The sequence below is a fragment of the Pinus tabuliformis genome, chromosome 2_2 (genome assembly GCF_031772625.1).
Source record: "Pinus tabuliformis cultivar Carrire ecotype Pingquan chromosome 2_2, CPIR1, whole genome shotgun sequence".
Classification (NCBI taxonomy): Eukaryota; Viridiplantae; Streptophyta; class Pinopsida; order Pinales; family Pinaceae; genus Pinus; species Pinus tabuliformis.
In genome coordinates, this window is record NC_142300.1 from 243,002,042 (window position 1) to 243,290,399 (window position 288,358).

Here is a 288,358-nt window from a genome sequence, read left to right on the forward strand (position 1 = left end):
TAGAAGAGCGAGCCAAGGTCCTTCTTCTTCCAATGTAGCCGAGATGATAATCCTATCAACATGTGATATGATACTTCCTGCATGACGAGTTTGTCCAAGGCAAAATTAAGTTGAACATGCAGAGGCTTCTCCGCAATACATTCATATGAAGGTGTTGGATGGTGAGGCATACCAGTAAGCTATGTCAATTAGTGCCTCCATTGTTGCCTTTGACATGGAGGGTGGATCCTGTTTGAATATCATCTTGTAAACCAAGGTGGCAAAATGATTGGACAATTGTGTGATAACTCCTCTAAAGTTGCATTCAGACAACATCATATAATAAGTGTTCACAGAGGTCGTTGTCGATGTCCATGGCCACTTCAAGCTTAAGAACTCCTAACATGCATATATTGCATCCAAGATGTAGGTGGATATGTAGATTTCTAGTCGCATACCTTTTGGCGGCTATCTAGCCCTTGTTACCTATTCCTTTAGCTGGTGAGCCAACATGTCAGAGCAGTTGCATGTTTTTCCTTCTTTTGCCAGTTGGCCCAATGTAATCACCCAACTCTGTGGGAAGGTTTCCGTTCTTTCTTGGTGTTGTAGTAGTTACAACCACCCCCCCAAATTTTTCCTTAGCTTCATTTTAGAGCCTCCCTACGAGCCTTTCATAGAATCTTTCCTTGCTTCGTCAAGTTCACAACCTTCAGTGTTTTTCTTGCACAAAGGTAGCATGTCGATCACAGATCGATGCATGCCCTTCACAGGCTGATCACCTAGACTTGGTCCAGCTATACACTAAGAAGCTCCCCCAAGAAATTGCACAATTCTTGAGGGAAACTAGCCTTCCCTCCAAAAATTGTGCAATCCTGACTGGAAGCCTGCTCGGCTCTAGAATCACGTAATTATGGCAGTCAACACTCACAATGAAAATTGTGCAATTTTCCCTAGTGGGGCTGCTCAGCCTATAATTTGCACAAATCTAGGCAGCAGTAAGTTGCTCTGCTTAGAAATTGCACAAATCTCTTGGGTAGTCAACCTAGGTCCCAGCCAAAAATGTGCATTTCCTTAAAGCAGTGGAACAACCTCTTGCATGTGTAGTTGAGTTGATTGGTTCCCTCCGGGATCGAGCAAAACAAACTTGTATGCATGGACTGCTTCTCCCAAGGCAACATGCAAAGGAATCCCTTGTTTCAGGGATGTATTTTTAGTAGTTGGAGGTTACATTCAAGGATCATTTAAGAAACTTCCCACCAATGGTCTCTTTCCCTAGATTTGTGGCATGCGCATCACAATCTCGATGTTATCAAGAATGAGCAACTAGATGCTAAAGAGCTCATTCCTCACCTCAACCTTGCAGCTCTGACATCCCACATCACATCTAGGAGTTGTCGGCACACTCAGCTCAGTTGTTTTGGGGTAAGCTCGCTTGCCTTGTGTTGCATTTTTGTCGCTTTTTGTATTTTCACTTGTGTGAGTACAATTTGATTGATTTCTTTGAATGCTTGTTGTCTTTTACATGTATACTAGCTTTTCCTAGTACTGTTTGAGTTTTCATTGCTATCTCACTGTTGTTGTATGAATGAAATTGTTTTTCACGAATGGTCGTCGATTCAGCGACTCGCCTCACCCACATGCATGTTTTTCCATTTTTTGAATATGTCATTCGCCATTTTCATGCATGATCATTCACTTATTCTTACGCTCAGTATCACCATGAATTTACACTCACATTCACTTTCAATTGCCCGTCAGTGAGTCTAGGCAACCTTGGCCTAGACTTTGCCTCACCAAGAGCCTCACCAAGAGCTTCACCAAGACAACATTGCACAATATTGAGAGGGAAGGCTCTGTCTTCCTCTCAAGAAATGTACATTTCTACCCAGTGACTATCCTCCAAGACTGTTCTGTGCATTTCTGAGGGATAGTGGCTATTGTCCTAGGAAATTGCGTAATGCAGTCACTGAACCTGCAGCCATTTCCAGCTGAGATTGCGCATTGCGCAATTCCAGCAGTCAATAGCCAGACTGGACTGTACATTCGCAGTTCTAGTAGTTAGTCAGTCTCCTAGCGATCTAGACTGTGCCTTGCACAGTCTTGGCAATTAGTCTCCTGAACTCCTGACCGAAATTATGCAACCTTCATGATCAGTCACACAAGTATGTTGAAAGTCAATTCTCAAGTTCATTTTGGTTTTCGACTGACAGATTTTTTTTCATGAGTGTTTCCATGTTTCCAGGTATTACAAGTGTTCATATGCCTCTTAGAAGTGCAGATACAATGGTTTCCAAGAAGCTAGAGTTGAAGACACCGATTAGAGCACACCTGGAGATGCATTCAATCAAATGTCTATGAGATTGCCTACTCATGAACACATCAAGTTGTTCATATACAAGAACATAAAGATATCACAACAAGAAACATCATGAACAACAACTGAAGGTAGCATACCGAATGCAGCAAATGCAGCAAATGCAGTGAATGTAATGAATGCAAGAGGAAGGTTGTTGACAACATAGAGATGAAACAAAGTTGCAAGATCAAGCAGTTCCACTGATGATGAAAGAAACTTTGGAGAATCGGGCTATGAATTGACGACACAACATGAAGATCATGCAAAGATAGAGAATGGAACAAAGAAGGAGTTGCATTTGCTGAAGTAGCAACTCAAGGAAGAACATGAAGCTACACAGACAAACAAATGAGTTGCAGCAGGAATAGGAATAGCAGTGGGCACAACATGCACTCACAGATGAAACTGCACCTATACAAGTTAAAGATCCATCCCAGTAGCTGGCACGGAGTAGACATGGTGAGCAGTGTTGTTGATCGCATGCAAGGGATTCAGAAACATGCATGTCATTGTGCGCACTCATGCAATCCAACCCATTCAGCATAGTCACCAAGGTGAAGACAAGAAGCAAGTCCAACTGGAGCTGAACATGTACTTCGGCAAGTTGACATGCATGACCACTAGCACACGCTTGAAGATCAGCAAGGACACTATGCATCAGTGTCTTCCAGTTCAGCCGCACCAAATAAGAGCATGCGCATGTAAGTAGACAAGTTGGATGAAGGAACCGAACCGATGCAACGGAGGCAAGAGTTCGCTTCAGCAAGATGTCACCATGGGGTGCATTCACACCATCATGGACAACCAAGCTTGGCATCAGCTCACCACTTTCACCGTCACAAGCATGTCAAAGAGTTGGTCTCCTCACAACGAACCGAGTGTCAGTGATGTATTGCATGGCTTTCTCAATCCATTTTGTCTCACATGAGTACATGTGCATTGTAATGTTGACTCATGTCAAGTGTAAGTCAAGTGTCAATAGTTGGATGTAACAGTCATAGAGTAGGTGAAGAGTCATGATGGTAATTGAACTGTCACAAAGGGGAATGTCAAGGGTCACCCCACCCTTTTCTATAAATAGTCCCTCATAACTCATTGTAAGGGCTTTTTGTCAGCCAATCTTCTAATAAGACTATCTTGGAAAGAGCTTGGACAGTATTGTAATGCGCCTTGGCTTCTCCACTACATAGATCTAGTTCATCTCTTTGGAGGAGCAAGCAGATGTGGCTATAACATTCCACTATTGGGGTTAGTAGGTTTACACGGATGTATTTTATGATTGGAACTTACACTTCTTTACATAATATGAGCCAACACATTTTCATGCATATGCTGTTATTGTAGTTGGAATCTTTTAATTGTTGTAGCAATGTATGTTGTTTAACTTATGTAGTTGTGTATGAACACTTTTGTATGCAATTATATCAATCTTGTTGTAGATGTGCTATTGGTTTAACCATCACTTTGGATTGTCGAACTAACCTTTTTCCATCTTATGATGCATCTTTGCTTGTGTGTTCCCTTACCAGCTGAGTACACTTATAGGTTGCCAAGGGGTGCACTCATCTCAACGCACCTGTGTTAGAAACCTCTCATGCACCTTCTTTGACTCACTGCAACAATCATACCCTTGTTACCAATAGAGTTATCTCACTTGCCTCTGCGCGACATCGCAGTCAAGGCATTACTTTACGACCCACTTCTGGGACTCCTACACCAAACGATCTGAGGTCTAATTGGGACTTCTTACTGGGGATATCCCCTTAAATGTTGGAAAGTCCAACGTCGTCAACATTTTGGCACTAGAAGTTTAGATGACAAGCTAAGTCCTCACATCTATTTTGAATCTCTACACATCTATCATGACTCAATACCAAGATGCTCTTCTGGAATGTATGTCTTATGGAAATGATTTCATCATCCTGAAAAAGTTCTCCGATAACTTGTCTAAAAAAAAAATTTGATGGTGGAGGCTACGTAGCCTTGGTGAGGCACGTAGTCAACGTTGTAGGCTCATGCAAAAGACATGGATTTTTTGAAGAATACATGACTTGTGAGTTTTTCATCTACACGCTTCAAGGGAACCCAATGCACAGATGTGCCACAGTGCCCGAAAACTCTATTCATTCTCTTGCTCATCTGTTCATAGAGATAGACCGTGCTTTCAATCACTTTAACTATAAAACACTCAACAAATAAATTATAGAATTATGAAAAGCACCCAATGAATTCGTTGAACGGTTTCACACACGCTTTTGTAATATTGCATACCGATTCTCAGAAGATGATATTGATTGGAAATTTCTTGATGGAATATTTGATTATCTTCTTCACGTATCCGAACCCTCCTCATCACACTTTGGTGATGGAGCTGTGCAATCATAGGTAGGCACAATTATTGTCACAATTGGTTGTCATCCTTCACCTCATCAAACAAATCCACCACTGCAGAGTGATGTGGGAGATCATGCATACACCTTTGTTGAGCTGTCACATCCTCCCACCCCACCTGCTCTTGAGATTTGTGCATATTTGGCTTGCAGGCCTGTTGGTTGTCACGTGGAATCATTCCCTTAACCTCTACCCTCGTGTTTTGTTGATCATCCAAATTGTACTGTCTTTTGTTCTCCCATTTAGGACTCCACACTTGTTTTGAAAGAGGATCAAGCTGTTGACGGAGTTGGTGTTATGCAACCAACCTGCGGCATCATTCATGATGAGTGTGTACGAGAATCTAAAGAAGAGCCTGCGGTGAAGGATGACTCCATTCCAGTCACGCCTCATCTGCTTCATCCTGACATCCCTTGTAATTCTGCCACTGTTGATTTCCCCTGTGAAAACTCATTTTTGGATGCTTCTTCTTCCGATCATTCACAGGACACGTTGGATGTCACTCTGTCATTACAGTGTGGAGAGGACACATATTCCTCGAAACATCTATCCAATCTGTCATTTATCTTTCTTGAAAACATAGAGGGTGAACATATTTGCTTCTCATCTAACCCTCTGCTTGATTCATCAAATCATGAGGATGTCGACAAGCATCTTGAATTTTCTGATCTTGGTTGTCATGAGCTATTCACTTCCTCATCCAATTACGATGTTGATTCAATCATTGTTAATCTGTCCAAGACACCGGTCTACGATTATCTATCTGTCAATGAGGTCGAAATGCCCCAGACTGTCGAGGCACTTCAGCCTGAGATGATAGTTATGTCAGGCCCTCTCTGTCCTGAGGTTGGTTTCACTTCCGGTCAAGAAATTGTTGAAACACTCAAGGCTCCTCATCACTATCTACTTTGCATTGAAGATCAACCATACACCCAGATTTCACTTCCTCCACTCTAACTACATGATCCCATCGCTCACGCGTTGGAGAAATCTTACATAGCAAGCACACATGAACAACACTAGTGGTCTACCTTTCTCACGTTTGCTTGCATGTCACTGTCAAGAGAATTCATACACTCAACATCTGCACATGGTGTAGCACAATATCATGGCAGCACCACAAAATGCATGTCATGCACTTTCACTCATCTTTGTTCTCTGGTCACTTGTAAGCTCGGAGTGTGTCTGTCTTCACTATTACATCTTTCTTGTTTGTTGGTTCACACAACTGTCTTGTTCACGAACCATGCCTTCACCAACATGGGTCAACCAATGCATCGGTGGCTGCATTGGAAGTATCACTTCATGTGAGATGACCCATGCAATATTAGCTTAGGAGTAGGAGTAGTGTTTTCTTTTGAGTTGTTTGCTTGCATACTTGTTTTCTTACTTGAATTGTTTGTTTGTTTGTTTTCTTTCTTGTTTGCTTACTTGTTTTTCTTTCTCTTTTGCTTCTACTCTTGCTTTGTGTTGTTGTTTGTTAGTTCACTTGTTTTGTTTCGTAGGAAAGTTTCGCATGAAACCATGTATGAATCTTTTAGCAAGCTGGGTAAAGTACAAGAGGCCTTGTCCTGCTATCACTACTCGATTATCTATCATCTTGCCTCCATATGAAGAACTTGTTTCTTTTAGTCCATAATACATCGAAGGAAAATACATAATGTTCGAAGTGAACCATGGTGAAAAAACAATGCTTGTGCGCTAACTAGTATCACCTACTCTAATCGATTGTTTTTGGGTTAATCCTTGTCAGCTCAGTCAAGTAGAGTAAGGTGAGGGGGGAAACATTAATAGGCATGTCAGAGATACAATAACTACTTCTCTGCTAGAACAACCTCTTATGCTCTGAATAATTTTGGATCCCTCTTCCACCTCTAAAATGAATAAGTCCTATGCACAATTACAAAAATGAAAAAAGTGAAAAACGTTTGAAAAAAATGAAAAATGAAAAAAGTTTCAAGAGTCGCACACGGTTTCATGCGAAATTAACCAACAACAAAATAAAAGTAGAAGCAGAAGTAAATGCGAAAGAAAAGTGAGTAACCAAACAAGCAATTAGACAACCAAACATGCATAGCAAGAAAGAAAATAGGCATGCAAGCAAACAAACTAAAATCAAACACTACTCCTACTCCTAAGCTACCGGTGCATGGGCCTAATCACATGAAGTGATATTTCCAATGCAGCCACCGACGCATTGGTTGACCCATGTTGGTGAAGGCTTGGTCTACAAGAAACCCGGTTGTGTGAACCAGCAAACAAGAAATATATAACAATGAAGATAAACGCACTTCATGTTTAAAAGTTTCCACAGGAAATAAGTGAGTGAAAGTACATGACATGTAGTCTGTGGACTTATCATGGTGTTGTGCGACATTGCATGCAACTATGAAGAATACACATACTCTTGACTGTAACATGCAAGCAAACAAAAGAAACAAAGACAACTTGTGTCGTGCATGTGTGCTTGCAATGTAATATTTATCCAATGCATGAGTGATGGTATCATGCAGTTCAAGTGGAGGAAGCATGATCTGTGTGTGAGATTGATCTTCAATGCATACATATGAGTGATGAGGATCCTTGGTTGTTTCAAACATTTCCTGATCAAAAGTGAAACCAACCTCATGATAGCGAGGGCTTGACACAACCATCATCTTGGGCTGAAGTTCCTCAATAGTTTGTGGGGTTTCGAATTCATCATCAGATAGATCATCATAAAAAAATGGCTTTGAAAAAACAACTGCGATAGAATCATGATTGTGATCGAATATGGGAGTAAATAGATCACAACAACTATGATCTAAAAAATCAATGATTTCACTGGCATCCTCATGATCTAATAAATCAAACAGAGGGGTAGATGAGAAGCAGAAAAATTCATCCTTTGTGTTTCTGGAAAGGGTAGATGAAAGGTCAAGTGGATTTTCAATGAATAATTTATCCTCTCTGTTGTCAGATGATGGACTGACATCTGGTGTGTCCTGCGAGTGATCAACAATGGGTGCATCCATAGACAAAGATACACATGTGAAATCATGGATGGCAAGTTCACCAAAGATGCCATGAAAGAATGGAGGAGGCTCAGACAAAAGGGATTCATCCTTCCCCGAGTGTTGATGCTCAAGCTCCCAATCATACTCTTCATGAATGACAATGCATGTTGGTTGTGCAACACCAACTCCATCGATGGCTTAATCCTCATTCACAACAAGTGTATAGTCCAGAATGGAAGAACACAAGACAGTATCATCTGGAGGATCATCTGAGTATGAAGACAAAGGTTGTGGTACAAAATGCATAATAAAACTCAATGGACTCACAACCAAATATGCATGAAAATTAAGCGAAGTGATGTTGGGAGAATGTGACAACTGAACAGATGTGTGTGCCTAATTTCCTGCATCACTCTACAGTGGTGGAGTTGTTTGATGAGGGGATGGTGGACAATCACTTGTGATAGTGATCGTATCCATCTATGATTGCTCATCTCCATCATTGAAGTATGTTGAGTGAGGATTGGGCTCATATTTCTTCTTGGGATTGACAGATATGATAAGGAAAAACTCAAATCTGTCAATGAGATATTGAAACTTCATCTGGATCTTCAGAGCTTGAAACTACAAAACACAGAAGCACTAGCAAAAATCATCAAGCGATTCATGCGGAGCCTTTTGTTGTTGTAACAGTTTGTGTTCAATATTTTCTGGATCAAAATGATGGAAAGTATCTTCAGTGAGATCACAAAAGTGCTCAAGTGAGTGTACGATGTCAGTCGCTAAGTTTCACAACCACCGTAGTGGGGATTTTCGAAGTGTGTATGAAAGTAGTAGACTGGCCTATTCATTAGAACATCCATGTTCCTCGTCAAGCATGGCAACGAAGTGATGTAAGAACACAATCCAAGCCACTTCGCCTTCACCATCATACTTGTATTTAGATAAGAGATAAAAAAAACTCCCTCGTCGTGTGGACAAGTTCGGCATGCGAAAAACATTGTGGAGGGTTGAGTGTGTAAGACTCCATGATAGATGTGCAAAGGTTCTAGTACATCACTATTTCCAACTGTTGAGATGGAAAACTACGTTATATGTGGTACCAAACTTCGAATACAACACCTGCATGACTATGTCAAGGGACAATACTTCATCTAATATTTCCTTCTTAAATTCTACTCGGGCAGATGTTGTAACCAATTCTCCTCCTTGCTTGGCCATTTGTAGCTCCTTAGCCATTAGCTCTTTCTCAGCTATCAAGAAGCGAACACTCGAGCTAGTGGCTTCGGCCTATGCTCTGGTAGCATCGGCCAATTCTGCTCGATGTTTGGACATGTCAGACATGATCACTCATTCCTCAAACTGCAGTAAGTCAAGGAAGGTGTGTGAGCAGTTCTAACACAAGGAGGGTGAGGTGAGTGCGCCACTTGGAAACCTATGATAGCACAGAGTTAAGAAGGGAACACACGAGAAAATATGCATCACATAATGGAAGGAAAGTAAGCTAGCAATCCAAAGTAATGATTAAACCAACAACACATTTCAGTAAGATTCATACATACATATACATAAAATAGCTACACATGCATGTGTAGCAAATTGATACATATATCATTTAGAGTAAACAAGATAGATGAAATACAATACCGCATATGCATGAAATGTGTTGGCTCTGTTTTATTAAGAAGTGTAAGTTCCAGTCATACAATACAACCATGACCAACCACTAGTTCCGACAGCGGAATGTTACAGTCACTGCCGCCTGCTCCTCTAAAGAGATATAATAGCTCTACATGGTGGAGAAGCCAAGGCTCATTACAATACTCTCCAATATTTCTCTAAGATAATCCTATCAGAAGCTTGGCTAACCAGAAGCCTCTATAATGAGTTATGAGGGACTATATATAGCAAAGGGTGGGGTGGCCCTTGGCATTCCCCTCTGTGATAGTTCAACTACACTCATGACTCTTCATCTACTCTATGACTGTTACATCCAACTATTGACACTTGAACTTACACTTGACAAGACATTACATACAATCTGCATATGTACCCATGTGAGACAAAATAGGCTTGAGAAAGCCATGTAAGAGATGACTATGACTTGGACAATTGTTGGAAGACGAGCACTTCAACATCCTCATGGTGGTTGATAGTAGCAAACTAATGCCAATCTCGGTAGTTTGCGATGGTGTCTGTGTACTCTAAGGTGACATCTTTCTGGAAATGAACTCTTGACTCCATAGCATTCAAGTACACTTCTCGCGCTCCTCTGTCCAACTCATCTGATAGCATGCACATCATTTTCTTGAGTGGTCGGACCAACAACATACTTGTGCATGGTGTCTACACTGATCACCAAGTCTGGGCTGGTGGCTATGAGCATGGGATCGCATGTGTGCGCACAAAAACATCCATACTCTTGAATACTCATGCATGGGAAACCTGTACGCTAGTGATGAGCTATGAGAGATCTTCATAGTTCCAGATCTGACTTCGAATGTGTGCCTTTAGCTCGACCACTCTGGGCTTCATCATCTTAGGCAGGTGTAATGGGGCTCCCTTGTATCTCATCATCCATGTTTTCATGTAATCAACAACAGCACACACCTTCAACAAGATATGTGCTCTTCTAGTACATCACTATTTCCAACTGTTGAGATGGAAAACTGCATTATGCGTGGTACCAAACTTCGAATACAGCACCCGCATGACTATGTCAAGGGACAATACTTCATCTAATATTTACTTCTTAAATTCTACTTGAGCAGATGTTGTAACCAATTCTCCTCCTTGCTTGGCCATTTGTAGCTCCTTAGCCATTAGCTCTTTCTCAGCTATCAGGAAGTGAACACTCGAGCTAGTGGCTTCGGCCTATGCTCTGGTAGCATCGGCCAATTCTACTCGATGTTTGGACACGTCAGACATTATCACTCATTCCTCAAACTGCAGTAAGTCAAGGAAGGTGCGTGAGCAGTTCTAACACATGGAGGGTGAGGTGAGTGTGCCCCTTGGAAACCTATGATAGCACGAAGTTAAGAAGGGAACACACGAGAAAATATGCATCACATAATGGAAGGAAAGTAAGCTAGCAATCCAAAGTAATGGTTAAACCAACAACACATTTCAGTAAGATTCATACATACATATACATGAAATAGCTACACATGCATGCGTAGCAAATTGATACATATATCATTTAGAGTAAACAAGATAGATGAAATACAATACCACATATGCATGAAACGTGTTGGCTCTGTTATATTAAGAAGTGTAAGTTCCAGTCATACAATACAACCATGACCAACCACTAGTTCCGATAGTGGAATGTTACAGTCACTACCGCCTGCTCCTCCAAAGAGATATAATAGCTCTACATGGTGGAGAAGCCAAGGCTCATTACAATACTCTCCAAGATTTCTCTAAGATACTCCTATCAGAAGATTGGCTGACCAGAAGCCTCTATAATGAGTTATGAGGGACTATATATAGCAAAGGGTGGGCTGGCCCTTGGCATTCCCCTTTGTGATAGTTCAACTACACTCATGACTCTTAATCTACTCTATGACTGTTACATCCAACTATTGACACTTGAACTTACACTTGACAAGACATTACATACAATCTGCATATGTACCCATGTGAGACAAAATAGGCTTGAGAAATCCATGTAAGAGATCACTATGACTTGGACAATTGTCGGAAGATGAGCACTTCAACATCTTCATGGTGGTTGATAGTAGCAAACTAATGCCAATCTCGATAGTCCGCGATGGTGTCTGTGTACTCTAAGGTGACATCTTTCTGGAAATGAACTCTTGCCTCCATAGCATCCAGGTACACTTCTCGTTCTCCTTTGTCCAACTCATCTGATAGCATGCACATCATTTTCTTGAGTGGTTGGACCAACAACATACTTGTGCATGGTGTCTACACTGATCACCAAGTCTGGGCTGGTGGCTATGAGCATGGGATCGCATGTGTGCGCACAAAAACATCCATACTCTTGAATACTCGTGCATGGGAAGCTTGTACGCTAGTGATGAGCTGTGAGAGATCTTCATAGTTTCAAATCTGACTTCGGATGTGTTGTTGTAGGGAAAAGTATCCGACTTGGATGACCCTATCCCACTCTAAGGGTGATAGTACCTCAGCAACAACTGTAAATAAAACTACTTAAGGTTTACTTCTTTATGAAAGCAAGAGAGAATGAAGAAATGCACTAACCGTTGCCTTGCGCTTAATATTTGCTCCAATCTCTTCTCTTTGCTGCTTGCTCCTAGCTCTTTGCTCTTTTGCTGGCCCAGCTACAATGAGATCCTGCAAAATAACAAAGAAGGAAACTACAAGAAGCATGCAATCATAACTGATTCAAGGATTAGCATAAATCAAATATACAATTATCACAATACATCATTGAAACAAGTGCATATAGAAGAACCTCAATAGCTTTTATTAATGGAAGAATTAAAGTTCTGAGAGTGTTACAACCATTGAAGGCCCCAATCTAGCAACACCTCCCAGCAGAAATAATTTCTCCTCTTCACCTCCTTCAAGCAATCACCCAATAGTTCTATAGTGAAACCAACAGCATATCATTACTTTGCACAAAATTCCAGCCTCCTGAGCTCATAGGAGAGAGCTCAATATATAGATGAATTGAGAAAGGATGAGTCAGCTTGTAACTGATGTGTAGCTGCCTTGTGTCCTCTCTCTCTTCAGTTGATCTTCAGTTCTTGAGTCCACTTGGAGAACCTTGCTTCCACTTGGAGAAACAGAGCCTCTGACTCATCACAAGGCGAAATCCCTGATCCAAGTGTCATTTTTGGAAGATTCCAGAGCAATGACTCAGTGTGCCACTTGTCCCATCTCGCTCAGCGCAGGTGGCCTTTGTTCTACCTGCTTTGCAACGCAGGTGCACCATGGAGGAGTTGAGTTTCAGCGCAGAAGCCTAGTGGAGCACCTGCTTTGATTTCAGGATTGCTTGTTTTTGAGTGTTTTCAGGTGGAGAACTGATCTGAGAGCTGTTGGTTTGCTGACCTTGTTCCTCTAGGGGTAGGAACATCATGTTTAGGGACTTTGGATCCCTTGGATTATTGACAATTCATGCCTGATGCTGCAAGGCACAAAATTGTCTATAACAGATGCCCCCTAAAGTATGAGGTCGTTTATCGGGTGAAATGCTTTATTAGGAGGATCCGAAGTTCATTCAATCTGCTGAGAAGTGTCCTGTAATAAGATACAATACAATACATTATTTTTCATTCTTTTTCATGATCTAGCTGAGGCGGGCATTCCCATGCTCAGCTTTATAAATTCATTTTGGTACATAGCACAGACGATCGTCTGATGATAGACTGATAATTCTCTGCTGAAATTATCATCCTTTGAGAAGGATGATCATCTGCTGCAATGATGTACATATCAAATGTCTTTATATCCTGAATATATATCGCAGCTCGGATGGATGAAACTAGATCCGGGGTCTTCAATCTCTTCCGATCTTCACTCGATGTACAAGTCGATCCATGTGAGAATTTCTTGAAGTCGGACATGGAAAGACATCGCTTGATTACCGGTCAATGATGTAAACCGTTAACAAGCGCGAGAGGAATCACCGATAAGGATGATGACCCTCAAGGTACGGCAGTACAATTCACATGGTGGGAATAAAGGACTCGGCGTCGACCACCATGCAAAATCTTCTGGTCGAAGGTCATTGATGTATACCTGTCGCCGGAAGTGAGAAACTTGCCATTGAGGCATGCAAGCTTCAAAGTACTGAAGGGGTTGTTCCTAGATCAACTCCTTGGATAATGAGCTGATGTCGACAAGGAGCGATCCGTCAAAGGAGGGCCTTAATGAATCCCACATCAGTGACACGGAACGGAGCTAGTGATTGTGATGAGGTGAAAACAAACTGTGATGTATGATTCAGGGTGGCGGTCATGAAATGGATGTAGGACAATGTATGGAAGTGGATGGGACACGGTTGACTCTTTGCAGAACAACATCTCTTGAACATATAACGACACTGATGTGATGGATTGGTAGCATTACCCCAAATGTGGATGGTGTGGCGAGGACCATGGTGATGAGACCGGTGAATGAAACAACCCAACCCGATGTGATACGGAGGACAAAGTGTCATGTTCAAGAGCGACTTGCTACCATTAAAGCTGTGAGGTTCTCCCAATTTTTCCCCAGTCATTGCTGACCAGTACCTCTTTATTTTTATCAAGCTTGAGGAGGATAACATATGCTTGTTCTATAACCTGCCCTTCGGGCAAGCCCATCGCTATGTTTTAACGAGCCTAGCGATAGGGAAACTCGTTCTCGTCTAAAGACAAGTTTGTCGCTATTTAATGAATTTAACGAGTCTAACGACAAGGATAACTCGGTCCTTTTCATTTTTAGAGAGTCTGAAAAGGTACATAAATTCAACTCCAGAATTCCTTTTTCGTCATCTAATACCTTAAGTCCGAAAAAGTATAAAACAATACAGAAGGGATGAATTTTCAATTGCTTTAACGAGCCGAACAAAACAAGCGCTCGATCTTTTTGTGCAATAATCCCTCAGGTCCAAAAAGATTAAAATCTAGAGGAGGGATAGCTCTTCCGGTCGTTTAACGAGCTGGAAGGCCAAAACTCGGCAAACTTTTCATATTTTACGAGTCAGGAGAAAAGAGCTCAAAGAAGACTCGTCTTTTGAGGAACGAGTGATAAACAGGGATAGCAGCAGATTCCAGGTACAGGTTGGAATTTTCCAATCACGGCAGTGTCACAAGGATGGCTAAGTGAAATCACTCTTCGCAGCTGTTCCTCAAAATGGGTAAACAAACATATGGAGATGAACGATTGGCCAAATGAACGGATGGAGGTGAGACTGCAAGAACACGACCAAGGGCTTTAATATGGCTGTCAAAGGTTACATTTACCAAGGTTATTTACCGGTTCATTTTTTCTGGGTGAGCTTGAACTCTAGGGGAAGATTGCTCACAACTTATGTTTATTTTTTAACGAGCATGAACTATGTGCTAAAACTGCTCGGATCTTGCGTTTATTTTTTAACGAGCATGAACTGTGTGCTAAAACTGCTCGATTATACCAGTCTTAATACAAGGAACGCCTCAGGTGAGGTAGTCATATTTAAGGAGCTATACCTCACTAGTTACTCCAATTTGGCAAGTTTTAACTTTTGCCCCACATCCTTTCTTTATGCAAGCTGGAAACGGCTAATCCTACGAGTTTAACGGGTTAGACCTACAGGTTTAAAGGGAGGACCTAAAAATTTAAAAAAATAAATAGTCATCCCGTGCTTGCACTCCAAAAGGTTCGCATGCCCCCAGGTATAAAGTATAATTTCAAGGCTACCCCTCCTCTGTCCCACCTCTGTTTTTCTACTTGTCGTCTTGCTATATTTTTAACGATACTTGTCTTCTCGTTATTTTTCGGTGCCGACGGTACTTGTCTTCCCATCAGTTCACTTTTTGATTTTTGCAAGATCGCAACAGATAAAACATTGGCGTTACGGAGGGAGGTTTGCCTCTTACTTATTATCCGAAAAATGGTTTTGTTCGCTGCCGCAAACTAAACTCTTTTTTTCGGCGATGTCTATTACTAGGTTACTAAAGATGGTGACCACTTGTTGCAGCAATTTCATCTCTTTCTTTGGAGGCTGCCCCTACTTATCCTTCAAAACATATGTTTTAATGGGTGAGGCTTGCCTTCAAATATGGTGGCTACTTGCCGCCACAAATGGATCTCCTCCCTTGGCATCCTACTTACCTATACAAGGGGAGCGAGAAGCTGATTATCTCACTCACATAACTTTGACAAAAGAACTTTATCCTAGAACAACCCTCTCTTCCATGCCGGACGGGGTACAGACTAGTCATATTCTTCTGCGGAAATTAACTTTACACCCAAGGTTTTCTCTGCCCAAGGTAGGCCAGGGTGCATGCCCCCTGGGTCCCAGTTCTTTCTTCCGAATCACTCGCATTCATCGGGAAGTAGAACCGGGGGTGGAGGCATTCCTTGAGTGAATAAACCGTTAAGGGATGGTATTTGACTATTTGCGATGCGTGATCCTGGAAATGAAAGTTGGTCTACGAGCTTGACCATTCTTCCTTCGTGCAGAAAACACATAACTCTGAAGAGTGAGGACACTATCGCCTCCATGCAATATATATAGTCTCGTCCAAGGAGTAAGTTATACACCAAGGGTCCCTGGACGACCATGACGTTCATATGAACTGTCTTCCCCTTCAATGTAACGGGAACATTGGGGAGAATCCCTAACGGGCGACTGGTTCCTTTATCAAAACCTGATAGATTTCTCATCTCAGGTAAAAGCGCCGGGGAACCCAGTGCTTTCCAAGCAATAGAGGAAAGGATACTCATAGATGCCCCTTCATCAATGATAGTTCCAGCCATCACCATTTTGTAGATTTGGACGATGATTCTGAATGGGATATTGGCTGGTAACTGGGGTCTACCTAGTTGATTCCAATCAAAGGACACAACCAGGTTGCTTGGTGGTGGGACCGAATACACGGCCGGATACGACCCTGACGATGTTCCTTCCTGCGATAAAGGAATGGGCGCGTTGCCCTGATGTTCATCAGAGTCTGTGTTGATGAAAAGAATCTGGATGGTGTCATCCTTGTTCTCTTCAGTGAGGGTGTCATTTGAAGATGAATCTTCAACGACGGTGTCATTTGAGGATGAAACCTCTGAAGGAAGAACCGGGTCAACTGCCGTTTCGACCTTTAGACTTTCGTCTGGTCTGGATTCAGTAGGTTCATTCTCAATGACCGACACTTCAGCTGACCACTTGATCGGGCCAGCTGGATTTTCAACTATCGAGGGACTTGGCACGAGTTTTTGGTATCCAGGAGGAAGTCGTAACGGTGAAACCGGACGATCTTCCAAAACTCTCTTCGCCTCATCTAAGAATGGACAACGGTGGATGGCGTGATCACCTTCACACAGTCTGCAGGGTGATCTTGGTCTCCCTCTTTGTCCTTCACTCTCGCTAGTTGACGGAATGCAATCAACATGTCTATCAGAGGTTGATGCTACCGGATTGTGCAACCTGGGGGACCAGTCCCTTAGTATCCGAGGAATACAAGGACAGTCACGGTGGAAGTGGGTCCCTTTGCAAATGACACATGGCGATTTAGGCCCGGTCGGTGCAGTGTGTGGATTTTTGTCAGATGTCTTTTGCTTGCCCCCAGTCACCTTCGCCTTAGGCTCCTTCTGCTTCTTTTCTTTCTTCTTCTTCTCCTTCTTCTCCATGGGAGGCTGACTTTTGCCGGCTCTACCTTGCGAAGATGAAGGATCAGGGGAAGAATTGTAAGAAGTGGAAGGCTGGCGGGTAGCTCTAGACTGGTCTGACTGTTGATTCGACTGTTCAGGATTAGTGGTGATCTGAACTACATTAGTTGAAAAGAGCCATACAGGTAGGCCAATTGTCAATCCTGGAAGTGACAATGTGGCCATATGAGGCGCACCAACATCTCCCCAAGAGGAGAAGGGATTGGGACTTCCACCAAGGTGACTTCCTTGGTTGGTGGGCTCCATACTTTTCAACTGAAAGATCAACGTGGGAATAACAGGTGATTATGTTCCGATTAAAATAAATTTTATTAACGACGCTTTAGACACAACTTTGCTTTTTCATGTTTTAAGAGTCGAGAAAAAGCTAAAGATGACTCTAGTCTCCTTCGATGTTTTAACGAGCCCGAAGTGACAAATGCTCGGATGGACTTTTTCAGTTATAGAGTTTGAAAAAGGCCAAAAGAAACTTCTCTGGAGTTCTAGGCAGAGGGTGTGCCAAACTTTTCGTGAAACCACAGAATACGTTTTACGGTACGGGTGGTCGATCTTCGTGAATGCTGTGTTCACTGCATCGCGATCAGTAGGGCGGCCGACATGGCTTCCTATGGATAAAGGCTTTGTTCCTATAGGGGTCTCCCAATATATACGCGACGGTACGTGGGAGCACAAGTCTGTATTAGTGCCACCAACTCTCAGGAGGAATCACCCACCTTCGTAGAGATCGACAGTCACTATGTTTAACGACGCCGGAACACGTCTCTACCTAGACCTCTATGTGTTTGCGTTATGTTACAAAGCGTTGTTATGTAAATTGAATTTATTTTAATGTTGATCTTGTTTAGCAGTTTGCCTTTAAGGATCACCACGAGATGTATGTAACAAATTCCTGAATGCAGTCTAAGATGAGAAGCAAACTTTTCAATCTTTCAACTTTGAAAATCTTAACTACTGAGGGAAAAGAAAGACAAATCTTTTCACACAGATCATAGAGCACACACTAATGCAATTTTTCCTAAATCAGTATGCAAACAGTCAAATGCAAAATGCACAATGCATGTATTTTCTTTTCCCTTTCTTAATGTTGATGTATTACAAAAGGAAAGTTGTTATATAACTTTGATTTCGATTTCAAGCGAAAGTAAACAAGCTAGTCCAAAATCAAAAGACACCTTAAGATTTACTTGTTTAAACACTGGAAATGCATGAAATCAAACCATAATGACGAAAGTAAAAAGACTAATCAGCTATGGACAACAAACAAGCTAACTCTTTAGACCAGCAAAATGCCTAACACAGGTTCAGATCTAAGAGGCCAAAGCAAGACTAGTTCACTTTCGTTATGGGAAATTGTAAATGATGTAAGAAATACAAAAGAACAAGTACAATTTCGTTATATAACAGAGGCGAAATGATGGCAAGTAAGGTTGGTTTCAGAACAGGTACAAGACTGGTAACTGGCTGCAAAATCTATAGTGAAAACAGGCAAGAAAAAGGGAGGAAACCCCAAATGCACAAGGCAAAATTGGGCCAACGCAGGTGCTGCACAGCCAGTCTGGCTCTCAGCGCAGGTAGCCCCTTCGGGACCTGCGTTGCAAAGCAGGTAGCCTATGTACTACCTACTTTGGAAAACGAAAGTTGCGTTTTCTCAGTTTCCGGGTCACAATTTTCTCAAAAATTCACAGTTTTTGCTCAAATCAGAAGCTATCAGTCAAGCACACACTAAGGGATGACAAGGAAGATGAAAAGCTATCACTAAGAGCTTACAAGGATCCTTGTAGATCAGCTCTTCAAATCATGAACATGCTCAGAAATGAGCTAGAGTAGCTGCCCTCTACTTCGCTTTTGATATAGTCAAAAGCTTTTCGATTTGGTACTCTTTTGTTCAGGAAATGAATAGCAAAATACTACAAACAATCAAACAGATACGATCCCCAGCGGAGTCGCCAGTTTGTTGTAGGGAAAAGTATCCGACTCGGATGACCCTATCCCACTCTAAGGGTGATAGTACCTCAGCAACAACTGTAAATAAAACTACTTAAGGTTTACTTCTTTATGAAAGCAAGAGAGAATGAAGAAATGCACTAACCGTTGCCTTGCGCTTAATATTTGCTCCAATCTCTTCTCTTTGCTGCTTGCTCCTAGCTCTTTGCTCTTTTGCTGGCCCAGCTACAATGAGATCCTGCAAAATAACAAAGAAGGAAACTACAAGAAGCATGCAATCATAACTGATTCAAGGATTAGCATAAATCAAATATACAATTATCACAATACATCATTGAAACAAGTGCATATAGAAGAACCTCAATAGCTTTTATTAATGGAAGAAGTAAAGTTCTGAGAGTGTTACAACCATTGAAGGCCCCAATCCAGCAACACCTCCCAGCAGAAAGAATTTCTCCTCTTCACCTCCTTCAAGCAATCACCCAATAGTTCTATAGTGAAACCAACAGCATATCATTACTTTGCACAAAATTCCAGCCTCCTGAGTTCATAGGAGAGAGCTCAATATATAGATGAATTGAGAAAGGATGAGTCAGCTTGCAACTGATGTGTAGCTACCTTGTGTCCTCTCTCTCTTCAGTTGATCTTCAGTTCTTGAGTCCACTTGGAGAACCTTGCTTCCACTTGGAGAAACAGAGCCTCTGACTCATCACAAGGCGAAATCCCTGATCCAAGTGTCATTTTTGGAAGATTCCAGAGCAATGACTCAGTGTCCCACTTGTCCCATCTCGCTCAGCGCAGGTGGCCTTTGTTCTACCTGCTTTGCAACGCAAGTGCACCATGGAGGAGTTGAGTTTCAGCGCAGAAGCCTAGTGGAGCACCTGCTTTGATTTCAGGATTGCTTGTTTTTGAGTGTTTTCAGGTGGAGAACTGATCTGAGAGCTATTGGTTTGCTGACCTTGTTCCTCTAGGGGTAGGAACATCATGTTTAGGGACTTTGGATCCCTTGGATTATTGACAATTCATGCCTGATGCTGCAAGGCACAAAATTGTCTATAACATGTGTGCCTTTAGCTCGACCACTCTGGGCTTCATCATCTTAGGTAAGTGTAATGGGGCTCCCTTGTATCTCATCATCCATGTTTTCATGTAATCAACAGCAGCACACACCTTCAACAAGATATGTGCTCTTCTAGTACATCACTATTTCCAACTGTTGAGATGGACAACTACATTATGCGTGGTACCAAACTTTGAATACAACACCCGCATGACTATGTCAAGGGACAATACTTCATCTAATATTTCCTTCTTAAATTCTACTCGGCAGATGTTGTAACCAATTCTCCTCCTTGCTTAGCCATTTGTAGCTCCTTAGCCATTAGCTCTTTCTCAGCTATCAGGAAGCGAACACTCAAGCTAGTGGCTTCGGCCTATGCTCTGGTAGCATCGGCCAATTCTGCTCGATGTTTGGACACGTCATACATGATCACTCATAACTCAAACTGTAGTAAGTCAAGGAAGGTGCGTGAGCAGTTCTAACACACGGAGGGTGAGGTGAGTGCACCCCTTGGAAACCTATGATAGCACGGAGTTAAGAAGGGAACACATGAGAAAATATGCATCACATAATGGAAGGCAAGTAAGCTAGAATTCCAAAGTAATGGTTAAACCAACAACACATTTCAGTAAGATTCATACATACATATACATAAAATAGCTACACATGCATGCGTAGCAAATTGATACATATATCATTTAGAGTAAACAAGATAGATGAAATACAATACGACATATGCATGAAATGTGTTGGCTCTATTATATTAAGAAGTGTAAGTTCCAGTCATACAATATAACCATGACCAACCACTAGTTCCGACAACGGAATGTTACAGTCAATGCCACCTGCTCCTCCAAAGATATATAATAGCTCTACATGGTGGAGAAGCCAAGGCTCATTACAATAATCTCCAAGATTTCTCTAAGATACTTCTATCAGAAGCTTGGCTGACCAGAAGCCTCTATAATGAGTTATGAGGGACTATATATAGCAAAGGGTGGGGTGGCCCTTGGCATTCCCCTTTGTGATAGTTCAACTACACTCATGACTCTTCATCTACTCTATGACTGTTACATCCAACTATTGAAACTTGAACTTACACTTGACAAGACATTACATACAATCTGCATATGTAGCCATGTGAGACAAAATAGGCTTGAGAAAGCCATGTAAGAGATCACTATGACTTGGACAATTATTGGAAGACGAGCACTTCAGCATCCTCATGGTGGTTGATAGTAGCAAACTAATGCCAATCTCGGTAGTCCGCGATGGTGTCTGTGTACTCTAAGGTGACATCTTTCTTGAAATGAACTCTTGCCTCCATAGCATCCAGGTACACTTCTTGCGCTCCTCTGTCCAACTCATCTGATAGCATGCACATCATTTTCTTGAGTGGTCGGACCAACAACATACTTGTGCATGGTGTCTACATTGATCACGAAGTCTGGGCGTGTGGCTATGAGCATGGGATCACATATGTGCACACAAAAACATCCATACTCTTGAATACTCATGCATGGGAAGCCTGTACACTAGTGATGAGCTGTGAGAGATCTTCATAGTTCCAGATCTGACTTCGGATGTGTGCCTTTAGCTCGACCACTCTGGGCTTCATCATCTTAGGCAAGTGTAATGGGGCTCCCTTGTATCTCATCATCCATGTTTTCATGTAATCAACAGTAGCACACACCTTCAACAAGATATGTGCTCTTCTAGTACATCACTATTTCCAACTGTTGAGATGGACAACTGCGTTATGCATGGTACCAAACTTCGAATACAACACCCGCATGACTATGTCAAGGGACAATACTTCATCTAATATTTCCTTCTTGAATTCTACTCGGGAAGATGTTGTAACCAATTCTCCTCCTTGCTTGGCCATTTGTAGCTCCTTAGCCATTAGCTCTTTCTCAGCTATCAGGAAGCGAACACTCGAGCTAGTGGCTTCGGCCTATGCTCTGGTAGCATCGGCCAATTCTGCTCAATGTTTGGACACGTCAGACATGATCACTCATTCCTCAAACTGCACAAGATATGTATGATCATCTAGAGTCGACACTCTGTGAGATTTCACAACTCTATGTTGAGACTCGTCAAATGAGATATTGTGCATCTCCCCTTCCAGCTGATCTCCAAGGATCTCAGTGTCTCCATGGTTGCTTGGGACGTGCTCCTCTTCTAGATGTGGTGAAGTTGGTTGGTCAACCTCTTGGTGGTGAGGCATGAGGTTGATTTCTTGCTCTAACTCCTATTGCTCCATATCCATGTCCATATGTTCAAGTGCTTGCTTTATCTCCTGAGCAAAATCCTTCTCCTGTGATGGTTCACCCTTTCTACCTAATGCCAATTGTTCTGATGAGCCTACTACTTGTACAGTCGTAGTTTCATCTCTTTTTACAAGTTGCGCCCCCTGCTATACCTGTTCTTGTTTTGCTTCCTTCTCCTGTCTACGCAGCTCATGTTCCTTCCTAAGTTGCTCCTTCAGTTCATGCAACTCCTTCTCGGTTTCCTCCATTCTACATTTCTCTCTCTGCCTTTGCACGTTTCTCTTGTCACGTTGTTTCCTCTTTGCTTCTATTGCCAAAGTTGATTTCTGCACAAGTGGGTTTGCTCGGAACTTCCTGATTTTCTCTTCCTCCATGCTATTGACAACCTTTCTCTTGCCCTTGTTGCACACTGGTATGTTTACCTCTGCTGCTCCTGCTTTTGGTTCTATCTAGGATGCTGCTTCGCTACCTATTCCATAGCAAGGTCGACTGGTTCATTGAGTCTAGAGAAGCTGCAACAATATCTCCATGGGTCTTCCACCACCCAATGACATGCCTCGTGGATCCAGTTAAAATGTACTCTTGTGCAGTGGTCTTTCACAAGACAATGCGGGTCATATGGATTGTAACTTCAGGTGTCGAATGTATATTTCTTCATCTCCTCTGCTTCGACATCCACATGGTTAAGACTCCATATCTCGTATAACCTGATGCACAATAGAAGAGCAGGCCAAGTTGCCTTGTTCTTCTAGTGCAGTATAGCTAATAATCTTGCCGAGATGTGATATGCTACTTCCTCCATGACGAATTTGTCCAAGGCAAACTTTGGTAGAACATGTGGATGCTTCTTCGCATTGTACATCCATATGGAGTTGGGCAGTGAGTCATACCAATCAGATGTGTCGATTAGTGCCTCCATTGTTGCGTTCGACATGCAAGGTGGATCTTGTTCGAATATCATCCTGTAAAACGGGGTGACAAAATGATCGGATAACTATGTCATAACTCCCCTAAAGCTGCATTTAGAAAACACCTTACAATAAGTGTTCACAGAGGTCTTTACTGATGTCCAAGCCCACTTCAAGCCCAGGAATTCCTGATGGGCACAAATTTCATCCAAGATGTAGGCGGACATGTAGATTTATGCTTGCATACCTTTGGGAGGTTGTCGATGTTACAGGGAAAAGTGTCTATATAGAACTGCTCTATCCCACTAAGGTGTGACAGCTGCCTTAGAAACAAATAGAGAAAAGCTAATTTTGTTTTTCCTTTATGAATTATAGATAGAGAGGAATAGAAAGACCAACCTCTGTCTTGCGCTAATATCCTGATTTGAACCCTCTCTTCTTTGATAGTCCTTAGCTACCTGCTCCCTTGCATGCCCAGCTTCACAAAGTGCCTGTAAGATCACAGAAGCATAGCACTATACAAAGACATGGATCTATAATCATAAACAATCTAGGATCAGATGTAAATTGACCCTACAAATGTAAATTGACCCTACAAATGTAACAAGCATCAATGACACAAAAGCATGGAGGAAAACTCAAATAGCTTTTATTGATAAACAAGAAAAGAGCCAAGAGGAGTTACAACCAGTTGTTCTGACCCAGCATCAACCTCCCAGCAAAGAAGCCCCTCTTCACCTCAAACAAAGCTTAGATCACCCAACAATCTGATGTTTGTCTCAAGAAACCAACAACAATTCCTTACAATATGCAAAATTCCAGCCTCTGGATCTCTGGGATGAGGGATCCATATATAGATATCTGTAAGGGGGATGAGTCAGCTTTTGATTTGATTAGTGTCTTCTCTCTGATAGTTCTTGCTTCCACTTGGAGACTGATGGCCTCTTACTCATCCTTGGTTGAGTTTAGTGAGGCAAGTGTCACAGGAGAAGATTCTGGAAGCTTCCATTGCCTCTCCACCTCGCAGAATGACACTGCCATTTGTCATTTCTCGCCCATCTCACCCCACAGAAGGGACTTTTGAAATGCAATGCACCCTCGTAGTGTATTTGGGTGAGATGCAACGCACCTAGCCAATGGAGCAACTGCAATGATCCTGTTTTGACCAATTCTGAGTAGTTTGTCATGGAGAACTTCTGGGAGAAGCTGTAATTTGTTGACTTTGTTCCTTTAGGGGTTAGAACAACACTTTTAGGGACTTAGGAGCCCTTGGTTTATGGACATTTCATGCTTGGGGTTGTAGGGCCCAAAAATGTCTATAACAGTTTCCCCCTAAAGCATGAGGCCGTTAATCTTTTGATGTCGGGTGAAATGCTTTATTGTGAGGACCCGAAGTTCTCTCAATACTGGGAGGAGACCTGTAATAAGATACAATACAATACATTATCTTCATAACATTTTCATGATCTGGCTAAGGCGGGCATTCCCATGCTCAGCTTTATAAATTCATTTTCATGTACATAGGACAGACAATCGTCTGAGTGTAGACTGATGATTCTGATAGAGCCATCATCCTTTTGAGTGGATGATTATCTGTGCAGCAATGATGTACATTTAATGTCTTTATTTCCCTGAATATATATCGCAGCCCGGATGGATGAAACTATATCCGGGGTCTTTAATCTCGTTTGATCTTCACTTGAAGTACAAGTCGATCCATGTGAGAAATGTTCTGAAGTCAAACATGGAAAGACATCGCTTGATTACCAGTCAATGATGTAAACTGTTAACAAGCGCAAGAGGAATCACCGATAATGATAATGACCCTCAAGGTACTGCAGTACAATTCACGTGGTGTGAATAAAGGACTTGGCATTGAACACCACGCAAAATCTTTTGGTCGAAGGCCATTGATGTAAACCTGTCGCCGAAAGTGAGAAACTTGCCATTGAGGCATGCAAGCTTCAAATTACTGAATGGCGTGTTCCTAGATCAACTTCTTGGATAATGAGCTGATGTCAACAAGAAGTGATCTGTCACAGGAGGGCCTTAATGAATCCCACATCAATGACATGGAACGAAGCAAATGATTTTAATGGAGGTGAAAACGATCTGGTGATATAAGGTTCAGGGTAGCGGTCATGAAAAAATGGAGTATAATGTATGGTAGTGGGTGAGACACAGGTGAATTCACTGAATGACTTCTCTTGAACATATCGGTGACACTGATGTGATGGATTGGTAGCATTAACCCCAAATGTGGATGTTATGGTGTGACCATGGTGATGTGACCGGTGAATGAAACAACCCAACCCGACTCGGACACGGAGTGGAAGTGTCATGTTCAAGAGCGACTTGCTACCAACAAAGTTTCTTCAAGTTTTCTTCCCAATTTTCCCCAGTCGTTGCTGACCAGTACCTCTTTATTTTTGTCAAGCTTGAGGAGGATAACATATGCTTGTTCTATAATTTTCCCTTCGGGGAAACCCATCGCTATGTTTTAACGAGCCTAGCGACAGTGAAACTCGTTCTCGTCTATAGACAAGTTTGTCGCTATTAATATTTTTAACGAGTTTAACGACAAAGATAACTCGGTCCTTTTAAATTTTAGAGAGTCTGAAAAGGAACGTAAAGGTAACTCCAAAATTCCTTTTTTTTCATCTAATCCCTTAAGTCCGAAAAAGTATAAAACAATATAGAAGGGATGAATTTTCGATACTTTTAACAAGCCGAAAAAAACAAGCGCTCGATCTTTTTGTGTAATAATCCCTCAGGTCCAAAAAGATTAAAATATAGAGGAGGGATAGCACTTCCTTTCCCTTTAACGAGCTGGAGAGGCCAATGGCTCGGCAATCTTTTCATATTTTACGAGTCAGTTGAAAAGAGCTTAAAGGAGACTCATCTTTTGAGGAACGAGTGATAAAATGGGTAGCAGATGATTCCAGGTAAGGTTTGGAATTTTCCAATCACGACAGTGTTACAAGGATGGCTAGTGAAATCACTCTTCGCAGCTGTTCCTCAAAATGGGTAAACAATCAAATGGGAATGAATGATCGACCAATGAAAAAGTGGAGGTGATGGTGCAAACACGACCAAGGCTTTAATGGCTGAAGTACTACATTCACGATGGTTATTTACCGGGGAATAGTTCATTTTTTAATGAGCTTAAACGCGGGAGGAAACATTTGCTCATGGCTTATGTTTATTTTTTAATGAGCTTGAACCTTGCGGTAACACTGCTCGATTAATCCAGTCATGTGATAAGAATGTCTCATATAAAAACGACAATTTTTAGAGTTTTTCCCCACATCCTTTCTCTATGCAAGTTAGGAAATGACCAATCCAAAAAACAGATAAATGACCGCTCTTTGCTTGCACTCCAAAAGGTTTGCATGCCCCCAGGTATAAAACAGACTTTCAAGGTCACCTTTTATTCGAGCTGACAAAACAATTATTTTTATCAGGAAAGGTATACCTCTTTCAGGCTACCCAAAGATTGCTCTATTCACAGCGCAAAAAAACACTTCTTCCGCGATGTCTATCGAAATAGACAAAGGTGAGTGGAGGAAATTACTCCACTCACGTAACTTTGACAAGAGAATCTTGTTCTAGAATAACCCCCTCTTCCAATCACGGACGAGAGTACAGACTAGTCATATTTTCTCACAGAAACCTACCCTATACCCAAAGTTTTCCTACCGAAGCAGACCAGGGTGCATGCCCCCTGGGTTTCAGTCATGTCCTCGGAATCACTCACGCTCATCGGGTGGACGGACTGGAGATTGAGACATTTCTTGCGTGAAAAGACCATTCAGGGATGGTATATGACTATTTGCTCTGTATGATCTGGGAAATGAAAGCTAGTCTACGAGCTTGACCACTCTTCCTTCGTGCGGAAAACACATTACTCTAAAGAGTGAGGAGACAATTGCTCCCATGCAATAAATATAGTCTCGTCCAAGGAGTAGATTGTAATCCAGGGGTCCTTGAACTACCATCACGTTCATGTGAACGGTTTTCCCTCTCAATGTTATGGGCACATTGGGAAGGATCCCTAACGGTCGACTGGTTCATTTATCAAAGCCTGTTAGATTTCTCATCTCAGTCAAAAGCGATGGCGAACCAAGCGCTTTCCAAGCAGTTGAGGAAATGATACTCACAGAAGCCCCTTCATCTATGATGGTACCAGCCATAACCATTCTATATATTTGAACAATGATTCGGAATGGTATACTAGCTGGTAAATGGCGTCTGCCTAGTTGATTCCAGTCGAAGGAGACAACTAGGTTGCTTGGAGGTGGGACCGAATAGACAGTCGGGTACGACTCTGATGAACTTCCTTCCTGCGGTAAAGGAACGGGTAAATTGCCCCCATGTTCGTTGGAGTCTGTGCTTATGAAAAGAATTTGGATGGTGTCATCCTTGTTCTCTTCGGTGATTGTATCATCTGAAGATGGAACCTCTGAAGACAAGACCGAGTCAACTGCCGCCTCGACCTTTTGACTTTCGTCTGGTACGGGTTCAGATGGTTTGTATTCAATGATAAATGCTTCAGCCGACCACCTCAGTGGGCCAGCCGGATTTTCAACTAGTGACAGACTTGGCAAGAGTTTTTTATATCCAGGAGGAAGTCGTAACGGTGAAACCGGACGATTGTCCAAAACTCTTTTAGCCTCGTCTAAGAAGGGACAACGGTGGACGACATGATCGCCTTCACACAGTTTACAAGGAAATCTATATTTTCCTTTTTGTCCTGGGGCTTCACTTTCACTAGTCGACGGTGTGTTTTCAACATGATCATCAGAGGTTGACAACACTGGGTTGTGCAAATGAGGAGACCAGTCCCTTAAGATTCGATAGATACAAGGACAATCTCTGTGATAGTGGTCTCCTTTGCAAATGACACATGGCGATTTAGGCCTGGTCGGTGCAGTGTGTGGATTTTCGCTAGATGACACTCGTTTGCCCCCATTCACTTTTGGATCCTTCTTCTTCTTCTCATTCTTCTTCTTTTCCTTCTTCTCCTTAGGTACTTGACTTTTGGCTTTACCAGCCCCATCAAGCGAAGAGGAAGGAGGAGAGGAAGAATTAGAGGAAGTAGAAGGTTGGTGGGTAACTCTGGACTCGTCTAGTTGCGGATTCGATTGTTCAAGAATTGTGGTGTTCTGAACGACAGAGGTTGAGAAGAGCCATACAGGCAAACCAATTGTCAGTCCTGGAAGTGACAATGTGGCCATATGGGGTGCACCAACATCTCCCCAAGAGGAGAAGGGACTAGGATTTCCTCCAAGGGGAATTCCTTGGTTGGTGAATTCCATTTTCTCAGCCCAAGATCAACGTAGGAAAGGGTAATGAATATTCCATTTAAAATAAATTTTAGACGCTTTGATACAAATTGTTTTTTCAATTTTTAAGAGTCGAGAAAAAACAAAATATGACTCTAGTCTCCTTCAATTTTTAATGAGACTGAAGTGACAAGTGCTCAGATGGACCTTTTCTGTTAAGGAGTCTGAAAAGGAACGAAAGGGACTGCTCTGGAAATCTAGGTAGAGGGATTACCAAACCAATCGCAAAACTGCAGAATACTTTTTACGGTACGGCAGTCAATCTTCCCGAATGTTGTGTTTAGTGCATTGCGATCGATAGGGCGGCAGACACGGCTTCCTATGGATAAAGGATTAAGCCTATTGGGGTCTCCCAAAATATACTCGACGGTACATGGGAGCACAAGTCCGTACTGGCACTTATCGTCTCAAAGTGGAGGAATCACCCAACCATCATTGAGAACAACAGTTACCAGGCTTTACGACGCCGGAATACGTCTCTAGCCTAGACTTCTAAATGTTGTGCGTTAAGTTCCAAAGCGTTGTTAGATTCATTGAATTTATTTTAAGTTGATCTTGTTTATGAAGTTTGCCTTTCGGGTTTACCACGAGATGTAGATGTAATTCCTAAAATGCAATCTAAGATGATAAACAAACTTTTTATCTCCTTTATGCAATGAAAATCCTAGCTACTAGGGAAAAGAAAGACAGAATCTTTTCACAAAGAGCAAAGAGCACACTTTAAATGCACTTTCCTAAATCAAGCCAAACAGACTGTCTATATGCAAATGCACATGCATGTATTTGTTTTTTGACTTCCTTAGTATATGAATGCTAAAAATAAAGTTGATGCACAAATCTGAATTTCTTTTCAAGCGACAAATATCAACTAGTTTCTTTTCGAAATCAAAAAATGGAGACGATCACAACACTTTACGATTTTGAACTGAATACTTGTTCTTGACACTAGAAAATTCCAAATTCAGACAAAAGCAATAGTAACAGGATAATCAACCATCAATCAACAATTAAACTTTTTCCTACGATTGAAATCGACATTTGCGACAGTTTCAAATCAAAGGATGACAGTACGATTACGCTACTTTTGCAAAGGAGAACTGTAAATGACTCAACAAACACACAAAAACATCTACAGTTCTTTAGTACAAAGGAGGCAGAATAACAGCAAGGAAAAGTGGTTTCAAACAGACATATACTGATCATAGGCAGCAAAATTCAAGAATAGAACTGGAAAGAATGAACCCCAGAAGCCACAACTGCACAGAGCTAGTCTGATCAGCGCACTTGTAACACAGAGAATCTGAAATGTAGCGCAGGTTGTCCACTCAGGAAGTGCACTGAAATTCAGAATCTCTGAACAGTACCTACGCTGGGCCAGAAACGAGACTCTGTTCGGGTTCCGGGTCACAGTTTGCAGTTCAATTCTTGGGTCTTGGCCAAGCAAAAAGCAATCAGTAATACAACAATCAGGGGTAGATATAAGGAGGATCTAAGAGCTATCACAAGGGCAATCAGATAGTTTTTGAATCAGTTGTTTAAATCATAAACAGATCCAGTAGATGGATTGAAGTACCAGTTGTCTACTTTGCATTTGTTATGGCAAATGCAATTAGAATGCTACTTGTAAGTTTATGAAACAAACAACAAAGAATGATAAACAAACTAACTAATTAGTTCCCCAGCGGAGTCGCCATTTTGTTACAGGGAAAAGTGTCTATATAGAACTGCTCTATCCCACTAAGGTGTGACAGCTGCCTTAGAAACAAATAGAGAAAAGCTACTTTTATTTTTCCTTTATGAATTATAGATAGAGAGGAACAGAAAGACCAACCTCTGTCTTGCGTTAATCTCCTGATTTGATCCCTCTCTTCTTTGACAGTCCTCAACTACCTGCTCCCTTGCACGCCCAACTTCACAAAATGCCTGTAAGATCATAGAAGCATAGCACTATACAAAGACATGGATCTATAATCATAAACAATATAGGATCATATGTAAATTGACCATACAAATGTAACAAGCATCAATGACACAAAAGCATGGAGGAAAACTCAAATAGATTTTATTGATAAACAAGAAAAGAGCCAAGAGGAGTTACAACCAGTTGTTCTGACCCAGCATCAACCTCCCAGCAAAGAAGCCCCTCTTCACCTCAAACAAAGCTTAGATCAACCAACAATTTGATGTTTGTCTCAAGAAACCAACAACAATTCCTTACAATATACAAAATTCCAGCCTCTAGATCTCTGGGATGAGGGATCCATATATAGATATCTATAAGGGGGATGAGTCAGCTTGTGATTTGATTAGTGTCTTCTCTCTGATAGTTCTTTCTTCCACTTGGAGACTGATGGCCTCTTACTCATCCTTGGTCGAATTCAGTGAGGCAAGTGTCACAGGAGAAGATTCTGGAAGCTTCCATTGCCTCTCCACCTCGCGGAATGACACTGCCATTTGTCATTTCTTGGCCATCGCACCCCACAGAAGGGACTTTTGAAATTCAACGCACCCTCATAGTGTATTTGGGTGAGATGCAACGCACCTAGCCAGTGGAGTAGCTGCAATGATCCTGTTTTGACCAATTCTGAGCAGTTTCTCATGGAGAACTTCTGGGAGAAGCTGTAATCTATTGACCTTGTTCCTTTAGGGGTTAGAACAACACTTTTAGGGACTTAGGAGCCCTTGGTTTATGGACATTTCATGCTTGGGGTTGTAGGGCCCAAAAATGTCTATAACAGTCGAGCCCTTGTTACCTGTTCCTTCAGTTGGTGAGCTGATGCAGGGGTTACCCCGCTAACACCCACAGTATGCATGTAAAATGCATAAATACATTTGTCCCAGGAATTTAACTCACCAAGGAGTCAAATCTTCACCTCTAATGGTTAAGGCCGTGTTAATCAACATAGGCAAACCAACATACAAAATTCATGTCTTGGGACTTTAATCACCCCTTAACCTTCAAATATGACTTTATTAAAGCCTTTCTTTTAAATCCTTCCTATCGGGACTAAAACCCTCTCATTAACCCCTAACCCATATATATATAACCTTTCTCTTCTTTAATCATTGGTTACATATATTAACATGTAAATTCTCCCATCGGCGCTACTTTCCTTTATAACCCATTTACAAAGGAAATACTCACAATCTTACCTTTTTACCCGGGGCTTCACTTTATCAGATTACAAAGGAAAACCTGACCGAAACACATAGGCCGGACTTCAAACCTTATAAACCCACATTCATGATTATCATCGGGTCTGCACCTTTAGTCGCTCCACAGCACTGCTCCAATCCCCATTACTAATCGGCTCGATATTTGATCGGTGCTATATCAGCCTATCGATGATATCGCGATGTCGCTTTCCTCTGATCTCCAATCAAAAACTCGCACGCAATCTTCCTCCGACGCTATTTTCCTTTATAACCATTTACAAAGGAAATATATGCAAACACACCTTTTCCACCTTGGTACGGCCTTGGCACTTTTGCTGAGGTTTACCTTTTCACTTATCACAATCGCTATAGTCCGCGGGTCACATTAACATGTGGTTCCCCATCTCCTCAGATATGCGATTAACCTCTGGAACTCAAAACATATTAACTACACCATATAACTCCCTTCGGGTTTGCTTACTTTGTGTGTCGCATTCTCTCCCCCGTCGTTGATCTCCTCCTGCAAGATCCAATGGTTCACGATAGATTTCGGATCAACCACAAACACGGGGTTTAACCACTCGATAAAGCAGTTTCCCTCTCACCTCTGCTGCTACGTGGTGTGATATGTATGGGATCAGGCGCTCAATGCTCAATACCACTTATGGTTTCTTTGCCGCCCGAAATACCATTTCACTTATAAACCAACCTTTTAACTAGTTACTTCCCACGCTCTTCTATCATGTGATGACCATTGATCTTTGAGATCTAATGGTTCATATGCACCGATACTTCACTTCTCTGCTCTTCCTTTTTTTACTTAGAATTTATGCTAATTCTTCAATGTTTTCTCTGTGGTTTGGGTTTTTCTTCAGGGTTTCGCTTTCCGCCTCTGCTGCTCAACTTCTCTGAGTTTAACTCCTCTGCGAATTCTCACTTTGCTACTTCTCTCCAGAGCTTCACTCTGTTTCTTCAATTGGATTCTAAAACCCGTGATGATTCCTCTGAATCATTCTCTCCCTCTGTGCATTCTACATAACTTTGTCTGCAACCCTGTTACAGAACCTATGAATTCATATGTAATTCATTCATAAAATACTCATTTCACACATTTACACAGCTAGGAATAAACCTCTGTATACATAAGTATAAACAAATGATTACATTCGAGACTCTGTGTCTCTCACAGGCCTGATCTTCAACTATCAGTGGCCTCCTCTCTTACTCTGCCCGTAGGCTTACATTTATACCAGAAAGGTTCTTTGAACTAATTCTGGTTCAAATCCTAGATCTACTGAACTCACTCCTAAATCCTCTATGTCCACTTCTAACTTCAATTAATTCCTAAGAACTCTCTCTAGTTCCTCGAATCATGAAACTGCTTTAAGAGTTATATTTGACTTTTAACTCTTTTGTCTTTATTAACCACTCATGTTCTCCTTTATTTGAGAGCATTTACAAACAACCTCAAATTATCTAATTAATGCTTATCCTACTCACTCAAAAGCCTAAATGTTACATTAATTCATCACTTAGGAATCTAACTTCCTTAAAACACTTGACCCCCTATGTCTACTAAATACACTGATTTTCTCTTGGGTTGAATGCTCCTGCATCATGAGCCAACATGTCAGACTAGTTGCATGTTTTGCCTTCTCTGTCCAGTTGGTTCAACGCGAACACCCAACTCTCTGGGAAGGTTTCTATGCTTTCTTGGCCATACAGACAACATGAAAATATGACCCTGTACTGATACGCCTTCTGCAGTATCTTCGTCTTGTATACCTAGTTGGGTGTCATCCTGAATTTGGCTGGCTCCTTCATCAAGCTCTTCAAGATATCTCTAAAGTTGGAATTGCTGCTAGGTAGGCTGAAGGGAGTCTCCATGGTGATCACGGGCTTCGACATATGATAGTTCTGTTCATAATGTTGTGCCTTGAAGGTAGAAATATTCATCATGCTAACGCTGATCAATGTCATCGTCTCAGGAACAATGTGCGAGATGACCCAATGTATCATGTCTGCGCATGTGAGAATGGGATACCTACATGAAATATGATAAAAGGCTGACTTGTGGATGTTCACATAGACTTGGTGTTCTTCGAGGTCTTCCCCAAATGTGCTTGGAAATGAATCATTGACCTCTTTCCAATTCATCTTGATGTCCTTGTCTACAATCAACTTGGTGTCTTCATAGATCAGCAGACTTGTAGACACTCGCTCAACTGCTACTCCAGTTTCACTTCTGTTAGTGTCCTTTGATCCTCCTCTCTTGGAGGCCATTGATCCTGAACTGCTAAGAGATGGACGATCACCTACTATATATGGAGACATAGCAACATGCATGAGAAAAAATATGTCAGCTAAAACTAAAGCAAACTTGAGGAATGCAATGCAACATACCTGGGGATTGACTGGCAAGGATTGCACAATTTTTCTTAGGAGGCTGGGAGATTGGCTGCCAGAACTGTGAAAAAGGCAGTCTGGCCTCCTAGGAGGCTGGCTAGCTATTGGAATTGTGCAATGCGCAATCCAGGCTGGCCTGCTGGCTGTTGGAATTGCGCAATGGTTGCAGACGCACTAACTGCATTGCGTAATTTTATGGGCCAATAGTCATTGTCCCTCAAAATGGCACAATGCAAGACTTAATGACAGTCACTGGGCAGAAATGTGCATTTCCTGAGAGGAAGATAGAGCCTTCCCTCTCAGGATTGTGCAATGTTGTCTTGGTGAGGTAGAGTCCAGGCCAAGCCTGCCTATACCCGTCGACGAGCAACTGAAAGTAAATGTGAATGTGAATGCATGGCGATACTGAGTGTAAGCAGGAGTGAATGATCGTGCATGAAAATAGTGAATGAAATATTTAGAAAACAAAACAACATGCATGTGGTTGAAGCGAGTCTCCCAATCAGTGATTGTTCATGCAAAACAGTTTCATCCATGTGACAATAGTGAGATGATAATGAAAATTGAAACGATGCTCATACAATCTAGTATGCATGTAAACAATGATAAGCATTCACATAAATCAAGCAAACAACACTCACACAAGAAAAAACACAAAAAGAAACATAAATTCTGCAAAATACAATTTAAGCCGACTTACCCCAAAATAGCTCAGTTAGATGTGTTAAAGACTCCTGGATGTGTTGTGGGATGTCAAAGCTCCAAGATCAATGTGAAGAAATGAGCTCTAAAGCATCGAATAAATAAGTTTGAGGCTCATGACGCGCATGCCACAAATCTAAGAAAAATCAACACTTGGAGGAAAGATTCTTAAACAATCTTTGCATGTAACCTCTAGCTGCTAAAAATAATGCCCTAAAATATAGGGATTCTTTTCGCATGCATATTTTGCTATTCCGAGAAAAAGAAGCCCATGCATGCAAGTCAAGTTTTCCTGGTCCTAGGTGGAACCAATCAACTCAATGGCACATGCAACAGCCTGCTTAGCTGAGGGGAAAATTTGCGCATTTCTAGGAGGGAGCTGGGATGGTTGCCTAGAAGGATTGCACAATTTATGGGCTGAGCAGCTAACTGCTACCTAGAATTGCACAATTTCTGGGGTGAGTAGTCTTGCCGGGAGAGATTGCGTAATTTTCTCAGTGAAGGGTGACAGGCAGATTTGTTTAATTTTGGAGCTGAGGAGGCTGCCAAATAGAATTGTGCAATTTCTGGAGGGAAGGCTGGTTCTCCTCGAGAATTACATAATTTATTGAGGGAGCTGCTCAGCGTACAGCTAGACCAAGTACCGAGAAACAACCTATGAGGGGGATGCAACAAGCTAACATGCACAGGCTGGCAATCTGCTAGAAAATCACTAAAGCTTGTGTACTTGACAAGGCAAGACATGCTGCTGAGGAAGGTTGGTAGGGAGGCTCCAAAATGAAGGTAAGAAAACATTTTCGAGGATAGTTGTAGATGCTACAACATAGTATAGGGCATGCCTAAATGTTTATAGATTCTATGTTTTTACTTATTATAGACCTTTAATCCTTTGAGCTACTTGCAACAATATTTGATTCTATTAATGAAGTTCTTCTTTCTTGTCTTCCTCATATAGATGTACTTGCTAGCAAATCAATGTTTTAAGGGGTGTGTTCATTCAAAATAATTACTCCATTTCTCCCTTGAAATATACCTCCATTATCTTTGTCCCTATTCATACAATGTTAACATTGTTTTAGAATGAAGGGGTAGTAGACTCGCTAAAGTGAATGCGTCAAGCTATTATGCCTCAGAAAATTATAAAGTGAGGCCATCTTTGCATCTCACCATCATTATCTCTTTACTAGATTTAGAATGCTAGCACCCAAAAGGAAAAAAAATCACATGCAACAATTCTAAAATAAAAATATAAAATGGACAAGAAAAATAAACCATTAATGTACTAGTCTCTTTTAGTATCACCCTGGAAATGGTGCCAATTTTTTTTATCGTTTTAATTGCTTAAATTTCAAACATCAAATTATCAATCCAAGAGTGTAAACTTAGATATAGTACACTATATGTGTAGAGGATATAACATTAACGATCTGTCTAATACATCGTTGTAGAATGTAAATATCATAAGAAAACAAATAAAAAAAAATCAAACCAAGGTTGGGGATTTAGTCATTGGATGGAAGCCTTAAGGGTAGCTTTGTGAGGGCATAGGAGACAATTATTCACTTGGCCATGAATAATTTTTCTATTCAGTTTACAAAAAAAGTCACAAACTTTGTCTTCAATAGAACCTGATCTAATGTGACTACTAACAAGGAAAGACATTAAGAAATGAAACCTAAGGGATGTCTACTATCTTGGTATCAATTCAAGGTCCCTTCACCATAATTTATAGTCTTTCACAATGATTTAGCATAGTGTTTGTGTAGCGAAGGTAGGGTTAAAATGCATATCATTCCCTTTAATAAGCAACCCCACTTTTATCAAACATCACATAAATTGACGAACAGGAAAGAAACCTAAAAGATATTTTGATCACTGGGGTGTCAACACAAAGCCCCTTTGTGACAAGGTACAATATTTCATGACGTTTGAACAAGGTATTCATGTGAACATGAAGAGTTGCAGTGTATTATCCCTACTCTTCCATGGTCAATCTCACTTCTGCAAATGAATATCAACTATAAGAAAGGACCAAAACAAAGCATCAATGTATTCCAAGTAATTGAATTGGAAATCTACTCATAAATAATAGAATTAGAACATAATTCTTCTTATGAAATGAAGGAATATCAAATAACAATTTTGATTGCACCAACAAGCGCTCTACAACCTAGTATAAGGGAGATGTGTATGTGTAATGTAAATATGTCAACGTGTTTGTAAAATAGTTATGTAATGTAATATTGTGTTGACTCAGTGAAATCAGTTAAAATAAAAATAAAATTAAAAAAATAATAATAATTAGCTTCATCTTTGGGAAATTTACATTAGATCCATTTTCATATTTTGAATTTTATATCACTCTTGAATTTATATGATTTTTTATTAATTCGGTTTTGAATTTATATGAATAATTCTCCTGGTTTATGAGAATTCATGGTATTGACCCATGGTATTTGAGATCTAAGTTTATAACAACCCATGGTATTGAGATCCAGGTTTATAAGAACCTATAGTATTGACCGATGGTATTGATGTGAAATATAGCCTATTTAAAGGGGGAAGAGTCTAAGTAAATGTGTCATTCATATCCCAACAATTTTAATCCTTTTATATGTTTTTTGAATTTATTTATTTTTATTTTTTAACTAGTAGTGGTTGGAAAATATGCCTTTCACCAAAAATTTTAACCTTTCACGTCATGTTAGTATGTCTATGTTTTATACATTTTTCAATAGTTTTGTCTTCTAAAGTAAAGTTTGAATAAAATTACAATTTGAGTGTTATATTTTTGTGTTATTAAGAAAAATAATTTCTTTATGTGTTATATGAAGTCCTTTGGTTTTTTGTATGGGCTTCTACACAACAATAACCAAATCATTTTCTTAAATCTTTTAATAAGAAGAGAAATTTTAGGGTTCCATGTCGAAGGTGAAAGTAGTGCTAAGACGCCACGTTGATTGGACTTGCATTCAAAAGGTTTTGCGCTGGTTGGGTTGAAAAAGTTTGATATATTTACTCTTTCTTAACCAATTGTGAATATTATCATCATGCGTAAGTTGTAGAGAGAAAAGCTACCTCCTTTGAAGATATTCAAGGAGTCTCACAAGATTCTAAAGCCTACCCTTGTAATTATGTTTGCTTCATCGATGCGGAGCATCTCCTTTCTTTTCGAATTTCTTGTTCTGATCACCGTGACTTTTATCTTCAATTAATTTCAAATATCTTCCTCATCAACCTTGATTTTAACAATTTCTTCTATATAGTATCTAAGCCAAATTCTAGTCCTCCTCGAAGTTTTCCTTGAACAACTTGACTACACAACCATAATCACCTTTCCCCACTACTTTATATTTATGCAAAACTCCTTCAAGGTATTAGGGATCATGAGCATGACATAATATTCCAAAATAACCAACATAAATCCACCTATACATATTTAACATATCAATTAAATAATTTTTCCATGTAGAATATTATACAAAGTTTCTGTAATTTGAACATATCAAATGAATACTTATTCCCAATAGTTTTTATATTGAGAATTAAATGAAAATTTTAAGTTTAATTTTGAAAGAAAATTCTTTTTTTTAATATATATATATATATATATATATATATATATATATATATATATATATATATAAACTATTTTCTAAGTTTAAATTTAATGTTTCAATTTAATGAATTAAATATTCTTTCAAATATCCTCTCAATTTAGATTTAATATCTTGAATTCATGAATTTGGATTAAAACAAGTTGCAATGTTATGAAATTTTAAAATATATATTCAATTTGAACCAAAGTAAGCACACACATGTACACATAGATCCATCTTAATTCTAGATCTACCAAGTGCATGTAAAATCTTGATGTACAAACCTATTTTGGAGTGAAAAGAGATTTGATCCCTCTCAAAGCTTGGCAAGAGAATCTTGATTTAAGATAGATCTAGATTGATCATAAACCAAAAAACATAAAATCAAGTGCAAGCTAATTATAATGACTAGTATACAATCTAGTCATGTTATAAAGGGTCAATACACAACTTAGTTATAAATTAAAACAACAATCACACAATTTGGGTATGAAATAATTTGATTCACAATATAATTTTAAATCAATGAATTGATAACACAATCTATATAAAAAAAATTACAAACCAACTACATTACGTATATAATGGAAATAGAGGCAACGTGGCTAAGTTGCCTCGCCCTTCTCAATCAACGTCACATTGCTTGAAAAGGAACTAGATCACACACATAAATCAAGCCAAAGTCACACCTCGGAAAACATCAACAATGAACTTTTATTACTATGAACATAAGAAAATTGAGAAGTACCCAACGATCATATCAATCAAAATGTAGCTTCTCTATAATTGATCAACCTTTTACAATACACAAGGGTCAAATTTTATAGTTTTTACATGGTGGATGACACAAGCAAGTGGATTTTACAAATCCCATGTCTTGTGCATAGATATTATTGATAGGGGGCAATCTGGATGGATTCCGTTACAACATTAGAATCAAACCAAAACTACACAAACTAAAAATTGTTAGAGGCATGTGGATTTGGGTGAATTGTTGTGAAAGCCCAATTACTATGTTTGAGCACTCCGGTTTGGGGTTTGTTGACCATGGTGTTGACCAATGACCATCATCATTGAAACTAATCCAATGAACATGAGACCTTCTTGAAGGCGTTAGAAAGGAAGCTCATGTCATGTTTTTTTGTTATGCACGTGTACAACCATGTAAACCATGGGGTGAGTTACTAAATGTTGTGTGGGTTACAAGACATAGCTTAAAATTATAATTAGTGAAAAATAATCTCAATTATCCCTTTAACTCATTAAAAAAATGGAAATAATAATTAATAAGAAACAATTTTCCTTGTATAGGTTAGAAATACTAAGAAGGGAGTGAATCAATATTTGGTTGCTTTTGATAATTTTTCACTTAGTTAATTTTGAAACTGAATTCAAATCACATAATAAATAATCCATAATGTGTGACCATAAATGCTAAAGTGAAAATTATCAAAATTTGAAGAATTAATAATTAAAATCAATCTTTATTCTATTACAATCTCTCCTGAGGATAGAAATCATTTGTAAGCACCAACTTACAAAAAATTGCAAGCCCCAACCTATTAAGAATATGAGGAAACTAGTCCTCAGTAAGCACCAACTTACAGTAATTGCATACTCCAACATGAACTCAACTTTTAATACACTAGAACTTGTAATTAAAATCAAGCTTGAACTTTCCCTTCAAGGCACTAGGACTTGGCCTTCACATCATGCCTAAATTAGATCTTCGAATAGTAGAAATGGCCCTGAAACCTAACCATCAAATGACATAATTTGTCCCCTAGAACTCAACCTTCATACAAAAATACTCAGTCCTAAAACTCAACCTTAATACGGACAAAAATCAGACCTCAAATCAAAACTGCAACGTGACCTTAAAACAAGCTTGAAACTTGGCGTCTACATGAATTAAATTCATTCCTCAAGATGGGCCTAAATATCGACCTTCTCCTCACCAAAAATTAGCCTAATATAACTACATATAAAATTGTATAATACACTCAAAAAATAACCTCAAAAAAACTATAAACCATTCCCAACAACAATAACAAAAACCCTTCAAAATATGTGCCAAAACCCTTCCGCAGAAATTTGCTTCAACTCGGCTTCACTTCACTTCTTCTTGGTTGATGAGGAATGAGGTTTGTACTAGCTCCTTTTCTTTCATAAACATATAAAAAATTCTTGAGTTGGGTGGTTATAAATTCTCCTTATCATGCCTATTTATAATGCATTTAGACATTGGGTTAGGGTTGACTTGTCCACTAGCTAGGTGAACTGGTGCAACTAGTAGAATGTATAATGAATATTCAAAAATGAATTTCTCTTAAATTGCAAGGAGTTGGAAGACATTCAATACATTGTTGGAAAATTCTTATAATTATATTTCCAACCATACCTTCTATGCTCCCATTTGAGCTAGGTAATTGGAGTAAAAATTCCTTCAAAGATAGGGTATTTAAATGGGGCCTACTTGTACTTTGGTTGGGTCATATTGAAAAATATTTGATATCTCCTCATTCCTATGGAATTAGAGGGAGTTCCATATACCGTTGGAAATATTTCATAATATCTTATTGGACTATGTAATTTCCTATTTCATTTGGAAAACCTTTCAGATCAACAACAACCATTTTCAACAATACCCCCCTTTGGTATTGACGAAAATACTTTGATATCTACTTCTTCTAAAAATTTCTCCCCCTATCTACATTGTCTTAATGCTTCATGTCATTTTCTCCCTCTGTCAACATTCTCTCCAACATAAATAACAAAGGGTGCTTCCCTTGAGTTTTTGCTTCCTTTACCAAGATAAAGGAGTCATCAGTCCCAACTTTTTCCTGAGATATTCACAAGTTTCTCTGGGAAGAGGTTTGGTAAAGATATAAACAATTTTCTCTTTAGTGTCAATATATTCCATCTTGACATTCTACTCGACAAATTTTTCTCTGAGGAAATGATACTTGATTGGAATATGCATTGTTTTTTACCGCATGACAATATTTTTTAAGATATTAACTACACTATTGTTGTCATAGAAAATAACAATGGATTGATCATATTCCACTTTGATGTTTTGCAAAGTTTTTTTCATCTAGAGAACTTGTGTACAATAGTTTTTTTTTGTTGTGTATTTGGCTTCAGTTGTAGAAAGAAAAATTGATGATTTTTTCTACTTGACCAAGATACAAGGAAATCTCCAAGAAAAGTTTACTCCCACTGGAATTTTTTCTATCATCAATGTTACCTTCCCAATCATCATTTTTCTATGCTATTAATGTGAAATTTGCTCTCTTGGATTACCAAAGAATAAAATTGATTTTTCCCTTTAAGTATCGAAATGTCCTTTTTACTACTTGCATATGTGATTCTTTTGGTGATGATTGAAATCTTGCAACCATTCCCAATACTTGCATATTGTATGGTCTAAAAGTTTTCACGTATAATAGATTCTCAATCGTAGATATGTAAAATACTGTATTGACTTCAGGAGATTCACCATCCTTGCTTAACTTGCATTCAGTAATCATTGGGGTACTTACGGATGCACATTCTTCCATTCCAAAATATTCTACCATCTCCTTGAGGTATTTGCTTTTGGAAATGAATATTCCTTTGTTGGTTTGAGAATCCTATAGGCCAAGGAATAAGGATAATTATCCAATCATTGATATTTCAAATTCCTTTGACATTTCTTTTGAAAATTCATGACTCATATTGTGATGCAAGTAAATTCTAAGTGTGGACACAAACAATTCCTCTAGCCTGAGAGAGCGGGTCTAGTCACAAACAAACAATCTATGGAAGATTTCCTTAAGCTAGAATCAATTAAGAGGGCCTGCCTCTTAGAACGTTATTCCACTTAGTGATGATCATGCTTCCTCGCTCCAGCGATCTTTCATTTCCTTCCTTCGAACACCTGAAACAAACAAACAACAACAAACAACAAACGTAATAGGATACAAAATTGTATTTAGCCTACTTAACATGTCAAGGAACATTAAGCCATAAAGATGTAAAATGATACTTCATGTAGGAAATCAATCGATAGCTTCATTGATATAAATCAAAAAGAGATTACAACCGGTGCCTTGACATTGTTGGTCTCCTCTAACGTATCTGAGTTTCCACACTTCTGCTAGCACTTCATGGACAGCCCCAACAATAGAGGTTTTAAGGCCTCTTTCCCTCTAGTCTCAAATGACACCAAAGCACACTATTCTCCCTAAAACATACAATAGAAAACTTTAGACTATAGATGTCTTGCTGATTAATCTAACTCCAAAATAAAAACTAACTTTTGCTTGGGAAAAAGAGAGGTTTATATAGCTTGGATGGATGGGAGATGGTTCCTCTTCTCATGGGAGAAGGCCTTATCTCTTGGATTAGTTCCATCCTAATAGGAGAAAGGAGCCCAAACGGACCTCCTCAACTCCATCCAGCTTAACCATTTTCCATACTTCTGTTACAAAGCTTCGGCTCCATATTTAAAAAACTTTCCAAAAGAGGATCGGCGCGACTAAGAAAGGGCTCAGTCAATTTGATCGACACTACGGACAGTTGTAATCCCTGCATATCAGTGCGAGGAAGACGCAATTCATTAGCGTTGGTCTTGTAAACTGGGGTAAACAGAAGATTTTTGGGAAATGATGCAAAAGGGAATTGTTCTGCTCATGAAGAGGGACACAATGGGGGTTTCTTCATGACGGGAAAATGTAGGGTTCACTGTAGAAGTCCTCTAGGATCATGGAATGGGGAGTATAAGGACATTGACAAAATGTTGTGTAACAAATGCCCCCTAAAGCATGAAGGCTGAAGTAGAGTGAGGAGTGAAATGCTTTGCAAGTGTGTGCGGGAAGCCGGAGTCCGTCGTCGGATAACCTGCAAGCAAGCATAGATACATATACATCACTAAAAACTCTGAATAATAATACATGAATCATGGTATGGACACAACCATCCAGAGAATGATCATGTAAATGGATCCAAGGTATGGGCGCAGCCATTCAGTAGAAAGGATCATAATGAAACCAAGGTATGGTCACAACCATCCATCTGAAAGAGACATATATATCAACATGACCATGTCACATCGCCTCACAACCTGGACATGTGTAATCTTAGCCTAGGGTCTTGCGCTCCAAATGACCCGATCAAAGTACAAATCCTAACATGCGAATGAATGTGTTGAAGTTGAACATGCTAAGAAGTCGCTTGGTTACCGGTCAATGATGTGAACCGTTAACAAGCATAAGAGAAACCACTAATAATGACAATGGTTCTGAAGGTACTGGGAGCATATTTCACGGAATGTGAATAAAGGAACTGATGTCGAACACCCATGAAATCACCCGATTGAAATGCAATGACGTGAACTTGTCGTCGAGTGTGAAGAACTTTCCATTAGGGCATGCAAGCTCTAAGGTACTGGAAGGGAGTCTCTCGGTCAGCTTCCTGGATAATGAGCTGAAGTCGACAGGAAGTGACCGTGTCAAAGGAGGGCCATGATGTATCCCACATCATCAACATGAGACAAAGGGATACAAATGATTTCAGATGGCACAGAGAATCAGGAGTAAGTGCAGCTGTAGAGGGACTAACTTTTGAACATAACGGTGACACAATTCTAGAGTTTGGTAGCTTTCGAATCCATGGGATCGGTGGTCATGATGACATGGCAGAGATCAAATGGAAGGTCAAGTGAATGGCCCAACCTAAGAAAGTCAATGATGAAGGGAGGCTATTCCAACCCAACACGAAATAAAGAGTTTCATGTTCAAGGGTGAGTTGTCGACACGACTAATAGGATTTCCAACTTTCTGCCACCATTTCTGGCAGGTACCCCAATTATATTTTATCGCAAGCTTGATGGGGATAGCATGTGCTTGCACTGTAAGTTCATCCTTTAGACTAATCAACCTAGTAAGTTTAATGAGTCCTAGGAAGGAGAAGCTCATGTTCGTCTTGGTGATGAATCTGATGTCATTTAATGATTTAACAAGTCCGAAAAAGGTGTAACTTGGTAAATTTTTCATGTTTAGAGAGTTTGAAAAAGACACGAAAAAGAAAAATTCACATGGTACCTTTTCGTAAATTTGTGTCTCTCGAGCCTGAAAAGGTAGAAAACAATACTTGAGAGAACCGCTTGACCATTTCAGTCAAGGAGTACCTTTTTTGTAAATAATTTATCCCAACGCGAAAAAGGGGTAAATGTATATAGGTTAAACGACATTTCACATCCTTTAATGTGTTCAAAATGACAAGAGCTCGACAATATTTTTGTGTTTAAAAGGTCGGAAAAGAGATAAAAGCAGACCCCCCATTTTATTTTCTTTAATGAGTCAAAAGGGAAAAATGCTCGGTGACCTTTTCATTTGAGTTTTATGAGCCAAGAAAAGAGCTTAAATGGGACTCGAGTATCATCATCAACAATCCATCACCTGTCGCTGCATAAGAAAGGTAAATGCATTATTCAGTTCTGGGGAAAAATAGGTCAAAAACACTTTAAAACCCCTAATATGTTCATGAAAAATGAATAAAAAGGGAAAAAGTATTTATTTTTTAGCATTTACCATTTTACATTTGTGTGAAGAGCTTTTTACCCTTTTGTGCCCTAATTTTTCTGGAGCAAATTGTGGGAGATCCAGGAGGTCATTTGTCGAGCTGTCAACTGTAGGTAAGAGCCAAGACCTTAAGCTCCATTTTCATACTATTTTTACTTGTTTTTGTCCATTTTTTGGATTTCATGGGAAGGCTTTGGCAAAAACAATTCACCCTCGGTCGATGCGACTTCTGGGCAGAGATCTGCTCCAACTGGTGCTTAAGAAAACCGCCAATCGCACTGTTGACGCCACTTTTTTTAAAACAGTCATGCCGACGCCATGAGCAAAGAAAAAATGTGTTTTTTTCTAAATTCAACCGCTTGGATCCAAAATTTCCCATCGGAAGGTGATCATTGACTTGATTAAATGGTTTTTGTAAGAAGAAAATTGTTGAAAATGGTGGATTGGAAATAACGAGAGCATGAGGATATCGACACTCAAGCAATCGCTGATCCAAATTTCTTGGAGGCTTTGAGGAATTGTGGGCTCCTCAATTTCTTTCTCACACCAGGGATGCAGGCTCAACCCGAGCTGCGGGCTCAACCAGAGCTGCTATGGTACCTGATTAGTCTCTGGGACATAAATCGATAAATTTTCATCATCAGTGACCAAGAGCTAGAGTTGGAGACTTCAAAAATTTATTTCATCATAAGACTGTCTCGAAGAGGGGAACCAATCAACCTATATAGTTCAATGTCGATTGGGGCAAGTGTCTCCATTCTACTTGTCAAACATTTCCCAGAAGCTCTCAAATACAAAAGTGGCAAGATTGAGATCGCGATTGTTTAGGATCTTGTCTTGAGAGTGTTACTATTGACCATCAACAGAGTGGCTAGGTCCCAAGCACCAGATGAGACTAACAAGTCAAAGCTTTTGTACACTACCGAGTGCACAGTGCCCATTATTTTTAACTGGGTGGAATCTATGAAAATAAACATGAAGCGCGAGCTATCAAAAGCTAAGGCGAGAAACCTGGAGCAGTTCTTTTTTTTAGGTCTGTGATAGTGACATTCTTCCTGGAGTGGGTTTGATTGTTCCAATACCAGCTGACTGGGGTGGATCCACCGATGCCATGAGACCCATGGATGGTCCACTGGAGCAAATCGATGCCTCAGGTTATGGGGGGCCAACATATGTCCTATAAGTCCACCTTCTTCTCATGGCTATGATGACAACTGATCGTAGTGGAGACATCGACATCTGCAAAGAAGGAAAAAACATAATAAGAAAGAAAGTTTCTTGCAAAACAACAGACCAAACCACACTGCACAAAAATGAATGACACACTTATTTTACAAAAATAACCATGCAAGATGACCTAAGCATAGTACTTTTTCAGATAAAACCCATTACGGGGCTTGTCTAAGGGATTGCCCTCATAGTCAATAATCTCATAGACCCCTTTTTTTAACACGTGTTTAACAATGTAGGGCCCATGCAAAATGGGTTCAAACTTGCCTGCCCCCAGCTTATCATTAGCTTGATCATATAGAAGGACCAAATTGCCTTCGAAAAAAGCTCGGGGAGAAACAAACTGATCAAAACGGGATTTGACTCGTTTTCTCTGTGCTTCGATGACCAAAGTAGCAAGACGGTGAGTCTCATCCAGTCGTTCTAAATACAAGAGATGCTCTTCCTGAGGTGAGGTCTCTAGGAGAAGTTCGACAGCTAGCTTGAGGGATGGAATTTCAAATTCAATCAATAAAGTTGCTTCTAGACCGTAGACTAGCTGGAATGGTGTAAATCTAGTTGCATCCTTGGTCAAGGTTCGGTAAGCCCATAGAGCTAAAAAGAGCATGAGATGCCAGTTTGACTTGTGCATCCCAATGGTGCGTTGAAGCATTGTAACCAAAACTTTGTTCACAGCTTCAACTTGGCCATTGGTCTGAGGGTAATACGAGGTTGATCCATAATGGTGTAAACCCAACGTAGAAGTTAGCTCAGCCATCATGTAATCTCAGAAGTGGGAGCCATGGTCAGTGACAATGGCTTGAGGTGCTCCAAACCTGGAAATAACGTGATTGAAAAGAAATTGAGTTGCCAGTTTACCGTTTTCAGAGTATGTAGGAATCGCCCCGGCCCATTTGGTGAAATAATCCACAACAACGATAATATATTCATGCCCCTCGGTTGAACGAGGGTTACATGTCATATAGTCGATGCCCCATTTGGCAAAAGGATCAATGGTAATAACAGGGTGTAGGTGAGCGAGTGGGGCTCACATTTTTCGCTGGTAAATTTGGAACTCAATGCATTTGCGAACAACAAGGATGCAATCCTTGAAGATGGAGGGCTAGAAGTAACCAGCGCAAAGTATTTTTTGAGCAGTAGCATATCTAGACATATGATCACCACATGCCCTGGAATGGCAGTCATTTAAAACTCTCTCAGCCTCCTTGAGAGTAAGACATTGGCGAAGAACTGGATTGACACCGACGTGCTATAAAGTATCTCCAATAATACGGAAAGGTTGGGAGTGATGCCAAATGCATTGGCAATCATCCTTAGTCAATGCAGACCAGAAGGTGGATGTCTGGAGATACATGATGATATCACCGTACCATGGGTCAAGGGTGCTAATCAGGAAAAGAGTCTCGTCTGGAAGTTGCTTAGTGGTGCCAGCAGGAAGAGATGCAGAAGGAAGGGAGCAAATCAATTCAGCAAAAACCAGTGATTTCTTAGATTTGGAAGTCGTGAACACCAAATTGAACTCTTGTAGGATGATAATCCATTTAGAATACTTGCCCCCCAGCAACTGACAAGTCAAGATGTAGGTCATGGGGTTGCATTTAGAAATAATAGTGGTAGTGCGTAGGAGAATGTAGTGTCGAAAGCACTGAATAGCCTGGACAACAACCAAAGCCAACTTCTCGACATGAGCATAATGCGTCTCGGTGTCGAGGAGATTGTGACTAAGGTAATAAATAACATGTTCATTTCCTTCGTCATCATCTTATACCAACACCATGGTGATGGTGCTACAGGTTGCAACGAGATAAAGGAAGTAATCTCGGTGTTAATCTGGGGGATGTGGCAAAGGAGATTTTATGAGAACAACCTTGAGGTCATCGAAAGAATTTTGGGCAATTTCATCCCAAACAAAGGGTGTTCCTTGCCTGAGAAACTGGGTGAACCCTGAAGCCAACTCAGTAGAATTTGGTACAAAACGATGGAAGAAATTTTATTTTCCCTGCAAACTCTATAGTTGGTGCAACAAAGATGGAGAGGGTAAATTAACTATGGCCTCGACTTTAAGAGGATCAAGGCGAATGCCTGCCTTAGAGACATTAGAGCCAAGAAGTCGCCCAGATTTGATGCAGAAGACACACATATGAAAATTGAGCTGAATGTTGTAGTGTCGATAGCGAAGAAAAATTTGTCGGAGATGATCAGGGTGATCACGGTGCTTACGAGAATGAGCGAGAAGGTCATTCAAGTAAGGCTAAATGATGTTTTGGATATCATGGAATGCATAAGACATTGCTCTCTGAAATGTGGCCCCAATATTTTTAAGCCCAAAGGGGAGCTTTTTGTAAGCGAAAGTACCCCACGGACAGATGAAGGCTGTCTTATCTTGATCAGTCGTCACAATGTTGATCTGGTTGTAGCCAGAAAAACTGTCCATGAAAGAAAAGAATTCACTCCCAGCACATTCATCAATGATTTGATTAATGAAGGGAGTGGGGTAGTTATCCTTTGGACGAGCATAATTGAGACCATGGTAATTAATGCAAATGCAGATCGTGCTTTACGTCTTTGTCACTGGTACAATATTTGACACCCAATATGTCAGAGGGATTGGATAAATGAATCCATCTTTGAGAAGTTTTTCAACTTCAACCTTGATGGCGGCCACTTTTCTATGGTGCACTGGGCAGAGCCGTCGGCAAACGTGTTACGGGAATAGTGTCTATGCAGAACTGCTAATCCCACTAAGGCTGGTAGCTACCTTAGAAACAAACAAACTAAAACTACTTTCGTTTTCCTTTATGAGAGATAGATGAGAGAAGAATAAAGGAGACCAACCTCTGTCTTGCGCTTGGTTCCTTGTTCGATTCCTCTCCCTTCTGATAGATCTTTTGCTACTCGCTTTCTTGTCCACCCAGCTTCACAGGGTACCTGTAGAATCAAAGCAGAATAATACTATCCAAGAACATAGATCTATTATCATAAACAATATAGGATCAGATGTACATTGACCACAAAAATGCATAAACCATTAATCATACAAGCATGTGGAGGAAAACTTGAATAGCTTTATTGATAATCAAGAAAGAGCCAAGAGAATTACAACCAATTGTTCTGACCCAGCATCATCCTCTCAGCAAGAAGCCCTTCTTCACCTCATGAAAAGCTTAGATCACCCAACACTATGATATTGCACCAAGAAACCAGCAGCACTTCCTTACAAGATGCAAAATTCCAGCCTGTGGATCTCTGGGATGAGGGATCTATATATAGATGTCTGCAAGGGAGGTGAGTCAGCTTGAGATTTGATTAGTGTCTTCCCTCTGATAGTTCTTGATTCCACTTGGAGATTGATGATCTCTTACTCATCCCTGGTCGAATTCAGAGAATCAAGTGTCACAGGAGAAGTTTCTGGAAGATTCCATGCTTCTCCACCTTGCGGATTGACCCTGCCATTTGTCCCTTCTCGCCCATAGCACCCCATAGAAGGGCTTTTTGACATGCAACGCACCTACTGTGTGTATTTAGGTGGGATGCAATGCACTTTGCCTATGGAGCAAGTGAAATGGTCCAGTTTTGACCAGTTCTGAGTAGTTTTTCATGGAGAACTTCTGGGAGATGCTGTAATTAGTTGACCTTGTTCTTCTAGGGGTTGGAACAACACCTTTACGGACTTAGGAGCCCTTGTTTGTGGACATTTATGCTTGGGGTTGCAGTGCCCAAAAATTTCTATAACAGTTGCCCCCTAAAGCATGAGGTCGTTAATCTTTTGATGTCGGGTGAAATGCTTTATCATGAGGATTTGAAGTTTTTTCGAGCTGGGAGGCGACCTGTAATAAGATACAATACAATACATTATCTTCATTTTATTTTCATGATCTAGCTGAGGCAAGCATTCCCATGCTCAGCTTTATAAATTCATTTTCATGTACATAGGACAGACAATCGTCTGAGTGTAGACTGATGATTCTGGTAGAACCATCATCCCATAGATTAGATGATTATCTGTGCAACAATGATGTACATTTGATGTCTTTATTTTCATGAATATATATCGTAGCCTGGATGGATGAAACTAGATCCGGGGTCTTCAATCTCGTTCGATCTTCACTCAAAGTACAAGTCAATCCATGTGAGAGATGTTCTGGAGTCGAACATGGGAAGACATCGTCTGATTACCAACCAATGATGTAAGTTGTTAACAGGCACGAGAGGAATCACCGATAATGATAATGATCCTCAAGGTACTGTAGTACAATTCACGTGGTGCGAATAAGGGACTTGGCGTCGAAAACCATGCAAAATATTTCACCGGAAGTGAGAAACTTGCCATTGAGGCATGCAAGCTTCAAAGTACTGAAAGGGTTGTTCCTAGATCGACTTCTTGGATAATGAGCTGATGTCGACAAGAAGCGATCTGTCATAGGAGGGCCTTAGTGAATCCCACATCAATGACATGGAACAGAGCAAATGATTTTAATGGAGGCGAAAACAATCTGATGATATACGGTTCAAGGTGGCGGTCATGAAAGAATGGAGCGAAAATGTATTATAGTGGGTGAGACACAGGTGAATAGTCTGAGCGACTTCTCTTGAACATATTGGCGACACTGACATGATGGATTGGTACCATTAACCCCAAGTGTGGATGGTGCGATGGAACCATGGTGATGTGACCAGTGAATGGAACAACCCAATCTGACTCGGATGTGGAGTGAAAGTGTCATGTTCAAGAGCGACTTGCTACCAACAAAGTTTCTTCAAGTTTTCTTCCCAAATTTTCCCCAGTCATTACTGACCAGTACCTCTTTATTTTTGTCAAGCTTGAGGAGGATAACATATGCTTGTTCTATAATTTTCCCTTCAGCCAAACCCATCGCTATGCCTTAACGAGCCTAGCGATAGTGAAACTCGTTCTTGTCTGTTATGGACAAGTTTGTTGCTATTAGGTTTTAACGAGTTTAACGACAAAGATAACTTGGTCCTTTTCAATTTTAGAGAGTCTGAAAAGGAACGTAAAGTAAATTCCAAAAATCCTTTTTCGTCATCTAATCCCTTAAGTTCGAAAAAGTATAAAATAATATGAAAGGGATGAATTTTCGGTAATTTTAACGAGCCGAACAAGACAAGCGCTCGATATTTTTGTGTACTAATCCTTCAAGTCCAAAAAGATTAAAATCTAAAGGGGGGATAGCACTTCCAGTCACTTTAAAGAGATGGAGAGGCAAATGGCTCGGCAATCTTTTCATATTTTACGAGTCAGTTGAAAAGAGCTTAAAGGAGACTCGTTTTTTGAGGAACGAGTGATAGATTCGAGTAGCAGCTGATTCTAGGTAAGGTTTGGAATTTTCCAATCATGGCAGTGTCACAAGGATGGCTAACAAGATCACTCTTCGTAGTTGTTCCTCAAAAGGGGTAAACAATCAAGTGGAGGTGAATGATCGGCCAATACAGAGTGGAGGTGATGATGAGAACACGACCAAGGCTTCAAAGGATGAAGTAATACATTCACGATGGTTATTTACCGGAAATTGGTTCATTTTTTAATGAGCTTAAATGCTGGGGGAAACACTTGCTCATTGCTTATGTTTATTTTTTAACAAGCTTGAATTCCACGTTAAAACTGCTCGATTAATCCAGTCGCATAATAAGGATGTCTCATATATAAAAACGACATTATTTCAAAGCTTTGCCCCACATCCTTTCTTTATGCAAGTTAGGAAATGACCAATCCTACGCGTTTAAAGGGTTAGAAGGCCTATAAATTTAAAAAATAAATGGTCGCTCTTCACTTGCATGCCAAAAGGTTTGCATGCCCCCAGGTATAGTGAAATAGAGTTTCAATGTTACCCCTCAATTTGCAGACAAAACATTTGTTTTATCGGGAAATGCCTACCTTTTCAGGTTACCCCTCAATTTGCAGACAAAACATTTGTTTTATCAGGAAATGCCTACCTTTTTCAAGTTACCAAAGATTGTTCTATTTGTGCCACAAACAAAACACTTCTTCGGCGATGTCTACGGAAATAGACAAAGGTGAGTGGCACAGACGCCTCCACTCACATAACTTTGACGAGGGAATCTTATTCTAGTATAATCCCCTTTTCCTAAATGGACGGGAGTGTCAGACTAGTCAGATATCCTTCGCAGAAAGCTACCCTATACCTGAAGTTTTCCTGTCGAAACAGGCCAGGGTGCATACCCCCTGGGTTTCAGTCATGCCCTCTGAATCACTCGCGCTCATCAGGAGGACGGACTGGGGATTGATGAGACATTCCCTGCATAAAAAGACCATTCAGGGTTGGTATATGACTATTTTCTATGTCTGATCCGGGGAATGAAAGTTGGTCTACGAGCTTGACCACTCTTCCTTCGTGCGGAAAACACATTACTCTAATGAGTGAGGAGACAATGGCTCCCATGCAATAAATATAGTCTCGTCCAAGGAGTAGATTATAATCCAGGGGTCCTTGGACTACCATTACGTTCATTTGAACGGTTTTCCCTCTCAATGTTATGGGCACATCGGGAAGGATCCCTAACGGTCAACTGGTTCCTTTGTCAAAGCCTGTTATATTTCTCATCTCAAGCAAAAGAGATGGTGAACCAAGCGCTTTACAAGCAGTTGAGGAAAGGATACTCACAGAAGCCCCCTCATCTATGATGGTACCGGCCATAACCATTCTATATACTTGAACAATGATTCATAATGGTACACTAGCTGGTAAACGGGGTCTTCCTAGTAGATTCTAGTCAAAGGAAACAACCAGGTTGCTTGGAGGTGGGACCGAATAGACGGCTGGGTATGACTCTTACGAACTTCCTTCATGCGGTAAAGGAACGGGTAGACTGCCCCCATGTTCATCGGAGTTTGTGTTTACGAAGAGAATTTGAACGGTGTCGTTCTTGTTCTCTTCGGCGATGGTATCATCTGAAGATGGATCCTATGAAGGCAAGACCGAGTCAACTACCGCCTCGACCTTTTGACTTCCATCTGGTATGGATTCAGATGGTTTTTCTTCAATTATAGGTGCTTCGGCTGACCACAAGGGCGTGTTAGCTGGATTTTCAACTAGTGACGGACTCGGCAAGAGTTTCTTATATCCAGGAGGGAGCCACAACGGTGAAACACTCTTTTAGCCTCATCTAAGAAGGGACAAAAGTGGACGGCGTGATCGCCTTCACACAGTTTACAAGGAAATTTACATTTTCCTTTTTGTCCAGGGGCTTCACTTTCACTAGTTGACGGTGTATGCTGAACATGATCGTCAGAGGTTGATTACACCGGATTGTGCAAACGAGGAGACCAGTCCCTTAAGATCCGAGGGATGAAAGGACAATCTCGATGGAAGTGGTCTCCTTTGCAAATGACACATGGCGATTTAGGCCTGGTCGGTGCAGTGTGTGGATTTTCGCTAGACGATGCTTGGTTGCCCCTTTTCGCCTTTGGCTCCTTCTTCTTCTTCTCTTTCTTCTTCTTTTCCTTCTTCTTCTCAGGTACTTGATTTTTGGCTTTACCAGCTTCATCAAGCAAAGAGGAAGGAGGAGAGGAATAATTGGACAAAGTAGAGGGTTGGGGGGTAACTCTGGAATCGTTTAGTTGCTGAATCGATTGTTTAGGAATCGCGGTGTTCTGAACGACGGAGGTTGAGAAGAGCCATACAAGCAAGCCAATTGTCAATTCTGGAAGCGACAATGTGGCCATATGGGGTGCACCAACATCTCCCCAAGAGGAGAAGGGACTAGGATTTCCTCCAAGGGGAACTCCTTGGTTGGTGGACTCCATTTTCCTCAACTTAAGACCAACATAGGAAAGGTGATAATTATTCCATTTAAAATAAATTTTAGACGCTTTGACACAACTTGTTTTTTCAATTTTTAAGAGTTGAGAAAAAACAAAAGATGACTCTAGTCGCCTTCGATTTTTAATGAGCCTGAAGTGACAAGTGCTTAAATGGACCTTTTCCATTAAGGAGCCTGAAAAGGAATGAAAGGCACTGCTCTGGAAATCTAGACAGAGGGATTACCAAACCAATCGCAAAACTGCAGAATACTTTTTACAGTATGGCAGTCAATCTTCCCGAATGCTGTGTTCAGTGCATTGCGATCGATAGGGCGGCTGACACGGCTTCCTATGGATAAAGGATAAAGCCTATTGTGGTCTCCCAAAATATACTCGACGGTACGTGGGAGCACAAGTCTGTACTGGCATTTATCGTCTCAAAGTGGAGGAATCACCCAACCAACAATGAAAACAATAGTTACCAGGCTTTACGACGTCGGAATACGTCTCTAGCCTAGACTTCTAGATGTTGTGCGTTAGGTTCCAAAGCATTTTTAGATTCATTAAATTTATTTTATAGTTGATCTTGCTTAAGAAATTTGCCTTTCAGGTTCACCGCATGATGTAGATGTACAATTCCTAAAATGCAATCTAAGATGATAAACAGTCGTTTAATCTTCTTTTTGCAAATGAAAATCCTAGCTACTAAGGAAAGAGAGATGGCGTTCTTTCAACAAAGAGCAAAGAGCACACACTATATGCACTGTCCTAAATCAAACCAACAAACAGTCTAAATGCAAATGCACATGCATGTATTTGTTTTCAGCCTTCTTAATGTGTGAATGATAAAAAGAAAGCTAAGCGCAAATTTGAATTATTTTCCAAAGCGAAAATTACTAACAAGTTTCTTTTTAAAAAAAAATGAGGACAATGACAACACTTTGCAATTTGGAATTGGAAACTTGCTTTCGACACTAGAAAAACTACTAATTCAGATCAAATACAAGAGTAACAGTGTAATCGACTATCAAGAACAATCAGATTCTCTTCTATGACTGAAAACGACACTTGTGACACTTTCAAATCAAGAAACAACAGTACAATTACGCTACTTCTTTGTAAAGGAGAACTGAAAATGACTCAAAAACACATAAAAACATTTACAGTTCTTTGCACAATGGAGGCATAATAACAGCAAGGAAAGGGGTTTCAAATAGAGGTGTACTAACTACAGGCAGCAAAACTCCTGAATAGAGCTTAAAAGAGTGAACGCAAAAACCAAAATTTAGGAGCAAGGCCTTATCTGATCAGTGCACCTGTAACACAGTGAAACTGAAATGCAACACACCCACTACACTCGAGAAGTGTGTTGCATTTGAAGTTCACAGAACAGACAGTGCGCTGGACCAGGGACGAGACTTTGATTGGATTCCTGGTCACAGTTTGCAGTTCATTTCAGGGATTTAGGCCAAGCAAGTGGTAATCAGTAAATCAATCACAGGGGTAGATCTAAGGAGGTTACTAGAGCCACCACGAGGGAAATTAGAAAGCTTGTAAATCAATCGTTTAATTCATAAACAAAACCTGGAGATTGACTGAAGTAGCGTTGATCTACTTTGCACTTGCATAGCAAATTCAGTTCGAAGGCTAGCTGGCTTGACTTCAGGCTCCGTCTGTAAGTTTATAAAGTAAACAAATGTAGATGAACAAACAATCTACTCGCTCCCAGCGGAGTCGCCATTTTGTTACCGGGAATAGTGTCTATGTAGAACTGCTAATCCCACTAAGGCTGGTAGCTACCTTAGAAACAAACAAACTAAAACTACTTTCATTTTCCTTTATGAGAGATAGATGAGAGAAGAATAAAGGAGACCAACCTCTGTCTTGCGCTTGGTTCCTTGTTCGATTCCTCTCCCTTTTGATAGATCCTTTGCTACTCGCTTCCTTGTCCACCCAGCATCACAGGGTACATGTAGAATCAAAGCAGCATAATACTATCCAAGAACATAGATCTATTATCATAAACAATATAGGATCAGATGTACATTGACCACACAAATGCACAAAACATTAATCATACAAGCATGTGGAGGAAAACATGAATAGCTTTATTGATAATCAAGAAAGAGACAAGAGAATTACAACCAATTGTTCTGACCCAGCATCATCCTCTCGGCAAGAATCCCTTCTTCACCTCATGAAAATCTTAGATCACCCAACACTATGATATTGCACCAAGAAACCAGCAGCACTTCCTTACAAGATGCAAAATTCTAGGCTGTGGATCTCTGGGATGAGGGATCCATATATAGATGTCTGCAAGGGAGGTGAGTCAGCTTGAGATTTGATTAGTGTCTTCCCTCTGATAGTTCTTGATTCCACTTGGAGATTGATGATCTCTTACTCATCCCTGGTCGAATTCAGAGAGGCAAGTGTCACAGGAGAAGTTTTTGGAAGATTCCATGCTTCTCCACCTTGCGGATTGACCCTGCCATTTGTCCCTTCTCGCCCATCGCACCCCATAGAATGGATTTTTGACATGCAATGCACCTACTGTGTGTATTTAGGTGGGATGCAATGCACTTTGCCTATGGAGCAGGTGAAATGGTCCAGTTTTGACCAGTTCTGAGTAGTTTTTCATGGAGAACTTCTGGGAGATGTTGTAATTAGTTGACCTTGTTCTTCTAGGGGTTGGAACAACAAATTTAGGGACTTAGGAGCCCTTGGTTTATGGACATTTATGCTTGGGGTTGCAGTGCCCAAAAATTTCTACAACAAAACGGGCTTTTCATGAGGATAAGTCGGTATTCATGCATGACTATACTTGGGTCAATGCCAAGAATTTCTTCATATGACCACACAAAAACATCCCAGAATTTTTGGAACATACGAGTATAGAGCTTGATCCATTCTAGAGAAAACGTTACCTTGATATGGATATTTGCAACGACACCAGGTTTGATAGAAATGTCAATTGGCGTCATTTGGGTAATGTTACCCATGTTCCCTTCCGACCAAACTTCATGAGTCATGATCGGTGTCTAAAGTGGTAGGGAAGGGAACTGAGAATAGAACTACTCGAGACAAGTAGACATGACTGCCAGGCTAGGAAAGAATGAGGAACAATGATGAGTATCATTCCAAGGTACTTCTTCTAGAGACATTAATTCCATGATACCCTCGTCAAAACGAAAAGTCTCGGCTAAGGGATCAGAAGACTCCGAAGCACCAAGCCATAGGGATTGAGAATACGCATCAAGAGAGGTTTTCGAAACAAGATAATCAGAGGACATCAGAGGTGAAGCTGAAACAATTTCCATGTAATTAATTTCGATGAGACTTAATGGCATTACCTCGCCCCATGTGTTAACAAGATCCAGAGAGGGAATGACCCAAGGATCAAACTTGACCAAAATCATGTTAACGGAGGCAACATCAGGAGGTGGGACTGGAAAGATACCCATTAGAGCAGGATCTTTAAAGAGTCATGCCCCCACACTCTCATAAGGAGCACCAGTGTGCTTGACATATAGAACATTGCCATCCGAGGATGAAGAGGCAAAGAAGGACAGTTGGTCAACTATGACTATCTTCTCTTGATGGGGAAAACGAATCACGCGGAACAAGTGGGAGGCAACAGCATGCATGACATGGGTCCAACTCTGTCCGAGTAGAAGATTATAATTGAGATTAGCATCAATGATATCTACTTCAATTGTCTTGCCCTCCAAAGTAATGGCAAGGTTGGGTAAGACACCGAATGATCACGAATCACACCCATCAAAATCTTCCAAAGTGTTAGGGGATTGGTTCAGAGTAGGAGAACCAATTTCCTTCCAACAAGCAATAGACATGATGCAGGTGGAAGCACCTTCATCGATGACGGTCCTGTGAATGGTTTTCTCATTGATGATGACCTGAATGAGAAAGGAAATTTGATGAGGCAAACATGGAACGTGGTTTTCCAAGTCAAAACAAATAAGATTAGAATTAGTAGGATCAATACCCCCAATAGCCAACAGTAATGATTTCCACTGAGAAGGATAGCTTTGAAGGACCTCGAGAGAAGACATAGCTGATGGCGCTTGAGCCAAATCCTCAACAATGTTATAATGCTGAGTAGCTCGAGCATTTGGATTGTATGAGGACTTTTGTAGCACACCTCGAGAAGGTGGTCGAACGACGAAATTAGGATTAGGTTGCTCTATATGGAGAGGACTAGAACTTGACGAGGTAGAAGAAGAAGGGGCACCTTCTTTTTCTTTCCCTGTTGTCAGAGTAGGAGTTTGATAATATTTTGTTCTGGTAGCCACGTTAATCGGTGTATTCATCATGAACACTTGTGAACCCGAGGAAGCAGATGACTGAGGCTAGTCTACCATTTGGGTCTGCTAGGATGGAAAGGGCTTTTTTAGGACACCTGGGGTCCCTTTGAGCAACCCAATGACTTCAATTCATCTAGGACAATCCTTAGTATTGTAATCTTCCTCACAAATGAGGCATGGATACTTAGGCCTCCATTGGGAAGCATCACTAGCAGACGAATTAGGAGGACCCTATTTGGGGCATTGACTTTACCTTTGCCTTTGCCTTTCTTCTTACCTTTCGATGATTTGTCCACTGCGAAGACTAAACATCGTGGACCTCTGAGGTTTTACCAGGGCCAGGTGGATTCTGAGAAGGACTATTGGAAGCAGTGTTTGAGGTCGAATTCTATTTGGAAGAATATTTTGTAGGGGCTTGGGACACTTAAGCAATTACTCCATTAACAAGAGGTGTATCCTATGACTTCAATGCCATTGGATCGGATGATGGCCTCAGAGAATTAGGTAATAACTTATACAAAGTGCTAGACTGAGAGTAAATGAGATCTAAGTACTGGGCATGAGAAATGGCTTACTCCTCCGTGACGCACCCATCCATAGCAATATCACGAGCAATTGGAGTGATGAATGATTTGATGAACCATTCGGTTAGTAACTGATCAAAAATCTCAAATTTGATCAAGCGATGCCTATGTCTCCATTCATGGATGTGATTGGAGATGTGGGTCACAGTGTTTTTCTTAAGCGATGTAAGAAAATAGGTGTCAATTTCATAGCGAACCAGCAATTGGAAATTCGTGAGGAAAGCCATGGATAAAGAGTTGAAGTCATAATAAGTACTTCAAGGGAGATCGATGTACCACTTGGCTACAGTGCCTACGAGAGTTCGTTGGAAAACACGGAGACGAATAGAATCATCAATATAGGAATTCGAAGAGCACTAGAAGTGATATGTCATCACATGGGCTTGAGGATCTTCTTTCGTTTCCCCATCGAACTTGGGACAATCACTCGGGATCTTGGATGGGACCGAAGGCCAGTAGGGCAAATGAATAATTATATCATTCGTGATTCGAGACACATCTATCAGCTCTAGTGTAGCTAGGAATGGCAATTGAGTATTAAAAGGCATTGAAGGTCGATAAGCGGGTCCAACTAGAGGATACCATCCTTGCTGGTAAGGATTTTGTCCCCATAGTGGAGGGTTTTGTCCGTATGGCATTTTATTTTTCCCCCACTATAGGTTACCTTGCCCATAGGGAGGATTATGACATTGAAAGCCTTGAATTTGTCCATCCATAGGTTGTTGATAAGAAACATACAGGTTAAAAGGTTGTTGAGCCTGTTGACTTAGGACATATGGGTTTTGCACCTGCTATCCATGGACATATGGGTTTTGAACCTGTTGGCCCTAGACATAAGGATTTTGGACCTGTTATCCTTGGACAAGGGATTTTGAACCTGTTGCCCTTGGACATGACGATTTGGGGCATGCTGCTGCAAGACTTGATGCTAACCTTGTCCTTGCAAGGGTTGACCCTGTTGATATGTATATGTTGCACAAAATATTGTCACCATGACATTTTGCAATCTGTGTGAGTCTATCACCACTCATACTTTCCTCCTTTGCAAGTCTTAAACCTCAGTTCTTCATGTCAAGCCTTGAAAATAAGAGAAAGCCCTTAAAAGTCTCTAAAACTCTGGTTCCGCACTTTCTCTTAGCATTACCTGTAGTCTTGTACCTAATGGTCATGTCTCCTGTGCACTTGACCGCTCTGTCTCTGTGTAATAGGTGCGGACCCCTGTAAAAGTCAAAAATGTGCAAGTACATTCTTAAAAACTCACCTTGAGTAATTTCTGGAAGCTTCTGGAAGGAATCTTGAGGTGGCAAGTTCGCTCCTTTAAGGTTCATGCATTCCATACCTTAAGGAGCTAACCCCTTGATGTGAGGAGCTTATCCCTTTGAAGGAGGACTATATCCCTTCATAGGTGGACCTGTAACCTCCTTCCTTTGCACTATAAAATGAAGCATTGGGCTGGTTACTGAGGAGGTTGAAAGATGAATATTTTTGAGGTGAAATGCTACTGGAACTTAGTCTTCCTAATTGAGCTTTTGTGAGGAAAGATTACATACCTTGTTGATCTCATTTGGAAGAGTGTGAGGCTTGTCAAAGTAGAGGAGATTCCTATTTCGGACCCTGGGAGGAGCTTGTACAACATCAACGCACCAAAGGTTGTAAATTTCTTCTATTTTCAAAGTTAATACAATCAAGTTTATTTTTCTCAATACGATATGTTTTATGGTTTATTTCATGGATTCCTTGATCATCATGATGAATATGATTTATTATATTAGCTATGAAGGTGTTATTTGACGTGTTCTTGTTTGTTATTGTAGGTTCTCAAAAGGAAACTCTTTCGGACGATCGAAGCATGGCTGCCACAAACTAGCGTTGGACTTAAGGTAGGGTCTAAAACACCTCTTTAGTTTTTATTAATGAATCGCAATATGTTTAGAGAAAGGTAGATTTGCTTGTCCTGCTTGTTGCTAGATATCTGTTGATACTAGGGAGATCAGTCTTGTCCGCAAGAACGATTTATCCAGCCAACAAATTGGCGACTCCGCTGGGGAACTGAATTTGGTTTTTTGATTTTCCTTTGTCTTTGACTTGAGAAACTTGTTCCTGTTTCTGGTTTTTTCTTGATGTGTGTGGGATTGGGTAGTTTTTAGGATCTGGATTCTTTTTGCTTTTTCCAAAGTTTATATGGAACCACACTTTCTTTTTACAAACAGTGTGGACCTCTCTGCATCTTTCCTTTAGTACACAGAGTGGTACCACATTTAGTTCTACTGGAAGCCTATAGACCCTGTTAAAACTTTTGAAAAACCTAAATTGTTTTCATCCAGTTAAGTTTAGTTTTTATTTACGAATTTTAGTGTCTACCCAGATCTGCATGTGTTCTGTCAAGAATCTCTTGTGAGTGAGTTCCATTGGCATTTTTGTTTTAGGTGATTTTCTAGATGTTTTGCATGCCTGGATTGATTTTCGCTTGGTCTTTGTAGTGACTCAAAGATTAGAAGCCTAAGAAACCTTAGATTACCATGGTCCTTTTTGTCTTCTTGATGAGTTTGACTGGTTTTTGAAATATTCCCTTTGTGAGAAATAGATTTCGTTTTCTCTTTGCAAAGCTTTGAACGAACTTGCTTGTAAGTTTTGAATTCCATTTTTATAAAAGAAAACATAGCTAGGTGTTTTTTGATTGATTTTTTATTCTGAATGAATTAATCCTTAGTTTACTGAATAATGAAGTAAAATGTCCTCAAAAAGATTTAAATATTTTATTTCAATTAGCTTTTTAGAAGTTTTTAGATCTTAAGATTAGTTTTTTATAGTTTTGAGTATTTTCTAGAAATTGTAGAATCTCTTTTGAAACAAATTGTTTTCTCTAGTTTTTGAGTGTCGAAAAAGAAAGGGATTTTTTGTGAGCATAATTAGTAGTCTCATTTTGATTTTATTGAAAAAGACAAAAAATATTTTCTTTTCATTTACATGTTGAAGGAAAGATTTGTTTTTCAAAGAATTTCATTCTCAACTCTTTCTTTTAGCTAGAAATTCATTGAAAGAAAAAGAATTGTTTATCATCTTAGGTGCATTTTTTAGTGTTTTTGGAGTCGAGTCTTCACACCATCAAAGTTTCATCTCCATACCTATTGACTTAAGAAACAACCCATAAAAATAACGCTTAATTAAAATTGATCTAGCAATATTTTTATTTCTACGACTCTTATCACCAATATAGCTTAGGCTAGTATCTTGGAGTAGGGAGTAATTAACTCTCCAAGATAGTTAAAACAAACAAGTAGCTATATCTTGTGGTAGGAAATAAATCCAATTGTAATTGATATAATCTGGGAAGCTCCTCTTAAAGGAGTCAATCATGAGATCATGTCCAAACCTTTGAGACAATCAAGTCTGTTTCATTGGGAAAGATAGAAGATTTGTGTGTATTAAAAATGGTAAACCTCGGATTAACCATTGTCGAGGAGCCTGGGGTCACTTGTTGGTAAACCTCGGATTGATCATGTCGAGGAGCCTTCAAGGGGATTGAGCTTTGTTACTCTACCCTTGCGCGTAGATCGGATCGTAGACTGTTCCCCCAGTTGTATTTGTTACTGTTGGTATCCTTAGTGACCATAATCTTAAGATTCTTTCCTAAGGTGACGGTGAAGGACGGGTCTCACTGTACCTGGAGCAGACGTCGACTAGACTCACTTGGACTCTCTGGGGGGTTCTCTTCACTCAAGACAGTTTTGTGAAGAAACTTTTGCTAGTCTGTTTCATTAAGCAGGTTGTCGGGGTAACTGTTCCAACCGCCCTTTCTGTATTGAATTCTGTGACGTTGGATTTCATCACCAACTAGTGTTTTTGGTACGGAAAGTTACTGTTTGTGTGTGGTTTGAACTCTTAGATTTTTTAGGCGTGTGATTCAATTGTTTGGTTCTTTAGAGACTTTAGGTGTTTTTATTGAGATTTTCTTTGTTTACGTGTGAAGTAATTAAATATTTAATCATGGCTAAATTACCGAGACAATCTCGTAGACTTCGGGGGCAACCTCCCAAGTATACACCAAGCCAGCTTGAAGGGCTATGAGCTCTTGTATCACCTAGTGATAGTAGAGTTGGGTCACCGGAAGCTGGAGAGTCTTCTTTAATTGTTCATCCTGATTATCAAGTTCAAGCAACAGAGTATATTTCTGAACCAATTTCATTTTCCAAAGTTACTAGTAGTATTTCTTCTACTAGTGAATTAGATGAAGAACCTAAAATTTCTGAACCTAAAACCGAGCCTGCTGCTACTCCATCTTCAGGATTTTCTTCTCCAACTTCTAGTGGTCCTAGTTCACCCAAGGTAGGAAGTATCATTACCCAAAATCTTCCTTCTGGACTCATTTCTATTGAAGAAATTGTTAGTCCAGAAGAAGATATAACTCTCCCTGAAAACCAACCAAATTTAGAACTTAGGGAGCGTGAATAAATTTTCTACAATCCTTTTAGGAGTGACGCTTGGTACATCTCATTGACTAACTTTTTAGAAAATTTGGGTCTTAGCTTTTCACCACCTCAAATTCCTTTCCATCCAACACCTGGAGGTTATTATCCTCCATTGAATATGTCAAGATAGTCATCCATGTTTTCCCAAACACTGGAAATATTTTTATATGGCAGTCCTTCTGTTCCTTCGGGGTATCAGTCACTCACAGGTACTTTTTCAGGAGCATCTCCTCAAAAAATTGAATATGGGATATCAACTGGTAATAACGGAACTCAAGCATTGAGAGTAGAAGAAATTCTTATGATGTTTGGTACTATTCCAAATCCGCAACCTCAAGGTAGCCAGTTACCGCCTGGGGGGGGACCCCAAGGTAGTCAATTACCGCCTGGAGGGAAACCTCAAGGTAGTCAGTTATCGCCTAGGGGGCAACCTCAGGTACTCAATTACCACCTGGGGGGCAACCTCAAGGACAGTACATACCTTAAGGTCAACCCCAGACTCAGTACATACCTCCAGGTCAACACCAGTATCAATATATACCTCAAGGTCAACCCCAGTTTCAGTATGTGCCTTAAGGTTATCAACTTGAAGGTCAGTACCCAACTCAAGGTTTCCAACCACCTTCTGGTCAATCATTTGTACAAGGAGCTGGAAATGTACCATTTAATTATCAGCCCTACGCTCAACCCAGTTATGGTCCTCAATATGCTCAATCTTTTATGGGTCCATACCCCCGAAATGAACATGGTGTGGGATCCATCTCAAACTCAACAGATTTTGCAACCTAATGTGCATTTTTCATCTAAATCTGGACAAGCTTTGGTTTCTGGTTCAACCCAGCAACCTGTCCAGCCTATTATTCAAACCTCTGCACCTAGTGTAATTTAGAATCCTGGGTCTTGTTCGCCTCAAACTCCGCCTCGAACTACTGTTGCAACTACTGCATCTTATGCTCAATCTACCCCACCTGATTCTGGAGTATCGACGGCTCCAGTTTCTATTGTTCCTGCATCAACTCCTCAAGCCTCTTTACCTTAGTCGGGACCTATAATTCAGACTTCAGTTCAGATGCCTATAGGACAACCTGGTCCAGGTACGTTTGTCACAAGTCAACCACAATTCACTTATCAACCGTACCAGGGACAGTACCAATTCAGTCCTGCTGTTCAAAGCCCGGTTTACCAGTATCAACTGTATCCTGGATAGACTTATCAACAAACTCAACAACCCCAGTTTGGTCTGGTTAATCCTAGTTTTCCAGGAGGATATAATATTCCAAATGCAAATCCAATTCCAAGTTATCCTGGATATCCTCCCCCTGGGGTTGGTCTTATGACCCAAGGTTTTCGCAACCCTAACCATCAGTTACCGTTTATTGCAACTTTGGAGTTGCTTGATTTGTCGTGCCTTACGAATGATCCAATTAATTATCTTCTGTTTTTGCCGCCAATGCCGAATAAGTTTCCCAGTGATATCCCGAAGTTTGAAGGTAAGTAAAGAGAAGATCCGTCAAATCATGTAATGACTTATCACCTCTGGTGTGCATCTAATTCCATTATCGATGATTCAATTCTCTTATGTCTTTTTCAACGCACTCTGATTGGTCTTAGTGCCAAGTGGTACATTGAGTTACCACGAGCTTATTTTTATAATTTTAGTCAGTTAGCCACTTCTTTATTAACTCATTTTCAGTTGCCTGTCAAATATGGCAATGGCACGGAATTATTAACTTCATTAAAACAGTCAACGTCCACATATATTTTAGATCATATTCATGAATGGCAACGTAGACGACGTTTAGTGAAAGTTTTTATTCCGAATCAAATTTTAGCAGAATGGTTCATTAAATCATTATTACTTAAAATCACTAAGGGTGTAGGTAAGGTAGGATTTGTTACTGAAGAGCAAGTAATTGCTCAGGCTCAGTACCTTGACCTCGTTTATATGTAGTCGGGTACTTTACACGAAAAAATCCCCGACCTTTTGAAACAAAATCAAATAACTGCAGCTCCTTCAGGTTCTCATGCCGCTGATAGTATGATTGGTTCAGTTAATACCAAAATCAAGAAGAAATCTTCAAAGAATTCTTCTCCTATTATAACTTTACCAGATTCCTCGACAAGAGACTCTTCCGCTAAAATTCCTGCCGATATTCATATCGCAGAATCATCTGCGGCCAAATCAAAATCTGGTGGTAAAAATAAGGGAAAGAAGAAAAATAAAAAAAACTCAAAAGAGAAATCAAATAAAAATTAAACTTCTGACAAGAAACGTAAACCTCACTATCCTTGTCTTGTTTGTGACGAGGAGCATTTTACAAGAGACTGCCTACATCGAGCTGAGGTTTCGAAAATCGTCAAAGGTTCTCAAATGCATGTTGTCTTGAAGGATCCTTTTCCTAGTCAAGATAGTGAGATGGTTGGTTCTTCCTCAAAAGCCTCAGAAGAACCCATAATGATGATGTCTCATGTCAGGATTGCGATGTGATCGCAAGATTATGGTAGTAAAAATCTTGTTGGTGGTAAGGAAGCAGAATCTTCTAATTCAAACCCATCAACTTCAACTTCTTCTGGTTCTGATCCGCTACAGATCGAGAAACCTAACTCTGAGTTAGTAATCAAACCGCTTGCTAAAGGCATACTTCGGAAGTCAGCTTTCAATCCACATGCGAGAGCTGCTCAGAATTATAACATTGTCGAAGACTTAGCTATTTCCCCTTCAGCAATGTCAGCTTTGGAGGTGCTACAATCATGTCCAGCAAAGCGTAAATTACTATTGTCGGCTATAGGAGCTGTTGATATTCAGGATTCGAACCTTATAATATTTTATTTAGAGAATAGTACACCTCGCCTACCTCATCAAATGGCTTTCCAAATTTTAGTGTTAGTCAAAAACAGACCTTGCTTTAGGATTGTAATTGATGAGGGAGCTTCTACGTGTATTATGTCGATCCAGTGTTGGAGATCGCTTGGTTCTCCTACACTCAATCAATCCCCGACGATTCTAAAGGCTTTTGATGGCCAAGGGTTTCATCCTTTTGGCATTTTATAGGATTTACCTATAGGGTTGAAGGCAAAACTGTCAATCTAGATGTGGAAGTGGTTGATGTCCCTCTAGATTACAACCTTCTCTTGGGTTGCAGTTGGTCTTATGCTATGACTATTGTTGTTTCATCGTTCTTTCGTCTTATCAAGTTTCTTCATAATGGAAAGATCGTTACCATAGACCAGATAACTTATTTTTCATCCGACCCAGCCTCTTCTGAAAGTATTCAACATGTCAGTAAAACAACTATCCCTTACAAGGATGTTGGGGTAGGATTGATTAAAGATTCTAGTTTACTAGGAAATTTTTCCTTTCCTCCACCTAACATATTGCCTTCTACTGCAACTATTCATACGATTTCATTGAACACTATTGCATTTGATGATCCTTGGATCGTACCTTCCGAGTCTGAGGTGGATTCATTTGGTAGCGCGATGCCTTTGAGTTCCTATGAAATTGCATATCAGGTAGTATAGTTGTTTTTTGACCCTTGTTCAACTGAAATTGATCCAATGAATGTGGTCCATGGAGAATCACTTTCAATATCAACCTCAGATTCAACAACTTTTTCTGAGCTTGTTCATACTGATGAGAAAATTCGTGAATTTTTGTCTGTTGATGATTTACCATGGGAAGATCTTCATCATCGATCTTCATTTTTACCTAGGCTTGATCATTTTGAAAATGATTTTTCATCTATTTTTACTATTGATTATGTCAAAGAATCACAAAATCCATTGCAACATCCTGATCCTGAGTTAAATTTGGGAAATATCTCTTGAACGGTTCCTATTGACATTTCAGTTAAACCTGGAATTATTGAAAACATTCATATAGGTGCTTCCTGTACAGACAATGAACTCCAAACTTATAAAGTCCTATTTTAAGAATACAGTGACGTGTTTTCCTAGTCATATGAAGAAATGCCAGGAATCGATCCATCAATTTTTGTCCTTGAAATTAAAACTTACCCGGATGCTAAACCTGTTCGACAACGTTTGCGTCAGATACATCTGCGAAAAGCTTCTGCTATTAAAGCTGAAGTTGAGAAATTACTTCGAGCAGGTTTCATTTATCCAATTCCCTTAACGGACTGGGTATCGAATATTGTTCCTGTTAACAAAAAGAAAGGAATGATAAGAATATGTATCGATTATAGGGATATTAATCGAGCTTGTCCTAAAGATAATTATCCAACACCCTATATCGATCAAATCATTGATGATTGTGCCAGTAGTGAAATATTCTCCTTTATGGATGGTTTTTTTGGTTACAATCAAATCAACATACTCCCTACTGATCAACCAAAAATGTCTTTCATTTGTCCATGGGGGAAATTTTCTTATTGCAAATTACCTTTTGGATTGAAGAATACTAGAGCAACTTTTCAAAGGGCTATGTCTTACCCATTTCATGACATCAAGCACATTGTGCAGCCTTATCTCGATGATTTATCTACCCATTCATTACGTAGAGTCGATCATCTTACTCATTTATGAGCAATCTTTATGAGATGCAGGCATTATCGAATTAGGCTAAGTCCACACAAATGTGTTTTCTGTATAGAAACGGGTCATTTACTGGGATTTGTTGTTTTGAAAGTTGGCATTCATGTTGATCCCTCGAAGGTTGAAGCTATTTTCAAATTGCCTCCTCCTTCAACTCTTCAACAGCTCCAAAGTTTGCAAGGGAAAGCAATTTTCTTACGTCATTTCATTCCTAACTACGCTGAGATAACGAAGGTTTTACCAGGTTGTTGAAAAAAAATACTCCATTCTTTTGGGATGAGATAGCTGACAAATCTTTTGATGCACTTAAACACGTGTTGACCCATGCACCATTATTGCATCCTCCCAACTACAACCAGGATTACTTCTTGTACCTCGCCGCTTCTCATTCCACCATTGGGATGGTTTTAGTTCATGAAGATGAATTCAATAGTGAACATGTGATTTACTATCTTAGTCAAACTCTGAATCCGGCTGAGCTTAAATATTCGCATGTGGAGAAATTGGCATTGTCAGTTGTTGAAGTTGTCCAAAGATTTCATCATTACATCTTATTACGCAAAACTACAGTAATTTCTTACTGTAACCTTATGATCTATATTTTGACCAAACAATTGCTAGGGGGAAATTATTCCCAATGGATAATTATCCTGCAAGAATTTGACTTGGAACTTGAAAAATCCAAGGCAAATAAATCTTTGGTTTTTGCGGAATTGATGTGTGATTTCCCGCGTGCTAATACTGAAACTGTGTCGGAAGAGCCCATTGCAGACGAATCCTTGTTTCTTATCAGTACTCTTCATCCATGCTATGGAGACATCATTGTTTATCTCCAAACCCAATCTTTTTGGCCTGAAATTTCATGATCTCAGCGACGGAAAATACGTTTCCAATCCCAACAATACAATATTATTGGAGATACACTCCATTGTCGTGGGGCAGATTCTATTTTTTGACGTTGTTTAACTCATGAAGAAGTTGAAAAGGTTCTAAATGACTATCACTCTAGAGCATGTTTTGGTCATATGTCTGGGTATGCCACAACCCAAAAGATATTGCGCGCTGGTTATTTCTAGCCATATTTATTTAAAGATTGTATCTATGCGGTCCGGAAATGCCACAATTGTTTAGATAATCTTCGGCGAAATCACATAATTAATCTTTTGTCGACGCGTTTCAAACCAACAAGTGTGGTTCATCGTCAGGACAAGTTGAAGAACTGATCTGGCTTAGCTTGATTAAATAGAGTGTGCAGAGACTCCAACGGCTCTATTGCAACGGCTAATTTTAACCAGAGGATCATTATAAGAGGTTATGATTGGAAATAGATGATATTGAGTTAATGGATAGACTTTTATTAACATGCACTTGAATTATGATATTTACAATATTATAATTATAAATTAATAAGTGAATATAGATTATCTAATAAACTTAAATTATTATATGAACTTATTAATTTAATTTCGAATGGGCCTTCACATTTAAATAATTAATAAAAATGATTTATTTTACCTTTGGTCCATTAATTTTAATAATTATTATTAAATAATTACATAGTTACCTATTGTAACTATAAGAATAATAGTGACTTAATACTATTTATTATATTTAGGAATAATAATAAATATTGTTATGATTTATGTAGTTTACCATTATTTAGTTTACCCTAATTTATTAATATCTAATGAAACATTGGACCCTTTGATTTAAACAATTATTATTAAATAAATACGCAGTTACCTATTGTAACTAAATTCTAAGGATAATAGTAATTTAATACCATTTACTTGGTTTTAAATAATTTTAAATATAGGTTATTTAATAAATATGAAGATGTATTGACCATTATATTTAAAAACAATAGATTTATTCAATTAACTTATATTAATAATAAAATCAGGGGTTTGACTTTGATCCTCTGGTTAAAATTAGCCGTTGCAATAGAGCCGTTGGAGTCTCTGCACACTCTATTTAATCAAGCTAAGCCAGATCAGTTCTTCAACTTGTCCTGACGATGAACCACACTTGTTGGTTCGAAATGCGTCGACAAAAGATTAATTATGTGATTTCGCCGAAGATTATCTAAACAATGTTATGGATCACAGAAGTCTAAATTCCTTAATAAATGCCACAATTGTCAAATTTTTGATCGTAAGATGCGTGCTCCACCTGCTCCTCTCCACCCTATAATTTTTGTCGGTCCTTTGGCAAAGTGGGGTATCGACTTTATTACATGTAACCCTCACTCGGCAGGGGGGCATGCATATATCATCCTTGCGGTAGATTATTTTACTAAGTGGGTTGAGGCAATGCATACATTTTCAACAGATGGCAAAACTGCTGCAATTTTCATTTTCAATCATATAATTTCTGGATTCATTGTTCCTCAAGCGATTATTACTGATCATGGGAGTCATTTTCGAAACATCATGATGACTGAGCTGACAGATCAACTTGGCTTGTGTCACGATAGTTCTACTCCATATTACCCACAGGCTAATGGTCTGGTTGAAGCCATCAATAAAGTTCTAGTCACTATGATCCAATGAATCATTAGTATTCATAGGTCGAATTGGCATAACATGTTATTTTCAGCACTTTGGGCATGTCGGACCTCAGTAAAAATGTCAACTGGTTTCACTCCTTTTCAACTAGTTTACGGTTTGGAAGCAGTGTTACCCATTGAATGCGAAATTCTGTCATTGCAAATAGCCATAGAATTACTCCCAGCCACTTCTGAAGGGGAGAAACGTTTGTTTTACTTAGCTCATCTAGATGAGAATCGACGTGATGCTGCATTAGCAATCGAAACTCATGCCAAATGAATAAAAGCTCAGTACGATCGGAATATTACACCTCGTAATTTTTTGGAAGGAGACCTAGTCTTACTATATGATCAAGCAAACGATAAGCTAGGGGTTGGAAAATTTGTACCTATGTGGCATGGCCCTTATATTGTTAGTGAAAGATGGAAAAAGGGGCCTATCAATTGGTATATTTTGACGGTGTCTCTTTGGGTAAACCCAGAAATGGGCTTTATCTAAAGAGATATTGTGCTTAAATTTCAGTGTGGAGATTTTTGTTAGATTAGTTTCTTTCTAGCTGGTGTGTTTTAGATTAGAAAAGTGTGCCTAGTTTAGAGAGTGTTTTTATCATTATTCCTGCTTATCTTGATTTTACTCTTGATATTGCAGATGTCGACGTCTTTTCAAACATACATTGGTTTCGCTGATGGTGCTTGTCGTAGTACAAGGAACATTTCTTCCACGGCTTGGGTTATCTATTCACCCTCTGATGAGTTAATATCTATGCATGGGGTAAGCCTCGGTCAAACAACGAACAACATTGCAAAGTATAGTGTAGGGATTGAGTTATTATTTGAATCCATCTCATTCGGGATTCGGAGTTTGATTGTTAGGTTAGATTCTGAACTCATTGTATTATAGCTTAATAGAGTTTATGCCATTAGAAATCCAGCGTTATTAAGATTATTCTTGAGAGTTCATCTCTTGGAACGTGAATTTGACTACATTGAATATCAGCATATTCCAAGATATTTAAATACATTAGCAGATGCAGTTGCTTCTCGAATGTTAAATAGACATTTGCAATAGTCGAAACAATAAATTTAAAAACATTCCATAACATGTTATACAAGATAGCTAGTAATAGTGATATAGCATAGCATAGAAGTGTGTCAAATATACATCGTCTTCGATCATAGGTTGAAAAACACCTTATGATCGGAAAAAATGATAATACAAAAAAGAAAAATGTCGTATGAGTCTACAAAGGCAATCATCCTATCATTGGTGATGATCACGATAAGAAACCACTGCTCGTGCCACCCTACAAAGGAACCTCCTAAAAGGTCCTAGGACCCCAATCACGTAACGTTGTAACCTAAGTGGAATATCATCTATGCTAGTCTCTGAAATATCTTTTGTCAAATGCTCTAGATGATTTTCCAATTCGATCAAGGTCTCTGTAGATTGGCCCTGTGGGGCTGTTACTACTGCAGTTGGGTGTCTCTTTTCATAGGGCTGGAGAGCAGCTGGTCACCGTGGACCCACATCTGCATTTGAAATTTTTTATTATCAGTTTTGGATGATTTAAAAACAAAAAAATCCATCCCAACATATGGAAAATCCTGAATCACGAAAAGTTGGTTCCCCAACCAATGAAAATACTCAAGCAAAAATCGAACAACCTCTGAACCCTCCTTAGGATGACGGGCCATAACTGCAACCGAACGCATTATCTTAGGCTCTCGGAGAATGCCAGCCTCAACGAAAATCTACTATGGGACCAACATCGGGACCCTCTCTAGACCAAAGCTCACAACTAGGAAACCATATCCAAAGTTTTTTAGTTGTCTGTTCTTTGCTCTAGTTAGTTGGCCTTTTACATTCGCTAACACAGCTTCGCACCAGTTGAAGAAATTGCCTCGATAATAGTCTACTGCCATTCGCATTTGGGATCTAGTAGCTACATGCAGTGTTGCGCTTCCGTAGAGTCTGGTGACAGTGAATGTGATAACCTTAAGTTCAGGACGGGTGATAGTTTTCATATCGATCCATTTGTCCACTGTTTGTTCATTGCAAAACTCTAATCGGAGACTAGCGACAGACTGGCCACCTGCCCTAGTCCCGAAAAGAGATAATTGTTTGCCTCTCTTGGGAAAACCAGTCAAAAAATATATTTCCTCCAGCTCAATTTCGAGCCGGTGGCCACCAATCATGAAACACTGGTCCTGTATGTTCCACCTGTCTACCAGCCATTGCAAAAAGTCTACTTGGGCCCTCATGTCGGGTATGGCCCAGAATTTAAATAGTTTGCATGCTCTCAATGCATCCAATGTGGGTTGATGATTTATTGCGGCTAGGTCCACATCTTTGTGCTTGCGTTCCCTCCAAATAAGCATTTTGTATGTCCTACATTGCACAAAAGACGTATTAGAACAATTTAGTTCAAAAAAATTTGGGCAGAAATGGAAAAATTGAAGTTTTAAAACCTATTTTGCGAGGTCCACACCTGCTAGTTAAGGATAGTGCATAGGTCCACACTCGTCCTTAGCGAGAAGTGTGGAACTCTGAATCTTCCTTTGTAGAAAAAGTCGGGGTCTGCAGGGTCCACATGTTATGCCTGTGGACCCCCGCGAGTGGATTTCTAAGCTAATTTTTCCCTCAAAAATAAAAATGGAAGCCTAAAAACAAAATGCAAATGGTTGAAATGCGAGATAAGGATGATGTGGATTACCTAGAGCTGATGGTTTTCGATTCCAACGAATGGATTTTTTGCAATCTTCACAGGAAGTTTCTTACCCAAAAGCTCTCTCTTCTCACTCTGAAGTCAAACGGTAAAAATTAATTTACAAAAGCCCTTTTTATAAGCTTTTTTGAATAAATGAATTTTTAATTTATTTATTTTTCACTTTAAAAAGGTAACTTTTTGATGCATTTTTATTTATCTTAAATAGGTATGAGTAATGTTTTGAGTTTTTGTGCAGAATATTGGATTTTTCAGGGGAAATTGATCATTTTCAACAAAAAACATTGGAGTCCTCTTTAAGCTCTTTTCTGACTCGTAAAATATGAAAAGATTGCCGAGTTTTTCCCTTTTTAACTCATTAAAATAGAATTAAAAGGACGGTCCACTTACAGCTCTTTTCTGACCATATAAACATGAAAAGATTGCTGGAATTTTGTCATTTCAAGTTCGATATTGGTTATAAAACGACATGTCTTTGATCGCTTTTTTACTTTTTCGGATCAGGGCCACTAATTATGAAAAGTACTCCTTGATCGTAATCATCAAGCGGTTCTCTCAAGTATTATTTTATACTTTTTCGGGCTTGTGAGACACAAATTTATGAAAAAGAACATCCATGGAGTTTTCTTAAGTTTTTCTTCTGACTCCCTAAAATTGAAAAACACCGAGTTTTTCCTATACTGGACTCGTTAAAATTAAACAATAAAGGACCTGTTCAATTTTAAACAAGAACGAACCACTCCTTCTTAGGGTTCGAATTTTAAACTAAGTTGGACTCATCCGAAGGATGATCTTATAACCAAGCAAATGCTATCCTCCTCAATCTTGTCAAAAATAAAGAGGTACTTGCCAGAAATGGTGGGGGAAAAGAGAGAAAAATGAACCTATTTGTTATACTTTGTGTTTTAGAAAAGCAGTCAACCACTCTTGAACATGACACTTTTGTTCACCTGGGTTGGGAAATCCTTTGCCTAACAGTTAATCAAACCATATTGAAAGTCTTCAACTGGTTTCTGGGTATTAGCTTTGGGTCAATTGTCACTAAACCATCTGCAGCTTCATTATGTGTTCAAGAGGTCAGTTCAAATAAACCATTCATCTGCAAAATATCTATCATCCATCTTGACCATCCCTGAGTTAGTCCTTGCCAAATATATTTCTTCAAACTTGATCTATGATTTTGTGTTGTGGGCTTGCCTACGACAGATAACCTTCTATCGACTTCGGCTCATTATCTAGAAAGATGATCTAGAAATCATCAGTACCTTGGAATCTGCATGCACTAATGGCAGGTTTCTCGCCTTGGACGACAAGTTGCATCATTGACCTTCAATCAAAGGATTCTATGACATGTTCTACATCAACTCATCTATTCACATTTCATGGATTGTACTAAGTACTTTGAGATCCATTGACATTACTGGTGGTTTCTCTCACACTTGTTAACAGTTCACATCATTGACTGGCAATCAAGTGGTTTCTACCATGTTCGACTTTGACACATTCATTCACATGGATAGAATCGTACTAGTTCGGGAAGTAGAAATCAAGACCCTGGATCTAGTTTCCACCATCCAGGCTACGAGAAATTTTGTTATTCATTATACAGTGGACTATTCATAAACATATGGTTGCACCCATACCGTGTCTACATATTCTTATGCTTGTGATGTATTACAAAATCATTTCTGTATCAGAGCAGTTTAGTTAGTTTTCTAGTCAGTTTTGATCAGAGCATGGGAATGCCTACCTCAACGATGATATGTTCACATATATTTTGTATTGAATTTTTTTACAGGTTCTGACTGGGGTGTCCATAGGATGATCTTTGAAATGATAAAGTACTTCACTCTTCTTAGATGACAAATGCTATCCTCATCTATTACAGACTTCGCACTTTAGGGGGCAATCTGTTGCACAAAATATTGTCACCATGACATTCTGCAATCTGTGTGAGTCTATCACCACTCATACTTTCCTCCTTTGCAAGTCTTAAACCTCACTTCTTCATGTCAAGCCTTGAAAATAAGAGAAAGCCCTTAAAAGTCTCTAAAACTCTGGTTCCGCAATTTCTCTTAGCATTACATGCGGTCCCGCACCTAATGGTCATGTCTCCTATGCACTTGACTGCTCTGTCTCTATGTAATAGGTGTGGACCCCTGTAAAAGTCAAAAAGGCACAACTACATTCTTAAAAACTCACTTTGAGTCATTTCTGGAAGCTTCTAGAAGGAATCTTGAGGTGGCAAGTTTGCTCCTTTAAGGTTCATGCATCCCATACCTTAAGGAGCTAACCCCTTGATGTGAGGAGCTTATCCCTTTGAAGGAGGACTCTATACCTTCATAGGTGGACCTGTAACCTCCTTCCTTTGCACTATAAAATGAAGCATTGGGCTGGTTACTAAGGAGGTTGAAAGTTGAATATTTTTGAGGTGAAATGTTGCTGGAACTTAGTCTTCCTAATTGAGCTTTTGTGACGAAAGATTACATACCTTGTTGATCTCATTTGGAAGAGTGTGAGGCTTGTCAAAGTAGAGGAGATTACTATTTTGGACCCTGGGAGGAGCTTGTAAAACATCAAGGCACCAAAGGTTGTAAAGTTCTTCTATTTTCAAAGTTAATACAATCAAGTTTATTTTCTCAATAAGCTATGTTTTATGGTTTATTTCATGGATTACTTGATCACCATGATGAATATGATTTATTATGTTAGTTATGCAAGTGTCATTTGATGTGTGCTTGTTTGTGATTACAGGTTCTCAAAAGGAAACTCTTTCGGACGATCGAAGCATGGTTGCCACAAACTAGCGTTGGACTTAAGGTAGGGTCTAAAACACCTCTTTAGTTTTTATTAATGAATCGCAATATGTTTAGAGAAAGGTATATTTGCTTGTCCTCCTTGTTACTAGATATCTGTTGATACTAGGGAGATCAATCTTGTCCGCAAGAATGATTTATCCGGCCAACAGTATATAAGGATTGTTGTTGCCCGGGTTGGCCTTGCTACTGTAAGGGCTAACCTGGCGGCTGTAAAAGTTTTCCCTGCGACTGCAGAGGTTGGCCTTGCGAAGACATAGGTTGAGAGGTTCGCTGAACATGCTGCATTTGTGGTTGCATGGTTTGTTGCAATTGTTGTGAGGGTTGCTCCTGTGGCTGTTACAGTGGTCCCTGCTACTACATCATTGGCCCCTGCTACTGCATGGATGGCTCTTGCTGCAATGAAGGTTTCCCTTGTTGTTGCAGAGGTTGAGCTTGTTGCTGCAAGGGTACTTGGACAATTCCTGGATTTAAATCTTGAAAATTTATGAACTGTATCTGGCCATAGCCACAGGGAATGGTGGTCGAACCAGGCTAAACGTACTGTCCAGGCTGAAGGATGTAATGTGAATTTACCATTCTTTGGGAACCATATGGAACATAAGGAGTTTGGTACTAAACCTGAGCCTCATAAGGTTGTTGATACTGGAAATTGCTTGACCCAGATGGACCAACGGGATTTTAGACCTGTTGGTACTAGACATTGCTTAATCCAACAGGACCAGCATAGTTTTGAATAGCACCAAAAGAAGGCTGGTTCACCCCAACCATGTGAGCATGTGAGCTACTCACATTAGTTGTGCCCAACACCATAGAGACATTTATATTCTGCCCCCCAGGTGGTGGCATAGTCTGTGCACTTACTGGAGGGACCGAAGGATTAACAAAAGCAGGACTCGAGACTGTCAGTTGCACCAGACCGGTGACTTGGATTGATGAGACAAGAGGGTTCAGAACGGTGGGTTGCACCGGGACTGAAGTAACTACAGAAATCACTGTCTGTTGGGGGGTCGGATTCCGAATGAATGGACCCATGGTAGGCATAGCGCCAAATGCCCATCAAGATTATGATAAAGTGAAGAGGCACTAGGTGTACCTAAGACCAACTATTCTAAAGTCACATAATTAGGAGGTAAGTCCCGATAAACACTAATGGGAATGCTTCCCGTGTAGGGGAAACCTTCAAGAGGAAACTGATCTTCTTCCTCTTTGTTATCGGAAATCTAGTGTCTATGCAAAGCTGCTAGTCCCACTAAGGCTGGTAGCTACCTTAGAAACAAACAAACTAAAACCACTTTCGTTTTCCTTTATGAGAAATAGATAAGAGGGGAATAAAGGAGACCAACCTCTGTCTTGCGCTTGGTTCCTTGCTTGATTCCTCTCCCTTTTGATAGATCCTTGCCACTAGCTTCCTCATCTACCCAGCTTCAAAGAGCACTTCTAGAATCAAAGCAGCATAACACTATCCAAGAACGTATATCTATTATCATAAACAACATAGGACCAGATATATATTGACCACACAAATGCATATATCATCAATCATACAAGAATGTGGAGGAAAACTTGAATAGCTTTATTGATAATCAAGAAATAGCAAAGAGGATTACAACCAATTGTTCTGACCCAGCATCATCCTCTCAGCAAGATAGCCCTTCTTCACCTCATGAAAAGCTTAGATCACCCAACACTATGATGTTGCACCAAGAAACCAACAGCACTTCCTTACAAGATACAAAATTCTAGCCTCTGGATCTCTGGGATGGGGGATCCATATATAGATGTTTGTAAGGGGGTGATTCAGCTTTTGAGATTTGATTAGTGTCCTCTCTTTGATAGTTCTTGATTCCACTTGGAGATTGATGATCTCTTACTCATCCCTGGGTGAATGCAGAGGGGCAAGTGTCACAGGAGAAGTTTCCAGAAGATTCCATGATCCTCCAACTTGCAGATTGACCTTTCCATTTGTCCACTCTCGCCCATCGCACCCCATAGAAGGTCTTTCCAAGATGCATTGCACCTCCTATGTGTATTTAGGTGGGATGCAGCGCACTTTGACCATGGAGCAGGTGAGATGGTCCCGTTTTGACCAGTTCTTAGCAGTTTTTCATGGAGAACTTCTGGGAGAAGATGTAATCAGTTGACCTTGTTCTTTTAGAGGTTGGAACAACACTTTTAGCGAATTAAGAGCCCTTGGTTTATGGACATTTATGATTGGGGTTGCAGTTCCCAAAAATGTCTATAACAGTTGCCCCCTAAAGCATGAGGTCGTTAATCTATTGATGTCGGGTGAAATGCTTTATCATGAGGATCTAAAGTTCTTTCAAGCTGGAAGGCGACCTGTAATAAGATACAATACAATACATTATCTTCATAATATTTTCATGATCTAGCTGAGGCAGGCATTCCCATTCTCAGCTTTATAAATTCATTTTCATGTACATAAGACAGACAATCGTGTGAGTATAGACTAATGATTCTGGTAGAGCCATCATCCCTTAGGTTGGATGATTATCTGTGCAGTAATGATGTACATTTGATGTCTTTATTTTCCTGAATATATATTGTAGCCAGATGGATGAAACTAGATCCGGGGTCTTCAATCTCGTTCGATCTTCACTCAAATTACAAGTTGATCCATGTGAGAGATGTTCTGGAGTCGAACATGGAAAGACATCGCCTGATTACTAGCCCATGATGTAAGTTGTTAACAGGCACGAGAGGAATCACTGATAATGATGATGACCCTCAAGGTACTACAGTACAATTCACGTTGTGTGAATAAGGGACTTGGCATCGAACACGACGCAAAATATTTCGGTTGAAGGCCATTGATGTAAACCTATCGCCGGAAGTGAGAAACTTGCCATTGAGGAATGCAAGCTTCAAAGTACTAAAAGGGTTGTTCCTAGATCGACTTCTTAGATAATGAGCTGATGTTGACAAGAAGCGATCTGTCATAGGAGGGCCTTAGTGGATCCCATATCAATTACATGGAACGGAGCAAATGATTTTAATGGAGGTGAAAACGATCTAGTGATATAAGGTTCAGTGTGGCGGTCATGAAAGAATGGAGCATAAATGTATTGCAGTGGGTGAGACACAGGTGAATTCTTTGAGCGACTTCTCTTGAACCTATCGGCAACACTGACATGATCGATCAGTAGCATTAACCCCAAATATGGATGGTGTGACGGAACCATGGTGATGTGACCAGTGAATGGAACAACCCAACCCGACTTGGATGCGGAGTGAAAGTGTCATGTTCAAGAGTGACTTACTACCGATAAAGTTTCTTCAAGTTTTCTTCCCAATTTTTCCCCAGTCATTGCTGACCAGTACCTTTTTATTTTTTTCAAGCTTGAGGGGGGTAACATATGCTTGTTCTATAATTTCCCTTCGGGCAAACCCATCACTATGTTTTAATGAGCCTAGCGATAGTGAAACTCGTTCTTGTCTGTATGGACAAGTTTGTCGCTATTCGGTTTTAATGAGTTTAATGACAAGGATAACTCGGTCCTTTTCAATTTTAGAGAGTCTGAAAAAGTTACGTAAAGAAAACTCCAATAATCCTTTTTCATCATATAATCCCTTGAGTCCGAAAAAAGTATAAAACAATACAAAAGGGATGAATTTTCGGTACTTTTAACGAGCCGAACAAAACAAGCACTCGATCTTTTTGTGTAATAATCCCTCAAGTCCAAAAAGATTAAAATCTAAAGGAGGGATACCACTTTCGGTCCCTTTAACGAGCTGGAGAGGCCAATGGCTCAGCAATCTTTTCATATTTTACGAGTCAGTTGAAAAGAGCTTAAAGGAGACTCGTTTTTTGAGGAACGAGTGATAAATTCGGGTAGCAGCTGATTCCAGGTAAGGTTTGGAATTTTCCAATCATGGTAGTGTCATAAGGATGGCTAATAGGATCACTCTTCGCAACTATTCCTCAAAGAGGGTAAACAATCAAATGGAGGTGAATGATCGGCCAATACAGAGTGGAGGTGATGATGAGAACATTCCCAAGGCTTCAAAGGCTAGTGATAATACATTCACGAAGGTTATTTACCGGAAATTGGTTCAATTTTTAATGAGCTTAAACTCTGGGGGAACGTTTGCTCATTTCTTATGTTTACTTTTTAACGAGCTTGAATTCCGCGTTAAAAATGCTCGATATAATGGTCATTGATTGTCTTGATTTCACCATTGATGACTTTGTTCTTTCAAAGGTTGTACTGCCTACTCAATTGCTTCATCAAACTAGTTAGAAACGAACAATATATGTTTGAAAAATGAGTTGAAACACTAATATTTTACTTGAATTACGTGAAAAGTAATTTAAAAGTGATTTTTACCTCTCATTTTACCATTTCATTTGAACTTTGGTTTGTTGGAGCTTTGGAGGTGCTTTCCCCCTTGATTTTCACTAGCTAATTCTTGGAGATTCTGTGGACGATTCTCGGCGCCGTCTGGACCAAGTAGGAGCTAAACCTGACCTCTTTGATTTCATCCTTTCCTTTTTGCATTCTGAGCATGTTTTCTGGTTTTTCTGAGCCTCTGGGGTTTGAAAAACTCGCCCTGGCTCCATCACACTTCTTCTACATCGAAAGTTGCGATGCATGCTGGCTTGGCTATTGGCCAGTCAGTATGCATCCCACCTAGAAAACTGTTGGGGGTGTGATGGGTGTAAAGAGGGCCATTTATGCACAGTTTTTTATGGAAATTTTTTCCTGTTTTTCACCACATCAGGATCTTGATATTTCTCTTCTTTGTTTCGGAGATTCATTGGAGCAAAATTCCTATTACATGGCGAGAACGTGAGCATGAAGAAGAGGACATGCTTGCTTTACATGATCTGGTTACGGTAAATGCACTGCGGAACTGTGGCCTGTTCAAGTTTTTCCACATCTCTTGCATGAGGCAACAAATCAACCTATTGCAATATTTTCTCGATGCATGGGATTGTACCACCCAGGTGTTCCAGATTAGAGGAAAATCTATCCCCTTGACTGTCGTGTACATCTATTTTTTGATCGGCTTATCGAGGCGGGGTGCCCCTATCTCATTATCAGGTTCAACCCGTGGGGGTGAATCTGTGAGAGATTACATTTGCAGGTATTGCAGAGAGGGATCTCAGCTGAGTAAGGATGGAAAGATCATTATCCGAGATGTCACTGCCAGGTCCCTGAGGACAATTCTGTTCACTTTTGCTAGATTGGTTGGTAGTGTGGTAATTCACGTGGCCAACAGGTCTTATATGCAATACGCCTTGGAATGCCTTGAACCAAAGGTGTTCAACTGGTGTGATGCAGTACTCTTTGTGATGAAAGAACAACTGACCAAGGTGAAAAATGGAAGATTGAAGAACTTTGGATATGGCTCTATCTTGACAGCTTTTGCCTTGGAAAAGATCCCGCTGATGCAGCCGCAGTATGTTTCACTTGGTTTACCTCCACTGACTGAGCCACAGATGTAGAGATGGGTCGACCTTATGGCCAGACATGCTGGTCAGTCCCAGATTTCATTTTCTGATACCTTTTTCAAGTGGTTCAACCGTTAGGAGATGGTTTTTTCCGAGTATCCATATGCGGGTATGGATTTCCGGGGTGATCCAGATTTGGTAGTGCCTGCTGGCGAGCAGTGGGGTGTCATCGGTAAATTTTCTGACCATATCTCTGTTTATCATTTCTCTTTATAATGTTCTTGTGCTTTCTTCTATCAAGACTAATCAAAACTCATTTTCTCATGCAGATGTTGGACCATTTTGACCAGTAGTACGCCTGAGAGTGCCAGCTGCCGCTCCAGCTGGAGAGGGTGCGGGAAGGGCTATCCTTCGCGACCTTGATGTGGTCGAGACTCTCTTAGCATTGCAGGATTAGTTCGAGGGCCTTACTCTTGGTATTCTAGATGTGAGGACCGACAAGCTGCCCCTGAGGTTGCAGCGACATACTACTGGTGTGCCGAGTCGGTGGACTAGGCTTTTACGCATGATTGCACAGGCGATGACTTGTTATCACCAGCATCATTAGACTAGGGTGCCCCCTAGCGTTTTGAGTTTTGGGTCATTTGACCAATTTTTTCTTGGTTACAGAACATTATGTGTAAACCATAAATAGTTATATATATATTTTTGATTTTCAGAGTTTTATTTTGGTTAAGTTACATGATCCTGATGCAAATACCGATGAAATGCTTCTTTTTATAAATGTTGCAAATGTCTATCTAACACATAATTTGTCAATGAGTCTGTTAATGTGTTTAAGTTTTTGGAAATATGTTGATATTGAATAAAATCAAATTGTCTTTCCAAAATCTTGACCCTTAGGTACATACGATAGATAGCTGGATTTCGGACGGAGTAGATACCAGTGAGTTGTAGTATGATGAGCTGTGAATCTAGCCTGACGGCAAGTCGACTTATGCCATGTGTGATGGCATCAGAGAGAAGTTCTATCAACGTGCTATATTCAGCGATGTTATTTGTTGACCGACCAATACATACCCCTCTAAAACTTACTAACTCGCCGCTTGGATCAAAAATAGCCCAGGCCGTAGAAGATAGGTTCCACGAACTACGACTCGCTCCGTCGGCATATCCAACGAAAGATTCCAGTGGGTCCGACATCTGCAACAAATGTAAAAAGTGGATTACTTGACCAAAAAAATTACTCTTAGCGAAAACAAAAATGTAACAAAAGCATATAGGTTACCACATTGAATCATGCATAGTAACGCTTAAGGTACAACCCGTTACGAGGTTGCGCCAGTGGAATCCCGTCATAATCCATTAACTCATACGCTCCTTTTGCTAACACTCACTTAACAATATAGGGGCCCATCCATAAAGACTTAAACTTACCTGCTCCCAATTTATCGGATTCCTGGTCATAAAGGAAGTCCAAGTCACCTTCTCAGAAGACACGGGGTTTGACATTCTTGTCGAACTAAGCCTTGACTCGTTTCTTATGGGCTTCGTTAGCCAAAGTGGCATCACGACGGGTTTCATCCAATTGGATTAGTTCCAAGAAACGAGCCTCCTCTCTGAAGTTCCAGGGAGAAGGTCGACTGCGAGTTTGAGGGACGAGATTGCACACTAAACTGGTAAGATTGCTTCTAGGCCATACCCCAGTTGAAAAGGTGCAAACCCGGTTGCATTTCTTACTGATGTTCGGTATGCCCACAAGGCTGAGTACAAGATCAGGTGCTAACTTCTTTTGTAGACTCCAATCATCCTTTACAGCATCTGCTTCAGGACTTTGTTGATTGCTTCAACTTGTCCATTGACCTGCAGGTAATATGGAGTAGAGATGTCGTGGGACAACCCTAATTTGGCAGCCAATTCGACCATCATGTGATTGCGAAAATGCCATGATCTGTGACTATAACCTGTGGAACGCCGAATCTAGCAACTACATGATTGAAAAAAAAAGGGCAGTTGTTTCACCAGTGTTATCTAATGTAGGCATCGCCTCAGCCCATTTGGTAAAATAGTCTACTGTGACTATGATATACCCATGCCCCTCGGTCTAGGTGGGGTTACATGTCATGAAATCAATGCCCCATTTGGCGAATGGCCCAACAACAACTATCGGTTGCAGAGGCACGGGTGGTTTTCTGGTTTTGCTATCGAAAATTTGACATGCATGGCAACTTCTGACTGCGGTTATGCAATCTTTGAACATTGTTGGCCAGAAGTATCCTGCTCGTAAAAAATTTTGCACTGTAGCATAACCAGATTGATGCCCCCCACACGTGCCTGAATGGCAATCATTCAGGACTTTTTCGGCCTCCTCGTGGGTGAGGCACCTCCTCAGAACTGTATCCACACCACGACGGTAAAGTGTATCACAGACGATCATGTAGTCTTTTGATTGGTACCGAATACATTTTTGTTCTGAGCGAGAGGTATTAGACCTATATTTTTGGGTTTGGAGATAGATGATTATATCTCCATACAACAGATTGCTTGAAGATATCAGAAACAAAGATTCATCCACGATGGTTTCTTTGGATGTTTCATCGTTGGACGACGATGGGAGATCACATAGTAATTCTGCGAAAACCAGGGATTTCTTTGATTTGGATTTTACGAATTCTAGATCAAACTCTTGGATAATTGCTATCCATTTTGAATATTTGCCCCCAGAAACTGTCGCGACAATATATAAGTCATGGGGTTGCAATCTGACAAAATGGTAGTTTTTTGAAAGAGGACATAGTGTCGAAATCTCTGTATCGCTTGAACAGTTGCGAGAGCCAGCTTTTCAACATAGGAATACTTGCTTTCTGTATCATTTAAGTTCCTACTCAAATAATATATGGGATGTTCAATTCCGTTGTCTTCTTGAACTAAAACCATTGCGATGGTTGTATCCGCTGCAGCCAGATACAGGTTAAAGTCTTTTTGATAATCAGGAGCATACATTAATGATGCTTTCATTAGGGATTCTTTTAAAGCATCAAAGGAAGCTTGCACGACCTGATCCCAGACGAAGGGTAGTCCTTTTTTCAATAGACATGTATAACCTTTAGCAAGTTCGGCATAATTTGGAATGAACCTCCTTAGAAAGTTTGCTTTCCCTTGGAGTTTCTGAATCTGAAGCAAATTTGAAGGTGGAGGAAAATTTATGATTGCCTGAACCTTACATGGGTCAAGATGAATCCCATCTTTTGAGACTACAAAGCCAAGAAAACAACCAGAACTGACACAGAAAACACATTTGTGTGGATTGAGTCGTATCTTGTAGTGTCGACAATGTATAAATATCGCTCTCAAATGCTGCGGATGATCGGTCCGCTTTCGTGAATGAGCCAGAAGGTCGTCGAGATATGGTTGAATGATGTTTTTGATGTCATGGAAGGCATAATTCATTTCCCTCTGAAATGTTGCCCCTGCGTTCTTTAAACCAAAGGGTAATTTGCATATGCAAATGTGCCCCATGGACAAATAAATGCAGTCTTTGACTGGTCCTGTGGGCGGATATTTATTTGATTATACCTGGAGAATCCATCCATAAATGAAAATATTTCACATCCGATGCATTCATCAATTATCTGGTCAATAAAGGGTGTAGGGTAGTTGTCTTTCGGACAAGCTTGATTTACATCCCTATAATAGATGCACACTCTAATTGTTCCTTGTTTTTTCATCACAGGAACAATGTTCGATACCCAATCGGTTAGAGGAACCAGGTAAATAAAACCAGCATGGAGAAGTTTTTCAACTTCTTCTTTGATAGAAGCAGCTTTCTTGGGGTGCACCTGCCGTAGCCGTTTTCGTACCGGTTTGACATTTGGATACATCTTGATTTCGTGTTCAACTATACTCGAGTCAATGCCTGGCATTTCATCGTATGACCAAGCAAATACATCTCTGAATTCACAAAAAAGAGCATTATATATTTCTAGTTCTGAAGGAGAACAACATTTTCCAACATAAATATTTTCTACAACATCCGTTTTGGTCGAGATATTTATGGCGATAGTCTCTTCAATATTGGACAAGTTTTGCTCGAAATCCACCGTGTTTACAGTATTTGATAGGAAATCAAAAACTGAAGGATGATGAAGGTCATTAGGAGTATCTTCTTGACAATCTGGAAGATGGGAACGATGGTGGTAATCTTCCCATGGTGCCCCTTCAATTATCATTGACTGAATAATTCTTTCGTCGGTGTAATGCACTTGCGACCAAGGATCTGAACGGGTGCCATATTCCTTAGACCTATCTATCCAAACGCTCGATGAGCGTTGATTCGGTTCTGCCTCCCATGCCGAAAACATTGATTTCTACAATATTTCTATTGGGCTTGGAGGAAATACCTGCGGATGATCCATATTAATATCGTTTTCTGAGATCTTTTGAACCGAAGATATCATATTGCAGGTTCCTACCGTTGCCACTTCTGCCAGGTTGATTGGAGGCGGGAGGGAAAAAGTCCCCATTAATATAGGGTCTATTAGTAGGCCTACTCCGATATTTTGAAGCGAATTGGGGCTTCCATGGATCATCGGAATGCTTCCCGTAAATTGGGAACTATTGGGGGGAAATGTTTGTTGGTCGACGATTGTAATTCCTCCTTGAAAAGGAAATGCAATCTTCTTAAATTAGGTCGAAGCAACCACATCCATAGCATATATCCATGGTCTTCCTAGTAGGATGTTGTAATCGAGGTTTTCGTCGACTACTTCGACATCTATTTCTATTGTTTTCCCCACTAGTTCAACTTGCAAATTACTTAAAATACCATACGGGATATATGTTCGTCCGTCAAATGCTTTTAATTTCGTCAAAGATCGTGACAAGGTTGGAGATCCTAAAGTTTTCCAGCAACTCATCGACATAATACATGTAGATTCCCCCTCATCAATAATTGTTCGATGAACAGTTTTTTTGAGGGCTTTCACCTAAATGAGGAAAGCTAGTTGAGCTGGTAACTGAGGATCATATCCTTTGTGATTAAAGGACACAAGATTAGAATCCTTTGGGTTTATCCCACCTATAGCTGATAATAAAGCCTGCTTTTGGGATGGACTATTTTGTAGTACTTCAAGTGTCAACATAGCGGATGGCGATTGGGCCAGATCTTCCACTATATTATAATGTTGTGCTACTCTGGCACGAGGATTAAATGTCGACCTGTGTACTACTCCCTTTGGCGGTTGTATTGTTAGCTCCGAAAGGATGGGTGGCACGACTTCTGTCGAAGTTGTTGTCGAACTACTAGGTTGATCTTTATCCTTGTTGTTTGACAGCTGTGGATTCCCGTAATCTTTATTCCTTGTCGATATCAAAGCATCATTTTGTTGTTTCGAAACGGACAAAATCAACACTTGGGACGGGGAATCATTTTCACTAGCAACCAGATTTGTCCCTGGATTTGGAAACGGATCAGTTAATACCGCCGAGGTTTTTGAATTCTTTAAGAATTTTCTAAGCTCGGCTTTATATTGACAATCTCTTGTCCAATGATCCTCATCACATATTAAGCATGGAATTTTTTATTTCCTATCTCCAGGAGGGTTTGCAGAAGAATTTTTAGGTGATGATTCCTCCTGTTTCTTCTTCTTCCATTTGTTTTTCTTCTTGCCTCTTGGTTGCTTGGTTTCTTTGCCTTTATCAGTCGAGACGGCATTTACTTCCGAGGCAAGAAGTTCTTCTTTTGCATTTTGAATGGAAATCTTATGGGCCTCTTTAGATGTAGCCTTTGTCGATTTCATGTTGGCCGTACCAATCACGCCATCGCCGGCATGAGAGTCATTGTTCGATTCAGGAAGAGGAGGGACGGAAAATTCTGGTCTAGGAGCGTCAGGGATTTTATTGTAGAACGTGCCAGACTAAGTATAAATCAAGTCTAAATATTGTACACGAGCAATAACTTGCTCTTCAGTGATGACTCCCCCTTTGGCCACATCTTCTGTAATGGAAGGTAATAATGACTTAATAAACCATTCAACTAAAAGCTGATCAGGAACATACGTTTTTACTATTCTACGACGACGTCGCCACTCATGAATATGATCGGATATGTGAGTGGCCATTGTTTGCTTGAAATTGGTAAGAAGTTCTGTTCCCATTTCATACCTTATTGGTAACTGAAAATGGGTTAAAAAGGTTGTGGCTAGGGCGCTGAAGTTGTCAAATGACGCTCTGGGTAACTCGATATACCATTTTGCTGCCGGACCAGTTAACATCCTCTGAAAAAGGCGAAGCCTAATCGAATCATCGTTTAGGGTGTTTGATGAAAACCACAAATGAAATGTCATCACATGATTCGACATGTCTTCACACAAATTTCCATTAAATTTAGGAATATCTGACGGGAGTTTATGCGGAATCGCTGGCCACCAAGGGGCGTAAGCAATTGGATTGTTCATTAGCCGATTTAGATCTAGTAACTCTAAAGTTTCCACGAAGGGTAACTGTTGATTCAGGTTTGGCGAAGCATACCCAGGATAGGATGGAATGGCCTGAGCAGTTGGTCTTTGCATACCAGCATAATGCAATTGATGCTGGTAACTTTGGTAAGGTTGATGGGCATAACCATTGTAGAATGGTTGATTTTGACCATTTTGAATATACGGCTACCCATTATTTGCAAAGATTTGTTGCTCGGATCCTTGATATACTTGTCAGAATTGCAGTTGTTGGTATTGCACCAGCCATGGTTGTGAATCCATGTGTTGTTGTCCAATACTGGTCGTTTGACCAGGATGAGAGGTAATTGTACCCGTTTGGGCCTGTGTCATTCCACTAGTTGGCGATTGTGGTTAAGTCGCAGGGACAAGAGGCTGTTGCATTACAACCTGAGAAACCTGAGGCTGGCATACAACAGGCAACGCTTGTACTTGTGACACCATCACAATAGCCGACGTAGTTGGTATACTTGACATAGGTAAACATTGTTGCATCGAATATACAACTCTTGGTTGTTGAGGCAGTATTGGCACCCAACCACTAGATGTAATTCCAGCATAACTTGAATTTTGTTGTGAACTCTCGTATGGTTGTCCTCCCGGAGGAGATAATGAAAGGGTATACTGCCCCCCATACGGCGGTAATCCGGTACTCAAAGGAATTGTTTGTCCTTGAGAACCGGACTGCCCAAATTGACACCCTGAAGGATCAATTTGCTGAGACTCAACATAAGAGTTCCCAGATACTATTCCAGATGAACAAATAGGAACGGACCATACTGTCTAAATAGCCCCTAAGTGGGCCCCTTCTAGCGATTGAGAGCTAGTTGGGACAGATGGTATGCCAGCGAACATTGTTGGAGTGACAGCAGGAAGTTCTGTCGTCGCTGTGTCAGATGACACAGTCCTAGATGTCGACAATTGTTCAGACATTTCTAGTCTATCCAAAAGATTGCCTAGCAATCCTATAGGAGCTTCCGATGATGGTAGACTAATTTCTGATGAAGAAGGATATAAAGTGATCCTGACTCCAAATCGCGATGGAGTACTAGATGGAGGATCCTCCACAATCTCTTCTATAGCAATCAGACCAGGTGGAAGAGGTAGACCGTCAAGTCCATAAAATATTTCTGGTGCCGAAGAAGGTATAGAATCTGCAGCGACAGATGTTTGGGGAGTAACACCTTCCGAATCAGCTGTAGATGGAGCTAGTTCAGTAATACAAGTGTTTACCTTCACACTAGGATCAGTTCTACTTTCCTTTGGTGGCTGTTGTACTTCTTCTGTAAAGGCAGGGATACCAAAAATGTTTGGGGTAACCGGAGTCTTCGATGGTGTTGGAACACTTGTTCTAACTTTACCAGGGGATTTGGAACCGGTTAAACAAGTTCGCTTTGTCTGCAACAGTTTTGATTCTGGAGACAAAGACGGTTGACTCGTAAGCCTCCGTGAAAAACGGGGTTTCAATTGACTTTCTTCCACGATTGTGGATTACTTGATCAACTAAAAATCAAGGGGAAGTATGTTTCCAAATTAGATGAATTTTAGACGCTTTGACACAACTTTTTTTTTCAATTTTTAAGAGTCGAGAAAAACAAAAGATGGCTCTAGTCGCCTTCGATTTTTAATGAGCCTGAAGTGACAAGTGCTCAGATGGACCTTTTCCTTTAAGGAGTCTGAAAAGGATCGAAAGAGACTGCTCTGAAAATCTAGACAGAGGGATTACCAAACCAATCGCAAAACTACATAATACTTTTTACAGTACGGCAGTCAATCTTCCTAAATGTTGTGTTCAGTGCATTTCGATCGATAGGGCGGCAGACATGGCTTCCTATGGATAAAGGATAAAGCCTATTGTGGTCTCCCAATATATACTCGACGGTACGTGGGAGCACAATTCCATACTGGCACTTATCATCTCAAGGTGGAGGAATCACCCAACCAACAATGAAAACAACAGTTACCAGGCTTTACGACGCCAGAATACATCTCTAGCCTAGACTTCTAAATGTTGTGCGTTAGGTTCCAAATCGTTTTTAGATTCATTAAATTTATTTTACAGTTGATCTTGCTTAAGAAATTTTCCTTTCAGGTTCACCGCATGATGTAGATGTACAATTCCTAAAAATGCAATCTAAGATGATAAACAATCGTTTAATCTTCTTTTTGCAATGAAAATCCTAGCTACTAAGGAAAGAGAGATGATATTGTTTCAACATAGAGCAGACAGCACACACTATATGCACTGTCCTAAATCAAACCAACAAACAGTCTAAATGCAAATGCACATGCATGTATTTGTTTTCAGCCTTCTTAATGTGTGAATGATAAAAAGAAAGCTAAACGCAAATCTGAATTATTTTTCAAAGCGACATTACTAGCCAATTTCTTTTCAAGACAAAATGAGGACAATGATGACACTTTGTGATTTGGAATTGAAAACTTGCTTTCGACACTGGAAAAACTACTAATTCAAATCAAATACAAGAGTAACAATGTAACCAACTATCAAGAACAATTGGATTCTCTTCTATGACTGAAAACGACACTTGCGACACTTTCAAATCAAGAAACGACAGTTCAATTACGCTACTTCTTTGTAAAAGAGAACTGAAAATGGCTCAAAATACATAAAAACATTTACAGTTCTTTGCACAATGGAGGCGGAATAATGGCAATGAAGGGGTTTCAACAATGGTGTACTAACTACAGGTAGTAAAACTCCTGAATAGAGCTGAAAAGAGTGAACACAGAAACCAAAATCTAGGAGCAGTAAAGGCCTTGTCTGATCAGGGCACCTGTAACACAGTGAAAAAGAGATGCAGCTCACCTACTACACTAGGGAAGTGTGATGCATCTAGAATTCACAGAAGAGACAGTGCACTGGACCAGGGACAAGACTTTAGCTAGGTTCCGGGTCACAGTTTGCAGCTCAGTTCAGGTATTTAGGCCAAGCAAGTGGTAATCAGTAAATCAATCATAGGGGTAGATCTAAAGAGGTTACTAGAGCCACCAAAAGGGCAATTAGAGAGCTTGTAAATCAATTGTTCAGTTCATAGACAAAACCCAGAGATAGACTAAAGCAACATTGATCTACTTTGCACTTGCATAGCAAATGCAGTTCGAAGGCTAGATGGCTTAACTTCAGGCTCTCTCTGTAAGTTTATAAAGTAAACAAACGTAGATAAACAAAAAATCTCTTCGTTCCCCAGTGGAGTTTCCATTTTGTTATCAGAAATATAGTGTCTATGCAGAGCTGCTAGTCCCACTAAGGCTGGTAGCTACCTTAGAAACAAACATACTAAAACCACTTTCATTTTCCTTTATGAGAAATAGATAAGAGGGGAATAAAGGAGACAAACCTCTGTCTTGCGCTTGGATCCTTGTGTTGGGCCTCAAAATAGTCCCTATTTTCACTCCATTATTCACCAATATTTTCACATTTTACTTTCATGTCACCTCCATTCCACCTCCATATCATTACATTTACCTCATTATTGGGTTCTAACAATGCTTTTCCAAAGTTTATTAATTCTTAACATTTTTAAGTGAATTTATGGCTAAAACTTAGAAAATAATATGCTTAAACTTATACCTAACAATTAGCATGAGTTTGTTGACATGTGTAGGCACAAAGGAAGCTTCCAGGGCATCTTTATGTGGCCTTGAATGATCAAATTCGAATTTGATAAGATAAGCTTCATGGAGAAGATCATGGACCTCATGGAGGAGATCATGGAGGATAGGGTTATGTGTCATCATTGGTTGAGAAATATGTGGGTCAAAGGAGAGAATAGTGGGTCTACATTTATGAGGTTGTTATCATAGTTTTTGTATAAATAAGAGCACCTCCTCCATTCCAAAGGAGAGGACTCTTAGAGCGTTGTATCCAATTGATGATGGAATAGAATAAGGCTTCATTTTTCATATATTTCCATTATGTAGTTTTAGATATAAATTGTGTGAATGTAGGATATGAATTTATGTAGTTTTAGATATAAGTTTTCTTAATGTAGTATATGGAATAATTTGTCTTGTTCTTAAGAGAATTGAGCTCACTCTAAAAGGATGAGAGAAACATGTTATTTCATATTAGATCTTGTTTCATTTCATTGTTTAGATGTTTAAGGATTTGATTGGTGAATGAGTTTTGAATTAAAATCTTATCAGCATGTGAGAGGACAACTAAGGGTCTAAGTTAGACTCTCTCTCTCTATTTGATTTGTATGATAATTGAAATTCATTCTTTTGCTTTTATATTTCAAGTATCATATGAGGAGATACCAAGAGTCTAAGTTAGGCTCTCTCTCCATTGATTTATATGGTAATTGAAATTCATTCTTTTGTTTTTATGTTTCAAGTCATTTCATTTCTTATGCTTATGAATGACTCTTAGTTTAGTTTGGATTAGTACATGAGAGGACAATCAAGAGACTAAGTTAGTCTCTCTCTCTACTTGAATCTGAACAATAATTAAGTTCATTCTCTTGTCTTCATTTCAAGTTTTTTAGTTTTATGTAATCAATGATTTCTCTATGATACTGTAGGGAAAGACAACTAGGACCTCCTTAGTTAGGAGCCTCTTCCCCTGCATATTATATTGAATCGTAAATCATTTAGTTAGACATAGAGCTAGTTGCCTACTCCTGTATATATATTTCTGGCACCATCACAAGCTCACGAGTTTCCCTGGTTGATAATTTATGCAGCAATTTAAGTCCAATAAATTGCCCAACATTTTGGCGTCGTTGCCGGGGATGGTGCTAAGGGATTAGGCATTAGAATTTAATTCAGTATTTATTTTTCTTTAGACAAAATAACTTGTGAGACCTGGTGACAGCAGGATCTTCACAAAGAAGTTTAAGTTTGAGTTTTCTTATGTTTTAGTGTTTAGCTAGTTTTAAATTTCGTCTTTTCAAAAAAAACCCCCCCTGCATGAATAAAAACAAATCAATCGATAAGTATGCTCTCTTCCTGCGCTTAGTGCGATCAGGAAGATCAGAAAATCTATTGATTTTGTTCAAATAAAAAAACTCTTGCTGGAGAGCTAATTTGCAAAAAGACAATAAAGAATTTTGTGAATGAAAAAAAAACATCTTTAAATTTTTTAGATGAAATTTAGTTTTTTTTTTCTAATTTTAGACTTTAAAAAATAAAAAATAAAACATTTAGTTTATTAGTTTTAAATTTTTAAAAATACAAAAAAAATTAGTTTTTCATTTTAGATTTAAAAAAAAATAAAAAAAATTCCACAAATTAATAATAATATATGTATTATATATACATATATTATTATTAAAAAATAAAAATAATAAAAAAATAAAAAATAAATAAAAATTAACCATTTTTTTTGTTTGTTGTTTTTTAGATATTTAAAAAAAAAAAACTAAAAAATAATAACCATTTTTGTTTTTTTTGGTTTGTTTTGATATTTGAAAAAATATAAAAAACATGCAAAACATTAAATAAAAGCAGAACTTCTCATTCATCTAAGGGCTTTAGCTATGAATGATTTGCCGAAAAGAGTCGAAATCATTGAAAAATCCAGATCCATTTTTTTTTTAAGACAAAGAATGAATTTGAATTAACAAAAACGTCTTGGTGTCATTTTGAAAAATTACAGGTGGACGTTATGGTTGGGCGGTTTGGAAAATCCGGAGTAGATCTCGAAATCTGGCATGAACGACTTGGAAGCATCCTGGAGCTGAACATGGACAAGGTTAACGCCGTAATGGGGGTGAACCTGAAAGGGGTCCTCCACGGCATCAAACACGCGGCAAAGGGCGATGTTGGCAATTTTTAATTTTAGATTTAAAAATCTGGAAAAATCCATTACGAATGCTCAGCTATTCTCCCTTTACCAGAGGTCTTGGTGCTGCAGGCATTGAAAGATTTGATATCAGAGGACAACGACGAATCATTTGACGATATTGAAGCAAACTTTGCTCCATCAATTAGAGGACCAGGAGCTTGCGGTGGTTTACAACCTGCTGAACCTTTTGATGCCTGTACACCACTGACTAACAAAGCAGTCCCACCTGAAGGGATGGTGTCACAATTCATGCAATGTTCGTCTCTAAAGCAGCAGGAGAAATGCTTTTGAAACATGTTCGAGATCCAAATATGGAATTTTAGCTCGTGCCTTCATATGAGAACACAGCATGGTCAGTAATGGCAATCGCTTTCATCTCCCTTCTTGCTATATGTGCAGTGCTTGCAACCTGTTTCTTTGTGCGAAGGCATCGATGGCATGAGACATGTTGGACATCGTTCACGTGTTCGTGAATTTCATGGTATGAGCGCACCAAACCCTCTGCTCATAATTCTCTGTCTAATCGGCGGAAGCGGAATTAGAGTCAGAGGCAGAGGCCGAGGGTGCAAGCACAGTAGTAAATCCTTTCTCTGCATAGAAGAGATCAAGAATGGCCGTCTCATTCTTCAATCTCAGCACTGAGTCAAGCGTGGAGTGATGCAGAGGGCGAAGATTTGGTCTATTTTGCCTTCCATCCGATTTTTAAGAGAGGGGCTTTAGAACATCGCATTGGCGCCCCAACGCCGAGCCCATCGCCACATTGGTGGCCAGATGCCGCAGAGCAGCGCCGCGGCTCTGTATGATTACGGGGTTTCCCTGCACAACATGGGGAGCTCGATCGATTCCAGCGATCCAGTCACGGCTCGCTGGCTTCAGTCCGCTGGTCTGCAACATCATGGCGTCTACGGGCATGGATCACCGTCTCCTACCGAACGGAAAATAGTCAAAAGGCGGTAGAATAGTTGGGAAGCTATCTTTTATTTTGCTGGAAGTGAACGTGGGGCAGACACAACAGACAATGATCGCGAAACAAGGATGGAGGGAGCGGAAATCAACCAGAGCCTTCTGGCTCTAAAAGAGTGTATACAGGCCTTGGATAATGACCAAATTCATATTCCATTTCGAGGCAGCAAGTTGAAGGAAGTGCTTCGTGATTCCTTTGTAGGAAACTCACGGACGGTTATGATATCATGCGTTTCTCCTAATTAGGGTTCTTGTGAGCATACACTTAATACATTGAGATATGCAGATAAAAGGCTTTCAAAGAGCAGTACGTAGCGATCCTCCTGGATCCAGGGCACAAATGAAGACGATCTCCACAATCAGATCCATCCCTACTGCCGGCGGTTTAGGAGCTTGGTGATTTGCTGCATAAAAATTGGTATGAATCCTTAGTGGATCAGGTTTCATTTAAATGTGACGGGTTTGCATGATTAACACGTAGATTTTGGCAATAAATATGGAATTGTATGACTGTGCCGTGTCAAACATAGCCCATAAACTAAGGAAATATACAGTGCAGTCTTGTTGAATGTTGAATGGCGGTGAATGTTAATAGGAGCGTTGTAGAATGCCATATAGTTGTGCGTTGTATTAACATATAGAAGCACTGTACATTTGTGTTGCCATATGGTTGTGCGCCGATTTAAAACAAGCAGTCAAACACAACATGCATCCCTTGCTGCGCACTGATTCATATCAAAACAGAGGATTGTTATGTTGAATGCCTAACGCCATTCTGATGAAGGGAGTGTATATCAAAATCGTTTGAATATGCTGTGTTTGTTTTGGGCCGAGAATTTTTATGAGACAGCCGAAAGCGGTGTTTGCAAACCTTTCATGAGCCGAGGATTGTATTTTGCCAAAATATTTGTGATTTGTTTTTAAGGCCGTGAGCATGATTTCAAACGCGTTGTGTTTATTTATTTTTAGAGGCTGAGCGTATGTGAATAGCCCTCTAGTTGCCATGCTAAGATTGAATCGCCTTCGTGCTCATAGCTCTGATTGCACCTGAGTATAGTTGATGTAAGGTCGAGGCCGTGTGCATAATTTTGGCACAGTACACAGTCAAATTTTAAAAAAAATGATGATATAATGGGTGAGGCCGAGAGCCAAATATAGGTGCATTACACAGTTTTCTCTCTACTCTCTCTACAGCAACAAGGATATCTTCTTGCGAGAACTCATCTCAAATGCCTCTGATGCTTTGGATAAAATCAGATTTATGGCTCTCACAGACAAGAATGTGCTGGGAGAAGGTGACAACACCAGGCTCGACATCAAGATCAAATTGGATAAAGAAAACAAGATACTGTCAATTCGAGATCATTCTTGCCGGCGCTCAGCAGTTCTATGGTTTGGCTTACGGTTTGTTGTTTTTTTTTAATTAGTTTTTTATTTATTATTTACAACTAAAAAAATTCTAAAAAAATCCAAATAAATAATAAATTAAAAACAATGTTTTTAATTTGTTATTTAAATAAAAATAAAAAAATTGTGTGTCATTTTTAATTTGATATTTGAATAAAATAAAAAAAAATTATTTTGTAGTGTTGTTTTTTTAAATAAAAATAAAATATTTTGTGTAATATTTTGGAAAAAAAAAAAAAAAACAAAAACCACACAAAATAATTTTTGTTTTTATTTAAAAAAATTTCCTTATTTTTATTTAAAAAAAAAAAAAAAAAAAAAACAACTCACTTTATTTTAGGTTTTAACAAATAAAATTTTGTTGATTTTCTTTAAAAAAAATTCAACTTAAATAATAAATTAAAAATTTATGTTTTTAATTTATTATTTAAAGAAAAATCTAAAAAATAAATAAAATCAACATATAAAAAAATTATGTTTTCATTAAAAAAAATTCACAAAACTCACACAGCTTTGCAAATAAAAAATCGGATATTTGGAAACACATTTCGAAAATCAATTGGAGGATTCTACAGACGATAATTATTTCTGATAACTTTAAGTTGGCATCACATCATTCTGTTGTATGCTTTACGATGCACTAATATGCAGGACACAACAGATCATTCAAATGACCATCTTTTCGCCAAACACATTTCAGAAGTTATCTGACAGGGAGTATTATTTTTCACGGTTGAATTTAAGAATGGATTGAAATTGATATCATGAATTGAGTTACTTTCAACACTTTGATTTTTCCTAAATCTGTTTTATTTGGTATGAAATTTTTGCGTAAGAATCATGAAGGACCTGCGCAATTCTTCTTGAACAAACTTATGTTTTCTTTCTGCCAAGTTTTTTTCACAGGTTACAGGATAACAAAGTGATCATTCAGGAGATTACATTGTGACGTCCATTAGTCTTCCAAAGACTAAATTCATGAAAAATTCTGAAGACAAATCCATCTCGACAACCACTACCTTCCATCTCCCTTTCTGAAAAAGATTTTGAATTCCACCACTCGTGCATCCATAAAGTGTGACACTTCCATATCCATTTTTCACAGCAAGAGTTCTTATTCATCCACCATGCATTTTCCTTACATCCATCCATTTTCTTTGTCATTATCATTCCCCTTCATTTCCGCCAATAAAACCCTGCTTGAGTCAAAGTCCTAGAGTCTAAGTATCATTGAAAGAACACCTAGAGGCTTGCATGCCTTAATGGCAAGTACTCTTGCCAATGAACAATGGGAGTACATTAATATCCCTTGTTCGTTGGATCTTGTAGGTGACTCGACTACGACAAATTTATTCGTACCTACAAAGATGTGTTAGGCATCCTGACTCCCATTGGAATTAATGGTGGGAGTTCTTGTGTTGGCTAGGGGCATTCATTAACGGCCACTACGTCAACAACTTCTTACTATGTTCGACATCGACACATTTAATCACATAGTAAGATTTGTGCCATCGAGCGTTGAAGACTTGAAGACCCATATTTTGTAGCAGATGAAGCCACTTTCCTTTCATCAGTTTGTCATCACTTGAGGACAAGTCAATCAATAAGGCTGGGAGGGAAATGTAACTTATATATTTTGTATACCTTCCAAGCCTTATAGATTTTCAGCCATATTTAGCAGACTCATCGGATTCATCATCCAGCAGCAGAAGATCCAACAACATATACGACTTTCAGCCATATTCAGCAGACTCCTCAGATTTTTCATCTAGTAGCAGAGGATCCAGTAGCTGATACGACAATACAGATCCATCTTCCATCCACCATTTTCACAACAGTTTGCATTCACACATGCACAACTCTCATCCATTTTTGGAAGGGTAAGTTAAGGTATGATATTTTCTAACTTTTAACCATTAAATTCCTTGAAAGGTTAGAATAATAATTTTTGGAAAAACTTCACTTCCTTTTCCCTTCTTTTCCCCATTTCACATAACTTCCCAAACCATCCATTTAAGGGGAAAGATACATTTACATATATTCTTTGTCACATTCATATATCACTACCCCATTTAACCCCACTTACCTTCAAACTATATTCACTATTACATGAGAATACAAATGGCTTTGTCGAAAGCATTTAGAAGTTAATTGGATGCCAATACAATCATGGTTTTTACACAAGAACCAACCATGATGCATTCCAACACAAATACTCTGCAACAAAAATCACCTTATCAATATGCAAAGATCATACATTGAATGCAACAAACAAAATATGGTTGAAACACAAGAACCAACCAAGTTGTAATTCATCAAAATAATGCTTTGCAAAAGTTATGTAAATGATATCATGCAGAGTTTAAGCCAAAGCTCAAAAAGTAATGTAATAGATTGCATGAGGACATGCAATACCATAGATTGCATGAGGACATGCAATATCTTGAGTTTGGGGGAGATGTTGGGCCTCAAAATAGTCCCTATTTTCACTCCATTATTCACCAATATTTTCACATTTTACCTTCATGTCACCTCCATTCCACCTCCATATCATTACATTTACCTCATTATTGGGTTCTAACAATGCTTTTCCAAAGTTTATTAATTCTTAACATTTTTAAGTGAATTTATGGCTAAAACTTAGAAAATAATATGCTTAAACTTATACCTAACAATTAGCATGAGTTTGTTGACATGTGTAGGCACAAAGGAAGCTTCCAGGGCATCTTTATGTGGCCTTGAATGATCAAATTCGAATTTGATAAGATAAGCTTCATGGATAAGATCATGGACCTCATGGAGGAGATTATGGAGGATAGGGTTATGTGTCATCATTGGTTGAGAAATATGTGGGTCAAAGGAGAGAATAGTGGGTCTACATTTATGAGGTTGTTATCATAGTTTTTGTATAAATAAGAGCACCTCCTCCATTCCAAAGGAGAGGACTCTTAGAGCATTGTATCCAATTGATGATGGAATAGAATAAGGCTTCATTTTTCATATATTTCCATTATGTAGTTTTAGATATAAATTGTGTGAATGTAGGATATGAATTTATGTAGTTTTAGATATAAGTTTTCTTAATGTAGTATATGGAATAATTTGTCTTATTCTTAAGAGAATTGAGCTCACTCTAAAAGGATGAGAGAAACATGTTATTTCATATTAGATCTTGTTTCATTTCATTGTTTAGATGTTTAAGGATTTGATTGGTGAATGAGTTTTGAATTAAAATCTTATCAGCATGTGAGAGGACAACTAAGGGTCTAAGTTAGGCTCTCTCTCCATTGATTTATATGGTAATTGAAATTCATTCTTTTGTTTTTATGTTTCAAGTCATTTCATTTCTTATGCTTATGAATGACTCTTAGTTTAGTTTGGATTAGTACATGAGAGGACAATCAAGAGACTAAGTTAGTCTCTCTCTCTACTTGAATCTGAACAATAATTAAGTTCATTCTCTTGTCTTCATTTCAAGTTTTTTAGTTTTATGTAATCAATGATTTCTCTATGATACTGTAGGGAAAGACAACCAGGACCTCCTTAGTTAGGAGCCTCTTCCCCTGCATATTATATTGAATCGTAAATCATTTAGTTAGACATAGAGCTAGTTGCCTACTCCTGTATATATATTGCTGGCACCATCACAAGCTCACAAGTTTCCCTGGTTGATAATTTATGCAGCAATTTAAGTCCAATAAATTGCCCAACACCTTGCTTGATTCCTCTCCCTTCTGATAGATCCTTGCCACTAGCTTCCTCGTCTACCCAGCTTCAAAGAGCACCTGTAGAATCAAAGCAGCATAACACTATCCAAGAACATAGATCTATTATCATAAACAACATAGGACCAGATATATATTGACCACACAAATGCATATATCATCAATCATACAAGAATGTGGAGGAAAACTTGAATAGCTTTATTGATAATCAAGAAATAGAAAAGAGTATTACAACCAATTGTTCTGACCCAACATCATCCTCTCAGCAAGAAAGCCATTCTTCACCTCATGAAAAGATTATATCACCCAACACTATGATGTTGCACCAAGAAACCAAGAGCACTTCCTTACAAGATACAAAATTCCAGCCTCTGGATCTCTAGGATGAGGGATCCATATATAGATGTTTGCAAGGGGGTGAGTCAGCTTTTGAGATTTGATTAGTGTCCTCTCTCTGATAGTTCTTGATTCCACTTGGAGATTGATGATCTCTTACTCATCCCTGGGCGAATGCAGAGGGGCAAGTGTCACAGGAGAAGTTTCCAGAAGATTCCATGATCCTCCACCTTGCATATTGACCTTGCCATTTGTCCACTCTCGCCCATCGCACCCCATAGAAGGGTTTTTCAAGATGCATCGCACCTCCTGTGTGTATTTAGGTGGGATGCAGTGCACTTTGACCATGGAGTAGGTGAGATGGTCCAGTTTTGACCAGTTTTTCATGGAGAACTTTTGGGAGAAGATGTAATCAATTGACCTTGTTCTTTTAGAGGTTGGAACAACACTTTTAGGGACTTAAGAGCCCTTGGTTTATGGACATTTATGATTGGGGTTGCAGTGCCGAAAAATTTCTATAACACTCTTCGACAGTGTGTGGAGTGGAAACCTCCAAGTGACCCGAAGAGGAGACTGGAAATTCGCCTTCGGGTTCCATGGGTAGAAACAAGTGACAACGAACAACCGAAGATGTTCGAGGGGATAATTCCAAAGGAATACCTGGCTGATCGTGCGGACTATATGGATGTTGTGGCGATATCACAACAAGGTTGAACAAAGTATTCGGAGGATAAACAACCATTCCAAGTTGACCATTAGTAGTCAGATGACTCTCGGGAGTCTTGATAGGGTTATATGGAGATTCTGGGCTGATATCAGAAAGTGACCCGGTATCTGAGGGAGGTGGAGGATGAGATGAAAAAGGTTGAATGCTCAAAACAATTCCAAGTTCAACACCTTGGTCCTCAAGTGACTGCGGTAATTCAGGAAATGGCTCCTCAGAAAATATTTTAGACGGAGGAGAGGAAAAGGAACTAGGTGAACCAGATGGTTTAGCCACGATGGCTTTACATCAAATAACAGGAAAAGAGAGATAAATTCCAAGGATTTAAATGTACTTTAAAAGGAATACTCACAATTTTGTCTAGAAAATACTAATAGGGATGTTATGAGATTGTGGGCAACAATTCTTTAAGATGCATAAACAAACTGGTGCTCTTTCATGTTTTAAGAGTGGAGAAAGAAGCAAGGGTGACTCTATCACTTTTGATTTGAAGCGAGCATGAAAGGACAAGTGCTCGGATGATATTTTAAGCTTAAAGAGTCAAAAAGATCAAATGACTACTCAGGATGATCTAGGTAAAAAGGATTACCCGGTAACCGTGAACTGCAGAATACCTCTCGGCTAAACGAGAAGTACGAACAGGGGATCTCCCCGAATGTTTTGTTTGGTGTATCACGTTTACAAGGAAGCAGACTCAACTTTTTATGGATAAAATATTAAAGCCTAGTTGGGTCTCCCTTTATATACTCGATGGTACAGGGAGCACAAGTCTGTACTAGCATTGTCTATTGTTGAAGTGAATGACAGTTTCTATGTTTAAAGACGTCGAAACATGTCTCTAGCCTATACCTTCTAGATGTGATCGTTAAGTTTCAAATGTGCCTTAGGTTAATTGAGTTCATTTTAAAGTTTATCTTGAATTATGTCTCGATTTTCAGGCCTTAGCGATGTGACTCAAAAAATCCTATATGCAGCTAAATGAGACAAGACTCTTTCAATTCGATGAATTGTTTACACTAGAGAGGGTAGAAAACACAATCAAATGCAAACAACCAAGCAACTAAAAGCAAAATGATTTTTTCACTACTTTAATTTTTGAAAACAAAATAATGAAAAAACTCTTCCCAATTCATATTTTCCTAACAAGTGCACTTCAAGGAGTCCTTTCAACGGTAAAGAGAATTCTTTTTCTTTTCAAATGAAAATGAAACTCTAGTCTTCAATGATGCTAACTAACATAAAATATTGATGCAGCAAACTAGAATTGTGTACTTTTCATGAAATGACAAAAAGGAATTTTTTGTAAAACACTTCAATGATTTTTTTTCGAGACAATCAATCTTGAAACAGATGAAAAGACACAAAAAGGAACTTCTTCCAAACTAATGATGCAATGACTACCAAAAACAAGACAAGAAATGGGATCTATGCCAAAAAAGAGACGTTTAAAAAATCAAATGAAACTTTTCAAACTTGAATGATGGAGATCAAAGAAATAAGAGGACTACAAATGAGATGTAAGGAGTAAATTCACCAACAACTTGACTCACTGAGTTCACAATCAGCTGAATGGATGATGACCTAGATGTCCTAGAGCCACTAACCATCCAAAGACTCAAGAAATCAAGAAAAAGAAGGCAAACCAACGAGCACATAAACCAAGCCAAATCAAGCCTTCCAGTCAGGGAGAAATAGTCTAAAACAAGCTAAGAGGCAGAAATCAGGAGATCAAGACACACTGGTTGAGAACTAGGGTAAACCCTAATCTCCACCTACAGGCATCAGTGTGGCTACCTAACTAACAACAAGCACCAGAAGGGAGTCAACACGACCATTTTTTAGAAACTCAATTTGATCGACACGACTGTTTTAGAAAACACCGCGCTGGCCGAGGATTCAAAGGAAAAAATAAAAATTTCCTCAGGTAAAAACCAGACTTGCTACTGTAAATTTCAGACTCAAAGCAGTAAACCAAGAAAAGCAGAGAACACTATAGGGAAATGGTGATACTAGAAAATTTCACACAAAACCATGAAATTAAAATAAATCAAACAGAAGGATTGGTTCCCCAATGGAGTCGCCAATTTGTGATGCAGGTAAATTCTAAGTGTGGACACAAACAATTCCTCTAGCCCAAGAGAGTGGGTCTAGTCACAAACAGACAATCTATGGAATATTTCCTTAGGCTAGAATCAATTAAGAGGGCCTACCTCTTAGAAAGATATGCCACTTGGTGATGATCCTTCTTCCTCACTCCAACTATCTTTCGTTTCCTTCCTTCGAACACCTGAAACAAGAAAACAATAGAAAACAACAAACATAATAACATACAATATTGTATTTAGCCTACTTAATAGGTCAAGGAACATTAAGCCATAAATATGTAAACTGAAACTTCATGTAGGAAATCAATCGATAGTTGCATTTATATAAATCAAAAAGAGATTACAATCAGTGCCTTGACGTTGCTAGTCTCCTCTAATGTATCCGGGTTCCTACACTTATGCTAGCACTTCATGGACAACCCCAACAATAGAGGTTTTAAGGCCTCTTTCCCTCTAGTCTCAAATCACACCAAAGCACACTATTCTCCCTCAAACATACACTAGAAAACTTCAAACTATAGATGTCTTGCTGATTATTCTAACTCCAAACTAAAAACTAGCTTTTTCTTGGGAAAAAGAGAGGTCTATATAGCTTAGATGGATGGGATATCGTTCCTCTTCTCATGGGAGAAGGCCTTATCTCTTGGATTAGTTCCATCCTAATATGGGAAAGCAGCCCAAACAGACCTCCTCAAATCCATCCGGCCTAACCATTTTCCAGACTTCCGTTATGAAGCTTCTAGAGCTGGAAGCTTCAGCTCCATATTTTAAAAAAAATCCAAAAGAGGATCGACGCAACTGACAAAGGGCTCAGTCGATCCGATCAGTTCTAGGGACAATTGTAATCCCTGCATATTTGCATGAGGAGGACACAGTTCATTAGTGTCGATCTTGTAAACTGGGGTAAACATAAGATTTTTGGGAAATGATGCAAAAGGGAATTGTTATGCTCATGAAGGGGGACACAATGGGAGTTTCTTCATGATGGGAAAGCATGTAGGGTTCACTGTATGGGTCCTCTAGGATCATGGAATGGGGAGTATAGGGAAAGTGACAAAATTTTGTGTAACACATATCCTCTTTGTTGCTTCCAAATATGAGATCATCCACATATACAAGTGTTATAATAAGCTATCATTTTCCATCTTGATGTATAAATTATTGTCAAAAACCCCTCTCTTGAAACCTTTTTAATGGAATATATTGGTCTTACTTGGCATACCAAGCTCTTGGAGCTTGCTTTAACCCATAAAGAGTTTTCTTCAATTTGCACACATAGTCTTTATTTTTGGACAAGTAAAAACCTTTTGGTTGTTCTATGTATACTTCCTCCTTTAAGTCTCCATTTAGAAATTTTGATTTAACATTCATTTGATAAAAATCAAAGCCTTTCAAAGACACAAATGCCATGAACATTTTTATTTCTTATAATATAGCAACTAGAGAAAGAAGTTTCTTCGAAGTCAATTCCTTCAATTTGTGCATAACCCTTACAAACAAGTCTTTCCTTGTTTATGATATTTTTTCCCTCTTCATTCATATTGTTTTCAAATACCCACTTATTCCCAATTTTGTTTTTATCTTTGAGTTGAGGAAAAAAGTTCCAAAGTTCCATTTTTCTCAATTTTATTCAATTATTCTTCTACAACATTTACCCGATGCTGGTCCTTACTGGTTTGTGAAAATTCTCTTGGATTTATTTTGGATAGTGAAGAAAGATTTTATTTTCCAATTAAATTAATCTGTCTTCTCCATTTTTGTATTCATGCATCATTATTTCCAATAAGTTGGTTCTTTAGGTGACGTTTTTGTGCAAATTTAAAAGTTGTCTTAGATGGAGATTGTTCTTCCTTTTCTTATTGTTCCTTTGTAGTAATCTCTTCTTGGTCCATGTTGTTGGTATCTTCTAAATTCTAATTTGTATGTTATGCTTATTTCTCTTACCAAGCTTCATCTATTCTTACATCAATGCATTCCAACACATTACATGGTATTTTATTGTAGCATTTGTAAGATTTGTTTCTTGTTCAGTATCCAAGGATGGTTCCCTCATCTACTATAGAATCAAATTTTTCCAATTTATCATCATTTATCTTCATGTAACATCCACTTCCAAAAATTATGAAATACTTAACTTCAGTTGTCTTGACTTTCCATAGCTCATACGAAGACTTATTGTTGTTAAATCAATTTTTTTCTCTATTCATGACGTAAAATACTACAACAACTTCTTCTTTCCAAAACTTATCTAGTAATTTGGCTTCTAACAACAATGTTCTCATTGTTTCTTGTTATGATCTATTCTTTATTTCTATGAATCCATTATGTTGTGGAGTTCTTTCAATTGAAAGTTGTCTCTTGATTCCATACTTCTCAAATAATTCATTAGAATCATTTGAGGTAAATTCATCTCCTCCATATGATCTTAGGTATTTTATTCTTAGATCATTTTCATTTTCAATGACTTGAAAGTATTCAATGCTTCTAATTTTTATTTGAGAAATGAAACCCAAACCATTCTAGTGTAATCATCAATAAACAACATAAAGTACCTTTCACCTTGTAGGGTTGGTGTTCTTGTTGGTTTGCATAGATTTGTGTGAACAAGATTTAATGGCATTGGTGTCAAACACTACGTTGACTTGAAGCTCACTCTTTTTTGTTTCCCACTTTGACAAGATTTATATATGGCACTTGTTGGTTTCGCGATTTTGTACATATCTCTCATTGCATGTGTTCTTCTGATTTTTACCAAACTATCAAAGCTCAAGTGTCCTAGCCCTTTATTCCACAACCAACCCTCATTTGTTTATCTAATGTGGCATTTTTCTCCTTGAATTTCATAAAATATATGCACATTTCTTGTCCTTATTTCTCTTCCCAGTAATCTTCCTTAATTAGTCTTCCTTATTTCACAATCTTTAGCATGAAAAGTGAGATATTAACCTTGATTGTACATTTAACCATGAAAAAATTTAGGGGCTAATATTTGTAGATGGGCTAATTTTCCATGAATTTTTCCAAAAAAAAGATTTGCCAATTTCCATTTTTCTAAAAATGATTCACCCAAATTTTACAATATAAAATTATTTTACCTTAAAAATTGACAACATTATGTAGAGAATATATATAAAATCATTATAAATTTGAATAAATTTACAAATAGATCAATAAACATTTATAGTTTGAATATTAGGGACTAGTGAGATTCGCTAATGTTTTAAAACTTCAAGATATTTTTCCATCCTTAAAATTTTCCCTGCATTTAATTGACACTTAAAAGATTATGTTTGAGTCCTTCGATGTACAAAACATGTTCTTTAGTCCTACTATTGTTAAGGATTACATTACCTCTTCCAATGATTCTTGTAGATCCATTGTCTCCAAAAGACACATTTCCTCCTTTTTCTTCTTTTAGAGTAATAAATTTATTTTATCTCCGATATGAATCTAGAGCACCCACTATAAAAAAAAACCACTAAATTTGATTGTTTCAAGCATACATAACTAGTTCACATTTTCCATTGGCCTTTCTTCATTTTTTTTCTTCCAAAACCCTTCTCTTGATCTTGTACGGTAGCCTTGTTCCACATGTCCAAAATTGTTGCATTTATAACACTCTTTACTATACTTGGATAATGGTGCAAATGAATTATGATTTATACTATCATTAGTATCTTTAATTCTGATGTCTACAAGCTTGTTTTTAGAGGTTTGATTAAAACCCATTTCATAATCATTTTCCACATAAGATTTACAATATCTTGCTTGATGAATAAAGTATTTGCATGAAAAATAATGACCTAGAAAAATAGTTTGATACCTAGCTAAGTATGGTTTCCATGATGGAATAATTCTTCTAAAGTTGATCTACTTTGGATATGATCCAAATATTTATTGGTCCTTGCTCTTATCGTATTGCTTCTTTCATTTTGAATGGACCCCTTGAGAGCATCAGCATAGATTTTTGGTGCAGCAACATTTCCAAATTCCCCCCATCCCTTGTCCTTACTCTTGCTAATATTGGAGCTTTCAAGTTTTTCTTCAACATCCTTTCCCAATGACTTAGTGTTTAATCTTCTTTGTGTGAGGTCTCACTCATGTAACCAAGGTTGGTCTTGTCATATTGTGATCCTTGATTGTTGAGAATAACATCTAGGGTTTTGAGAGTTTTTCACATTTTTGTTAAGGTTATCTTGCTCTTTCATTAATGAGACAATTTTTCCTTCAACCTTTTCATATTTTTCTTCCTTTTCTTTTGGTTTATTGTTCAACACTTCTTCTACTCTTTTTTATTCCTCTCTTTCAATCTTGATGAAGATGATTTCCTTATATAGTCTCTTGTGCTTCTTCCCAACGTTGTCAATTTCTTCTAATTTACTGATAATTTTTTCTTCAAGATCCACTATGCCTTATGTTCATGTTAGTCAGTTCAGCCTGTAACCAGTGATCAAATATGCTCTTACAATGTGTTGTTAGGGTGTCAAATCAAATTTGTGTCATTCAGTGAATCTTCAAATAAAAATTTGGTCATTGGCTATTGCATCTAGGTCACTGTTTCTACCTTCACTTACTCATGGTCTTCATCACTCATCATGGTCATTGTCTTCTTCAAGGTATCATATCATCATTTAAGTGTCTTGGGTCATGCAATGGCTAAATTCCTCGTTTTAAGTCATGTTATAGGGTTTCACTCCATGTGTCATCATGATACCATATGTAAAAAAAAAACATGTCCATCATGTGATTCAGTGGGTAAAGGGAGTTATCAGCTTAGGGAAAGAAAAATAAAGGTAAACGTAATGTTTTAGTTCAAATAAGACAACGCTACAGTACACTACCTTGTCTCATCATTTCTCATAGGGACAATTTTGCTTCAAAATATGTTTTTGGCCAAATGGAGAAGCATTTTACAAAATTAAAAAAAAAAAATGTCAATTATAGGCCAAGGAACAAAAACCTCCTTTAGTTTATGTACAAATGTTATGAATTGAGAGAAATGCCCAAACTACACTTGCCACAGGAGAGTTGTCGCACTTTTGGAGAGTTCGACTTCAAGATAGTTTTTCAGCAATTTGGAGCAGGTGTTGGCAGTGATTAAGGACTCTAGGAAGGTAGTCAAAAGTTCTCTGCAAGTTGGCATTGTGCTTTTGTCAGAAGCACATTGTGCTTTTAGAGTGACCTTGGGAAATCAATTTTTCTCCCTACAGGAGTGTCCAAATTACATTCTTTAGGTCTGTGTCTTGTAACATACGTCAAGATATTTCCAATGATCTATCAAGTTTTCAATTTGGAGCAGTTTAAGGCCTCCAAAAGTGGGTTACAATTTGGCATTACGTTTTTTTGAACTATGTTGCATTTCTGGGAGGGGCGTTGTGCTTTTGTGAACTACTCTGCGCACAAGGAAGAGTATCCCAAAACTCATAGAAAATCATAAAAATTAAAAATTTAAGCTTGCATTCCATTTTCTTCATGTTCTAAGCCTCATAAGAAGTAAGTACACTCATTTCACTCCCTCTTTTCCTTCAGAAAAACAAACAAAATGATGTTGAGTTTAGTCCTCTAGGGTTTGTATGAGTTTCATGTTTTAAAGCTTGCAAGTGATCAATTGGAGCTTTGAAAACATAAATAACTATCCCTATACCTCCTTTGCATGAAAATCATCATCCCATCCACCAACAAACCATTTCCCTTCAGTTCACTTCACCTCCCTACAAACCCTAGCCATATCTATCGAATTGGGCAGTTTCCGTAGCTAGGACTATGTTTAAATTTTCTAGCTCATCTCCCTAATTCATTTCCCTCCATTTAATTTCTAAAACCTCTTTCCATCTCCAAAAATTTCCCTACTCCCATCTCCCTTCCCTAACTCCCTCATTTCACCACTTGAATTACTTTTCACTATTTTTTCCCTTCCCATATCATCTAGGGTTTCAAAATGGAAGGAAACTCTTCACCATCAAAGAAAACAAAACATCATAAGAGGGAAAGATTCTGAGGTATGAGCCTACAAATTGCAATGAGATCAATTCTTCACTGTTGGGACAAGGTCCCTTGTAGTCAATTTTGGGGCAAAAGCCCAAGTTTTTGTCATGTAAAGTGTAAAGTCTCCACAAGTTGTGGACATAGAGCATGTAGATGGTAAAGTGTCATAAATGGTTTTACCCTTTTGTTATGTAAGTTGTGTCGACTTGTATATACCTACCCATGGTCCGCGGACCATGGGATTGTATAAAAAGGAGAGTCTTAGAGAGTCTAAGGGAGGTAACTAAGATATAAATGAATGTAATGGGTCAATAGAAGAAAGAGAGAAGAAGTCTTAGAGTAGAAGAGAGACTCTGCAGTAGAAGAGAGACTCTGCAGCTGTGTGCGCAGACGCCTAGAGTAGAGTCTATGGCTAAGTGCGTTGTTCCGTGTAGCTAAGTGCGTGGGGAAGTCTTGAGTCTGTAAGAAGAACTGAAGTATCAATAAAGAAATTATTTGGAAATAATTATGTTTTGTCTTTCTATTTCTATTATGAATGAATGTGCTATTATGTTATGATGAATGATGGTTTTATGAATTAATACTGTATTGATGCACGATTTTACATGAACTACATTGTCATATAAACACAAGTTATAATAACTATTTACACGAAGAATATCTTGTTGCATGTTAATGTTATCAAACACTTAAGCCAATCTAGGTAAATACAGAACTAAGGGTAATTACAAAGGTATGTAAGTGGTTGATTCACTTGTTTAGGGTCCGCAAAAGACAGTCGTAGACCTTTGCAGAGGTATAGAATCTGATTAAGAGAAGTTATATCGATAAGCCCTCAGGGCTTATCGATCTGCGTGAAGGTAGGTTTAGGGCATAAAACGACATCACGCTCATCTCTGGGTGCGGAAACTTGGTTCCAGCATCCCCCCATATTGCTTTAGGTGAGAATTCAGTCTGTGCTCCACGGGTTGATGCCTAAAGGGCCAGTAGTGTAGGGATTTGTTTGGAAAACTTAACTTTGAACTTGGGTCAGGACCCACTAAGCCAACAAATGGTTCCATTGCCGGGATTAGGATCTACATAAAGATATGTGTGATGTCACATCACTAGAATCCAACAAAGAAAGAAATTGAGGAGTGGTTGGATAGAAAGATCCATGAATTCGCGGCGCAAGAAAACAGAAATCTACGATTGACGAAAGAACAGTGGTTGGACAAGTATCTATACATAGATATACATGAAATTTTCTTCTTTACCTTCTCGATTGAGATATACAAGTGGATTGCTAAATTGGCAAATGGCCAGGGAAGCTGGAGGCTTAACGGTCCAATAGTGTGGACCCCGAGCTAGTGTGGAGATTGGAAGCCTCTGAACATAAGATCATGTGCACTGTCAATCGCTGGCTTAATCATGTCATCGGAGGATTTGTGACAGATTTCGCGGTCGATACCTCGGTCAGCTACAATGAAGCAGAGCGATGCTTCTTCAAGGGACCGCGAGGTAAGTATTTGAGATCTTTGAATACTTGGATTAAAATGCTCTTGTGTGAAAAGCGGGTTATGCAATTACCTTGATGTTTGGAGCTATGCGAAGTGGAAATTTATTCAAGGATAGAAGGAGAATAGGTCTTGAATATAGCCCATTGATTGAGCCTCCTCTGAGTGACAACAAAGGAGAAACACATGCTTCTCTGCAGAGCGTTGTCGAATTAATAAGGCAAGGGTTCTTGCAAATACCCCATCTACCCACACCACCTCCATCTTCACCTTCACATCATACACCTTCGCCCACAATCGCCACCACCTCCACCACCGTTCAATATGGCGAATGTAGTGAAGTTTTCCATTTTCAAGGGCTTGGGGAATAAGGACCCGGACCAATTTTGGTTCATTGTGAAGGTTGTATGGACAACCTAGAACATTATAGATGATCAGATGAAGAAAGAAACGTTGGTTACTTCTTTACAGGATCATGCTCTAACATGGTACATTACGTACTGCAATGATAACCCGACGGCTACATTGGTAGACATTCAGACTGCATTGAACAAGGAATTCAGTAGGGCCAAGTCTGAAGCAAAATCAATCATTAGATTCAAGCAAATCATGATGAAGCCGGGTGAGACACCCTGGGAGCTGGATCAGAGACTAAAATGCAAGATCTGTGAAGCTAACATGAATCTTACGAATGGGAAACACCACAAATGGTTCATGGCTTCGATCTTTCCTCATTTAAGGGTTTCTTTACCACAGCAAAAGATTGGGACCTAGGCAGAAGCCCTTGAGATTGAAATGAGACTGCATGAGACATCGATTCATGATTTCACCTTGGGAGTTCAGCAGATTCACGCGGAGTTGCATAATCTTTGGAATTCCAAAGTCTAAAGAAGGATAGAGAGGCTCGACTAGAGGTGCGCAAAGAATTTTGGTGTCTGAAATGTAAGAGCTAGGGGCATGACAAAGATCACTACCCTGTCTTCGCGAATTACGTTGTAGGAGGAGGGCCGATGCCTTTGAGGCCGAAGCTTAAGCAGGGCCAAGTACGGGGCCTGCATTGTGGTGTGTTATATGTCAGGTAGCTGGAAAACATGTGACAGATAATTGTCACTTGCTACAAAAAATTGTACAAACACCACAACAACTCTTCAACAACTTCTGCAAATCACTAGGTCACGATGAGTGCAATTTTCATAGTTATGAGTTAATGATGGAGAGAAAACCCACGTATTAGATGCAGACAAAAACTCAGCCTTTGGATGAAGGTGCCGGGGGAGTGCAAGGAGGATATCAGGAGCACAGAAAAAGTTGAGGCGGAGGAGGACCTACGAGAGGTCGGGGACAAGTTATTTGCTACAATTGTGGAGGGCCAGGACACTACGCACGAGAGTGTACAAACCCAACGCACCTGTCGTGCCAATACTGTACTCAATTTGACCACTTGATAGAAGACTGCTCGTTATTAATATCTAAGATGTGGGAAAAGGGGATGCAACCTCAACAACCTACCCAGAACCTATAGATGATGAGGGTTGAACCCCGCGAAGAAGATCCTAATGTGAATATAATGCTGCGAAGTGGAATGACGACTGGCGAAGATAAGGGAAAGCAACCTGAAGAAATTGAATGGGTTTGCAAAGCTCCAGAGAAGGAGGTTGGCTTTGATCTAGAGCATGCGAAAGAAACCTTCATGGAAGCGAAGAAAAGCTTTATTGAGGCTTCTACCTCAGGAAGTCAGGATAAGCAGTCTGAAGAAATGGACCCATCCATGCTTACTACCTTTTTTCAGACCTGTATGAAGTTGCTACGTGATAGAAAGGCCATGAAAGGATTATAGGAGTTGATAAATAAATGTGCTCTTGAGGGACTATGTGTGGTCAGGAAAATTGGTAAGCATAAGGCTAGAACAGGACGTGAGATGAGGCTCACCATGCAAATAAGAGAGTATGAGATGGATCAACTTATTCTAGATTTGGGGTTGGATGCAAATGTTTTTCCTAAACAAACCTAGGAGAGAATGGGGAGACTTGCGCTGTAGTGGTCTCCGATTCAATTGAGGATGTCAAATCCACAAAAGATTATCCCCGTGGGAAGATTGCAGGGAGTGACAGTAGATATTGAAGGTGCGAGTGCATTGGCTGATTCTGAAGTGATAGAGATTGTCGATGACAGCAATCCCTACCCCGCACTCCTTGCAATCGACTTAGCTATTGACATGAATGGGGTGATCAATTTGAAGAAGAAAACAATGTGATTTGAGAGGAAATTGTTTCACGTAGTAGTACCTTTGAACCTTGCAGAAGAACTACATTATACTGAACCGGTACGTGATTATGAAAGTGATGATGATTTGGACTAGATTTATAAAATAACAGTGCGAGACCAAGATTGGGTCAATCTGAGAAGAGATGGATGCATTGCATGGGACCACGAAAGTTCTTGTACATCAGATTCAGATGAAGAGTTGGAACACTGGCAGAATAGGCTGCATGAAGTATCTACGCTGTATTGTAACATGATGACTAAATCGTTTCGCTATTTATCATCGAAGGCAAGGAGTTTGCCTTATTATGATGGTCTAATTAATGTAGATAAATTTTTGGATGCATTTGAAAGGGAAGTGCCTAAGAAGCATCGCTTCCAAGCAATGGATTTGGCGCTGAACGCTACGCCCGCAAGATGGTGGGGTATGCATAAAGACAATTTTGATGGATGGTGTGACTACAGAAGAATGATGAGGGTGCGGTTTGGTCACCCAAAAGTACGATTAACAGAGAAATATGATGGGAGGAGCAATCTACGCGATCAGTTAGCAAAATGGACTGATGCTTATGGAACAGACCCGCAACCAAAGTGGGTGCATTTGTTTTGTCACACTTTAGATGTAATATCAATGAATTGGTACTTGGAAATAGAGGTCCGCCATGGCACAGACGAATGGGATATTTTGAGATAGGGACTCTTAATGACATTCAGCTTTGAATATGGATTTGAATGCATTGATGAATCATTGTAGGAGATCAAGACAACAATCTTCAAAATACCGCAAGATGCCTTGGATTTGATTCAACTAGATTGGACCACCCAACTGTGCTATGCGTTGGAGTGCTATAATGTGACTGCTGAAGAAGAAGAGGAGTATCCAAGGAACATTAATATCCCAGAGGCAAAAGGTCACCACAAAGTTGACGGACCATAGATAGAGAATCCTGATATCACGCACCACTGAAAACTAGACAAGTGAACATGGGAACAGAGGCAGAGCTGAAGTATGCGAAGATAGGGGACTATTGGGATGATGCTATAGTCGATAAGGTTGTTGAGTTGCTCCACGAGTACTAGGATTTGTTCCCTACAAAATTTTCAGACTTGAATGGGATAATAGGCAATTTAGGAGTGATGAAGATAATGTTGAAACTAGACGTGAAGCCTGTTAAGCATACGCCATATCTCCTTAATCCGAAGTACAAGGAAAAGGTCCTCTTGGGGTTGGACAAAATGTTGGTAGCAGGAATTATTGAACTAGTGGAGGAGTCCGATTGGGTAAGTCCTATGGTAGTTTAGGAAAAGAAGCAGAAGGATGAGATAAGGATTTGTGTATATCTCAAGAAGCTTAATGATGCTTGCGTTCATTATCTTTTCCCAACTCTGTTCACAGATGAAGTATTGGATAATGTTGGCGGACATGAAACATATTCATTTACTAATGGGTTCTCTAGATACCATCAGATAAAGATCACACCAGAAGATAGGAGTAAGACTACCTTTGTGACTGAGTGGGGATGCTTTCAGTATATGGTAATGCCTTTTGGAATTAAGAATGTGCCAGCAATATTTTTGCGCGTAGTCATTGCGGTGTTCAAAGAGTTCATTCACAAGTTTTTGGAGGTATAATTTGACGATTGGGCAATGTTTGGATTGGTAAAGCACCATGGAGCTAGTTTGCGCTTGATGTTGGATACGTGCCGAAGGTATCATATTGCGCTAAACATGAAGAAGTGTTTATTTTGCATCCCTTTTAGAATCTTGCTAGGTCATGTAGTGTGCAAAAAAGGCTTAATGGTGGACCCTGCTAAGATCGCAGTCATAATTAATTTGGAGGGGCCAAGAATTGTTAAACAATTGCGCGCAACACTGGGTCATACTAGATGTTATCGAAAGTTCATCAAAAGTTATGCTCAGATTACCATGCCAATGGAGAAACTGTTGAAGAAGGACGCTACATTCTATTGGAATGAGGAATGTTAGCATAGTATGGATGTATTGAAACAGAAAATGGTCACCGCACTGATCCCAGTCTTCCTAGATTGGAAGAAGGAATTTCATGTGCATGTGGATTCATCATGTATTGCGCTAGGAGTAGTACTGACACAGGCCAGTGAAGGAGAACTGGATCACCCGGGACCATTTGCGAGTAGGAAGCTGTCTAAGGCTGAAAAGAACTATTTGACGATGGAGCATGAAGGGTTGGCTATGGTTTACGTGCTCCAGAAGTTTAGGCATTACTTGCTAGGCAGGCAGTTTAAGATGTATACATACCATTCTGCTTTAAAGTACCTGATCAACAAGGTTGTGTTGGGGGGGGATATGCAAATGGTTGCTGTTTTTTCAGGAGTACGATTTTGAACTAATTGTGAAGCCAAGGAGATTGAATGTAGGACCAGATCATTTGTTGTGCATTGAAATAGGAGAGGTGCCTACCAATTTGGAGGAAGGGCTATCTGACGCGTAGCTCTTTGAGGTGCGTGTAGCAAGCAATCATTTTGCAGACATTGTCCACTTCCTGACTACAGGAATGGCTCCAGAAGGATACACTAGTCAACAGAAGAAGGAATTGGTGGTGCGCGCAACATATTTTTCTGTTATTACAGGTCACTTGTATAAAATGGGATCAGATGATATACTGCGACACTATGTGCCTGATTTTTTACGTAGTAGTATCCTAGCTGAAGCTCATGGAGGAGCTGCGGGAGGCCATTATGCAGGAAAAGAAACAGCGCAGAAGATTTTACGCGCTGGGTTGTGGTGGCCAACATTGCATAAGGATTCCAAAGCATATTATAGGGCATGCGATGCATGTCAAAGAACTGACAGGCCATCGCGGAGGGACGAGCTTCCTTTGAATCTGCAGGTATCGTTGTAGCCATTCGAGAAATGGGAAATTTATTTTATAAGATCAATTCAGCCTCGAGGAACGAAGACGAGTGTGTGGTACATCATCACCGTGACCGAATATTTGACCAAATGGGTGGAGGCATAACCCGTGAAGGACTGTACAGGGGCAACAACTGCGAAGTTCCTATTTGAATATGTGCTGACCAGGTTTGGTTGCCCAATGATTTTAATGAGCAATTGTGGTACACATTTCTTTAATGAAACGATCAATGCACTGACAGAGGAGTTCCAAGTTTATCATCAGAAGAGTATGCCATATCATCCTCAGGACAATGGGATGGTTGAAGTGTTTAATAAGATATTGGAGAACGTGCTAACAAAGGTTTGCAATGTGCAAAGGAATGATTTGGACATGCGCATACTCGATGTGTTATGTGCCTATACAACTACTTGTAAGAAGCTTACATGTCAGACACCGATTAGATTGGTCTATGGCATAGAGGTTGTGATGCCTATGGAGTATATCGTGCCTAGTCTACGCATAGCGACATTCACAGGAATGGAAAACTGTGGAGCCTTAGAAGAGCGGCTCGCGTAACTGACAAAGCTCAAGGAAGATAGATTTCTGGTTGGATTCCATCAACAAGTGTAGAAGGAACGTGAAAAGGCATGGAACGATCGGCACATCAAACTGCACACCTTCAAGGTAAATGATTTAGTTTTATTATATGACTGCTAAATTTCTAGGAAATTTTAAGATGCATTGGCTGGGGCCATATGTGATCAAGGATATTACTGATGGTGGAGCAGTCCAGCTTGTGAAATTGAATGGAGATCCATTTCCGGGAAAGGTAAATGGCAGCCGATTGAAGCCATACACCAAGGATTCGGCTCGATAACTACATGATGGTAGCATAGTCTTAGCGCTCCAAGCAGTTACAAACAGGCATGGGACTATAAACTACACTGCTCGGATTGTAGAGCTGCGCGATGAGGGGTATGCGCGAAACAGGAGGATGTCACAATACCAGAAGAAGCGCACAGGGAGCTACGCTATAGAATGGGAGACCATGCATCACAACTAGAAAGTGTTTGTTACTGTCACTTTTCATGATTTCACTGCCAAAAGACCATTAAGAGGAGTGGGCAGCTGCCATTTAAGGCATTTAAGGCTAAAATCAAGTGTGAAATCTTTGGAAATATGCTGCCAATCTCGCATTTATGGACGGATTTTGGGGGGAACAGTTGAATTTGAATTTGAATTTGCCTATAAATTATAGGTGGTTGTCCAGTAAGAAACACTTTGCATTCTGAGAATTTCTAAGTTGTTGTTTCTATTGTGCATGAACCATCAGTTCTTTGAGGATTTTCTTGCAAGGCCCATGTTCGCTCAGTATTCCGAGTCAAACTACAAGCTTATTCAAGACATCATGTTAGGAACAGGTCCCATAGAAATTTCAAGCACTGGAGAGATTGTTGCCTTTGAGGGAGCTATCCCTGAGGTTGTGAGTGTGGAGGTTCCAACAACAATGCCTATGGCGCCAAGGTTTCCTAGGCTGAATCCTACACCAACGCAAGAGGTCCCTAAGCTGAAGAAGGATAAGAAAAATAAGTTGATGTCGGTGCATGAGTCACCAAGGAAACATGCAGTGACAAAGGTGCAATGGAAAGAAAAGCTGAGCACAAAGGAGAAGGGGAAGGTGGTCGATCTGGAGGTAGAGGAGGGTGCAGAGGATATTGAAATTGAGGGGGTGGACCCTATTTCAAAATTGTTGGAGTATATCCCTCTGTGAAAAGGCAAAGTGAAGGTCCAGAAGGACATAGATGCTAGACAATTCTCCCTCAACACTCCCTTGTTACCAGAGAATATTACCTTTAAAGGTCCACGCTTGGTGCAAGTCCCACGTTTGAAGCTTGAAGACTGGGATTTGGTAGACCTTGAGCGGTTCCCCCACCTTTCTACCCACACCTTCATGCAGAAGGTTTTCAACAAGGAGTTTGGAGTCACTGCGTTGGAGCTAGTGGAATGGATTCGCTGAGTCAACAAGTCAGGGCTGTTGAACTTGTTATGGGTTTCGCACTACCATCGGTCAAACATAAACCTAATAGTAATCAAACAGTTGATGTGTCTGGTACACGACGGGTGCGTGTGGTTGAATAAGTCGATCCCCATAACTGACATGTTGATCCACAGGATCACACTATTACCACAGTCTGAGCTGAATCTAGCCAAGGCGTTTGGTGGAAAGACGAGCGAGTGCAACGTCGCTGAGAAGATGAAGGATAAATTTAAGCTTGTCAAAAAGCTACATGGGTATTCAATTACCAGCATTAACGACCCCGCAGTCAAGATTTCCACGCAAATTATGGCTGGCAAGGTGATGAGAAAGTGTCACACAGGCGAGATGTTGGCACCAGTAGTTTCTTTGGTGGCTCAGTGCACGGAAGGCATACAATTCAACTAGGAGTGCTACCTATGTAGCGAGTTCCTCGCAAACTACAGAGAGGTGCAAAATGAGAGTAAAACTTTTCACTATTCGTGGTTGTTTCTCTCAATAGTGCTGGTCACGTGGGACTTGCTGGAGGATTGCCAATTTCATCATGTGGAGAAGGATTTAACAGAAGAAGCAAAGTTCACGCCTCATTGGGCCATGAAAGATGTTGCACAGGTGACAGAAAGAAAAGTATTCTGGGTGCTGATGGAGGCAAGTATTCGCATGGCCATCAACCAGAAGTTGCGGTTGTCACCAACCGTGTTTGAGAAGTTGTTAGGGTATGATGAGTTCAAGGCAGACTTCCACCATGTTTACATTTAGGCACACAAGGATCCCGACCATAAATGGTTTGACTTACCCTACCTGGCCACAGATGTGAAATTGTAGAAGTCATCAAGCATTGGCCAAAAGACTGGCATGCTACATTCGATGAGGCCATCGGGACTAACAAGTCCATGGAGAAAAAGAAAAAGGAAGTGGCCAGACAAAAGGTACAACTGTTGGCTAAAAATAGGAAGAAAGAGGCCGAGGTGAAAGCCTAAGCAGAAGCAGAGTGCGCTGCAAAAGAACAGGCAGAGCATGAAGAGCGCAACTCTGACAGAAGCCAGAAATCTCCTTCGCCCCAAATGGAGGAAGAAGAGCGGTCAGATCAGGACGACAGAGATCAACAGGAAATTACTCCCTTCTGGGTGAAGCAGTATAGGGAGCCAGAGAAGGAAGGATCATCCAAAAAGACAAAGGCCTCTAAGTCATTGCTAGATCCCATTACCTTGACAAAGGGAAACTTGGATGATATTGGCGATAAGGTGCAGGATACAATGGCAAAACTATTGCAGCAGTTTGAGCAGCAGCAGAAGCAAGAAATAGCCGCCATACAGTCGAGTCTGCACGAGCTGTAGATCCAAACAACTAGACTTCAAGCTGGTGCAGGACAGAGCAGCGCGACATCCACCAGTTTGGCACCAGGGACCACTGAAGCAGCAGAGTTGGTTCGGAGAATGGATCTCTGGGTAGTGATGCTACCTAATGGAGCTTTGAATGTGAAAGCAGTTGCTAACAACAAAATTGTCAGCACTTTGAAGAATGTGGGCCTCAACTTGGCCACGCTCCCGAGTGAGTTCCTTCACAGCTTGCAAGTAGGTGTGATCACAACGCTTGAGGCCCAGGTGCAGTGCACGCTGAGCATGATCAGAGAATATAAGGTTAACAACGAATAGATGTTCGTTGAGAAGACAACAGCGCTGGAGGCATGGAAGAAATTGCATGCACAGAATGAGAAAATTGCAGCCATGGTGGTTGAGGCATGTAGGAAAGTCCTTGAACTGCACATCCCAGAGGAAGCATCGGTGTACGCCAAGATCAAGAAATTGGCTACAGACATGGGCAAAGAAAAAACAGAAGTGGCCAAGGTTTAGTTTGAATTGAACCTGAATATTACAGAGCTCAAGTTGAAGTCACAAACTTCAACTCCAGCAGAGGTCAGATAATAGTGCGAGGCAGCTGTAAAAGATGGAGTCGAGACAGCAGATGCCGCGGTGGCGGATTGAACCAAGCTCTTTGAGCAATCCATGGAGGTAGTCACGGTGCTCCATGAAGATCATAACCTATATAGGTTGAATACGAAAGCCCGTGAATTACAGCGGTAGTATGATGAAGCAAGAGCATTGGTGCACATCGTCACTATATTACAGCAATTGGCTAGGTTGCATGAGGGAAAGCAATTGCTCAAACAGGTGGAGGCAGCGCAACAAAAAGAGTGGTCCTCAAGGCTAGATTGGGGCCTTGGTTGGACAAGGCCTATGTTATCTTTGCCACCATTGAGGATAAGTTGGCAATCCTACAGAGAACACAACAGAAGATAAAGGAAGATAGTGCAGGACAAGAAACAGAGCAGCTGGTGGAGCAGATTAAGCAAGCAGCCAAGCAGAGCACGACTGAGGTAGCAGTGGTGCAAGTTGAGCTGGGAGGTCTCCGTAGTAAGATATTCGTGCCAATAGAGTGACTTGAGGGTGTGTCATGATATTTGTGTTGGGGGCCTGTTGGGACAAGGTCCCCTGTAGTCAATTTTGGGGCAAAAGCCCAACGTTTGGGACAGAAAGCCCAAGTTTTTGTTATGTAAAGTGTAAAGTATCCTCAAGTTGTGGTCGCGAAGCGCGTAGATGGTAAAGTGTCATAAAGGGTTTTACCCTTCTATTATGTAAGTTGTGTTAGCTTGTATAGACCTACCCATGGATTGTAGACCATGGGATTGTATAAAAAGGAGATTCTTAGAGAGTCTAAGGGAGGTAACTAAGAGATCAATGAATGTGATGGGTCAATAGAAGAAAGAGAGAAGAAGTCTTAGAGTAAAAGAGAGGCTCTACAACTGTGTGCACAGAGGCCTAGAGTAGAGTTCGCACCTGAGTGTGTGGACCCCTACAGCTAAGTTCCCAGGGAAGTCTTGAGTTTGTAAGAAGAACTGAAGTATCAATAAAGAGATTATTCTAGAAATATCTATGTTTTGTCTATCTATTTTTGTTATGAATGAATGTGCTATTATGTTATGATGAATGATGGATTTATGAATTAATACTGTATTGATGTGAAATTTTACATGAATTACATTGTCATATACACGCAAGTTACAATAATTGTTTACGCGAAGAATATCTTGTTGCATGTTAATTTTATCAAACACTTTAGTCGATCTGGGTAAATACAGAACCAAGGGTAATTATAGAGGTGTGTAAGCAGTTGATTCACCTATTTAGGGTCCACAAAAGATAGACGTGGACCCTCCCGGAGGTATAGAATCTGATTAAGAGCAATTATATCGATAATCCCTTAGCGCTTATCGATATACATGGAGGCATGTTTAGGGCATAAAATGACATCACGCTCATCTCTGGGTGGGGAAACTTGGTTCTAGCATCCCCCCATACTGCTTCGGGTGAGACTTCGGTCCACACTCTGCGGGTTGATGCCGAAAGGGCCAGTAATGTAGGGAATTGTTTGGAAAAATTAACTTTGAACCTGGGTCAGGACCCACTAAGCCAACATTCACCATTCATAACACAATGCTTTGAATATGTCAACTGCCTAAGGTTTTGTCAAAGAGTGGGAGAGGTAGGTTTTCATGAGCAACTCACCATTTTGATTTCCATAAATCTGAAAGGAGAAAAGGCCACCGTTGCAGGGATTGATTTCACATTCTAATTTGATCCAATCTCGCTTTCCACATAGATACCAAATCATGGGGAGTATTGTTTCAAAGGCATGAAACTAGATGTAGAAGAGAACAAAAGCCACCAATGGAAGAATTGACCTTTGAGGAGAGGATTGCCATGGAAATAAATGAAGATAGGGAATTTTGGCTTGACAAGATAAATTTCCACCTTGAGAAGCTCCTTGAAAAGGTTAATAGGGATAACAAGTTGCAAAGGAATATTTCCATTAATTATTACACAAGGAATCAGGTTGCTAAGGTCAGAATCAAGCAGTTGAAGGCCAAAGTCAAAGAAAACCCTAAAAAGCAAAGATGAGATAGAAAAATTGGAGATGCTTGTTGAAGCATTCATGTTAGCATAGTACACCTCGTTTGGAACTTCTATACCAATTTTGGGAGTCTTTTGAGAATTTTTTGTTTTTGGTGAATTTTGGTGCAAAACTCAGAAATTGCACTAGTCATAGAAACACAACACTTTGGCACTGCGCTTTTTTCTTAGGGCTTCAAATGAAAAGTGGCTTACATTTTTTTAAATCTAGTGGCCTCCTCCCAAAGCCCATTTCATTAGATTTCTCAGGCAGGGCTCAAATTTTGAGAAAAATGAGAAAAAGGGGTCAAAAATCAACATTCTACCCCTCTTTTTGATAGGCGTCGCGCTTTTGGAGACACCTTGGGAGAATCAATTGTTTAAGGCCTTCCTATGGGTCATTTTCAAAAATTCAAGATGTTATGGAAACTAGACAGTAAATTATAGCTGACCATTGTCTCAGATTTAAAATGTGACTGCCAAAAGGCACCTAAAAGTGGCCTCAAATTTGGCATTGCGCTTCTGCAAATTTCTGAGTTTTTATTTTAAAATTTCACTATGTAATTTCTTAGGTTTTTAGTTTGACTTGGTCAAAGTTAAATTCATGATGTAACTTTAGTAGTTCGAAGTCTAGATGATTTAATCATGAATAAATAGGCATGATAGGTTTTTTTTATGGTTAATTAGGCCTCATGAAGGAAGCAAACCTCAAATCAAAGTCTAAGAGAAGAGTTTGTTTTTTACCTTCTCACTCTCACTTGTTGGTTAAGAGATTCTTGGAAATTGTTCCACCACCCAGGGATTCGAACCCTGAGGATGGGGAAGCTATTGGTTTGAGTATATATGTATCATTTCTCATTCATAGAGAAGGGTGGACTTTAGTGGAGAGGATTTGTATCTTATGCTTTCATATAGTTAGTCAAGGAGCAGTTGCAGCTATTTTTCAGGAATACTTGTTCAGTGAGTTTGTGGTGTTGTTCTCCTTCTATATCAGTTTCTTATGAATGAATTCATCTCTCTTAACATGTTTTTTTTTCCTCAATGATTTTCCTTACAGTTATATAGGCAAAATTCTTTAGATTCAAAGCTTGTTTATGTGGAAAATATTGTTTGTGTATTTCTTCTTCTAGATTAATGAATTCATGGTAATATATGCTCATTATGATTTCTTAAGATTTCAGACCCGACACTATATTGACCAAAATCTTAATCCATCACAAGACATTGTTATCTTGATCCTCTTTATGCCTGCTACTGGAACCCTTTGAGACCTTAACCTAATTTATTTTTCTCATCCCTGGTCCAGCAACCCAAAACCCTAAATTTTCAAAAACTCAACTAAAACTATTATATCTAGCCTAAAATCCATTTATTTTCCAGTCATTGACTATGAAAAAACTTAGAGAGATCCCTCTCTAGTTTACCAAGGCTAGCTGCTGAACTGCAAGTGGTTTGAAGTTACCTCATTTGATCTCCTCCTCAACCTGGGACGTTGTAGGGGATAACACCTTCAACACTTTCTCCTTCTAGCATTATAATGTTAGATCTAATACTTTAGTGATCCATATTGTAAATAGTAATGTCTTTCATATTAATCACATCATTAAGATTTGGTCTCCTAATGATGTGATTAATCCAAAAGACATTACTATTCACTTTCTCCTTCTGTTTTTTCTTTTTTCTCCTCTATGTTAGATTTCTCATTTGTGTCTAAAAATAGGATCTACCTTCTATCATCATTGGAATCATATTATTCTTTTTCAAAAAAAATCATTATCCTTTTTAGAATAGATATTTTTCTTTTTCAAAGATTTTCCTTTGAAGACCCTTTTTCTAGGTTCTTCTTAATCATCATTATCTTTCTTGTAAGGACATTTAGTAACAAAATGTCCTATATTAGCAAAGTTGAAATAGATAAGATGTAACTTACCTTTGAATATGGATTTTCTCTTTAGTTTTCTAACTAGTTGAGTCATTTATGTATCAGATTCATCTTCAGAACAATCATTGGACTTACATTTTCTTGACTTATTAGAGGCTTTAAACTTTTGCTTTCTTATGTGATGAGTTTCTCGTTCTCATTTTGTATGCAGTGAGAATTCCATGAACCTTGTCAATTTTATATTTTCCAAATCTCTTAATTTTTCTATAGTGGAGACCTTAACATCAAAATACAGAGGAAGAGACCTCAAAATTTTTTGAACAATTGTTGTTTCTTTAACTTATTCACCAAATCCTTTGAGAAAATTGACCATTTCATTTATTAAAAGAAATAAATAGCAATATCTTCTTCATCATTCATTTTAAGGCTTTTAAATTGTCTTCAGAAAGTCAAAAGATTTTCCTTCTTTACTTGTCATCTCCTTCATAGTTGCTTATAATATTGTCCCACGTCTCTTTAGCTTATTCACACTACATAACTCTAACAAAATTTTAATTTGACAAGCCACTTAAAATGAATTTCATAACTTTTTCATTGGATACATAATCCTTTCTCTCATCTTGATTAGTTGGAGGAGAGGACGAGACCTTATATCCATTTGTAATAGACTTCCAAACTTTAGCCCTAGGATATATCAAGTGTGTTCTCATTCTTATCTTCCAAAAGAAAAAAGAAAAAATTCCATCAAATAAAGGAATTTTAATGGGTTCTTATCAACTGGTCATGGCTCCTTGTAATATTTTCTTCCAATCATTATGCTATTCTTGAAGAATCCTTCTCTAATACCAATTGTTGGAAATACTGAGAGGGGGGTGAATCAATATTTCATTAGTTTTGACAAATTTTCACTTATTTAACCTTGAAAATAAATTCACATCACAAAATCAACCATCCACAATGTATGAACACAAATGTTAAAGTTCAATCAAATTTTGAAGAAGAAATACTTGAAAACAATCTTTAATTTTTTGGAATCTCTCACGAGAATAGAAATCCTTTGTAAGCACCAACTTACAAAATGTTGAAGACTTCAAACTATCAAGAAGACGAGGACATCAATCCTTAGTAAGCATAAAATTATAGTAATTGCATGCTCCAACCTAAACTCATCCTTCAATACACCATGACTTTGACTTCAAATCAAACGTAAACTTGGCCTTCAAGACATCAAGACTTGGCCTTCAAACCAAGCCTAAACTAGATATTCAAATAACATAACTTGGCCATGAAACTCGACCTTCAAAAAGCATAAATCATCACTTGAAACTTTCCCTTCAAACAACAATACTCAACCTTGAAACACAACCTCGATAAGGAAAGAAGTCAGCCCCAAAACTTGGCCTTAATATGGAAAGAACTCAACCCTCAAATTAGAACTGCAACTTGACCTTAAGATATGCCTGAAAATTGGCTTCTATAGGGATAGAATCTGGCCGTCAATAGAGGCCTAAAGCTCTACCTTATTCTCACCAAAATTTGGCTTACTCAACCTCCAAAGACACATGTACTCAGAAGAACATGGTGTTGACATCAAACATTTTCGGTCTCATTCTTATGCTCTTGCGAAGCACTCAATGCAAACTAAGCACTGCATTTGCATTGAGGACTCTAGAATCCTTGCCAAGATTGGTCACTACCGTCACAGGAAATTGATAGAGGCCATTGAGATTGAGAAACATACAAGCAATCTTAATAGAGATGATGCCTGGAAGATCGGTAAGAATTGAATTCCCATCATTTCTTCTTGATTTGCATCCTCCTGAATCATCTTTTGATTCCCTTGCTCTTTCCTTGGTCCTTTCCGATCCTTCTTTGTTTTCTTTTGTTTTACTGGTTTTCTTGTTTGCTTGTCGTATATTGGTCTATATTGACAGATTTTTAGTTATTCTTTGATAATTACCTTTCCTATTAATAATATTAATGTAGTAATTTTTAATATATATATAGATATATAGATACACATTTCTAGTATAATCTTTGTTTTTTTTAATTGTCTTTATTATATTTTATTAAATTACTATATTAATTATTATTATTACTTTATTTATTTATTAATAACTTGTTTCCCTTCTATTACTATTATTATTATTACATATAGTTATAACATTTCTTTGTTATTTAAGGTTACATAATCTCATTATTCTATTTATGTTTACATATTATTATTATATTTTATATTCGTTTATATTATTGAGTATTAATATTTTATTATTATTATTATTATTATTAACTGTAATATCCCTATAGATTGCATTTATGTTTACATTCACAATGGAAAATGTTATTTTTATCATGTTTAGGAATGGTTGAAAACAAGAACCATTATAATTTAGTTGGCAACTAATTTGAATCAAATAAAGAAAATGATAACTCATTGAACACAAGAAAGTTTTATAGGTTCTTTAGTCTCATTGGTAAACTAGAAAATGACTTTCATCTTTATCAACCAGAGTTTTCATCATGTGATGTCTCGAGGCATTGATCATCACAATTTTGGTGAGGAATGTTGTGGCTCTAATGAAAGGTATTCCAGAGCATGCACATGGGAATTCATGGTTATTGCACACAAATATAAGTAACATTGACTTCTTTGGAAATAAATTGCATGTGTTTTGTGCAAACAAGGATAGGTTATTTTATTAACCAGAAATATTGGAGGGATTTTTGTGTAAAGGAATTAATTATTTCATTGGAAAATTTTGCATGGTTTCTATGCAATAATTTTCTAAAAACATGGAAGAGAACTTTACATATTGAAAACAAGAAACCATGTTGTTTTATTAAAGAAATATATTGCAGGGATGTTGTTACTCTTGAAAAGAGAACACATGTGAATCCTACAAACAAAAAGATTTAAGAAGTCATACTACTTTTCATAAAGAATGCATGTGAAATTTCCATAATAAAAGATAAAGAAACTATATTACTTTTTTGAAAGAAAATTGCATGGTAAAAGATAAAGAAATCATATTACTTTACTGAAAGAAAAAATGCATGGTAAAAGATAAGTTAAGGATGTTGTTTTCTTGGAATGAAAACAAACGTGAAACTTGCACACAAAAAGATTAAATAAACCATTACATGTTTTCATGAAAAGAATGCGTGTAAAATTTTCTTATTTATGAAAAGAGAAATAAAATAAGTTATTTTATTAAAGAAAAGATTGCCAAGAAATTGTGAGAGAAACTTATATTATTAATTTCCTTGGAGATATTAACATGATTCCTATAGAATATCAATAGGAATATGTCCACAATAATAATATCCATTATATTGGAATTCTTCAAATAAATTCCTATGTTAATTCTTGAAAAATAAAAATATTAATTGCATATATTAATTTCATGTATCATTGTATTAGATTGCAAAGTAAAATGTCTTTGCATACATTATCAGATTCTTAGATAAGAGAAAAAAAAAAAAAAGTTAATTAGATTGTTTTTCTTGGAAGGGTTTTGATAAATCTATGTGCATATATTAGTGCAAAAAGACATGTATAGTAGTTTTGTGCATGAATTGATGAAAAATAAAGATTGTTTTCTTAAAATATGCATATGAATTTCATTCATACAAGAACAAGAACACATGCTTGTTTCTTGAAAAGGTTATGTGCATCGAAGTAAGAGTCATTGTGTTAGAAAAAAAACACATGTTGCATGTACAAAAGGGTATTCATTGCGAGAACAAGAACACATGCTTGTTTCTTAAAAAGGTTATGTTCATTGAAGTAAGGGTCATTGTGTTAGAAAAAAGCACATGTTGCATGTACAAAAGGGTATTCATTGCAAGATAGAAAATATGTTTTTGCATGTAGATAGAAAAATTTATTATGTAACTATCCTTGAAAAGAATAATCTCTAGAAAAGATTGTCTAGCTAGATGATTTGTGTTGAATTCTTGATTTAGGTGCAGAAAAGGATTTTATGTAGTTGTGGTAATTTATTGAAATGGAAGCATGAGAAACTTGCATATAGAAAGATAGATAAATGGCGTTATATTAACTTATTTTCAAAAAAGAAGTATGTATTTATTTACATGAATATAATATTTAATGATGGTATAATTTTAGAAAAGGGAATATCTAAAGAAGAGTTATTATGATAAGCTCTTGCATGACATGGATAAGAAAACATGTTTTTATATTCCTTGATGTGCTAGATTTCCTTGAAAAGGAAACATGTGTTTGCATGCTCTATTGTGTTAAGCATTCTTTTGGAAAGTGTATGCAGTCACATAGGTGTTAGGGCCTAAATCTACCTCAGGCTGAGAAAGGCAAGATCTAGGGTAACATCAAACCAAGCTTAACCTGGTAGCTAGCCCTACTAAGTCGGGAGAGGGCTCTCTCCTTGTCAATCTCAAAAGAATATGGTCAATAAGGCTTGAAATGACTGATATAAAGACTAATTTTAGGCTAGGTATATTCTCATAGGAGTTTGATTGAATTTAATGTTGGTTTGCTGGTTCAAAAGTGAAAGGTAGATTTGGGTCCGGGGAATGGACACAGTCATGTAGAGGTTTTTGTGGGGCGAGGTAGGCAAATGGTTTAGTACTTTGAAATAAATGAGGTGGAGAGTCTTAAGACTGGTGAGGAGTTGGAGAGGGCATGAAAATCTCAGGGATCCTCTTCAAACAGTTGAAATAATAAATAACTAAACAAACCCTAGGTAGAGCACTGCAACATCAATGAATTCTACCTTTATCCTTGATTCATTTAGTTAAGCTGAACAGAGAGAGATGATGGCATACATAAACACATGTAAACTTGCATACCGAAGGAAAAACAATACCAAATCAAGTTGCCACAAGAATCCCAGAAAATGTTGCAAACCTTGGTCTATTCCTTTGCCAAACTGCAAAGATGAACGTACAATAATGTTCAAAGCATTCACAAGAGTCCAACCTTTACAAATGATTGAAAAAGTACTAGATATAGGCAAAAAACAGCTCATGCTAGGCCTTAGGGGTTGAATTCATGAGTTTAGGAGCTATTTCAACAAGATCTAAACTAAGAACTAAAAAGCAGGCAGTGGAATAGCTTGCCTCTAAAATCTTCGAAACTGATTCATTTAGTTCAAAACTACCTTTTCATGATGTATCTACCTCCATGAGTGAATTTTCAACATTTTTACATCAAAGTCCATCCATTTACATCAAATTACAACAAGAGTTTGACCAGGAAAGAGAGAAAAGTCAAACTGAGAAAAAAACTAGGCGAAAAACAGAGTTTTTTTGGCAAAAATGACAATTTTCCATCCTGTGCACCACGCTACTATCCCTATGCATAGTGCCTTTTTGTATCTTATTTTGGAGGCCTTCCCGTGCACCAAATTTGCTCCAAGTGGGCTTGCTGGAAAGATATGTCCGTCTAATTTCCAAAACAAGTGGAATTTCTAATTTTGGTGTCCATTTTCCCCTCCAAAAGTGAGTTCTCCCAACACTGCTTCCTGTGTGGCCAAAAAGGGGCAAAAAGGCATTTTTGAGGTGTTTTTGACCCTTTTGGAAGCTCAAAACTTGGCAAAACTTTCTAGCCATTTCTGGGTATTCATAATTTTTCATGAAGAATCCAAAAATGTAGAGTTTTCCTCTAGAGGAGGTCCCTAGCAAAAGCGAGTGCTGGGTGGCGCTACGCACAAGGCAGAAAAATCTATGTTTTGCTTCAAAATTTCAAAATTGACAAAAAGTGTGCCAAATTTCTTGAAATTTGGGCTGAGTGACCTGCATCAAGTGTTATGTTGGGCTAAGGAAGCCTCAGCCAAAATCTTGAGCTTGTCTTGCTCTTTCCTCTTCCTCAAAGCTTTCCTCAACTTGGCCTTCAATGTCCTTATTCTTGCTTTGCAATTTTGTTTCTAGCCAAATAGTGATAGGCCATGTGTCTCAACATATTTTTCTCTTTGTTAGTCTTCTCCAACAACTTCTCAAAGTGCATGTTTTCCCTTTCGATCTAAGATTCACAATCAGCCTCAATCTCTTGCTCTAGTGGTGTCAACTTGATTTTCCTCCTCTTGGCTACTTGCCGGTTTTCTCTTATGTTTTGGAGCTCCATGATAGTCTGCTGGTCCTCTAACTATTTTTTCCTTTGCTCAAGATAGTTTATTATCCACTTGGCTCTTTCCAAGTTGAGAGACAAGTCATGAATGTCAGCTTGTTGTTCCTGGATGATCTCCTTGAGCTTTGAGTTTTGGGAGCCCAAATCAATGTCATCATCCTGAATGAGAATGAAATCCCTCTCTTGACCTTTTGAAGGTCCCTCATCATGCAATGGTTGTTTACCTTTGTCTTGTACCTGCTTTGCTGTTGAAGGAAATGAGACCCCTTCCACCCTGGGTGGAGATAGTACTCATTTTGTTGCTGCAAACAACCTCCTTGTGCCCTTTTGGTAAGTGACAAACACTGGAACACTGGTGGTTTGAGTCTCATGCACCTCTTGCTGATGTGAAGGTCCTCCTGCCTCATGAAAAACTGATGGTGTCACTTGAGGGCTTGTGAAGACCTCATGTGAAATGAAATCATCCCATGGAACATTCAATAAACTCAACTGATGCAAAACCACAATCTTGATCAATGCAAAGTGATAGATATTGTTGTAATGTTGATGAGGAGGTTTCCTTTGCACCAATGTGGTCATTTTCTCAATATTCCAGCATATGAAATATGGGATGTTCATCATCCTCACTCTAGTAAAATGCATCAATAATCTGACATGATAGGTGTATAGGCGAGAAAATCTACCTTCACGGCTGAAATATTTGATTATGAGTTTCATAACGGGAGAATATGTGTCCTGTAGGTATCTGAAAGGGAAGACCCTACTGATATGCGTCTAAAAGCCAACCTTGATATAAGGCTCATAATGATGTTTGTCCACCAATTGTCTCTTGTTCCACTGTTCACCCACATTCGGAATATCTGTTGCTTCAGCTATAGTTTCAAGTGTCAAAGTGAACGTCACACCTGCCAAATTGACCTGGCCATTGTGAAGATGGAGCACAAATAATATAGCAAGCTCATGATGGTATTTGACTCTTTCCACCATCTCAAAAAACTGGTAGCAAGATTGATGTTTGAAACATGCTACAGCAAGAGGACAAGCCAATAGCTCAGTAAGTGTAGTGGGCTCCTCTCGAATGTGTTTTCCTCCCTTGTGAGGTTTCCTTGGTGCATGAATTTCTTGGGAGGAATCACTTACTGTTTCCTCATTTCTGTCATAAGATGAATCTGTGTCCATGTTTGCCATTATTTGATGTTCTTTGATGAGTATGAAGAGATTTTATATGAAAAATAGGTGTTTGCTATTCAATGAAAGGGTTTGATGAGTGGGGACTGTGAATGTGGGAGTTTGTGTTGACTGTAGGGTTTTTGGGAGTGGCAGGGTTTGGGGAATGAGGATTAGGGTTTAGAGATGCCAATTAGGGTTTGGGAGTAGTGGGATTAGGTATTAGGGTTTTTAGTTTTAGGGATAGGGGGATAGGTGAGTGTAAATAAAAGAGGGAAGGAGAAATGAGGTGAGTGAAATGTAGTGAGGGGATGTGAAAATGGTAGAGGGGGATAAGACAACAAAAATTGCAACTTTGCAAACCCTAGGCAACTTTTTCAATTTGACTGTGCAAGGAACTAGGGTTTTATTTTCTCCTATTGAAACACCATGAAAACTGACTAAAACCCTTGCAATGGCACTTAGGATTGTTAAACTTACTTGTGAAATGAGGTTGGCACAATTTGGAGCTTGAAGGAGGTGATTTGAGTGAATTTCAAACTAGGAGGACCGGTGCACCACGCCCAGAGACAGGTGCACCATGCTCAACAGGTGTGTCACGCCCATTGAAGGTTCAGTGTAATTTCTGAGCTCCTGTGCGCCACACCGACCAAGTGCACCGTGCCTCAACCCAGGTGCACCGCGCCTCAAGAACTTTCATAGTTTTGCTACAAATTCACTCCTTCGGCCTCAAACACAATTTGGCTCTTGTTTTTCTCTTCTTTGGCACACAAATGAACTCTTGAACATAAGAAACACTTTATATATCCTTGGACTTTAATTTTTATCTACAAAAACCCACTTTTCTAAAGTTTGCTTTCACTTGCTCTTTAAAACTTTGTTTTGGCAATTTCACTTGCTTTTTGTCTTTGATGGACTAAATGCTTTGAATTTTTTACTCTTTTACAGGAGCTGGAGTGCAGGAGCTTGGCAAGGTGACTAGGGCTGCATCTCATAATTATTACATATAGGAAGAATGAAATTACATGAAATTTTGTACATAAAACATAGAAAACTCTGTTTTTCCTCAAAACCCTGTTTTGAGGAAAAATCAATCACTGAGCATGTGATTATTGAAATTTATGTTACTGAGACTTTATTTGACCTCCTCATGTGCCTGCTGACCATTATTGAGCTTTTAAAAGACTTTACTGACAAAACCCTAGACCTAATGAGACCTAAAACCCTAAAAATGACTTTTGCAGATGTAAAGACAAAAAATCACTGTAAATGACCTGAATGTATGAAAATGGGCCAGCAAGTAAAGACCATGAGGGAAAATTTATAATATGCCACGGCCATTAGATGATCCATGATCCTAATGGAATGCAGCTGATCGGATGAGACACCTAAAATGCAATGCAGCAAGAGAATTTTGATCACTAATGGAGGGATGAAGATACTGACACTAACAATAGGAACAAATTTGTTGTGTTAGCTTTCTTTACTTATTTTCGTGCACCAAAAGAAATAGCTAAAGGACTAGTTCTCGTGATAATATTTATGTAATTTGCATCTACGAAAATCATAACTGACGTGTTACTTTCCGTTAAAGGAATGTCTTGACAATTGTAGTGATTTGTCTTGCAAGAACATGTGCTTGTTTAAAGGAAATATTAGTTAATGTGGTATTTATTTTACAGGCATGCTTTGATTGTTACATGCTTATGACTAGTGCATATGCAGTGTTGTTAAAGGAAGCATGTCACGATATTTTGCTTACATTTCATGAATCTATATGAATAGATGGTGGAGCATCATCTAGTATATATTTATGAATTGGTTGATTAAAATTTTTTTGTAATCGTGATATCAATGTATGCTAATGAGTGCTTGTGTAAGGGAAATATTAATTAATGTGGTATTTATTTTATAGGCATGATATGATAGTTACATGCTTATAACTAGTGCATATGTAGCGTTGTTAAAGGAAGCATGTCACGATATTTTGATTACATTTCATGAATCTATATGAATAGAAGGTGGAGCATCATCTAGTATAGATTTATGAATTGGTTGATTAAAACTTTATGTAATCATGATATCAACATATGCTGACAACAACAATGGCAGGAAAGGTTATGCTTAACATGGTGGCAGGTAAATAATTAATGGTCCATGTAGATGCGTGTGAGCTGCAGGATGGTCCACTGAAGGAACAAGCAGGCCACAAAGATATGAAGATTGGAGATTTGTGGGTAAATGATGTCATGATGATTGTAATTGCTTATAACAAGTTATGTTGTCTTTGAGATGATATTTTTTGTAATATTTTATAACAATGGTAAAGATATGGACTCCCTTATAACCATTGAGTGAGGGCCACCAGTGTTCAAAATTGAACACGTCATAGCACGTCAAGACCCCTCTAGCACGTCAGAGAAGTGCTCAACAAAATTTACGCGTCAAAAGAAATTTTAATTTTGATTTCTACTGGTTTTTAAAAAAAATTAAATAATGTTATAAAATTCCCTGTGAAAGGTTGCTCGTCTACCCGACATTTCTAAAAATTACCAGATATATATTATTCATGTAGGCTGAAAGTTTGGACCCTCAGACTCGTCATCTCCTAAATCCATAATTTTTAACTTATTTGTGTTATCATCTCCATGAACCAAGAAAATATAGCAATGCGCGGCTTCACAGAAATTTCATGAACATCACATCAAGGTTGTAGATTGATTTGTAGAGCTATGACTTGAATCAAGGTAATGGTCTAAATGATAATTAATCTGCATCCATATTGCAACTTCCTGGAAATTCTGCAATTCTGATAAGCTTGGTTCATCAATGATAATAATAATAATAAAACATATCACTTTCTGTTATGTAGGAATTTCACGGTCGTAATGTCATCAAATGTCATTGATGCTGGCGAGAGTGAGTACTAATAACGATGCGGGACATATTTTTGTTTTAAGGTTAAACAAACAACTTATATCCTAGGGAATTTGTGCTGCAAACTGTCATCCTGAAATTCGCATGAAAGTAACATTTTTAGTTTTTATTTTTTTAGCAAAAGCACCGCCACAATACACGTGACCAGATTCCAACTTTCTTTGTTAAGTTGTGTGGATGAACCGAAATTACTTCCATTGATGGACATTTCACCGTGTCCATGTTGATTTTGAAATGCACGTCTATGACAGGATGAACATCAGCGCCTTTGCTCACGCCATTTATTCCTCTTCACGACCACATTTGCTATATCAATGCCTATTCATGAAACACAATGAAATTCGAAATAATTATATCTCAGCATTTTTATACTGCTATAATGCAGGATGTTTATATAAACAAACATGTCAACTAAAGATTTATGTTATGGGCACTAAGATAAAGATTAAGATTTACTTCAAAGCGAGACACTTATCCATTGAATTTCCTACTCGTATGCTCTCTTGTGAAGTAAATGGGACCAACAGGTGCTTGCAATCAAGAAACAGTTAATGCCTAACATATGATGCCTAATGTGTCTGAATATAATCTTCTCCATGATCGGCAACAAGATTCAGCCTCCTAGGGTAAATCTGGGGTAAATCTGAGAGGAACACTGAGACATAATTAATTGCCAAGAATATTACAAAAACCCTATTCCATCAAGAAGTCAATAGGTCCAAGGACAGGTAACAACAATGCTAAGAATGTGTTGCCCATGGGAGGAAAGGGCACCGACATGTCCTTCAAAAAGAATGCAGCTCTAATGTGATCTATTCCAGGGGAGATGGATGTATGATAAATTATATGTTTTGTATCCATCTAGGTCTTGCTCTTATGTTAACATTGATTTCTATTACCAAAAGAATAGTAGAATGAATTCCAATTAAGAAAGATAGAGATGGCATGGTCAAGATTGTAAACTTCTTACGTGTTCTATTTGTTCATGGGAGTGTTGGCTTGAATATTGTTGTGGTTGAATCAATGATTTGTTGCTTCTTCTCAATATGTTTCTAGATGTTGTTGGATTTCTTATATTTGTATGTAATGTCTAGGTTCAATATATGTCTGATGCTGGAAAAGTTGAGAGAAAAACTATCATTATATGAGGGAGACTCCATAAACCACAATCAATGTGAATATGTGTTTTGATTTATGAGGGCTACAATTCCTTATCATTAACCCATTTATAAGTATAATGAAAACAACAAGTTCATTCAATATGATTTCAATGTAATTCTAAAATCTCGGGTCTAGCCTAGATAGCCATCAACCACAACTAGGTTGGGGAGTTGGTTTTATGTACAATTTTTTATTGCTTGGAATTTTTTCAGTTAAAATTTAGAAGAATGAGTTAAATCACATGTATTAATTATTAAGAATGCATGATTTGAATATCATAGATATTTTTAAGAACAATGAAACCATTTTGTTATTTAAGAAATGCAAATTCAGTTATAAAAAATTGCAAATCTAATCATTTTTTATAATTTTTAGATCTCATTATATTATCTATTTGATATTGTCATAATGTGATATCTTCTAACAGCCATAGTTTTAAGAGTTTAATTTATTTAATAGAAAAAAAAAATTGATTAAAAATGAAATGTAGAAATAATATATTGTTGTCAATTGAAATGTAATTTTTTTTAGCTTTTCATTATAGAAGTGCTAGATGAATATATGCCCTTCAAATTGAAATTAAGACTGACCCTTCAAATTTGATCATTGCGGGGCACATTTCCTTAATAAATTTACTCTATGTAATGATGAAGATTCTATCTAATCGCAAATGAGAAATCTAGAATAATAATTTAGATAACTGCCTATGAATAAATTATATAAAAAAAAAAATATAACTCCAATATTACATTAACTTTTTACATTTTTAACTCCTATTTTTTATCAATTTCTATCCCAGTTATATTTTTCTTTCTTAATTAGATTTCTCCATTAACATGATGGATCTTAAAATATTCAAACAAAAAATAAACATGCCTGGAAAGACATCCAAACCAGGCATTTCAAAAGCATTTGATAATTACACATCATTCTTTTATCAAATATTAAAAATTACAAAACTAAAAAATTCAAATTTAATAGAATATATAATTTTGAAGTTATCAATTAAATAAGGAAAATCATAAACATTCTGATGTTATAATTAATTAATTACGAATCTTTAAATTTTAATTATAATAATTTAATATAAAAATGGTCACTATCATTTATAAGATTGATGACTTTATCATTAAATTATTCTGTATTAATTAGATAAAATGCCTAAATATAAATTCTTGTCATTCAAAATACCTCTTAACTATGCCTTAAACCACATGTTAGCTAGCCAGGTTCGCAGATACGTTCTACTCCTCCTTCTTGCCTGGGAAAAAGGGTCGCAGAGGGCATGTGACCGTCTTGGTTTTGGTGCTCATAGAATTGAGCGCCACATGGTTGCTGTAACCTCGGCACCGCTCGCTAAACGAGGATGGTTATTGTAAATCAAATTCACACACATATTCTACAACTAACTATGGGACTCGGTTGTTGTAATATGGGATATCGAGTTATGATAATATGTTAGGTTAGTGTAGATATTGGGATAGTTATGATAATATGTTAGTGAGATTTTTTTTTGTTTTTATAAGTTAAAAAAATAATGGTTTTATATCCAATATAAAATGGTTATATTATATGTCGCAGTATAATTTGTTGGAGGAATTGTTCGGAAACTTATGGAAATTTTGTTTATATTTAGAGAAAATTTAGCAAGGATTTTTGTAAATCCAAGTTACAATTGTTAAACTTCAAAATTTTAGGTGTTCTATATGTTTTTGATGGTGCTGAATCCATTTCCACCATCAAAAACAAGATTCAAACAGCCACTTTTGACCGTTTGAACAATTCTTCTAGCCAGATAAACAACTCCATATATATATTGTTTATTTGTGGAAAAAGTTTCATCATATAACACCGCCATATCGAAATCTGGAACACCGCCATATCAAAATCTGGAACAGTACTGAAAATGTAGACTATGAAACAAAAGTATCCAATCAATCCACCGGTAGCAGAATATCTATTTGAAATGTGGGTAACCTGTTAAACCAGATGGTCAACAAAATAAACCCTTTACATTGGAAAAGGCTACAAGGTACTTAAGCATAACCAATAATATGTGTCTTTTAAAGAATTGCCAAAACTGTGGTAATCAAAATAATTTAATCGTAAAGTCTTTTTTTAAATGAGTATTGTTAGAAAGATGTAATCAATATTTCTGGAACCATAGTTTTATTAATATCTTAGTGTAATATTTATCATTTTTTATAGTTTATTCCTATAGTTTATTATGTAATATATATTATTCTTTTAGATTTCATATTTGTATAAATCTAAAAATTGACATATATTAGTCTAATGCATTAATAAAACTATAATTCTAAAATTTTTAATAACGTTTAAAAAAATAATCACTAACTTATCATTAATTTAAATAAAAAATATTTAAATAACAAAAAGCTTGATCCATTCATTCACTCTAGAATGAAACCATACAACATGGAACGTAGTGATCGTGGAATAATGAGAATGAGTGAAGAACGGAACATGTTTTGTCAGCTGCTGAGGTTCGGGAGCAGAGAAGTCGGCATGGATGCCGCCTCGCCTGTCTGTCACTGTCAGCGGGTCTTTGGGTATTCGTTTGAATGGTCATTTTCAATGAATTCATCTTGGCAGGCATACTGTAATTATATATCTTGTATAATGGGGTGGACATGTAAAGAGTAGGAGCCTGGTTGTATGTCATTTCATTTCAGGGGTAATATCAGAAAATGTGGGATTTCTATTTAAATGGGGTGAGTTTAAATGTGTAGTTAGGCCATTGTAAATTTATTTTATTTATAAATTTCAAGAATATTTTAAAATCTAATTGACATAACATTATTCTAATTAATTTATTATTTTCTTGACACTCACAACGAGTTTTATAATTAAGATGAAAAGACTGAGTATTTGAAACTAAAGCCGGGAAACTATCCAAGTAATTAAGTTAATACTCTTATGTGCTTATTTTCTTGGCACCCACAGCTGGTTCCATAATTAAGATGAATGGACTGCGGGTTTGGAACTAAAGCCTGGAAACTCTCTCAATATCCACTACCCCTTAAATTTCTCCAGTGAAGAAATCACAGGTCCTCTTGGAGAAAATAATGGTAGCGATTATTGGGCAAACTACGAGACAGCAAATAAGTCCGATTTTCTGATTAGGGAAACAATCACTGTGTTTCATTTTATGTGTTAAATAAAAAATAGTTTTATTTTATGAAAGGTAAATTAGTATAGGGTTATCTTAATTATAGATTTAGTTGATTTCTAAAAAAAAATTGATTATAATTTTTATAATTTAATTTAATTATTAATTGTTATTAAGTAGATTTTAGAGGTTTAACTATACAAAATATTCTAAAATATTCTTACAGTAGTTGTAAATCAATAATTCAAATATTTTAAAAATTTATGTCCTGATTAATTAAAAAAATGTAATATGAATCTGAGATATGTTTCTTTTTTTTATGCATAGTATTGGTTCATGATATTGTAATAAAACCTATTTATAAATTAAGAATCTTGTTATACATTTTTTTAAAATTAAATGTATATATATGTTTAATTCATATATTAATAATTTTTATAATAAATATTAATAATAATTTAAGATAAAATTATTATTATTATTAGAGAATGTGTGTGGTATACTAAAATAAGTGTTTCAATGCTTATTTGCATTTACCAACTATTTAATTTATATAAGAATTAAATGAATTTTATATCTCTTTTTTCATTAAGCAATTCTTTTTATTTTACTTTCAATTATTTTTAGTTAGATATTAAAATATTTGATTTTTTATATGTGTGTGTGTGAAGCTGATCTTGAAATAAGTTAGTTATTATGGATAATTAATTTTTTTTTTTTTTTTTTGTAGTGAAACATTTTTAAAAAGTATGAGAATTGTACATCTTCCCACTCAAAAGTGAGAATGTAAAATTTTATTTACGTTCAATTACACATTATTGTATTATATTTCAATCTTATTTAGTTTTAATTATTAATAGTATTTTATAATATTTCATGGAGTTTAAATCATTAGTATTCAAGTGGTAATTATTAATAATTAATTAAATTTCAAAAGCCTTATTCCAAAATAGATATTTCTACCACTGATTATTATTAATAATTATTGCTCTAAAAAAATTTAATATAAAAATTAAATGTATATTCATTTTAAAAACATGTAACAAGAAAAGCATAGTAAAATAATCCTAGACAATTAGAGTTCACTTACAATAACATTTTTTAATTAAATAAAATAGCAAAAAGGTATAACTATCTTATGAGATAAATATTAATCTTTATCCTTATTATTACTAAAAATAAATTCTTGCAATCTACCTATTATATTGATAATTAAATTAAAAATCTAAAAAAATAATATCGAATAAATAATCATTAATTTCTTAACTTATACTTATATATATATATATATATATATATATATATATATATATATATATATATATATATATAATTTTCTCACATCAATCTGGCAAGAATTTATTGAAATCACAAGTTTCATAGTAAATTTTGGACAATCGAAGTGCCCTAGGGGTTTTTTAGGATATACAGTCAAAAAACTAGTTTAAATAACATAAATCAAGATTTTACCTCCAAAAAGTCCCGCTAAAGATAACTCCTAATAAATTTATATAAAAACTATTAAAAATAAATAAATATATCGTATTTTTTCACATGGAAATTACTATGATATTTAGAATACTTTTTTTATAAAAATAATATTTTAATGACTCATTTATTTTGTAGTCGAGTAACCTTTTTTATTTAAATAAAAAAAAATCTCATTATAATTAGATCATTATTATTAATAATGGAAATTTTTTAATATGAGAGATTAAAGAATAGTTAGAAAGTGATTAAAAAAGAGTTAAAGGTCACATTAGATTTAGGAGTTGTCATTTAATTGTGAACCACTTTATTATGGTTAGAATCATTGGAAAGGAGCATCATACTAAGAAACTAAATCTCATTTGTAATTTCATTATCTTTAAAACATATTTTGATGTAGTGCGTAATATTAATCTTTGGTGTAGGTCAAAAGAGCTAAACATTCTTTTCAAATTGAAAGTTACTACAATAAGGTTGTATCATAATGTTATTGGTAATTTTAGGAGAACTAAGGATTGGTTGGAAGACATAATTGTAATATAGGAGTAAACTAGGTTATCCCTTATCTCTTTCCTTTTATGACATATACATTCATAAATTATAGGGTTGTTTGGAAGAAGCATATTATGCTGGCTTTATTCTTGTTGATACTCTCATCATATTTTTTATTTATGTTAATGATATTGTTCTTATGGAAAACAGTCTTATGATATAAACAAGTAATTAAAAATCCTCAAGGATTTATGTTCTAGTATGAGTTAATAACAAAACAAAGGTTACAATAAGAAACAACTTGGAGGAAGTAACTTCATACAAATATCTTAGAATTGAACTTTACACAAACTTAACTAGATATATGGCATTGAGAAAAAGATAAATGGAAGGCTAAAAGCTTATTATGAACTTGAAATAAACTATAGATCAATGGACCTTTGGCTACGAGATAAGAATTTATTTTCCTTGCTTTTGTTATCACATATGGCTAGAAACATTGGGGCTATAACATTTCTAGAGAATGGCGAATTAAGATAGTGAAAATTGTTAGGATATTCCTACAGATAGTGATAAGATCAGTGACGTACACATTCTCAGTTTGAAAGAGCCTCTTCTTTACTGGCTCAAGCTCCAGTAAATCATGATCCTGACACTTTTGCAGAAGCTTCAGGCCATCCACATTGGGAAGCAGCTATGAATGAAGAATATCATTCATTGTTGGCAAATGATACATGGGATCTTGTTCCTCTACCAAAGGGACGCAAACTTGTTAGATGTAAATGGGTTTACAGAACCAAGTATGGACCAGATGGGAAAGTTGATAAACATAAAGCTCGTCTTGTTGCTAAGGGCTTTTCACAGGTTGAAGGCATTGACTACACTGAAACCTTCTCCCCTATTGCCAAAATGAACTCTATCCGCCTTGTTCTTTCCCTTGCTGCCTCTTTAAAATGGGAAGTCCATCAGATGGATGTTAAATCTACCTTCTTGCATGGGGACTTGCATGAAGAAATCTATATGGAACAACCCATTGGCTTCATCCAAAAAGACTCCAGCCTTGTATGTCGACTTAAGAAATCTCTTTATGGTCTCAAGCAAGCTCCTTGGGCTTGGTATGCCAAAATGGATAGCTTTCTTTTAGAATCTGGCTTTTCTAGGTGTTATTCTGACAATACTGTCTACACCAAGAAAGTGGACGACTCTCTTATCATCCTTGTTCTTTATGTTGATGATCTTATTCTTACTAATAATCAAAGTGCCATTCAGCTATGCAAAGATCCAGTCCAGCATCAGCGCAGCAAATACATTGAACTACACATGCACTTCATCAGAAAGCTCATTCATGACCATGTTCTTGAAGTACAATATTGTTCAACAGATGATCAGGTTGCAGACATCTTCACAAAGGCTCTCACAGAGGCGAAGTTCACTAAACTTCGATATATGCTTGGAGTTCAGGAAGTTGTCACTAAGGGGGGATAGGCTCTAGTGCCTTCTTCCTTCTCCTATTGTGTCATATTTGTAAATCCTTCAATCCTATCCCAAGTTGTTCTTAAGGGGGGATGTTAGGATATTTCGACACATAAGAAATAGTTAAGTTCAACTTGGTCTAGTATAGAGTTAGGTATAGAGTTAGGTAAAGTGTGTTTCTTTACCGTTGTACATTTTGTAACTTACAATCCGACGGTCACGATATGTAGTGATCCGACGGTTCACTCTCTCCTCGGTATTACCGACACTTGATCCGTGGCTTGACACCCGATTGGTCAATGAGTTCTATTTAAAGCGCATGGAGGGTCATTGTTCGGGTAATCCGTGCATGAGAGAAGCTTATGTAAATTTTCATTCTTTGATTAATAAATTGTCTGTAGTAGCCACGTTGGCGCAGGCCGTGGACTATTTCCCTCTTTGAGGGTTTTAACCACGTCAAAAATACTGGTGTATTGATCTGTGATCTGGTTGTGAGCGGTATCCTTTTGGTGTTCTTTCTGAGGAACTTACCCTGTAAATTCCTACATGGTATCAGAGCTATTTGAGGGCCGCGTCCGTTGGTGATCCAAATCTGAAGCCGGTAGAACTGCATACGACCGTCGTTTCCTAGATCTGCTGTTTCTGACTGCTTTCGGGCCGAGAGGACTGCTCTGTTGTGTTCGGAGCATCTGTTCCAGTGAGGAACCCCTTTCGTTTCACGCGAAAAGGTTTCCGGTAGCCCTAGCTGCGTCATTTTTAAGATCTGGAGGTATACAATCTTTATTTGCAGTTTACTGTTATTTTCTCTCTGCTTATTTCGGTTTCAGTTTATTTAGCTTTTTTTTAACCGGATCTATACCTTTCATTTCTGCGTATGCTCTTTGCCCTGCGACTCTGTGCGATCTGGGCAAATCAGAAACAGAAAGGAAGGATTTTTCTCATGCGTATGCTCTTTTCCCTACACCTTAGTGTGATCTCGGAAAATCAGAAACATTGAGAAAAATATTTATTTTTTCGGCTAAAGCTAACTTTGAGCCGCAAGGTTCATTTTTGAAACTATCTAGTTTTTTGGCTAAAGCTAACTTCGAGCCATAAGGTTCGTTTTCTTTGCATGTCCGTGTTGGGTTTTGTGTTTTGTGTTTTTTAGGGAAAAAGAGCTTTCTCAAGGCAAGCACGCAAACCAAGGCCCCCCCCTCTCTCTCTCTCTCTCTCTCTCAAATTTTTTGTATAGATCAATTGGTTCAAAGCTATTTTAAGAGAGTAGAGGTCTTGGGTTCAAGTCTCCATTTTGTGGGGGCGGATTATTTCATTCCCGCACATTCGCGCACTTTGCCAGCAACTTCAACAAATTTTTTTCAAAAAGCCATAACTTCTTCATCCGGAAGCCTTTTTCAGAGCCGTTTTTTTTAAAACAGCCTAATTTTTCGAGATCTATCCATTGGAACACTTACTTTCAGCATCTTCTGCTTCAGTTTTTAAAAAAAATGGAAAGTCCATGCCAAGTCATTCTTGACAGCACTAACTACTTCCAATGGATATCCTACATGGAAGATTTACTTAGAAGTAAAGGTCTCTACAGAATAGCCACAGACGAAGAGAAGAAACCAAAAGATGAAGACAAGGCTGCAAAATGGGAAAATAGACAAGATCAAGCACGTGGTTTGATAGGGATGTCTATTTCTCCTAATCTTAGATTCCATATTGCAGAACTTGAAACTCCTCATGAAGCATTGGAACAAATCACTAAAGTTTTTGGGATTAAAAATGAAATTAGAGCCCATAAACTTGAAAATGAGTTGCTTACATTGGATCCTAATAATTTTTCTTGCATTGAAGATTTCTTGTCCAAATTCAAGACCCTTAGATATCTCTTGGAAGGTGTTAAGGTTAAGAAAGAAGATAGTAACCTTATTTATTCCATCCTTACTAAGTTGGGACCAGCCTACTCTGTATTTGTTTCCACCTTCCATTCTACAAGGGAAGCTTTCATTTTTCAAGGAAAAGACTACAAGGCCCCTTCCTTTGACTCTTTTTGTGATTCTTTAATAAGAGAACAAGAAAAACTCTTACACCTTGGTCTTCTTAATCTTGGAAACTCTTCCAAGAAAGCGTTAGCCGCCCAGCAGCAACCAAATTCAAAGAATCCTAAGAAGTCATATCCTAAAAAGAATGGTCCTAAACCAAACAAGGGCCCTAAGCAAACTCAGCCTCAAAATGAAAGATCATTTCAGCAAAATGATAAGACCAATAAAAACAAATGGAAGAAGACTGATAGACATTGTAACTTTTGTAATCGAGATGGCCACTTAGAATCTAAATGCTTTAAGAAGATGGAAGCCTTGGAAGCCGCAATGAAGAAACATAACATCCATGTGGAGCACTCTTCAACTTCAACTTCAACTTCATCTTCAGGAATGGCACTTTCTGCATGTCGTTGTCAATCATCTCAGTCTGGTTATGTATTAAATGTATCTTCTTCTTCTCATTCTCATGAGTGGCTCATTGATTCTGGAGCCTCTTATCACATGGCCAAAAACCAAGCCATGTTTTCTTCTTTAAATGATTGTAACACCAAAAATATATATGTTGGTGATGATAGATCTCTTAATGTTGTAGGGACTGGAACTGTTCATCTAGACAATGGTCAGTTTAATGATGTATTATGTGTTCCAACCTTATCCTGCAACCTTCTATCTGTATATCAGATAACTCATTCAGGTGAAGGTAAAATTGTTGAATTTTCACCTCATGATGTTGTCATCAAGGATCTGAGAGATCCTAAACAAATTCTAGCTACTGGTATTGCTGATGATTCCTGTTGACACCTAATCCGAAACGGATGAGGTGAAGTCGGACAGTCATCTAGAAGATGAACTGATCCGTTTTATATGTGTATAAATAAAGTGCTGGCTAATGAATAAAAGTATCAATCAGTGTTTTCTCATTCAATTGTTTTCTTGCGCTCATTGCTGGAGTTACCCCTGGCCTCTGACATGGTATCAGAGCACAGGTCCCTTAAATTAGCTGTAACTCCTGCCTCTGCCTCTGCGCTCTCTGACCTGAATAGTCTGCCTCTGTCATGCGTTTTATTCAGGCAATTCGCTGCCCCTCTCTGCGCTGCCTCTGACATACCTGAGCGGTGAAGCGTGGAATGGGCTGCTGAATGTGAGCGTTTTCTTGTTGAAGCGTTTCTATCTCTGATTGCTCTCATTCCCTTCTGCATTCGAGTGATACCATAGCCGGGCAGATCAAACGCCTGCTTCAGAAGCTCTTCTGCCTGCCTAGTAAGAACTGCGGCATCGTTTTTGGATTGAAACAGTGGCATCGTTTTCATAAAACAGTGGTATCGTTTTTCATAAAATTGCGGTATAGTTTTGAATAAAACATTGGCATCATTTTATAAGCCTGCGTTTAATGCTGCATTATTTGTAAACGTGGTAAGAACTGACATCGTATAAGAACTGACTTGCCTTCGGAAGTGTGGAACCCATGATGTGGGAGCGCCCTCCTTTTCAAAACAGTGGTATGCTGCGTTAATATTGAAGCCCGAGGTATCATTTTGGTAAACAGTGGTATCGTTTTTTGTTATAAGCCTGCGTTATTTGTAAACTTTGGTAACAACTGACTGTGGACTGCGTTCGATACCTTTGTGCTAGCTATTGTATGCGCATTTTTAAATGACAGTGGACTGCGTCTTTTGTAAAGATTTTTGGTGGCTGCATCCTTAAGTTTAATGGAGACTGCGTGTTTATAAAGACTGAGTTCCGCAGCGGAAGTGTGGTAAAAGACTGTATTTGCTGCATTTTCCTTATTTGAAGACTGACATGGTATCGCTGCATATATTGAAACCTGTGCATTGAAGACCTGTTATTGAAACCTGAGTTTATTGAAACTTTAAACGTATTGAAGCTATGGTGAAAGATGACATAGAACTGTGACTGCGCCTTTATTAAACGCTGTGGTGACTGCGCCTTTTTTTTTTTTTGCTGGATGCGTACTTTAATGGCAAGCTAACACTGCGTTTTTAAATGCTGGATGCCTATTTTAATGGTGTATTAATGAAGCTAAGACTGAGTTGATGTATGATGACTGTGTTTTCATAACAGTGGTATTGGTCTTTCATAACAGCGCTCTTTCAAAGCAGTGATATATATATGTGCGCCCTTTCAAAACAGTGATAGCGCTCTTCTTTTCTTAAACAGTGATATACATTATGTGAGAAATGATATGTATATGAGCCCCAATTTTTTATTGAACAGTGATATATGAACAGTAATATATGTAAGCGGTGGGCGCCATCATTAAACAATGATATATATGTGAGCAATGATAGATATATGCTGATGGAATGTTAGAAGAAAATGCATAAGGCTATCACATAAGGATTTTTTCTCTCAGTAGAAATTTTTTTTATCAACAGAAGTTTTTGGCAGAGATATATTTTTTTTTTACAGAATGCATTCAATCATTTCAATGGTCGGAATAGTTCTCACTGGCAAGGAGAACTATTCTGAATGGTCCCGGATGGTAAAACACACCCTTATCTACAATGAGCTGTGGAAAGGTGTGTGTGTTGGAGAAGAAGACAGAGACCCTGTGCAGCCCACATCAGACAAAGAACTCGCCATTTGGGAAAACAAGAACAGTAAAGCTTTTGCATTGATCGCAGCATCTGTCAATGAGGAAGTAAGTCGTCATATTTCTTGCTATTCCACTGCCTTTGAAGCTATACAAAAGCTGAAAGAACTCTATGATACACATTCTGCACTTGAAGTTGTTCAGCTCATGATTAAACTCTTCACTCTTGAACTGAAAAATAATGATCCTCTTGCTCTTGCATCTGAAATAAAGTCTATAATGCATGATATAAAATCCACTAAGGTTGAGCTGGATATCTCTCTTATTGCCTTTCTCAAAGCACTCTATCCTACCTACTCCAATTATCTTGAGTCTTTACAAGCAAATGGAAACCTTAAAGATATAACCTTTGACTCTCTTGTGAAAAAGTTTGCTGAAAGAGAGAAAGCCTTTGGAAAGAAAACAGTCCCTGAATCTTTTGAAGAGACTGTTTGTCTTGCTCACAAAGAAAAGCATCCTGCTCAAGATTCTGCAAGAGGAAGAGGTGGACGAAGAGGAAGAGGAAGATACTTCAGAGGCAGGGGGGGTAGACATTCTCAAGCAGAAAAGGCAGATCTGCATTGCATTCGCTGCAAATGAAATGGATCACATGATGCTTCTACATGCAAACTACCATGGGACAAAGTTGAGCAGAGAAGAAATCAGCAGAAAGGTAAAACTGATGACTCAGACAAAGGTAAAGCACCCGAATCTGCACACTATATTGAGGCACAATGTAATATTGGAGTAAATGAAGATTTGTTTAATGCTTCACTTGCTTCTTCGAAAAATGACTGGTTGCTTGATTCAGGAGCAACCTGTCATATGACTCATAGGAGAGATTTCTTTGAAGATTTCACTAACAATGTTGATGGAGCAGTATACTTTGCAGATCAGTCAAAAATCAAGCCATCAGGGCTTGGCACAATCAGGCTTAAACTGCCTGGTCTTCCAGACTTTCTTCTGGATCATGTTCTATATCTCCCACAGCTGAAGAGAAACTTGTTGTCCCTGGTCCACATCCGCCAGCAAGGTCACTCCATTCACATGTTTGATGGCAAGCTTGAGGTAAGAAAGGCATCTGACCACTCACTTGTCATGAGGGGTATAGAAGAAGAAAGACTCCTTAAACTGCAAGGAACCTCTGCTCATGCACAACATTTCTCATATATTTCTCATCATGAAGAATGTACACTTCCATCAAGTTTATTATGGCATGCTAGATTTGGGCATTTAAACTATGATAGTCTCCGCTTGTTGAAGAAAAATGGTGTTGCTGGTTTGCCTACAATTCCTAGAAAACATAAACAATGTGATGCTTGCATTCTAGGAAAGCATAGCAAACAGTCTTTTCATGATTCACATTCAAGAGCACATAGGAAGCTTGAACTTATTCATTCAGATTTATGTGGTCCAATGCCTGTTCCTTCTGCAAATGGAAATAAATATATCATGACATTTATTGATGATTACACCAGAATGTGTTGGGTTTACTTATTGAAGAACAAATCTGATGCTTTCCAAACATTTAAGAATTTTCATAAGTGGATTGAAAATGATGCACAATCTCATATTGGGTCTATTCGCACTGATAATGGAAAAGAATATACATCAAATGAATTTGAACACTATCTTCGCCAACATGGGATTAAACATCAAACAACCATGCCTTATAATCCTCAACAGAATGGTGTAGCTGAAAGAATGAACAGAACAATTTTGAATATGGTACGATCCATGCTTTTCTTCAAAAATGTAAAGACAATGTTTTGGGCTGATGCTGTTCTATGTGCTGCATATATAAAGAATAGATGTCCATCTAGTGCTATAAGAAATAAGACTCCTTATGAATTGTGGTATGGACATGTTCCTTCGGTAAAACATCTCAGGATATTTGGTTCCACCTGTTATGCTTTAATACCAAAGGTACATAGAAACAAACTTGGTGCAAGAAGTCGTAAGTGTATCTTCCTGGGGTATTCAAACACATCTAAAGCATACCGCCTTTATGATGAAGTAAATAAAAAGTTTGTTTTATCTAGAGATGTCATTTTTCTTGAATCATCCAAATCTGACAATGTTGTTGAGCGGCAACTTGATCGCTTGGATAGATTCACAAAACAGAAATCATTTCAAGAGTTTGATAATCAGATTCCACATCTTGAAGGGGGGATTCCTATACTAGATCAACATGTGGAATCTTCTTCTGAAGAACAATCTCCCCTGCATGACACTCCAACAACGGATGATGCTTTAAGTGATGTAATTGATAGAATTGGGAGACTCAATCTTGATTCAGACCCAACTCAATCAACAGAACAGCCTGGACCATCTCAAAAAGGTCCCCCAAAGTGGCTGACAAAGACACTTGAAAGTGTTCATCCTGATGAAATTGGAAAAACAGGAACCCGAAATTCAAACCGACAAGATGGAGGTGATGTAGATAACTCTAATTCACCTGTTGATATGGATGTTACTTATGATTGTGAATTGAACTTGTCTACAGATTTTGAACCAACTTCCTTCAAAGAAGCTGCTTCTCATGATGAATGGAAAGAAGCAATGCGGAAGGAGTATGATGCCCTCATAAAGAATGGCACTTGGAAGCTGGTTGATCCTCCATTTGGAACCAAACCAATTGGCTGCAAGTGGGTCTACAAGAAAAAGTACAAAGCTGATGGCTCACTTGACAAGCACAAAGCTAGGCTTGTGGCAAAAGGTTTTGCACAGAAGGAAGGGGTCGATTATGAGGAAATTTTTGCTCCCACAGCAAAATGGGCCACCATCCGGACACTCTTTGCACTAGCTGCTCAGAACGGTTGGAAAGTCCATCAAATGGATGTAAAAACTGCATTCTTGAATGGAGATCTAAAAGAGAATGTTTTTATGTCCCAGCCTGAAGGATTTGCTGTGAAAGGACATGAACACAAAGTATGCAAACTTGTGAAGTCCTTGTATGGCCTCAAACAAGCACCACGAGCCTGGTATGAAAAACTAACTGAGCATCTTCTGAAACTCAACTTCAATCATTTTGATCTTGATGATGCAACTTTATTTGTCAAGAAAGTTGGAAAAACAGTTGTATATCTTGTGGTATATGTAGATGATCTTTTAATGACAGGGAACAATGAAAGCTATATTGCATCCATAAAGAAAGAATTAGGAAAAATCTTTGAAATGACTGATTTGGGCTATGTTCATTACTATCTTGGCATTGAAGTAACCCAACATCCAAAGTCCATATTTCTTTCTCAAAAGAAATACATTGGAGATTTGTTATACAGATTTGGCATGACAGAGTGCAATCCCCTCTCTACTCCAATGGAACAAAACTTGAAGCTCACATCTACTGAAGGAAAGGAATTTGAGGATGCAACAAAGTATAGACAGCTTGTAGGAAGTCTCATCTACCTCACTACTACCAGACCAGACATTTCATTTGCTGTTGGAATCCTCTCCAGGTTTATGCAAAGGCCTTGTGAGGGACATTGGTCTGCTGCAAAAAGAGTTCTAAGGTACTTGAAGGGAACTCAAGACCTTGGAATCAAGTATACACAGGTGAACGACTTCAACTTGATTGGATACTCTGATTCAGACTTCGATGGAGACAAAGAAACTGGGGTATCTACTTCAGGATATGTTATGAGTCTTGGATCAGGAGCTGTCTCCTGGAGATCACGCAAACAATCAGTACCAGCAGATTCCACAACAGAAGCAGAATACGTGGCAGCAGCTGAAGCAACGAAAGAAATTGTGTGGCTCAGGAAAATTCTTGAAGATTTGCAGGTAAAACAAATACAATCAACTCCACTCATGATTGATAACACATCTGCAATAAAGTTGGCCAAGAACCCAAAGTTCCATGATCGTACTAAGCACATCAATACTAAATATCATCTGATCCGACATCATGTTGAGGCCAAAACAATCCATCTTCGTCATTGTTCCACAAACGAGCAAATTGCAGACATCTTCACCAAAGCGCTTGGAAGAGAAAAGCTTGAAAAATTCAGAATGATGCTTGGACTCACCAACATCCCTTCAGATTAAGGGGGGGAATGTTGACACCTAATCCGAAACGGATGAGGTGAAGTCGGACAATCATCTAGAAGATGAACTGATCCGTTTTATATGTGTATAAATAAAGTGCTGGCTAATGAATAAAAGTATCAATCAGTGTTTTCTCATTCAATTGTTTTCTTGCGCTCATTGCTGGAGTTACCCCTGGCCTCTGACAATTCCACAAGGTTGTATAAGTTTCACAACTTTGGGTCATCAAATCTTCCCTCAGTATTTGTTGCTCATAATGATGAAGTGAGCAAACTTTGGCATGAGCGATTTGGTCACTTAAACTATCGCTCCCTTCAGCATCTATGTAAAGAAAATATGGTGACAGGTCTTCCTATGGTATCTTGCAGAGAAGGTGTTTGTTCCGGATGTGTACTCGGAAAACATCATCGGGACAGTTTTGAAAAACGTGCCTCTTGGCACGCCTCAGCCCCTTTACAGCTTGTGCATAGTGATTTATGTGGTCCACTTCCTGTTGCTTCATTCTCTGGCTGTAAGTATTTCTTAACTTTCATTGATGATTTCTCCAGACGCACTTGGGTATACTTCTTAAAACTCAAGAGCAAATATTTAACACATTTTTTGCCTTCAAAGCCTTTGTTGAAAAACAATCTGGACATCAAATTCTTAAGCTAATAACTGATAATGGTGGAGAATATGTTAAAAACACATTCATCAACTTTTGCACCGAAAATGGAATTCAAATGCAACATATTGTTCCATACACTCCACAACAAAATGGTGTAGCTGAAAGGAAAAATCGCACCTTAAAGGAAATGGCTAATTGTATGCTGCAATCTAAAGGACTCAGTCTTAGTTTTTGGGCCGAAGCAGTTAATTGTGCAAATTATATAATCAATCGCACTCCTACTAAGGTTCTAAATAATATCACTCCAGAAGAAGCTTGGAGTTCCATTAAACCAGATGTAAGTCACTTTCGTGTTTTTGGAAGTGAAGCATGGGCCCATATTCCAGATGAAAAGCATAAAGATTTAGAACCTAAGAGTGAGAAATGTACTTTTGTTGGATATTCTGAAGATGTAAAAGGTTATAGACTTATTCCATTTAAGTCCAAAAATGTTATCATTAGAAGAGATGTAAAATTTGATGAAAATAAATCGGCCTGCGAGCCTAGTCCGGCGGATGTGCCACCTCTTCCTATCTCTTCTACTATTGAAAATATTTCTTCTTCAGATGATGAAAGTGAGGATGAAAATCCTCCCCCACCTTCTCAGGATCCTCAACTTCCAAGATGGGTCCGTGCTACTCGGGATGCAGCAGGTGATCTTGCCGGTGATCCTACAGATCAGCGACGTACACGTTCTCAGTTTGAAAGAGCCTCTTCTTTACTGGCTCAAGCTCCAGTAAATCATGATCCTGACACTTTTGCAGAAGCTTCAGGCCATCCACATTGGGAAGCAGCTATGAATGAATAATATCATTCATTGTTGGCAAATGATACATGGGATCTTGTTCCTCTACCAAATGGACGCAAACTTGTTAGATGTAAATGGGTTTACAGAACCAAGTATGGACCAGATGGGAAAGTTGATAAACATAAAGCTCGTCTTGTTGCTAAGGGCTTTTCACAGGTTGAAGGCATTGACTACAGTGAAACCTTCTCCCCTGTTGCCAAAATGAACTCTATCCGCCTTGTTCTTTCCCTTGCTGCCTCTTTAAAATGGGAAGTCCATCAGATGGATGTTAAATATGCCTTCTTGCATGGGGACTTGCATGAAGAAATCTATATGGAACAACCCATTGGCTTCATCCAAACAGACTCCAGCCTTGTATGTCGACTTAAGAAATCTCTTTATGGTCTCAAGCAAGCTCCTCGGGCTTGGTATGCCAAAATGGATAGCTTTCTTTTAGAATCTGGCTTTTCTAGGTGTTATTCTGACAATACTGTCTACACCAAGAAAGTGGGCAACTCTCTTATCATCCTTGTTCTTTATGTTGATGATCTTATTCTTACTGGTAGTGATCCCCACCTTATAAACCATGTGAAGTCCAGCCTTAAAAAGAAATTTTAAATGACAGACTAGGACACTTACACTATTTTCTCGGTCTTCAAGTTTTGCAATCCAAGGAGGGTATTTCCCTTTCCCAGTCCAAGTATGCTTGTGATATTCTTCGTCATTTTCACATGGAAGACTGTAAGCCAGCCCCTTCTCCCTTTCAGTCTGGAGTCAAACTTTCAGTCTCTTGTACTTCTCCTGAAGTTGATGCTACCTTATACCGTCAACTTGTAGGAAAACTCTTGTATTTAACCCATACTCATCCTGACCTTTCCTTTGTTGTTGGCCTTGTTGCTCGTTTTATGCAAAACCCCCGTGAAAGTCATTGGAAAGCAGCCAAAAGAATACTTCGTTATGTTCGAGGAACAGTACAGTTTGGGATTCATTACAGTGCCAAAGCAACTCCTCTATTAGTTGGTTTCACTGATTCTGATTGGGCTGGTGACCCTGATGATCGGAAGTCTACTGCCGGTTATGTCTTCACTCTTGGTTCAGGACCTATTACATGGGCTTGTAAGAAACAGGCTACCATTTCTCTTTCGTCAGCAGAAGCAGAGTATCGTGGTGCCGTGGAAGCTAGTAAGGAAGCCTTGTGGCTTCGTCAGATCCTATCAGAGTTTGGCTTTGAGCAGCAGCATCCAACCACACTTTGGTGTGATAATCAAAGTGCCATTCAGCTATGCAAAGATCCAGTCCAGCATCAGCGCAGAAAACACATTGAACTACACATGCACTTCATCAGAAAGCTCATTCATGACCATGTTCTTGAAGTACAATATTGTTCAACAGATGATCAGGTTGCATACATCTTCACAAAGGCTCTCACAGAGGCGAAGTTCACTAAACTTCGATATATGATTGGAGTTCAGGAAGTTGTCACTAAGGGGGGATAGGCTCTAGTGCCTTCTTCCTTCTCCTATTGTGTCATATTTGTAAATCCTTCAATCCTATCCCAAGTTGTTCTTAAGGGGGGATGTTAGGATATTCTGACACATAGGAAATAGTTAAGTTCAACTTGGTCTAGTATAGAGTTAGGTATAGAGTTAGGTAAAGTGTGTTTCTTTACCGTTGTACATTTTGTAACTTACAATCCGACGGTCACGATATGTAGTGATCCGATGGTTCACTCTCTCCTCGGTATTACCGACACTTGATCCGTGGCTTGACACCCGATTGGTCCATGAGTTCTATTTAAAGCGCATGGAGGGTCATTGTTCGGGTAATCCATCCATGAGAGAAGCTTATGTAAATTTTCATTCTTTGATTAATAAATTGCCTGTAGTAGCCACGTTGGCGCAGGCCGTGGACTGTTTCCCTCTTTGAGGGTTTTAACCACGTCAAAAATACTGGTGTATTGATCTGTGATCTGGTTGTGAGCGGTGTCCTTTTGGTGTTCTTTCTGAGGAACTTACCCTGTAAATTCCTACAAAAATCCAAATGTTATTTATAACTTATAATCTCAAAATTAAAAGGCCATATACTCTATCCTATTTTCCTCATATAAGCATGTTCTTTCTCCACTTAGAATACAACTATGATTAATTACTTAATGTATACGAACTAAATAAACATCATTGAAGGCAAAAGGCTTCCTAATATTGCTTCAAACCTTGAAAAGCTACTTTTGGCTCACATTGGAGTGAAATAAAAATGCTAAGTCCTAGTTTAGTCATTATATAATCAAGGAAGAGGTATCTGAGTAAAATAACAATAATACTAAAAATAATTGTACATTTACAATTAAGGAGAAATCTTATTATGTTAAAAAATTACAGGATAAAACAAATTAAGATGTTATAATGAGGTGATCAACCCTAATTTGGAAGATGGAAAATTTCTCTTCGTTCTGAATAGTAAAGAAGAAAATAAATATTTGTAAAATAAGAACAAACTCATGAGTTCCATATTGAAATAGGGTGTGGATAGTTTCCAAAATGTTGTGGGTTGAAAAGATTTTTCATCTTTCTGGTTCTAAGAGGGTTAAGAATGAAAATGAATTTCTCTTAAAATGTCCTATGCACATGCATATTAGATCACAATTTTAAAATATTTGTCACAATATTTACCTTATTAACCTTTTAATTTATGAAATCTCTCGTGGTCTACAAGCACTTGCCTTAAATTTTTTGAGCACATAAATCAAATTTCAAAACTATTGGTATCTAGAAATGTTTGTTTTAAATATTGGGTCTTCACTATGTGAACTTGTGACAGAGCAGAAACATTCATGGGATATTAAAAAATACCCCTAATTTCAATAGATATTACTAAATATCTGTTAGGGTCTTTTTGTTGAACCCTCCTCCTAATACATATTTCCAATTAAAAAAACCTTGTTTTTATTAGAAATCCTTTTATCAATAAATATGATAGAATATTGATTAAAAAAATAAATTTCAATTCTCTTAACATTAACTTTATGATTAGAAATCCTTTTATCAATAAATATGATAAAATATTGATTAAAAAAATGAATTTTCAATTCTCTTAACTTTAACTCTATGCCATCATAAAAATTAAAAGTTAAAATAATTTTTTAAGTAAGTTAATTTAAATTTTAATACAAAATCTTTAACTACCACCACAATCATCTTTTTTTTGCTGAAGCAAGAGTCATACCTTCTATTTCATTAAAACAAAAAACAAATTACATATAATACAAATGTTCGCAAGGAACTGTGGGCCAAGGAAAAAATTGTCCTCTAAAAGCCGAGGGCACCGAGCTAAAGGCCTAAACCCCAAGATTTACAAACAAAACTACTATACCCTCAAAAAACAGACAAATCCGAGACCATGCGATCACCCCTCAGAGATTTGACGGATGAGACTCAAATCGGGTTGAAAACAAGCAAACACTTTAAAACAAGAATTGGACCCGATGAGGAAATAGGGACCAATCCACAAGGATTTCAAGTCCGAATGGGGGATAACCCTCGATCATGTTGAACGTGTCAAAACCATCGATTCTTGCGATGAAGTGAAACAAGCACGGAAGATATTCCACACCCAGACCTACATCCTTTATCTTAACTGTCGAATCACCTTGCCAGATCCAACGGTGGAGGAAGATGTCGCAGTACCTAGAAGCACGGTGATTAACCACCTGGACCCACCAACATGCTCGATTATTCCTTACTGTAGATCTATCTTGCTTGATTCGACGGCTGAGGAACATATTGCACGAGTCTAAAGCGCCGATAAGTACCCCGTGATGAGGGTGGTATTCTTTCCCATCCCTTGGCCACGTGTTGCTTGGTGAGTGGAATCGCTCCCAATTCAGTAAAACCACTTCCAACTTGAAGGGCCTGGAATCAACGGTATACCACCCTGAGAGCGGTATTGCATCAACATAAAGAAAAAAGGGGGTATTAAGGCAGCCGAGAAAGCCAGGATTCCGACCCCTCACACCATCCCCTCTTTGCTGGTGCATGAACCAATGTAAGATGATAATCCATCCGTCCAGCCGACCATCCGAGAAATGGAGTCTACCGAGCAACTTCCACCTGAAACATCTGTTTTTGTACTTACCCAAGTTGAGGAGGCCGACAGTGTCTTGCATCCCAAAAAAGACCTCACTACGGAAAAAACATTTCATAATGAATCCAAATCAGCTAGACCCTGCCTCCATGGCTCTATTTTGAAACACCATCATGTCCTCTTCCACCTGGTCATGACAATGCGCCTTTAATATGTTCTGAGGCATCCCTTGCCAACTCAGCGCGACCCTGCTTTTGGTACAAAGCACCCCTTGATTGGCCAGAATGTCCGCCAATTTATTGGTCGTCCTTTGCACATGGTTGAAACTTATTGTACGAAGGCACAGGAGGTGAAGCTAAATCCGTTGAAAGACCTAGAGCAGCCTCCAGTGTTTTGAGACTTTTTCCAACTCCGTGCCACAGCTGATTCTCTTGACCGAGTTAATGATTAACTCAGAATCAGCTTCGACAATCACATTTTGGCAATTATCCAGCTCTAGGAATTCTAAAAATTGCGTAAGATCCATTAATTCCGCCATATTGTTAGTGGATCTTCCTAAATGGCAGTGGAAGATGAAAATGATACTTCCGTTTTCATCCCTTAACACCCGTCCAAAGCCAAGCATACCCAGGTTGCCTTTTGAAGCCCCATCAATGTTGAATTTCAAAAAACCCTTAGGGAGAGGATGCCAGTAATCCTGCTTAATATCCATTTTCATTACCTTCTGTTATAGACATTTTTGGGCACTGCAACCCCAATCATAAATGTCCATAAACCAAGGGCTCTTAAGTCCCTAAAAGTGTTGTTCCAACCTATAAAAGAACAAGGTCAACTGATTACATCTTCTCCCAGAAGTTCTCCATGAAAAACTACTCAGAACTGGTCAAAACTGGACCATCTCACCTGCTCCATGGTCAAAGTGTGCTGCATCCCACCTAAATACACATGGGAGGTGCGATGCATATTGAAAATCCCTTCTATGGGGTGCGATGGGCGAGAGTGGACAAATGGCAGGGTCAATCTGCAAGGTGGAGGATCATGGAATCTTCCAGAAACTTCTCTTGTGACACTTGCCTCTCTGCATTCGCCCAGGGATGAGTAAGAGATCATCAATCTCCAAGTGGAATCAAGAAATATTAGAGAGAGGACACTAATCAAATCTCAAAAGCTGACTCACCCCCCTTGCAAAAATCTATATATGGATCCCTCATCCCAGAGATCTGGAGGCTGGAATTTTGTATCTTTTAAGGAAGTGCTGCTGGTTTCTTGGTGCAACATCATAGTGTTGGGTGATCTAAGCTTTTCATGAGGTGAAGAAGGGATTTCTTGCTGAGAGGATGATGCTGGGTTAGAACAATTGGTTGTAATCCTCTTTGCTATTCTTGATTATTAATAAAGCTATTCAAGTTTTCCTCCACATTCTTGTATGATTGATGATATATGCATTTGTGTGGTCAATATATATATGGTCCTATATTGTTTATGATAGTAGATCTCTGTTCTTGGATAGTGCTATGTTGCTTTGATTATACAGGTACTCTTTGAAGCTGGGTAAACGAGGAAGCAAGCGACAAAAATCTATCAGAAGGGAGAGGAATCAAGCAAGGAACCAAGCACAAGACATAGGTTGGTCTCCTTCTTTCCCCTCTTATTTACTTCTCATAAAGGAAAACGAAAGTGGTTTTAGTTTGTTTGTTTCTAAGGTAGCTACCAGCCTTAGTGGGACTATCAGCTCTGCATAGACACTAGATTTCCTGATAACAAAATGGCGACCATACTGGGGAGCGAATAGATTGTTTGTTTGTATATATTTGTTTGCTTTATAAACTTACAGACGGAGCCTGAAGTCAAGCCAACCAGCCTTCGAACTGCATTTGCTATGCAAGTGCAAAGTAGATCAATGCTGCTTCAGTCTATCTCTGGGTTTTGTTTATGAACTGAACAATCAATTTACAAACTCTCTAATTGCCCTTGTGGTGGCTCTAGTAACCTCCTTAGATCTACCCCTGTGATTTATTTATTGATTACCACTTGCTCGGCCTAAATCCCTAAACTGAGCTGCAAGCTGTGACCTGGAACCCAGTTGAAGTCTTGTCCCTGGACCATCGCACTTTCTCTTCTTTGTATTTTGGATGCATCGCACTTCCCGAGTGTAGTAGGTGTGCTGCATCTCACTTTCCCTGTGTTACAGATGCACTGATCAGACAAGGCCTCTTCTGCTCTTAGATTTTGGTTTCTGTGTTCACTCTTTTCATCTCTATTCAGGAGTTTTGCTGTCTGTAGTTAGTATACCTCTGTTGAAACCCCCTTCCTTGCCATTATTCCGCCTCCATTGTGCAATGAACTGTAAATGTTTTTATGTATTGTGATCCATTTTCAGTTCTCTTTACAAATAAGTAGCATAATTGAACCGTCGTTTCTTGATTTGAAAGTGTCGCAAGTGTCGTTTTCAGTCATAGAAGAGAATCCGATTGTTCTTGATAGTCGATTACACTGTTACTCTTGTATTTGATTTGAATTAGTAGTTTTTCAAGTGTCGAAAGCAAGTTTTCTTGAAAAGAAACTTGTTAGTAATGTTGCTTTGAAAAATAATTCAGATTTTCGCTTAGCTTTCTTTTTATCATTCACACATTAAGAAGGATGAAAACAAATACATGCATGTGCATTTGCATTTAGACTGTTTGTTGGTTTGATTTAGGACAGTGCATATAGTGTGTGCTCTCTGCTCTATGTTGAAAGAATATCATCTCTCTTTCCTTAGTAGCTAGGATTTTCATTGCAAAAAGAGGATTAAATGATTGTTTATCATCTTAGATTGCATTTTAGGAATTGTACATCTACATCACGCAGTGAACCTGAAAGGAAAATTTCTTAAGCAAGATCAACTGTAAAATAAATTTAATGAATCTAAAAATGCTTTGGAACCTAACGCACAACATTTAGAAGTCTAGGCTAGAGACGTATTTCGGCGTCATAAAGCCTGGTAACTGTTGTTTTCATTGATGGTTGGGTGATTCCTCCACTTTGAGACGATAAGTACCAGTACGGACTTGTGCTCCCACATACCGTCGAGTATATATTGGGAGACCACAATAGGCTTTATCCTTTATCCATAGGAAGCCGTGTCTGCCGCCCTATCGATCGCAATGCACTGAACACAACATTTGGGAAGATTGACTGCTGTACTGTAAAAAGTATTCTGCAGTTTTGCGATTGGTTTGGTAATCCCTCTATCTAGATTTCTAGAGTAGTCTCTTTCATTCCTTTTCAGACTCCTTAAAGGAAAAGGTCCATTTGAGCACTTGTCACTTCAAGCTCATTAAAAATCGAAGGCGACTAGAGTCATCTTTTGTTTTTTCTCGACTCTTAAAAATTGAAAAAACAAGTTGTGTCAAAGCATCTAAAATTTATTTTAATCGGAATAAATATCACCTTTCCTACGTTGGTCTTAGGTTGAGAAAAATGGAGTCCACCAACCAAGGAGTTCCCCTTGGGGGAAATCCTAGTCCTTTCTCCTCTTGGGGAGATGTTGGTGCGCCCCATATGGCCACGTTGTCGCTTCCAGGATTGACAATCGGCTTGCCCGTATGGCTCTTCTCAACCTCTGTCGTTTAGAACATCGTGATTCCTGAACAATCAAGTCAGCAACTAAACGATACCAGAGTTACCCCCCAACCTTCTACTTCGTCCAATTCTTCCTCTCCTCCTTCCTCTTCGCTTGATGAAGCTGGTAAAGCCAAAAATCAAGTAACCGAGAAGAAGAAGGAGAAGAAGAAGAAAGAGAAGAAGAAAAAGGAGCCAAAGGCGAAAAGGGGAAACCAAGCATCGTCTAGCAAAAATCCACACACTGCATCGTCCAGGCCTAAATCGCCATGTGTCATTTGCAAAGGAGACCACTATCATCGAGATTGTCCTTGCATCCCTCGGATCTTAAGGGACTGGTCTCCGCGTTTGCACAATCCTATGTCATCAACCTCTGATGATCATGTTGAAAATAGACCGTTGACTAGTGAAAGTGAAGCTCCTGGACAAAAAGGAAAATGTAAATTTCCTTGTAAACTGTGTGAAGGCGATCATGCCATCCACCGTTGTCCCTTCTTAGATGAGGCTAAAAGAGTTTTGGATGGCCGTCTGGTTTCACCGTTACGACTTCCTCCTGGATATAAGAAACTCTTGCCGAGTCTGTCACTAGTTGAAAATCTGGCTGACACGCCATTATGGTCGGCCGAAGCGTCTATCATTGAAGATAAACCATCTGAATCCACACCGGATGAAAGTCAAAAGGTCGAGGCGGCAATTGACTTGGTCTTGCCTTCAGAGGATCCATCTTCAGATGATATAGTCACCGGGGAGAACAAGAAGGACACCGTCCAAATTCTCTTCGTAAGCACAGACTCCGATGAACATGGGGGGAGTCTACCCGTTCCTTTACCGCAGGAAGGAAGTTCGTCAAAGTCATATCCGACGGTCTATTCAGTCCCACCTCCAAGCAATCTAGTTGTTTCCTTGATTGGAATCTACTAGGCAGACCCCGCTTACTGGCTAGTGTACCATTTCGAATCATTGCTCAAATATATAAAATAGTCATGGTTAGTACCATCATAGATGAAGGGGCTTCTATGAGTATCCTTTCCTCAACTACTTGGAAAGCGCTTGGTTCGCCACTGCTTTTGCCTGAAATGAGAAATCTAACAGGATTTGACAAAGGAACCAATCGACCGTTAGGGATCCTTCCCAGTGTGCCGATAACATTGAGAAGGAAAACCGTTCACATGAACGAAATGGTAGTCCAAGGACCCCTGGATTATAATCTACTACTTGGACGTGACTATATTTATTGCATGGGAGCCATTGTATCCTCACTCGTTAGAGTAATTTGTTTTCTGCATGAAGGAAGAGTGGTCAAGCTCGTAGACTAGCTTTCATTCCCCGGTTCACACATAGCAAATAGTCATATACCATCGCTGAATGGTCTTTTCACCCAAGGAATGTCTTATCAATCCCCAGTCCATCCTCCTGATGAGCGCGAGTTTTTCGAAGGATATGACTGAAACCCAGGGGGCATGCACCCTGGCCTATTTCGACAGGAAAACCTTGGGTATAGGGTAGGTTTCCATGAAGGATACATGACTGGTTGACACACCTGTCCATTTAGGAAAATGGGGTTAGACTGAAATAAGATACCTCTATTAAGGTAGGCCTTTCCCGATAAACAAATGTTTTGTCTGCAAATTGAGAGGTAACCTGGAAACTCTACTTCACTATACCTGGGGGCATGCAAACCTTTTGGCATGCAAGCGAAGAGTGACCATTTATTTTTTTAAATTTGTAGGTCCTCTAACCCTTTAAACTCATAGGATTGGTTGTTTCCTAACTTGCATAAAGAAAGGATGTGGGGAAAAGCTTTGAAAAATGCCAATTTTAAATGAGACATCCTTATTATACGACTGGATTGAGCAGTTTTAACGCGGAATTCAAGCTCGTTAAAAAATAAACATAAGCAATGAGAAAATGTTCCCCCAGAGTTTAATCTCACTAAAAAATGAACCATTTTCCGGTAAATAACCTTCGTGATGTATTATCATCAGCCTTTGAAGCCTTGGTCATGTTCTCATCATCACCTCCACTCTGTATTAGCTGATCATTCACCTCCATTTGATTGTTTACCCTTTTTGAGGAACAGCTATGAAGAGTGATCCTGTTAGCCATCCTTGTGACACTGCCGTGATTGGAAAATTCCAAACCTTACCTGGAATCAGCTGCTACTCGAATTTATCACTCGTTCCTCAAAAAACGAGTCTCCTTTAAGCTCTTTTCAACTGACTCGTAAAATATGAAAAGATTGCCGAGAAATTGGCCTCTCCAGCTTGTTAAAGGGACTGGAAGTGTTATCCCTCCTTTAGATTTTAATCTTTTTGGACTTGAGGGATAATTACACAAAAAGATCGAGCGCTTGTTTTGTTCGGCTCGTTCAAAGTACCGAAAATTCATCCCTTTTGTATTGTTTTATACTTTTTCAGACTCAAGGGATTATATGACGAAAAAGGATTATTGGAGTTTTCTTTACATCCCTTTTTCAGACTCTATAAAATTGAAAAGGACTGAGTTATCCTTGTCGTTAAACTCGTTAAAACTGAATAGTGACAAACTTGTCCATACAGACAAGAACGAGTTTCACTATCGCTAGGCTCGTTAAAACATAGCGATGGGTTTTCCCGAAGGGAAAATTATAGAACAAGCATATGTTATCCTACTCAAGCTTGACAAAAATAAAGAGGTACTGGTCAACAATGACTGGGGAAAAATTGGGAAGAAAACTTGAAGAAACTTTATTGGTAGCAAGTCGCTCTTGAACATGACACTTTCACTCCGCATCCGAGTCGGGTTGGGTTGTTCCGTTCACTGGTCATATCACCATGGGTCCATCATGTAGGAATTCAACGTGGCTACTACAGGCAATTTATTAATCAAAGAATGAAAATTTACATAAGCTTCTCTCATGCACGGATTACCCGAACAATGACCCTCCATGCGCTTTAAATAGAACTCATGGACCAATCGGGTGTCAAGCCACGGATCAAGTGTCGGTAATACCGAGGAGAGAGTGAACCGTCAGATCACTACATATCATGACCGTCGGATTGTAAGTTACAAAATGTACAACGGTAAAGAAACACACTTTACCTAACTCTATACCTAACTCTATACTAGACCAAGTTGAACTTAACTATTTCCTATGTGTCGGAATATCCTAACATCCCCCCTTAAGAACAACTTGGGATAGGATTGAAGGATTTACAAATATGACACAATAGGAGAAGGAAGGAGGCACTAGAGCCTATCCCCCCTTAGTGACAACTTCCTGAACTCCAAGCATATATCGAAGTTTAGTGAACTTCGCCTCTGTGAGAGCCTTTGTGAAGATGTCTGCAACCTGATCATCTGTTGAACAATATTGCACTTCAAGAACAGGGTCATGAATGAGCTTTCTGATGAAGTGCATGTGTAGTTCAATGTGCTTGCTGCGCTGATGCTGGACTGGATCTTTGCATAGCTAAATGGCACTTTGATTATCACACCAAAGTGTGGTTGGATGCTGCTGCTCAAAGCCAAACTCTGATAGGTGTTACACTAAAAAATGTCACCTTGACTACTTACAGTTAGTATGGCTCAAATCAACAGTCATGCTACCCTCTTAGGCAAGTCTCATGCCTCTGTTATCCATCTCAAACTCAAAGAAGAGAGAAAGTCTTGTAAAAACTATGTTTATCTCTGGGGTCGCAGGTTCTCTCTAGCCTTACCTGCGGGGACGCTGACCATGTTCACAAAATCTGCGTCCATGGACGCTCTGTATGTTAAGGGACAGGTGCGTCCCTCTGTAAAAGGCAAAATGCGCGAGTTTTATCTTGAAAAAGTTACTTGTGGTTACTTCTAGAACATTCTAGAGGTCGGTTTGATGAAATGGATGCGCCTCCAGTTGGTTCATGTATCTCTATTAAGGGGGAACTTATCCCATCAATAAGGGAGCTATCCCACCCATAGAGGGGGATGATCCCATTGATAGTGGACCTGAATAACCTCTTTACAGCACTATAAATAAAGGCATTGAGCCAAAGGAGAGGAGGTTGGAGCTATACATTTTCTTTGGGTAAATGCTGCAGGATTTAGGTCTTCCATTAGAGCCTTTGTGAGGAGAGATTGTCTTCACTTGATTCTACTTGGGAGAGGGTGAGCTTTGTCAAAGTAGAGGAAAACCCTTGATGGACCCTGGGAGGAACTTGCACAACACCAAGGCCAGGTTGTAAGAGTTTCTTTGTTTCGTTATTAATACAAACTGGTTTATTTTTCTCAATAGCTTGTGTTAATGAGTTATTTCATGTGTTCCTTGGTCTGCATGTTGAATATATGTTTTATTATATGAAATGCAAGTGCTTGGTAATTGTTTGATTGTTTGTGGTTGCAGGAATTGACTTGAAGGAGGAGCTCATCCGGATCGTCAAGAACGGACTTCAACAACAGCGTTTTGGAATAAGGTAAGCCTAAACACTTGTAGTTTTCATGTTGTAAAAGGTGTATTTAGAGAAAGATCACTCCATTTTGTCTTGTTTGTCATTAGAATGTCTTAGACTTCTAGGAAGGTCAGTCGTGTCCGCACCCTTGACAGATTCCGTGTGACAAATTGGCGACTCCGCTGGGGAATCCATTAATGAGAGAGTCTTTTCCTTTATATGAACTTTGCTTTGAGAAAATCATTTTTATTTTCTGGTTTTTGACTGTGAGAATTAGTATTTGGGTGGCTTAGCTGTAGATTTAGTTGGCTTTAGTTTTTCTTCCTTTTTCCAGAAGGACGCAGTCTCTGTGTGCTGCACAGTGCGTCCTTGGACGCGCTGTTGTCGACTGCACAGTGCGGGGCCGCACCTGTGACAACGGGTGGCCTGCGTCTTCCTGTAAAAGTTAAGAAAATTCCATTTTTGCTTTAAATTACTTTTAGATTTTGTTTTTTCTTAGTGTTTTCTGCCCAGATCCTTTAGTACCCTGTCAAGAATTCTCACCTGAACTAGTTTTGTGAGCTTTGAGTGTTTTAGTGGTTTTCAACGAAGTTTAGACCTAGGGTTTGATTTTTGGAAAGGCTTTGTAGTGACTTTGATAGTAGAAAGTTGTCCAGCCTTAGATATCTCTGGTTAGTCAACCTTCTTAGAAGTTGAGCCTGTCGTAAAGTCTCCTTGTTTGAGCAACTTGTCATTTGAGTTGTTTTGGGTCAAATTTCGAATTGCTTGTTTTTAAAGTATTGATTTCCATTTTCAAAAAGGACAAAAAGATTAGAATTTTGTTTTGACTAGTTTTTGGTTCTGCAATAAGCTAGTCCTTGATTTGATTGTGATCAAGTAAAACACCTTAGAAATAATCATTGTTAGTTTTGGCCTCGTTAAGATTGCTTAGAGTAAATTTGCCTTTAGTTTGCTTATGAGTGCATTTTCATAGATTTTAAGAGTTGTTAAGATTGATTTTTGGTTATATTAGATTTATTTGCTTTATTAAAAGAAAAATACAAAAACATCTTCTTAAAAAGTCTTGTTTCAAGTAGCTTTTTGTTTTCAAAAGAAGAAAAGAGTTTTTTCGTGCATGTAAAGAGAAGTTATGTTTTTATGCTTGGAAAAGAAAAACGAATTGTTTCTTTGATTGTCTTCAATTAAGAAGTTGCTTTTATAAAGATTGCATTCTCTCAACTTTTTAGTTAAGCAATTCATCGAAAAAGTAAAGTAGTGGATAAATCATTTTAGGTGCATTTTGTAGTGGTTTCGAGTCGAGTCAACACACCACTAGTTTCACTTCCATCACCTTTTGACTTAAGAAACAACCTTAAAAGTAACGCTTAAATTAAAATCAATCTAGTAATCTTTATTTTTCTAGGGCTCTGAAGCACCAACATAGCTTAGGCTAGGGTCTTGGAGTAGGTGAGTACTTAACTCTCCAAGACTACAAAACCAAACAGATAGTCTATCTTGAGTAGAACAAATCCAATTGTTTCAGTTACATTCTGGGAAAGCTCCTCTTAAAGGAGAAACACGAGCTCGTGTCCGAACCAGTGAGGGGATCATTCCTCCCTCGTTGGGAACGACGCCAGGCAGTACGTATTACAAACGGTAAACCTCGGATTAACCATTGTCGAGGAGCCAGGGGTCACTTATCGGTAAACCTTGGATTGTTGTCAAGGAGCCGGTAAGGGGATTGGAGCTTGCTACTCTGCCCTTGCGTGCTGTCGGAGTTTAGACTGTTCCCCCAGGTGTAATTGTTGTGATTGGTAACCTTAGTGGCCATAATATCTAGGATTCTACCCAAGGTGACGGTGGAGGGAAGGTCCCACTGTACCTGGAGCAGACGTCGGTTATACTCACTTGGATTTTCTGGGGGGTTCGCTTCACTTCGAGACGGTTAAAGTGGAGGAACTTGGTCCAGTCTATTCATTAAGCAGGTTGCCGGGGTAACTGTTCCACCCACTATTTCTGTACTGAATCCTGCGAGGTTGGGCCTAATCACCAACTAGCGCTTTTGGTCCGGAAGACTACTGTTTGTGTGTGGTTTGACGCTCTAGATTATTTAGGCGTGTGCTTCAAATTTGATTGGTTCTTTAGAAGACTTTAGGTGGTTTGATTTGAAATTTTTTACTTTGATTTCGTGTGTTGTAGTTAAAATCTTTAATTGTGGCGGAATTACCGAGACAGTCCCGTAGACTTCGGGGCAAGTCTCCTGAGATTGTTACCGGAATAGATTTGTTAAGAAAACTCCGTAAATCGCGGGGTGAATCTCCTGAAGACATTCCGGGTCATTTAGAAGGGTTAAAGGTCCTTGTAACTCCTCCTAGTGGCAGTAGAGTAGGATCACCTGAAGAAGGAGAATCTTCCTTGGTAGTCCATCCAGATTACCAAAGATTAGAAACAGGTTACAATCCCGAAGCTGTTACAGTTTCCGAGCTTGCTGGTAGTTTTTCATCTGCCAGTGAAACAGGCGAAGAACCTGAAATTTCAGAACCTGTTACTCCAACTCCTAGTGTTCCTGATTCACCAAGAATAGAAAGAATTATCACCGAAAATCTTCCTGTTGGATTAATTGCTATAGAAGAACTTGTTCCAGAGGAAGAAATAGGCGTTTCTGATTCTGAAGATCTAATTACCCTTGATCTAAGGGAGCGTGAATCCATCTTTTACAGTCCTCCTAGAAGTGAATCTTGGTACCTTGCATTAACCAATTTTTTAGACAACTCAGTAGGTTTTTCTACACCTCGTACTCCGGTTCCACCTAGAGGAATTCATTCTCCTGTAAATATGTCTGGTCAGTCATCTGTGTTTTCACAAAGTCCTGAATCATTTTTACATGGCGGTCCTTCTGTTCCTACTGGGTATCAATCACTTTCTGGTACCTTTGCGGGAGCATCTCCTCAACCATTGATCATGGGTTATTAGTTGGAAACAGTGGTAATGTACCATTGAGTATAGGTGAAGTTTATATGATGTCAGGTTCAACTCCCATTAACCAACCTCAAGGTGGCCAATTACCGCCTGGGGGGCAACCTTCGTTAATGCCTGGGGGGCAACCTCAAGGTACTTCATTTGTGACTGGGGGGCAACCTCAAGGGTATCAACCCCAAGGGTATCAACCCCAGCCTCAATATGTACCCCAAAGTCAACCTCAGTATCAGTATCAACCTCAAGGATGGCAACCTCAAGGATGGCAACCCCAAGGGTATCAACCCCAAGGGTATCAACCTCAAGGATACCAACCTCAAGGTCAAGGTCAACCCCAGTATTCGTATTTACCTCAAGGTTATCAACCTACGGGTCAATACCCTGGTCAAGGTTATCAACCACCTCAAGGGCAATCATATGGGACTACACCTTACAGTTATCAACCCTATCCTCAATACGGCTATGGATCTCAGTATCCTCAACCTGTTACGAGTCAATACCCTGGAATGTTAACATGGGATCCGTCACAGGGTCAACAGATGTCGCAACCAAGTATACAGTCGGTACCTCAAGCAGGACAACCTGCAGTTCCTGGTCCACCCCAGCAACCGCAACCTGTCCAGTCAAGTGTTCAGACCCCTGTAACTTCTGTAGTTACTCAGCCGCCAATTGCACCTAGTACTCCACCTCACACGGCTGCAGCAACTACCGCTTCATCTACCATGCTTACTTCTGGAGTATCGGCAGCTCCGGTTTCTACTGTCCCTGTAACCGCTCCTCAGACATCTGTACCGTTGTCTGGACCCACGGTTCAAACCACAGTCCAGATGCCTGCAGGCCAACCTGGTACAAGTACGGTTGTTACTACTCAACCTCAATTTGTTCAACCTCCGTACCAGGGACAGTATCAACCTGGGCAAGCTGCCCAACAACCGGTTTACCAGTATCAACCGTATCCTGGGTACACTTATCAACCACCTCAGCAACCCCAGTACGGTCCGGTTAATCCTGGTTTTCCAGGAGGATATAATATCCCAAATGCGACTCCTGTTCCTAGTTATCCTGGATATCCTCCTCCTGGGGCTGGTATTGTGACTCAGAGTTTTAGAGATCCTAACCGGCAGTTACCGTTTATTGCGACTTTAGATTTACCCGACTTGACGCGCCTAACGAACGATCCAATTCAATATCTTCCGTTCTGGCCGCCAATGCCAAATAAGTTGCCCAGCGATATACCCAAGTTCGAAGGTAAGTCTGGAGAGGATCCGTCTAATCACGTGATGACTTACCACCTCTGGTGTGCATCAAATTCCATCTCAGATGATTCTATCCGCTTACGTCTTTTCCAGCGTACACTCATTGGTCTCGCAGCCAAGTGGTACATTGAGTTGCCACGGGCTTCTTTTTACAACTTTAGCCAGTTAGCTACTTCATTCTTAACTCATTTTCAGTTACCAGTCAGATACGATAATGGTACAGAATTATTAACTTCGCTAAAACAATCGACATCCACGTACATTTCTGATCACATCCATGAGTGGAGACGTCGAAGAAGATTAGTGAAAGTTTTTATCCCGGACCAAATTTTAGCTGAATGGTTTGTAAAATCATTATTACCAAGAATTACTGAAGATGTAGCTAAGGCCGGCGTAGTTACTGAGGAGCAAGTCATTGCTCAGGCACAATACCTTGACTTAGTTTACACTCAGTCGGGTACGTTACACGAGAAAATTCCGGATCTTCCAAAGTCAAACCAAATCGCTGCTGCTCCTTCGGGATCTCATGCCGCTGATGGTATGATCGGTATCGTGACTACGAAGAGTAAGAAGAAGTCTTCCAAGACCTCCAATACTCCAATTATCACTTTGCCTGATTCTCCGACAGGAGAGTCTTCTCCTCCTGAACTTACCGCCGACATTCACGCTGTAGAGTCATCTACGGCCAAATCCAAAAACGGTGGAAAGAAGAAAGGAAAGAAGAAGGCTAAAGCAGACAAGGCTCCAAAGGAGAAAACGGAAAAGTCGGAAACCAATGACGAAAAGCGCAAACCTCGTTATCCTTGTCTTATTTGTGAAGAAGATCATTTTACGAGAGACTGCCCTCATCGGGCCGAGGTAGTGAAAATAGTCAAAGGTTCTCCGACTCCTGCTGTGTTAAAAAATCCATTTCCCGAGCAGGAAAATAAGATGATAGGTTCTTCTTCGAATGCCAGTGAAGAACCCATTTTGATGATGTCTCATGTCAGGATTGCGACTCGATCGCAAGATTATGGTAGTAAGGCTCCTGTTGATGGTAAAGAAGCAGAATCTTCTCACTCTAACCCATCAACCTCAGCTCCTGGTTCCGATCCACTACAGATCGAAAAACCTAACCCAGACTTAGTGATTAAGCCGCCCGCCAAGGGTGTACTTCGAAGGTCTGCTTTCAATCCACATGCGAGAGCAGCCCAGAATTACAACATTGTTGAAGACTTAGCTGTTTCACCTTCAGCAATGTCGGCACTCGAAGTGCTGCAATCATGTCCAGCGCAACGAAAATTGCTTTTGTCGGCTATTGGAGCTGTCGATGTTCAGGACCCGAACCTAATGATCTTTGATCTAGAAAGTAGTACACCGCGTCTCCCCCATCAAATGGCTTTCCAAATTCCAGTGATAGTCAAAAACAGGCCTATTCATCGGACTGTGATTGATGAGGGAGCTTCTACGTGTATTATGTCGATTCAATGTTGGAGATCGCTTGGTTCTCCTTCGTTGAACCAATCCCCCACCATCCTTAAGGCCTTTGATGGCCGTGGGTTCCGTCCGTTTGGTATTCTACAAGAATTGCCTATAGGGGTCGAAGGTAAAACCGTTAGTCTGGATGTGGAAGTGGTTGATGCCCCTCTAGACTACAACCTTCTTTTGGGTCGAAGTTGGTCATATGCTATGACAGCGGTCGTTTCATCGGTCTTCAGAGTCATTAAGTTTCCACATAACGGTAAGATCGTGACTATTGATCAGCTGACATACTTTTCATCCGACCCAACCTCTTTAGAAACTATCCAGCATGTTGGTAAAACGACAATCCCTTATAGGGACATTGGTGTAGGTTTAGTTAAGGATTCCGGTTTACTGGGAACTTTTCCTCTCCCTCCACTCAATGCAGACCCTTCGTTCGCAACAATTCATATGATCACGTCAGAAAACATTATTTATGATGATCCTTGGTATGTTCCCTCTGACTCTGAGCTAGACTCACTCGGTGATGTTATGCCGTTGAGTCCGTATGAGATTGCTTATGAAGCTCTTATGTCTTTTACCGACTTTCATTCAACCGACCAAATGAATGTGGTCAGTGAAGAGTCACTTTTCACCTCACCCTTAGAACGGATAACGTTTCCCGAAGAAGTGTCATCTGACGAACAACTTCGCGAAATCCTAAGTGTAGATGATCTACCATGGGAAGATCTCCATCACAGATCTTCGTTTTTACCTAAGGATGATGCATTTGAAAATGATTTTTCATCTATCTTTACCGCTGAATATGTCAAAGACGCTCAGGATCCAACGAAACATTCTGATTCAGAGCTGAATTTAGGGAATATTTCTCGTACTATTCCCATTGATATTTCAGTGAAGCCCGGAATCGAGGAGAACATTCATATAGGTGCCGCATGTACTGACGAAGAAATTGAAACTTACAAGGCCCTATTCCAAGAATTCCGCGACGTGTTTGCCTGGTCCTACGAAGAAATGCCAGGAATCGATCCTGCCATTGTTGTTCATGAAATCAAAACCTACCCGGATGCTAAACCCATTCGGCAACGGTTGCGTCAGATTCACCCTCGAAAAGCAGCTGCAATCAAAGCCGAAGTCGAAAAGCTGTTGAAAGCAGGTTTCATTTATCCGATCCCGTTAACGGATTGGGTATCGAATATTGTTCCCGTCAATAAAAAACAAGGAACAATAAGAATCTGTATCGACTATAGGGATATCAATCGAGCTTGTCCAAAAGACAACTATCCTACGCCTTATATCGATCAAATTATTGATGATTGTGCCGGAAGTGAGATGTTTTCCTTCATGGATGGTTTCTCAGGTTATAATCAAATCAATATTCTACCTGCCGATCAACCAAAAACGGCATTCATTTGTCCATGGGGGACATTTGCTTATTGCAAATTACCTTTTGGCCTTAAGAATGCCGGTGCTACTTTTCAACGGGCCATGTCTTATGCATTTCATGACATCAAGCACATTGTGCAACCCTATCTCGATGATTTGCCTGCTCATTCTTTACACCGAGCTGATCACCTTGTCCATTTACGAGCAATCTTTATGAGGTGTAGGCATTATCGAATTCGGTTGAATCCCCACAAGTGTGTTTTCTGTATAGAAACAGGTCGATTGCTGGGATTTGTTGTTTCCAAAACCGGCATTCGCGTCGATCCCTCGAAAGTCGAGGCTATCATCCAATTGCCTCCTCCTTCGAGTTTGCGCCAACTCCAAAGTTTGCAAGGGAAAGCGAACTTTTTACGCCGATTCATCCCTAACTACGCCGAGGTCACTAAAGGTTTTACACGGTTGTTGAAACAGAACGTACAATTCTTTTGGGACGAGATTGCTCAACAATCTTTTGATGCATTAAAACACGCGTTGACCCATGCACCGTTATTGCATCCTCCCAACTACAACCAGGACTACTTCTTATACCTCGCAGCTTCGCATTCCACCATTGGAATGGTGTTAGTTCAAGAAGATGAATTCAAGGCAGAGCATGTGATATATTACCTTAGCAGAACCTTAAATCCAACTGAGTTAAAATATTCACATGTGGAGAAATTGGCCCTGGCAGCCGTTCAAGCTGTCCAGCGTTTTCGTCACTACATTCTTCTCCGCAAAACTACTGTTATTTCGGATTGCAACCCTATGATTTATATCTTGACAAAACAACTGCTAGGGGGCAAGTACTCTAAATGGATCGTCATCCTGCAAGAGTTCGACTTGGAGTTTGAGAAGTCCAAGTCTAAGAAATCTTTAGTCTTCGCGGAATTGATGTGTGATTTCCCGAGTGCTGACACAGAGACTGTGGCAGAGGAGTCCATTGCGGACGAATCTTTGTTTCTTATTAGCACTGTAGATCCGTGGTATGGGGATATAATCATCTATCTCCAAACCCAAACCTTTCGGCCTGAAGCTTCCAAGGAAAACCGTCGAAAAATTCGGTTTCAATCCCAGCAATACAGAATTATTGGAGATACACTTTATCGCCTGGGGGCAGACTTAGTTTTTCGACGTTGTTTAACTCACGATGAGGCTGAGAGAGTTTTGAATGATTGTCACTCTGGAGCATGTGGCGGTCATATGTCTGGGTATGCCACAGCTCAGAAGGTGTTGCGCGCTGGCTATTTCTGGCCGTCTATGTTTAAAGATTGTATCCTTGCTGTCAGAACATGCCACAACTGTCAAGTGTTTGATCGAAAGATGCGCGCTCCACCTGCTCCTCTCCACCCTATAATTGCCGCTGGTCCATTCGCCAAATGGGGCATTGACTTTATTACTTGTAACCCTCACTCGGCCGGGGGGCATGCGTATATCATCCTTGCGGTTGATTATTTTACTAAGTGGGCCGAGGCGATGCCTACATTCGACGCAAGCGGCAAGACAGCTGCACTTTTCGTATTCAATCATATCATAACTAGGTTTGGTGTCCCACAAGCAATCATTACGGACCATGGAAGCCATTTTCGAAATGTCATGATGACTGAGCTTACAAGCCAGCTTGGTTTGCGCCACGATAGCTCTACACCTTATTATCCGCAAGCCAACGGTTTGGTTGAGTCAATCAACAAAGTTCTAGTCGTCATGATTCGACGGATCATTGGTATCCATCGAACGAATTGGCATAACATGTTATTTTCGGCGCTATGGGCATATCGAACTTCAGTGAAAAATTCAACAGGTTTCACCCCTTTTCAGCTAGTTTATGGCTTAGAAGCTGTGTTACCTATTGAGTGCGAAATCCCATCACTTCAAATGGCTGTCGAATTACTTCCAGCTACTTCCGAAGAGGAGAAACGGTTGTTATACTTGGCTAAATTAGATGAGACTCGACGTGACGCTACTTTAGCTATCGAGACTCACGCGAAACGAATGAAAGCTCAGTACGATAAAAATGTAACCCCTCGAAGTTTTTCGGAAGGAGACCTAGTACTATTATATGATCAAGCGAACGATAAGCTAGGTGCTGGAAAATTCGTTCCCATGTGGCATGGGCCCTACATTGTAAAGCGAAAGCTAGCAAAAGGGGCTTATGAGTTAGTTGATTTTGATGGGGACTCTTTGGGCAAACCCAGAAATGGACTTTACCTAAAGAGGTATTATGCTTAAAATGATGGATGGAGAAATTTTTAGATAGGTTAGATTTCCTTTCTAGCTAGCAAGTGTGTTAGTTTAGTCAGTGTGCTTAGCTTAGCAAGTGTGGTTTTTCGTCATTATTTTGGCTCATCTTGGTTTTACTCTTGATATTGTAGATGTCGACGCCTCTCCAAACATACATTGGATTTGCTGATGGTGCTTGTCGTAGTACACGGAATATCTCTTCCGCAGCTTGGGTTATCTATTCGCCCTCTGACGAGTTAGTTTCTATGCATGGGGTAAGCCTCGGTCAAACAACGAATAACATTGCAGAATACAGTGCAGTGGTTGAATTATTATCCGAATCTATTTCATTTGGAATTCGACGTTTGATAGTGAGGTTAGATTCTGAACTTGTTGTATTACAGCTTAATAGAGTTTATGCCATTAGAAATCCTGTGTTATTAAGGTTGTTTTTGAGAGTGCGTCTCTTGGAACGTGAATTTGATTACATTGAATATCAACATATTCCAAGGTCTTTGAATACATTAGCAGATGCAATTGCTTCTCGAGTGTTGGACAGACATTTATAATAATCATGCAAGTAAATTTAAAGACATTTCATCATACATGTTAAACAAGATAAGCCGGTAATAGTGATATATAGATATAGATAGAAGTGTGTCCAAAAAAATATACATCGTCTTCGATCATAGGTTTAACACACCTTATGATCGGCAAAATGATAGTACAAAAAGTCAAAAATGTCACATGTGACTACAAAAGTGACTAGTCAATCACTGGTGGTGCTCTCTGTACGACACCACTGCGCGGGCTACCTTACGCAAAAATCTCCTAAACGGTCCAGGGACCGCGACTACGAAGCGCTGAAGCCTCATAGGAATATCATCCATAGTAGTCTCAGGTATATCTGCCGTGAGACGCTCTAGATCATGCTCCAAATCAGCTAGTACTTCTGCTGTCGCATCCTGTGGGGCCGGTGCCGGTGCAGCTGGATGTCGTCTGTCGTAAGGCCGGAGATTGGCTGGACGCTGTGGTCCAACATCTGCATTTTTAAAATTTTACTGTTACTTTGAGACGATATATATGAAAAATAAAAATACATAATTAGAAAACTTGTGAAAATGAAAGTACCTCTGTCATCCCATTGTTCTCCCTGTGGAAGAACCATGTCCGGATCACCTCTGAAATCCATTCCGGCATATGGAAAGTCTTGTATCACAAAAAGCTGGCCCTCTAGCCAGTCGAAGTAACTGTCTGAGAATCGAACCACTGCAGCACCCTCGTCAGGATGCCGGGCCATCACCGCAACCCATCGAACAAGCTTTGGCTCCCGAGGACCCAAGTCATCAACAGTGAGTTGCTGAGGGATCAGCATAGGAACTCTCTCCAAGGCAAAGCTCACGACTATAGGCCCATATCCAAAAGTTTTTAGTCGTCCGTTCTTTGCCTTGGTTAGTTGGCTCTTCATATGAGCCGACACAGCTTCGCACCAGTTGAAGATGGTGCCTTGGTAACAGTCAACTGCCATCCGCATTTGGGATCCGGAGGCAATGTGCAAGGCGGCCGCGCCACAAATCCTGGTGACCGTAAATGCAATAACTCTAAGTTCCGCCAGAGCGATGTGCTTTATCTCCACGCCTTTTTTATGGCGAGTCCCTGGTCTGCACCACTCCTCGCGGAGATCATCAAGGGATTGGCCACCCGGCCTGGTCCCCGCAAGGTTGAGTTGCTCACCTCTGTTTGGCAAGCCAGTGAGAAAGTATACATCCGAGGGCTCTATCTCGAGCTGGTGCCCTCCAATGTAAAAACATTGATCTTGAACGTTCCATCGCTCAACCAGCCATTCCAAAAATCTTACCTGGCCCCTCATGCCCGGTATGGTCCAATATTTGTACAATCCACATGTTCTTAAGGCATCCAGAGAGGGTTGGTGGTTAATCGCAGCTTCATCGTCCTCTACGTGCTCTCTCTCTCTCCAGTCTAACATGTTTTAGGTCCTGCACATCAAAAGAGTCAATTAGAAATTAATTTGAGCAAATTTGGTGGTTTTTTGAGAGAGTTGGGGTTTTGAAATGCGCCCTTTGCGGAAGACGCACCCCGGCTTTGTAGCACAGGGCGTCCGGACGCAGCTCGCCTGAAGGCGGACTGCGTCCCCCGACCTTTTTCCCGTGTGAGAAAAAGTCGGGGGACGCAGGTCACCCGAAGGGCACCTGCGTCCGCCGAGGGGCGCATTTTGAACCCAAAACCCCCCAAAAAATGAAACAGAGACCAAAAACAAAAAACTAAACGGATAAAAATGAAGAGTGGGATGTGTAAAATACCTCGGTGAAGCGGCGTTCGATTCCGACGGTCAGATTTTCCGCAGCAACCACGGGAAGTTTCTTGTCAAAAGCTCCTTTTTCAACCTCAACAGTGAAACGGTAAAAATGACATGGTAAAAGGTCTTTTTATAGGTTTTTTGGATGAATTAGTTCATTTTTTACCATGAAAAGATGTTTTCAAATGTATTTTTGCCTATTTTAAACAGGTATGAGTAATGTGTCGCTTTTGTGCAGGACGAAGGGATTTCGAGGGAAATTGTAATTTTTCACAAACAAAATTTCAGAGTCATCTTTTAAGCCCTTTTCTGACTCCTAAAACATGAAAAGATCGCCGAGTGTTTCTTTTTCACTCGTTAAAACGGAATTAAAAGACGGTCCCCTTTTAGCTCTTTTCTGACCGCAAAATCAGGAAAAGATTGCCGGGTTTTTGTCGTTTCAAACTCGATAAGGAAATAAAACGACGTGTCTTTGATCGCTTTTTACTTTTCAGGTCAACGACACTATTATGAAAGTACTCCTTGGTCGCAAGATCAAGCGGTTCCCCCAGGTATTATTTTATACTTTTTCGGGCTTGAGGGACACAAATTACGAAAAAGTTCAACGTGGAGTTTCCTTAAGTTTTTCAGACTCTCTAAAAATGAAAAACGCCGAGTTTCTCCTATACTGGGCTCGTTAAACTTTTACAGTAAAGGACCTGTTCAATTACAAACAGGAACGAACCACTCCTTCCTAGGGTTCGAATTTAAACTAGGTTGGACTCGTCCGAAGGATGAGCTTATAATCAAGCATATGTTATCCTCCTCAAGCTTGTTAAAAATAAAGAGGTACTTGCCAGAAATGGTGGGGGAAAAGAGAGAAGAATGAACCTATTTGTCACCTTTTGTCTCAAAAGAAACTTTATTACCACTCTTGAACACGACACTTTTTCATTCACCTGGGTTGGGAAATCTTTTACCTCACAGTTGACCAAATCACTTTGAAAATCTTTAACCGGGTTCAGGGATCAACTTTGAGTTATTCGTCACCAAACCATCTGTTGTGTCGTTATGTGTTCAAGAGGTCTGCAAGCAAAACTTTCATCTGCAAAATACTTGTCATCCATTTGACCATCCCTGAGTCAGTCCTTACAGCAACATTTCTTCAACTTGAACAATGATTTCGTGTTGCGGGCTTGCCTGCAACGGGTCGCTTTCTATCGACATCGACACATTATCTAGAAAGATGACTTAGGAATCGACAGTACCTTGAAGTCTGCATGCATCAATGGCAGGTTTCTCGCCTTTGACGTCAGTTTACATCATTGACTTTCGATCAGAGGATTCCGTGAAGTGTTCGACATCAAAACATCTATTCACATTTCACGGGTTGTGCTTGGTACTTTGAGGACCATTGACATTACTGGTGGTTTCTCTCACGCTTGTTAACAGTTTACATCATTGACTGGTAATCAAGTGGTTTCTACCATGTTCGACATCGAATCATTTAATCACATGGCTAGAATCGTACCAATTCGGGAAGTAGAAGTGAAGACCCTGGATCTAGTTTCTACCATCCAGGCTGCGAGGAGTTTTGTATTCATTGTCTATGTAGACTTATCATAAACAGATGGCTGCGTCCATACTGTGTCTACAAAAGTCTATAAAAATGATGTACTGCAAGATCATTCCTGTATCAGAATAGTTAGTCCATTAGTTAAAGTTTTGAATCTGAGTATGGGAATGCCTACCTCAGTGATGATATAATCTTATCCATGTATTTTGTGTTGAAAATTGCAGGTTCCAACCAGGCCATCCACAAGGCAATCCTTGAAATGATAAAGCGCTTCACCCTTCCTAGAATTACAAAACCCTATTCTATTCCAGGCTTCGCACTTTAGGGGGCAATCTGTTACACTAAAAAATGTCACCTTGACTACTTACAGTTAGTATGGCTCAAATCAACAGTCATGCTACCCTCTTAGGCAAGTCTCATGCCTCTGTTATCCATCTCAAACTCAAAGAAGAGAGAAAGTCTTGTAAAAACTATGTTTATCTCTGGGGTCGCAGGTTCTCTCTAGCCTTACCTGCGGGGACGCTGACCATGTTCACAAAATCTGCGTCCATGGACGCTCTGTATGTTAAGGGACAGGTGCGTCCCTCTGTAAAAGGCAAAATGCGCGAGTTTTATCTTGAAAAAGTTACTTGTGGTTACTTCTAGAACATTCTAGAGGTCGGTTTGATGAAATGGATGCGCCTCCAGTTGGTTCATGTATCTCTATTAAGGGGGAACTTATCCCATCAATAAGGGAGCTATCCCACCCATAGAGGGGGATGATCCCATTGATAGTGGACCTGAATAACCTCTTTACAGCACTATAAATAAAGGCATTGAGCCAAAGGAGAGGAGGTTGGAGCTATACATTTTCTTTGGGTAAATGCTGCAGGATTTAGGTCTTCCATTAGAGCCTTTGTGAGGAGAGATTGTCTTCACTTGATTCTACTTGGGAGAGGGTGAGCTTTGTCAAAGTAGAGGAAAACCCTTGATGGACCCTGGGAGGAACTTGCACAACACCAAGGCCAGGTTGTAAGAGTTTCTTTGTTTCGTTATTAATACAAACTGGTTTATTTTTCTCAATAGCTTGTGTTAATGAGTTATTTCATGTGTTCCTTGGTCTGCATGTTGAATATATGTTTTATTATATGAAATGCAAGTGCTTGGTAATTGTTTGATTGTTTGTGGTTGCAGGAATTGACTTGAAGGAGGAGCTCATCCGGATCGTCAAGAACGGACTTCAACAACAGCGTTTTGGAATAAGGTAAGCCTAAACACTTGTAGTTTTCATGTTGTAAAAGGTGTATTTAGAGAAAGATCACTCCATTTTGTCTTGTTTGTCATTAGAATGTCTTAGACTTCTAGGAAGGTCAGTCGTGTCCGCACCCTTGACAGATTCCGTGTGACAATAGGATCTGACGAAGCCACAAGGCTTCCTTACTGGCTTCCATGGCACCACGATATTCTGCTTCTGCTGACGAAAGAGAAATGACAGCCTGTTTCTTACAAGCCCATGTAATAGGTCCTGAACCAAGAGTGAAGACATAACCGGCAGTAGACTTCCGATCATCAGGGTCACCAGCCCAATCAGAATCAGTGAAACCAACTAATAGAGGAGCTGCTTTGGCACTGTAATGAATCCCAAACTGTACTGTACCTCGAACATAACGAAGTATTCTTTTAGTTGCTTTCCAATGACTTTCACGAGGGTTTTGCATAAAACGAGCAACAAGGCCAACAGCAAAGGAAAGGTCAGGACGAGTATGGGTTAAATACAATAGTTTTCCTACAAGTTGACGGTATAGGTAGCATCAACTTCAGGAGAAGTACAAGAGACTGAAAGTTTGACTCCAGAATGAAAGGGAGAAGGGGTTGGCTTACAGTCTTCCATGTGAAAATGATGAAGAATATCACAAGCATACTTGGACTGGGAAAGGGAAATACCCCCCTTGGATTGCAAGACTTGAAGACCGAGAAAATAGTGTAAGTGTCCTAAGTCTGTCATTTCAAATTTTGTTTTAAGGCTGGACTTCACATGGTTTATAAGGTTGGGATCACTACCAGTAAGAATAAGATCATCAACATAAAGAACAAGGATGATAAGAGAGTTGCCCACTTTCTTGGTGTAGACAGTATTGTCAGAATAACACCTAGAAAAGCCAGATTCTAAAAGAAAGCTATCCATTTTGGCATACCAAGCCCGAGGAGCTTGCTTGAGACCATAAAGAGATTTCTTAAGTCGACATACAAGGCTGGAGTCTGTTTGGATGAAGCCAATGGGTTGTTCCATATAGATTTCTTCATGCAAGTCCCCATGCAAGAAGGCAGATTTCACATCCATCTGATGGACTTCCCATTTTAAAGAGGCAGCAAGGGAAAGAACAAGGCAGATAGAGTTCATTTTGGCAACAGGGGAGAAGGTTTCAGTGTAGTCAATGCCTTCAACCTGTGAAAAGCCCTTAGCAACAAGACGAGCTTTATGTTTATCAACTTTCCCATCTGGGCCATACTTGGTTCTGTAAACCCATTTACATCTAACAAGTTTGCGTCCCTTTGGTAGAGGAACAAGATCCCATGTATCATTTGCCAACAATGAATGATATTCTTCATTCATAGCTGCTTCCCAATGTGGATGGCCTGAAGCTTCTGTAAAAGTGTCAGGATCATGATTTACTGGAGCTTGAGCCAGTAAAGAAGAGGCTCTTTCAAACTGAGAACGTGTACGTCGCTGATCTGTAGGATCACCGGCAAGATCACCTGCTGCATCCCGAGTAGCACGGACCCATCTTGGAAGTTGAGGATCCTGAGAAGGTGGGGGAGGATTGTCATCCTCACTTTCATCATCTGAAGAAGAAATGTTTTCAAAAGTAGAAGAGATAGGAAGAGGTGTCACATCCGCCGGACTAGGCTCACAGGCCGATTTATTTTCATCAAATTTTACATCTCTTCTAATGATAACATTTTTGGACTTAAATGGAATAAGTCTATAACCTTTTACATCTTCAGAATATCCAACAAAAGTACATTTCTCACTCTTAGGTTCTAAAGCTTTATGAGGAGTTTCAAGTTCTGCAATATGGAATCTAAGATCAGGAGAAATAGACATCCCTATCAAACCACGTGCTTGATCTTGTCTATTTTCCCATTTTGCAGCCTTGTCTTCATCTTTTGGTTTTTTCTCTTGGTCTGTGGCTATTCTGTAGAGACCTTTACTTCTAAGTAAATCTTCCATGTAGGATATCCATTGGAAGTAGTTAGTGCTGTCAAGAATGACTTGGCATGGACTTTCCATTTTTTTTTTTTTTTAAACTGAAGCTGAAGATGCTGAAAGTAAGTGTTCCAATGGATAGATCTCGAAAAATTAGGCTGTTTTAAAAAAAACGGCTCTGAAAAAGGCTTCTGGATGAAGAAGTTATGGCTTTTTGAAAAAAAATTGTTGAAGTTGCCGGCAAAGTGCGCGAATGTGCGAGAATGAAAAAAATCCGCCCCCACAAAATGGAGACTTGAACCCAAGACCTCTACTCTCTTAAAATAGCTTTGAACCAATTGATCTATACAAAAAATTTGAGAGAGAGAGAGAGGGGAGGGGGAGGTCTTGGTTTGCGTGCTTTCCTTGAGAAAGCTCTTTTTCCCTACAAAACACAAAACACAAAACCCAACACGGACATGCAAACAAAATGAACCTTATGGCTCGAAGTTAGCTTTAGCAAAAAAAACTAGATATTTTCAAAAAATGAACCTTGCGGCTCAAGGTTAGCTTTAGCCGAAAAACTAAATATTTTTCTCAATGTTTTTGATTTTCCGAGATCACACTAAGGTGCAGGGAAAAGAGCATACGCATGCGAAAAATCCTTCCTTTCTGTTTCTGATTTGCCCAGATCGCATAGAGTCACAGGACAAAGAGCATATGCAGAAATGAAAGGTATAGATCCGGTTAAAAAAAAAGGTAAATAAACCGAAACCGAAATAAGCAGAGAGAAAATAACAGTAAACTGCAAATAAAGATTGTATACCTCCAGATCTTAAAAATGACGCAGCTAGGGCCACCGGAAACCTTTTCGCGTGAAACGAAAGGGGTTCCTCACTGGAACAGATGCTCTGAACACAACAGAGCAGTCCTCTCGGCCCGAAAGCAGTCAGAAATAGCAGATCTAGGAAACGACAGTCGGATGCAGTTCTACCAGCTTCAGATTTGGATCACCAACAGACGCGGCCCTCAAATAGCTCTGATACCATGTAGGAATTTACAGGGTAAGTTCCTCAGAAAGAACACCAAAAGGACACCGCTCACAACCAGATCACAGATCAATACACCAGTATTTTTGACGTGGTTAAAACCCTCAAAGAGGGAAACAGTCCACGGCCTGTGCCAACGTGGCTACTACAGGCAATTTATTAATCAAAGAATGAAAATTTACATAAGATTCTCTCATGCACGGATTACCCGAATAATGACCCTCCATGCGCTTTAAATAGAACTCATGGACCAATCGGGTGTCAAGCCACGGATCAAGTGTTGGTAATACCAAGGAGAGAGTGAACCGTTGGATCACTACATATCGTGACCGTCGGATTGTAAGTTACAAAATGTACAATGGTAAAGAAACACACTTTACCTAACTCTATACCTAACTCTATACTAGACCAAGTTGAACTTAACTATTTCCTATGTGTCGGAATATCCTAACACATCAAACCATCCATATTTGGGGTTAATGCTACCAATCCATCATGTCAATTTCGCCAATAGTTTCAAGAGAAGTTGCTCAGAGAATTCACCTGTGTCTCATCCACTGCAATACATTTACACTCCATTCTTTCATGACCACCACCCTGAACCTTATATCACCAGATCGTTTCACCTCCATTAAAATAATTTTCTCTGTTCCGTGTCATTGATGTGGGATTCACTAAGGCCCTCCTATGATGGATCGCTTCTTGTCGACATCAGCTCATTATCTAAGAAGTCGATCTAGGAACAACCCTTTCAGTACTTTGAAACTTGCATGCCTCAATGTCAAGTTTCTCACTTCCGGTGATAGGTTTACATCAATGGTCTTCGACCAAAATATTTTGTGTGGTGTTTGACACCAAGTCCCTTATTCACACCACGTGAATTGTACTGTAGTACCTTGAGGGTCATCATCATTATAGGTGATTCCTCTCGTGCCTGTTGTTAGAAAATTATATATTACGGAGCAATGGAACACATAAAATATTGCAGAAATATAAACACAGAAAACGCACAAAACAAGAGAGACACAGATATACGTGCTTCACCCAGTTTGGGCTATGTCCACCCCGAACAGCCAGTCCTTCCTTTCTATTATCCAGCAAAATGAAGAGACACAACCTACAACAAATCCACTGTAATATCCTCTGTTTTCTCTCACAGTCTCACCTCTCTGTTTCGCTCACAGAATACACATCTATTTCACGGCCTGAAATACAATACCCTCATACAAAGAGAGGGGTTGCCTTCTAGGGCAAAAAACCCTAAACTAAACATAAGTTCTACCGTCAGATCATCCACCTAATGAACGGCCCAGATTGACTAGAAATTACTATACTTTTACAAGGCAATTTTACATTTGTTTCTAGCTTCGGGGGTGCTGCCCCCGATCCCCCCCGGACCCCCGCGGGAGGGACAAGTCCCCCCTGCACCCCCCCGCTTGGAGGGGTGTACAAGACTTCCTGGGGTATACATCTGGCTGAAACAAAGACCTTTGAACAATCATGCTCCACACACAACACCTGTTAACAGCTTACATCATTGGCTGGCAATCAGGCGATGTCTTTCCATGTTCGACTCCAGAACATCTCTCACATGGATCTACTTGTACTTTGAGTAAAGATCGAATGAGATTGAAGACCCCGGATCTAGTTTCATCCATCTGGGCTGTGATATATATTCAGGAAAATAAAGACATCAAATGTACATCATTACTGCACAGATAATCATCCAATCCAAGGGATGATGGCTCTACCAGGATCATCAATCTACACTCAGACGATTGTCTGTCTTATGTACTTGAAAATGAATTTATAAAGCTGAGCATGGGAATGCCCGGCTCAACTAGATCATGAAAATATTATGAAGATAATGTATTGTATTGTATCTTATTACAGGTCGCCTTCCAACTTGAAAAAACTTCATATCCTCATGATAAATCATTTCACCCGACATCAATAGATTAATGACCTCATGCTTTAGGGGGCAACTGTTATAGACATTTTTGGGTACTACAACCCCAATCATAAAAGTCCATAAACCAAGGGCTCTTAAGTCCCTAACAGTGTTGTTCCAACCTCTAAAAGAACAAGGTCATCTGATTACATCTTCTTCTAAAAGTTCTCCATGAAAAACTACTCAGAACTGGTCAAAACTGGACCATCTCACCTGCTCCATGGTCAAAGTGCGCTGCATCCCACCTAAATACACATGGGAGGTGTGATGCATACTGAAAAGCCCTTCTATGTGGTGCGATGGGTGAGAGTGGACAAATGGCAGGATCAATTTGCAAGGTGGAGGATTATGGAATCTTCCAGAAACTTCTCCTGTGACACTTGCCTCTCTCCATTCGCCCAGGGATGAGTAAGAGATCATCAATCTCCAAGTGGAATCAAGAACTATCAGAGAGAGGACACTAATCAAATCTCAAAAGCTGACTCACCCCCCTTGCAAACATCTATATATGGATCCCTCATCCCAGAGATCCGGAGGCTGGAATTTTGTATCTTTTAAGGAAGTGTTGCTGGTTTCTTGGTGCAACATCATAGTGTCAGGTGATCTAAGATTTTCATGAGGTGAAGAAAGGCTTTCTTGTTGAGAGGATGATGCTGGGTCAGAACAATTGGTTGTAATCCTCTTTGCTATTCTTGATTATTAATAAAGCTATTCAAGTTTTCATCCACATTCTTGTATGATTGATGATATATGCATTTGTGTGGTCAATATATATCTGGTCCTATATTGTTTATGATAGTAGATCTCTGTTCTTGGATAGTGTTATGTTGCTTTGATTCTACAGGTACTCTTTGAAGCTGGGTAAACAAGGAAGCAAGCAGCAAAGATCTATCAGAAGGGAGAGGAATCAAGCAAGGAACCAAGTGCAAGACAGAGGTTGGTCTCCTTCTTTCCCCTCTTATTTACTTCTCATAAAGGAAAACGAAAGTGGTTTTAGTTTGTTTGTTTCTAAGGTAGCTACCAGCCTTAGTGGGACTAGTAACTCTGCATAGACACTGGATTTCCCGATAACACCTTCCTATCCAAGCCTTGTGGTATAAGCCCCTGCATACCCAACTGAAGAAGTATCTGCATTTCAGCTTCTGTAGGTGGGTTCTTAGGGGAAGTTTGTACTATAGTACCAATAGTTTCCTTAAGCTATCTTAAGATCTGCTCGAAAAGGCGTTGGGGGGAACTCTTTTCATTTTTGAAGATTCTGTTGTTCCTTTCTTTCCAAACATTCCATATTATGAAGCTTGGCATGAGAGCCTAAGCTGAGCCAAGAAATTCATAATCAGAGAATTTTCATCTCCAGTTGTTTAGGGTATTGTTGATACTCCCTTTGTCCCTGTCGGTCTATTGGAAAATGGTGGAAAAAGTATCGCACAACCTGGAAGTGAAAATGTAATTATTGAGAAGGTGCTCCATTGTTTCCTCTTGGGCTTCATAGAGCTAGCATCTGGAAGGCCCGAGAACACCCCTCTTTCGAATGTTATCCCAAGTCAAAATTTTCTTATGATGTACCAGCCACATGAAGAGTTTAATCTTCATCCAACCTTGATGCCTCCATAGGTTTTGCCAAATCCTATCTGGTACCTTGGAATCCAGCTCAAGGAGTATGCATTTTTCCTCCTTATGATTGAATGTACCTTCATTATTTTTGCCCCATCTGAGTTGGGCATGCCCCCCTATCACTAAAATATTCCTTTGTTCCAAAATTTTCATAAGTGCCTCTGATTTTGCTTCTAAGGGGCTATCAACCATGTAATCTATGTTCCTCCAGGTTCTCCATTTTGCTGCACTATTGGTTTGATCCAAAAAATCTTTTACCTTAGATAACCCTTTGGTGTCTGTCTCTTTCTCGAAGTCCAAAAGTTCCTCTCTTAACAATGTAGGTTCTTGTTGCCATTTATCCTCCCAAGTTAAAGTAAGATCTCCCTCTCTGATTTCCAAGAAGCTATTTTTTTGAACTAAGCCTCCATTCTCCCAGGCCTTATTCCAGATGTGTGAGCCATTTATACTGCCAGGCATCCTTATGTGATCATTATTTTTCCAAGTGCTGGCATATTTTTCTTTCTAGATACTAGCCCACTGAGCCTTTGGGTCTTTTACCCAGCGCCACCATAATTTTTCCCCTAAAACTTTGCTTAGAACCTCCGGATCATCCAATCCAAGACCCCCATGGTTTTTAGGTTTGCAAATCTTATCCCAGGCTACCAAGGCCCATTTCTTTCTTTCCTCCCCCTTTCCCCAAAGAAAGTCTCTTTGAATGGTTCTAAATTGTTGCAAAACTCCTTTTGGAGCTGGAAGGGCTGATAGCATGAAGATGGGGATTGATTGAAGAATAGCTTTTGTAAGCACCAATCGACCAGCCAAGTTTAAAGATCTAATAGTCCATTTCCTGATTTTATCCTGCATCTTATTAATCAACGACTCCCAAATGCTCTTGTGCAAAGGTTTAGTAGTTAGAGGAACTCCCAAATATTTTGAAGGGAGGACATCCCTTTGAAAGCCCAGAATTTTGGAGATATTCCTTTGAATAGCAATATTGGTGTTAAAGAAAAAATCTTAGATTTGGAGAGATTAACTTCCATACCTGTAGCCATGGCAAAGTCACACAGGATTTGTTTATACACTAGTGATTCTTTGACCGTGGGGATTCCCTGTAGCATAGTGTCATCAACAAATTGTTAATGAGTCAAGGCCTGTCCAGTCTTAGAAAGTTGGAGACCCTTGATCTTACCAACTTCTTTCGCATGCTTGATAGACCGACCAAGTCCTTCCATCATGAGGATGAAGAGAAAGGGAGAGAGCAGATCTCCCTACTTGAGGCCTCTTGAAGGAATAAAAGTCTCGAAGGGAGAACCATTAACCAGAATTGAAAAGCTTGAAGAAGTTACCAGGGCCATGACCCATCTTACCCAGTTGTGATCAAACCCAAAAGAAATAAGGACCTTCCTGATGTAGGTCCAATTCAACTTATCGTAAGCTTTGGCTAGGTCCAATTGCATGATCATTCTAGCCTTCCTATTGCTTGTCAATGAGTGCACCACCTCATGCACTTGAATGATGTTATTGAGAATTTGTCTGCCCTCCACATAACCAGATTGTTCCACAGAAACTAGAGTAGGAAGAAGAGGTTTGAGTCTATTGGCAAAAACCTTGGATATTATCTTGTATACCACATTGCACAAAGCTATGGGTCTAAACCTGTCTAGAATCTAAGCATTGTCCTACTTGGGGATTAGGGAGATGAAGGAGGTATTAAGCACCTTCAAAATAGTTCTATTCATCCTAGAATCTTCCACTACATTCAGAATATCCTGTTTAACAATATTCCAGCAAGCTTTAAAGAAATTCACGTTGAAACCATCAAGGCCTGGTGCTTTACCATTTTTCATTTATTTGATGACCTCACTAACCTCCTCTTCAGTCACTGGCCTATTAAGGTTGAAATTATCCTCTCTAGATACTAGCTTAGGTATATACCTTGTTAAGTCCCTGATAAAATGCTCTCTGTCTGAAATGGTTTCCTTTGCTATACCTCAGAAGTGTTGAACTAACACAACTTCTATATCTTCATGGGAATTAAGTAGATGACCTCCCTCGTCCTTGATCGAAGAGATCCTATTATGATATCTATTTTCCATGGTGGATCTGTGGAAAAATATGGTGTTTCACTCTCCTTCTTTTAGCCATTGAACTCTAGATTTTTGTCTCCAAAATATTTCCTCTTCTTTACATAAATTCTCCTAGTCTTGACGATGTTTGGTGACTTGATCATTTCTGACTTTATCAAAGCCATCTATGATAAGGGATTTTTTTAATCCTCATTTTATCCTCAACAACTTTTTTTGCTTCAAAAATATTTCCAAATTCATTCTTGTTCCAATCTTTAAGTTTGAACTTGATGTGATTTAGTCTTTTGTGTAGTAGGAACATTCTTGTATCTTGAATATGAAAATCTTCAGACCACCAATTTGCAATGTTACTGATGAAATCTAGGTGGGTGAGCCAGATATTTTCAAATCTAAAAGGTCTGTTCCTGGAGGTACCAATGCCCTGAACCTCAAGTTACACAGGCCAGTGATCTGAGCCTCCAAAGGGGAGAATTCTTGCTATCATTTCCTTGTCGGTGAGCATTAGGTCCTCTGAGATTATGAATCTGTCTAACTTTGAGGCTACTTGAGACTCTCCTCCTCTTTTATTGTTCCAAGTAAAGAGACCATTACTCGTATCAATGTCAACTAGCTTCATATTATCTATAAAAGTTTGAAATGCTGAAGAGTCTTTGCTTAAAGTTCTGGTTCCCCCTTTTTTCTCCAAAAGTGATTTGATCATGTTGAAGTCCCCACCCATGATCCATGGTATTCCTACATGTCTGTTTATGAGATCCACAACATAATCTAGAAGCCTGAGTTTATCATCCATTCTTTGAGGGCCATAAACATTCGTGACCAAATAAGTCTCCCTATCTCCCACAGGTTGAATAACCACTGATAAATAATTCCTAGATGCCTCAACATCTATTATGCCAATCTTTTGGGGGTTCCAAAGAGTGAGTATGCCTCCTGTTGTATTCTCTGCTTTGAATTCTAGAAACTCAAATCGATTGAGCCATTTGTTGTGAATTTCTTTTATTTTTTGAATGGAACATTTAGTTTCTTGGATGAAGATCATATCCGAAGCTTCTTGTTTCATTCTATTACTAAGTAATCTTTGTTTTCTTTTATTACATAGACCCCTGTTATTCCAAGATGTGAACTTCATAATTAAAGATTTCTAAAGGAGTAGCTGGTTAGGTCTTTCATTTTACCTGAATCTATCATTAACTTTCCACATTCCATCAATAGCTCGTTCTACTTTTTCCTGCCTCTTTTCTTTCTTGGGTTTCTAGGTGCTAATCCTGGTGTGGTTTTCATAGTTTTCACACCTTCGTTGCCCTGCCTTTCACTGTTTCTTTGCCTTTCCATTACTTTAGCTTGAGTTTTCCATAGGAACAACTGTTGTACTCTATTGAACTCTTCTTTAGGTAATGAGTCTACCCCTCCCATGGTTCCCTGTTTCAAGAACCCTTCCAGATCTAGGTGTTCTCTGTCAAGAATCTCCTGTAGTTCATGGTCCTCCATTTCCATCTCACTCTGGGTCATTTCCTGGTCCATCTCCAGTTCTACATCGCTCACTATCGTCTCTTTCTGTTTATTAATATCCTGTGTTTGTTCACTGTCTTTTTCTTTCTCCTTCTCCACTGGACTTCCTTCCATTACTTGATCTACTTTTTTTATCGCTTCTTCTTCTTCTTCGAGTACTTGGAACCTATTCAGGCTGGCCTGTTGCCCTTATGTTTGATGTTTCTTTGGCCCCCTTTTGCCCCCTTTTCCTCTATGTACCACTTTGTGAAAGTTTTCAATATATTTCATTGTGGTAGCTTTACTCTTGTTTTCTATTTTACTGAGAGGGCAGTCCCTAAATAGGTTCCCATGATCATGGCATCTACAACATCTGAATGGAATATGTTCATAATCTACTGTTTGCACCCATTCTTCATAAAAAAACTTCCAAGATGACCTCATCCGGTAGAGCTCTAGATAGATCCATCGCCACACATATTTGTGCAAAGGAAGTGTATTTTCCCCTTCTAGTGGCTTTAGAAGCTTTGACAAAGCACCCTAATTTATTTCCTATGGCAGATAACGATTTCGTTTGCCAGTAATCAAGAGGTAGGGAGTAGAGTCTTACCCAGACTGGGACTGAAGTGAAAGTCTCTTGCTCCGGAACAAAATTCATCATCCACGGCTGCATGTAGAGGCCTGTTGTAGCATAGAAGTAGGGCCCTCCTTCAAACACCTTTTCTTTATCCTTAGTATTTGTAAAGACCATAGTGAAGAATCCCTTTGACCCAAGATGTAGATCTATGCTTCCTTTTGGTTTCTAGTGGTATTTAATCCATGTCTGTATTATTTTCTCAGTGGGCCATAACCCCATGAATTTACAGATGATTGCATATGTCCTCATGTGGTCCCTATGTGCCTGCAAAGAAAAATCATTTAATACTACCCTGGGTGTGACCTCAACTTTGGGTTTACATGGTCCCTTTTGTGGTTTGTTTTTTGCTCCCTGTTCCTTGCCTTCTTCCTCATTTTCTTTTGTGCTATTATTCTCCCTTGGTTTGGTACAATCTTGCTCCTCTTCCATGTTCCTTTTCCCTTCTCCTGGAGGACCTTTGTCATTTTCTATTGGTTTCTTACCTCAGCTGGCCATGGCTTGCTTGTAAGAGGGAGTGGAACTCCCTCCTTTGCGCCCTTCCATGGAGTTCAACACCTACAAAATCCTGCAAACCCTAGCAGTTCGTCTGCCACTCTTTCCCCCCAACGAGAATCTTTTCCCACCACAATCATCATTATTACATCATATTTTTAATTTTTTAATAAATATATATTTTTAAAATTATATATTTAAAAATATAAATACATAATATATTTTAATGTTTAAATATTGATGCAAACTCATATATTCATCAACTAGAAATAAAATAAATTGTTTATATGTAACTAGAATGATAATTTATTACGCCGTAAGGCGTTTCCTCTGAAATGCATCCCCCTTTTTGCCTACCTGTCATCCTTGGACACCGTAAGATTGTATGTTAGACGATTACAAACACTTGAACCATCGATCAAAACAGTTACAATGTTGGATGTTAGACGATTACAAACACTTGAACCGTTGATCAATTCCATATTCAATCTTGTAATTCCCTTCTGAATCTTGTAATTCCCTATTCAATTCCCGGATCTGCGCCATGAATCCACTCTCTAGTGCCACCACAGCGTCTTGATCCTCTTGGCGACTCGATCCCGGGGAACTTTCTTGGCAGTCTCAGAGCAGGGCCAACAACTAGTCTTTCGCAATGGGGCCTCCCAAGCCGAGCTAAACGGTGCACATTCTGTGAAAAAGGGCAGGAACCATGGTGCACAGCACCGTTTTGATGTTCTCAACCTTGTTCAGCAAGTCCTCCGACGCGTAAGCCAGCCTGGCCCTGTGGTAATAATTCTTCTCCGACATCACAGGTTCGAGACTGAGGTGGTCCAGGTAATGCGCGACGAGGCTATGGAAAATATTGACGAAGAGCGCGGGGTGCCAATCCCCAATCCAGAGTTAGGGTTTCTCCAGAGGTTTTCTCCAGGTGGGCGTCAAGACTTGCAGCATGTCCTACCTTGCTGCGCGGTCAAGGGCATCGTAGTGGGATTCGAAATGGAGACGTAGTGCTTCCACTTGCGCCTCCAAACCTCCCCTGCACAACATGGTGCAAACCGATCTAAAAATGATCAAGTGGGTTAATTATGGGTAGGGTTCGAGTTCAAGGCTTTTAAACGCAAGATTCTGGTTGGGGTTCTTCTCTAAAAATCTCTGCACTTGAAGAATCTAAGGCGATGATGTTACCATGGAAGGCTTCTGTATGAGATGTGGATTCCATACCAATCTCTTGTGAAGGACGAATGTTCATTTACCCTATGCTTGGGCAGGGAATTCCAAAACTAAATGTCGGAGTAGTGCGCATCAACGGGATGATGCTCAACATCCCCACTATTCTTGTTGGAGCAGTGACCAATCCGTTCAAGAATAACTACTTCCTAGGCAATGCTTTTTCACCTATGGAGACCATATCTGCCTGTTCCAGAATATATGGAATCAGGAATATATGGAAAAGGGGCTTATCCGAGGTTCCCTGGGGAGTTACTGTTTACAAAGCTTCCAAGTTTGGTATCCTGCTTTCTTTGAACTATAATACAATGCATTCTTCTGATTGACTCCTGTGAATACATGTACTCTTAGTAATTATGTCTGGTCAATTCTACCTAAATAGTTAGGATGAGATATGTCTATCTAATAATAATTGTTCTTTGGTTATAATTGCAATTAGGTTATTTGTGGAAAATTAAATACCAGAAAATTGTTGCATATCTTGGGGTGGTGATACCAATTTCTTGATGATCAATCAACAATATTTCTATCCGCAGTGATCATGTATCATATGCTATATAGTTTTTTTAATTCTTAGGATGTGATATGTCAATCAATAATAAATTTGGGTTCGTTGTTTTTTTTTTATTAATAGTTTTTTTTTAAGAACTGTAATTAGGTTATTTGTGGAAAATCAAATAACAAAAAATTGTTGCAGACCTGACAGTGGCGGTACCAATTTATTGATGATAAATCAACATTATTTATATCCATAGTGCACATTTGATCATGTAACATATGCTTTAGAATTTTGAATTCTCTTTCACTTCCGAAGCTCTATGCTTCTCTTTCTTATGAACAAATTGAAGTCGAAGTTATAGTTGTTGTTTTAAACTTTTACATGATTGAAGAAGCGTTGTGTTTTTTTATTTATCTCATATCTGGTTCTTATTTGTGGTGATTTCCTTTCCATTTATGCAGATTATGAACAATGGAAAAGAGGGTTCGTGCCCTCCAATAAATCTACACATTAAAACTGGAGAAAAGGTAGCAATTTGTGGCTCAGTGGGATCGGGGAAATCTGCTTTGCTATATACAATTCTCGGAGAAATCCCAAAAATTTCAGGAGATGTAAGTTGAACATTAACTACTCTTCTTGAGAAAAAGTAACCATTTCATAGTTCAACAAGATTGTAGATGCGGCTTTTTTGCTTTCTATATACATAAATTCTTCCGTAAACATTTTGATTCGACTACATGCAGGTTGAAGTATATGGAAATGTTACCTACGTGGCACAAACAACTTGGATTCAGAGTGGTACTGTCAGAGATAACATGCTCCATCGGAAACTAATGGACAAAATTCAATACAAGAAGGCAATAAAATCTTGTGCATTAGACAAGGATATAGAGAGTTTTGCTCATAGAGATATGACGGAGATTGGGGAGAGAGGATTGAATATGAGTGGAGGACAAAAATAGAGGATTCAGTTGGCTAGAGTAGTATATAACGATGCTAACATTATCTATTGGATGATCCATTCAGTGCAGTCGATGCTCATACAGCTTCAACTCTATCAAATAAGGAGGAGACATTACATAAGAGAGACTCCAAGACTCGTTAATATTGCTTGTCATAGTATGAAAAATCTGGTTTACCTCTGTATCAGATTTGTAAAGATCTTAGAATGAGATCCAGGCATATTAATGTGAAAATTTCTGTGCATATTAGATATAAAAGATTTGAGTTTTGGGTTATCAAAGCTATAGATTGAGAACTACATGGATTGCTTGATAGGATGGCTGGTTCGATTTGTATATCAGGATTGCTAGCTTCTTTGTGGTGGTATTGTGAGATCAATTCGGAATTGCTACTCATTTCATACTTCAAGATGGAAATGAATTTCCCAATGATGGTGGTGATGAAGGAACCCAACAAAAGCACAGAGAATAGCATAGTTAATTGAATAAAAAAAATCAATTGTGTAAATACAAATAACACACCCTACAAAGTGATGTCTTCTTGAATATTGATCAATATGAATGATTTTCCTTTCATGGTTGTTGTTACGCCTTCTGGGAAGAACTCCCCTCCCATGCCATCTATCTTTTTGTGTGCCATTAATTTAGGCGTCAGACGATAGAAATATATTTGACCATCAGATTAATTTGACAAGTATTATTAGTTATGAAATCTTTCGACTGGTATTAATCAGTTATGAGCAAAACACCCCTGCACAACATGGTGCAAACCAATCTAAAAATGATCAAGTGGGTTAATTATGGGTAGGGTTTGAGTTCAAGGCTGTTAAACACAAGATTCTGGTTGGGGTTCTTCTCCAAAAATCTCTGCACTTGAAGAATATAAGTCGATGATGTTACCATAGAAGGCTTTTGTATGAGATGTGGATTCTATACTAGTCTCTTGCGAAGGAATAATTTTCATTTACCCTATGCCTGGTTAGGGAACTCCAAAACTCAAAGTTCGGAGTAGTGCGCATCGACGGGATGATGCTCAACATCCCCACTATTCTTGTTGGAGCAGTGACAAATCCGTTTAAGAATGGCTACTTCCTAGGCGATGCTTTTTCACCTATGGAGACCATAGCTACCTTTTCGGGAATATATGGAATCATGAATATATGGAAAATGGGCTTATCCAGGGTTCCCTGGGGCGTTACTGGTTACGAAGCTTCCAAGTTTGGTATCCTACTTTCTTTGAACTATAATACAATGCATTCTTCTGATTGACTCCTGTGAATACATGTACTCTTAGTAATTATGTCTGGTCAATTCTGTCTAAACAGTTAGGATGAGATATGTCTATCTAATAATAATCGTTCTTTCGTTATAATTGCAATTAGGTTTTTTGTGGAAAATTAAATACCAGAAAATTGTTGCATATCTTGGGGTGGTGATACCAATTTCTTGAGGATAAATCAACAATCTTTCTATCCGCAGTGATCATGTATCATATGCTATATAGTTTTTTTAATTCTTAGCATGTGATATGTCAATCAATAATAAATTTGGGTTCATTGTTTTTTTTATTAATATGTTTTTTTTAGGAACTGCAATTAGGTTATTTGTGCAAAATCGAATAACAAAAAATTGTTGCAGACCTGACAGTGGCGGTACCAATTTCTTGATAAATCAACATTATTTCTATCTGTAGTGCACATTTGATCATGTAACATATGCTTTCGAATTTTGAATTCTCTTTCACTTTCAAAGCTCTATGCTTCTCTTTCTTATGAAAAAATTGAAGTCAAAGTTATAGTTGTTGTTTTAAACTTGTTTACATGATTGAAGAAGCGTTATGTTTTTTTATTTATCTCATATCTAGTTCTTATTTGTGGCGATTTCCTTTCCATTTATGTAGATTATGAACAATGGAAAAGAGGGGTCGCACCCTCCAATAAATCTGCACATTAAAACTGGAGAAAAGGTAGCAACTTGTGGCTCAGTGGGATCAGGGAAATCTGCTCTGCTATATACAATTCTTCGAGAAATCCCAAAAATTTCAGGAGATATAAGTTGAACATTAACTACTCCTCTTGAGAAAAAGTAACCATTTCATAGTTCAATAAGATTGTAGATGTGGCTTTTTTGCTTTCTATATACATAAATTCTTCCATAAACTTTTTGATTGGACTACATGCAGATTGAAGTATATGGCAATGCTGCCTACATGGCACAAACAACTTGGCTTCAGAGTGGTACTGTCAGAGACAACATACTCTATTGGAAACTAATGGACAAATTCAATACAAGAAGGCAATAAAAGCTTGTGCATTAGACAAGGATATAGAGAGTTTTGCTCATGGAGATATGACATAGATTGGGGAGAGAGGATTGAATATGAGTGGAGGACAAAAACAGAGGATTCAGTTGGCTAGAGCAGTATATAATGACGCTGACTTTTATCTATTGGATGATCCCTTCAGTGCAGTCAATGCTCATACAACATCAACTCTATCAAATAAGGAGGAGACATTACATAAGAGAGACTCCAAGACTGGCTAATATTGCTTGTCATAGTATGAAAAATCTGGCTTACCTCTGTATTAGATCTGTAAAGGTCTTAGAATGAGATCCAGACATATTAATGTGAAATTTTCTGTGCATATTAGATATAAAAGATTTGAGTTTTGGGTTATCAAAGCTATTGATTGAGAACTACATGGATTGCTTGATAGGATGGCTGGTTCGATTTGTATATTAGGATTGCTAGCTTCTTTGAGGTGGTAGTGTGAGATCAATTGGGAATTGCTACTCATTTCATACTTCAAGAGGGAAATTAATTTCCCAATGATGGTGGTGTTGAAGGAACCCAGCAAAAGCATAGAGAATAGCATAGTTGATTGAATAAAAAAATCAATCGTGTAAATACAAATAACACACCCTACAAAGTGATGTCTTCTTGAATATTGATCAATATGAATGATTTTCCTTTCACAGTTCTTGTTACGCCTTCTGGGAAGAACTCCCCTCCATGCCATCTGTATTTTTGTGTGCCATTAATTTAGGCGTTAGATGATAGAAATAGATTTGAACATCAGATTAATTTGACTAGTATTATTAGTTATGAAACCTTTCGACCGATATTAATCAATTATGAGCAAACCTCCCCTCTACAACATGGTGCAAACGGATCTAAAAATGATCAAGTGGGTTAATTATGGGTAGGGTTTGAGTTCAAGGCTGTTAAACGCAAGATTCTGGTTGGGGTTCTTCTCCAAAAATCTCTGCACTTGAAGAATCTAAGGCAATGATGCTACCATGGAAGGGTTCTGTATGAGATGTGGATTCCATACAAGTCTCTTGCAAAGGAAGAATGTTCATTTACCTTATGCCAGGGTAGGGAACTCCAAAACTCAATGTCTGGAGTAGTGCGCATTACGGGATGATGCTCAACATCCCCACTATTCTTGTTGGAGCAGTGACCAATCCGTTCAAGAATGGCTACTTCCCAGGCGATGCTTTTTCATCTATGGAGACCATACCTACCTGTTCGGGAATATATGGAATTAGGAATATATGGAAAAGGGTCTTATCCGGGGTTCCCTAGGGAGTTACTGGTTACGAACCTTCCAAGTTTGGTATCCTAATTTCTTTGAACTATAATAAAATGCATTCTTCTGATTGACTCTTGTGAATACATGTACTCTTAGTAATTATGTATGGTGAATTCTTCCTAAACAGTTAGGATGAGATATGTCTATCTAATAATAATTGTTCTTTGGTTATAATCGCAATTAGGTTATTTGTGGAAAATTAAATACCAAAAAATTGTTGCATATCTTGTGGTGGTGATACCAATTTCTTGATGATCAATCAACAATCTTTCTATCCGCAGTGATCATGTATCATATGCTATATAGTTTTTTTAATTCTTAGGATGTGATATGTCAATCAATAATAAATTTGGGTTCGTTGTTTTTTTTATTAATAGTTGTTTTTTTTTTAAGAACTGTAATTAGGTTATTTGTGGAAAATCGAATACCAAAAGATTGTTGCAGACCTGACAGTGGCGGTACCAATTTCTTGATGATAAATCAACATTAATTCTATCCACAGTGCACATTTGATCATGTAACATATGCTTTAGAATTTTTAATTCTCTTTCACTTCCGAATCTCTATGCTTCTCTTTCTTATTAACAAATTGAAGTCGAAGTTATAGTTGTTGTTTTACATGATTGAAGAAGCGTTGTGTTTTTTTATTTATCTCATATCTGGTTCTTATTTGTGTTGATTTCCTTTCCATTTATGCAGATTATGAACAATGGAAAAGAGGGGTCGCGCCCTCCATTTTCATTCATTTCTTTTCATGATCATTCCAAGATGGAGAAAAAGGAATGTTTTGATAATTGCGAGATCCATTACCGTTTCGTCTCAAACAATCTTCAAACATTCTCAATGTAAGAGAATACTTATCGTTATACTTGAAGAAGTGTATTGAATGACCACTGACCTAGGACCGACGAGGATATGACAAAGATGAAATGTAGGTGTTATATATAATGTGCTAAAAGGGAACTACCGAAGATGAAATATAAGTGTTATATATAATACGCTAAAAGGGAACTACCATTGTTAAATCGCTTTCATTATATAGAATTTATGTTTATCCAACTTGATTTGCAGTTTTCTATTTGATTGAAAAGCATTGAGCTACAACTTGGCTCCGAAATTAGAGTCTCCTCTTATAAGGCAGGTAAAAAGTATAATTAATTTGCACAGTGAAATTTGGGAAATTTATATATAATGAATTTTATGTAAATTTATTTATTATAATTTTTTTTGGATGATTTATCTATTAATTTTTTCTCTAGGATGATATCATTGATTTGAATATATTCATTTTTTATTTGCAATTTTTCTCAAAGTATAATTTGCAGCTTTAGTAGAAAGGACTAAGCTGCCCTAATTTTGTTGTTATATTTAATTATAATATAAACGAAACCAAAGAAATAAAATTATTAGAAATCTAAATGGTGTAATAAGCAAAGAAAACATGCTGAAAAATAATTAAGGTATAAAATTTGGGAAAATTATATATAATGAATTTTATGTAAATTTATTCATTATATTTTTTTTTTTGTTCATTATTCATTATTATATTCATAGATTTGAATATTCATTTTTGTTGTTAGAAATTGATTAAATAAATTGCAATATAGAAATAAATGATAAGATTCAAGGTTCAAATTTCTAGTAGGTCAAGTCACACACACACACATATATATGAATATTAAGCATTATAAGTGAAGTGACTTTGTTGAAACTAAATAATTGCTAAAGAAAAATATACACATCATCATATCCAAACTTGGACGATGCTAAGTACAAAGTAGAAATAATGTTATCAAGATATATTAAAGTCATATAAATAACCCCTTAAGTATCATCATCTTAGACACTATAACTAATTTGCAATAGAATCTATGGCTAATTTAAAATATTAAAAGTTTTAACATGACAAAAATAAAGTTTCATCATCTTAGACACTATAACTAATTTGCAATAGAATCTACGACTAATTTAAAATATCAAAAGTTTTAACATGACAAAAATATGCTTCATGAGATAAGGGATAACGGATGTAAAAGAATTATCATTGTTAGAGAAAGAAATGTAAAATAATTATCATTGTTAGAGAAAGAAATAGAGTATCACACTTAACTTGTAGGAATGGTGTGTCTTTTGAGCTTCGTAGGGGAGACTATGGGGAGTTTTAAAAGTTCTTAGAAAATTCCTTCAATAAAGTCATAAGGGAACCCATATTTTTCATGGAAATATCATGGATTTGGTATTCATATAGACTAGTGACTTGCAAAATAAGAGTTACACAATGAAATAAATGAATATCACATTACAACGATGCAAGTGAATACAAAACATAGTAAATAGAAAAATTCTGCCTTATCTTTTATTAAATCAAGTTGTATTTCTCTTGAGCCTTATACATTCACAAAGAGAATTCTTACACACTTTGGTTCCCTCCTACTCACTATCATAAACAATAAAAAAGAAATTATATTGAGACCAATATCCACATGGTTTCATTCTTGGATCCTTCATATATGTCCAATTATTGTAGAAAACATTTCTTGTATATAAGAAGATCTATTCTTTGATCTAATGAGATCAAAGACAAATAGGATGATAGATCACTACACAAAATCCCTCTAGATCTATTGTAAACAATATAATTGCTTACTATGAGAAGAGGAGTCATGGCACATACCATTTTCTTGAAATTTGTTCTCATGTGATTTGATCGATGTAGCTCTAGAGATAAAACTAGAGATAAAACAGTTGAGATCCATCTAGATCCACCAAAGTGTCAAGAGGGATCAAACCTCCTTTAACTTTAAAAGAGGTTTGCATTTCAAGAGATTCGATCCCTCTTGGTGCTTGGTAAACGTAAACGTAAGATGAATATAATTTCATGTTATTATTAATTATAATTAATTATAATTATAATTATTAATTACATGGTAAGTCGTTCCCCTCTGAAAAGAACTTCCCTAGTTGCCACTTTGCATCTATCTAGACTATCGGACCGAGTGTTAGATGATTGGAGAATTTATTTCCACTGAATGACATTTGTTAACATCTCAACCCACTGGTGTTAACCAAATTGGTGGTCTTTCGCTGTTGTATAGGGAGGTGTAACCCTAGCCTACTAGTCTCCGCCATTTTTCTTCTCCACACAGTGGGCAAAGAATTCAGGCACAAGAGCAAGCTTTGCTGCAAAAGATGCTACTAAAGTTGAGGACTGAAGTTGGTATTTCCCCATTTTAGACTAAGATTTGGCTTTAGATACCCAAGCTAAAAAGAATGCTGAAATATTATTTTTCCAAGCTGAAAAATTAAATTCAGCAATGGCGGAGCGAGACGAGAGGTGGACATGAAGTGATATTGATAGGTTTCCTTCTGCAAGAAGGATTCAATTTAATTGTGGATTGTTATTGTTGTGGCTCAATCCGAAGACACCGTGATCACTCTTACCGTATGTGATCCTTCCTCATATCTTCTAAATCGTCAACATTTAAAATTTCATCCTTTTGTGCCTATCGCTTCAAATCTTGATTTTAGCTCGAAATTCATCCATGGTTCTCAACTAAGACCAATAAAATCATCAAGGAAATTAATATTGTAATCTTACTATAATAGAAATCAAATTTTGTTACTTTTACGAGGTGCCCTAAAGATTTGTTGCAAACACTGGTCATAATAGGGCTTGCATAGTGTTGCTATTCTAGCCTTTTGAATTCTTATTGTACATTGTAGATGTATTTCATGTCAAATATAATAAATCTCAGAAGCCACTAACTACTGAAAAACATTCATTTTGAAGTAATAATGTTACTGTTATGAAATATCTTCTTAAAGTTGCTCCAAAATTTTGTGTCATGCGTACTTTTTGCAATAAACAGTTGGGAAATCCCATGAAGATGAGACAAATCAGGTAGCAAGATGCGTGCTTGGAAACAAAAGAAATAAATTTAAAACGTGGTTGGGAGAGCTCAAGAAACTATGTTATCACAAATAGGTTAATACCCATACTATAAAAGGAGACTGAAATTAAATGCAGGGTGCACACCAGATATTTAATGATAGTTTCATGTTTAGATGATCTTCTGTATTTTTTAATTTTTTGAACAGATTCAAATGGACATGAAGTTTATTGGGGTAAAAATCCCAAAAAAGTGGCCCAAAATCTAGGAGGGGAAGCAATGCTGGTAATTTCCACCTGCAACTTGATTCCATATTTTTACAAATTCTTAACATAAGTGGTAATTTTTTATTAAATGGTTGTTCATAAGTCAACATCTCTTTCTACCTGTTTTAGAGCTTCTTTAACTTTAATTGACCTGTTATTATAGTTAGAAGGTTATTTGTCAAATTTCATATCATAGCTATTTTAGTCTTGTCACAACCTTTTGCTTATTTCCCATATCATATCTATGATATCTTTGTCTTATTGCCACCTTATTATATGTAATGGTTTTTTCTTCAACGAAAATGGGCACAAAGGTTCTTTAGCCAAAATTTAAGTTTCTTTCACATGCCACGCCCTCATTATTTGAGTATCCTCATCCTACAACACCTCCAAAAACAACTTCTACAGTAAAAATTCCAACTGTTGTTTTGTATCTATTAGCAAAGGCTAAAGTGAGAACAAAGAAAGAAACAAATCAGAAAATTGCTATTGATGAGGTAAAGATTTTGGGTGAATAAGGACCAATGAAAGGCCCAAAATCTAGTGATAAGGAGGGGGAAGCAATGCAAGTAATTTCCACCTACAACTTGATTCCGTACTTTACAAGTTCTTAACGTAAATAGGATATTTTTATTAAATGGAAGTTCATAAGTCAACATCTATTTCTAGATTTTGTAGAGATCCTTTTCCATTCATTGAACTGTTATTATAGTTAGAAGTTTATTTGTCAGATTTAATATCATAGCTATTTCAGTCTTGTCGCCAATTATTGGTTATTTCCCATTTCATATCTATCATATCTTTGTCTTATTGTCACCTTATTATATGTAATGGTTTTTTCTTCAGCAAAAATGGGCACAAAGGTTCTATATAGAATATTATAGTTGAGATCTAGGAATGGAGTGTATCACACCATTGTTGTTTATGGTCATGGTTGTATTCAAAAAATCAAGGTCAATTTAACATTGTTATTTGAAGTTTATTTCTCCTTCATTTTATGATCTTGGGCTTCTTCTCAATTTTTCCATCTACATAACCCACTCTTCCTCTATGCTTATTTAGGTTAATTTAATTTTTGCAAGTGGATATTGCATCTTCAGTAGCCATTTTATGAAATTATCTCAAATGTACCTTCAACATTATTATTTGTGTCCTCATAGGATGATCAAAAGCCTATTTTTCAGGCCTTTATATTGTTCTTTTTCGTGGTAATAAATGTTGACTAAATGATCTTGAACATTGTAAATATATCATTTTGAAACATTATAATGTTGTGCAGAGATTGCATTGATTTTACAATACACTTCAAGCTACTAGCTCATTTTCTATTGGCTTGCCTTACGACGTTTTCTTTGCAACATCAGGTGCAAATGCTAATTGTATACACGATTAAATGTGTTGTCTCAATTTATATCGTGTTTGTAGTTTTGTGTAATATGGAGTTGTACATTGATCACTTCATCTCATCGAAACCATAGCTTTAAATTTTCAAATTAAATTAGCTTGAGTATGTATTTATTTAATGAAATTTTGAAGGATACTAATCTATTCACCTACCATTAAGAATCATTGATTATGATGATATACGTGTTATCGTTTATAGAAATCAATAATAAATTTGATATTAAATGGTAGTTTTAGCATTTATTTATGTTCTCTAAAGGATAGGAGATAAATATGTTTTAATTTTTATGTTATTGATAAGTTAAAAGTTTAGGAAAGTGTTGGTGTTACAAATATTTGAAATAGAAATTTGTTATGGAAATTTAGAAGATAAATTATGAGAAAATGTTTTTTTTATTTTTCATTTTTTAACATAAGAATTATGACAAATTCTTAGATCTCGCAATATTTTAGGAATTATTTAATAATTTGTCGTTCATCCATTTTCATGTCTTACCAATAATTCCTTGTTTCTTTCTCTTCCTTTATATATCCTATAATCCATTAAAAAGTTCATATTTCACTACCTTCAAAACTTAGGACTATCTCATACTTATTCAAAAATTTAACATTTGTGTGGAAAACCATCTTTTCAAAATGATCTTACGCACTCCGCACAAGTTATGTTGCACACTCCACACATCATACTCTTCTACACTACTTTTTACTTAGTTGATTATCAGCGTTGCGTGGACAATCGTTCTAAATTCTATTTCTCCATAGAATCCACTCTCCCACACACCGATCTCCCACACATCTAACCTTAGCACACTTAATACTTCGACACATAGGGAAACCTGCACCTCAATTTAATTTATCCTCATAAGAGTGATTTCTCCATAATCTACACTTTAGAAAAATTCATAGAAAATATCATCATAAGAGAAAAATTCATAGAAAATATTGCTTATACACCTCTTAAAGGCAATTTATGACCCATTAAAAAAATCTCGATATTTAAGGAAAAAGGTGGTGATCTTGTATAAGGAAAATCAATCACCCCATATTTTCATAATGGACTAAGGCTAGAGTATGCCTTGTAAGGCAACGCTAATTTTGTTGCATGGAAGGACCACATGGAGGCAGTATTGGATGAGAATGGATTGCTAGAATACATCAAGACAAATGTTGCAAAACCACAAGCATATGATGTTCATAACCTTTCTCAGTGGAATAAAGATGTAGCCAAAGTGAGGAGAATAATCTTGGAGGGAGTATGAGATCATATTGTCTCAAATATCCATGGAAGAGAAACTTCATTCGCGACGTGGAAAGCAGTGATAGAATTGTTCGATAATAGTAGTGACCCACAAGAATATTTCTCTCAAGGATAAACTTCGAAGTATCAAGATGCAAAAGAATGACACAATTTTGTAGTATTTGAGCAAGTTTACACAGTGTCATGATGAACTTGATGGGGTCTATGCTAATTTCTCTGATGAAGACTTGGTAACCTTAGCCCTTCTGGGCCTTCCTAATATTTGGCATAGTTATCAAGATTTGGTGAATGGGAAGGAGAAATTATCGAGTTGGGAGTGCTTATGGTCCTATTTGGTAGAAAAGGAAATAAAGCAGAATACCAAAGATGGGACTTCATCCAAGGGTGAGGATGAAGAAAAAAATGCATTGGATGGAAAGGCATAGAAGGAAAAAGGGAATAAATCCCAATCCATACTAGAATCCAGTCAAGGGGGCAAGAATAAAGATTTATTAAAAATTAAATGCTTCCATTGTAATGAATTCGGGCACTATGCCACGAAGTGTCCACACAAGAAAATAAACAAGAAGACCTCAAGAGGAGCAGCAAGTGAAGCCTTGGATTCATAGTTCAAGCTTGAATTTACTGTTGGAAATAATACTGAGAGGGGGGGTGAATCAGTATTATCAGATTAATAAAACCTTTTCAATCTCCTACTCAGAAACATATACGCGACTTCTGTTAAGTGAACCAGCGTGTACACGCGACTGTGTCTAAAGCAACTAGCGTATATGCAGATATCTTATGATTCAGTTAATCTTATCTTCAGTAAATGTATCAGAACATTATTAAGCAATTTAGCAGTAAACAGGTGCAGTATAACAGAACAGAATCATCACACAAGAGCCACACACATGAACACCATGATATAAGGTGGAAACCCAATGTGGGTGAAAACCACCCGCTGCAATTCGTCTCTTTCTTTCTTTAATGAGAAACTTCTTTTACAATATACTGGTGCAGTCCTTTACCAGTATGCAGGCTACAACCTGCAGAGGGCTACAACCCTCTCTCTTGTTTTCCAACTACTTTTGGAAGGGAGCTACAACCCCCTCAGCTCTTGTACTAGCTGATCCATTTACTAGTACGTAGGTGCTGACCCTACAACCTTCAGGGACCACGTTTCATCAATTTTCAGACTGGATCCAAGAGTACAAAGCAAACATTACCGTAATACAATCATCAACTATACTTGCATCATAATTCATTAAACAACCCAATACCGAATCACTGAAACCCTGTCATCAAGAACACAGAACCCAAACCAGAATCTAGAACTCTGCAACAACCACCAGAATCAGCAACAACCTGAAATATCAACCCTTATCATGCATACGCTACTTCACTGTACCAAAAACGCGTGTATACGCGCTTTCTCCAAAGGCAACCCGCGTGCAGATCTAGAAATGATTACTTCTGCCTTTGCTGTCAGATCCGACCCTTACCAAGCATCCCGAACAGATAACCAACGATACCAGATCCTCTCACTGCGTCAGCCACACACAATCCATACTCCTTTGCCTAGTGATCTTCTCCTTATATAGCTTTAGGCCTTGTTCAATACCAAGAGCCAAAACCATAGAAACACAATACCATCAACTTCAATACTAGGGATCGACACGCCCGTCGAGACACAATGATCCGAAACCATAGGCACAACTTCCAAGGACTAACCGCCATGGACCAAAGGTACGTTTCCACATACACGCGCTTTTGCTGAAGCCAACCTGCGTGTACACGCTGATTCTCCTTGCTGAACCTGCGTATATCTCTTTCTTGTCCTGCTGTACTGAGATCTGTCTTCTAGTTAAGTTGTCATCACCTGTACCAGTCTCTGAGCACCTGTACCAACCTTCTGAGTGAGTTGCCATCAAGGACAACACTTGAATCATAATGCCAACAATCTCCCCCTTTGGACTTGATGGCAACCACCACACCAAGTCACTCTCCCCCTTTGACATCAAGGGCAAAGGGTGGACCAAGATATTCTCTTCCTTGGTATACCTTCTGCTGACCATACTGCTGTCCATACTCCCCCTGAGTACATGCTGAAATCTCCAAATGTGCTCCCCCTTTGTGTATGCCAAAGTGTACCAATCTATCCACGCTCCCCTTGAGTAGATGCAAGTTCTAAGACCTGCCATTCAGATCTGTATCATAAGCATCATCATTCCTTTGATCAAACAACAAGATGTATCATCAACTTCTAACCATAGTGCCAACAATGAATTATTTGAAGAATATTCTCCCCCTGAGTGTGAGCCAACCATGTCTGAACCATTTCCTGAGTCTGTTCTGCTCCCCCTGAGCCTGAGCCAACCATGACTGAACCTAGGTCTGTTCTGCTGCCCTTTCTTCATATACGCGACTTTGCAGCCTGTAACTCGCGTATATACGTGACTTGTCTTCAGTCTATCAGCGTATGCAGGATGGAATACTGAATTTCATCACTTTCAGATTCCCCTGTGTCTGTTATGTCAGCTGTCTGAGTTATCCCACACCTTTCTGTCTCTGTCTTCTTCAATTCCTGCAACTGTGATGATGTATGGTCCCCTTGTCTTGAATTTTGAAATCTGCTTCTGCATTCCCTTGCTTTATGCCCAAAGTTGTTGCATGTATAGCACCTTATATTTTTCATGTTCCTTCTATCACAATCAAATGCTTTGTGTCCATATGCATTACAGGCAAAGCAATACCCTCTGAAATACCTGGGATGAGATGATCTTTCTTGAACCATCCTACTTCTGCATCTGGCTGCAACATGTCCAAGATTATGACATACATAACATTCAACTTTATTCAGCGGAGGAAATAATCGTCTATCACGTCCATAGTTGGGAGTAAAGGATCTTCCTTGAGGAATTTCTTTTCTTGGTTGTTCCTTGAGCATTTCAGATTTCTCATTAGAGTTTCTTGTCTCACCTTGTGAACTAGATTCACCTTCAACATATTCATGAAAACCAAGACCAGTCTTGATAGCAGGAGATCTTTGACTATTAAGAATATCATCCAAGACTTTAGAACTATATTGAAATCGTAAAAGCTTATCCTTTTCTTCTAGTTTACCTTTCAAGATATTTACCTCAACTTGATGTTGTTCTTCCTTTTTCAGATACTGCTTCCTTAGGTCTTCTTCAACTTTTCTCCCTTCTTCTACTTGTCGCTTTAGTTTGATCACTTCATGTTCTTGATCTTCAAGATCTTCTTTTAGAGAGAGGATCTTTGATTCAAGTCTCTGAATAGTTGAGCTCTGATCTTTTGCTATATCCTGCAATTTCTCCCTTACCCTGGTTTCTGTTTCCAATAGTTCTTTTAATTTGGCAGCTTCTTCAGTTTCTGCATTCTTCTCTTCATGTGCCATGAGACTTTTAATATCCTCGCTATCATTGGATGAAGCATTCTTCTTCTTGTGCGCCATGAGACTTCTAATATCTTCACTATCATTAAATGAACTTTTAATATGGGAATAATAGCTTCTACCATCTTCTTCATATATCCTTTCTTTGTTATGAGGACATCTAGCAGCATAGTGACCAACTCTACCACATAGAAAACATTTGAAAGGCAACTTATCTTTGAACCGTCCAGTTCCCCGTTCAAGATTCTTGACAAAATTTACCTCATCTTCTTCCTCTGACACTTCGAATGCGGCCTCTGGTGGTACCTCTAGTCGCATTTCAAAAGCAGTTAAGATCCCGTGAAGCTGTGACATGGTAAGTTTTCGCACATTCTCCTTTTCTTCTACGGCAGATACTTTAGAATCAAATTTAGTAGACAGAGATCTCAAAACCTTTTGAACTAAGACAACTTCCTCAAATTCTTCACCCAGATCCCTCATACAATTCACAATCTCATCCATACGCAGGAAATAATTAGCTACGCTTTCATTACTTCGCATCTTAAGAGTTTCATACCGGATTCTGAGAGTTTGAAGCTTTGCTATTTTTACCAGATCATCTCCTTCGTAGCTTGTAACGATTTTGTCCCATATTTCCTTAGCTGATTTGAGATGCATGATCTTCATAAATTCTGATTGAGTCAAAGTACCCAATAGGACATTAACTACTTTGGCATTGAGCTCATATTGCTTTTTCTCTGCTGGATCTGTAGGAGTTGCTGATGGGAATTTGTATCCTCCTTCTATGAGTCCCCAAACTTCTGCTCCAAGAGACTGTAAATATGCAGTGGTTCTTATCTTCCAGTGAGTAAAATTGTTCCCGTCAAAGACTGGTGGCCTGATGTGTGCCTCTCTTTCTGGATTAGCCATTTTGATGGATCTTTTCCTTCAAGCGATCAAGCTTCCTCTGAAGGACCTGCTCCGATACCAATTGTTGGAAATAATACTGAGAGGGGGGGTGAATCAGTATTATCAGATTAATAAAACCTTTTCAATCTCCTACTCAGAAACATATACGCGACTTCTGTTAAGTGAACCAGCGTGTACACGCGACTGTGTCTAAAGCAACTAGCGTATATGCAGATATCTTATGATTCAGTTAATCTTATCTTCAGTAAATGTATCAGAACATTATTAAGCAATTTAGCAGTAAACAGGTGCAGTATAACAGAACAGAATCATCACACAAGAGCCACACACATGAACACCATGATATAAGGTGGAAACCCAATGTGGGTGAAAACCACCTGCTGCAATTCGTCTCTTTCTTTCTTTAATGAGAAACTTCTTTTACAATATACTGGTGCAGTCCTTTACCAGTATGCAGGCTACAACCTGCAGAGGGCTACAACCCTCTCTCTCGTTTTCCAACTACTTTTGGAAGGGAGCTACAACCCCCTCAGCTCTTGTACTAGCTGATCCATTTACTAGTACGTAGGTGCTGACCCTACAACCTTCAGGGACCACGTTTCATCAATTTTCAGACTGGATCCAAGAGTACAAAGCAAACATTACCGTAATACAATCATCAACTATACTTGCATCATAATTCATTAAACAACCCAATACCGAATCACTGAAACCCTGTCATCAAGAACACAGAACCCAAACCAGAATCTAGAACTCTGCAACAACCACCAGAATCAGCAACAACCTGAAATATCAACCCTTATCATGCATACGCTACTTCACTGTACCAAAAACGCGTGTATACGCGCTTTCTCCAAAGGCAACCCGCGTGCAGATCTAGAAATGATTACTTCTGCCTTTGCTGTCAGATCCGACCCTTACCAAGCATCCCGAACAGATAACAAATGATACCAGATCCTCTCACTGCGTCAGCCACACACAATCCATACTCCTTTGCCTAGTGATCTTCTCCTTATATAGCTTTAGGCCTTGTTCAATACCAAGAGCCAAAACCATAGAAACACAATACCATCAACTTCAATACTAGGGATCGACACGCCCGTCGAGACACAATGATCCGAAACCATAGGCACAACTTCCAAGGACTAACCGCCATGGACCAAAGGTACGTTTCCACATACACGCGCTTTTGCTGAAGCCAACCTGCGTGTACACGCTGATTCTCCTTGCTGAACCTGCGTATATCTCTTTCTTGTCCTGCTGTACTGAGATCTGTCTTCTAGTTAAGTTGTCATCACCTGTACCAGTCTCTGAGCACCTGTACCAACCTTCTGAGTGAGTTGCCATCAAGGACAACACTTGAATCATAATGCCAACATTTACCCTCATTTCATGCATGACTAGCATAGTAATGGGGAGCATGTGCTACTTGGACTAAGGTGCATCACTCCACATCACAGGAAACAAAGACTTTTTTAGTGACTTGGAAGAAAAATATTTACATATGCACATCGAGATGGGGAATGACGGAAGGTATAGCATGACCAAGATTTGTACATTCACCTTTCAGAGGGAGTCAAGCGCTCCCCTCAAGCTCAAGGATGTCATGTTTATTCTGTGCGTAAAGAAAAATATTGTTTTTGTTGTAGTTTTGGAAGACCGTGGTTATGATGTGATCTTCATCAAAGGAAAGGCATTGTTGAGACACATAGCTACGAGACAAGTGAAGTGAGCCAGGGTTCATGTAAAGAACCTATAAAATCTAGTTATGGAGGATTGTGTTGCATTTAGCACAAAAGTCAAGAAGGTGCAAAGTCGTGATGTCAGTGAACTTTGGCATAAAAAAGTTGGTCATTTGCATCATGGTGCTTTGAAGATCATGCAACAGATAACCATAGGCCAAAGGAGAACTTGAGCAGCATGATGTACCTTGGGTAAGTACACAAAATCCATGTTCCATGATCATGACAACAAAGCACATGTAGTCATTGAAATGATCCACTCTGATGTTTGTGGACCTTTCTCAAAAGCCTCCTCTTCCAAGCACAAATATTTTTTCATTTTTATTGATGACTTCTCACAGAATTTTTGTATCTTCTTCGTGTGGAAGAAGGATGAGACATTATCCAAGTTTGTAGAATTCAAGGCAATGGTTGAGAAAGAAACAGGCAAGAAGATGAAGGCTCTCAGGAGTGATAATGGAGGTGAATATGTGTCGAATGAATTCAAAAATTTCTATGCAAAAGAAGGCATTAGACAAGAGTTAACAACACCCCACAACCCATATAAGAATGGGGTGGCTGAGAGGAAGAACCATAGCATTGTTGGAGTAGCAAGGGTGATGTTGCATGATCAGGGCCTACCTCTGCATTTGTGGGTCGAGGCATGCAACACAACAGTCTATTTTCATAATCGGAGTCCTCATCGGATTCTTGGAATGATTACACCAGAGGAGGCTTTTTCGGGGTGGAAGTCGGATGTGTCACATTTTAGGATTTTTGGAGCCTCTATTTACTTCCATGTTTCTAAAGAAACAATGAAGAGCTAGAGTTGACATCATAATTGGGGGTATTTGTGGGTTACACAGAAACTCCCCACAACTAACGTGTGTACTTTCCATCCCTCAAAATGACAGTTGTGCGAAGGGATGTAAAATTTGACGAAGTTAAAGCCATGTGATGCTCTCTTGAGAGGGGGCTTCAGATCCCATAAGAAGAGGAGCTTTTAGCTCCAAAGGAGGAACCTCAAGAAGTTGTGGAGAAACTGCAATTTGAGGAGTAGAGAGTGGAGATAGACACTCAATCATAACCACCCAAAGAAGGTAGGAAAATGTTATAGATTTGATCTAAAAATATAAGATAATGAAAATAAACCCAATAAATAAGAAGGTAGAAATATATAGAAATGATTCACTTTATTAATCAAACCCTTAAGGTAGGGCAACACCATACATTCACTCCTTAAGGAAGGAGAACACTCCACAAGCCATATGCCTGTTCATACAATATTCCTTGACCCCTCTCAATGTGGAGTCTCTAACCTCTATATAGGCCAAGCTCATACATACAATACCATGGGTAATTACCATGGTTCCCTCAATACTATCTATCTAATACCATGGGCCCATTACATTATTACTAACTACTTGTGGTCCTTTACATGATACGGGTTAACCACCTTATTTATTACTATGGCCCATCCCATTATTACATTATTCCCTTGGGTACCTCCCTTTTTACCCCATATTATCCCCCCTAGGTATATAACATTCCACCCCCCTTAGCATGTTTCATCCCCGAAACATGGGAAAAACACAAATAATAAGATCTACTCAAAAGAGTAGTCCACTGGTACCATGCACATGCATCTAGCCATCCAAGAGAAAGGTGAACCCTCGATCTCACTGGTGCCTCGCTCGCTTGAGATGGAAGTTGACTATGGAAACTCTTTTGTGTTGATGTGTAGTAGGTGGATCTTCACTCCTCTCTATCTGTCATGCAGGGGTTGTTGTCCTTGTGGCTAATTGGTTACCATCTTGTTGGTTGTTGTCTTTCAGGGTGATGTGTGTTGGGTCCCTATAATACTAGTGATTACCCCATTACTATTGTAGTTAAATCCCTTATTAATATTTTTGTGCCCCTATTATCCCCTTAATTTTATTACTGTGCCCCATAGAATCCCTCTATTGTTATTTTTGTGGCTTTATATTATTATTGTTGGGTCGGCTAGGTTATATTCTGACTCCTTAGACTCCTATATATAGAAATGAGGTTTTGTCATTTGAATAATCCAAGAATTGCTCATTTATGTAATCTAAAGGAGGTTTCCCCCTCGAAGAGGCTGAATTCTAAGGTGTTGATCTATCTTTTCTATCTTTTCCTGAGCTGGTTTCATAACATTTGGTATCAGAGCTTTGGATTCTAGGGTTTCGCTGCTGCAAATAGGTCATCGTGGCATTTTCGCTATAAATTTTTTTCTGCGATGTTTCAGAAGCTAAAAAAAACACCCATTTGAGAAGACATCGAGTTGAACCTCGGGTCCAAATTTCAGAGCTTTTCGCGCTATATTTGCGGAGATATGATCTGATAAAGTTGGTCTTTTTGCAGACTCCTGAATTACATTCGAAACAGGTGACCTGGGGAAAATCATCATAACTTTCACTCTAAGCATCGAATTGAAATTTCGTAAGAATTTACAGAAAGAGGACGGAATTTAGTTTCTTTTAGAAATTTTTCAGAGCCAAAGGTAGAAACAGTGACTCGTGGCATGTCGTACAAGTTCGCTCTACTGAACTAGTCTATAATCAAGTCACTGTGGGAGATTTGGAATAACTATCCCTTGGAGAAACCAATTTGGGTCAGACTGGTGGCATTGGAAAGAGGACATAGAGGGCTACTTCAGGTCACAATTTCAAAGCTAGATGATCAGAAAGGATAGAGATACATCAGAGGCAATATTGAGCTCCTACAAAGTGAAAAAATGTGTGTAGATTTTTTTAAATTTTTGCTTAAACTTGGTTTGAAAATTTATTTTGAAGGAATTCAAAGGGCATAGTAGAGCTTTATTATTGGTAACTGATGCCCCGAGGAAAGAAAATGAAAACACCTAGTAAGCAACGTAAAAGCTCTAGCATGACTCATGAAGAAGAGGAATAAATGCTACATGATGTATCAAAATTACAAGAACAAGTGCAACAAATGTCACTCTCACAAAAGCTAACAGAATCTAAGATAAATGGTGTGGAATCTAAGATAAAGGGCATGGAAACTAAGATGGACAATTTGAAGATAGATTTGAAGACATATTTGAAGAGAGACATGGCAGATTTGAAGATAAATTTGAAAGAGAGACATGGCAGATTTGAAGACAAATTTGAAGAGAGACATGGCAGATTTGAAGACAGGTTTGACAAATTTTCTACAAGAAATACTTACTAATGGTGAAAAGGTAGTAAAGGAGACTCATGATGCAAACAAAAGAAATGTTAATCATGATTTCTTAGACTCTAATGTGGGATCGAAGACCCACCATATTCCAAAAATCGATATGAGAAAGTTTGATGGCAAGGATCTCGCAACATGGATATTACAGATGGAGCAATTTTTCAATCTCAATAATGTGCAAAATACACAAAAGGTATGTATTGCAACTTTATATTTGGAACCAAATTAGTTTTTATGGTATCAATGGCTTTGCTCTCATAAACAAATTATCACTTGGGCAATTTTTATGGAAGAATTGACAACACATTATGAGGATACAAAAAGCAACACTTTTTTTAGCCAATTGATAAGTCTTAAACAAAAGGGTTCAATAATGGAGCACATTGAGGAGTTCCAAAAATTGAACATAAGGGTAAAAAATATTCCAGAGAAGCATAGGATTGATGTGTTCATAGGGACTTTAAAGGATAATATCCAACATGATGTTTGCCTTTGGGAATCTGATTCATTAGAGAAGGCATTCAGGTTAGCAAAAAAAATGAAAAGCAAAATTATGGCAACCAGGAAGCATACCACTCACAACTATAAAGATGGAAGTGTTGTTGCCCCTAATCTTCCACAACCTATAAGGTTGACAACACAACAATTGGAAGAAAAAAGAGCAAAAGGGCTTTGTTACAGTTGTAATAGCAAATACACTAAAGGTCATAAGTGTGCTGAGAAGAAATTATTCTACATAGATTGCGAAGAGGAAGAAGAAAAGGAGCAAGAAAGGTCAAAAGAAGAGGATATACTCCAGGAACAAAGCTTAGATAAAGAATAAATGAATCCGACCATATCTTGTAATGCAATGGCGGGAATTACCACTCCTCAAACCATCAAGATAGAAGGACAAATCAAGAAGAAAAAGGTAATAGTGTTGATTGATTCAGGAAGTACCCACAATTTTATTCATTGTAAGGTAGCAAAAGAATTGAATTGCTTCTTATATCCAACACCAAAGTTTCAAGTGATGGTTTCAAATGGAGGAACAATAAATTGCTCTGGAAAGTGCCATAATATCAAGATATTGATGGGAGAATATGTATTGACGAGCCCAATGCTCTCCATTCCAATCCTTGGGTACAATAGCTTTTAATTTTCAAGAAATTTTCATGAAATTTTCTATGGAAGGAAAAGAAGTTGAATTAAGGGGTATTGCAGGGAAACCGGGAAAGATAATCAGCTCTAATGGTATGACAAAGCTTCTAAAAAGGGAACAAAGGGGTGTAATTGCACAATTATGTTCGCTAGATGTTTCCACATTGTAATCATCTATTTCTCCATATATCCAAAATGTCTTGGATAATCATTCCAAGGTATTTGAGACTCCCAAAGGTCTCCCACCTATTCGTGATCATGATCATGCTATTCATCTAATTCCAGGAAGTGTTCCTCCAAACATCAGGCCATACAGATATCCCTATGCCCAAAAGAGTGAAATTGAACGTATGGTTGCAGAAATGCTAGAGGCTGGTATAATTCAACTGATTCAAAGTTCTTTCTTTGCTCCAGTAGTATTAGTGCAAAAGAAGGATGGATCATGGCGCATGTGTCCGGATTATAGGGAGCTCAACAAGCTCACTATTAAAGATAAGTTTCCCATTCCCGTCATTGATGAATTATTGGATGAATTGCATGGATCAATTTATTTCACCAAGTTGGACCTTCATTCAGGATATCATCAAATCAGAATGAAGATTGAAGACATTCCGAAAACAACATTTAGAACTCATGAGGGTCATTATGAATTTTTGGTCATGCCTTTTGGCCTTACCAATGCACCTTCAACATTTCAAGGTTTGATGAATTCCATTTTCAAACCATTCCTTAGAAAATTTGTGTTAGTATTTTTTGATGATATACTAATCTACAACAAGTATTGGAAGGATCATGTTGAACATGTTGACAAGGTGCTACAACTATTGGAGGAGAAACAATTATATGCAAAAAGATCCAAATGTTTCTTTGGAGTACAAGAGGTGGAATATCTGGGTCATATTGTATCTCGTGAAGGAGTTAAGGTAGACCCTAGAAAAATTAAAGCCATTAATGAATGGAAAATCCCCACATCCATAAAGCATCTGCGAGGATTTCTCGGGTTGACAGGGTATTATCGCAAGTTTGTTAAGAATTATGGGAGAATAGCAGCACCTCTAACAACATTATTGAAGAAAGATGCATTTTCATGGACTCCAGAAGAAACGAAGGCCTTTGAACATCTTAAAGAGGCAATGTGCCAAGCACCGGTCTTAGCTACACCGGACTTCACAAAAACCTTTATTGTGGAATGTGATGCTTCAGGAAATGGAATTGGTGTTGTTTTAATGCAAGATGAAAGACCCATTGCTTTTGAAAGTCGTCCAATCAAGGGAAAGTGTTTACACAAAGCTATTTATGAGAAGGAAATGTTAGCAATACTCCATGCACTTAAGAAATGGCGACCCTACCTAATGGGAAGACACTTCAAGGTAAAAACAGATCATGATAGCCTTAAATACTTTTTAGAACAAATATTATCCTCTGAAGAGAAACAAAAGTGGGTCACAAAGATGTTGGTTTATGATTTTGAAATCATCTACAAAAAAGGGAAGCAAAATTGTGTGGCAGATGCACTCTCAAGAAAGGACGAGGATGTGGAAGCATTGTTGTGCGCCATTTCTATTATCCAACCAGATTGGATAAACGAAGCAAGGGAGGAATGGAAGAATGACAAAGAAGTGTGGGCACTTATTCGAAAGTTACAACAAGATTCCAGTACATCTGATACATTTAGCTGGCAAAATGATTCTTTATGGTACAAAGATCGCTTATACCCCTGTAAGAATTCCCAACTAAAACAAAATATTCTTATGGAATTGCACACTTCTCCCTTAGGAGGGCACTCAGGATTTTTAAAAAATTACCACAGGTTTAAGAAGGAATTTTTTTGGGATGGCCTTAAATTGGATATTCAAAAATTTGTGGCAGAATGTTTGGTTTGCCAACAAAATAAAGTTGAAACAATTAAGACACCAGGTCTATTACAACCTTTATCCATTCCAATCCAACGTTGGGAGGAGGTTTCAATGGATTTTATCACAGATTTACCCAAGTCTGAGGGAAAGAGTGTCATCATGGTGGTAGTTGACATACTTATCAAGTATTCACACTTTTGTGCATTATCACATCCATTTAAAGCCAATACAGTTTCTACTGCATTTATGGAAACAATTCAAAAGCTACATGGAAAACCAAAGATTATTGTAAGTGACAGAGATCCCATTTTCACTGGAAATTTTTGGACAAAATTATTTTCTTGTCTTGGTACTTAGTTAGCTCATAGCTCATCTTATCATCCTCAATCTGATGGGCAAACTGAGATAGTAAAAAAATGTTTGGAAGGATATCTTCGTTGCTTTTTATTTGATAAACAGACACAATGGGTCAAATGGTTGCCTCTGGCTGAATGGTGGTATAACACTTCCTTCCATACAGCAACAAAAATGACCTCATTTATGGCACTTTATGGATATCAGCCACCATCCATCACATCATATTTAAGAGAAAATTATAAGGTTCAAGCAGTGGAACATCACATCAAACATCAAAAACAAGTCCTCCAACTGTTAAAGGATAACCCTGTGTTGGCACAGAATAGAATGAAACAACAGGCATATCAACATCGCAACGAAAGACGTTTTGATGTAGGTGATTGGGTATTCCTACTGCTACAACCATATAAGAAAATTTACCTCAAGCAAGCTAAGAAGGATAATAAATTATCACCAAAGTATTATGGTCCATACAAGGTGTTGCAAAAGATTGGTACTATGGCATACAAATTGGAGCTTCCTGCAGCTTCTCGATTGCACCTAGTTTTCCATGTTTCATGTTTAAAAAAGGTTATAGGCGACAAGCTCCCAGTTCAAACATTATTGCCAGAACTTGATAAGGAAGGAAAAATTATATTGGAACCGGAAGCAGTCACAGAAACAAGAACTCGACAGCTACGAAATCGATCAATTTCAGAGTATCTTATCAAGTGGAAGAACTTATCCGCTGAAGGTTCCACATGGGAGGATGAGAATTTTATACAGAAGCATCCATAACTACTCAAGCGTTGAGGAAAACACTTTTTTGAAGGAGAGGGGCATGTTGGGTCCCTATAATACTAGTGATTACCCCATTACTATTGTAGTTGCATCCCTTATGAATATTGTTGTGCCCCTATTATCCCCATATTGTTATTACTGTGCCCCATAGAATCCCTCTATTGTTATTTTTGTGGCTTTATATTATTATTGTTAGGTCGGCTGGGTTATATTGTGACTCCTTAGACTCCTATATAGAGAAAGGAGGTTTTTTCATTTGAATCATCCAAGAATTGTTCATTTATGTAATGTAAAGGAGGTTTCCCCCCGAAGAGGCTAAATTCTAAGGCGTTGATATATCTTTTCTATCTTTTCTTGAGCTGGTTTCATAACAATGTGGGTGATGATATGTTGAAGTTTTAACCCACAGTGTCTTTTTCTTTAATTCGCTCTTACTGGAGCATGACTGTTATCTGGTGCATGTTGTGGTGCATGCTGTGGTGTCTTATCTTCTAATATTACTTCAACCACTGAGCCCTCATCTGATGTATCATCACCTGTATCCTTTTCTACTTCAGCGTCTGTTTGTATTTGATTGTCAATCATCAATGGCTCATCATCTGATATGTCAGTCCCTGAAACATCTTTTGCTTCAACCTCCATGGACTCTACCTGTTTATTGATGGAAATATCCTGTAATGTAATTTTCTTCTTTTTATACTAGAGCTTTAGGAATTTCTTCTGCACATTAATATTTATAGTACCCACCAATTTCATCCATGGGTATCCCAAAACAACATCCTCATTAGCCATATTTGAAGCATAAAAATCAAAATGCCATACATACTTGTCCATAGAAATCTTCAAATCTTTATAAACTTGCACATCCTCATCATTACCCTGTGTGTTTTCAATGTGTTTTGCTGGCACTTGCAATTTTTTTTGCCAAATTGACATTTATGATTTTTTTATTTCAACTAGGATTTATAGACACAATGATATTCTCCTTCTGAATCAATCCATGAACCTGCAATAAGGAGATACCAGCAGAAAATAACCCTTTAGGTTTCTTGGTTTCCTTCTTTCCTGTAAAAATAAAAACTTTGCTAGTTTGTGTGCTGGTTTGTGTGAGCTTAGTAAGAGGACCCACAAAATTAGATTTATGGTCAAAGTGGTCACAAATACTTTTTGTGAACATCTGCTAAGTAGTTGTCCTTGGATGGCATTTTTGATGACATTGCCATCTTTCGTGGTCTAGGTACATTTTTCCCACACTTAGCTGAGTCGCATCATCCATAATGTAATTCAATGTGAAATATTTCTCCATTTGTGCTAGCCATTTGGCTGGATGAGAACCATCAAATTTATACAAGTCTCTCAAATTCTGATCTAGGCTCGCCATCACAAAAAAAAATTGGCGAAAATTTGAAATGGACACAATTCCGTCAATATTGCTTAGAATCTCTATTATGCTTGTTTTCGAAAATGGAACACCCATTATGCATCTTCCCATGTAGTAGAAATCCTGATCTAAGCACTGGAATTGCCGATCCACGCTGCAACTGTCCCGCCGTCACAAAAAATTGCTGAAAAATAGCTGATTTTAAATCAGCGATATCTCCCTCATCCGGACTCCGATTTGACTGATTGTTTTTTAAAATCAGGTATTTTTCACAAAGAATCCAGATCTGCAATTAGATTCTACATATCTTGCACCAAGATGTTCAGATCTGCACCGAAATCTTACTGCCTCGAACAAATTGTCTGCAACACCACTAATTTTTAGATCAGCGATATCTCCTTCACCCGGAGTCCGATTCGGCCGATTTTTTTTTGAATTTGGGTATTTTTCACAAAGAATCCAGATATGCAATTATATTTTGCAGATTTTCTCCCAAAACATACAAATCTAATTTGAAAACTCGCCGCCCCAGAAAGTTCCTGCAAAAAAAAAAAAAAATCTCCAATTTTGCCCAAGAAAGTGCTCTGATACCACTTGTTATAGATCTGATTTGAAAATATAAGATAATGAAAATAAACCCAAGAAATAAAAAAATAGAAATAGATAGAAATAATTCACTTTATTAATCTAACCCTTAAGGTGGGACAACACCATATATTCACCCCTTAAGGAAGGAGAACACTCCACAAGCCATATGCCTATTCATACAATATTCCTTAACCCCTCTCAATGTGGAGTCTCTAGTCTCTATATCGGCCTCATACATACAATACCATGGGTCATTACCATGGTTCCCTCAATACCATTTATCTAATACCATGGGCTCATTACATTATTACTAACTACTTGTGGTCCCTTAGATGATATGGGTTAACCATCTTATTTATTACTATGGCCCATCCCATTATTACATTATTCCCTTTGTACCCCATATTATCCCCCCTAGGTATATAACATTACCACTTGTTATATATCTGATCTGAAAATATATGAGAAATAGAAATAAACCCAAGAATAACAAGATCGAAATAGATAGAAATGAATCTTTATTATCAAAACCCTTAAGGTAGGGCAACACCATACATTCACTCCTTAAGGAAGGAGAACACTCCACAATCCATATGCCTATTCATACAATTATCCTTGACATCTCTCAATGGGGAGTCTTTAGCCTCTATATAGGCCTCATACATACAATACCATGGGCCCATTACATTATTACTAATTATTTGTGGTCCCTTACATGATACGGGTTAACCACCTTATTTATTACTATGGCCCATCCCATTATTACATTATTCCCTTGGGTACCTCCCTTTGTACCCCATATTATCCCCCCTAGGTATATAACATAAAAGGGCCATGGAAGCTCAGAGACTTGTGCAGGATGCGATTGAGAATGTGGGTGCTCCTTCAAATCAGCGCAGACAGAGAAGGCCACCAAATCAGTACATTGTCTACATGGCTCTAATGAATGATCTTGTAGAGAATGAGCCATATTCTTTCGAGGAAGTAGTAGAGGAACCTATATGGGTTGATGAAATGGTGGAGGAATATGAATCCATTGTAATGAACCATTTTTGGGAAGTGGTCCCAAGACCAGTAGATAGATCAGTTGCTAGCTCGAGATAGATCTTTGAGGTAAAGAATGCAGTAGACAGAAGCATAGAAAAGTAAAAGGAAAAATTTGTGTCCAAGGGGTGCTCTCAAGTTGAGGGGATTGACTATGAGGAAACATTTTCTCCTGTAGAAAGGTACTCATCCATCAGATCAATTATTTCTCTAGTTGCACAGATGGGGTGGAAGATCCACTAGATAGATGTAAAAACAACATTCCTCAATGGAGTTATTGAGGAGGAGATGTACATCGAGAAACCAAAAGGCTTCGATACTTTTGATTAGGATTATCATGTGTGCAGAATGAAGCGAGCATTGTACGGTCTCAAGCAAGCACCTCGTCCTTGGTACATCAAAATCGATAGCTATCTCATTGGGTTGGGCTTCACCCAAAGTGAAGCAGATGCAAACCTCTATCATATCTTGGTAGAAGGTAAATTATTGATTATTGTCTTATATGTTGATGAATTTATTTTAACTGGTGATGAGCAGTTGATAAGATATTGCAAGGAGGACCTTGCAAGAGAGTTTGAAATGAAGGACATGGGGCTCATGCACTACTTCCTCGGATTGGAAGTATGGCAAGGTGATGGGGAACTGTTTGCCTCTTAGGGTAAGTATGCCAACGAGATAATTTATAGGTTCCACATGGACAATTGAAAACCCATGGAGGCACCTTTAGCAACCAACTAGAGGAAGGTGTTAAAAATAGCAACACGAAATCCTAATTTAATTTGTCCTTGAATTAAATTAGGAATTAAATCGAAATTCTATTCTCATAGAAACCTGTAATAATTAACTAAGTTAATTTGACTTGGCTTAGGAAATTCGAGTTGGAAGTCTATCTAGGGTCATGTAGAGTGATCCCTAAATTTTAGGGGGCTAGGTTGATTTCTTTTGAGTTGTAATTAATTAACTCAGTCTAACTGAGTTATAATCAGTTAAACTAGTTCCAACTACTGGAGGAACTATTAGGAGGTATAGTAGTGGGGACGAGCCTTAGTGTAGCTTCACTACTCTACTAGTTAACAGAAGATTCACTCATAAATAACTCATGCATTTCAGTTCAGAGGAAGAACCAGTTGAGGTTAGAGTTTATGGACAATGTACTATAAGTTATATAATTTTTCGAGATGTACAGATGGTGCATGCAATCAGTTGAGGGCCTATGATGGATTCCATAGTTATGGAGAGAGAATTTCCCAATTAAATATGGGTTAATTCTCATAGGAATTGAGGAAGGAAGTAGGGGCTTGGCAGACAACAAAATTGGCTAAGTGTTGGTTTGAGCTGGTTTGTGAAGCATAGAGATAGATTGTACTACTGTAGTAATTTTTCAAGTTGAACAAGCATTGTATTTTCTTCTTAGATCTTTTGGTTAATGAAATATAGGTAGTCGGGGTTTTGAGCAGTTTCTTTCCCCAAAAAAATATTGTGTTATGTGTGATTGAAATTCTTCCTTTTATGCTTATTGGTTTCATCGATCAATTTTGGTTTCCGCCGAAGAGTAGAGTAGATTCTTGTCTTGTGTTTTAGAATATCACATAAGATGTTGAATCTACATTAAAAATCCACATGGTATCAAAGTTCAAGACAACATAGAAGAGGAGAATTTGAGTTTGTTTTGTAGGTAAAATCAAATTTGTAGGTCCATACTTCAGAGTCAGCAATATGTCATTCTACGGTTTGAGACTTGAGCATGCCCTGGAGGGAATCTTGAATTACATATCTTAGAATACAAGATGGAGACAATGTTGGAAGAAAACAGGCTCAAGGAATTCATAGATCATGATATTCTGAAGCCTCCAGCATCTGATGCTAAAGATCTGGCTAAATGGAGAAAGTGTGTGGCAAAAACGAGAAGGATTATCCTAGAAGGAGTTTGAGATCACAATGTCTCGAATATCCATGGTAAGGAAACTCCATTTTCAATGTGGAAGGCATTAAAGGACCTGTTTAAAAATAACAGTGACGATAAGAAGATGGTATTGAAGGACAAAATCAGAAATATCAAGATGGAGAGGGGCGACTCTATTCCAAAATACTTGACCAAGTTCAATCAATGTTGGGATGAGCTTGGAAGTGTCAGAATTACTATTGCTGAAGACTATCTAGTGAGTCTAGAAATTCTAGGACTTCCCAAGAGCTGGCACTGTTACCAAGACTCAGTTAATGGGAGGGAGAAGCTACCAGAGTGGGATCGGTTGTGGTGCAACTTGGTACAGGAAGAGATTTGGCAGAACACTAGAGACAAATCCTCATCAAAGCATGATGATGAGGAGAATTGTGCCTTAGCGAGTAAGGAAAAGAAATGGAATGGGAAGTCATCCCATTCCAGATTAGATTCTTGCCAGGGAAGCAAGAAGAAGGACATGTCAAAAGTCAAATGCTTTCACTGTCACGAGCTGGGACACTTTTTACAAAGTGTCCGCTCAAGAAGGTTGGTAAGAAACCCTCAAGAGGAGCAACAGGTGAAGTTGTTGCTTCATAGTTTGAACCAGAATTTACCCTCATTGCTTCTATGGTGTCATTGATTATGGGTAGTGTGTGGTACCTAGATAATGGAGCTTCTTTCCAAATGATTGGTAACAAATAGATCTTTAGTAACTTGGAGGATAAGGATCTCCAAATGCATATCGAGATGGGTGATGATCGAAGGTATAGCGCTACCAACATCAATACTGTTACCTTGCAAAGGGAGTGAGGTTCTTCCCTCACTTTGAAAGATGTTATTTATGTTCCTATTTTGAAGAAGAACTTGGTATTTGTTGCCATGTTGGAGGATAGAGGTTATGATGTGATATTTAGTAAGGGAAAGGTGTTCCTTCATCACAGATCCACAAGACAGGTGAAGAGGATAGGGGTTTGAGTGAAGAATGTTTACAAGTTGGAGGTAGAAGATTGTGTTGCCTTGAGCACTAAAGCAGAGAAGGTGAAGAGTTGAGGCATTGGTGAGAAGGGGCACAAGAGATTGGGTCACTTGCACCATGGCGCTTTGAAGATCATGAAACAAATTTCTACAAGTCTTCCCAAGGGTACACTAGAGAAGGTAGACACATGCAAAGGGTGTACATTAGGAAAGTACACCAAAGCTTCCTTTCATGACAAAGATAGTCGACCACAGGCGATCCTTGATCGATTTCACTCAGATGTGTGTGGACTGTTCTCGACAACATCCATGACCAAACACAAGTATTATGTGATATTTGTTGATGATTTTTCTCGTAAGTGTTGGATATTCTTCATGCAGAAGAAATGTTAGAATTTTTTTAATTTTTGTGAATTTAAAGCACTTGTTGAGAAAGATACTGGTAGTAAAGTTAAAGCTCTCAAGAGTGATAATGGTGGAGCTTATGTGTGAAATGAATTCAAAAACTTCTGTGAATCAGAAGGAATTCGACAAGAGTTGATAGAATCTAATAACCCACAAAAAAATGGTGTTGATGAAAGAAAGAACATGAGTATTGTGGGAGTGGAATTGGTGATGTTTCATGATAAGGGCCTACCATTACACTTGTGGGATGAAGCATGAAATGTAGCTGTTTATTTGCAGAACAGAAGCCCTCATCGAATTCTCAGGATGAGTACACAGGAAGAGGATTTTTTAGTGAAGAAACCAGATGTGGCACACTTCAGGATTTTTGGTTCATCTGTCTATTGCCATGTAACCAAATATGCACAGAAAAATCTTCAGCCAACAATAGAGTTGTGCATATTTTTTGGGTATACTGATAATCCTCACAACTATGGGGTGTACCTACCAACCAATAAGGTAACAATGGTTCATAGAGATGTAAAATTCAATGAAGAGATGGCCACGAGATGTTCCCTTGAGAGAGAGCTTCAACTACATGCAGTTGAGGAGATTTTAGCTGTAAAGGAGGAACCTCAGGATGATGTGGCGCAACCACATGCAGAGGAGTAGGGAGTGGAGACACCCACTCATGCTGAGTCTTCCAGAGATGGGAGAAAGCACACCAGAGAGGCTGACAGGTTAATGCATGATGCTATAGAGAATGTGGGAGAACCCACATCATAGCGCAATAGAGGAGGTCACCGAATAGGGACACTGGCTACATGGATCTGATGAGAAGATGTGTAGATATTGAGCCATCCTCTTCTAAGGAAGTAGTGCAGCAACCCGTTTGGGTTGATACCATGGTTAAGGAGTATGACTCCGTTGTCAGGAATAGTGTTTGGGATGTGGTCCCAAGACTAATAGGCAATTTAGTGGTGAGTTCTAGATGGCTTTATAAGGTAAATCAAGCAACAAATGGTAGTGTGGAGAAATGAAAGGCCAAGTTTGTGGCCAGAGGGTTTTCTCAATTGGAGGGTATTGATTACAATGAGAATTTTTCTCCTGTAGGAAGGTACTCATCAATTGGATCCATTCTAGCACTGTCAACACATATGGGATGGAAGATACATCATATGGATGTAAAGACAACATTCCTCAATGTCATGATTGAGGAAGAGGTATATATTGAGAAACTTGAAGGATTTGAGACCTTCAACAGAGAGTCGCATGTGTGTAGACTCAAGCGAGTGTTGTATGGAATGAAAAAAGCACCATGTGCTTGGTACACCAGGATCGATAGCTATTTCACCAGCTTGGGATTCACCAAAAGTGAAGCATATGTGAACCTTTACCATATTATGGTTGAAGGTAAATTGTTGATTATTGTTTTATATGTCGACAATTTGATTCTGATAGGTGATGATAAGTTGATAAAGTCTCGCAAAGAGGATCTTGCAAGAGAGTTTGAAATGAAGGACTTGGGGCTCATGCACTACTTTCTGGGGATGGAAGTATGACAAGAAGATGAGGAACTATTTGTCTTTTAGGGAAAGTATGTCAATGATATACTGAAGAAGTTCCACATGGAAAGTAGTAAATCCACGAGACTCCTCTAGCTGGTAACTGGAGGAAGGAGGATGCTACTTTTGATGAAGTAGTGGATGCTACTATTTATAGGAAGCTTGTGGGTTCACTCATGTATTTGGTGAACACACGACCATACATGTGTTATGCAGTTAACCAACTTATTCAAGCAATGGTTAAGCCATCCAAATTGTATTGGAAGGCAACCAAACATGTGTTGATATACCTCAAAGGAACTACACAGTATGGTATTTGGTACAAACAAACTGAGGGAGTGAAGCTTCAAGGCTTCACTGATGCAGATTGGGCAGGGAGTCCATCTGATAGGAAGAGAAGATTAGTTTGGATCTTCAGTATTGGGTCAATCATTGTTTCTTGGTATAGCAGGAAATAAAGATCAGTTGCACTCAGTTCAACAGAAGTAGAGTACACGGTTACTAGTCAAGCAGTTTGTGAGGTTAACTAGATGAGGAAGATTCTTGTTGGTTTGTTTGGTTAGAATATGGATCCAACTGTGATTTATTATGAGAATCAGAGTTGTATCAAACTCTCTAAGAATCCATTTTTCATGATCGGTCCAAGCATATTGATATCCAGTATCATCATCTTTGAGATTGTGTGCAGAGAAGAATTATGTTGTTGGAGTACATTCCCATATAGGAACATGATGTAGATATTTTGACAAAGGCTTTGTCAAGATGAAAATTTTAGTTTCACAGAGGCAAGATTGGGGTAGTAGATAATCCATTTCTTGTCGAGAGGGAGTGTTAAAAATAGCAACAAGAAATCCTAATTTAATTTGTCCTTGAATTAAATTAGGAATTAAATCAAAATTCTATTCTCATAGCAACTTGTAATAGTTAACTAAGTTAATTTGACTTATGTAGCTTAGGAAATTCGAGTTGGAAGTCCATCTAGAGTCATGTAGAGTGATCCCTAAATTTTAGGGGCCCAGGTTGAGTTCTTTTGAATTGTAATTAATTAACTCAGTCTAACTGAGTTATAGTCAATTAAAATTGTTCCAACTATTGGAGGAACTAGTAGGAGGTCTAATAGTGGGGGTGCGTACCAGTGCAACTTCAATGCTCCACCAGTTAACTGAATATTCACTCATAAATAACTCATGCATGTCAGTTCAGAGGATGACCTAGTTGGTATTAGAGTTCAGGGACAATGTATTATTAGTTTTATAATTTTTAGAGTTGTACAAATGGTGCATGCAATTAGTTCAGGGCATATGATGGATTACACAGTTATGGAGAGAGAATTCCCAAATTAATTATGAGCTAATTCTTTCAGGAATTGCACAGGGAAGTAGGGGCTTGGTAGAAAAAATAATTGGCTAAGTGTTGGCTTGAGCTAGATTATGAAGCAGAGAGATAGATTGTACTTGTGTAGGAATTGTTTCATTTGAACAAACATTGTATTTTATTCTTAGATATTTCGGTTAATGCAATATAGATAGTCAGGGTTTTGATAAGTTTCTTTCCCCATAGAAATATTGTGTTATGTGAGATTGAAATTCTTCCTTTTCTTCTTATTGTTTTCATTGATCAATTTTGGTTTCTTCTTAAGAGTAGAGTAGATTCTCGTCTTGTGTTTTAGCATATCACATAAGTTGTTGAATCTACAATAAAAATCTACAGAAGGAGGATGCCACTTCAGGTGAGGAAGTGGATGCTACTAGTTACTAACAGTTGGTGGGTTCACTATTGTATCTTGTGAACACATGACAAAATATATGCTATGCAGTCAACCATTTGAGCCAAGCTATGGTAAGGCCAACCAAATTATTTTGGAGGGAAGTTAAGCATGTTCTACGGTACCTCAGAGGCACTACCAATTTGTAATATGGTATAGAAGGACAGTGGTGTGAAGATATGTGGATTCAAAGATGCATATTGGGTGGGGATTCCATTAAACGAAAAGGGTACATCAGGTGGTATTTTTAGTGTTGGGTCCATAGTTGTTTCCTAGTACAACAGGAAGAAAATATCTATGGCACTCAGCTCAATAGAAGAACAATACATGGTTGTCAGTCAAGCAACAAGTGAGGCGGATTGGATGAGAAAGATAATTGTTTGATTGTTTGGTCAAATGATGGATCCATCTGTGATCTACTGTGATAATTAGAGTTGCATCAAACTCTCCAAAAATCCAGTTTTTCACGATCGATCCAAGAATATAGATATTGGATATCACCATTTATGGGATTGTGTGTAGAGATGGATAATTTTGTTGCAGTACATTTCGACAGAGGAACAAGATGTTGATATTTTGAAAAAGGCCTTGTCAATAGGGAATTTCGAGTTCCACAGGTGCAGGATAGGCGTGGTTGATAACCCCTTTCTTACTGAGAGGGAGTGTTGAAAAATGCAGCAAGAAATTCTCAATTTGATTTTGCCTTGATTAAATTGAGAATATTTTAATTTCCACATCAGAAGACAACTTGGATGATTTTAACTTGTGTGACATGGATTGTGTCACCAAGTTTACTCAGTAAATTCGAGTAAGAGGAGTGAGAGTTCAGTTCTGCATGTTTTATTTTTAATTGTACTAATCAAGGTCAGTTATCGCAAATTGTTTGTAGTTAAACTAGTTCCAACTTTTGAAGGAACTAGTGGAAGGTCAATTAAGCAGTTGGACTTCAGTCAAACTCAATGATCATCCAGTTAATTGTTCAATCAGCCCAAAATAGTTAGTGCATGCAGAGAATTTGAGTTACCCAGTTGAGGTGGAGATTCCAAGGTAATGTAACATCAGTTGTAGACTATTCTTGAGTGTACAAGTGTTGCATGCAGTTAGATGATTAGACTAAAGGAATTGCGTCATTCAATTAAGGGAATTTCCTAAATAATAAGGGTTAACTACTCAAGGAACAATGCAAGGAAATAGAAGCTCAAGCCAAGGAAAAAATTGACTAAGTTTGGGTTAGAGGCCTTCAGTGAGTAGAGCGATAGGTTAAGTACTTGTAGGGTGAGCTCATTTGAGAAAATAAATTGTAATACATCTCTATTCATTTGATTAATGCAAGTAGGCATTCCGGTTTTCAGAAAATAACTTTCCCTAGATAGAAATACGTGTTGTCTGTGTCTTACTTATTCTTGCATGTATGAGATTTTTGTTCTAAATTGTTAATTGATGTCTGCATAGTAGTAGTGGAGGTTTATGTCTTGTGATTTTGATTAAAAGTTCATAAGAAGTTGAAAATCTACAACCTAATTTTTACAAGCAGTGATGGCTCTTTTAAAATTTTTCGCTAATTAATTCTTTACTTAAACATTTGTCATATGTAGCACAAGAGGATAGGTCAATTCATCAAAACACAACACAAAACCATTAAAAAAAATCAACACATTAGATGCCAATGGTTTCTAGTGGAAACCACAAAGGGACAAAAATCACTTGTTGTTGTTGTGCTACTTCTCATTCTCTTATCATTAATAAATAAAATCATTACATTTTTAGCGGGCCTCCACCATCTAGTAGCCACTACCCCTTTGAACAGTATTGTTGGCCACCACCAGCTAAGAAGTCTTGACTCACATGACTTTGCAAGGCACCACATGTTGGAAGCCACCACTCCCACTAAGTCTCACCCATCTTCCATTGTATGGAGCTACAAATCCCTAAATACCATTTTTCTAGCCACCACCAGCAAGGAGAAACTACCCCTTTCTTTTTCAACCACTACTAAATGGAGGCCCTAATCTCCTCAATCTCTTGGATCCACGCTTTCATTCATTTTCAAACTAAGCTCTAAGGAGAACTTCGCAGCTCAACAACAACATGTCAATCCTCTTTTCAATATAATAAATTTGTCCAAGACCAAATTATGCATACAAAACAATATTATGATGAATGCACTAGCAACAAATATACACTAAATGATCTTCAATCATTCCTAACTCCATCTCCTCACACTTTTCATAAGATCCTGGATGAAATACACTTTTGCTACCTTCTGCAACTTCTACAAATCACTTCATAGTTTCTTCATGATGTTCCTCACTACTTACACAATCTTCTCTTCTTACACGCTTGCTCAATGAACCTCTCCCATAGATAATTCTCTCACATAAATAATTTTCCGAAGTGATTTAAAAAATAATTAAAAAAGAATATAATGCTCAACAACTTTGTTCATAAACTCTTGAACTGGTCTAGTATTTTGAACATTTCTCCTCCATAACTTGGTCCTCCTTGATCTTCATTAAATGAGGGACTTTTTCAACTTTAACTATGTTCTATATGAATAGAAACCTTCCTCGAAATATTGGAGAAAATACCATGTGTAAATACCCTAGAAAATATCCATGGAATTATTTGAGTGCGCACACAATTCGGAAATTCCACCTAAAGTTATTGTCATTGGGACCGAATTGACTCCTAGAGAAGATTGTCTCTTGGATAACATGGACATCCCAATGATGATATTGCTATCTTTTCTTTGTGAATAAATACCTCCTAGATAAGATTCATTAACACCTGAAGTTTGCGTCCTTATTTCACCAAAGTTGCAGCTCAACTTCAAGATATCAACATGTAGACTTAGAAAATATTATAATCATATAAGATTATACATTAAACCCAATACAAAGCTTAAAATACATAATTACATGGAAAATAGTGCTAAGTTGTTGTTGACATTAATGCCAACATGCTCCCTCTTTGGCATTGATGTCAACTTGAACTTAATCTTCCCTCTTGAACCTGACCTTTGAAGCTAATATCCATACTCTCTCCCCATTTGACATCAATGACAAAGGGAAATGTGAACACTTAAGAACAATGCCAAAAATTTGGGGAATGAGAGAAGTACTCCCCTTGAAATTCTCAACACCATGCTAACTACAAAGCTAATACAAACTAGTCTTTTGATACGGACGAATGCCTCTCATATATGATAAGCATGTGAAACAATGAACTCAACTTCCAAACATGTCTCTATCCAAAACCATGCATCATCTCATGATGAACATGCTCCCCCTAAACATGTAATCAGGCTACAACCCTACTCTGTTGTTTTAGCAACACATCTACTTCTCTGCAATAATCCCCATTGCCAAGTGCAAGAGACTACTCCTCGTGGACTAGGACTTCAACCAACTTTTTCTAATGACATACAATGATATTCAATACAAATCAATGCTCTATGGAGAAAATACATGGTTTTTATAAGTACATATGATTGATATATGAGTCTTATATAAGCATACCTATTGTTGAACAATGAATCTATGGACCCAACTTACATCATTCAAGCAAGTTTCCCAATGCAACAAGGGTTATGTCAATGACATGCAAAATAAGACTTTGACACCCAATAGCCCATACATAGTTGAATTTGACAAATTTTACAATACATGCTAGACACCATGGGTCTCTCCATGAAAAATGCACCAAAATATGAGACAATAATGATACATGGCTATTCAAATGCACACACACGTGTCTCTCCTTTATACATTCCTAATACAATGATATAACATGAATACATGGTGTCAATGAGAAACAATATATGTTCTATATAACAACAACAATAAAAGTACAATACATAACATGGATGCTCTCAATACCTGAACCATAACCAAATATCCCAACAACACAAAAATGTGATATCAATGAAGAACTTTTGCAACATCTAAAATCCTCACAAACCATTAAGTATAGTGGAAAAATAAGACAGGTCAATAACATATAAAATACCAACCAACACCAACAATGAACTCTCTGTAGAAAAATCATGGTAAAAATACTAGCAACCACCATACTCTACATATACATCTACAACATATCAATTTGTGAGCAGAAACATAAACATCATGACATAGTGACCACAACATATACATCCTCATCATTAGTAAACAATATATCATCAATGAGACTTGACAACATAGAAGCATACTCTAGTAGCACTAACTCTAGCTTTGGGAAACAAATCAACAAGCAACAAAAGAATCACTAGCAATGGATGATCCAATACAACAACAATCTCTCCAACATCATCAATGCATGACCAAATAAGTAATGAATCCAAGAAGAAAACTAAGAAACAACAACAACAACATAAGATTTTGTAATAAATCACCATCGACAATGCATGACCACATCATAATATTTGACCCCTCACTATCAATATCATCATACTCTCTCCACATATAGTAAATGCCACAATCCCCAACCACAAGGGCTTCACTCAATGAACCTCTGACATAGCACATGTATCCGTTGAATACTAAAAAAATACCCTCAATTTGACTACATATTGGAAAATACCTCAAGAATCACTTATTTAACCCCCTACTAATACGAACCCAATACACCTCCCTAATTTAAAATACCCTACTTTCACTAGAAATTGTAGGTATCTATTTTTTATACCCCTTTATATTTTTTCATTAACTTTGATCTCCATTTTTTATACACAACATATAAAAACCCGTTACCTCCTATTATATCCTGGATATATAATGTCATTTTTTCCTCAATTTATATCCCCCAATATGAATGCATGTGGTATGGTATTTCTCCCCAGTGAAGCCCTCATTTCCACGAGAGACATAAGCATATCAATCTCTCAGGCCAAAACATCATAGGAAACATACATACTCTCTAAACCAACTCACCCTAGCTCATAAGCTCATCACAACTCAGTCACCCAAATGAAAAGCATCTCAGTAGTAGTATGCATCATACATCTAGATATATATAAGGCATGAGAAGCAATATGCACACTCTATATGTATTAACTCCAATGCACCAACATCTGATCTCCATAGCAACCTCACAAGTATGACAATACATGACATAAATGTGATCTAGCAATATCAACACTAGAAACATACTAAATTTTCCATGCAAGCACACTGATGCATCCTAAAAATAATATATGAACTATAATAATCATGTGGAAACAACAACAAATCCTTACTCAACAATATAAAGAAAGTGGAAATGAGCCAATAAGTGCATGACTAGCTTCTCCACAGTGAACATAATGTCAACAATCTTCTAGTACATGAGGAGCAAGAATTATCCCTCTAAATTATGTGATCTTCCTTCACTCGACAACTCTCTCTATGAAGAGTTCATGCTCTAAATCCTGATCACAAAAATTTGAGCAAATTTACCATTAGTAGCATTAATCATTGTAGCATATAATCAACAAAAAAAGGAATGATCTTCACCAAACCAAACTGCTATAAACCATTGCATATCAACATTCTCCCACAATTTGATCATAAGCTCTTGGTGCATATATAAATCATTAAAAATGTGCAATATAAATTGTCTTCAAACAAACATGTGGAGGCACATTAAATTTGTACTAAATTAGCTCATTGAGCATACATATAAGGTCAAATACATGGTTGTCACATCCTCAAGAATATCATAAGAATCAATATACAACTACTCCAAAGATATCAACAAGCATATGTGGCTGATCCAAATGATGTGTAAACATACCCCTCTTGACCTCAAATCCAACAAGAGTTAGAAGGAGGTCGTTACTCTATTAATCCAACCTAAAAATTTGTCCTCTTTTTTTTGTTTTTTTGTTTTTTTGTTTTTTGTTTTTTGTTTTTTGTTTTGTTTTTATTTTTTTACTTTTCTAAAATTTCAAATAAATAACATCATTGTATTCATCTCGTCGAGACGATTCCAATGATATAAATTTTGCCTCAATTTGATTTATGGATCAAAAGTTATGGCCCTCTCAAGATGTACCAATTACATCGATCCACATCATCATGACCTCCATGTGGTAGCCTCACAGAGGCTCACGTTGCAGGTGATGAAGCACACGGGCCCACCATGGACCCATGTGGCACCTAAAACACAACCAACATGGACAGGTCCATGCACAGACACAAAATCCAAGGAGGGTAAGGGTCACCCCTCCTTCTACCAGTACATTGTTGAAAATAGCAACAAGAAATGCTAAATATAGAAGTGCTAAAAATAACACTGCCATAAATAGAATTTCGGGATACCTTCCTATTTTACTTAGTCCCTAAACTAAAATAGAGAAGTAAAATTCGAATTTGATCTTAGAAATTGTTTGTAAAATAATTAATTAATTCATCTTGAGTTAATTAGTTGTAGAAAATCAAACATGAAGTCTATGTGAGGACATGCAACAGTTATCCCATTAATTGAGGAATTTATCCCTTAGTTAAAGAGATAAGGATGAGTTGTAATTTGAGTTGTAATTAGTTAGCTTAGTTAACTGAGTTAAGTCCAATTAGATTAGTTCAAATAGTTTTTTGAACTAATTGTGAGTTTAGTTAGTTAATGCATGCGTGCATTTAACTACTACACTTCAGATAACTAAATATTCTCTCATAAATAACTCATGCATTTCAGTTCAGACAGAGACCCAGTTGAGATCAGATGATGGGACAGTGTACTATCAGTTGTAGGAATATTCCATGGAGGATATCTCTTGCATGTAGAAGGAATTCATTCCTTGGAGATTGCGCAGTTACTTTTGGGTTTGGTGAGTGTGTGATGAGGGAAATTCACACAGGTGGCAGTTGGACCCCAAGGAAAACTGTGCAAGGAAATAGGAGGCTTGAGGGGTAAGGGAAGGCATATCTTGTGTCTATTTAGCCTGTGAGATGGATTGTTCAATTTCAGAGAGAGCAGGATAGCTTGTGACCTAATTCTTTGTGTAATCTAAACATATTTCCACTTGTATGATAATATAGAGATCAGGGTTTCTAGTTGAGGCTTTCCCCAAAGTATTCTTCTATGTTCATGTGTGATTGATTTCTCTTCATCTGTTATATGTGTTCTATTTGATCTTGCTCATATTTGATTAAGATTTCGCAAGTTTGCTGTAAAAGTAGATCTTGTATTTTGCTTTAGTATATTTCATAATTTGTTGATATATAGTGGGAATTTCTACATACATGTTTTAAATTTTTAATATTCTGGCTAAACACCACACCTCCAACCTAGGTCAAGGTCGGCCCGACTCTGCCTAGCAAAAAGCACAACAGGTCTAGGTCAGTCCAATCCCTGATCCCCCAACCTCTTGACCCCTCCGATCCCCGACCTTTGGATCATCGAGAGTCAATTCAGCTCACTACAGGTTGGGGCAAGCCTTCCAAAGGTCAAGACTTTTGGCCGACCTTCCAACCTCTGACCTGACCGACCTACTAGACCAGAATGAATTTTTTTTTGAGTTTTTACCAGTTTTTAGTACTTTAATAGAGTAGTCTTTTTCCTAACTTTCCAAATTCTCAAGCACTACTTCCAACACTTAAATGACTAACAAATTCATAATAAATTAATGAAAAACTCAAGAAACACTCAATAATAAGCATGATATCAAATATATAATACTTTCAAAGTGCATTTTCTTCCAAAATACAAAGATTTGTAACAACTCATTAATTAAGCGGAAAATTTATTTTTATTTGGCTCAACATTGTTATAAACAGAGAAAATAAGTGAACATAATTCATCATCTCACGCATATTTAATTAAATAACAAAATATTGCTACAAGTGATGACATTATGACTCCTTCCCTTCAATCAAGAATGTATTCATTAACATGCAACAAGTCTGCCATAACTTATACTACAATTTAAACATGCAATCAAATATCAGATTACAAATGATTTCACAATATCTATTCACAATTCTAGGTACTATTTTCTACTAGTGAAACCCATCACCATCATAGTGAGATAACCTTTGCATGTACGATTCCAGTATAATCCCATGGATCTCATGCATTTTACATCTTCATGTACCTTGTAATTTACATAGTAAACATGTATAGTACTCTAATTTAAATATATCATATCACTGCAATGAGAAAGATTCCATGCTAGTCATTATTGAACATAACCGTTATATCCACATGTTATTCCAACACTTTTTACATAGTGAAAATATCACATTGGTCAATTATAAAGATAAAGAAATCATGAAGCATACCATGCATGAACAGTAATTTCAAACCAACAATGTAAATCAGAATATATTTATATAAGTTCGTGGTTTATTGAGCACATGAGAACTACTTATCTCAGAACTAATCGGAAACTGATTCTTGGACTATGACTCTCCACCCAACCATAGACAACTACAACCAAGTCTCACTTATATTTGTCACCTCTGAATCAAATTCTAGAGCTTGAGGGAAATTTTGCTTTAGGGATTAAACACATCTATCAGCTGAAACAAAAATCTATATAGTATTTACAATTCTATACATTTTTCTTCAACCAGCAAACAAAAATGGATATGTTTCCCTCATTGAATCAACCATTTCCTAAGTGACTTCCTCAGGCCCAAAATGCGTCCACTCCACCTTGACTTTCTCTATTGCTTGATTCCGGAGTGTGAGGCTCCTTCGATCTAGAATGCATAGTGGCTCTAGTTAGAATTCTCCCTTTGGTTCGACCAATAACACAGGTCAATCAATCACATGATTAAAATCCTATACATATCTTTTAAGCAAAGAAACATGGAAAACATCATGGATTTCAATTGATGGAGGTAAGGCCAGCGTATATGCCACTAGTCCTATCTTTTCAAGCATCTCAAAAGGCCCACAAAACCATAATATGCTGACTTGGCACATGACCCAATATTAAAGGTTCTTTTCTTGAGTTTAATCCTAAAGTAAACATGTTCCCCAACTTAAAATACCTTATGCAACCTATGTTGATATACGTATATCTTCTACCTGGCCCGTGCCACATTTAGATTATTCTTAATGATATACATTTTTTATTCCATTTCCTTTAGCATATCAAGCCAATAAGGACCTTATTTACTAGATCACTCTAGCTGATAGGAGTATTACAACGCCTTCTATACAATGCCTGAAATGGTCTCATCTTTAAAGAATATTGATATCCATTGTTGTATTTAAACTCTACATGTGGAAGATATTCTTCCCATTTCTTTCGCTAATGCATCACATACATCTTCAACATGTCTTTGAGTATTATATTCATCCTCTTTGTTTTCCCATCTATTTATGGATGACAAGTTGTACTGAAAGCAACTTTTGTCCCCAAACCTACAAATAGTTCCTTCCAAAACATGGAAGTGAACAGGGCAACTCTATCTGAAATAATTTTCTCGTGAACTCCATGCAACCTCACAATCTCCTCTATAAATACTTGACCTACATCACTCGTTGGATTAGTATAATTAGCTGCTATAAAGTGAGCTACCTTGTTTAACTTTTCAATCACCACCATAACTGCATCATGTTGTTTTAAGGTTCTTAACAGATAAGTGATGAATTCCATGGAGATTATTTCCCACTTCCATTCCGAAATGGGAATGGGTTGCAATAAACCTATTGGATGTTTACATTCAACCTTCACCTACTAGAATTTTATGCATTTTGCAACAAATCAACCACCTTCTTTTTCAAATTAGGCTAATAATAAAACTTCTTGATGGTTGTGAGAGTCTTTTGGTGTCGAAAATGACCAAAAAATGGTTTGGATGAAACTCTTTCGTTATAAGCCTCTTAAATTCATCATTATCTAGTACATATATTTTTTCTTGAATCTAATTAGACCCTCATCCATAAGATGATATTTCCTTAACTTGTTGATATTTATCATCATGTTGTCGTGCATACTTGATTTTTTCTACTACATCCATTCCATAAGAACTTATGGCTACTATGTGATTTAATTGGATTCTTATACTGAGTGCATTAACAACCTTGTTCTCCTTGCCTTTGATGCACTTGATCTCAAAGTTGAACTCGATAAGTATAGATAGCCATCTAAATTATCTCGCATTTAACTTAGGTTTATCAAATAAATATTTGAGTCCACAATGATTTGTGATGAGTGTGAACTTTCTATCGAGGAGGTAATTCCTCCACATCGTCATTGAGTGTGAAATCTAGATCGCGAGTCACATTTATTGTCTGATGCTCATTTAGTTTTTGTGACTCATAGAAAACTACATGTCCTTCCTACATGAAGACTCCATGAAGCCCTTCTTTGCATACATATGTGCAAACCACAAAATCTTTGTCCAGATCTGAAATCCTCAATATAGGTGCATTAGTGAGAAACTTCTTCAACTGCTCAAAATTTGCTGGACATTCAGTTGTCCATTCAAATTTCTCTCCTTTCCTCTACAAGGATGTGATAGGATCACCTATCGTGGAGAAGTTTTTGATGAACCTCGTTTAGTATCTTCCCAATCCCATGAATGATCTAATCTCATTCACATTTTTCAGTGCTAGCCATTCCATAATGGCTTTGAATTTTTTTGGATTAGTTTACATCCCTTCCTTTGAGACAATGTTCCCTAAATAGTGTACCTGTGACTACAAGAAATCACACTTGCTATGCTTTGCATAAAGCTTTTATTCACTCATCAACTATAGCACTATAGCTATCTGCTTCTCATGTTCTTCTTCAGTCTTTGAGTACACTAACTTATCATCAACAAATAAAATCATGAACTTGTCCAAGTGAGGACACAACACACTATTCATTAAACACATGAAATTGGTTGGGGAATTAGTAAGCCCAAAGGGTACCACTACAAACTCATAGTGCCAATATCTTGTCTAGAAAGTAGTCTTATGGATGTATTCTTCTTTGATGTGCACTTGATGATATTGAGACCTCAAATCAATCTTAGAGAAATCATTTCTCCTCTCAACTGATCAAATAAATCATCAATCTGTGGTAGCAAATATCCATTCTTGATTGTCACTTTATTCAAATTCTTGTAATCAATTCAAAGTATGAGTGTCCCATCCTTTTTCTTCACAAATAATACTGGATCTCACCATAGTGACACACTTGGCTATATGTAGCCTTTATCAAGCATCTCTTTTAGCTATAACTTTTACTTAACCAGTTCATATGTACTCATCTGATATGGTGCCTTGGACGTTGATATTTCTCCAAACACCAATTTGACAGAGAAATCAACTTCTCTATGAGGAGGTAGTCCTAGAATAGCAGTTGGAAACACATCTCTAAATTTATGCAACATGGGATACTTCTCTGGAACTTCAATTTATTCTTGCCCAAAACTATCATTGAGTTTTCCATATTCCATAGTTTGAATGTTTTACAACAAATAATTTACAGCCTTTCCGGAAACTACCTTGAGCTTGCATGGATGTAATTAGTCTCATTGAAGTTGGCTTCTAGTTACCCTGCAAGGTTTTTCTTTCTTCAACATCATTCAAGAATTCAATTTACTTTTCATAACAATCAACTTTAGTTCTATGCATGTACAACCAGTCCATGCCCAATAACATGTTATATGCACCCAATGTCAAAAACTATAAATGTGATGTTTTTGGCATATCACTGAGCTCAAATGCACACGATTTCACCCACTAACTATTTTTCCTCTTTGCTTTTGTTGCCAGTTGAACCAGTGTTCTGTGCGCAATTATTTGGCCAGTTTGCACTTTCCCATGAGCTACAAACTAATATAAATGTAATTAGAATCAAGATCAACTAAAATATAAATAATCTAATTACACAGCTTACCTTCCATCTCAATGATGGATTCATGGTGGTCTACCTGGAAATTATCCATGGTTGTGTAGGTTCTGGGAAGAATTTGTTCCACATCCCCCACAGTCTAAGCTTACTAGGTGCGGTAAATGTTTGGACCTGAATTTTCCTGGTATGTGTAGTCCCTCTATCAATGGTTTTCCCACAAGTCCAACATTTCAACTGCTCTTTACTTTCAAATTGTGTTGTTATCCTTCTTGTTGATGTGAACTACCTTTGGAAGTTGGACTAGATTTCTACTAAAATCGATTTACATTGGTTGAAGGCATTCCTTCCTTCTTTCCCATAGTTTTCCTAGGTCATTTCTTCTTATCCTTACTGTTGTTCCTTTCTTTCCAATCACTTTTAAATTATGTCCTACACTTTGATTGTTCATAACAGTGCTTTAATTTCTTTACGACATCATCCATATTTTAACACATATTTCATTAAATTTGGAATTAAATAGTGGATCTCGAATTTGAAAATAACCAAAAAACTCAATTTAGTGATGTATTTGTAATACACTTTTTTCCAATTTTAATGAAATGTGTTTTGTTTGTGGTTCATAAAACTCTTATGTGATATTTAATTGACCTAGACAACCCACTGATAAATCATTGAAGCTTTTCCTTCTCCTCCTTGAGATATGGCACATATCTCAACAATTCTAGAAATCTGGTAATGTATTCTTCATCCAATAGTTGTCACATTTTCAGCTCATAAAATTCCTTTGTTGTTGGCTTATGGGGCCTGACCTAGGTTCAGAAGTGATTTAGCCAAGAAAATCTCGGTACTACTAGCCCTTTCGGCAACAGTCGTGGAGCGTCAACTGAGGTCTCACCCAAAGTAGTATGGTTCACAATCCAAACCTTCGTGCTTGCGCTACTTCACACAGCTGTCTATCCTTCATGACCTATACCACTATCTCTGCGCACCTTTGTAAGGGCACGAAGAAAGTTCTACCCTGATCTCTATTGTTACTACACTGTTATATTAGTGCTTAACCTAACTTGTGAGGGCCCAATATTCTTATTAATTCATTCAACATTCAGGTAAGTGTGCGTAATCATAAACATTATAAATGCATAAGGATAAACAGAAACATAGATGCACAATATTCTGAATCGAATGTATCTTTATTAGTATGCCTTTTCAAGTACAATCCCACTTACAGACATGACTTTGCCCTGCGCACTTAGCTATAGGGGTCCACACACTCAGCAACAGACTCTTCTAGGCCTTTGCGCACTTAGCTGTAGAGCCTCTTCCTACTACTACGATCCAATACACTTCAACTTTCACTCTATGCTCTAACCATGGCTTCACATCTATCTATTACTTGGTTTCTTGCCAAACACTCTCTTTACACTTAGAGCCTCACTCTATTTATACAATCCCATGGTTCGCGGACCATGGGTAGGCCAACACAACTTTACATTGAATTATAATTCTTAGGGAGGTGTTGTGGTCAACAACAACCCCCCTTCTTATTTAGTTTTATCACTAATACTAAATAAGTGGGGACCCTTATTCAAAAAACTTAAAAAAATCGATTAAAGCTTGTATTTCCTTTTTAATAAAACTTACTATCATAAACTTAGAAGAATACCATCAAACATCTAAAAAGACTTAAGTTTTATGATAAGTTAGAAGGAAATCACTCCTTAAAAGCACGTTGCATCGCAAAAGGGTAAAGGATACCTTCTCACAAGCGGAATTCTAAAAATGCGAAATTGTGATGCAAAATCACGCATGAAAAGCCCTCATCACATCGCATTCCTTAAACCTCACCTACGTTGAAGTGCCTTAAAACACTGATATGTGATGGCACATCTCGCGAATCACATTTCACAGAAAACACATTAACGGATGCTTGTCGCACATAAAGGATTTGCGATATTGTGATCTTGTGATCTGTGATCCTGCCATCTGTGATATTGCGAAGCAAATCACAAAATTTCCTTATCGCAGATCTGCACGGCCCATTGTTTCGAGAAAGCTTTTTCCATAAACCGAGGCCTGGTCATGCGCATTTATGTTAATTAATGAGTTAGTTGGAAATCATTAATGAAATATGGTTTTGATCTTATCAAGAAGCCAGTTCACGTAAGGTGATATCTTTTATATGTTTTCCGCATTTAAAGCTTTCATGTCACCTTTTCTTATCATCGTTCTCACCTCATTTGTAAACTGCATGAGCAAAGAAATGAGAAGTATACAAATCAGAGGTCAAGATATTATGGGAAAGAAGGGTAAAGCCCCCAGTACTGAAGATAAAGAGATGACTCCCTTGTACACAGACACCACCTGCAACAAAGACGTCAGTATCACTACTTAGGAAGGCATGTATAGTTTACTTGAGGAAGAAGATCCCAAGGTAATGGAGGTAACGGCCACTGTAGGCTCACACGAGTCTTCTGAGACGTCTATTACAGATCTAGCATGTTCATTCTTACACAGGATAGTGGCGAGTCCCAAAATTCTCCTGTATACGGACATGGTTAAATGAGTACTAAATAATGTTGATATCATGTATCAAAGCTCAGAACCAAGGACGTATAAAACCATTCTTTATACAAAATTTAAGCTTTATATCCTCTAACAAAACACGAAAGAGGCGAAAATTGCATCAGGGAAGCCCGGATCAACAAACGGAGGCAGTTTTAATCGCGCATCGCCAGGCAAAACCCCTCGGGATGGAAAGCCTCAAATTGCTCAGTCATCTGTAAGTGTGGAAATTTGTAGGGAAGAAGCGCTAAAGACAGAAGGTAAAATTAGAACTCAAAACCAGTAATATTTATTAGGTATATCACCAAGTGATATGTAGATATCTACCAAATGTGCAGTGTCTACAAACAAGCTGGAGACAGAAGGCTCAAGAAAAGGCAGAGTCAATCCAAAGGTTAACCAAGTTGAATTGGGATTCTTACTGGGCGCACTTGGTAAAACCACATAGCCAGTGCATGACTCTCAAATGTGTCATCAATTCTGTTGAGAAGATGGTGCCAGCTCTTATCGATTTCGTTTTCCTAGGACAACTAAAATTGGAAGTCAGCCAACCAACTCTCCTCAAGCAAATGTTGAACGCTTGCGACTTCAAGGAGCAGATACATAAATAGTTAGTTAGTAGTTTTAGTTTTAGATTCAGTTTTAGTTTTGCTTTATTTTTTGCCTGAAATGATGACGGTCATTTAAATCGCATCCTACATTTTTGTAATAAATTATTTTTAGAATTAGTTAGTAGTATTTAAACCCTTCTCATGCATTTAAAGAAAGTTCTAGACATTTATCAAAAACTTGTCCTCAGAACATGAACTTTTGCACCCTCCGAGGAGGTTTTGATGAATGAATGGAATATGATTTATTGATATCTGTGTTTAATATCTACTACTGATGTTGCACTTTTGTACTCTTTGTGGATGTTGGATTAAGAAGAAATAGATCATTATTGCTGGAGCTCATGAGTAGAACTAGTTCTAAATGGTACTTTTATCTCTTAACTATTTCTGCTTATGTGTTATGGTGATATTCATGTTCAGTTATTTGTATATGAATGCTTAAATGCCTGAGTTATCATTTGGCACATTTTTACGGTGATAGCTATTTATTTATGCTTAGTATATGAGTAGCTTACTATGCGATATGTTTTTCACAACTATTTCATCTAACTTTTTATATGAAATGGTTTATCTTTATTGAATTCTTTTCTCATAGCAGTTGAATGATCTTTATTACCAACTATCATTTGAAATCATTTTAGATCGCATAAAGGAAAGATTACATCTCGGGTTAGTTTAGAATTAGATATTTCTATTTATTAGATTACAATTGCATGTTGATAGATTAGATTTAGAATAAAGAAAGCATTTTACTTAGGAATCATTAGTTAAGAAATATCAATTCTCAACACACACACACACACATATTAGGAAACTGGTCCCATATCCCTAGTCAGACCCACTATACCAAACGAAAAAGGAGCTGCTAACCAAGGTTCGGACCGAGTGGGTATCCCCCTTGTTATAGACCTGATTTTCGGGCCTTTCAACATATTTGGCGCTAGAAGGAGGGCAAGAACTATGAATGGTAAGAAAGTCTAAATCTAAATACCATTCTAAGAGTAAATCGCCCTCACCATCTCCCCCGACTTCTCCATCGCACTTAGAATCTCTAAATCTTGAGCAAGAAGTCGAAAGAACAACAACCACTACCACAAACCCTGATATTTCAAAGAAATCTACTATTGAACCTCCTAAAGTTGAATCTTTGATTCATAAACTTCAACGATTTTCAATATCACCTCAAAGATCTGATAAATCTCAAGGCTGTGTGACTTTGCAATCTAATCCTGCTCATCCTCTCACTAGATTAAAGAGTGAAAAGTTTGGTATTGAGCCAACTGAGTTACCTCTACCTACAAGGAAGAGAGCCAGGAAATCACCTAAAGGGTCTGATAGTGAGACTCTTTCGTCATCATCATCCATCTCAACTTCCCCACCGCGAAGTCAACCATCCACTCCTCCACTTCAAATCATCGTCCATCAGACCACTGGAACTTCAACATCTCCTTCTCAAACATCAGGAACTGTAATATCCTCATCTTCCCAACCGCAAGGATCATCTTCTATGCTTTCCTCTATTAGCAGTTCAACGATGGCCCAAATGCCATGGAATAACCCAGGGGCAGTCTTAATGCCTATGCCCTTGAGTCAAATACCGGCCCATCCTAAAAAATGGCTTCCTAAGTTTAATCCTGAAGCAGGCATGCTAGCAAAAGAACACATAAATAATTTTATGTTATCTATAAATCTTAATGGGGTCACTAATGAGGATGCTGTCGTTCGGCTTTTCCCTTACACGTTGCAAGGAGCAGTTGGATCATGGTATTTCTCATTACCATTCGGGTCTATTACTAGTTAGTACATATTCCAAGAACAATTCTTGACTAAGTTTGGTGATGACAGGTCCACTACAGCATTAATCAATGACCTGTCTAACCTTAGAGCTGAGTCAAAGAACCTATCAAAGATTTTAACTCACATTTTAATAAACTATTGAACAAAATTCCCACTGCTTCTAAACCCAGTGAAGAAGTGCAAAGTGAATGGTATATCTCTGCCTTACCATAAAATATAGCAATCTTCATGGATAGAGTTAAAAAAACAATTTTAGCTGACAATATGAAGGAAGCAATAGTGGTAGAGAAACGTAACATAGCTCTAGAAAAGAAAAATGCCGTTGAAGAATGTAAATCCAAAAAGGTTTCTTTCAAAGAAGATCCAAAGAAAAACAACCCAAAGACCCATTTGATTTAGAAGGATTGCAAAAATTTTTGAAGACCATGTCTAACGAAATGGTTGATATAAAGAAACAAGTAGCAGAGACTTCTTCTAAAAAGCCTTATAAGCCTTATAGAAGAAATCCTTCGACTGATTCAAAGCCTCCTAACGCTATTACAAGTGCTGAATCAGAAGAAGAAGAAGAGGAAATTACTACCGACATACCTATCGATGAAGAAGAAGTTGTAGAATTACAAGGTATGTGGGATTTCATCCTCCCTGATGAAGAGGATCAAGAGGCATCACCAGTTAGTACTCGAAGTAGAAATCAACTCGATCCTCCTCAATCTACTCCGAAGCCAAAGAGCGTAAGCTCAACACCGAAGGATAAAGTCGCACCCAAGAAAACGACATCCAAAGCGACTCAAACAAGCCCAGTCCAAACATATTCACCAACTCCATCTAAAACATTGATTGTTTCAGATGAAATGGAGTATAACATCATAGAAGACATGAAGAATACTAGGGCCAACATCACTTTTTATGAATTGAGCAAGTTAAAACATTAGCAAAATCTCCTTTTGAAAGAATTGCATGCAGTACCAGTTGCACCATTGCCCACCGCTGTAATCTCGCAAGCTTCCGATGAGATGGGAAGACCTCCAAATACTGTGATTAACAAAGTTGATCCAAATGACATCGCTCTAATTGGAGGAAGGTCAAGATCTCATACTCCACCATTTCTTCTTACTTATAAAATTTTCAATAAAAATTTGCATAATTGTTTAGTGGATTCAGGAGCCTCATCCAATATTTTACCTAAATCAATTTGTGCAAGTTGAACGTTCAACCTCAAAAATCTGCTGTGCGCATAGTGCAACTGGACTGGTCACAAGTTGAAGTGATCGGCGAATTAAATCAAGTTACCATAAGGCTGTCATCTAATCCAAAGTTATGTCAAGTTATCGATATTTTAGTCGCAGAAATTCCAGAATTCTATGGCTTAATTCTTAGTAACGATTGGTCAGAAAAGCTTCATGGATATTTTGCAACCGATTGGTCACATATGTGGCTCCCTTACAATGGTAAGCCAAATCAGATAAAGGTTGACCGAGAAAGACATCAGAAATACATAGTAACAGAATTGGAAGAAGTAAACGAACCGGTAGCATACAACAATAATATAATTGGAAACTATTTTGTTGATTCTTTCCTAGGAAATTTCAATGCTCACACTTCACCTTACTTAGAACATTCTGTTTTATCTCAAGTAGAAAATTTTTCTCAGACAGATAGTTCTAAATGTATTAATTTTATAGATAATCCTGTAAATAAATCTTTATTTTGGAAGTTATTTTTTGACGGTTTTTGTCTAATGAAGGAGCAGGAGCAGGATGCATATTAGTTAGCCCAGAAGGAAACAAAACTATGCTAACTTGTAGACTCGAGTTTGATTGCACCAATAATACTACAGAATACGAGGCTTTAGTCCAAGGATTATACAAGGCAATCAGATTGAACATCAAATATCTACAAGTCTTCGGAGATTCTGAAATTGTTATCATACAGGTACGGAATACTATACATTATCTATCAGGTCATTTAAAGCATTACCAATCTTTAGTACAAGATCTGACTAAACATTTTATAGCATTTAATATTTCATCAATTCCTAGAATCCAGAATGCTAGTGCTGACCTCTTAGCAAACGTGGCTTCCAAGCTCATTCCTTCAGAAGACTTTAGCCCTGATAGATTTTCAATGGAATTAATATTTAGACCCTTAATTCCTGATAACATTACAAATTGGACAATTTTCAACAATGATCCTGATATTGTAAGATTCCTCACCTCCGAGGGATATTATACTAATTAGATAATTGGTGAGGACCAACATGACAGACAATTGCAACAAGATAGCACTAATAATGCTATGCCAAAATCAGTAGTTAAATTAGAAGATCTATATTATTTAAAAGATCGATTCAAAATATCTACCAATTCAAAGCTCCAAAGTTCAACTCTGAACTACGAATTAGTGAATCTAGGAACTGATACCAAGCCACGGAATATCAACCTAGGCCTTGGCCTGGCTCCTGAAGAAAAACTAGCGTATGTTCGTCTCTTGAAACAATACAAAAGTGTCTTTGCTTGGAACTATGATGAACTTAAAACTTATGACACTTCTATCATCCAACATACTATCCCAATGATAAACGATGAAAAACCTGTCTAGCAGAAACTAAGAAAGATACATCCTAATTTAGAAAACCAGATCAAATCTGAGCTTAATAAGTTATTGAAAGCCAAAATCATTTTTCCCGTATGACATTCTCAATGGGTTTCCAATATAGTTCCCATTAGAAAAAAGAACGGAGACATTAGAATTTGCATTGACTTTTGAAATCTGAACAAAGCCTTCCAAAAAGGTAATTTTCCTTTGCCCTCTATGGAGAAAATATTGCAGGCAGTTGCAGGATCAGAATTAATGTCCTTCTTGGATGGTTTCTCCAGCAATAACCAAGTTTTGGTCCATCGTGATGATCAATTAAAAACCATATTCAGAACCAAATCGGGTACTTACACCTACCAAAAGATGCCTTTTGGTATGATTAATGTTGGTGCCACATACCAAAGAGCCATGGACATCGCATTTAAAGGATTAGTAAATAAATCGGTAGTAATCTACTTGGATGATATAACTGTATATTCAAAGAAGCGAGGCAATCATATCAGAGATTTAAAATAGATCTTCCAACGGTGTCAAAGGTATGGAATTTCGCTTAACCCAAAAAAATCCTTTTTTGCATTAAGTGAAGGAAAAATTCTTGGGTTCATAGTGTCAAAATCTGGAATCCATATTGATCCTGACAGAATCAAGGAGATTTCCAAAATACCTTTGCCTCACAATAAGAAAGCTATGCAATCTTTCCTTGGCCAGATTAACTTTGTAAAGAGATTTGTTCCAAATTTTTCAAGAATCGTATCTCATTTACAGGCAATGATTAAAAATAACTCAAACTTCAAATGGGGCCAAGATGAATATGAAGCATTTAATTTGATCAAACAAGCAATTGTTAACGATCCATCTTTAGCAACTCCCAATTTTTCCGATCCTTTTATTTTATATACATGTGTATTTGATAAATCATACGCTGCAATACTCACTCAACCAAATCAAGACAAGGCAGAAGCCCCAATTGATTTTTTTAGTTCAAATCTACAAGGGGCTGAGTTAAACTATTCAGACGTAGAGAAACAAGCATTTGCTATTTTCAAAGAGATAAAATATTTCAGACTGTTTTTTACTTAAAGCCCATACAAAGATCATAGTACCCTTTCTAGCGGTAAGAAATCTTTTAGTACAGAAATATGTGGGTGAGAAAAGAGCCAATTGGGTTACTGCATTACAAGAATATGACGTTGAGATTAAACCAACAAATATTGTTAAAGGTCAAAGCTTTTGCAAAATGCTGGCTGAAGCATCGCTTCTTTCTAAAATACCATCTACAGAGATACAAATGTGCGAGGTAAGCCTAAACAATGTTGATTCATTATACGCTGACATCATATTCTATCTAAAGAATGGATATGCTCCTTCAAACCTCAATTATAAAAATAAAAGAGCTTTAAGGTTGAAGGCTAAGCAATATCAGCTCATGAACAATGTACTTTTTAGGATGGATTATGATTCTGTTCTCCTTAGATGTCTTGAGAAATCTGAAGCTAAAAAGGTTTTGCAGGAACTCCACGATGGACCAGTAGGTAGACATTATGCTGGTGATACTACTGCACATAAAATCCTCCGTGTAGGCTATTACTGGCCCACATTATTCAAATATGTACATAGCTATGTAAGAAAGTGTCAAGTTTGTCAAACTGTTGCTGGAAGACAAAAGAAGCCATCATTACCTTTGTAGCCAGTCAACATTGAACAACCTTTTCATCAATGGGGATTGGATATAATAGGTGAGATCGTTCCGCACTCTTCTAAACAACATAGGTATATCCTTATAGCTACAGACTATTTTGCTAAATGGGTAAAAGTAATTCCCCTCAAGACAGCTAATGTCAAACACATCATTGAATTTATAGATCAGTTCATAATCACCAGGTTTGGTTTACCCTCTGCTTTAATGTTTGATATTGCATCATATTTTTCTGGCAATACTATGACTGAATTTGCACTCAAAAGAGGTTTTAAGCTTAAGTACTCTGCTAATTATTATCCACAGGGGAATGGGTTAGCTGAATCTATGAACAAAAACTTGATTAGGATCATTAAGCGAACCATTCACCAAAGTCATAAAAATTGGCACAAGTCTTTAAGATATGCTTTATGGGTGGACCGAATAACACAGAAAGCTTCTATTGGCACTTCTCCCTTTAATTTAGTTTATGGGAAAGAAGTGGTTCTTCCAACTCATCTAGCAATTCCCTCTTTGGCCTTAGTTCAATATATTGATGAAACACCAACTTCTTCCTTACAACTAAGGAAGTTACAAATCCTTAAGCTAGAAGAGCAAAGAGAGTAGGCTAAAATAACTCATGCTCATCACCAAGCATTAGTAAAAGCTTCTTTTGACTCAAACATGATGTCCAAAAAATACTTTTAGATAGGGGATATAGTTTTAAAATGGGACAAGGCTCACGAAGAAAAGGGAAAACATACGAAGTTTCAATGAATGTGGCTTGGACCTTTCCAAATTGCAGAAATCATAGGCCCATCTACCTTTATGTTACAGGATTTAACAGGAAAAAAAGAATCTTTACCTGTTAATAGGTAGATCCTAAAAAAATACTTTCCATAGGAGATCGTTCTTCTATTTTTGTAGATTAGTTTTTCTTTACTTTCATAATAAAACCAGTTGTAAACGGTTACATTTGGAATTCACGAAAAGGACAAGTATTTCTTTTAGATTTCATTTTTTCGCTTGTATAAATAGAAATAATCTAGAAAGTTGGTCATTATTATTGAAAGATACAGTAAAAAAAGCTATAAGCCTGAATATGATACTAGTTTCAACCTTGTAAATTTTGATAAAAAGCTACCTTTAGTGGGAATTTGTTTTATATCAGTCTAATGAAAGGCATCAATAACAAAACAAAGATTCTTTGTAGAAAATCTCTTTCCAAAAACTCTACCATTGTCGTCCAGAGCTATTCTTAAGGAAACAATGACTTCCTCCCCACTTAAGGAATCACAAGCTTCAGGGAATAATCCAATGATATGCTTTAAAACTTAAAGAATAATAGGTCTCATCACGAGCCGACTTATCATGATCATAGATATTATAACTTGCTAACTTTGCCAAAACTGCATACCACAACAGGGCAATGACTCAATATTGTTATAATCAAGAGATAAGGGTTCTCATCACGAGCCATCTTGTTTAGCAAAGCTATAAATCAAGTGAGTGGCATTGTCATAATTTGGCTATCAAACCAAGGCATTGTTCTTTAAGGATTAAAAGAAAATGAAAGCAATAAGCGTAGATATGGATTTCTCTTTGAAAAATGTATATTTCTCCAAGTGGGATACAAGATCATTACTGGGTAATAGGTAACCCCATCGAAGCTATAAACGCCTGCTGGCAGCAGTGGCTCTACCTATGGCAAATGAGCATATTTAAAACTGATTTATAGAGAAGGCTTTGTATTTATCTTTATAAACCAAGTAGTGACTAATGTAAGTACAATGACTAAGCTCTAGGAAGTAAATAAACAAAGTTCACACAAAGCAAACAAACTATCATTGATGGCTGAAAAAGCATAGTGTATTTTATCTTTCTATAATAAAGTTTAATTTTCTAGGAAATTTTCTGTTTTGGAAGTTTAGGAAATTCAAAAGAAAAGCAGAGATAACTGGTTCTTCCAAGTGAATCGCCAATTGTTGTGGCCAGCAACAACCCCCCTTCTTATTTAGTTTTATCACTAATACTAAATAAGTGGGGACCCTTATTAAAAAAACTTAAAAAAATCGACTAACGCTTGTATTTCCTTTTTAATAAGACTTACTATCATAAACCTAGAAGAATACCATCAAACATCTAAAAAGACATAAGTTTTATGATAAGTTAGAAGGAAATCACTCCTTAAAAGCACGTCGCATCGAAAAAAGGGTAAAGGATACCTTCTCACAAGCGGAATTCTAAAAATGCGAAATTGCGATGTGAAATCACGCATGAAAAACCCTCATCGCATCGCATGCCTTAAACCTCACCTACGTTGAAGTGCCTTAAAATGCCGATATGTGACGGTGCATCTTGAGAATCACATTTCATAGAAAACACATTAACGGATGCTTGCCACAAGGATTTGCGATATTTCGATCTGCAATCTTGCAATCTGCGATATTGCGAAGCAAATCGCAAAATCGCCTTATCGCAGATCTGTATGGCCCGTTGTTTCGAGAAATATTTTTCCATAAATTGAGGCCTGGTCATGTGCATTTATGTTAATTAACGAGTTAGTTGGCAATCATTAATGAAATATGGTTTTGATCTTATCAAGAAGCCAGTTCACGTAAGGTGATATCTTTTATATGTTTTCTGCATTTAAAGCTTTCCCGTCACCTTTTCTTATGATCGTTCTCACCTCATTTGTAAATTGCAGAAGCAAAGAACTAAGAAGTATACAGAGCAGAGTTCAAGATATTATGGGAAAGAAGGGTAAAGCCTCCAGTATTGAAGATAAAGAGATGACTCCCTTGTACACAGACACCACCTGCAACAAAGACGTCGGTATCACTACTTAGGAGGGCATGTATAGTTTACTTGAGGAAGAAGATCCCAAGGTAATGGAGGTAACAACCACTGCAGGCTCACACGAGTCTTCTGAGGCATCTATTACAGATCTAGCATGTTCATTCTTGCACAGGATAGCGGCGAGACCCAAAATTCTCCCATATATGGACATGGTTAAATGAGTACTAAATAATGTTGATATCATGTATCAAAGCTCAGAACCAAGGACATATAAAACCATTCTTTCTACAAAATTTAATCTTTATATCCTCTAACAAAACACACAAGAGGCGAAAATCGCATCAGGGAAGCCCAGATCAAGAAACGAAGGTAGTTTCTGATGCGCAATTAGTGCCTAGTGCTAATCACGCATCGCCAGGCAAAACCCCTTGAGATGGAAAGCATCAAATTTCTCAGTCATCTGTAAGCACGAAAATATGTAGGGAAAAAGTGCTAAAGATGGAAGGTAAAATTGGAAGTCAAAACCCATAATATTTATCAAGTATATCACCAAGCGATATGTAGATATCTACCAAATGTGCAGCATCTACAAACAAGCTGGAGATAGAAGGCTCAAGAAAAGGTAGAGTCAATCCAAAGGTTAACCAAGTTGAATTGGGATTCTTACTAGGCGTACTTGGTAAAACCACATAGCCAGTGCATGACTCTCAAATGTGTCATCAATTCTTTCGAGAAGATGGCGCCATCTCTTACTGATTTCGTTTTTGTAGGACAACTAAAATCGAAAGTCGGCCAACCAACTCTGCTCAAGGAAATGCTGAACGCTTGCGACTTCAAGGAGCAGATACATAAATAGTTAGTTAGTAGTTTTAGTTTTAGATTCAGTTTTAGTTTCACTTTATCTTTTTCCTGAAATGAGGATGGTCATTTAAACCGCATCCTACATTTTCATAATAAATTATTTTTAGAACTAGTTAGTAGTATTTAAACCCTTCTCATTCATTTAGAGAAGGGTCCAGAAATTTATCAAAAACTTGTCCTCAGAACATGCACTTTTGTACCCTTCGAGGAGGTTTTGATGAATCAATGGAACATGATTTATTGATATCCGCATTTAATATCTACTACTGATGTTGCACTTTTGTACTCTGAGTGGATGTTGGATTAAGAAGAAATAGATCATTATTGTTGGAGCTCATGAGTAGAACTAGTTATAAATGGTACTTTTATCTCTTAACTATTTCTGCTTATGTGTTATGGTGATATTCATGTTCAGTTATTTATATATGAATTCTTAAATGCTTGAGTTATCATTTGGCACTTTTGTACGGTGATAACTATTTATTTATGCTTAGTATATGAGTAGCTTACTATGCGATATGTTTTTCACATCTGTTTCATCTAACTTTTTATATGAAATGGTTTATCTTTATTGAATTCTTTTCTCATAGCAGTTGAATGATCTTTATTACCAACTGTCATTTGAAATCATTTTAGATCGCATAAAGGAAAGATTACATCCCGAGTTAGTTTAGAATTAGATATTTCTGTTTATTAGATTACAATTGCATGTTGGTAGATTAGATTTAGAATAAAGAAAGCATTTTACTTAGGAACAATTATTTAGGAAATATCAATTCTCGACACACACACACATATTGGGAAACTAGTCCCATATCCCCAATCGGACCCACTATACCAAATGGAAAAGGAGCTACTAACCAAGGTTCGGACCGGGTGGGTATCCCCCTTGTTGTAGACCCAATTTTCGGGCCTTTCAACAGGAGGACAACCCTATGACTCGATTATACTATTTGTTCTCCATGTTCGCACTTCTTGGAGTCTTACAATACAATTGACCAAAACTTAGGCTTTAAGCCCCAAAACCTGTTGTGGGGGATCTCATGCCTAACAGGCCCCCAACACAATCATCGCGACTCATCCTGAGTCACTCTGCTGGTGTGACAATCTTGTCACGAAGCCCGTCCAATTGTGCTTGTGTTGTGCGAAGGTCTGCAGCGCGCTGCTCTGCCGTCTACTGAATCTGCTCCAATCCTGCTCCTGAATCATCTACGTCTGACTCATGTCTCTTCTTTGGTACTAGCTTTTGGTGCTTGTGTTTATAGTCCCACGCCCCTGTCCAGCTCCTCGGGTCACGAAGACTATGCTTCAGTCAGTTAGTCAAATAGCTAGCCCACCTGTGTAGGGCTTCAGGTGACTACCATTTACTTTTCCTAGGAAGAGTTCTCCATTAAGTTTAACTAGGTGGACCATGCCTCTGTCTGTAACCTTTTTTACGACATATGGTCCCAACCAGTGCATTCTGAATTTTCCAAGAAATTTTTCAAACTTGCTGTCATATAGCAGCACTAAGTCGTTTACCTGAAGGTGCGCAACTTGATATGGTGGTCGTGCCAAGCTTTCTCACACTGCTTTTGTACTTGCTAGTGAAATCTGGCTAGAAATCATTCTTCCTCGAGTTCTTCTAATTGTGTGAGCCTTTCTTCCAGAGCTTCATGGACTAACATGCCTGTGAGCACTGCTATTCTTAGACTACGTATAATGTATTCCATCGGCATGACTGCTTCTGTATCATAGACCAACCGGAATGGTGTCTGTCCCATCAATTTCATGCACGTTTTCCTGTGCGCCCATAACACAGCGGGTACACGTAGGTCCCAGTCAGTTCATCTTGCCTGGTGAACTTTGTTCAGGATTCCGCATACATTCTTGAATGCTTCTACGTGGAAATTTTGTGGTGTGCGTTACCTTTCTTGTTGTTGCGTCCTTTTCTGATTTTCGATCCTTACTTTGGGGTGTGCTTGTGTGGATTTCATAGCACATGTCTGTACCCATCGACACAGTTGGGCATGCAAGCTGCTCTGTCTTGGCTGCTCGTCTCTCGTACAAAACTGGGGGCTTCCAAACCATAGGCACATCATCCTTCTACATCCGCACCAGTCCTCAAAATTTCCTTGATGTGTACCCCACCATCGTGCGGGTGTTACGCGCAGTTCCCACTTCAACGTATCAAACCGTTGGTGTTCTGGTACTGCACTTTCAAATTTGTTCAAGAATTCATCCACCGCTGTCAATCCATCATATGTCGGCAACTCTCATTCCTCTATTGTCACGCAATGTAGTGATCTAACCAACATGTTGCAATTTGGCGTTGTCACTTCGTGCAACCGATTCTGCCAGCGCTCTACTTCTTTGTATTAATCCGAAGTGTAGGAGCTTTCTCACTCCCACGAGATCCTCCCATCTGCAGTTGGATTCACCCATGTTGGAAATAATACTGAGAGGGGGGGGTGAATCAGTATTATCAAATTCTTATCAATCTATCTTCCTTATTTATACTTTGAATAATTCTTCAAATATTGATCATTACTTTGTATGTCAGTATCATAAAATGATGAGCAGGAACAAGAAAAGAAAATAGTCACACAAAAGAACACCAGATATAAGGTGGAAACCCAATGTGGGTGAAAACCACCTACTGCAATATGTCTCTATCTTCTTTCAATTAGAAATTCCTTTTACAATGATTTTGTACTGGTGCAGTCCTTTACCAGTACGCAGGCTACAACCTGCAGAGAGCTACAACCCTCTCTCGTTCTCCAGCTTCTCCTGGAAGGGAGCTACAACCCCCTTAGCTCTTGTACTAGCCAAGATACTAGTACGTAGGTGCTGGCCTACTGAAGGCTACAACCTTCTCTTTCTTCCAAGGATCACGTTTCATAAATTTTTAGACTAGATCCATGAACATCAATCGATCATCAAGTATATCTGCATCAAACAATCTCCTTTCCCAATTAGCACTGAATCAAGTAAACACTTCTCTGACAGCTGTACCCAGAACACAGTAACAGTAACCACACACCAAATTCTGAACCCAGAATACTACAGCAATAGAAAGAGGCAACTAGATCATAATTTAAAGATATACGCTACTTCAACAACCTGAAACCTGCGTGCAGATCTATAAAGGATAATTCCTTCTTTCAAATATTCAGACACTAATTAACCCAAATTGTTAGATTTATAGATCAAGCATGCGCCTCATATAACATATCAAAATCATGCAAAGATACTATTATTCAAGCATAAAGATTATGACCCATCAATAGAACTTATCCTTCTTTATGTGCTAAGGTTCCTCCTTCATTCAGATCCAGATCTGCACCATAACCCAATCACAAATATTTCAGATCTAGCACTTATTAGATATTCAATTTATTCGATGATACTTTGCCAAATGATCTCCTTCCTCTTTTATAGTCTTAGGCCTTCCACAATACCACGGTCCAAAACCATAGAATCAAAAAACCGTTGGACTAATACCATGAACCAACCATGAAAGTGTGTGAGATCAACACTTTTGGATGCAATACCACGAGCCAAAACCATAGGATCAAAAACTATAGGACTAATACCATGAACCAACCATGAAAGTGCGTGAGATCAACACTTTTGGATGTAATACCACGGACCAAAACCATAGGATCAAAAACTGTCGGACTAATACCATGAGCCAACCATGAAAGTGCATGAACTTTTCTCTTCATGAAAGGGACTTTGCTCTGCATGAAAGTGCATGAACTTTTCTCTACATGAAATAAACCTTTCTCTGCATAAAAGTGCGTGAACGTTTCTCTACATGAAATAAACTTTTCTCTGCATAAAAGTGCGTGAACTTTTCTCTACATGAAATAAACTTTTCTCTGCATATAAGTGCGTGAAATTTTCTCTTCATGAAAGGGACTTTTCTCTGCATGAAAGTGCGTGAACTTTTCTCTACATGAAATAATCTTTTCTCTGCATAAAAGTGCGTGAACGTTTCTCTACATGAAATAAACTTTTCTCTGCATATAAGTGCGTGAACTTTTCTCTACATGAAAGAAACTTTTATCTTCATGAAAGTGCATGAACTTTGCTACACTATAATTTATCATCTGAGATGAGTGGGTTTCCATCAAGTACAACATATGTATCATAATGCCAACAACCCAATCCTGGTCTCGTGCAATTATCTTGTAAATACAATCAAGATCATCGTTGCTTTCATCGTCGCGCAATGGTTCAGTGTAGCGCACTCCTTCCGCTGGGTCCAGTGGGACTACTACTTGTAGCGACTTTTTCTCAAAGATCATTTTGCGCTTCTTCAGATTGATGACTCCATTCATATCAGTGACCCAGTCTATTCCTAAAAATGCTGGGTAGGGATCGTTGTCATTGACAATCTCTATCACTTCAAAATCTATCTATGTGCTCGCGCCTTCAATATCAACTGTTACCCCTTGCAACCTTCCCATGGGAAAAATCTTCTGTTGGTTCGCCATTTGTAATTGAATAGGGGACCACTGTAATGTGGGCCTGCCCATACGTTCCCATGTTTGCTTCGGTAATACATTCATGTCTGAACCCAGATCTAGGATTACTTGATCCATTTCATGCTCACCAATATGTGCAATCAACCTCATCTCCCTTCTAGTGAACAATGCATGCTTCCCCAATTTCCAGACTACGCACGGTTCCCCTGACCCCGCATGCCTGGTGATCAGTTCCTGTAGTCCTTTAACTGCCTTGTTGTCGCGTAGTAGTTTCATGCATGTGTTATCGGGAAATCTAGTGTCCACTCAGAGCTGCTAGTCCCACTAAGACTGGTAGCTATCTTAGAAACAAACAAAACTAAAACTACTTTCGCTTTCCTTTATGAGAAGTAGATAAGAGGGGAACAAAGGACACCAACCTCAGTCTTGCGCTTGGTTCCTTGCTTGGTTCCTATCCCTTCTAACAGATCCTTGCCGCTTTTCCTTCGTCTACCCAGCTTCAAAGAGAACCTATGGAATCAAAGCAGCATAATGCTATCGAAGAACAGAGATCTACAATCATAAAAAATATAGGACCAGATATATATTGACCACAAAAATGCATATATCATCAAACGTACAAGAATGTGGAGGAAAACTTGAATAGATTTATTAATATAAAGAATATCAAAGATGATTACAACCAATTGTTCTAACCCAACATCATCCTCCTAGCATGAAAGCCCTTCTTCACCTCATGAAAAGCTTAGATCACCCAATACTATGATATTCCATCAAGAAATCAACAACACTTCCTTACAAGATACAAAATTCCAGCCCCTGTATATCTGTGATGAGGGATCCATATATAGATGATTGTAGAGGGTTGAGTCAGCTTCTAGGATTTTGATTAGTGTCCTCTCTCTGATAGTTCTTGATTCCAATTGGAGATTGATGATCTCTTACTCATCCCTAGGTGAATTCAGAGAGGCAAGTGTCACAGGAGAAGTTTCTGGAAGATTCCATGATGATCCACCTTGCAAACAGTCTCTGCCATTTGTCTACTCTTGCCCATCACACCCTACAGAAGGGATTTCCAGTATGGATCGCACCCTTTGCACTGAGCAGGTGAGATGCATTGCACCTTCTGCATTGGGCAGTCTGTATGGTCCAGCTTTGACCAGTTCTGAGTAGTTTTCTGTGGAGAACTTCTCGGAGATGATGTAATCAGCTGACCTTGTTCCTTTAGGGTGTGAAGAAACACTTTTAGGGACTTAGTAGCCCTTGGTTTATGGACATGTATGATTGGGGTTGCAATGCCCAAAAATTTCTATAACAGTTACCCCCTAAAGCATGAGGTCGTTAATCTTTTGATGTCGGGTGAGATGCTTTATCATGAGGATCCGAAGTTTTTTCGAGTTGGAAGGCGACTTGTAATGAGATACAATACAATACAATATCTTCATAATATTTTTCATCATCTAGCTGAGGCGAGCATTCCCATGCTCATCTTTATAAATTCATTTTCATGTACATAAGACAAACAACCGTCTGTGTGGCAGACTGATGATTCTGATAGAGTCATCATCCTTTGATTCAGATGATGATCTGTGCAGCAATGATGTACATTGATGTCTTTATTTTCTTGAATATATCGTAGCCCAGATGGATGAAACTAGATCCAGGGTCTTCAAACTCATCCAATCTTCACTCGGAGTACAAGTCGATCCATGTGAAAGATGTTCTGGAGTCGAACATGGAAATACATCGCCTGATTACTAGCCAATGATGTAAGATGTTAACAGGTGTGAGAGGAATCACCGATAATGATGATGACCCTCAAGGTTATACAGTACAATTCACGTGGTGTGAAAAAGGGACTTGGCATCAAACACCATGCAAAATATTTTGGTTGAACGCCATTGATGTAAACCTATTTCCGGAAGTGAGAAACTTGCCATTGAGGCATGCAAGCTTCAAAGTACTGAAACGGTTGTTCCTAAGTCGACTTCTTGCATAATGAGCTGATGTCAACAATAAGCGACCCTTCATAGGAAGGCCTTAATGAATCCCACATCTATGACACAGAATGGAGTAAATGATTTTGGAGGTGAAAACGATCTGATGATACAAGGTTTATGGTGGTGGTCATGAAAGAATGGAGCGTGAATGTATTGTAGCGGGTGAGAGACAGGTGAATTCTCTGAGCGACTTCTCTTGAACATACCAGCGACACTGACATGGATTGGTAGAATTAACCCAAAATATGGATGGTGTGATGGACCAATGGTGACATGACCGGTGAACGGAATAACCCAACCCAACTCGGACGTGGAGTGAAAGTGTCATATTCAAGAGCGGCTTGCTACCAATAAAGTTTCTTCAAGTTTTCTTCCCAATTTTTCCCCAGTCATTGCTGACCAGTACCTCTTTATTTTTATCAAGCTTGAGGAGGATAACATATGCTTGTTCTATAATTTTCCCTTCTGGCAAACCCGTCGCTATGTTTTAACGAGCCTAGCGACAGTGAAACTCATTCTTGTCTATATGGACAAGTTTGTTGCTATTGGTTTTAACGAGTTTAACGACAAAGATAACTCGGTCCTTTTCAATTTTAGAGAGTATAAAAGGGATGTAAAGGAAACTCCAATAATCATTTTTCATCATATAATCCCTTAAGTTCGAAAAGGTATAAAATAATACGAAAGGGATGAATTTTCGATAGTTTTAACAAGCCGAACAAGACAAGCGCTCGATCTTTTTGTGTAATAATCCCTTAGGTCCAAAAAGATTAAAATCTAGAGGAGGGATAGCACTTCCGGTAGCTTTAACGAGCTGGAGAGGCCAATTACTCGGCAATATTTTCATATTTTACGAGTCAGATGAAAAGAGCTTAAAGTAGACTTGTCTTTTGAGGAACAAGTGATAATTTCAGGGAGCAGCTGATTCCAGGTAAGGTTTGGAATTTTCCAATCATGACAGTGTCACAAGGATGGATAACAGGATCACTCTTCGCATCTGTTCCTCAAAAGGGGTAAACAATCAAATGGAGGTGAATCATCGGCTAAAATAGAGTGGAGGTGATGATGAGAACACGACCAAGGCTCAAAAGCTGATGATAATGCGTTCGCAATGGTTATTTACCAGAGGTTGGTTCATTTTTTAATGAGCTTAAACTCTGGGGGGAACATTTGCTCATTGCTTAGGTTTAATTTTTAACGAGCTTGAACTTCACATAAAAACTGTTCGTGGCGGGTTTATTTTTTAATGAGCTTGAACCCTACGGTAACACCGCTCATGATAAGTTTGCATGCCCCCATCATAATCATGAAAATCGAGGTGCATGCCCCCCAAGCTTCATTGCATTTAACACGGTGGTTGGAATGAAGGTTTACCTTTGAGATTTTGAAAAACTCGACTTGGAAAGGGAGTTGTTTCATTTTTTAATGAGATTGACACAAGATAGGAGCCATCCTCAGAATCCATCGTATTTACAGTATTTGATAGAAAATCAAAAACTGAAGGATGATTAAGGTTGCTGGAATAATCTTCGTGGTAATTTGGAAGATGGGAACAATGGTGGTAATATTCCCATGGTGCTTCTCCTATCATCTTTGATTGAATGATTACTTCGTCTGTAGAATGTACATGCGACCAAGGATCTGAAGAGGTGCCATATTCCTTAGACCTATCTATCCAAACACTCAATGAGCATTGATTTGGGTTTGCCCCTCAAGCCAAGAAAATTGATTGCTACAATATTTCTATTAGGGCGATGATCCATGCTGACAAAATGTTCATGAATCTTCTGAATCTAGAAGATATCATGTTGCAGGCTCCCACCGTGGCCACTTCTACCAGATTGTTTGGAGGCGGTAGGGAAAAAATCCCCATCAATGTAGGGTCTTTTAGTAGGCCTACTCCGATATTTTGAAGCAAATGAGGGCTTCCGTGGATCATCGAATTGCTTCCCGTAACTTGTGAACTATTGGGGAGAAATGTTTGTTGGTCGACGATTGTAATTCCTCCTTGAAAAGGAAATGCAATCTTTCTGAAGTAGGTCGACACAACAGCAGCCATATCATATATCCAGGGCCTTCCCAGCAGGATGTTGTAATCGAGGTTTCCGTCGATTACTTCAACATCTATTTCTACTGTTTTTCCCCCCAGTTCAACTTGCAAGTTACTTAAAATCCCATATGGGGTCTATGTTCATCCATCAAATGCTTTTAGTGTCATCGAAGATCACGACAAGGGTGGAGATCCTAAAGTTTTCCAGCAACTCATCGACACGATACATGTAGATGCCCCCTCATCAATAATTGTTCGATGAATAGTTTTGTTGGTGGCTTTCACTTGAATAAGGAAAGCTAGTTGAGCTGGTAACTGAGGGTCATATCCTTTGTGATTAAAGGACACAAGATTGGAATCTGTTGGTTCAATCCCACCTATCGCTGATAATAAAGCCTGCTTTTGGGAGGAGCAATTTTGTAGTACCTCAAGTGTCGACATAGCGGATGGCGATTGGGCCAGATCCTCCACTATATTATAATGTTGTGCTACTCTGGAACGAGGATTAAATGTCGATTTGTGTACTGCTCCCTTTGGCGGCTTTATCGTTAGTTCAGGAATGATGGGTGGCACAACTTCGGTTGAAGTTGTTGTCGAACTACTAGGTTGATCGTTAGCCTTGTTTTCCAACAGTTGTGGATTCCCATAATATTTATTCCTTGTCGATATCAAATCATCATTTTGCTGCTTCGAAACCGACAACATTAGCACTTGGGATGGGGAAGCATTGTCACTAGCAACCAGATTTGTTCCTAGATTTGAAAATGGATCAGTCAATACCACCGAGGTTTTTGAATTCTTGAAGAATTTTCTAAGCTCAACTTTATATGGACACTCTCTTGTCCAATGATCCTCATGACATATAAGGCATGGACGATTTGGTTTCCTATCTCCAGAAGGGTTTGCAGAATATTTTCAGGGGACGGCTCCGCCTATTTCTTCTTCTTCCCTTTCTTTTTCTTCTTGCCTCCTGGTTGCTTGGTTTCTTGTCCTTTGTCAATCGATACGGCATTTTCTTCCGAGGCAAGAAGTTCCTCATTTACATTTTGAATTGAAACCATATGGGCCTTCTTTGACTTAGCCTTTACGGTTTTCGTGCTGGTCGTTCTTATCACGTCGTCCCTGGAATGAGAGTCTTTGTTTGATTTAGGAGAGGGAGGAACGAAAAATTCCAGTCTAGGAGCATCAGGGATTTTATCGTAGAGCGTGCCAGACTGAGTATATATCAAGTCTAGATATTGCGCATGAGCAATTACTTGCTCTTCAGTGACGACCCCTCCTTTTGCCACATCTTCCATAATAGAAGGTTACAATGACTTAATAAACCACTCAGCCCACAGCTGATCAGGAACATATGTTTTTACCATTCTACGACGATGTCACCACTCGTGAATATGATCGGATATGTGACTGGCTGTCATTTGCTTGAAATTGGTAAGAAGCTATGTTCCCATTTCGTACCTTATGGGTAACTTAAAATGGGTTAAAAAGGTTGTGGCTAGGGTAGTGAAGTTATCAAACGAAGCTCTAGGCAATTCGATATACCATTTTGCTGCTGGACCAGTTAACATTCACTGGAGAAGGTGAAGCCTAATCAAATCATCATTCAAAGTGTTAGACGAACACCACGGATGAAAGGTCATCACATGATTCAACAGGTCTTCACCTGGATTTCCATTAAATTTAGGAATATCAGATGGAAGTTTGTGAGGAATCGCTGGCCAGCAAGGGGCATAAGCGATTGGATCGTTTGTCAGCTGATTTAGATCTGGTAACTATAAAGTTGCCACGAAGGGCAACTATTGCTTCAGGTTCGGCGAAGCATACTCAGGATAAGATGGGATTGCCTGAGTAGTGGGTCTTTGCATACCAGCATAGTGCATTTGATGCTGATAAATTTGGTAAGGTTGATGGGCATAACTATTATGAAATGGTTGATGTTGACCGTTTTGAATATATGGCTGCCCATTACTTGCAAAGATTTGGTGCTCAGATCCTTGGTAAACTTGTTGGAATTGCAGTTGTTGATATTGCACTAGCCATGGTTGTGAGACCATTTGTTGTTGTCCAATACTGGCTATTTGACCAAGATGAGGGGTAATGGTACCCGTTTGAGCCTGGGTCACTCCAGTTAAGGAGCCACTAATTGATGATTGTGGTGGCGTCGTAGAGACAAGAGGCTGTTGACTTGCGACCTGAGAGACTTGAGGTTGGCATACAACAGGCAACGCTTGTACTTGTGACACCGTCACAATAGCCGGTGTAGTGGGGATATTTGACATAGGTAGACTTTGTTGCATTGAGTATACAACTCTTGGTTGTTGAGGCAGTATTGGCACCCAACCGTTAGATGTAATTCCAACATAACCTAAATTCTGTTGTGAACTCTCGTATGTTTGTTCTCCCGTAGGAGACAATGAAAGGGTATAACCCATACGGTGGAAATCCAGTGCGTAAAGGAATGATTTTCCTTTGAGGACCAGACTGCCCAAATTGACATTGCGAAGGATCAATTTGCCGAGATTCAACATAAGAGATTCCAGATATTATTCCGGACGAACAAACGAGAACAAACCATACTGTCGAAACAACCCCTGGATGAATTCCACCCAGTGATTCAGAGTTAGCTGCGATAGATGGTACATTGGCGAACATTGTTGGAGTGACAGCAGGAAGTTCTGCCGCTTCTGTGTTAGATGACATAGTCCTAGATGTCGACGATTGTTCAGACATATCTTGTCTATCCAAAAGATTTCCTATCGATTCTACAGGAACTTCCAATAACGATAGACTAATTTCTGACAAAGAAGGATATAGGGTGATCCCAACTCCAAAATGCGATGGAGTACTAGATGGGGGATCCTCCATAATCTCTTCTATAGCAATCAATCCAGGTGGAAGAGGTAGACCGTCAGGTTTGTAAAATATTTCTAGTGCCGAAGAAGGTATAGATTCTGCAGTGATAGATGTTTGGGGAATAACACCTTTTGAATCAACTGCAGATGGAGCCGGTTCAGGAATAGAAGTGTTTACCTTCACACTAGGATCAATTCTACTATCCTCTAGTGGCTGTGGAACTTCTTCTGTAAAGGCAGGGATACCAGAAATGTTTGGAGTAACCGGAGTCTCCGAGGGTGTCGAAACACTTGTTCCAGCCAGACCAAGGGACTTTGAACCAGTTAAACGAGTTTGCTTTGTCCTGAATAGTTTTGATTCTGGGGACAAAGATAGTTGACTCGTAAGTCTCCGCGAACTACGGGGTGTCAATTGACTTTCCTCCACGATTGCGGATTACTCGATCAACTAAAAATAAAGGGGAAAAGGATTCTGATTTAAATGAATTTTAGACGCTTTGACACAACTTGTTTTTTCAATTTTTAAGAGTCAAGAAAAAACAAAAGATGACTCTAGTCACCTTCGATTTTTAATGATCCTGAAGTGAAAAGTGCTCAGATGGACCTTTTCCTTTAAGGAGTTTGAAAAGGAACGAAAGAGACTAATCTGGAAATCTAGACAGAGGGATTACGAAACCAATCACAAAACTGCAGAATACTTTTTACAGTACGATAGTCAATCTTCTCGAATGTTGTGTTTAGTGCATTGCGATCGATAGGGCGATAGACACGGCTTCCTATGGATAAAGGATATAGCCTATTGTGGTCTCCCAATATATGCTCGACGGTACATGGGAGCAGAAGTCCGTACTGGCACTTGTCGTCTCAAAGAGGAGGAATCACCCAACCAACAATGAAAGCGACAGTTACCAAGCTTTACGACGTCGGAATATGTCTCTAGCCTAGACTTCTAGATGTTGTGCGTTAGGTTCCAAAGCATTTTTATGTTCATTAAATTTATTTTACAGTTGATATTTCTTAAGAAATTTGCCTTTCAGGTTCACCGCGTGATGTAGATGATAAACAATTGTTTAATCTTCTTTCTGCAATGAAAATCCTAGCTACTAAAGAAAGAGAGATGATATTCTTTCAACATAGAGCAGAGAGCACACACTAGATGCATTGTCCTAAATCAAACCAAAAAGCAGTCTAAATGCAAATTCACATGCATGTATTTGTTTTCAGCTTTCTTAATTTGTGAATGACAAGAAGAATGCTAAGTACAAATCTGAATTATCTTTTCAAAGCGACAATACTAAAAAATTTCTCTTCAAAAACGAAAGGAAGATAATGACGACACTTTGCGACTTTGAATTGAAAATTGCTTTAGACACTTGAAAAACTACTAATCCAAATCAAATACAAGAGTAACTGTATAATCGACCATCAAGAACAATAGAATTCTTTTCTTTCACTGAAAACGACACTTGCGACACTTCCAAATCAAAAGATGACAGTTTGATTATGCTACTTTTTGTAAAAAAGAACTGTAAATGGTGCACAATACATAAAAACATTCATAGTTCTTTGCACAGTGGAGGCGGAATGATGGAAAGGGAGGGGGGTTTCCACAGTGGTATACTGATCATAGACAGCAAAACTCCTGAATAAAGCTGAAGAGAGTGAACACAAAACCAAAATCTGTGAGTCGAAGAGGTCTTGTCTGATCAGCGCACCTGTAACATAGGGAAAGTTTGAGGCGGCGTAGCTACTGCACACGAGAGGTGCGATGCATCCAGATTCTGAAGAGGAGAAAGTGCGATGGTCCGGGGACGAGACTTCAACTTGGTTCTTGGTCACTGTTTGCAGCTTAGTTCAGGGATTTAGGCCGAGCTAATGATAGTTAGTAAATAGAAATCACAGGGGTTGATCTAATGAGGTTACTAGAGCCACCACTAGGGCAATTAGAAGGTTTGCAAATTGATTGTTCATTTTATAAACAAAACCTGGAGATAGACTGAAGTAACATTAATCTAATTTGCACTTGCATAGAAAATGCAGTTCAAAGGCTAGCTGGCTTAACTTCAGTTTCCATCTGTAAGTTTATAAAACAAACAAATATAGACAAGCAAACAATCTATTCGCTCCCCAGTGGAGTCACCATTTTGTTATTGGGAAATCTAGTGTCCACTCGGAGCTGCTAGTCCCACTAAGACTGGTAGCTATCTTAGAAACAAACAAACTAAAACTACTTTCGCTTTCCTTTATGAGAAGTAGATAAGAGGGGAACAAAGGATACCAACCTCAGTCTTGTGCTTGGTTCCTTGCTTGGTTCCTCTCCCTTCTGACAGATCCTTGCCACTTTTCCTTCGTCTACCCAGCTTCAAAGAGCACCTGTGGAATCAAAGCAGCATAATACTATCGAAGAATAGAGATCTACAATCATAAACAATATAGGACCAGATATATATTGACCACACAAATGCATATATCATCAAACATACAAGAATGTGGAGGAAAACTTGAATAGATTTATTAATATCAAGAATAGAAAAGAGGATTACAACCAATTGTTCTGACCCATCATCATCCTCCTAGAATGAAAGCCCTTCTTCACCTAATGAAAAGCTTAGATCACCCAACACTAAGATATTCCACCAAGAAACCAACAACACTTCCTTACAAGATACAAAATTCCAGCCCCCTGGATCTCTGTGATGAGGGATCCATATATAGATGATTGCAGGGGGTTGAGTCAGGTTCTGGGATTTGGATTAGTGTCCTCTCTCTGATATTTCTTGATTCCACTTGGAGATTGATGATCTCTTACTCATCCCTGGTTGAATTCAGAGAGGCAAGTGTCACAGGAGAAGTTTCTGGAAGATTCCATGACGATCCACCTTGCAAACTGTCTCTGCCATTTGTCTACTCTCGCCCATCGCACCGTACAGAAGGGCTTTCTAGTATGCATCGAACCCTTTCCACTGATCAGGTGAGATGCATCACACCCTCTGCACTGGGTAGTCTGTATGGTCCAGCTTTGACCAGTTTTGAGCAGTTTTCTGTGGATAACTTTTGGGAGATGATGTAATCAACTGACCTTGTTCCTTTAGGGTGTGAAGCAACACTTTTAGGGACTTAGGAGCCCTTGGTTTATGGACATGTATGATTGGGGTTGCAGTGCCCAAAAATGTCTATAATAGCATGTCTCCAGAAAGGTAGTAAGCATTGAAGGATCCTTTCCTAGATCTGGTTGATCTACCTGAAGTGGAGGCCTCCACAAAGCTATTCTTAGTTTCCATTAATGTCTCCTTTCCATGTTCTATGTCAAATTCAGGTTCCTTTGTAGGAGCCGTGCGAAATCACGTATTTTCCTTTCACTTCTTCCCCTTATCCTCTCCCATGGTTGCAACACTTCTGAGCGTCATGTTTACATTGGGGTCCTCTCCGTGCAGCTCAGACCTCATCATTTGTATATTCTGAGTCAGGGGAGGTTGGAATACCCCTTTTTCACACATCTTTGTGATCAACGTAGGACAGTCTATTGTTTCATGATCAAACTAAGCACAATACGTACAAGATATCCTCGTTGGGTTGGTATAGTCACGGGCATAGTGCCCTAGTCCTTCACAATTGTAACAAATTAACTGTCCGCGGCCCCTTCCTGGTCCCATTCCTCCTCATCCTCGACCTCACCCCTAAAATCTAGTGCGCACCATCCCACATCTGGGTCGAGGGCTCTTGTTTCGGTCTGCATCCTATAGGTTGGGGTCTGATCCATCATTAGCTCGTAACTGCAGCAAGTGCACTCATCGCCTACCATCCTGTAGAAATTACAAAACAATTGTTGGGGTGTCTGTGTATATTTATGTAGCAAATGACAATTTCCATCATGTGTTTTCTTCCTATCTGACAGACCATTCACCATAAAGAAGGTGCCGCGCTCAGCCCTGCTTGTGCCTCCGCTCTCAATGGCATTGGTCCTCCTCCTGCCAAGTAGTTCGCCGAACACTGGACAGTGATCCTTGTCATGACCCTAGCCTTTGCATTTTATGCACCATACTTCCTCGCACGCCTCTAGCTGTGGTGCCCTATCCTGCTTCATGCTTTGCATTTCCAAACATAGATTATGTAGTTGTGCGTGGATTTGCTGAACTCCCAACACAGGGTCCTGTATCGGGGTCTCATGTAATCTCATCGCCATCTCCAATGCTTCGGCCTGGGTAGAAAGTTTCTACTATGACAACGCTGTCCTAAAGTGTGGTGTTAGAGATGCTACAAACCATGCGCGATGTTGTGCATCCGTTAGCGTCATATTGGCCTGCGGATCATACTCTTCAACATTTGGTCTAGATCCCAAGGAGTCTCACCTGGAAGCATCATAATATCTTTAAACCTAATTATTGACTGTGTCTCTAATTTAGGCCTGCTAAATTCTCTATTCAATGCATTCTAGATTCTGTTATCCTTGTGTTTGGGTGTCATTAGAGTGCTTGATGTACCACGTTAATGTGTGATCCTGTAGCGTGCTCACCAATGTAGCCTTCTTAATATTGTCGTCTATGACACCTTGTGCTTCCCATACTACTCTTACCATGAACTAAAATTGGTCCGGATCCTCATTACCTACTCCTTTGAACAATGGTAGTTTTATCGCGCTTGCCATACTGAATTGTGGAGGTGGTGGAGGTGGAGTGGGTGGAGATGGAGGTGAGGGAGGTGAAGCAGGTGGCGGGGTGGGTGGAGGTAACTGCAGAATCCGTTGCCTTATCAAATTGACCGGGCTTCTCAGAGAAACTTTTGCAAGCTCGTCCTCACTCTCCCATGAGGGTAAAATTAAGGGACTATTTTCTAATTCTTCACTACTTCTGCTTCTATAGATTCTTCCACTCCGCGTAGTTCCAAACATTAATTTATTTGCATAACCCACTTTTCACATAACAACATCTTAATCCAGGTATTCAAATATTTAATATACTTGCCTCATAGTCCCTTGAGAAAATGTTGTTGTGCCTCACTGTAACTGACAATCATGTCCACCGCGAACTCAGTGATAAATCCTCCTATTATTCGGTCGAGCTAGTGGTCTGCTCATGTTATCTTATCCTTTGAGGCTTCTAGTCTACGCACTAGCTTGGGAGTCCACACTATCGGTTAGTCGAGCCTATACCTTCCCTGGCTGTCAGGTAACCTCGCGATCCACTCATACAGCTCAAATGGAAAGGATGGAAAGAAAATTTCATGGATTTCTATATACACATAGCGATCCAGCCACCTTTTCTCAGATACTTGTGAGGTTCTGTTTTCTTGTGTTGTGAACTCGTGAATTTTCTTATCCAACCACTCTTCAATTTCTTTCTTTGTTGGGTTCCAGTGGCATGACATCAGACATCCCTTATGCATATCCCAGTCTTGACAACGAAACCATTTTTTGGCTTAGTGGGGCCTAACCCAGGTTCGGAAGTGATTTAGCTAGGAAAATCCCAATACTACTGGCCCTTTCGGCAACAGTCTACAAAGCGCGGACTGAGGTCTCACCCGAAGTAGTATGGAAGGGTGTTGGAACTAGGTTTCCACACCCTAGGGATGTCTTGATGAGGTTTCTGGAGGTTTGCGGTCGGAACCTGCGCGCTTGCACTACTCTGTGCAATTGTCTATCCTTCGTGACCTGTGCCACTATCTCCGCGCACCTCTGTAAGGGCACGAAGAAAGTACTACCCTGATCTCTATTCTTATTGCACTATTATATTAGTGCTTAACTTAACTTGTGAGGGCCCTATATTCTTATTACTTCATTCAACATTTAGGTAAGTGCACGTAATCATAAACAGTATAAATGCATAAGGATAAACAGAAACTTAGATGCACAATATTCCGAATCGAACTTATCTTTATTAGTATTCCTTTTCAAGTACAATCCCACTTACAGACCTGACTCCACCTTGCAAACTCAGCTGCAGGGGTCCGCGTACTCAGCTGCGGACTTTTCTAGGCCTCTGTGCACTTAGCTGCAAAACCTCTTCCTACTACTACGACCCAATACACTTCAACTTTCACTCTAAGCTCTAACCATGCCTTCGCATCTATCTATTAATTTTTTTCTTGCCAAATAGTCTCTTTACACTTAGAGCCTCACTCTATTTATACAATCCCATGGTTCCGCGGACCATGGGTAGGCCGACATAACTTCACATTGAATTACAATTCTTAGGTCAAACAACCCTATGACTTGATTACACAATTCGCTCTCCGCACCCGAACTTCGTGGAGTCTTACAATACAATTGAGTAAAACTCGGGCTTTAAGCCCCAAAACCTGTTGTGGGGGATCTCATGCCAAAAATTTGTCTTGTTGTCATAATATCTTTCTGATACATATTTGTCTCTAAATAAGCCCTCAAACATGCTCCATGAAAACCTCTCTTTGATTATTTCGTTTACATTCTTCAAATCCTCCCACCATATGTATGTTTTTCCTTTCAGATTATAGGTGACCACTTTTCCTTTCATGTTTTGAGAATAATCATGGATTCCAAAAAAATTATTCATGCCAAGTAACCATGCTTTTGAATCTTCAGATTTCTTCATCTCTCCATGAAATGTAGGTGGTTTTGGCTTCTTAAATTCTTCAAGCATATAGTCCTTTTCTCTCTTTCTCTGATTATGGTAATGATGAGAATGGTGATGATATCCCCTGATGATGAGTGTTATTTTTTCTTTCTAGTGTGCTCAATGGTGCATCTCATAGCAAATTTTAGGGGCGAATGTTCATCCTTTGGCGAAATTAAGGGGTTTTAAATTTTTAGTGGGCGAATATTTTGTATCATAGTACATTTTTACAAATCACCCCAAATAGCCCACCTTATTTTAAGAGAGAGGGTAAAAAAGGTAAATTTAGCCCTTGAAATTATGAGTTACAACCTTCCATTCACCCATTTTCAAGAATACGTTTTATTTAAGTGAATCCATTCGCCCATTTTCAAGAATAGGTTTTATTTAAGTGAATCCTATGGGCCAAATACCATATTTATAAAAGAGGTATGGTAAATTAATAAAAATATAAATAAATGAGAAGTATGGTAAATAATAAAACATTTTTTATATTTACTCTATAGTCACCTTATATACATGCAAGGGTGTAAACAAATAAAAATATAAGTAAAGTGGAGGTATGGTAAATAAATAAAACGTTTTTTTATACTTACTCAAAAGGTATGGTAAATAAATAAAAATATAAATAAACTAGACTTATGGTAAATAAATAAAACCTCTTTTTATATTTAGTCCATAACCTTCATTCTATTTATGAAGGCTCAAGAAATATGTTTTATTTAAGTGAATCCCATGGGCCAAATACCATATTTGTAAAAGAAGTATGGTAAATTAAGAAAAATATAAATAAACAGAGGTATGGTAAACAAATAAAACATTTTTTAATATTTACTCCATAAGTCACCTTATATTTACGAACACTCAAAAAATGCATTATATTTAGGTGAAACCTATGGGCAAAATACTATGGGACAAATACCATGGACTAGATTGTTATTAATACCATGCAAAAAAACATTATTAACCCTAATATTAGTATTAATAAAAATAAAAATTGCACATGGTATTGACCCATGGTATTCACCAAAATGGCACATGGTATTGACCCATGGTATTCACCTGGAATGTAGCCTATTTAAATGGGAGATTTAAACCAGCATAGATCCATCTTTACTCTGGATCTACTAACCCCTGAGAGGTATCAAATATCGTGATATGCAAACTAGCATAGAGTGAAAAAATATTTGATCCCTTGGTGGATCAAGAGTAAAATTGGATGTTGTAATTTAATGTATGTTAAACATTTTAGGTTGGTTAAAATAAAAATCAACTATTAATTTTATTAATTTTTATAAATTACCAATAGTAAATTACCAATAGTAATTTTTAAGCTCCAGGTTTATTATAACCCATGGTAATACCAAGATCTTACAAGATTTTATAATTAAGTAAAATATTCGCCATGCCTGGTGAGAGATTTCCAAAAAATTATATATACATATTATATTATTGATAAAATCGCCTTCCATTTTTCCTATATACCATGGAGATTCGCCCATTTATTATACTTATAAATTTAGGGGGGGTTCTTAAAATTTTCCCTGGTGCATCTCCTCTCATAGTGTCCTTATTTTGACCTTTGTGCCTCTTCTTGGACCTACCACCATTTTCCCCATTTGTTTTCTCTTCTAACCCCAAAAAGTTTTGCCTCTATGACTAGTCCCTTTCTCATGTTGCCTTTGTCTTTGCAACTCTAAGAGGCTTTGAAGTATGAATATATTCACCTTAGCCTACCTTTGTCTTTGCAACTCTAAGAGGCTTTGAAGTATGAATACATTCACCTTAGCCTGCCTTTCTTAACTCTTGATTAACCTTTCATTATCTAATTTGTAGCTTAGAATCTCAACATTTAGGCTTCTCAAGGTGTCCATCTAGTCAAGAGAATTTGTCCCCCCCCCCCCAATTGGCCAACTAATCTTTCTTCTTCATTTATCGTTACTTCTTCATACCCATGTTGTGAATTGATCAGAGTTGTATTATACAATTATTGTCCTCATTTCTTTGTCTTTCCTTGTATTTTTGTTGCTTGTGATGTGTTTTCATTCACATGAAATTGTTAGACACATGATAATATAAATAAATAACAATAAATATTGCCATGAACTTTCTTTTACAGAGTTGTTATAATAAGGCCAATCATAACAAACAACCATGTTAGAACCAAATATACATGCATGCATCACCAGCAAAATATTTTTGTCAACATAAATTGTTAGTTCCTCAATAACAGTAAACATATCAATCATGCATGCATCCAATCATTCACAGAATCAATTAAACATGCTTCTTTTTGCTCATGGGAGAGCCCATCCGGTCTAAGTGCTAAACTTCTATGCTATGATACCACCTATAAAAAAACCCTCCTGAACCAAAACCCAACTAGATTTAAAAGGACATGATTACTTTGCTGACCCAACCCCCATTGCATAGTTATGGGAATAAGAGTTAAAATTTTAGACATTTTTTTTACTTTTCCATAATTTCAAATAAACAACATCATTACGTTCGACTCATCGTGATGATTCTAATGATATAATTTTGCCTCAATCCGACTTACTAATCAAAATTTATGGCCCTATGAATATGGACCATTACATCCTGCTGCATCATCATGACTTCCATGTGGCAGCCTTACAGAGGCCCATGTGGAAGGTGATGAGGTGCACGGGCCCACCATAGACCCACGAGGAACTTGACACATGGCCATCGTGGATAGTTACATGTGGAAGACACAAAATCCAAGGAGGGTCGGGGTTGACCCCCCTTCTATCGACATGCATTTTAAGTTTTTAATAGTTGAGAACTACCCTTGACCTCTGACCTAGGTCGGGGTTGGCTCGACTTTGACTGTTGTCAAAACACAATTGGCTGTGGTCAGTCCAACCCCTAACCCCTCCAACCCCTAACCTGCGGGTCACGGTGAGTCAAGTCAACTCGTCATAGGTCACGACAAGCCCACCTACTGGACCAAAATGATTTTTATTTTTTTTTATTTTTGCTAATTTTCAATTCTTTAACATAGTATTATTTTTCTGGACTTTTCCAACTTCTTAAGCACTACTTTTAGCTCTTAAATGACTAACAAATTAAGGAATTAATGAACAAACTCGAGAAACACTGAATCATAAGCATGATAGAAAATATATAGTACTTTCAAGTGCATTTTCTTCCAAAATATATAGTGTTGTAACAACTCATTAACTGAGCAGAAAAATTATTTTTCTTTGGCTTAGCAACCCTAGACAAAATAAGTGAACATAATTCATCAGCTCATGATATTTAATTAAATAACAGAATACAACTAGAAGGGATGACATCATGACACCTTTCCTTCAATCAATAATTTAACCATTAACATGCGACAAGTCTTCGAGAGATGATACTGCAATTTAAAGATGCAATCAAATACTATATTATAAATTATTTCACACTATCTCTTCATACTATTGGGTACTAATTTCTACTAGTGCAATCGAGCACCATCATAGTGAGATAAACCTTTCATATAAGATGCCATTATATGCCCATGTATCTCATGCATTTCACATTTTCATTTAGCTTGTAATTTACACAAAGTAAACATGCACAATATTGTAATTTAAACAAATCATATAACTGCAATGAAAAAGATTCCATGCTAGTCATTTCATGAACTATAGAAATTATGCTATAGATTTTCAATTTCTCATGAATTTTTAATCAAAATCACAAGACAAAAACTTACTCTACTACTCTGCAAACATTAATTCACAATTTAGAACAAAAATGATCAAACATGCAATATGAAATCACACACATGCAACTAGTATTTTTTCTGGGGAAAGAAAACTACTAAAAACACCATTGTCTACTTGCATTAATTTGATGTGTAGGGAGGTATTACAATTTCTTTGCTCAACTGAGCACAACCTATAAGTGCATAACCTATCTCTCTTCTCACTTAAAATATCTAACCTAGACTTAGTCAATTTCCACCTTTACATGAGCCCCTATTTCCTTGCGTCGTTCCTTGAGAAATTATGCCCCTATTATTTAGGAATTTACTCAAGTTGATTGTGCAATTCCTTTAGGACGATCTTCTGACTGCATGCAACACATGTACACTCAACACTAGTCTACAATTGATGTTACACTACCTTGGAATCTCCACCTCAACTAGGTAACTCAAGTTCTCTGCATGAACTAGCTATTTTGGGTTGACTGATCAGTTAACTGGATGATCACTGAGTTTCACTGAAGTCCCAATACACAACTGACCTTCCATTAGTTCCTCCAAAAGTTGAAACTAGTTTAACTGAGAAAAACTTGAGATAGCTGATTTTGATTGCTACAAATTAGAAATCACACATGCTTAACTGAAATCTAACTCTTCCAACTCGAATTTACTTAGTAAATTGGGTGAAAAAAGGCATGTCACACGAGTTAACTGCATCCATGTTGTCTGTTGACGTGGAAAATTAAATTTTCTCAATTTAATCAAGGTAAAATCAAATTGATAATTTCTTGCTGCATTTTTCAACACTCCCTCTCAGCAAGAAAGAGATTGAATATATAAAACATTTCCGGAAGAAATCACATTGAATATTTTGGTTGACGCGTTTCGAACTAGCAAGCGTGGTTCATCTTTAGGACAAGATGAAGAAACAGATCTAGGCAGTAGGTTATATAGGAAGACAGACCATTGTAATGGTTAGAATAAAACGATTATATTTGACTAGGAGAGGAAAAGGGAAATATTTTATATTATTTAAATAATTTTTAATACTTAATAATATTTATTTATTTATTTAATTATTTTTATCAAATAGACCATTATTTATAACTATATAATTTAAATTATATATTACTTAAATTCTTAAAATTAACTTTAGATCTGACTTGGAAAAAGGTATACAAAAATAACAAGGATTATAACAAATTCTTAATTTGGAGAAATAATAAACATTAGTCCTAGAAGAAATATTTACGATAAAGAAGGAATAAAAATAATTGATTTTAGATTATTAAAAATATATTAAAAAAATAAAAAAATAAACAATAATAATAAATAAATAAATAAGTGTATTCTTTTCTACCTATTTCTAAAGGATTAAATATGAGAATCTAATATTTTAGCTATAAATTAAATGGATAATATGTATAAATTAAAGTAGAATATGACTTATCATTTAACTAAGAGAAATAAGAATAAAAATGAATGATAACGATTAGAACAAAATTATGAATCAAGGCTAGGGGGAAAACCTTTAACAAAAGAATCAAGATGAAAATTACATAAAAAAGGAAGAGTGAAAAAAGGAAGATTAGTAAATAATACAAATAGGAAAAAAGAAAGAAATGGGACAAAATACCCAGACAAAGACGGAGAAAACACTAAGAAGAAAAGGTGGGAATCTAACAGCTACTAATTTTCCATCCGTCGTCCCTATTAATATTACTGGAAGACCTCTCAATTTCAATGGATTCCCTCAACTTACAGTGATGAAAATGAGAAATATTCACGATAAACCTAGCCTCCTCAATGCATATATGATGCTCGGTCTTCTTTGCATGTTCCACTAAAGCTGAAGATTTGGTCCTCCCATGCTTGATATCGGTAGCATGTTCCTTAATCCTCTAGTTAATAGATCAACCCGTTTCACCAATGTATGAGGTTCCACAAGAACATGGGATCATATAAACACCTTTCATATCCATAGGGTTCACATGGTCTTTAACATATTTTAGGTAACTTCTAATGGTGTTGAGGGGTCTAAAGGTTGAGGAAACATTATGCTTCTTTAGGATTCTCAAAATCTTGTCTATCGCCCCTTGGATTATCAACCACCCCTATCCTACACCTATGGAACTTGAACTTCCCTACTGAAAAGGCCTACGTCAGAATGTCAATATCTTTTTCCTTTATTGGAATATATTGCGACAACATTATCTGCCTTTGCACACAGTCCTGTTAATGGTGATACCATATATCTATATGTTTGGATCAATCATGAAAAAACAAGATTCTCATAGATCTTGATGTAGCTCTGATTATCACAGTATACCACAGTTGGATCCATCATCTAACCCAACATTCCAACAAGTATCTTTCTCATCCATATCACCTCACATGTTGCTTGACTTACAACCATGCATTTTTCTTCTACCGAGTTGAGCACCATGTATCTTTGCTTCTTGTTGTACCAGGAAACTGTTGTGGACCCAAAACTAAATATTCCACCTGATGTACTCTTTTGTTCTGATGGACTTCCTGCCCAATCTACATTTTTAAAGCCACATAGCTTCACTCCCTATGTCCTTCTGTACCATAGTCAAAACTGGGTAGTGCCTCTGAGGTACTGTAAAACATGCTTATACCTTCCAAAATAATTTGGTTATCCTACCCATAACTTGGCTTATCTTGTTGACTGCATAACACATATCTAGTTATGTTTTCATAAGATACACGAGTGAACCCACTAGCTGCCGATATATGGTAGCATCCACTTCTTCACCTGAAGTGGAATCCTCCTTCCTCGAGTTGGTCGATAGAGGTGTCTCCATGGGTTTGTAACTATCCATGCGGAACCTATGTAGTATCTCATTTGCATATGTGCTTTGAGAGACAAACAGTTCCCCATTTCCTTGCCATACTTGCAACCCAAGGAAGTTGTGCCTGAGACCCATGTATTTCATTTCAAACTTCCTTGCAAGGGCCTCCTTGCAAGATATGATCAGCTTCTCATCACTAGTTAAAATTAAATCATCAACATATAAGACAATAATGATAAATTCACCTTCTACCAAGATATGATAGACGTTTTCATCCGCCTCACTTTTGGTAAAACCAAAACCAATGAGATAGTTATTGATCCTGGTGTACTAAGAATGGGGTGCTTGTTTGAGACCATACAATGCTCGCTTGAGTCTGCACAAATGAGACTCTCTATCAAAAGTATCAAATACTTATGGTTTCTCAATGTACACCTCCTCCTCAATAACTCCATTGAGCAATGTTGTCTTTACTTCCATTTGGTGTATCTTCCACCCCATCTATGCAGCCAAGGCAAGAATTGATATAATGGATGAGTACCCTGCTACAAGAGAAAAGTTATCCTCATTCAATCCCCTCAAACTCACAGTGTCCCTTGGCCACAAATCAAGACTTATACTTCTTTATGCTTCCATCTGCTACTTACTTCACCTTGAAGATCCATATCAAACCCACAACTGATTTATCTGCTGGTATTGGGACCACTTCCAAATTTTTTTTCTTTACAATGGATTCATATTCCTCCACCATTGCATCAACCCATACAGGTTTCTCTATTTATTCCTCGAAAGAGGATGGCTTAGTCTCTACAAACTCAGTGATTAGAGCCATGTAGCCAGTGTATGAATCAGGTGACCTTCTTTGCCTACATTGATTTGAAGGAGCACCCACATTCACCCTCACATCTTGCACAAGTCCCTCAGCTTTCCTGGTTCTTTTTCTTCCTTCTTTGGATGGTTATGCTTGAGTGGTTGTCTCCACTCTCTTCAACTCAATTTGTGGCTTCTCTACAACTTACTAAGGTTCTTCCTTTGAAGCTAAAAGCTCCTCTTCTGGTGGGATATAAAGATCCAACTCAAGAGAGGACTGCATCACTTTCTCCTCATCAAATTTGACATGCCTTCGCACAATTGTCATTTTGAGGGATGAAAAGTACACATGGTAGTTGTGTGGAGTTTCTATGTAACCCACAAATACCCTCAATTTTTTTGTTGGATCTAGCTTCTTCCTTAATTCTTTAGAGACATGGAAGTAAACAGTGGCTCCAAAAATCATGAAGTGGGACACATCAAGCTTCCTCCCCGAGAAAGCCTCCTCCAATGTAGTCATGCCTATAATCCAATGAGGACTCTGGTTCAGCAAATATACAGTTAGGTTGCATGCATCGTACCACAAATGCAGATGTATGACTTGGTCATGAAACTTTCCCTCGCTTCTCCCACAATGCTACAATTCTTTCTCTTAGTCACCCCATTCCAATGTGGTTTGTGGGGTGTTGTCAACTCTTGTCGAATGCCTTATTTTGCACATAAATTTTTAAATTTCTTCGACACGTACTCACCTCCATTATCACTCCTAAGAGCCTTCACCTTCTTACCTATTTCTTTCTCAACTAGTTCCTTGAATTTAAGAACTTAGAGAATGTCACATCATTGTTTTGCATGAAGAAGATCCAACACTTCCATGAGAAGTCATCAATAAAAATGACAAAATGTTTTTGTTTGGTAATGGATTCTATCGAGAAGGGTCCACAGACGTTAGAGTGGATCCTTTCAAGGACTGCATGTGCTTTGTTGTTCCAATCATGGAATGTGGATTTTGTGTACTTCCCTAAAGTACATCATTTGTATACATCTTGCTACTCAGGTGCTCATTTGGGGAGGAATGTGGTTATCTTCTACATAATCTTCAGTGCACCATGATGCAAATGGCCAAGTCTTCTCTGCCAAATTTCAACGACATTGCGGCTCTACACCTTCTCTGCCTTTGTGCTTAATTTGGCACAATCTTCCACATCTAGCTTATACAGGTTCTTCACGCGAACACTGATCTACTTCACCTATCCCATGGCTATGTTTCTGAATAATTCTTTTCCTTTGTTGAATATCACATCATAACCATGTTCTTCCAAAATTGCAATAGAGACGAGATTTTGTTTTAATCCCGAAATGAACATGACATCCTTGAGCTTGAAGGGGGAGCCTAAATCCCTATGAAAGGTGACTGTACCAATACCGATCATGTTATACATTAGGTCATCCCCCATCTCTATGTACATCTATAAATAGTTTTCTTCTAGGTCACTAAAAAAATATCTACACACTGTCATATGGAATGATGCACCCGAGTCCAAGTACCACACGCTCCCCATCACTGTGTTGCCCATGCATGCGATAAGGGTAAACTCAAGCTTGAGCTATGAAGCCAAGGGTTCACCTACTTCTCTTCCTAAGGTCTTCTTAGTTTCCTTTTTGTGTAGAATGTTCATGGCACAATGCCTGAATTCATGACAATGGACACATTTAATTTTGGACAAATCTTTCTTCTTGCCCCCTTGACTGGACTTTGGTTTGGATTAAGATTTCTTCCCTTTTCCCTTCTTTTCCTTTCTATCCAATGCAAAATTTTCTTCATCCTCACCCTTAGATGAAGTCCCATCTCTGGTATTAGCCTTATTTCCTCCTATACCGAATCAGACCATAAATTCTCCCAATTCTATAATTTCTCCCTCCTGTTCACCAAATCTTAATAGTTATGCGAACTCTTAGGAAGGCCCATAAGGGTTAGGCTTAGCAAGTATTTTTCAAGGGCATTAATGTTGACCCTGCTAGGTTCATCATGAAATTATGTGAACTTGCTTAGATACTACAGAATAGTGTCATTATTCTGCATCTTGATACTTAAGTTTATCCTTGAGCGTTAGCTTCCTATGGTCACTATTATTCTCGAACAATTATGTCAGTGCTTTCCACATTATGAACATATTTTTTTGTATGGATTTTTGAGAAAATGTGATCCCATACTCCATCCAAGATTGTTCTCCCCACCATGTCTATATCTTTATTCCACTGAGAAAGGTTTTGGGCATAAGATTCTGGTGGATTTTCAACATTTGTCTTGATGTATTCTAACAATCCATTGTCCTCCAATACTGCCTCCATGTGATCCATGAAACAAAATTATAGGTGCTTCTAAGGCATACTATAGCCGTAATCCATTGAAGGCCATCTTCTCAGCTCTGGAGAGATCCTATTACACTGAACTACACATTCATACCTCCTGAGAAACAACTTTGAAATTCTTGTTTTAATGTTAATCCCGCTCTAATACCATGTAGAAATTATGATGTAGATTTGCAACTACTCATGAACTTTTAATAAAAATCGCAAGACACAAACCTACTCTACTATTTTGCAGACATTAATTCATAATTAAGAACTAAAGTCTTAGGCATGCAATAAGAAATCACACACATGCAAAGAGTATTTTTCACGAAGAAAAAAACTGCTAAAAACCCCAATTTTTGCTTGCATTAATCTAATAAATAGAAATGTATTACAATTTCTTTGCTCAACTAAGCAAAACCTAAGGGTGGATAACCTATCTCTCTATTAACTAAGAATCTCTGACCCAGGCTTAATCAATTTTTGCCTCTGCTTGAACCCCTATCTCCTTACATTTTTCCTTGAGAAATTTGGCCCCTATTATTTAGTTCAAGGCTAGTCTACAACTGATGTTACACTGCCTTGGAATCTCCACCTCAACTAGGTAACTCAAATTATCTGCATGAACTACCTATTTTGGGTTGATTGATCATTTAACTGGATGATCACTGAGTTTGACTAAAGTCCCAATACACAACTGACCTTCCATTAGTTCCTCCAAAAGTTGGAACTAGTTTAACTGAGAACAACTTGAGATAATTGACTTTGATTGCTACAAATTAGCAATCACACGTGCTTAATTGAAATCTAACTCTTCCAACTCGAATTTACTTAGTAAATTGGGTGAAAAAATGCATGTCACACAAGTTAATTGCATCCATGTTGTCTGTTGATGTGGAAATTTAATTTTTCTCAATTTAATCAAGGTAAAATCAAATTGATAATTTCTTGCAGCATTTTTCAACACTCCCTCTCAGCAAGAAAGGAATTGAACATATAAAACATTTTTGGAAGAAATCACATTGAATACTTTGGTCGACGCATTTCAAACCAACCAATGTGGTTCATCTTTAGGAAAAGATGAAGAAACAGATCTAGGTAGTAGGTTAAATAGGAAGACAGGCCATCGTAACGGCTAGAAGAAAATGATTATATTTGACTAGGAGAGGAAGAGGGAAATATTTTATATTATTTAAATAATTTTTAATACTTAATAATATTTATTTGTTTATATTTTTTAATTATTTTTATCAAATAGACTATTATTTATAACTAAATAATTTAACTTATATATTACTTAAATTCCTAAAATTAACTTTAGACCTCACTTGGAAAAAGGTATACAAAATTAACAAGGATTATAACAAATTCTTAATTTGGAGAAATAATAAACATTAATCCTAGAAGAAATATTTACGATAAAGAAGGAAACAAATAATTAATTTTAGATTATTAAAAATATATATAAAAAATAAAAAAATAATAAATAATAATAAATAAAATAAATAAATAAGGGTTTTCTTTTCTACCTATTTCTAAAGGATTAAATATGAGAATCTAATATTTTAGCTATAAATTAAATGGATAACATGTATAAATTAAAGGAGAATATGACTTATGATTTAACTAAGAGAAATGAGAATAAAAATGAATAATAGGCATTATAACAAAATTATGAATCAAGGGTAGGGGAAAAAACCTTTAAGAAAGAATCAAGATGAAAGTTACATAAAAAAGGAATATTGAAAAGAAGGAGGATTAGTAAATAATACAAACAGGGGAAAAACAAGAAATGGGACAAAAAAACCCAGTCACAGATGGAGAAAAAACTAAGAAGAAAAGGTGGGAATCCAATAGCTACTAATTTTCCATTCATTGTCCCTATTTATATTACTAGAAGTCCTCTCAATTTCAATGGCTTCCCTAAACTTACGGTGATCAAAATGAGAAATCTTCGTGATAACCCTAGCCTCCTTAATGCATATATGATGCTTGGTCTTCTCTGCATGTTCCACCAAAGCTGAAGATTTGGTCCTCCCATGCTTGATGTCAGCAGCATGTTCCTTAATGCTCTGGTTAATAGATTGATCCATTTCACCAATGTATGAGGTTCCACAAGAACACAGGATGATATAAACACCTTTCATATCCATAGGGTTCACATGGTATTTAACAGATTTTAGGGAACTTCTAATGGTGTTGAGGGGTCTAAAGGTTGAGGAAACATTATGCTTCTTTAGGATTCTCACAATCTTGTCTGTTGCTCCTTGGAATAACTACCCCTATCTTGCACCCGTGGAACTCGAACTTCCCTATTGACAAGGCCTTCATCAAAATGTCAACATCTTTTTCCTCTATTGGAATGTACTGCAGCAACATTATCTGCCTTTACACACAGTCCTGTAAATGGTGATACCATATATCTATATGTTTGGATTGATCATGAAAAACAAGATTCTCATAGATCTTAATGCAGCTCTAATAATCACAGTTGGATCCATCATCTAACCAAACATTCCAACAAGTATCTTTCTCATCCAAATTGCCTCACATGTTACTTGACTTACAACCATGTATTTTTCTTCTACCGAGTTGAGTGCCACATATCTTTGCTTCCTATTTTACCAGGAAACTGCTATGGACCCAAAACTAAAAATTCCACATGATGTACTCTTTTGTTCTAATGGACTTCCTGCCCAATCTACATTTGTGAAGCAAGATAGCTTCACTCCCTATGTCCTTCTATACCATAGTCAAAACTGGGTAGTGCCTCGTAACATAAAACATGCCTAGATGCCTTCCAAAATAATTTGGTTATCCTAACGATAGCTTGGCTTATCTTGTTGACTGCATAACACGTATCTGGTTATGTTTTCATAAGATACATCAGTGAACCCACTAGCTGCCGATATATGGTAGCATCCACTTCTTCACCTGAAGTGGAATCCTCCTTCCTCCAGTTGGTCGATAGAGGTGTCTCCATGGGTTTGTAAATATCCATGCGGAACCTGTGTAGTATCTCATTTGCATATGTGCCTTGAGAGACAAGTAGTTCCCCATTGCCTTGCCATAATTGCAACCCAAGGAAGTTGTGCCTGAGACCCATGTATTTCATTTCAAACTTCCTTGCAAGGTCCTCCTTGCAAGATATTATCAGCTTCTCATCACTAGTTAAAATTAAATCATCAACATGTAAGACAATAATGAGAAATTTAACCTCTACCAAGATATGATAGTGGTCTGCATCCGCCTCACTTTTGGTGAAACCAAAACCAATGAGATAGTTATCGATCTTGGTGTACCAAGCATGGGGTTCTTGTTTGAGACCATACAATTCTCACTTTAGTTTGCACACATGAGACTCTAGATCAAACATATCAAAGACTTATGGTTTCTCAATGTACACCTCCTCCTCAATAACTCCATTGAGCAATGGTGTCTTTACATCCATCTGGTGTATCTTCCACCCCAACTATGCAGTCAAAGCAAGAATTGATCTAATGGATGAGTACCTTGCTACAGGAGAAAGGATATCCTCATAGTAAATCCCCTCAAATTCAGAGTACCCCTTGGCCACAAATCAATACTTATACTTCTAAATGCTTCCATCTGCTGCTTACTTCACCTTGAAGATCCATATCAAACCCACAACTTATTTATCTGCTGGTATTGGGACCACTTCCAAAAAAATGTTCTTTATAATGGATTCATATTCCTCCACCATTGCATCAAACTATACAGGTTTCTCTATTTCTTCCTCGAAAGTACATTAATTTGAAGGAGCACCCACATTCACCCCCACATCTTGCACAAGTCTCTCAGCTTCCCTAGTTCTTTTTCTTCCTTGTTTTGATGGTTATGCTTGAGTGGTCATCTCCACTCTCTTCTCCTCAATTTTTGGATTCTCTACAACTTACTAAGGTTCTTCCTTCGAAGCTAATCTCCTCTTTTGGTGGGATCTAAAGCTCCATCTCAAGAGAGAAACACATCAATTTTTCCTCATCAAATTTGACATGCCTTCACACAACTGTCATTCTGAGGGATGACAAGTACACATGGTAGTTGTGTGGAGTTTCTATGTAACCCAGAAATAACCCCAATTTTGTTGTTGGATCTAGCTTCTTCCTTGATTCTTTGGAGACATGGAAGTAAATAGTGGCTCCAAAAATCCTAAAGTGCGACACATCAAGCTTCCTCCCCAAGAAATCCTCCTCCAATGTAATCGTGCCTATAATCTGATGAGGACTCTGGTTATGAAAATGAACAGTTATGTTGCATGCCTCGACCCAAAAATGTAGATGTATGCCTTGGTCATGCAACATTTCCCTTGCTTCTCCCACAATTCTATGGTTCTTTCTCTCAGTCACCTCATCCTCTGTGGGTTGTGGGTTGTTGTCAACTCTCGTCAAATTCCTTCTTTTGCACATAAATTTTTAAATTTCTTAAACACATACTCACCTCCATTATCACTCTTAAGAGCCTTCACCTTCTTACCTGTTTCTTTCTCAACTAGTTCCTTGAATTTAAGAACTTAGAGAATGTCTCATCTTTCTTTTGCACGAAGAAGATCCAACACTTCCATGAGAATTCATTAATAAAAGTGACAAAAAAGTGGAGTCTGTCGAGAAAGGTCCACAGACATTAGAGTAGATCCTTTCAAGGATTGCATGTGATTTGTTGTTCCAATCATGGAATGTATATTATGTGTACTTCCCCAATGTACATCATTTGCATACATCTAGCTACTCAAGTGCTCCTTTCGGGAGGCTTGTGGTTATCTTCTACATAATCTTCAAGGCACCATGATGCAAATGGCCAAGTCTTCTCTGCCAAATTTCACCGACATCGCAGCTCTGCACCTTCTCTGCCTTTGTGCGTAATTTGGCACAATCTTCCACATCTATCTTATATAGGTTCTTCACATGAACCCCAATCTACTTCACCTGTCCCATGGCTATGTGTCTCAAGAATGCCTTTACTTTGCTGAAGATCAGATCATAACCATGGTCTTCCAAAATTGCAATGGAGACGAGATTTTTTTTTAGTCCCACAACAACATGACATCCTTGAGCCTGAAGGGGGAGCCTGAATCCATCTGAAACATGAATGTACCAATCTCGATCATGCCATACCTTTTGTCATCCCCCATATTGATGTGCATCTGCAAATATTTTTCTTCTAGGTCACTAAAGAAATATCTACACCCGTTCATGTGGAACGATGAACCCGAATCCAAGTACCACACTCTCCCCATCACTATGTTGCCTGTGCATGCGATAAGGGAAATTAAAGCTTGAACTCTGAAGCCAAGGGTTCATCTATTGCTCTTCCTAAGGTTTTCTTGATTTCCTTTTTGTGCAAAAATTTCATGGCACAATGCCTGGATTCATGACAATCAATACATTTAATTTTGGACAAATCTTTCTTCTTTCCCCCTTGACTGGACTCTGGTTTGGATTAAGATTTCTTCCCTTTTCCATTATTTGTCTTTCTAGAAAATGCAATTTTTTCTTCAGTCTCACCCTTAGATGAAGTCCCATATTTGGTATTACGACTTATTTCCTCTTATACCAGATTAGACCTTAAGTTCTCCCAATTTTATAATTTCTCCCTCCTGTTCATCGAATCTTGACAGTTATGTGAACTCTTGGGAAGGCCCATAAGGGCTAGGTTTAGCAAGTATTTTTCAGGGACATTAACATTCAACCTACCAAGTTCATCATGACATTATGTGAACTTGCTTAGATACTGCAGAATAGTGTCATTCTTCTACATCTTGATACTTAAAAGTTTATCCTTGAGCGTTAGCTTCCCGTGGTCACTATTATTCTCGAACAATTATGTCAATGCTTTCCACATTATGAACATATTTTTTTTGTATGGATTTTTGACACAATGTTATCCCATACTCCATCCAATATTATTCTCCCCACCATGTCTACATCTTTCTTCCACTGAGAAAGGTTTTGGGCATAAGATTCTGGTGGTTTTGCAACATTTGTCTTGATGTATTCTAACAATCCATTGTCATTTAATACTGCCTCCATGTGATCCATGAAACAAAATTAGAGGTGCCTGAGCTGTAGTCCATTGAAGGCCATCTTCTCGTCTCTGAAGAGATCCTATTGCACGCAAATTCGTACCTCCTCAGAAACAACTTTGAAATTCCTATTTTAATGTGAATCCCATTCTGATACCATGTAGAAATTATGATGTAGATTTGCAACTACTCATGAAGTTTTAGCAAAAATCACAAGGCACAAAACTACTCTACTACTTTGCATACATTAATTCATAGTTTATAACAAAAATCTGAGACATGCAATAAGAAATCACACACATGCAAAGAGTATTTTTCTCGGAGAAAAAAAACTGCTGAAAACCCCAATGTTTGCTTGCATTAATCTGACGAATAGAAATGTATTACAATTTCTTTGCTCAATTGAGAACAATATAAGGGTGCATAACCTATATCTTTACTAACTAAGAATCTCTGCCCCAGACTTAATCAATTTTTTCCTCTTCTTGAGCCCCTATCTTCTTATGTTGTTCCTTGAGAAATTAGGCCCCTATTATTTAGTTCAAGACTAGTCTACAACTGATGTTAGACTGCCTTGGAATCTCCACCTCAACTAGGTAACTCAAATTCTCTACATGAACTAGCTATTTTGGGTTGATTGATCAGTTAACTAGATGATCACTGAGTTTGACTGAAGTCCCACTGCACATCTAACCTTCCACTAGTTCTTTCAAAAGTTGGAACTAGTTTAATTGAGAACAACTTGAGATAATTGACTTTGATAGCTACAAATTAGCAATCAGACATGATTAACTAAACTGTAACTCATCCAACTCAAATATACTTACTAAACTATGTGACATAAGCAATGTCACAAGTTAATTGCATCCAAGTTGTCTGCTAATGTGGAAATTCAATTTTTCTCAATTTAATGAAGGCAAAATTAACTTGAGAGTTTCTTTCTACATTTTTCAACATGAAAATAATCATTATATCCACATGTCATTCCAACACCTTTTACACAATGAAAAAAACACATTATTCAATAATAAATATAAATAAATCATGAACCATACCATCAATAAACAATAATTTCAGACCAGTAATGTAAATAGGCGTATATTTATATAAATTCTTGGTTTCTTGAGCACACGAGAGATACTTATCTTAGAACTAATAGGAAATTGAGTTAGGGACTATGACTCTTGACCCAACCATAAACAACTAAATCCAAGTCTCACTTGTAGATGTCACCCCCAAGCCAGATTCCTTTGGTTGAGGGATCTTTTTCTTAAGGGATTAAACACATCAATCAGCTAAAACAAGGACTCCAGAGATTCAACCACCTCCACCCACCAACTGAATTGAAACCAAAAAAATGCATAGGGAATCTAGAGACAAATTGTGTCCATCCTTCAAAACATAACATTGTGGTTCCACCCAAATCAAGGATTCTAGAACTCACAGTAAAATCAACATACAATACAGAAACATCTAGAATTCCTCCAATAAATTTTGAGGGTCAAGACTCAATTTCTCCACCCCGACCCTTAGGATTTCCTAAGAAACACCATCTCCACCATCTAGGCCAACAAGGACTCAAGAGGAAATCAATTCCACACCTTTTGATTTCTTCCTACTCCATTCTCAACCAAAAACTCCATTCCTTTCTATTGTTCAGCCTCTCTTGTTATTCAAATCTCTCTTTTCTCTTGTTTCTTTACACTCTTCCCTTTCTTTTCCTTTTTCCCACTCTTATTTCCTCTTCCTCCTTTTTTTCCCTCTTTCTTTTCTCTTATTATTCCCATATTTTTCCAGTAATTCAATTTTCCTCTTTTGGATTGTTCAAATTCCCTTTACCTTTCAAATTCCCTCATTTGAATTTTATGTACAATTATATTATTTCCAATAAGAAATCACCTCATCCCTCTTGAATTAGTGTCTAATTACTTAGCCCATTTTTCCTTTTATAAAAATGTTTACATTTCATTCATAAATGTAGATTAATTAGGGTTGTCACATGATGAAAAATTGAAATAGGGTTAAAATCTGAAATACAAAAAATAATTAAAACCTCATGTAGCTCCCCCTGAGCCCATGCATCTCCTTCCTAACATGCAGATTCATCTTCATACAATCTCTTTGATATGGCCGCACCTTCAATGGTATACAAGCATCAAATTTTCATGGGAGTCTCTTAATACTCCTTTTTCCTCCAAACTTTGATGGGTTGAACTTTGACATGTGCATCATCTTCTTTCTTCTTGTGTGAATGTCCTTGCATGATCTTCTCTCTTTGACTAGATTTCTTGTAACATATGGGAATTTAAAATCTTTGGCCTTATGGCCAATGTTGTTAGACACATAACACCTTATGTGACCAAGAAACAATGGATATTACTCAAATATTCTCTTCTCTACATAGGTCCTGTTGTCAATAGTTTTATGGAAAAAATCATTGCATGAGAAACAATAGACATAAAAGGGACTATTATACCTGACTATTGATGATCTTCATGATGAGGGAAATATTCCTTGCATGTTTTTGGATAGCTACTGGCTGCAAGTGTCTTGGTATCAATGTCAACTAGATCATCTTGGAGGTTTGTGGAAGTAGATTCTTAGGAGGATCCCTATGGTTGCTGCAATCTCTAGTAGAGAATCACCATAGTAGCAGGTTTATTGGAGCCCAAGTTTTTAGGCACAAGAGAAGGGCCAAGGTGAAAAAAAAAATTGCAGCCATTTCTCAGGTAGAAAATGGTCTCATAGCCTACATAAGACCTTCTCATCTAGAAATTTCTATGAAAGAGCTTTCCAACTGTATGTGGAAGTCCATGAATAGCCACTGGGATCAAAAGTTATTGACTGCCAAAGTTAGTCCTAAGCAAGTTGAAATATTAAAGTAGGTGGATATCAGAGCCTATAGATTTCAAAACATCGGAGTTTCATAATCCCTTATAATTGCAATTATTTGAAAGTATCAAGGTTGTGAGAAATGAGATTTGTAAAGGATTCCAAGGAAAAACCAAAGGACCAAGGGACTATTTCTCTCTCCTCCAATAGGATACATGGTAGTAGGTGACTAGCCCTGGGAAGCTGATGATGGAAATGACATCAACATGATGTGGTAGTAGGGAGGACACATGGCAGTCAGATTGGGCATTTTGGGTGGCATAATAGGGAAAATTCGTGTCACACGTGTCACCACTAAGGAGACACCACATTGCGATGATAACATTAGCACAACGTCATCTCAGGGGCTGAAATTTCAGAGGTTGGAGTTTTTGTATCTCATGTTTAATTTATTTATAGGAAATTTATAATCCAATGAAAGGGGCTTCGATGTATTGGTTCCTAGATGAGGAAACTAATAGAACCATGGGAGTAGAGAAGATATTAGCACCTAAGTTATATCAGATGTCATGTGGGAAGTATTTCGGAGGTCAGAATTTTGGAACTCCTCCATAATTGTAATTTGAAAAAGATACGATGGAGGGAGCCTCCGATGTTGGGTGGTACATGAGAAAGGGAGACCTAAAGGACCAAGGGTGCGGAGAAGGCTAAGCAACTAAGAGCTATGGAGATATATCAAAAGGTCAAATGTTTTAAAAATCCTCTGAAATTTTATTATAGAAAGGTTTTCATCCAATAAAGGGGCTTTGATAATTGGTGGTTCTTGGTTGCAGAAGCTAGAAAAACCAAGGGCAAGAGTAATAACATAGGAGATAGGTCCCCGACAAGAGCTTGAAGGCCTTAGCACATGAATGCTATGCCACCGGTCATGACACCTAGTCCCATGGAGGACAAATAAGAAGGGGCTAGGCAAAAGGGGCCAAAGGCAGATCAAAGAATTGTAATTTTGTGACATCATTTTAAGTAAAAGTTACAAAATATGAGAGCTCCAATATTTCAACACAAATGGATATGAAGCCACACAGGTAGCAACCATATGGAGGAAATGAGATAAAGGGCTAAGTAGAAGGAGATAAAATCCAATTGGGATTTTGTGATTTCATAAGGTCTTTTCAATAAAAGTTACCATATGTAAGGGCCCTGACATTGCAGTGAAAAGCATTAAAGGATGAATGGTTTGATAGATAAAGAGTAAATGCATGGAGAGGAGTTGGTTGATGAAGTTAATGGTGACTATAGAGATTGTTTGGTCGAGGGGAAGAGGACCACAATTCTCAGAGAAGAACTATTGAACTTGTCTCGATGTTGAAAGAAATCCATATCTGATCTCTCATGCACATCTTATAGAAATAAAATAAGAATAGAGAAGCCATCCTGAAGTATAGTCAAGCTCTGTGAGCTATGAATAAGCACGGGGAGTCTCAATGGAGTATGTAGTTGGACTGATATAAAATTCTCATCATGGAGAATCAATTAGTGAGATGGAGAAGTGAGAAAATCCCATTCCTATGTATTATAGGCCATTTTGTCACATCTAATTAGTGAGCATCCTAATGGGATCAATCAACATCATATCCCCCATTGTCACCATCTTTCACAAATCCCTAAGCATGTTCCCTTTAGCCCCCAAAATTTCAGCCCTAAACTACATCAT